General features: G+C 42.5%; 2 protein-coding genes and 1 non-coding gene across 5 annotated transcripts; 2 read left to right on the top strand and 1 right to left on the bottom strand.

The window, feature by feature from the left end:
- The first annotated feature begins 16,447 nt into the window (after nucleotides 1-16,447).
- Nucleotides 16,448-36,132, top strand: LOC125317267. Of its 2 annotated transcripts, none has more exons than XM_048287020.1 (2): nucleotides 16,448-16,605; nucleotides 34,087-36,132. In XM_048287020.1, the coding sequence occupies exons 1-2, from the start codon at nucleotides 16,564-16,566 to the stop codon at nucleotides 35,098-35,100; spliced, it is 1,056 nt and encodes a 351-aa protein (XP_048142977.1). In that variant the 5' UTR covers nucleotides 16,448-16,563; the 3' UTR covers nucleotides 35,101-36,132. The 2 variants fall into 2 exon arrangements, with proteins under 2 accessions (XP_048142977.1, XP_048142978.1); XM_048287021.1 differs by lacking the exon at nucleotides 16,448-16,605 and adding an exon at nucleotides 18,800-18,822.
- A 24,135-nt stretch (nucleotides 36,133-60,267) lies between these two features.
- On the top strand, nucleotides 60,268-288,082 carry COL22A1 (collagen type XXII alpha 1 chain). Of its 2 annotated transcripts, none has more exons than XM_048287054.1 (65): nucleotides 60,268-60,600; nucleotides 87,765-87,929; nucleotides 92,053-92,619; nucleotides 126,023-126,097; nucleotides 143,424-143,535; nucleotides 150,304-150,427; nucleotides 153,332-153,607; nucleotides 154,707-154,787; nucleotides 155,398-155,511; nucleotides 155,961-156,005; nucleotides 160,018-160,071; nucleotides 160,844-160,879; nucleotides 178,027-178,080; nucleotides 179,591-179,644; nucleotides 180,925-180,978; nucleotides 185,424-185,477; nucleotides 187,557-187,601; nucleotides 192,019-192,072; nucleotides 193,319-193,372; nucleotides 196,730-196,765; nucleotides 198,580-198,609; nucleotides 199,497-199,550; nucleotides 200,463-200,516; nucleotides 205,935-205,988; nucleotides 215,852-215,905; nucleotides 216,262-216,315; nucleotides 217,313-217,366; nucleotides 218,536-218,589; nucleotides 218,987-219,022; nucleotides 221,261-221,323; nucleotides 222,671-222,724; nucleotides 223,888-223,929; nucleotides 225,885-225,917; nucleotides 229,371-229,424; nucleotides 229,905-229,958; nucleotides 230,641-230,694; nucleotides 232,769-232,822; nucleotides 234,730-234,783; nucleotides 236,488-236,592; nucleotides 237,042-237,086; nucleotides 238,793-238,870; nucleotides 242,304-242,339; nucleotides 243,239-243,292; nucleotides 252,078-252,122; nucleotides 253,038-253,085; nucleotides 254,939-255,052; nucleotides 255,243-255,296; nucleotides 257,451-257,504; nucleotides 258,325-258,378; nucleotides 259,912-259,965; nucleotides 261,246-261,299; nucleotides 262,094-262,147; nucleotides 263,192-263,245; nucleotides 263,823-263,867; nucleotides 264,797-264,850; nucleotides 265,867-265,920; nucleotides 267,708-267,761; nucleotides 270,199-270,270; nucleotides 272,044-272,079; nucleotides 272,903-272,947; nucleotides 273,230-273,409; nucleotides 282,755-282,821; nucleotides 284,602-284,784; nucleotides 285,140-285,217; nucleotides 286,176-288,082. In XM_048287054.1, exons 2-65 carry the CDS (start codon nucleotides 87,833-87,835, stop codon nucleotides 286,361-286,363), a joined length of 4,851 nt encoding a protein of 1,616 aa, XP_048143011.1. In that variant the 5' UTR covers nucleotides 60,268-60,600; nucleotides 87,765-87,832; the 3' UTR covers nucleotides 286,364-288,082. The 2 variants fall into 2 exon arrangements, with proteins under 2 accessions (XP_048143011.1, XP_048143012.1); XM_048287055.1 differs by lacking the exon at nucleotides 60,268-60,600 and adding an exon at nucleotides 72,342-72,422.
- TRNAA-AGC lies at nucleotides 70,875-70,947 on the bottom strand. The gene has a single exon. It is a non-coding gene; the product is annotated as a tRNA-Ala (tRNA).
- Nucleotides 288,083-288,358: the final 276 nt, after the last annotated feature.

Raw genomic sequence — 288,358 nt, 5'->3', positions numbered from 1 at the left:
AATGCATATTGATGAACTTCCCAATGTATGGCCAAGCTTGTCTGCATTCTCTATTTTTTCATTAGTCACTAACCATTTCTATTAGACAGAGCATTAGCTCCCAGATCATAAATTCAGGAGAGGAGGTGTTGTCCCCCTCCCTGCTCTGCAGTGGAATCTAATGGCTTCTTTGCTGCAACAATAGAGAAAGCATTTAAAGTAATGTCCCTTATGGATAGTCTCCAGCACATGGAATGACTTTTTTTTATAGTACTCAGTATATTTAGCAATGAAGGAGAGAAAAATTGTGAGCTCTTCTTTTAGAAAGACCATGGCTTAAATAAAGCCCAAAACCATAGCTTTTTTTTTTTTTTTTTTTTTTTGTGCCTTGTCATTGGAAGCTGTGGAAGGCAAAAAATGAACATGTGCAGTTGATGAATCCTCCCTGTCCTGTGCACGGCTTAACCTCACCCTAAAAACACCTCTGCACCATCATCTGCCTTCAGCAGATCCTGTGACTACTGTACAGAGCTGCTGTTGTTTCTGGCTAGAGTTACACTTCTGATGCCTCTGTGAATAGCAAAGCAAATACATATGGGAACAGCAATGTACAGAATCCCTTCCCTGCCATGTTAAAGCAGTGGGAGAAGAGAAGGTAAAATATTTAGACTCCAGATGTCTTTATTTGCCAAAATCAAAATTCTTGCTGCAAAATATCTATAAAATGTAATTAAAATTGCCAATTATTTTTCTCACTGTTGCTAACATTGCTGGCAAAATTGAGTCACTCAGTGCTGCCAAATATAGCATTCCAGGTGTAAAACACTCTCAGATGTTCATGACATTTTGCATGTAAATACTGAGTCATTGAGAATGATCTGGTACTATCCATATGCCTGATACAGAAATACTGCCATGAGTGGGAGATCAGTATACACACACAGCAGGATAATGTTTGAGAATGAAAAAATTGTGTTTTTGCATATTTTCTAATAGAGATGCTGGACTTCTCATGTACTGGTACTTCTGCTTTCAAGACTGTTTTACAGAGGAGGGTGACCACAACCCTCCATCCCCCTACTTACTGCTCCATCTCCGAATACCACGTTGGAGATTTCTTTCTCATAGTGTTTCCTTTCTCTGTTTCTTTTTTTTTTTTTTTTAATGTAGCCTGTGTGAGGGATTTGCAAACCTGAACTGTATATGACATCTGAATATACATAAGGTAACAGCCCAGTGCCTGGTACCATTCTCTTCCAGTCACTATTCCCATCTGCCTTTTGGCTGCTGCTGCTGCTGCTCTGCACCAGACAGCAATACAGGCTGCATTTTTGGGCATCATAATTTCCTGGAAAAATGGATGTGTTTCTGGAAAGCATGTGGGAATGGTGCACCCTGCAGTCATGCTTGCCCTGGAGAGAGGCAGTGCTTGCTGGAATATAAGCCACTGAGCTAAGATGAATAATTTCTGCCTGACAGAAATGAGTCTCCTCACCAGTTACAGGAAGAAAAAACATCCTCTCTCGCCACAAGTGTGTGAGCTTACTGTCAAGCTTGTGCTGGGCCATACACTGTGGGCCACCAGGTTCTGTCCTTCAGTGAGACCCTCATGGGTCTTGGAGCAAGCTCAGGCACCTGCACTGCCTTCTTGGCACTCCTCTGTCTTCCTTTTTCCATGTGATGGTTAAACCTGCCATGCTCTCTCCCACTCTCCTTTGAACCAGTGACAACATTTCATCTGCAGACTTTGTCTTGCTCAATAAAGCAAAGTGGATGGCCATGTACATTACACCTGTTTCGAATGGAAAAAAAAGTGCTTAACTTCTGGTTTCCCTCCTTATCAAGGGAAATACACTGAATTGTGCTAATGCAACATCACTGACCTGCTTGCTGCAGTTTTCTTTGCTTTCTCTCTGCTTTCTTTTGCCACAGGGCGTTTCTTCTTGTTACCATCTTTTGTGTTGCACTGTTTACTCTGCGTCTCCACATCACTTCTCCTTCCACCAATTCCTTTTTTTTACCCAGTTTTACTTTCTGTTTATTCCTCTTCTTCTTTCCCCTGCTCATGCATTTCCCTGATGTCTTACCATGTCCATCCTCTTCTTTGTGCTGTAAGGAAGAGTCAGGCCAAAAGGCAACTTCACTGGTGCTATCAGGAGTTCATTACATTGTAGTAAAGATGATAGAGTCTGTAGGAAAGACCATTAAATTGGAAACATGATTTTCTTATTTTGGATGAAACACACGAGCACCCCCATTTCCCTGTTCAGTTCTGTGTTCTCATCTGTCTAACTCAACAAAGTTAAATGGTTAGAGACTAGGCTTGAAATACATTTATAAATTAAGTAGAATGAGAAGGGGTGGATGAGAAGAATTCACCTTTCCACACTGCAGAAAAATGAAATAAATTTTGGCCACTACTAGCAGAAATTTGTGTAACATCTTAGGTGAATCTTAGCTTGTAATCCACTGCCTTCTGAGGCAAGTAGTGTAAGAACTCCACTGTCCTTCATGTTAAAAAATTTCTTGCCCGTTTTCCCTTTCTTGTTAGCTGGCCTATCCCTGTGCTGAAAACCACTCAGGTTTTCTTTCCCTCCATGGACACTGAGAACAATGAATCAGAATTGTCTTGATATCAACCTTTTAGACACTTGAAGGTGATTAACACACAGCCACAGACCCACAAACCAAATTATTTCATTCTTTCTTCATCATCCATATTTTCAGCACCTGCATCACTCCTGTTGCTCTGGGCTCCCTCCAAATTGTCAAATTTTTTACCGTGGAGCAGTGCTGAGTACCAGATACAGTTCTCTTGCTGGAGTCTCCACCCTGTCAGGTTCAGTGAATAATTCCACCAGGGGCCCTAGGTAAATGGTGGTGTATAAGAAGTCCCTGAGTGCCATGTACCTTGTTTGCAGCAGTGTCACAGGGTTTGAGTACGGAATAGAGGCACTGTGAAATCTGTTTCTGTATGCGATACTCTGGCTTCTCCACAACAGTTCCCTGCAGGGACTCTCCAGGCTTGCATTAACAGCAAGTGCCTGATTTCATTCAAAAGTGAAATTGTGAACAAAGGTGGAATTCAGTCCAGATGAAGTCCTACCTTTTTGTGCCCACAGACAGGTGTCTGACTGTCAGCAGGGTGTCTTAATTTAGCCACTCCAGAGGTATGGCAAAGTTTGAGTGCCTAAGGAAAGCCATCCAGGACTGTTGAAGCTGCCCAGGGAATATCAACTCACCTCTGGCCACCAGTCCCAGCAGGTAGGATTTTTATTAGGTTCTGTATCATGTCTCTGGGTACAAATGAGATGAACCATGGTGTCTGCAGTAGGGTGAGCTGAATCTCTTGCCAGGAGCCATGGACTATGTTGACTAAGGAGCCATAGAGTCCTGCGGAGGTGTTTCTGCCACTGTGCAAGTTAAATTTCTAAGATTACATTTAATTTATCTGATGGAGATAGCACACACCCTGCCTGAAGTCTGCCTCCCTTTGAGATGCCCTTGATTCCCCTCCCTGGCAACAGCAGTCTGCAGTTTACAGATCACAGGGCATCACCCAAATGGTAAAAATGTGCACAGCCCCATGGGCAATGAGTGATTCCCCCATTTGCTCTGCTCTGTCACTATATTGGTTGGTTCTCCACAGGGTACCCAGGGCTCGGCTCCATTGTCCACACATGGATGATAAGTGTGGTTTGAGCTGCCTCTGGATGGTTTTCTGTCCAGGAATATGTGCATGCTTCTTCTCTGTGGACAAGGAAATGTTCTCCTTCCAAGAAATGCATCTGTTTCAGACTTATTTATAATGCTGAGGCTGTATCATTCCCTTGGCACCACTGACTGGGTAAACAGGTAGATCTCAAGGAAGCAGCGCCAGTACTTTAATCACCATTACATTAACTCAGAACTGCAATAAACTGGGAAATTAGGCAGCAAATTTTAAAAGAAAAAAAAACCCTTAAAATTTAAACTAAATGAAAAAGTTACAGTCTACCCAGAGGAGGTTGCTGAAAGTCATGTAGCTACATTTCTACAATGTGAGAATCTGGAGAATTTACAACATTAACAATGATGGTGGAGCATAGCTGTGAGAAAAGTCAAACATTTGTACTTCTCCTTACTAACTAATGTTGTCCTGTCTTTGGCTGAGTGGAAGCAATCTGTTTTTGACAAATCAGTGTTGAATGTTTCTTTATCACTTTCCTTGAGGTACCTATGTATCAACTGTTTTTTTTATTTGGTCCATTTTCTTTCCAAGCATCAAAGTTAGGCTGACTCATCTGGAATTCACCTTTCTTTCCATGACAGCACTGTTTGCCCTTTTCTTCTCTCCTGATAATTTTCCTCCACAAGATCTTAAAGACAATCTCTTATCATGCAGTGATTCCTTTTGGTAGTTACTGATGCACCCTGCAGCGCAGTTCGTCAGTCCCCCCTGGCTTGCAGGCACCTAACTTAAATATTCTTTAACTTATGCTGACCTGCTATTCTTTCTATGCACCATTTATGTCAATTAAGTTGATAATCTGATTGTAGATAGTTTTGGGGTTTTTTTTCCCTTTTCTCCAGTCTGGTTGAAGCAAAAAGACACTGTACCAAGTAAGAAAGATGAAACCATCACATAGATTAAGCAGCTCAGGTACATGGTTAAGGAATTACATAGCAACAGCTGGTCATGAATTACAGGGAGAAATTCTATGGCTCCATTCTAGATGGCTCCATTCAGCTGGAAAGTGTTACTCTTCCAAAGCTAAAACTGACATAAAAATCAAAGGGGGTCTAAAATTTTAATGGTGCTTGGAGGGAAGGGAGGAGCTTGGGTAAGTAAGGTTAATGTGAGTAAGTAAAAGGCTGACAGTTTTCCTGTCACACAGAAAGTCAGGGAGACAAAAGTGTGGTGAGAGAGTGAGATTTCTACCTCTAAGGGATGAAAGGATGCGAATTTATGAATGTGAACTTGCTCTTAGCCTGACTGTGGTTGTCATACTTTGTTCTGAAAGCTTTGTACCTTAAAGGAATAAATAAATAATGTTTTGTGCTGAAAGCAGTTGCTTTTGTCACTGCAGATCTATGCAGCCATAGGCAGATAAAAGGCAATTTTACAGGGTCCAAGTACCTGAGGGAGCTATTTCGGCAGACAAAATGAGAACTTGCAGGCTCTGAGGAAGATTTTGGGCTGAGAAGGATACCCAGAAAAGCAATGCCATTGGTTTTTTGGGAGCAGGAGATGGGGAAGGAGTCAAGCCCTTCATCAAGCCCTTCAGCCACTTACCACGACACTGGAATCCCGGGACAGCTCAGCTAAGAGCTTAGACTGATAAGATTTCGTATGTGTAGGCTGAGTTTTTGTGTAATGGACACTCTTTATGCAAGAAAGTCAGAAACAGTGACCTTGCATCACTCTCTCTGATCTTACATCGTTATAACTCAAAATCATAGAATCACAAAATGGTTTGAGTTGGAAGGGACCTCAAGGATCATCTGGTTCCAAAAATCCACAGCTGCCCAATTGTGTTTTGCTTCAATGTGGATTACTCTGTTAGACATCAGATTGAATTCCTCATGAAGATATTTGAAGACCGATTCACTTGTTTCATAAAGACTCAGAGGTAATACTGAGGAAAGTTGTTTTTTTGAGGCTGGGATCTCTCTCTGTATCTTTGAAAATCCCTTTATTTACACTGTGGACATCTTGGGGCAGAGACTATCTAGGTGTAAACACAAAAGAATAGCAGTTATGGCCCTAGAAAATAATAGAACTAAATTTTTTTAGAAGTATTTTAAATATTTTCATAATCAATTAGTATACATCAGGTTTCAAAAGGATAATTTGCCTATTTTTGAGCCTGGTTCATTATATGATATTATATGAATTTGCTATCCTTGTACTATGAGTTTGTGGTGGCCTGTTAACCCCCTGATTCTGTATGTTCCCCCTGTCCCTGCCCTAGCCTTGGCCGCTCCCTCGGTTTCTCCCTATTGGCTCCTGTTCCCCAACCCCGCCTAGGGACCACCCCTGGGCCCCTGACAAAACCACCCCACACCCAGCCCACGTTGTCCCTCTACCTCTGAACATCGCCGGTACAAGATGTGTCTAAAGCCATCTCAAACCCTCATGAGAGACCCTTCTCTACCTTCTTTCCCATCCACTGCGTTGTAACGCTGCTGGCTGCCGGAGCCAGATTGCAGGGCTGTCCGAAATGGACTCCGGGATGCGATTGATGGCACGGCCCTAGGAAACCCTCGCTGAGCTTCCACACGCAGCAGCCTGCTAGGCAGAGTCCAGCGATTACAACATGAGTCCTCACTGCAACAGCCTCATCTTAAATCCTACAGAGATTATAAACTCTTCAGTGCAAGGGAGACTTTTATTTGACACATATAAACCAGCAAACATTCTACTGGAGCCAAGAATTTCCTCTCCTCACTTCATTATGTAAACAGCAACAATAATAATGATGAATTAACTAAGGACTGTACAATGGAAAATAACTCACAGTAACAGGTTGAATCTAAAATTGAAAAAATGAATTTGATTACCAGCACAAGCTCCTTACAAAGACACTGATCAGGATGTGTCATAGTCTCCCAGGAAAATCACTAAACCAGTCATTTGTGTTCTCTTTGGTCAGATTGGATAATATTCTGTGTGGAACAATCAATCCTGTATTAGTCCAATGGGAATGGACAGTGATTTTCATCTATAATTTCAAAGATGGATAGAGGGCATTTCTTTGTATAGAAAGTGCAGAAGTTTGTGAAGGGAGTTTTATACATCTCCTGAGACAGCACAGATTTGGCTGGAATTAAAAGAGCAGAGGGCAGGGGAAGGAGGGAAAAAATGATGGGGGCACCAAGAGCTCTTTATATTCAACTACAGCTGGATCAATTGTTGGTCTACTGTTTTCCTGATAACAGAATCAAGTTGGTAAGGGATCAAACCTTGGACATTTTGTCTAAACAATGTGATAAACAAGTAATGAGGAATGAATGCAGAGGCTCAGGATGAAGGAAACAGAGGAGATGGAAAAATAAGTAGTCTGGCCAAGAATGTAAATTGGGTGAGAAAAAATAGGCAAAACCCAGTTTCAGCTACACTCAGGCAAAGGAGAAAACAGGTGAGAAACACAATCACAACAAGGTAAAGCTCTAGAAGCATAAAGCAGCCCTGATGGAGGTGTTGAGACTGTCAGGTAGAGAAAAGCTGCAATATGGATTTCTCAGGTCTTTTGAGATGGGCACGAGAAGCTGTGCCCTATTTACCTGGAAGTTCATCCAGCCATTCTAGTGGAGTAAAAAAATATTGATGAAGAAGGTGGATGTCTGGTTGTGAGGACCAGAGTACAATTAATAAGAATAAATTCACTTTTCATCTCCAGAACATGGAGAAGTTTGTTTGTGCCTGTTAATGAACAGCTGTGGCTTGAGATCTGACCAACATCAGATGTGGATGCATCTTGTAGATGTCCAGCTAGTCCAACCCTCCACAAAAGATAAGGAAAACAGCTCCAGGAGATAACTGCTATCACAGAAGACATGTTTGAGATAGTACTAAGAAATAACAAAGTATCTGGATGTCAAACATGAGACATGTTATAAACCCTCAAGGATCCCCACAGTGATTTAACTGCTGTTTGCACACTCATCAATAATGACTTTGGATGGGGATGTTTTTTGTGTCAGCTCGTACAGTCCCAGAGTCCTCCTCAGTGTGGGAAATTTGGAAGAGGATGGGTGCTTGTGAGCACTCTCAGTGTGAACATTGATAAAGCACTCAGAGATGTAAAGAATAAGGGTTCAGCTTCAGTCCAGTGTGCCTTGGAGGCCACCAAACAGCATTTGAACTGGTAAATTGTAGGAAATAGGAGAAAGTTGGAACAAGTGAGCATCTGCTTGTGCTTGTTAGCTGGTTTAGTTAATAAGAACATAGATGCTCTTCTTCCCCTAATTAACTTAGCTTGAGTGTGATATCTTAATACTAGCATTAAGGATAATTAGCAGCAAGCAATAATTTCAAAAGACAGCACAGTAACATGGCAAATAGAAGAAGGCCAAATTTTTACACTCTTTTGCCTTCTCAAAAAACCAGAATATGATGTGGTCCAGTGAGCCCACTGAAGGGGAAACTGTCATCTCTAAAATGAGACATCACTACATCAGTTAAAGCAGCACTGTAGGAGAATGAAAGCCTGGGGACACCAGCCCGTCTCCTGAGTATATCACTCACTGTATATACACTGTATATACACTGTACCAGCCATCAGAGAGTCCTGCAGGCATTTTGATTGCAAATGACAGCATTGTTTTAGGGTAGGGAGGAGGTTATCCAGAGCTGTTACCAAAATGCAATATGAGATCAGAAGAAGTCACAGCATAGAAGATCAGAGTGACATCGTGTCAGAAGGCTCTGGGCTTGGCAGGGTCCCAGTCAGTCCTTATGCAGAGGGCAACAGCAAGGTCACGCCCCACACCAAAGGATGAGCGAAGGCATTCAGGGATTCATAAAGCTGTTGACTCTCCTACATTCTGCAAGTATCCACACAAGAACATATGAAACAAAATATTAGCACTGCCCTCAAGTATGAAAGGAACTGCTTTTTGAAAGGATTTCTGTGGCCAAACTGCACAGCAGCCTGAGCAGTGCCCTAGAGCTCTGAGCTGAGCTGTGCTGTGAGTCAGACAGTGCAGGGACGTGGATGCAGCCTTGAGCAACCTGCTCTAGCTGACCCTGCCTGAAGCAACGAGGTTGGATCTGATGATCTCTAGAGGTCCTGTGATTCTGTAATTCTGGGTACTTTCATCAAAAAGTTTCAGGAAACTTCCAAATCACTAGCTTGGTTTGATTTATTATTTACTTATTTGTTTGTGCGGTTTGATCTGTGGCATCGGAAGTCTCATTTAAGAATTTTATTTTATACCTCGACTTTCCTTTGATATAAAAAGAAGAAAAGTACCAAGAACTTAATAGGTCTAGGAAATGAAATTTAATTTTTGGAGTTCAAGAAGTGTTTGGACAATACTCTCGGGCACATGGTGTGACTCTTGGGGAAGGTCCTGTGAAGGGCTGGGAGCTGAACTTGATGATCCTTGTGGATCCCTTCCAACTCAGCTTAGGCTTTGATTCTGTGAATTCATATGCAGTTAGTGAGCCAAAGTACATGATGTTTAATTAACCTTTCAGTTCATTGAGAAGTTTCTTGGTCAAAGACTTTGGGAGCTGTTCTGTGTAACACTTTCAAATTTATGAATAGAAATGAAAGAAACTGCTGAAAAGTCAGTGTCTGCTTCATGGCAGCTTGCACCCACACAAAGACTGGAGTACTGTAGTGAGACAGAAACAGACAGAAGCAAGAGTTAGTTAAGAGGATTATGAGGGGAAGAGTTCTTTTATTAGGTTTGTAATACAAGGAAAGGTATAATTTACAAGGGCATGTAGTGACAGGAAAAGTGGGAATGGTTTAAACTGAAAACAGGTAGGTTCAGATTAGATGTAAGGAAGAAATTCTTTACTGTGAGGGTGGTGAGGCACTGGAACAGGTTGCCCAGAGAAGCTGTGGATGCCCCTTGAAGTGTTCAAGGCCAGGTTGGATGGGGCTTGGAGGAACCTGGTCTAGTGGAAGGTATCCCTGCCCATGGTGGAGGGTTGGAACAAGAGGATCTTTGAGGTCCCTTCCAACCCAAACCATTCCATGATTTTTTGATTCTACGATTTACAGACACACAGAAATGCAGGAAGAACCACAGAATTGTATTGCAATTAGAGACAGGTGAGATCAATGCTAAAAGTACAAGAAAGCATGGCAGTGTAACATAAAATTCTGGCAAACCAACCTTATGATTACTCCATTAGGTTAGAGAGGGTTTTTTGCGGTGATTAAAGGCTGCAGATAAACACTTAGAAAGTGGGGAGATTTTAAAATCCTCCTCCTGATCTTGTGAATGGGAGCCAAGCAGCAAGAGAGCAGCCAAGGAGCAGCCACCTGATGTGAATTCAGGGATGCTTTGGTACCACAGCTGAGCTGGTGGGAGCTGCCAGGGCTTATCAGATGGTTGGGGCCTACAAATGGCAACATCCCAAGAAATGTGTTCTTCTAGAGTTTTCTGTGACAGGTCTTGACATATGTAGAGCAGAGAGACTTTGCAGCCCGGTAACTCTGATTTCTGCTGATACAAGTTAAAGACAGGCTTTGCCCTGACCTTACCATCGAGGCTTGGTCAGTCCAGACTGATGGCTAGTCTTTTCTTGCCAGGCTGAGTTGATTTTAACTTTGTTTTTTTAACAGTAGCAATTGTCTTAACAGTCAGGTAAGTATGGCCCATGTCTGTTTCAGATCAGCTTCAGTTCACAGTGATAACAAGGAGTTACAGTGCAGATTCAACAGCCTGTAAGTTCGAAATAAAATGCGGTGTAAAAGATTACAGGCATGGGATGATAACAGAGATCCCAAACTGTAAGCACAAATCTCAAAGATCAGTCAGTGGTCACTGCAGAAATGCAGCCCTATGTTGCTCAGGTAAAGGCTAATTTTGGAGATAACAAAAAGAGAAAAGCTGCATAATGAGCATAATTAGAAGAAAGACTGTATTAAGAAAATGTATAAAAATAAACCCAAGCAGACCCTAAACTGAGGAAGAGCAAAGTATCAGCATCAACCTCACACATCTCCCAAAGGAAAAGGTGGAGAAAGCCCCATCACAAATACTATACTTCCTGTGACAGACATCTCAGGATACTGACAACATGTCACAACCCATCTCCCATTCTTCCTGAGTAAGGATGAGAGGGTCAGCCATAGGAGCCAGACAGGCATTGAAAGAATGAGCACAGATACTAAAAAAAATGGAGTTTTGTTTTGGTTTAAATTATGAAAATTTTGACTGGATTAACAATGGATTCATGTAGCTCCCTGTCTGTGTGAGGTATGCTCTCTCCTTACCCGTAGCAGGATTCTGAGTGTGACAGCTTAGAAGTTCATCATCAATCTATAAAAAGTACCAGTGAGCATTCTGGTTCTTTCTTTTCCAGTTCCCTGGGCTTCACACCAGAGACCTGTGAGTTAAGTAGTGGCCTGGAGAGAAACTGTATGGGAGATTAAATCTGATCTGTCTGTTCTGGGGAGTGGGAATATATTGTATGAAGTCTTAGCCAGAAAAAATCTACCTGTGCAGACACTCTGTTGATATTTCTGGCTAGCTTTCTGTTTAATTTATTAGTTACCATAAAAGTGTGAACTTTAGCCAAGGAGAGTGCACTTGACTCTGCTTTTCCTCTTCACGCCTGCTTTCAAACTTCCTAACTTCTGGCTGCAACAACATTTAGGCCGGAGCAAAGCTTTTAGAAAAGGAAGAGAATAAGTCCCCCTTCCTTGAGCAAGCAGTTCATGAAGTCAAACCCACATAAAAAACTGTCCTTGACTTGAAAAGAAAATTCATGTGTATATAATAATTTGTTAACTTAATCATTGTACATAGGTGCAAGAGGTCATCTAGACTTCTTTTGTGCAGATAGTAACAAATCTGTAATTTAGCATGCAGTCTGCAACAGATGCAGCTGAAATTACTTCTCATTTTCATTATAATAGAAGACTCTGATCAGATTTGTCACGAATGTCTATAAAGGTGCAAATGAAAGAAGGAAACAGAAGAGGTCTGCTCTGAAGAGCCTCTGCTTACATAAGGATGTTGTTCGAAGGTAGTGAGAATTGAAAATGTCTCTGAAAATTACACGTGGTTTTCTCTCTTGTATGAAAGCAGCCCATAAGCTGATTAACCCCAGCTTCATTGTATTTCAGTCTTCAGAGCAATTTGTCTTTTGCTATTCCTTTATTCCTCACATATTCTTTGGAACAAGATTGTGTATAGTGTTTCTTTTGAAAAACTGAAATCTTTTTCTTTCTAACTTCTCTTGCAAAAGCCTTTTCTTTTCCCCCATGTAATCTTTTGAGAGCCATACCCACTTGTGCCTGAGGCAATTTCTGAATATTTAGTTCTCAAAGGCAGGGCAAAAACCAGGAAAGAGCACTGACTTGAGACGCCCAAATGTGTCTGAGCTCTTGTTGCTCTGTGTGTGTCCACACAAGCACGAGCAAGAGAGTGAGTGTGCCTGATGGAGTGGGTTTGCTGCTGATGTTTCTGAAAAAGCTGTGAGGAGCCAGCAAGAATCACATAACCAAGGGATCATAGAATGGTTTGGGTTGGTAGGGATCTTAAAGTTCGTTTCATTCCAACCCTTCTGCCATGGGCAGGACTTCCACTAAACCAGGTTGCTCCTGGCTTTGAACACTTCCAGGGATGGGGCATCCACAATTTCTTTGGGCAACCTGTGCCTTACCACCCTCACAGAAAATAATTTCTTCCTAGTATCTTGTGCTGGTTTGGGTCCAGCCCAAACCAGCACATACCTAATCTAAACCTCTCCCCCTTGTCTATCACTATCTGCTCATGTAAAAAGGTAAAGCCTTCAGTAACCCTCTGCACTGACCCAGAGATGCTGACTGCTGTTTCCACAATGCTTTTCAGATATTTTAAAGCCTGTGATTTAAAAAAAGAGATCGTTTTATTATACACATCCATGTTAACGTACACATTCATGTTAATTTACACAAGCCAGGGTTCCCAAAAAGTTTTGGTGAAAATGCATTGGCATATCTTGATTATTTTTGTTTGACTCCCAATCCAGAGAGTCTGTTCCAAGCTTTGATTTAGGAGGATTTTAAACATTAATGCATAATGTTGAATTGCTTACTTCACCCCCTGAGCTGCTCTCATTAGAAAGAACAATTGATTAAAATAACTGCTTAGGCATTTCAATCTTTCTTTTTGCTATTGAAAACTCCCCACCTCAGCAATTCCCTGCCAAACTGTAAGCACATATCTCTCATCTGTTCACTTCAGTGCAACTTAGTGAACTCTGGACAAAAAACAGAAAAACACATCAGGGATGAAAAAGTACATCATTTTAAATTAAAATATAAATCAATAGCCCATTTTCACAGGGGTTGAAGGACTTGTCTTATGGACTGTTATCTGTGGAAAGGACCCTGGCACAGTAAATAGAAAGTCCTGTAGCAAAGAACATACTCTCTTAAACAGCCATTTTCCATAGTGCTGTGCTTAGCTCAAATCATCATGTTAACAGCAAAATGCAGTATTTTATTTGATCTTTATTTCTGGAAAAATCATATATCCTGGTTTTGTTGCTTTTTTAAAGTGACACGGGGACTACTGAATCTTTACAGCCATTAAGCACCACTGTTTGGAAGGATCTGTTACAACACAGCTTGGGAAGTCATTCTGGTCCTTCTGGGAGAGCCAAGCCCTGGGAACCTTCAGGAGCATCCGGTCCTCACTGGAGGCAGGGCTGGCCCAGGATTGAGTTTTCCAAGGTTATCATGCGCCATCCAGCTCATTCAGGATAAAATAATAATAACAACAATAATAATGATAACAATAATAATAGTAATTATAATAATCCAAAGAAAAATGCTTTTGTGACAAGTAAGAAGCAGAGTCCAAAGGGTTAGAAACACACAGTCCATATCAGCTGGGGAGCTGGAAGGCAGCATCATCTGGGCTGGCCGAATGGCTACAATTAACCTCCTGTGGGGACTGGAATGGATCACCTCCCCTCTGCTGCCTCCACATCCTCCCCCAGACTCTGCATTTTCTATTTGGGTTGTAAATGTTCAAGAGGTTGTTGTTCAGTGGTATTTAGACTGTGCCCAGCATGACGGGGCCCAGGAGCTTTTGGGAACTCCTGGTGGCCGACTTGACCACAGGAAAGTTGGGGGTTGCATGCACTGATCCCACATCAGCCAACAGCTGGACATTCAGGTTCTGAAATCGTTCTTGCTCTTCATGTTTGGGTGTGTGAACTGGATGAAGCTGGCCTTTAGGAATTGGTACTGCTGTGAATTTTTCATTCCTGAATGAAACTGTCTAAGAACAAAAGTATCATTAGCCCTGATTTTCCCAGGTTGATACGCAGACAGAAGGAACATGCACTTAAGCAAGTTACTCTTCAGAGTCCTAATTTGAGGAATATTATGGGTCCTGTCTGTGCTGTCCCACATTGTTTGGGTGATGTGGTTTACTGTGGTTATTGGTGAAAGTCAAGGCTCATCTGCTGCTACTCAGAGATACTCGCAGCTTCCCTGGCTTGCATACCTGTGGCAGAGTAATCTTCCTACCCAGTGATGGATGGGAAAGGTGGATACCATAGCAGGAGTGATGATATAGCCTCTATTTATTTGCAGAGAAGGTGACTGACCTTTCAGAATAAAGAGAATATAGGGAAAATGTTGGATATTCATTTATCTCCCTGTAAAACACTCCCCTACAAAAGCAATAAAGTTTTTTCAGATTAAGATCATGGACTCTTCAAACCAGCAGAGAGAGGGCATTGGTCTCCCCAGTGGCATTAGTGACAACAGACATTGTCCTTGGCTGTATAACTGAATTCTCTCCATGTACAATACCACTGTGGTCAGCAGTCCAGGCCTGGCAGGTTGCACTTTGAATAGCTGGCTTCAGTTTGAAAAAAAATGTACCAAAGCGTATTTAATTTATTAGTGTATATTCAGCCTGATTAAATTCCAGAATGTTTCTGAAGTTCTCATGTTTCCTTTAGGCTGGATGCCTGGTACTGAATTTATCTATTTCTGCTGGTGCTGATAAAACCCCAGCTCCTGTAGCTGTTCAAGACAGAAACAAAAATAAATAGGCTCAGGAACCACTCTAAGGCTATACCCACTGGTTGACAGCAGTTGTGAATAGGTTTGCTTGCCACAATAGCATGGCTTAGAAAAACATTAGAGACAAGACTGCTGCAAACATGACATTCATCAGTACATCTGAGGAGAGGCTGGAAATAAGCACTGACGTTGCCGAGCATCTGTCAGTGGATACGTGGAGGCGTTGGCCAAATGGGAAACATCTGCATCTTCTCCAAATGAGGATCGGTGGAAAAAAATTTTTAAAAATTCTGAAGATCAGGCTTTTCTTTTTTAAAGACTCATGATGTGAGGCAGCACAGACCAAAGCATCTGTGTACTGTCAGGAGATCCATGTAATTCTGACGACCTTGACCGGGACTGTGTTACAGGAAAGCAAAGCCTGGAGGTGGCAGGACACGGGAAGAGGACAATGCAGAAGAGCTGGGCATAAGTGACACTCAGGGGTAGTTAAGCAGCACCAAATAAACACAGCCAAACAATACAGCAAACTGAGGCTGGTTTAAGAAGTGGGAAGGATCAGCCTAAACTCAGGTGCCCATCTTGCTGCAGCGGAGCTATCAAGTAACAGCAGGGATTCACATGTCATGCCTCCAACTGGTGCTTTGTAAGGACCGCTGGTGGTGAAAGATGAATGGTATAAGAAAAGATTTTGCACAGTGAATCACAGAAAACAGTAGAAACTAATCAGTAAGGTCTTGCAGAACCATTTTGGAACAAGTGAAAAGATAACGAACAGAGACCTTGAATTAGACACTCGATTCTGTGTTTGGCAATGTACCATAAGTTTTATGCAAGTTAGATAAATCAGAAAAAATTGTGTCCTTTAGATGGACTTAGCTCATTATATTGTGAAAACCACACCTCTTAGTTTGTCCACTTCCAAGTGAAGACCCTGACCCAATGAACACATACAATGAACTTAAAATGCACTGTATGTCTCTGTTAACTAATTTAGCCCCTACCTGCATTCCTGCCATCTCCCAGATGTTGCAGACTAGGTGATCTCGTGGCTTTCATTGCCCACTCATATTGCCTTGCTCCCTTTTGGCACAGAGCTGGGAGTGCTGTCAGTGGAATCAGGGCTGTTAAAACTTGCTGCACCTTCAGTATGATCTTAGAAAACTTCTTATACTCCATGCAATGGATGTTCATAATGTATCTGAGCAAGTAAGGTTTGCTAAAAGGCTTGAAGCACCTCTCTCTCAACATTCCTCACTGTAGGCTACCAGATTTCCCTGGACTTAGGCCCCCCAAATCATGCACTGCAATTAGGATATAACATAAATTACTGGGCTTTCAGAACCCAAACATGCCTGGAATCCCCATCACTGGTTCTGCAGAAAATCAGTTTCTACTCAGATGTTGAAACACAAATGTGGGGGCATAATTTTAGGAATCAACACCTTAATTGCAGGGCACACAAGATGTGAGGATTTTGGGGCCATATTGGCCTTTAAGAAGAGAGCAAAGACAAGGTAAAGGACAAGCAGGGCACAGAAGAGAAGCAAGAAGAATGAAAGGATGGAAAAAGGACATGATGGAGAAAGGTGGAGGAGGGGGATTCTTTAAAGATGTGTACTTAAAGTAAGAATGCTCCTCTCTTTAAAGGAAGGAGAAGAATACAACACATTCACAGGTGCTTTTTTTTGCCACAGGAATCTGTTCAGCCCCTAAGTGCCTGCAGTAATGCTGACCCTAATCTCCCACTTATCTCTCTGTAAGATTTCTGAGCCTTTCAGTCCTCCTGAGCAAGCAAGGCACCTGGTCCCTGCATTCCCTGCCATAGCAGGCTGAGTATTGCTGAGTAAATCCATCTCATCAGGAGGAGGAGGAAACACTTTTGGGAATGATAAAACAACGAGCAAAGCAAGAGCTGCCGGGGCGGCTGGTAAGTGTGGAAGTGATGAGCTTCTTATTGATTGCCCAGGAGTCTTGCTTGGAGAGATGGCTGGAAATTTTTACCTTTGAAAACATTACTCTGAGAAAGCTGAGAAGTCAGCAGGAGCCAGTGCTGATAAGAGGGATCAATGCAGAGCATGGGTGGAACGAGGTTATTAATAAGTAATAGGATTCAACTTGGGAGCTAATGAAATAAAAAAAAACATTTTCTAGTTGGGGCATCTGACAGGCACTTGATTGCTATAGCAATGGCAATGGGGAGATTAGGGACAATTAACTGTACAGCAAAAATGGGCCAAAAATCCCTCCTCATGGAAGCATCTAGTTTAAAGAATGGCTAAAACAAAACAGTTTTCTAGAAGAGATATATTTCAGGATATTTAACAGGGGCTGTGAACAGGAACCTGTGATCTTTGAAGCATGTAAAAATTGAAAATTGTGCTGGCAAAAAAGATGCCAGATAAGTTTTCAATCTCAATCCTTCTGATCATTATGAACAGCGTGACAATTTCACACAGCTGGAAACTGGATATTTAGGCTCTAAAAATTTCTTCATCTGCAGAGGCTGTCTCCCATTATACAATATGATTGTTCAGCCTTTGGCATCTTTCCGTGAAGGACCACTTGGTATCCTCTTTAGAGGAAGAGGCCTGTATCTGTGAAAGCAAAGTACTTCCCCTCAACTTCATTGAATCCTAGCAAAGCTGAAGAAGGGTAGACTTAGACTGGGTATCAGGAAGATTAGATATTAGGAGAAATTCTTTATTATAAAGGTGGTGAGATACAGGCACAGGTCACTCAGAGGTCGTGGACTCTCCTTATCCCTGGAAGTGTTCAAGGCCAGGCTGGATGGGGCTCTGAGCAACCTGGTCCAGTGGAAGGTGTCTTTGCCCATGGCAGGGGGTTGGAACAAGATGATCTTTAAGGTCTCTTGCAACACGTTCTATGAATCTATGAATGTCTAGTCTTCCTATTCAGTCCTCTAGGATGGGTGCAAAACTGAGGAGAGCTCTACTAAACTCTATGTATCTTAAAGATGGTGGAAGTACAACTGTCCTGTATCCTTTCTCATGACATTTCCCTAGGATTTTTCTATAAGTAAAGCATGCTTATAGCTTTTCATGATGTATTTGTCTTGAGATCTCCAGTATCTTCTGATAGATTAGAAAATAGCTACTAAAATAGACCAGCTTATCCCATCACTTACGTAACTCTAAAGCCAAGCTGCTAATAACAACCACCATCAGATTTTCATTATCAGGGAAAGGATTCAGGAGAAATTTAAACCTGATTTGCCTAATTTCCTTAAGGAGATCTTCAAGATCAATGAATTGAGCAAAGAAATTGATGGGACACAAATGAGAATACTGGTCTTCTTTCTACAATATGAAAATGCAGATAAGGAGGAAAGCCCCACAAGAAGGTGATTACACACAGGGATTTTGTAAACTTGGGGTCTTACTGGGTGGTTTTCCAAATGAGGAAAGCATTTCAGGTGCTTATTGGAGTAATGGGGAAAGAGCTGGCATTTCTATTCTAATTTCAGTGATGCTGCTTTCCCAGCAACTGGGAGAGCACTCAAAAAACTGTGAGAGGCCTGGGGCTCAGCGCTGAGAGGGAATCTGCGTGTGGCAGAGGGCACAGGGAACGTTCTCTACCTGAACTACACAAGCCTTCCACAGCTCATGAGCATAAAGAAGCCCTTCAGGACTGTGTTGTGAGACAAAACCTGCACATGTGGGATGTGGGGTGCTGGCGGCTTTGCAGGTGTGTGGTACGATCCAAATTCTTGGATAATACAAGGTAGACTGGCTGTGGTGCTGCTATCATAACATAGACAACGATGGTGGTGTTCTGGGAATGTTTCCTCACAAACTGACAGAAGTAAGACCAATCCACAAGAACACCTTTCCCCAGTATACACACACACACTTTTCAGTCAGCATCTTATTTTTATGAGATGATGGTTGGATGTTAGCCTTAAGACCCCAGAGATATTTATTTAGTTTGCTTGCAATATGGGAACCACATCAAAAGATGTTGTCTCCTTATGCTCCTGAGTCTGAGCATTTGGAGATTAAGAGCTGATATCTACTAATTCCTTCCTTTTTTTTTTTTTTTTTTTAATCTGCCATGATGGAGTGGACCAAATGTCCTGCAAGGCACCAAGAGGGCTTGATTTTTAATTATTCAAAACAAGTAAGAGGTATGGCTTACGCCCAAAATTGGTCTGGTATGGCAAGAGGAACTAAAATCCCTGTGTTTAGTATACAGTTTATACACACCTCCAGTACACAAGGTGTTGTTCATTGCTCTAAAATGGCTGAAGATTACCTTGAATGATGCTGACAACCTTCCCTGATTCCCCTGAATACCTTCACCCTTGCTCCAACCACTCCTGGGAAGGAGATGCTTAAAAAAAACCCTGACCAGGGACTTACCTGAGGGTAATAAGATACACATTGTACCAACTATTTAATCAAGGGAGCAACACTCATACGGTCTAGCTGCCAAATGAGATATCTAGGCAGGATAGTGGGCTGGGCAGGATGGGAAATGAGTAATAATTCAGACTTGAAGTTTAAGGAGGGAAATTATCGTGCTAATTAATGACAGTAGCCATGGAAAAATTTCTCCCTGTCACTATGATAGAGCTTCTCAGGGGAGGAGCTCAGCCAGGGGATACAGTACAGGGCCATGAAGGAGACAGCAGAAGGAGGACTCTCTGTTACCTGATCAGAGGATAATGCTGGGAAGCAAATATTGTTTCAGTGAGGCCTCCTTTTCACAGGAATGATGTCCCTTCCCAGCTCACTCTAGGCTTCTCCATGCCTCTATTCTTTTCTACCAGAAACACAATTATCAGGAAGGACAGCCAGCACATGTCTCCATCGAGAGCGGGCCCTTTCCCCTGAAGATGTTCTAGAGACAGGGAATGAACAGCCAGTGCTCCTCCAGAGCTGGTGGCCTGCCACGCCTGTTCACATGGGGCTCTGAGCAAGCTGTTCTTGAGAAAAGTGTCCCTGCCCATGGCAGGGGCTTGAAACTAGAAGATCTTTAAGGTCCCTTTCAACTCAAACCATTCTGTGATTCTACGATTGTGTGATTTTATGTATTTGTGCTTTTCTATCCCTTTCTGAGTTACTGATTGAATGTGCTAATAGCATCTAAAGCTATCTAGAGGAGCTGAGATTTAGTTATTATTCAAGCCTATAAGGAAAGAAAATGTATCTGAAGATGATTAGAGAGCTCCTCTTCTGCCCCCTGACCCGCTAAAAATCTGCTGTTAATGGCTTTAACTTCCCATTATGCTCTGATAGGATTTGCCTTTCAAAGCACTCTGACTAGATAAGGTAGTAGGCTGCTGAATTAGAATAAGCAATACAGGCACACAAAAGATGTGTGGGTGTGCCAAGACACACCACCTCAATGGCTAAGGTAGCCCACTGTACCTCTCATCAGAGAAAATAAGTCCCAAAAGCATTCCAAGTCTTATAGGGAGAAATTGCCTCCTTCTCAAGTAAATTGCAGGGCTCGGGAGCAGAAGCTGTGGTGAGACAAAGCAAGGAGAGCCACAGATCTGAGGAGATGGACTCAAGGTCCATGAGCTAAGAACAAGCTGAGGTGCTAAACAGTGCCAAGAGCAAGCATCTGAGTCTTTGGGAGATAGTGCTGGTTTGGGTGACTTTTTGAAGCTGAAAATAAAACTGTTGGTATAGACAGAGATACTTTTAACAGACTAAAGATGTTCATCCTACTCAAACTAATGAGTGCACAGTTCTACTGATGAGGAAAACCCTGTGTCTTACCAGAAAATCAGGAGGAAACAAGACTCAGTATACTAACACTTGAATTTGAGGCCTTGCATGGAATTCTGAACAGGGACAGGCTTCATATTCACTTTTCTCCACTTTTAAGAATTCTTGAATGGACTGTTCGCACATATGTAGTGAGTTGAGCTTCACTGGATCCTCAGCTGAGAGACATATGGAATGCCCAAGAGGAATATGTGTAGGAGGTATCCTTGTTCCTTAACCACACGTAAAATGGGGTGAAGACTATGTACAACTTGTAGAATTGTCCTGGTGAATTTGAAACAATCCCCATCTTGATTCTGCCTCTGTTGAAATCAAGGGCAGTACCATCATTGGTTATAGAAGGGAGCAGAATCAAGTCCTTCTGGGATCTGGAAGGATTTCCCAGGGTGTAGCTCTGTGTTACAGTACAGACATCCAACTGTGGATAATACTGAAGATTTGCTTGCTGGTTTACTGCTAAAACCCACCAAAGTGAACATAAAGATTTCCACTGAGAGGTGAATTTCTGAACACAAGGGCAGAACAAAACCAAATTTTTATGAGAGTCTTGAAACCTATGGACAATACAATTACCTTGATTGGTGGTATGGACCATACTGGAGAAGGTCTAACTTTATGCTCTCCAGGAGAGCTGAAATTGTCTCCATGACCAGCTCACATAGCAGAAAATGTCCTTGTGAATTTGAAGGACAGCAGTTTACTTGAAGAAGCACACAGGTGCCTTAGTCCTGGCATTGTGCTGGAAAGCTGCTCTTTTTCCAGGCTTTGTTTGTCCTGTGCAGTGAGATGTGCTCAACTTCCATGAGAAAAGCTGCCACTGTCATTCCCCAGAGAACGGCAAATCACGACACAAGTCCAGGTTGCAAGGTATGGCCGAAGAGACCTCGTTTAATCACTCATAACCTTTATAGAATGGTTTGCAAAAGAGAAATTACATGATTGGCCTGTTGGCCCACCACCTCCAGAGGTGATAGGTTGAGCAGTAAGACACCCATTTCCAAATATCATTCTCACAAAACTGGAAATAATTGTAGTGTTCTCACAACAACCTGCAGGTGCAGAAATGGTTTACATTCTTACAAACTGTTGTCCATCCAGTTCTCAAGAGAACTAAAGCTTTCACAGAGAAGCTGTGAGAAGCTGGATTTCTCTAACTGCTTTCTTATGAGAAAGGAAAGTTTCACAGGAAAATTACTCTGTCAGGCCCTGCTAGCATCTACAAAAAGCTGTTTTCCTTTCCATCCTAACTCGTGAGCACAAAGCAATGCTGATAACCAGGAGAAAAATAAATAAATTAGTGGAGATGAGTACAGTCATCAAAATTCCTATGGAGCTGGCAGGACTAGATTCAGAAATTCCATAATGAAATTAACAGATCTTCCTCCCACATGAACACCTGGACTAATGGGGGCATCTGCAATTAAGGGTGTCCTATTCACTGGCAAGGTCACATTGGAATGTCACCAACACATAAAAATAAAAATTCAGATGCTCCCAGGCTTGGTGGATTAGGTGGTCCATATTCCAATAACATGGTTCCTTATAAGTCAGGAGACAGAGGGGGGAGCAAGTGCTGTAGTTGCAAGGAATTTTGTCTGGTTTAAAGTTGGTTGTCTTTTGGCCAAGAGTTGAACACACAGAGTGAAGCAAAGGGTCTGTTTGTGCTTCCAAATTAAGTAAAGTCAGCTGCTAAATGTTGAATCAAAAAAGCAACTCTTGGCTGATTGACTAGAAAAGGCTTGAAAGCACAAGTCACAAGTGCCAAGATCTCATACCTCATGGTTCAGAAGAAATAAAAACTGCTGCTCTATGGCATTCAATGGTACATTAAGCATCTCCAGGACAGCACCAGTGATCCATGTGGGCAGGATCAGCACATTCTGCATGGGATATTCTAAGATTTTTGGTCCTAAAACAGGACTGGTTGCAATTATTGCAACAACAGCTCTTTGACATGTCAAAGAGAGGACAGAAGAAATGCAGCGAAGGATCCATTGAGTCTTCAGTGACCTTTCAGTAATAAGGCAGGTAGCATAATACAGCTTAGATCCCTGGGCTCCAAAGGATGGGGAACAATTGCTTGGTGAAATTTGATTAGATTAGAGATTTACTGGATTTTCCAAACCTACCAGTATTCAAGCCAAATATCCCTGCAGAGGTATTTGTACCCACAAAGACACATGGGTAAACAAACAAAAAAACCAAAACAACATAACACAACAATCTCCTTTTCTTCATGCTGGGATCAGAAAGTGATACAAGATCCTGAAATCTGACCCAAAAGACTCTCAAAAGCTCCTGCATTTCCCAAAAATACTGGCTGAATATTGTGCCTGAAAGAAGACCAGACAGGCAGTAAGCCTCCATGAACTCTGTATGCCACAGGGACAAAATTTTGAAAGGGTTTTTAGCTCCTCATTGCACAGTGCTTGGCCCATAACAGGAGAATCTGGTTGGAGCCCTGAGTGTAATGCAGTTATTAGGCTAAGTTTAATTATTGCATCTCTACCCCCACAAGGGAACCTACCTGGTTTTATTATGAACTCTAAGCTGCAGGTGACACAAAATTGCCCAGCTGTCTGCAGATGCCTTAAGGAGAAAATGGGATAAAAATTGAATTCTCAGCAGTTCACAGATAAACTATCTCCAGTTTTCTTTAGCTGAGACAAATTGATTGGGGAAGGTCCTGCAACATAACTTGTCTGCCAAAGCTCTCCCCGTGTGCTTGAACCACTCCAGAAGTTGTCAATAGAGAGACATGAAAAAAGACTTATCATTGTGTTTGGATATCTTCTCCACATCAGGGAAACAGCCTGAAATTGCTGTTTTGGTTGATTCCATCTGAGCCTGTAGAAAGGTGCTTTACCCCACAGATCCAAAGTGGAATCTCTTTTGTGGCAAATGTAAAATGAAATAATGCTAAGAGCAGTCAGATCCAGTGAAGTCATTAAATCTTCTGTATCTCAGTTCGGCCTGGTTTTGAGGGGTTTGAATGATGCCCAACAGGTAATCCTGTCCTTCAAATCAAAGGAAATACTTTCATCCACTCTTAATCATAGTGTCTGGGAAGATTGGGATCTACCTGCTTAGGATTTTTGAAGGGATGCTCTCTTGCCAGAGAGTTTTCTTTATTGGTTGTGGACAATTTTTTGTGGTTTTGTTCAGTGAACAGTGGTTCAGATTTTGGCAATGTCACCATGTAATCATGCTTTATTTGATTGAGTAGACTTGAATGGGCTTTGCTCCTATGGTAACAAACTTCTAGCTGCAATTGTTCTTAGCTGTTTGAAGGTGCCATTAGCCATTGTTCCCAGTGGCCTGGTTCTCTCTCTGGCTTTCCAAGTCTGGATCTCAGAAGTGTCAAGGTGCAGTGGTTTGGTTCAAAATACCCATTACTTACTTATTTTCCTTCTGTGAGATAAGAATTAGGAGAAAGCAAAGCAGGCACAAACCTTTAACAGTTGCAGCACAAAGAAAGAGTTTTATTACTAAAAGAACTAAAAGAGAAATAACAAGAAATTAAAGCAAATCCCCTCCTCCTTTCCAGGACTTTCCTCCTTTTACCCAACTCACACAAAGGGTAAAAGAACATGGAATTTTAGTCAGTGTTCATATGCTTAAGGAAAAAAGGGTTTTCTTCAGCTGCACATGTTTCCCAAACTGCCACCAACAGCAGACCTGCCTGGAAAGAAACAATCTGCTGTGGTGTAAAACATCTCTCCCATGAAAAATCTCACAGTTCCTTCACACTGCCAAACATAGGCTATCACACAGGGTTATTAATCTTTTTAAGGATGAGTTACTTTGGCCTGAACACAAAGGCTTTTTTTGGCCACAAGTCTCTAAAAATCCTCTCACTGCTTCTATATAGCCTGGCATGAGCACTCTTCAAAATCTTCATGGGCCACACGTGAATTCTCCATCCCCCCCATGTACTCCAAATGGATTAAAGAGACAAACAGTTTGTGATAGTACAGTTTCTTACCATGGCATGCAAGAAGTTTTTTAAGCTACACGCGAGAATCGCGGCACCGCCCTCTTTTCTCCCATCGCCGTGTTCAGCTCCGTCTCACATGGCTCACTTTCTCTCTGACTCTGAAGCCACCATGAAGAGTGTTCTTGTTCAGGCTTTACGGTGGAGAAAGCCTCTCTCCCTTTGTGCTGCTGGCTGTGTGGTGTCCTCCTCAGCTCAGCGTGGAGTGTGCTGGCTGCAGACAGGAGGCAACGCCGGCTCCCGCTGGCTCCGCTGGCTCTGCGTGGAGAGGAGAGGGACCCGCTGGTCCCAGGAGGCCGTGCCGGGTGGGTTTGAGCTGTGTGGCAGTCCATGGCTGGTTTGAGCTGTGTGCCAGTCCATGGCTGGGTTTAGCTGTGTGGCAGTCCATGGCTGGGTTTAGCTGTGTGGCAGTCCATGGCTGGTTTGAGCTGTGTGGCAGTCCATGGCTGGTTTGAGCTGTGTGCCAGTCCATGGCTGGGTTTAGCTGTGTGGCAGTCCATGGCTGGGTTTAGCTGTGTGGCAATCCATGGCTGGTTTGAGCTGTGTGCCAGTCCATGGCTGGGTTTAGCTGTGTGGCAGTCCATGGCTGGTTTGAGCTTTGTGGCAGTCCATGGCTGGGTTTAGCTGTGTGGCAGTCCATGGCTGGGTTTAGCTGTGTGGCAGTCCATGGCTGGGTTTAGCTTTGTGCCAGTCCATGGCTGGTTTGAGCTGTGTGCCAGTCCATGGCTGGGTTTAGCTGTGTGGCAGACCATGGCTGGTTTGAGCCGTGTGGCAGTCCATGGCTGGTTTAGCTGTGTGGCAGTCCATGGCTGGGTTTAGCTGTGTGGCAATCCATGGCTGGGTTTAGCTGTGTGGCAGTCCATGGCTGGGTTTAGCTCTGTGCCAGTCCATGGCTGGTTTGAGCTGTGTGGCAGTCCATGGCTGGGTTGAGCTCTGTGGCAGTCCATGGCTGGGTTTAGCTCTGTGGCAGTCCATGGCTGGTTTGAGCTGTGTGGCAGTCCATGGCTGGGTTGAGCTCTGTGGCAGTCCATGGCTGGGTTTAGCTCTGTGCCAGTCCATGGCTGGTTTGAGCTCTGTGGCAGTCCATGGCTGGGTTTAGCTCTGTGGCAGTCCATGGCTGGTTTGAGCTGTGTGGCAGTCCATGGCTGGGTTGAGCTCTGTGGCAGTCTATGGCTGGGTTTAGCTGTGTGGCAATCCATGGCTGGGTTTAGCTGTGTGGCAGTCCATGGCTGGGTTTAGCTCTGTGCCAGTCCATGGCTGGTTTGAGCTGCCTGTGGCTCTGGGACAGTTCCCCCCCAGTGACCCAGGGTCCGTGCCGCGGCGTTGGGAAAGATGGGGGGGGCAGGGGCCCTGGCCCAGCCTGGCAGGCCCTGGAGGCTCGGAGCCCCCCCACCTTCCGGCAGGTGAGCTGGAACAAAAAACCATTCCCACCTTTCTGTGTGGTTTAAATATGTAAATTGTGAGAAGTGTCATTAGTCTAAAAGACTGTCCATCAACTCAGGTTCAACCCACTACACAAGGTTACACTGGGCAAAGGGAAAGAGTGTGATTGACTGGGAAAATGAGATCAAGCATTTTTCCATCTTTTCCCCAATCCTGGACTAGACTGAAGCAACCCCAGCAGTAAGAGGCTGCTGCAAATTCTGCCAACCTCAACGGTTCCTTGCAGAGGACAGAGTCAGCACGATCCCTTCTGCCCCACCCTGGCTTCTCTCTGTGGCACCGTGCCCTGAGCTCCATGGTGAGCAGAACTCTCACCGTGCCAGCTGCCACTGGAGTCTCCGGCTGCTTCTCACAGATTTTATCTCTGTGCCTACGTCAGCCAGCCAGGTGGAGTTACAGCTAAGATTCTGGCATTATCTGCAACTCTGAGGCTGTGTTTAAGGTCACATTTCTGTAGCTGTGCTTGCCTTCATTTAATCTTGTTTGCTCTGACGTCAATGCAAATGCAGCAGCAAGCCCAGGCTGTTAGATGCTCTCTCTATTATTATGTTTTTTTCTCTCTTCCATCACTGCTGGCTTCTTAAGATTGAGTTAAAATTACTATGGGGAGGGGTGGGTTGTTTTAACAGTGCAGCAGCTATTGTGTTGGCATATTCTACCCAAATACAGAGTATCTGCACTTAATAATTCTGTTCAATTGATTGTTGTTGTAATGGCCAAAAAGCTGAGTTCACTGTGAGCTGTGTGTGACTGTATCCTGGTGTGATTCAGCCCTGAATGCTTATGTATTAGTCCTGCCTATTTTATACATAAACAATTTATTACCTTCATATAAATTAAATTTTCATGACATAGATGAATGAATTCTGCCTACCATCTGGAACGTCCTACAGTGGTCTCCAAATGGTGCAGCGATCCACATGTCATTGAAATGTAGCCCTTCCCAGGTCAGAGCACAGGAACTGAACAACACTGCATCACTTTAGGACCACTGGGCCAAGTGGAATACACCAAACACTGTCTTGCTGAAGCCAGAGGTAAATTTAGGTTGAAAGAGGTTATAGCAATTTAAAGAGGTTGAAAGAGGTTATAGCAGATTTAACAGACTAAATTCCTAAAAGATCTCTAAAGGACATCCCTTGATTGTGAGGCTCAGAGATATTCAGTGACTTGTCTCTAGCTGTGGACTAAGTCCATACAAAAAGTAGAACAGTTCCTACATTCCCTGCCCGCCCACTGCAATCTCTCTAAAGCAGCCTCTGTTTGAAGAGCGAAAGGCAGAAGAGACAGATAATAGGCTTGAGGATAAAAAAAGTGACATCAAAATCCTTCAACATCCATGTCATTAGTGGATCAGAGGATGGGCTGTCGTTGATTCTTCTAGCTTTAAATGCTACAGCATTCAACAAGGAAATGGTAAGTTTTCAGAGAATTGGAAAGCTGCGGCCTTTCAGGTCATGTTTAATCATTTTTTCATGAAGAATCTCTATTTGTAAGATTCCTGCTGTCAAAGCATCAGTGGATTAGCAGGACTAGCAGGTAATTCTCTAACATCAATACTGGTATAACATTATATGCTACCCACAGTTTAATAGGAACTTGTGAAAAATGTATTTAAGGAGTGACAGTCTGAAGTCAGTAATAGCCATAGAATGTGGGTAAGAAAATTATCACAAAGGATAGAATTCAGGGCCCGTCCCAGCCATTAAAGGGCTGGGGTCTGCTTTGCAGGCTCCAGATCACTGCTGGCTCCCTGGTCTTAGCTTCCCTTCTTTACCTTTAGCCACAAAATCATTGAATTGGACAGGATCTCCTGGAAAATGAGCCACTTCATAGTCTGAGGTGATGTCTGGAATATCTGCTTTCAGAGTCTGAGAGCTGGTCATTCTCCAGTCCTGGAGTGGAGGGCGCCTCAGGCATCTCCCTCAGACTGGATTCTATCAGCTCAAGAGGGCAGAGCTGGCTCCTGTCCATTGTTCACAGCCTTCAAATAGCTCCCAAATGCCTCCACAAAGCCTCTCCTATTATACAGAATCCACAGTTCTGATGAAATTAAACCGGGAGCAACCCAGTAGCAGCATGTCCTAAAGAAAACATGAGACAATCCTGGGCTAGAAACAACCTCAAATCCTTCTGCTAGAGATGTGGAGATAAAAACATGTTGCAGCAAGGGGTAAGAAAGTGAGAGAGGAGCTTTTAGCCTTATAACTGGACATTCTAGAAGATTTTGGCAGTGAAGCAAATTGTATTAAATTGTCCTTGTCAAAGGGTTCATCCAAAGCTGCCCTTACTACCAGACCATGCAGTCATGTCATTTTCTCACTTCTGGCCTAATTGGCCAAAGAAAACACAAAAGAACAATTCTGGCAGGAGATATGAACCCCCGGTTCTGTGGAGAGATAGGATATGTCGGCTTGAGGGTCTCTGTTTGAGAAAGTGAATTTTCTAGCCCTTATGTTTTAAGAAAAACAGTTGCACTGCTGACACCTCCTTTTCAGAAGACAGGGATGTTCATTCTTCTGTTCTGAATGAAATATTGCCTGGGAGAACTGAGAAAAGGTGCTTGTCTTCCTTGGTATTTCTGAGTGCAGTGGATGAGTGGCACCTAGAGAACAGACATTGAATGATGGCAGAGCTGCTCTCTCTGACTCCAAGGTGCTGGCCTCTGTTATCAGTGGGATAGGGCAGGGTACCACATTAATTCCTAGGTATGAGCTTCCACCACAGCAGATAGCTCCATCAGTCTGGATTTTACAGTGCCAAGCTCTAAATTAAGAAAAAAACATCAAGGGGAGAGCTCAATCGCTTTGTCTGCACGTTCTGCTTGTGCTGTGATCTTTCTGGGCATGTAATGTAAGCAGGAGCTGGTAGTTAGCAGGAAATACTGCATTTTTCATTTCTGCTCCTCTTCCCTCACAGCAGTGAGAAGATTTAGGCTTGTGCTGTGATGTCAGACACACACCCTGGTCAGCAGTGGTCCAACTGCATGTACAGGCCTTTACTTCTCATACAGTCTTGTTGAGATGGCAGGGATTTGGAGGTGCTCAGAACTTCGGGAAATCAATCACCTTATTCTAACAACTGACACTAAGAGTTTTGAAGCTGAAGGTGGAATTTTGAGTTACAGTCAAGATCCTTAAATAAGTTGGCTGAATTTAAGGAGTAAAATCCAGTGCCACTGTTGAAAAAGAGGTCATTTATTTATATCTTAAATCTGGATTTAGAAGTCTATGTTAGTTGCTCATTTTTTATAAATCTTTGTCTTGATCTAAATAAGGAACAATGTCCCTATTTAGATGTGGAAGTTGGAAAAGTTAGTTTACATGACTTACTTGTCATTAGGACTGGAGTTCTGCACTTCCTCTTCTTTCCTGCAATACTGCAAATCCCAATAAGAAGCTTCCAAAGACAGAGGTTGCTCAGTAAAATCTGGGAGGCATATGGGAAGTCTGGAGACTCCATGGTTCGGAAATTGAGTGTGCCTGCAAGGGACAATCTGCTGTGGGTTTCCTAGAATTCAAACTGGTCTCCTCATTAATTCAGGGAGGAGCTATTAAAGTAATAATAACATTAGGAATAAGAGTGTTCTAAACTGTATAAAATCTGATGATTCCTCTTAAGATCCCCCAAATTTTATGCACAAATTTTAAATGTTTTCACTAAGCATTCTTTCAGATTAATGATTGCAAATACTAGGTTTTGCCCCAAACCTTCAGTCACTCACAAAATAAAACCCATAATGTAAGAACAACTCCTCTATAAGCAAAACTTGTACTTGACACAATTTTTGAGTGATTATAGATTCTTTCGGTCTTTGATTATTCAATAGGTACCACCTTTTATAAAGCACTTGTTTTCTGAAAATTAAGTTATCTGGAATCAAACCTATTTTGGAACCTATTTTGGAAACTAACGTAACTTCATTTCAAACTAATGTGAGTTCCTGTTGCTGAGTAGCTTATGCTCTCTAGTGCCCTATAGTCCAGGAGTTGGGGTCAGTACAAATTTGCAGGTGAAAAACACAGTCAGGGAGGGACAAAACATCTTCCCTGCCATCCCATGAGCAGCTTGTGGTGGAAAAGGGATTTGAAACAGATTCCCTGATAATGAGCTGTTTTTCAGACCACTCAAATATCTTTTCTTTGTTTTCTTTGGAAACTCTTCTTGCTGCCACTGCTGTTTTAAGATACCAATGGTGCAAAGGGAGTTGTAGCAGTATGACACAGGATCTCTGGATCCTCCACTGAGGAAACACAGCAGGAATTTATTTGTATGGAGTTCCTGTATTCAGTCCACCTTGGTACCTGTTTGTTTTGGGATCCAAGACAGCCAGGTGTGATGTTAGCACCGTGTTCAGTACTGATGATTATGAACATGGTTATGTTTTATCTTCCCCAGCCCAATGGACCCTCTGACCTTCTCAGACTCACTGGCTCACAGACAATATAACTTAAATTTTTCTAGCGCAGCAAACGATGATATAAGTCCCTCACATTGCAGGTGTGATAATTAATGCCATCTGACAAACAGCAAGGCTGCGTATTTAAGGCTTTTCTGGGAATTATTCAAGTGCTGGCTCTGTTTTCTGCATTGTTCATTCATGGTGACCTGCGCTATTTACTGTACATACATAATCTGCAGTGGAAGCAAAGCCATTCATCCCTAGATGTTTAAACTGAATTGTTTCTTTCTCCTGATGAATGACAGCATGTGTAATGGATCTCCACATGCCAGAGGGGTTTTCAGTGGCAGTGCTTCAGGCATCACATGGAGAATTAAGGCACACTGAAGGCTTGGTGTTTATTTTGGAACTGAACTAAAATAAAATCCACTCTGGGAGAAGCTTTCAGCCAGATAAGCTGGAGGATTTGATCTGTGAACTTCCTTTCTTAGGTATTTCTGTCCTCCCCTTTGAACTGCAGCAATCAGTTGATACACGTGATGATGGAAAGGAAAAGCATCAGAGTTGTGTAACATCTGCTTATCACTACAGATTATTCTGTAGCAATGAGATTAAAGCTTTTTGTTATGTAGGAAGAGTTTGGGATTTAGAGTGGTGGTTTTGCGCGCGTGTGCGTGTGTGTGCACGTTTTTTCTTTTCTTTTAACTCTTATGAAATGCACTATAAATTTGTTTTCATTGAGCAAGGAGAGGAAACCTCACGAAGGTGATAAAGAAAACAGGGATTTTTAAAGGAAGCGAAGATCAGAGAATAAAAGAGTGGTTTGGGTTGGAAGGGATCTTCAAGATAAGATAATTCCCAGCTCCCTGCCACGGGTAAGGACACCTTCCACTAGACCAGATTGCTCAAAGCACCATCCAACTTGACCTTGAACACTTTAAGATTTTTAAAGGATTCCCTTCATTCATGACGTATCTATAATCATGTATGCCACCAACCAAATATTACCTCCTGACAAGTATATCCACGACAGGACTGAATCGGTGAAGTATTGTGGAGCCATATGGGGAAGTGACGTGCATGAAACAGTGGTTTGGATCTCAAGCCCTGCAGAGCTTTGTGGCAGCACAACAACCTGCTGCTTTTCCCTGCTGACAGATTGACTTCCTGGCTAAAGTCCAGCAGGTTGTCAGGTTATCTAAACACATGCTATGTGCTTGGCTCACTTTGGTTCCCCATTGCTGCCAGATGCATGCCAATAGGACACCTCAGGGTGCCTGAGGCTGCTTTGTATCTGATTTTTTCAGATGTAGAACAACAGAGGTAAGGACCAATACTGGAAAGGAACCTCAGCTCAATGCCTTCTCTTGATCCAGTCATCAAGTGTACGAACAAGGTTTCTATAAGACTCTTCCAAATCTCACTTTCAGCCAAAATCAAGTGTTTATTGCCCTGCAATGAGCAGACTCCTGTAACCAAAATTAATTAAAAATAGTAGGAGCACCTCTCTCTGAGTACCATCCAGTCTGGGTACTGGCTTTAGAGGGACATCAGATTCCTGTTTATGGGGGACACCAGGCTTCCTAGATCTGAAACCACTCAACGCCAATTTGCCACTGGGCATACAATAAATTTAGTTAATTAGTAGTGATGTACTGTGACCCTTCTGTTTCTGCTGTCCCATTACTGTGCAGTTTATATCAGAAGGATCAGCAAGCTGAGACTGGGAAAGAAATTGTTTAAATTACATGAAGGTTGTGGTTTCTAAATAAAGGCTGATGGTCCCTTTGATAATACCACTATCATAATACTTTGATCTAGAGAACCTGAAGCAGTCATTCTTTACACGAGTCTCTCATTGACTGCAAAGGGAATTTTGGGCACAGAGCAATTACCCACACAAGATTGGGCCAATTACTTAATTAAATTTTAAGTGGGAGGATATACATAGCAGATGGACATTTCTGGAAGGTACTGGGTAATGTGTGCACGACAACAGAGGATGCAGCTTATCTTGCACATCAGCCTTGGGTGAGGTTTAAGTGTATTAACATTAGGACTCCAATTGGATTTAGGTGGTGTGTAACATTTCTCCAAGCCTTCTTAGCTTGTCTGAATTTTCCTCAGAAGAGTGCACAGGGAATGGACCAATCACTTGGTCACTCTTGTCTGAAACCAGCAGGAGAACAAAAAGTGGTCATGAGCAGAAAGATAGATTGCCTAGGCAGGTTGTTCTGTAGGCTTGGCTAGGTGGCTGGGTTTTAGATGGGTACTAGATTTTTAAAGGCAAATAAAAGGCTTTTTAACTAAAATCTCTTCCAAAATGGCAAAACTTTGTTACTATGTTGCTTACCATTTCTTGTTTCCACACCCATACCTCCATCTGCATTAGAACCTTCACTCTGTCCCATTGCTTTATATGCCTACATCTTAGGACAAGGGTTTATTTATGTTTATTTTATTTCACTTCACATTTACAGAGTCATGGGCAGCTTTAAGTGTTTTCCTGGAAAAGAGAAAGACACAGAAAGGGCAAGACAAGTATCATTTTTATTTACAATGATACTAAGCTTGGGTACTTAAACCAAAAATAAAAATCCCACCAATAACAGTGAACAGGAATTACCAATACAGACTTAATTAGATGAGATGAAAGGAGCTCATGTTCTCTGTTTGTCAGACAAAAAGCAGGTTAATACTATAATTTAAGAAAATATCTTTGTGATAATAAGGCCTGGAAGTCTGAGATACAGGCAAGAATATTGTTTTTGTCTGTCCCATAAAATGTATAGTCTGTACAGAAACCAGAGTGGGAATGGAAAAGGTACCTTAGAGAAGAGGACTTCCTTGTTTGGGCAGAAGCAGGAACAGAGCCCATCTCCTGATGCTGCCCATAAGCCTGTCATTGCCTATGCAGGACTAGAAAGTTGAACATTAGAGGCCTGATTACCATGAGATTCTTACACTATTGACAATAATGATTATTGATTATTGATTCTTATATTATTTCCCAACCATGACATAAAGTTTCTCTGAACAATGGCAAATAAATAACTCCAGGTTTGCCACATCTGCCATTTAGCAGTGTCTTTAGTTAATACCCCAGACGCACTGTTTTTGAAACTGAACAATATCCACAGCATTCTGAACAGCATCTTGGCACATTTCGGGGTCTTTTCCATTGACACAAGCAAAACCATTACCAGTTTGACAGTCTATTCTTTATGGAAAAGTACCTTGTGAAACTAGGCAGAATTTTGGTGGAAATGAAGATACTTTCCCTACCCTATTAAGCACGTCAGTATATGCTAAAGTCCACATTACAGAATGTCAGAGGAAAAGAGAAGGACCTCATGCCTGACCCTCAGCTACGAGATTCCCCAAATTAATAGATATTCTCTGGTATTTGCCATGTGTTTTAGAGACTCTAAACTTCCTTTAAATTAGTGAGTGTAGTGTACAGTCTGGTGCTGCTCACTGCTTAGAAAGGACTCAATATTTGGGACAGAGTAGGAAGAGGAATGGTAATGTTTGAGTTGCACTGGTGACAGACATGGAGGAGACATGCCCTGATTCTTCAGCTGACAGGTTAATTTGTTGTCCAGATATGGAGACTAAATTTGCCCTTTATTTTGGATTACCCTGGGGTGAGGCAGCTTAAGGAGCACAGTGATTAGGATTTAAGGTTTTGAGGAGTACATTTCAAGAGACACCAAGTTTCCACTCTTTTCAAACTTCCAAACATTGCATGAAAACCTAACTGAGGATTAATACAATGTAGGATAGTGATCTCCACATCTGTTTTTCTTTCAGAGTGCCCCAATGGCTGAAGAAAAGCCCAAGTATAACTGCACTGTCAGTGAAGTCACGATTGTGAACCTGCAGCCTGATAAAAATCCAGTTCTCCTCTTGCCAGGAGGGAAGCCAGGAAGTGAACATAGAAACCTTGGTTTCCAGCCTCCTTCTCCAAGGATTTCAGAGAAGAGGCTATGCCAAGGAGAGAAAAAATTGTGGCCAGAAAAGATGAAAAAGGAGGGAGTTTTGTCTCCCAGCCTGCATCGTGCAAATGAGTTGTGCAGCACAGAGAATGTTAGCCTGAAGAGGCAAGTGAAGTTGGCCCCTCTGGAGATCCCTGTGGAAGTAAAAGAAGCCCAGCTCCAAAAGATTATGAGCATCCAGAGAGAAGCCCAAATGGCTGCCCAGAAGCTGATGGTGATCAACTCCATGCGGAATGAGCCCCATGTGAAACGGGTAAAGAATCTGGCACAGGGGGAGCTGGGAAACCTTCAACAGATCAAGCTGAGTGAGAAGGCTGCTCTGGAGAGCAAAGATGATCCCCTACCCCCTAAAAGCAGCAAACCCCTTGGAGAAATCCAAATTATTTTGCCTTCAGAGACAACCTCTAAGTCGACTAAACAAGCAGGTGCTGAGGAGGCTCCCAAGACACTCTGTAAGCCGTTAATCCCCACTCTCCACGTGTCTGACATGCATGGAGAGTCCAACAGCCCCGAGAGCATCCCTGATCCCTGCCAAAATGTTTCTCGGCGCCGATTCAGATTAAGACACACGAAAGAGCAGCAGGAAGACCACGGGAAAGCCAAACCCTTAAAGGCCACAGATCCAAGTGTGGGAGAAGGCACGAAGAAAACTGCAGGTCAGCGGACACAAAAAACCCTCAGTGACGCCAGCAAGCTCATTGAAAATGTGTCCAAAAAGCAGAAGGAACGAGGAGCAAAGCAAAGGGAAATAGATGAAGCCTCTCTTGGGAGGAGGCAGTCCATTCGAAGGATGGCCTTGGGAGACATCATACAGGTGGATGATGACTGAATGTTACAGCACAGATACCCAGAAAAATGTTTCAGAATGACTGCTTAGCTAGAAGTCTTCAGAAGAGTGCTTGGAGACATTAGTAGACCACCAAGTAAAAATAAGGCGATATTGTTGAACAACTCTATCATTTGCTGAGATGCTCAAACAAGCGGCTCAGAGAAAATAACATTTCGCTCTGCTCAACACTAGAAAGGCCTCAAATATCCTGAGCCCAGCACGGAGTATAACTTTTCAAGACACATATGGACCATGCAGGAAAACTATGGATGTGGACTGGGTGGAGGGATCAAGAAAAAAACAGGAATGTAGAAAGTGCTGTGTCTGGGGCTTTTTGCTCCTGAGAATATAGCTCTTCCACTCTCAGATGTGGCAAGTCTGTTTCAGAAAAAAAGATTTAAAAGTTCTTCATATCTACTGTTGGCAGAACAATAAATAATTAGCATTAGTTTAGCAGGAGACATTCAAGTCAGAAAAGGAGAAAAACTTTTAAGTGCAACAGACACCGAAGAATGATGTTTACCAAGATGGGAATCTCTGTCACTGAAATTTTTAATAATGCATTAGGCAAACACCTGCCAAGGATGTTTTCAGATGAATTAATCCTTCATTCACACACAAGGACCGGATGATCTGTAATGTCCTTCAGTCTCAATTTTCTTATATTGTATGGTCTATCTTTTCAGTTGTCTACCTGTGGGGCTGCATACTAAGCCATGTAGTGCAAAAAGATACAATAAATGCAACTTTTCACTTTTCACTGATTCTTCATTGTCTTGCAGCTTGTGCCAAGATATTAACTGAATTCTTCAGAAGGAAGCATCTAGTGCTGCTTTCCCTTGGTTTCTTCAGACTTCTGTTTATTCTTTCACAATTTCTTGGTAAATGGAGGAACAGTTCATCCATATATTTTTTGTGTTGCCCTTTTTACCTTTTCACTTTTGGTCACTTTTTAAGATCTTAGTCATCTTGTAAAGATTGAGTATTGGGTTTATGTATAATACGGAATAAACCAAACCTATGCAGTCTCAACTTAGTCCCCCTTAGAGTCTTTTTTGGGGGAAAAACCTATTTCGTGGGGTTTAGGACAGGTATTATAACAATGTGGCAGAGTTTCTAGCATGGTGCAAATATTATTAATAAGGTTAACATACGATAACATTTGCTTTATAAATGACTTTTACAGAAAGAATTAGGATGCTCAATGTCTTCTGGTAGTTCACTTCTTCAGTTGTTTGATTTTCTATTAAAGGTGGTGAAATGATCTTAGAGGCTGGGACTTCAATAAACCAATGGTGAGACTTGCCATAAAACCCCAAGAGCTGGTAAAAATACATGGATGTCTAGAGAAACAAAAGGTGGGTAGAAGCAGCAGAGCTCAGTCTTTAAACATGCTGGGGTTGGTGGGAGATGAGAAAAGATGATGAAGATATTTTGATATAGAAAAGAAGTGAGCCTTTTTTGCCTCTAATTCTTTCTTCTATGTACATGATGAAGACAATGAAAGAGCAGATGAGGGCTTGAAAAATATTTGAGTATTTTTCTGCATTCCAACAATATCAGAAAATGTGAAACTTTTTTTTTGATTGTTTGTTTCCTGATTGTTCTCTTAGTAAGGGAAGACCCACAATTCAGAGATTCTTTTGGAATTTGCTTGAGTGTTCCTTGCTGAAGAGAAAACAGACATTGCCAGGATTGAAACTCTTCCCAGGCTTGTCACAGTAGCAGTGGCTGAATTTATACAAATCAGTCACCCTGTGACTTGCCACCACCTTTATCTGTCAATTTTCTATGCTGAGAATACCTGGGGAATGAGGCTCACAACTATGCAGGCCAGATAATTCCAGGTGAATAAGAATTTTTGTAGCAGTTGAACAAATAACTTGGACTTAAAAAGAGATGTTAAACCAGGAATAAAAAAAAAAAAAAAAGAGATGTATGTCCTCCTTGTGATGTCTAGGCAGTGAGAAGAAATAAAAATTTAATTAATAAACTCAACTGCATCTCTGACTCAGTGCAGCTTAATTGTGAATGTGAAACTGCAATTCCCGTGCATTTTGATGGCATCTCACAAGTTCCCAGACAGTATTAATGGGATATCCAAAGAACATGCTACTAAGACTTTCAGTTTTCAGTAGAAGATGGATGGCATGAGGCAACAGCTGAGTTAAGCTTGGTCTGGCTTACCTGAGAAGCTGCTGCCTTTCGTTAAGCCATGATGTAAGAAGGTCCTTCAAATGGGTGTTTGAGCCCATCTGGTTGGGTCTCTTGCCTTGGAAATACAGTGACAACTCAACCAGGATGAACAACCCCTTCAGTTGTCTGTGGGAAGGCCACTACAGGTGTCAGAATGATTTTCTATTCCTCTACTCTTTTAGTGAGCTCTTTTCATGCAAGTAAATGCCTTAAAACAAATTTTTAAGGAACAAATGATTAGGTGATGCTTTAAAAATGTGAACCAATGAGACTGAAAAGAACTTAGAGGTCCCAACTTTCTCCTGTGGCTGCAATGACAAATTGTTATTGGATAAACAGGTAGAAGACTTTTGATTGGGGAAAGGGACTAAAAGCTTTTTCATCTCCAGCATAACAAGGTCATTGAGGAAATGGAAGCCCCCAGGACTCAGTATCCAGCTTTACAAGGAATTTCATGCTGTGTCCCATGCTTCAAAGAGCACCTTCATTTACTGGAAAAGTGATAGAGGGCTCATCTGAATTCTGGGAAACTTAATCTTCCATGAGACAGGGAAAAAGTTTGAGCTGTAGTTTGTACAAGGTTTTTTAGGAAGAAGGAAAAAAAGGATATAAATAATTTAGCAGAAATTGAATCTTGAGAAATTCATATAGGAATTGGGTGCAGCATTTTAAGTTGGGCTGCTGTCCAATATAAATGCATCCTGCCCTGGCTCTTTGCACTGCTTAGACCTTCTCACCACCCCCTTATGCTGGCATTGCTTCTCAAACAGCAGCACAGTGATCTGGAACAGTGAATTTAACATAGAAAATTCCCCCAAAAGATGAGTATTCAACTGGGGTTTGCACCAGGCTTGATTTAGCGAATTGATTCACTGGTGCTTGAGTCAGTATGAAGGAGGCAAGGACAGGGAAGCACACATTCACTCACTGGTCTTCTGTCATGCTGAAGTGTATCTAAATTATATTCTAAAGGCAGTAAACTACTGCACTGAAGTGCCAAGGGTCACAGTGGGCTCTGTGACATGACACAAATACTTGAACAACCTGGGCTCCACCCTCAGACTTCTGAGACTGAAGAATAATGGTGGCTTGGTTTAGAAATGCCTGTCCAGTGTTGGCTGCTCCACTCCCTGTTCTGGATCTGTTCACTCTTCTGATCAACTGTTTTTAAGGTTTTAAATCTATTTAGTCTGAAACATGATGGAAGTAATGTTTCCCGTAACACCAAATTGTATCAGTGTGGGAGCATCAGAGGAACTCTGGTGCCTATACAAAAAGAGCTAATACTTCCAAAGTATTGCCCTTTTCTAGTAAAAAAAGTGTGCTTCAATGTTATCTAATGCTTGCTAGTGTGTAAAGTGAGAAGAGAAAAAGCAGTGCTGTGCACACATAAAATAACATTTTGAGGGCAAATTCAATTTCAGAAGAATCCCATTGAAAAGGCAAGATTAGGGCAAAAGAGGCTGGGTTTTTTTCAACCTAACTCAGGCTATGTCAAGGTGAGTATTGTGGAAGGGGAACCAAGCTCTGCTCCCATTTACATGCTGTACATGGAATATCAGTCCCTTGAGTCAATTCAGTTGCCCTATCTTCAGACTGACTTCAGAAAATGATTCAGGAACTTCAAACCACAGCGTTTGAACTGTGGATGATGCAATCAGTGGAGCTGAGATTTAACTGATCTGTAAAGACCTTTTCAAATATTGAGAATAAAGGAAAAAAATGTAGCAACTTAATAATGAGGGAGATCCATTCTTATGCAAATAAATTTAATAAAGGAATAAATGTGCTTTAAGGATTTATATCCATGTCTCTGTTCAGTTGGTTTTTCCAAGAGAAAACCTCTTTGATTTCATATTCCATTGCTCTTGCTTCCAATGTTTTTGCAGCTCAGGAACCCAGTGGGTGATTTGTTTTGTGTAATGCAAAAACAATTTCTATCCCTTTTCCCTAGGCTGTGAAAAAGCAGGGCACAAAGATGGTCTCCACTCCAAAGACATTTTAGCCTCAATGTAAAATAAAGAGGTAGTGGGCAGACACAACAAACACAGACAAGTGAGATCCCTTCCAAATCAGTCATGAGCAAAATTTACAGGCTAATGTCACAATCACCTAATTTAGGAACAGCACATGTTTCACAAACAGCACCTTCCACCCCCACAGAGTCTTACAGGCTTCACAGAAGAACAGGATAACACTGGGATGAAAAAAAAAGGGTAAATTCTTGATTGATTCATCGACCTCTAGAGCCAGACATGGTCCCTCACTGGAAGTGTTAAGAGGACAGCCCAGAGATAACTGGATCCCAGTCACGACTTGTAATGGATAGGAACACTGTGAAATAGCCAAATGTCTTGGCTGTCCCCTCCACCGTGCAGAAATGTCCCTGAAAACACTGCCTGGGTGTTTGCTTGCAGTTTGTTCTCCTTTCAGTCAGCAACAGGATAACTCAGTCCTGGATGGAAGACAGAGAAGAGATTCAGGAAAGCTTTTAGAGGTGAGGATCTAAAAGAGCACCATTTTTTTACAAAAAAAGTATTTTTTTTATTCTCTATTGGTGCTTATTATTAGAGTCTCTTTGCAATTGCCTTTACATTTTCAGGGACTGTCATATGGATTTTGTGGAGAATTACAGGAAATGACAACACAGTCATCAACAGATGAGAGGAAGGGAAAGGTAAGAACCAGAACACAAATCCAAGAACTACAGAGATAGTCTTCATTCTGACTGCCATTAGTGCTTGCTCTAGACTTTCTCCCATCTCTTCAAACTGTAAAATCTAGAAGTTTTAAAAATCCCAAAGTCTCCATCTTGCAGTTCATACCAGTCTGGAGGAGCCTGAGTCAGGCCCACAAATAATGAATCAACGACTGCACAAGATTCTGTCCATGCACTTCTCTGGGGTGAATCACAGGGAGCAGGATCCCACTCCGGAGTCTGTGATCCCACTGCTACTGCCTGACTTTAAGCAGCCACAGGGTTCTTTCCAGAAGAGCTCAACAATTAGCAGCAGTAGGGAAAATCCTGCTATACTAAATTGAGATTTCTAGTTATTGCTGTGGGGCTGGGAGAGCACAAACACTGGCTCTGATTGCTCCTGCTGGTGTAACCTGGGCACACTAAACCCTTGGAAAACAGCCTTACAACTTCAGGAACGAGCTGGCACTATGTTTGCCTTTGAGATCCATGTGCTGATGCTCTCAGGATGTTTGTGCCAACAGGTTGCCTTAATTTTCAGTGTGAGAGACATGATTTTAAACATAATTGTTTCCTCTGGATATTCACCGAGGCTCTAGGGGTGACATGCTTTCAGGCAATTGCAGCAGGAACAGCAATAAAAGGAGCAGTGCTTGAAAATCTTTAGCAGGGAGTACTTTTAACTTTGTTCCTTGAATACATTGTCTTCTACCCAGGCAGCTTGCTGACACTTCTATCTCTTGAAATTTATTGTAACAGTGGAAGTTGAAATCGGTTCAGTTAAAATAAAGGATGTGTGGAGCCACCAGCTAAACCCAGAAGCAAACCCAGACGAGCTGTTAGAGGTACAAAACACACAGAGCCTTCTTCCTCCTCATATTTCTTTTCCTGCTAATTCTTGATGGAAAGAGGGACAGAAGCTATGAAAGGCCCGCTAAGTGTTCCTGTCCCAGTAAGGAACAGAAAAGAGCATGCAAGCATCAGCCATGTCTTCAGAGCAAGAAAGATCCAAAAAGTCCAATAAAGTTGAGGTGAGCAAAGAGTACACGAGGCCTTGGTGTGACCAAGACTTTTTATGTGGCAATGTAATCAATGGGAATCAATCAGCAGGACTTCAATGAATTTCTGAGGGAACCTTTTTACTTAGGCCTCCTGCAGTTACATTTATCCAGCTCCTGACAGACACCTAGACAGGGATTTGTTCTGATAGTACTACATAGAATGTTAGAGATGAGTCAAATGCACAGGGGAAGATATCTCAGCTCAGACTGGAGGCACTAAAACCACCTGAAAAGCAAACCCCAGAATGTCCTAGTGGAATTCACTCGAGTTGTGTAAGCTACATCCTCTCTACACTTCCAGCTTCAGGTGACTTGGCTGACTTATCTGGCTTGTGGTTGTTCTGTCTAGGCTGCATATTTTAAGATGTAGGTGCAGACTGAGCACAGAATATGGGGCACAAATTACTGAAAAGTATTTGCTTGATGATTAATTACTTAGTGGAGAAGGAAGTGTGGAGTTCCTGTTGTTAAATTGCTGCAAAATGGAAGTTTGGGAGGAGCTTTTTCCCTTATATTTGCATTTCCCCTTTGCCCATTGAGGTAAGGAAAGGAAAATCCCTTACTAATTACTGTTAAGGGCAAAAGAGATTTGAAACAGAAAGAAAAAAATACATTAAAATAGATTCTGACAGTGAGACACAAATACTCAAGCAACACCTTATCTCCACCCAAGGGTCTTTCCCAGTCCCCCTCCCCCCCTTCACTCCTGACTCCTCTGCCCATGGTGGGATAGCACTGCAGTCAGTCCCTCTCAGCCCCTCTGGGATGCCCCTCCCTCCCCCCTGCCCCAGGCTGGGCCTTTTCCTGGGCTGCAGCCTCTCAGGGACGGCTGCTCCCCTTGGGACTCTCCATGGCAGCAGCTCCTGGGCATCTCTGGTACACCCAGTACACTCCAGAGTTGTCCCGGGATGCCCACATTGATGGTAACGGATCACACTGTGGATTTTCTGTCTTCTCAGAGGCTGCATTTTGGCTGTGAGTGTTTTTCCATCTATGCGTCCCAGTGGCCACACCAGTGCCCCTGGATGCACAGAGAGAAGCCCTGACACTCTTCCCTAGACATGAATGCCAGTGATAATCCATGGTCTAGTCAGAGAATCACAGAATCACAGAACCATTTCGGTTGGAAAGGACCTTGAAGATAATCCAACAAAACATCAACCCAGACCCACCAAGTGCACCACTACACCTTGTCCATCAGTGCCACGTGTACCCAGCCAGCAGAGCAACCTCTTCAGCAGGGGCAGACAGAAGTAAAGCCAACCACTTTTAATTACCTCTTTGTCCCAACAAACCAAGACTGCTGTATTAGGAACAGAGGTGTGGAAGATATTTTTTATTTCTCCTCTTGATAGTGAGCATGCTTTTTCATGCCTCTAATTCAATTAATGCTTTTCCATCACCAGGTTTCCTCTGTTTGTGGTTTTCTCATTTTAGAGATCTGTCAGTGGAAGGTAATGAAAATGTAAGCAAGCCAGCGTTGTGTGGGTGGGAAGCAAACTTTGGTGTTAAGTTAAAAATCACAGTTTGAGGTCTGGGTGCACTTCCAGAGGTAATTCACTTGGTAAATCAACCAGTTTGTTCTATCATCCAGCTGTCATTTCTAAGCAGTGCTGCAGCAGGTTACTGCCAGAGACTATTAAGCAAGTCATTATTATTTCAGCCCCATTAGCTAACGGGATACACCTCTCTGCCCAAGGAAAGGTGTTAATCAGCTTCGCCTTGAAGCTGATTCAGCCTTTTGCTTCTGAGATATGACTTCCTACACCATTACTAAAAATCAACTTGAACTGTGGGGCAAAGAGCAGAGTGTTCAGGGGTGAGATAACATGATCCCTTCTCCATCTGACTGTGGTGACAAGTAGCAAAGACAGGCATGGGACCAGGAGCTACAGATTCCACAAGGAGAAGGATAAAATCACAGCCCTAGTTTCCAAGCTAAACATGGTGACCAGTTTGTTCCACCTGCCTCCCTCCTCCTTCAGTCCCTTTTGGAAACTGAATATATGCTGTGAAGTCGTTTGGGTGATTTTTGATTTTGGTAATTTCCTGGTCTTAGTTACACACACATCCCACAGGCTCCACACATGCCCAGGCACACAGATCAACGCAGAAAGAGATTACTTTTTTTTTTTTGGTCAACATCCCCACAAACACACTCAGCACTCAGAAAAATGAACAAAGATGGCTCAATCCTCTCCTCCCCTCTAGCTGATCAGGATTGAAGGCTGCTATTGAAGTACACATCCACAGTGTGGATCTCACCAGCAGCTCATCTGGGATGTCCCTCCTACTCAATAAGCAGCCTCTGAACCTCAGCGTTCTCCAGGTGCTGGCACCCAGGTCTCTTATCCCAGTCACCAACCAACTCACCTGGCAGCTCACTGGTATTGAGACATGAATTTAGAATAGAGAGAGCAGCTGGAAATAGGATTTAATGAGGATATAGGACAGATTGTAGTGATCGAGCACTGTCCATTCACCAGTAACATGGTAACACATATCCAGCTCCTTTCCCCTTTATTTCCTGTCTTTTTTCTCCTCAGTTCACCTTAGTCCCTCCCTTTCCCCACTTCCAATTCTTCCCCTAATCATCCCATAATTAATTTTGCACATTTACACAATCTCCTTAAAATCTTCCATCCTGAATTTTACAAAATCTCAAAATGCTCTTCTCATGTTAAATCCTGTATCCCTTTAGGCAAACCAACTGTTCAGGTAGCTTGGCTTTCTGTGGGCAGAATGTCTTTGGCTGGCTCCTTTTGGTGGGCTCCATTCCAGGATGCTGTTCTAGTCCTTCTCCTTTGAAGTTCTGTTCATGGGTCTGGTATCATTGTTCAGGTTTTCAACATGCAGATGGATGCTGTATCTGTGCTTAACATTTTATGCTCTGTTTGCCCATCATAGATGTTTTCACCTCCATCAGCATTTAGCATCTGCATAATGCTCTATTTTTAAGGTATCTCTTCATAGTTTCCCAACTTTCTTTACCAAACTGCTTATTTTTCATGAAATTTGAAGAAAAAAAAAAGATTTCTCAGGTTTTCAAACATCAGCAAGTGGCTGTGTCCTGCAGCCCTAGAAAGGGTTATTGCAGCAGCACTCCAGCAGATGGCTGGCTTCTGTCAGGAATAAAACTTTCCCAAGGAAAACACATCATGCAGCAGCACATTTGCAGGAAAGAGCAGAGATTTATTTCCTTTGGCTATGGATTAATACAGCAGCTCTCTTTCCACTCTGAATTCGTTAGTGAAAACAACCCTGTGGAGCTCAAGGAAGACAAATATGACAAAGCAAAGCAAATTGCTGACATGAAAGATTCACAATTGCCTAAAGAAAAGCCACTAAAACTCCATTCCCGGTTCAGCTCTCCTTTTTAAGAACTGGTACTGCCAATCACAGAATCTGCTGAATTGGAAGGGACCCACAGGATCACTGAGTCCCACTCCTGGCCCTGCACAGCACCATTCCCAAGAGTCACACCATGTGCCTGAGAGCATTGTCCAAACACTCCTTGAACTCTGCCAGGCTTGGTGCTGTGATCACTATCCTCGGGAGCTGTTCCAGTGCCCAGCCACCCTCTGGGGGAAGAACCTTTTCCAAATATCCAACCTAAACCTCCCTGGACACAACTTCAGGCCATTCCCTCAGGTCCTGTCACTGTCACCAAAGAGAAGAGAACAGTGCCTGCCCACCCTCTTCCCCCCATGAGGAAATTGTAACTGCACCGAGGTCTCCCCTCAGCCTCCTCTTTTTGAGGTTGAACAGACCTAAGTTCATGCACTTAACTATCTTATTCTGGATAAATTCTTTGTGGGTCATGCTAAAACAAGTGCTGTTCCCCTTCCCTAGAACCAAAGGGAAAAGGCTGAATATATCTAAACAACCAGATTTGATTTGTCTCAGTAGGAGAAGGGAAGATGAAATAAGAATTGTCAAATGAGACGATCTGACAGTTCTTGAGCATTCAGACATGTGACTTAAAGTGAGTGTGCTCAACAGTAAAGAAAGCAAATCTTCAAAAACTGGAAACTGTTGGATTCAGGTTGTTTCAAACACAAATGTGCCCGGAAGTCTTTTAGGTTGCTGAAATCTTTCAGTCTCACTGTATGCAAAAGTAGGTAAATACCAATTCTTCCCAACTATTGAAATAAAACAAGGGAAAAAGGGACTCTGAGTCCAAGAGTCATAAAGGACACACCGGGAAGCCCATCCAGAACTGGCTCACTGGTACCATTGCTGCTGTCTCTGCAATAACTAAGCTGACAAACAATTGGATGTTTGCCACTGCAGTCAATAAAGTGATGAAGTTATGGCCAACTGTGTGGTGAATCACAGAAAACAGGGTTTAATGGACTGTCAGAGACTCCCTCCTAGTCCATATTTCTGCTCCATACAAATCTGTCCTAGTAGTGCTTCTTCAAATTCTAACCCCCAGCCCCCGCAACCTATATTTTCAAGAATAAATATTTCATTACTATTTCTCTCTGTTTTTCTCTGACAGTTTATCTCCCTAAAGACAACTGAAGCCCACTGCTTGTTGACCTAACCCAGATGGGTATGCAGGAAAATCCACCGCCTTTCTCCTTTCAGCAACCTCCTACATATTTCAGGATTTCTGCCATGTCCACCCTCAATTTCCTCTTTGCTAGGCTAAACAATCCATTCCTTTCAATCTGTTTGCTTAGGTTATGTTTTCCTGACTTTTGAGCATCCATCCAGCTCTCTGAATAAAGTCCAGCTCAGCCACTTCACTCTTGTAATGCAGAGCCCAAAGCAGGACACAGCCCTGAGTGTTGTAAAAAGCTGCTGTTTAGGAGTTAGGAGGAATAACTTTGAGTCTGCAGATGACAGCACCTGTTCTGCCACGTGGCTGTTGTCAATTCAACAAGGACTTTGCTTGGTTTTTACTGTAATGCTGTCTCCAGGTGAAGAGGTGAGGGGATTAAACCTATCTGCCTGTATTCCAAGTAACTCTATAGGAATTTTTATTTGGAATGTGATCAAACCCATGAAAGCAGAATGAAGAATGTACTCTGAAAAGCATTTAGAAGTCTCTCTTTCACATCCTATCTGCACCATAGGAAAAAACAGACCCATAGTCCTCAGAGGGGGGATTTTCTGTCTGATGGTTGTCATCTTCCATAAAGATGGTCCCATTAACCTCATAGGTAATCACTGTAGGGTGTTGTGGGCATGGAAAAGTGTTTCAATCCTATGAGAGAGACAGATTGGCTAATGCTTTAAAATCTGATAGATTATGTACTCTTTTAAAAGCCTGGTATAATCCTCACTCATGAAGTTTGATCAAGTTCTCAGACTGATAAATTTTGAGGTCCAGCAATCTGTGACGTCCCATTAAAACAATTTATTCACCTTACTTAAGAAGTAATGGATTAGCAGATACAGAGGAAGTGACATAATGGTACTTTATGAGTTATACTCGCTTTTGGTAAGGCCTGATGTGACATTTTCAGATATACACAATGAGCAAAAGATGACATGTGGATGACAGATTGGAAAATCACTCCCAAAAGTATTAGTCAGTTTGAATGGAGATGCTGAGTAGGCTTATAGCAGAATCTGTACTGAATCCACAGTTACTGATTTATCTTCGTTAAAGACTTTGATGATGGAAGAGAGTGAATGTTAGTAAATGTGCAACTAACAACAGGGTAAAAAAGTTGAGAATAAATTATTTCTATTTATTTATGTCTATGAATGGATGACTATGTGCAGCTACTGATGTAGACTTAAATACAGAGACTAATTAGAGAGGTGTGAAAAAAAGCAGCAAGGCTGGCAAAAGCTTTTGAGGATATGAAATAAGAATACTGAGGGGCAAGTCAATAGTATTCTTCAGGAATAATGTTTTAGTGGGGCATGTTGTGATAGGACAAGGAGTAATAGTTTAAAGTATTAAGAAAAGAATAATTTCTGAGGGCAGTCATCATTATCCAGGTTGGACAGGCTTCCAGTGGGATGGTCGGATTTATCAAGTTCACTTCGTGGGCACACCCAGCCCATGAGGCACTTTTATCTAGTTCACAGTCTTACTCCTGTAGAAGACTGTTCAAGCAGTAAATGTCATGTGAGCAGCTTAAAGACATGTGAGCTAGAACAGCTGCATGAGACTATCACTCACATGCAGTGACACTGTCTCACCAGAGAGCTTCCAAAACTCGGAGTCACCTGCGAAGGCAGCTGAGGCCAGATGACACAGGTGGGATGGAGTAGAGAGACAATTCTAGAGGAATCCTAACTTTCTATAGAGTAGTTAGTTCAGAAATAAATCACATGCTGTTGCGGTGAACCATGACCAACCCCAGGGCAAGCCCCAAAAGCCTTGAGCACCCCAAAAGCTGCGATCCGTGCCTTACCTGTAGCTGCAGCTCTCCCTTCCCCATATTTCTCACATTCAGTTGCATTTCCAAAGAGTTCTATGTTCTTCAGCAGCTAATTGGTCTATGTTACTCCTCCTCTCCTACCACTTCCCCCATTGGCTGTAATTCCTTCTCCCCACCCCAATAACACCCCCTGGCCGATGTATCATTGGTTACTGTGTGTTTTCCATGCCTGCTTGTCAGGCCACAAAACCATCCCTCCAGGCACGTGGCTTGTCTTTCCTGGTGGGTTTCTACCCTGCAATAAACTGTCTTTCCCCACGTGGAGTCCCTCTGCTTTATCTTGCCTCCTTTGGGCACCAGCCGTCGGGGAGCCAGGCGAACACGAGCGGGTGCTTCGCCGGCTTCCCCGCGCCGCGGTTGGGCTCCGTCTGTCCCGCTCGGGGCAGGAGCAGTTTGCTCGGTACCAGGACACTCACCCAGGATGGTACTGCAGCAACTTGCCAAGCAAGATTTTCTTACACTTCTCCTTATCCATGTAAGCCAGGTTTGCTGTTCAGACAAGTCATCAGGTGCCAGTTTGTGCCACTTTGTCACCCAACTTCCTGCTAAATGGAAGTACCTTATGAAGCTGTTTATTTGCCTCAAACCATGGTCACACTAAATCAGAGGTAATTTAATCAGTGACTTAAAACTGTAACTTTACTGGAGCTGAATAGAAGCTTTGCTCTCGGAGTTGTATGTATTTCAGTCACCCATTCATGTGGTGGAATTTATGGCTGCTGGACAATGACCAAAGCGATGTTTCCAAATCTTTAAGACTCTTTGGTCTCAGTGTCGTGGCAACATGCATATTTTTGTACAGTGTATTGAGTTCTGCACACCCTCACTGGTGACACTCATGGAACAAAGCTCACTGATGAACCATGTTGCATTGCCACTCCTTGGAGTTTAAATGACGCTGCAGACTCCTCCTGTGACCGTGTTGAAGAGAATGTAACTGTGCTGCTATGCTCACTGAAGGCATTTTGCTTGGTTTGTGATGAGGCTGAGGCATCCTACAGTCATCACAAGCTGTATCACCTAAGTAGGATTTTCAGTTCAGGGGAGGAGCTCTCAGCATTGACAGAAGAAGGGGAAGGTCTCAGGCTTCCTTTGATATCATGAGTTAGATCCTACGGAGATTACTGAAAAATTACTGAACCAGTTTTTGGCTCCCTTGTAATATTTCTTTTCATCAGTAGTGAAAAAATGATAAAAAACCCATGAAGAATGTGTAGTGATGGGACTTTTCACCAGATCCACAAAACCGTTATATCAGTAAAAGGAACACAACAAGCTGGAAAGAGCAGGCAGATATTAATGTCCTGTCTGATGAAACAAGAGCAATTTAACCGCTCTGACATTTGGAGGGCAAAGATGTGGTAAAGGTCAAATCTGGCTTCCCATTTCTTAGCTGCACTTACTGATCATGATTGATTGTTGTGTCTGGTGCTTACCACATTTGTCGCTACCAGAGAAGAGTCTGGCCTTGCCCAGGTAGTCCCCAAGTGCAGTCCCTTCCTTCATGCATGTCATGACTGTGTATCCTGGGAAAGCCATACCTGAAGGTCAGACATTTATTCTGTGTTTGAGGTAGTTTAGAGGACTTGGTTAAAAAATATGTTTTGTGAAGAATCTAGAAAGAGGGTCAGATTGCGTCACAAAGTTTTGCCCTGACATAAGCTTCTATCAAAAGTCCTTAAAACTAAAATTTTCACATTAAAAACATTGCGTGAGAAAGTTAATTTTCTGCAGAAAATACTTCTAGTGAGGCCTTTCAACTTATTTGATGCTGCTGGGTTTCTTTCCTTGTTTTATTATTGCCACATCTTTGTTTCATAGGACAATTGAATGAATCTCCTCACACACCCATGTGTGGTTCAAAACACTGATGTCTAATCCAGAAAACCACTGCTGTCTTCTTTTTCCGGTAGTCTGCCTATTTATCCTCCTCCAGAATTTCTTTGGCTTGTCTTAATTTACCTTTTCTTTTGCAGTGACTGTCAGTGGGGGTGTGCATGTCCCTAACAAAGCTGCCTTCCTTTTCCACGCTCTTCTAAGGTGCATTTTGTATCTGATTTACTGCAGGTAACTCCCAGATGTAGATTTCCAGCAACAGGCAACAGAATTCTACTCCAGAAAAGGAAAAATCTTATTTTTTAAAAGTATTAATGGGCAGGAGGATAAATTATTCCATTTCATTTGGAACACTGGATGTTGTTTTGGGCCAAGATTCTGAAGTCTCTCGTGTTCGCTCTTGGACTTCTTATGGCAACTTCATCGCTGCCTGCATGAAAAAACAATAATGGATAATCACGCAAGGGCTTTACCAATATAGGAAGTATTCTTATCACACCTTTCACCTGGGTCCCAGTGAAGCAGCAGACTTTGCTGAACAGTGAGTCCAGAGGGGTCAAGGACCTGGTGAAAGGGCTGGAGCAATAGTCTGATGAGGAGCAGCTGAGGGAGGTGGGGGTGTTTAGCCTGGGAAAGGAGGCGCAGGGGGAACCTTATCACCCTCTACAAATACCTGAAAGGAAGGTGTAGGCAGTTGGGAATCAGTTTCTTCTCCCAAGTAACAAGCAAGAGGTTGAGAGGAAATGGCCTCAAGTTGTACTAGGGGAGGTTTAGACTGGATATTAGGAAAAATCTCTTCTCAGAAAGTGTTCTTAAGCTTTGGAACAGACTGCTCAGGGAAGTGGTTGAGTCACAATCCATGCAAGTATTTAATAGATGTGCAGATGTGTCACTTAGGGACATGGTTTAGTGGTGGACTTGGCAGTGTTGGGTTAATGATTGGACTCAATGCTCCTAAGGGTCTTTGCGATTCTGTGATCCAGTGATACCTTCCAGAGGGAGTGCAGCTTATCAGACCAGCCAAAGGAGCAAGAGCTCATAATTTACCTGCTGAACTTGTATTTTGCTTTGAACAGCACATCTACTTTTTCAGTCTGCATTTCAGGGAAAAGTTCTATATTGGGTTTGGGAAGAAGCAAAGATTTCTGAGTACAACAAATGACATCAGGAACCTGACAATCAGATTGTCTTTTTAAAATATACCACTTTCCTGGAAAGAAACTACACTTGGTCAGCAAAAGTTGGAAAATAATGCCTGTTTTTCAGGCTCCCCCTCCACTGCAAGTGGCAGCCTTTTACTTTACTTAGAGCTTACTATAGTGCTCAGTGCAGAGCTTCACAGTGGCCAGAAGTCACTTGTGGAGTCTCACTGGGGTTGGTGTGAGCAGATCTTGTCCTCAAAAACTAATGGAATAACAAGAAGGCAAAATCATCTAATAATAGTAAATCATTAGTGTTAGAAGAGAGATAAACCAACTGCACATAGTGACAGAAAGACTTAATGACAGTGAAGGACTGGGATATAGAACCACAGATGAAATTCTTTATTGGTAAGTATAAAAGGGTGTACATGGGAATCCAATCCCAAATGTATACAGAGAGTGATAAGTTTCTACCCTGTTGTTAGAAGATGTTGGGATTACAATAGGTAGGTCCATGAAATGCTTAGTAGCAGTCAAAGACAAGAGCATTTTGCAATTATGAGAAGAACTGAGAGCAAAGCAGTAACAGGTAAGTCACTGCATGTGTACATCATGGCAGGAGCAAATCATAACTACTGACTCCTGCCCTTGTTGCTTCCCAAACAATTCCCCATCTTAATATGGATAAACTGATATTTGCCAAGGCACAGAGAAGACTGGCAGGGATAATTAGAATTTTGAGAAGGTCAAGCAAATGAGCTACAGATCATCCTGCAAGAAATAAAGACTGAAGAGGACTATGATAGAGGCTTAATTAAATCATGGAAGATATGGAGAGTCAGAACAAGGAAGGACTGCATTCTAGACCAATAAGGGTATTAAGGGTCATCAAGTAAAATTGATAAGTGTCAAATATGTGGAAGGAGTTGTTTTTTTGCACAATGCAGTAAAGTTTTGAAACTTGCTGTGTGATTAGCTTGTGTTAGTTCAAAGAGGAATTGTGTATTTCCTGAGGGAAAAATCTACTGAATGTTGTTAAATACCATCCTCTCATCTAGGAAAAGACAAAAATAAAAATTACTGGAGCAAGGGAGATGATTATGGAGAGCTTTACTGTAGTTTCACCCTGCTTTTCTCTAGGAGTGTTTTATTAACTATTAATGAAGAGTAAGGACTAAGTGCAGCATTGGTCTAACTCTGTAGAGCTCTTCTTATATTCTTCCAATTTCTAAATCACATAGAGTATCCCACAGGCTCCAAAATCAACCAGTAAAATCATTCTTCTGGCTTGTCACTGCTTAGTCACCCTACCATCCTGCCCTAAGCTGTCTGACATTCACTCTGTGAAATTCAAGCTTCTTAAAGTGCTCCTTCAGAAAACTCACAGTTCTTTCTCCTCCCAAATTTTCCATCTGTTCATATTTTATATTGTGTCCGAAGACCAAACTTGCACTGTCAATCACTCAGCTGTGTGGTGCATTTATATGCACAGAATAATCTTCAAAATTGCTCTTCTCCCTGCTTTTACCTCAACTCATCCCACCTCTCTGATAGAACAAACCTTAACTTTTTTTCTACCTCTTTTCTTTCAAAATATCTTTTTTTTTCTCAAATGATGTAATCTAATTTTGATATTTCTTTAACGGCACCAAAAAGAAATACATCAGTATTTTCAATAGGAAAATGTATTTCATATTCATAGGGGTTTTTTCACCACGTTGCTCAACCTGTAAATATACTGCAGCTAGGTGCAGATGTTACCATCAACACTGACACTGACTTTTCTCTGTATTTTGAAGTCCAATGGAAAGGGAAAAATAGGCTCTGCCTAGTAAATATACTATGCATGAGTTATGGATATCCATGTAATAAATTTGTGTATTATTTCCCTTTGACAACGTCACCAGCTTGATGCCCTTTAACCTTTCTTCCCAGACTAATTGCAATATTTTAAACCTGGGAAAAATACCAGTCAGTTGACATGAAAGTAAGTTTTCCTGTATGAGAATATCTTCTTCATCTCTCAAATTTAATCCTTAAAACTTTCCTTCTATATTTGTCTTGGCTTGAGGCCATGAATAAGCCATATTCAGTCTGGGTCATTATTTTTGTCTTCTGTATATAAAAATCTACACAACTTTATTTTCTGGAAGTCATAGTGAAGAAATTTGACTTTATCTTTGGTTAAAATGTGATTTTTTCCTCTCAGTGGGATACAAAATATAACTTACAGACCTAGGAGCTACCAAGATGCAAAATTATTCCCAGTGGAAAGTTATTTCCATATTGAAAATATTATTTTGCATTGAAAATATATGGAGGAAAAGGTTTCAGAAATATTTCTGGACTTTTATAATGGCTTCATACAGAAGGACACTTGGGTGGTGTAAGAACGGGAAACTGTGGTGCAGAGGATAAACAACACCAGCCTCTAACCTTTAAAAAACATATCAGCTGACAGGCTAAGAGAGTGAAAAAGGAAAGGGATGATTAGCACTTGCATGGGCTGCCCAGTTTCTTTGTATTTTGAGTTATCCCTTCATCTCAAATGTGCACACTGAAAGGTTTTACACCCACAGCACCACTCACCCTCATGTATCTCTGTGTCTGACATGCACAGGCTCCTACACCTGATTTCCTGCTGTCATGCTGCTGGTTAGTTTGGTTGCAAGATCTCCATTGTGGCTCTAGAATTAGGCAAGGATGCTGAGAACATGAAGAAATTTTACAGGTGGGAAGCTGTTGCAGGATATATCAAACAGTACAAGCTGGAGAAGAAACCATGTCAGATCAACTGCTTGAAAAGGGTCATCCAGCACAAATAAGGGTCACAGTGGTGACTATGCTATCAGAATAAATTTCTGTTCTTATAGGTATTTTTAAAAGGTCATGATAACTTCAAGAATCACAGTCACAAAATCCTAGAATGGCTTGGATTGTAAGGGACCTTGAAGATAATTTAGTTGGAACCCCCTGCCATGGACAGGGACACCTTCCACTAGACCAGGTTGCTCAGAGCCCCATCCAATCTGACTTTGAAGGCCAGGACACAAGGACACCAAACTGGTTAATTGTCTACTTCAAAAATATAGAATTTTTAATGTTTACTGGCACCTTAGCTTTAGACTCATAAATGTATTTTTCCTCTTCTTCTTCTGGGTCTCTTTTCCCAGGTAAAAAGTGTCAGGACCAGAGGAAATGGCATCAAGTTGCACCAGGGGAAATTTAGATGGGATATTTGGAAAACTTTCTTCCCTCAGAGGGTTACCAAGCATTGGAACAGGCTGGCCAGGGAAGTGGTGGAGTCACCATCCATGGGGCTACTTAAAAGCCATGTAGATGTGGAATTTGGGGACATGGTTTAGTGGTGAACTTGGCAGTGCTGGGTTAATGGTTGGACTTCATCTTGAAGGACTTTTCCAACCTAAATTATTCTATTATTCTATGATTCTTTACTTCTTGCTCCTGTTCTGCTTGTCTCTAATTATAAAGAATAATTCCTTGATTTCAATGCAATATTAACTTCAAAGAAATAGACAATATATGTAAAAGTAAAATTACCTAGAGAGGCAGTGTAGTCTGTATCTTTTCACTCAGTCTGCATTACATTCTCAAAAAGAGAGAGAAAAAAGCCATTCTGATCATGTTTATAGATGAAGTGCAGACAACAAAGGATTGGTGATGTTCAACATTGAGTTCTGTCCTGAGCATATGTGATGCTTTTGAGTTCAGTGATCAGAGTGTTTGTAAATGAATTAGGCTGTGGAATTCCAGATTCTTTGATGATGGTCAAAATATTAAAATGTAATGGAAGAGGGGAAGAAAGGTGTTTCACTGTCCTAGAGATGGAGACAATGCATTTAGGCTTTACTTGCAGCAACCCCAGTCCCAACCCACTTTGCTTGACTTCACTGAAAATCCAGGAAAGAGGCATCAAGGTTGATTTACTGTAGTACAAGGAAATGCAAAGTTGAAGAGCACTCCAGGCCCTGTGTTGGAATTCAATAATGAGGAAGAAAACTGTTCCATACTAGTCCATCAGACAAGCTTCATTTTGCAATTCATTGACTATTTGAGCCACTGAGTCACAGACATATTCAGAAGAAAGCCTTCACTGTATCAGTATCTTTACAAGTGTCTTGATTTCAAGTGTGTTGTGAGTTACTATGATCTCCAGAACTCGGCATTACAGAAGTTTATACCTATAAATGGAGAGAAGGAAAAACATTTAATTATAGACCTTGTAATGCTGTCAGGTCATCAGTCAGGTAATGTCATCAGTCATGAGCTGGATTCGATGATCCCAGTGGGTCCCTTCCAACTCAGAATATTGTGATCATGTGATTCTCTAATGTCACCAGTGATCAGATATCAGATTTACAGAAGCTACTAAATCTACCACTAGTCCTTGTAGTAATTTGTAATAAATAACTCAAACCTATGACAAGGATGTGATACTTTGTCCTCTTTGATATTGATATAACTAACAAGAACTCAATTATATGTTTGGCTTGTGGATTGCTTTTGCAGACTTTTGTGGAGGGAGCCATGTGATAAATCACATTTATTACATACAGAGAAGTTTTTTCCACTATGCATCCTTTTCATAGGTCAGCCCAATGAACTGCTTAAAACAGTTATGTTTTACAAAATGAGTTTCAGAAGGTTGGGTCACCATAAGGAAAGATTTCTCCCTTTCTCTACCATAGTATTTTCTCCCCCAAATTACATAGAGAAGACAAAAAGGGGTTTTATGAAATACTATGTTTGTTATATGGTTTAGGTATTAACTTATAAAAGCAAAGTTTACGTTTTTTTAAAATGTGATTTGTGAACAAAGAATCAGAAGTTGGTGACTGAGAGATGGATAAACATAAACACTGTGCATTAGAGAGATGGAGAACTATGAGAATGGCCTTAGATAAGTCAGGAAACAAGAAATAATTATAACAGTATTTGTGTGAGTTATCATTGTTCTTACAACCATTTTATATTAAATGGGATTTAGATGCAACTGGGGTTATCAATATAGGAACAAATTGTATGTGGCTCAAGAGTCAGCTGGTTTTTCTGAAGAGTGGGAAGGAAATTTTTAAAGTCTTTGCTCATGTTGATGGTAGATTTTTCCATTTTTGTTGCCATTGCTCTTCACTCTTGAAGGTGTTATTCTGAAACTTACTGTAGGATTAGTAGAAATTTTATTTGTTTTTGAATTAACTTTATGAGTCTTTTCTTCACTAAACTGTGAGGTCTCCATAATTCATGACTTTGTAACTTGCAGCATTGGATGAAAAGCTGCATGCAATGCTCATCCAGCAGAAATAGTTTATGTGTCAGGATTTAGGAAATACAAATCCTGTAATTCACTAACAACAACGAAGTAAGAACAAGACCAAAACAGAATACTTTCATGATACATGAGTCCTATAAAACCTATAACAAACTAAACCAATACATGCAGCACAATAATGCAAAATATATTCTTCTGCAGAATTTAGTCTTTTCCTTTCATTGCTCTCAATAGGTTTTGGCGTAGAAAATTCTACACTGCAGGGAAGAGAACATTTCTTTGCTAGGTAGACTTTTTCTTAGGAGAGACCATTTGGATCTGCTTCATGCCTTGAAATGTAAGCCTTTAGGGACTATAATACACAATGTGCACAAGAGAATGTATATAAAGATAAAAAAAGGACAAGAGTATTCCCCAGTGATGCAAATCCTTGTTTCTTAAGAATTTATGAGTTGCCAGCACACAGCTACTGATCTGAGCCTTGACAGCATGAGAATTTTCAGGGAATTTGTATAAGAAACCTGTCAGAGCCCTGAGACACCATTAACTGGGCAGAAGGAAAAGCCAGTTATATCTGTGATCAAACTGGATGTTTCAGGAGGTAAAGGCACCGTGATTTGCAGACTGCATAATTCCTGGGAGTGAACTATTGCAGGATATGTCGCACAAAAAATTTGTAAACAATATTTATCTGGCTTCAAATGTGGCTGGTAAATTTACTAGAGAAGAAAGGACTGTGAGCAGTTCAAGTCACACACCATGTCTTTGTGAGGAAATCCCTCTGCAACAATCACAGACCGAGACATCATTCTTGGGAAGCATTGTGGAATGATTACTGTTTTCCTACACACCTGCTGAGCCATCCGTTCCTGGGGATAAGATATCAGGCTACACAGACCTTCTTCTCCATGCAGTACATCCATCTTTTATATTCCTAACCCCAGGGTGAAAATGGAAATCAAAGGCTCACAATCAGAACAGAAAGAACTGAAAAATGTGGGGAAATTGAGTTATGTATCTGCGCATCGATGTTTGTCATAATCCTCTGAGCTGCTGATTCAGTGCTGTTTCCAACAGAAATCATAATAAGACAGCAGCTTGAATTGCCTTCTACTTGTTTATACTTCTTCCAGATCATTGGAGACAAAGTACCTGCAAAGAGGAATGATTCTCTTTCAGTTAATCACCTTGGTACATTGTAAAGAGAAGCAACAACTTTAACAACTGAGCTTGCTGTAAGAATGTTGACAGATGATTATTATGTGCAGTAGATGAAATACTAACTGCTGCAAGATCTAAATACAAACCTTCTACAGACCAAGGGAGGATATTAGGTTTTCTTTGTTGTACACAACACTCATCTGCTTTACACCACTTGGTTTAATGTCTTACAACAGATCAAGCTAATGTGACAGTGAGAAGATCCTTGTGTGAGGCAAAATATTCTTGGGAAGGTGAAGCTTTAGGGAGAAAACCACCAGCATCCCATAGGCTTAACATTAGGTAAAGATAATATTGAATATAATACTGGGTTGGGAAGTGAAGTAGCCTGAAGAAAAAGTTATGCAGAAAGTCAGCATAAAGAACATAGCACTCTATTATGGGAAAAGTTTTGTTTTGCTGCTTCAGGCTAGAGTTGAGCAACCCCCTGCCCTCCTTTTTCTTTTCATAGAAACATTAAGGTTGAAAAGACCTCTAAAACTGAGTCAAACCATTAACCCAGCATCGCCAGCTGCACCACTAAACCATGGCCATAAGCACCACACCTACAGGTTTTTTGAACACTTCCGGGAATGGTGATTCCACCACGTCCTTGGGCAGCCTGTTCCAATGCCTGCCCACCCTTCTGATGCAATTTATGAGTGCTGGAATGGGATCAGCTGGAGACAGTGGATTCCTTCTCAGGTTTGTAGATGCATATCCGGCATTCAGTATTTCATCTGCTTTTTGTAGACCAATGATTCTGGCTGATTCTGATGGCAGAGATGTGAATAAAGCATGCAACCACTCTGAAAGCTGGGCACAGGTCATCAAGGCTGTGAGTCCTCAGGAAACCTCTCACCTTCCTGCACTCATGGATATTTTCTTTCATACCACTGAACAGATTGTCTAATAACCTGTGCCTAAAATGCAATCCTGTCAAGAAATTTTAAACAGCCATATGATGAACACAAACCTCAAGTCCCAATTCAGTAAATTCAGCAAAGTGCTTTGGAGACTCAGTCTCTAACTTACATTGAGGTAGAGATCCCTGCAGGAAACCTGAAAGGGAGCAGCAAAGGTGGTGATCCTTCTCCACTAGCCAAGTCTTTTTGTACCCACATAGAAGCTGAATGTGTTCTGTCCAAGGAACGGAGGAACTGGGAGGTGAACAGGTCTCTTAAAAAATGCACAGCATGGCCATGAATTGGTCTTAATATCACATGAAGGATATATTATACATAATTACACTTTGTCTCATTGGCAGTAGCAGGGATGAGACTGGGCTGAGTGAAAATAACATGTCACTGGCAAAAGGGGTTAGAGAAGACACTGGAGACCTGCCTTTGCAACCACCTGACAGGGTAGAAATCTGCTCCATTTAAGCACATGTCAACTTAAAGTATGTATAATAATGAATGCATGTTCCCCAGAAAATTCTGAAGTTTAGAAAACTGAATTTGGTCAATGATTTCTCATAGCAAAGCAGAAAACTTTGTGGAAAGGTATCTGCAGTGCTTCTTCATCTTGAGGGTGAGCTGTAACACAACAGAAAGAACCTTCTGAGTCTGTTACTACCACATAGTAGATAGACCAAAAAAAGGGAAATCAACCCTGCCATCTGCCACCAAAGCTGTGTGGGCTTTCATGGATCTGAGCAGCCACAAACCTGCTGATACCTAAGGTCTCAGGCCTGCACTGGGAAATTACAGCAGACACAGGAACATCTTTATAACCTGGTCTAGATCCTGACCCACCGATCTGCTTTAGATGCAACTGTGTTTATGATAGAATCAGAACGGTTTGGGTTGGAAGGTGTTGGGGTCCCTCCCCTGCCGTGTAGCCCTGGGAGAGGGGCCCTGAGGGCACAGACACGGGGCTTCCCTGTCCCTGCTCAGCCTTGTTCCCATTGGTTGGTTTGTGTTCCCTGCGCGGGCAGAAGGACCCTTGGTCCGTGACTGGAACAGTTCCTGAGCAGAGCTCCGGCCATGCGGCTGGAGAAATAAACATCTCTGAAACAGCTATCAAGAATCTGTCCATATATATATTTCTTTTCCACAGGACTCCTGGTTTGATATAGGCGTGTTACAGTATCCCTGCTGTAACAGGAAGGCACCTCAAAGATCATCCAGTTTCAACCCCCCTGCCATGGGCAGGGACACCTTCCACTAACCTAGGTTGCTCCAAGCCCTGTCCAACCTGGCCTTGAACACTTCCAGGGATGGGACACCCACCACTTTTCTGAGCAACCTGAGAAAACATGTTTACAGTCATGCTAAAAGAATACATGGGCACTGATGACATCCTTTGTATGTCCTTTGGGCCTGCTTTGAGACCTCCCGTTTGAGGCAGGCATCCGTCCCCTCATGGACACCCGCCCTGATGGGGCCGCGGGGACAGCTGTGAGATGCTTCCGCCAGGGCAGAAGCTGCGGCGTGCGGCAGCAGGGGGGACCGGGGATTTGTCTGGAGGAGGGGTGAAGGAAGAGTGTCTCCAGCTCACAAGTCAGAGCTGAAATTCAAGCAAAAATATCCCAGCTAAGGGCTTTTTATTTAGACACTGAGCTCAGGGAGGAGGTAAAAGCAGAAACCACCTGTTTGCTAAGATAGAAAGGGCGTTTCCTTCCCACACTGCGGGGACACAGCTCCCCCAGTTCTCTGCCCTTCGGGGAACACGTTTCTCAGCCCCTCGGGCCGGCACCCGCAGCCCCCTTCCCTCGAACCTCTCTCTCATCGCCCACATCTCCCACCCCCCCGTCCCCCAGCCCACACCCCCGGACCGATCAGTCCCGGCCCCATCCCCGGACACCCCCCCCCCTCCCCTGCCAGCGGCGGGGCCCGCAGCCCTCCCCGCCCAGCGCTTCCCCTCCCCTCGCTCCTTAAACCCGCGCCCGCCCTGCCCGGCCCCTCTCCGGCCCCTCTCCGGCATCGCCGCCGGCCCGGCCCGGCTCCGTGCCCGCCGCTGCCGCCAGCGCCCGCTGCCTTCCGCTCCATCCTTTCTCTTCTTTTTCTTTTCTTCTCTTCTCTTCTCTTCTCTTTTCTCTTTTCTCTTTTTTCTCTTCTCTTCTCTTCTCTTCTCTTCTCTTCTCTTCTCTTCTCTTCTCTTCTCTTCTCTTTTCTCTTTTCTCTTTTCTCTTTTCTCTTTTTTCTCTTCTCTTCTCTTCTCTTCTCTTCTCTTCTCTTCTCTTCTCTTCTCTTCTCTTCTCTTCTCTTCTCTTCTCTTCTCTTCTCTTCTCTTCTCTTCTCTTCTCTTCTCTTCCTCTTCTCTTCCTCTTCTCTTCCTCTTCTCTTCCTCTTCTCTTCCTCTTCTCTTCCTCTTCTCTTCCTCTTCTCTTCCTCTTCTCTTCCTCTTCTCTTCCTCTTCTCTTCCTCTTCTCTTCCTCTTCTCTTCTCTCGCAGGTGGGGGTGCACAGGGGATGCAGCGTTTTGCCCATCCCTGCCGTGTCGCTGACAGGGACCTGTGAGCGCGTGTGTGCGCAGGGGGGCTCAGGGGAGTGTGTCTGTCTGTGTGTGTCCCTGTCCCCGAGTCCGTGTCCGTGCGTCTGTCTGTGCGCTCCTGCCCCACCCGCCCATCAGCACCCCATCCCCGCCGGGCTGACAGCTCTGCAGAGCGCACCCGGATCAGGAGCCGGGCTCCAGGTACCACTTCGGGTGGTGTTGTGTCTGTGAAGGTAAGAGGACATTATTGGGTTTGCAAATCTGGCACCTGGGGCACTGTTACTGAACACAACTTCTGCTGTGTCTTTTTCATTTTTCCCTCCAGCAGGGAGGAATATCAAATTCAGAAGACTAATTTTTTTTAAACTATGCAAACATGCAGGAACAGGGTCTGTCTTTTACAAAGGAAATCCAGAAGGATCTGTGTTCCATTATTCTTAAGCTGGGTTTATTTATTTCTCATTTAGTCAACAACATTTTCAGACTAGAGTGTGCTAGGTGAGTCTGTCACCTGAATCAGGTTTGGTCAGCCCTCAAATTTGGATTAGCAGATGTAGAAGACTTCACTGCAGGTGATAAAGCAGCAACTGAGGGATGTGTAATGCCTTCATTGAGGAAAGCCATTGACAGGAGGTTGACAGATGTCAAGATTACACTATAATCAGTGTTTTCAGTGTTGGGTCTCAGAACATAAATACCTTGGGATTTCTGTGACCTAACACCTTCTTGTATTCTGTCTTTGTGTCAGTGCAGTTTATATCAGTATCTGGAAATACCTTGCTGTGTTAACAAGGTATTTTCTTCACATTTATTACAAATGTGCTGTGCATCACCTTCTAGCTGTAACCTCCCAGCCTTCCTCTAAACTGCCTAAATCATCCTTCTCTTCTGTGTTTTCACATTGCTAGAGTTCTTAAAAGTGTAGTGACTGCTGACACTTCACAGCATTAGCGTGCATGTGGTGCTGTGCCTGTTTGCATGTATTTTGATTAAAATCTTAAAATAACACAGCCCATCTGTGCAGTGTGGACACTAATAGGATCATTCTCAGGAAGATGCACCTGCAAAGTCTATCTGTATTACTATGTGCTCAATTACCAACCAGAATTACTGTGGGTGCATGCCTGAATCTTTTTCTCTTTGATGAAAGACTGGTTAGGCACCTGTTTTGGGGGAGTTTGTATAGATAATAATTGATAAAATAATAGGAAGAAGTGTTGCTAAATAGGTCAGGCAGGCAATTGCAAGGTTTATTCCACTTCAAAAACTATATCACTTTTTTTGTTTGTTTTTTTAAAGAGTAAGAATTTAGTAGTTTTAGCTAAAGTTTCAATCCTACCAACTATCATATGTATTTTCCACCAAGATGCTGCTATTCTGAATATACAAATACTATGGTCTGGACAGCTGGGACAGTGTCCTGAAGTAACTTCTAGTTAGACATATCAAGTACATGAAGATAGATTTTATATCAATGAAGTGTTTATAGAATACTATTACAAAAGAAACTCTTGAATATGTGTTGTAGATTCACTGTGCATCTTCAGTAAGTATGTTGTGTTCTGTTGCTTCCAGGAAGAGGCAATGTTGGATATTTTGGCATCTTTTCTGGTGAAATGGAGAAGAGTCCAGTTCTGAGCTTAGGAATGGGCAGCCCACCAGCTGATGAATGTCATCTGGTTTTGTGCAGAATTACTCCAAGTAACTTGCAGAAAGGCGGTCCTCAACACATTGCAAAGCAAAGGGAGGAAAACAGGTCTTTTGACTTTTAACCAGCAGATGACAGTGCTTCTCTCTCCTGGGATCAGTTTGGGGCCAAATCTTGTTTGTTTTAACAGAAAATGATAGTCTCTCTGATTTTAGTGATTGTCTCTTGAATTTGAGTGAGACCTGTGCCATGAATGAGAAGAGTTTTTGGGTTGCAATAGCACATCTGATGGAGGACTCATTGCAGGGGAAGTATCTGTCTGACTCATGTTACTCTGACTCATATTACTACAGTGGAAGAAAAGCTCCCCAGTGGGGATCTAACAGAGGAAGAATGAAGTGGAAGGATTAGTTTATTTTTTTGGTCTGTGGGAAGGTTTTTCTGAGCTCAGATACCCAGAGAATGTGTGGGTGAGCATGTCTATAGCACCTATACATACAATACATACACAGAAGTATTTTCTTACTTCTTCAGGCATTTCATACGGTTTTAAGGCAAACATCTTCGCTACATGCCGGAGCTAGCTTTTGATTCTGGAGATTATGATACTGAAAATAATAGGAATAAAAGAACACTTTTGTTTCCAGCATGTGATAACTTTCTTGCTAAAATATATTTCTGAGATTTGTTCCATTATTATCTTGGCTTCAAAGGATATTTCAATTTGTCATACTGCAATGCTTTATTCTAAAACCTGTTTTGATTAATCACTGCTGGGTGATCACAATTCCTCATGTTGAAAGACCATTCTTAAATTCTTCCTATTTCTCATAATGAGGATCAAAATCTTTAAGAAAAAAGCTCACATTATATCAACATGTTGTCTGTACCACCACACCTGAATGGTACGAGTGGTACTGGACTATTTCAGCTCTTCAGGCAATGCCAAATTCCCCAGTCATTCTTACATGAGCTTTAATTATGTATTATCTCCTATGACACTGAAATATCTCCTTCCAGGCTTCCCAACTCTATTTCCCATTGCAAGAAAATGTAGTGGTGCATTTTTGTCTTTAAAACTGACTCTTTAGAGAAGACTTATTCCTGCAGGTCTTTCCATGGCTGAGTGAGTCTAAATTCAGGAATGTTGGGTCCTTACTGGGTGCTGCTCACTTTGCATGAGGCACTACCAGCTGTTAAAAAGATGTTTTGGAGTTTGAGAACTCATGTTTGGGGAGTGAGGAAAGGGGGAGACAGCATCTACAGAAATCACTGAACTGTAACTGAGGAACTGTGAACATTTTTTTTTTTAAATTCTTGTAGCAAATGCAGGTACAGCAGGAAAAACACAGGAAAATGGACATATTGGAACCTAATCCCCTTTGGACACAAACTCATTCTGGCAATTTTCTTCATCATGTGCTTGATTTTACTTGGTGTTTTCCTAGAGGCTTCTTCTAGTTGCTGCTGGAAGTTTAGTGATCCCCTTCAGTGGAAATCACATCAGGCTTCTGAAGCTGGCAGGAGCAAAGCTTGGCTGAGATGGCTGTTCCAGCTCCATGAGCGGAGCCAAGCAGAGGAATGCATTCTGCAGAAAGAAACTTCTGCAAAGCTCTCCCATGGTGCTTTTGGGAGGCTTGCAGGTCTTAAGTCCTGAAGTGATCTGCTCAAGGTTCACTCAGACTTGCCTTCTCCTTTGCAAGCAAGTGAAAACTCACAAGGCAATAATCATAACATTTATTTTACAGTTTTTAATTTCAAATTTTGTTTAAAATATACTGCTAGGTTTTGTTTGGTTGGGTTTTTTTTTTTTTTCCGGGGAGAGGAGGTCTTAGTCCTAATGTTCTTGATTTATAAATATCATCAAGGGTCAGTAAATAACAGGTGAAGTTAAGGGTTTTTACCTTAACAATGCAGCTCATTGAAGTGTAGTCAGGAACTATGGATTGAGGATGTTGCACTGGCAGCCTTTGGCAAGTCACTGAATCTGTGAACAGTCAAATCTTCCAGCTGTGAATGAGATAATATTAGAAGGAGGTTTCACATGAATTGTGGCCTTAAGTTCCTAAAAATACCCCAAACAAATCAGAAGGTCTATATTAGTTCAAAGCATCTTGATTTCTTATTAATTGAATAATATATTCTGTAACAATTTGCAACATTTATAGAATTTTAGTTGCAAAGAGACACTAGCTGGAGCTGATTTCTTGATAAGTATGGAATCAGAGAATAAATTATCAGTTTAGGTTGGAAAATTAAATTATCAGAGAAATTAAATTAAATTAAATTATCAGAGAATAAATTATCAGTTTAGGTTGGAAAAGACCCCTAAGAACATCAAGTCCAACCATTAACCCAGCACTGTTGTGTCCACCACTAAACCATGTCCCCAGGTGCCACATGCATTTTAAATACCTGCAGGGATGGTGACTCCACAGCTCCCCTGGGAAGCCTCTTCCAATGCTTGACAACACTTTCAGTGAAGAAATTCTTCATAATCTCCAATCTAAACCTCCTCTGGTGCAATTTGAGGCCATTTCCTCTTGTCCTATCCCTGTGACCTGGAAGAAGAAACCAACCTCCTCACAGGTCTTCTCTTCAGAGATAACAGTGGAGCACACAGATCCCTACAGCCCTCGTTTTCCCTCTCAGGATTTTTCCTTTATGTGATCTCCTTTGCCCTTGCTGGTGCAGGCTGCCATGAGGGTTGTGATCAGCAATTACAAACCCTGGGCTCGCAATCACAGCAGAGGAGCTTGGCTGGGGGCAAGGGGTGGGGGGAGTATGCCCTGATTTCTTCTTCCTGCTTTACTCCTGATGTCCAGCTCCACTGACTAGGCTGAAAAAAATTATCATGTGAATGTGAGCCACGAAACAGGATGGATAGTTCTGCTTGTGGGACAAGTTGCTTCTTCCTTTCTAGTCTGAATATGAGGGTGGGGGTGGACTGATAATATTTATTTTTCAGCATCACTAAAAGGTCAGTTGAATAGCTCAATACTTCTCATAGCAAAGAAAAAGTATGCACACACTGTTACTGCCCTGAGAAAACTGATTCAGGATTGGCAGTAGGTGGGTTGATGGTGGATACATGACCTACCAGGGACTTGTGTTATAGCTTGGAGATTTAATCTGGAGTGGGGAAAAAAAAGCAACAACCCATCTCTGTAATAACAATTATTGATATACAACAGATATGTTGTTTATTGGAAAATTTATTTCACAAATCAGGTGATGCAAGTAGTGAGCCACCTTTTGATTCCTTGTACTGCCAGATGCAACCTAAAAAAAAAAAGTACATTTGGGAGATCAAAGTGGGCTGAGTTGCTATTCTTTATTACATTGAGGTTTTCATGGCAAATATCTGGTACCTCTGTGTACAGTAACAAGGGTCTGAGATTTCTGGAAGTGTTTTGACTTTAGAAAGCTTCTTCCTGTAAAGCAGTATGAATACTCTCTAAAAACTTCCCATTTCTTTCCTAGTACGGAGGAAATTCAGCAGTAAATACTGGGCAGGTGCCTGTGAGCTCTGGTACTCACTTGCAAATCCTTGCTCTACAGAAAAAGCAAAGCAGCCTGTCCTGGGAGCCCACTGAGGAGTCACAGATCCCAGCCCAGGGTGTGTGGGGCTGCAGAGCTGGCCAAAAAGTGCCAAACCTGTACCTGATCTGATCACATGCCACAAAGCTTCTCCAAGCTGAGTTAGGCTTGATTATTCATTAGGAATGAATGAAACAGAGTTACAGGTCATGTTTTGCAAGTGCTGTCAGTCCTGATTATGCAGTTGTGTAGATTTCCTCTGCTCAGGGAGTGCTGTTACCACAGAGCTCATCTACTATGCAGTAGATGTAAGTTATCCTTCTCCAGCTCATCAGAATCTATTTACTTTGCATTGATTCAGTTCCTTAGAAATTAATCTTTGATTCTTTGCAGAACAGAAGTATCCCCTGAGTTCGGTATAAGCAACTTGATATGATTATTGTTATGTCCTGAATATTGATTCTTAAGTGATTTTAATAAGAGATGTCAAAACTGCCATATTTCACTTCACAGTTGAGGGCAAGTTTAAACTATTGACAGATTTAATTATTTTTGGACTCATGGTCTTTGTTCTAAGCTTAGTCAATACTTGGTTGTGGTTTGACTGCTTATTGCCCAAATGCAATTTTTTTCAGTGCTCAACCATGTTGAATTGTGTTCCCTTGGTCAGCACCAGGTATTTCCTTCCAGAGCAACCTGGTTAATACTGATTGCCATAGGAGGAATTACTCTGCCTATTGATTGCAAAGATTTTCTTTGAGCTGTAAAGTTTAGCGGTACTGGGGGATTTCTGCTGGCTCCATACTTAGTGTGAAACTAATGACCTCTTGTACGACAGAACTTCACTAATTCCAACTTCACCAGCAGATAAGGGCTACAGATAATCTGTGTGGACTCTCTTGATTGCCACTGCAGTTCCTAGAAATGAAACAGCAGCTGGTACCTATTTCACAGCACTTCTGGTGCTGGACATCCCTGAAACCCTTTATCTATTTCAGAGGTAGGACTGCTTTTTCTTCACAATAAATTAAATATCCTAATGAATCTACAAGGAAAGGAACACATGGTTTTCAGTCCATTGTAATGCTTGATAAAAGAATGTTTCTCAGTGCTTATCTTTTCAAGATATACCAGAAAATCTGCAGCAAACCCCACTGACTGGGTCTAGACAGGGTGGTCAGGCACAGTGGTTTTAAATCCTGACTGGGAAATTAGTTCAGCACCAGCCAAGAGACAGCAAGGCACTGCTCTTCTGTAGCACTTGGAATTCTCCTGTTCCTGTGTGAGCACTGACAAAGCTCAGATCTGCCTCATTTCCATGATCTGCAGCAGCACAGCCCAGGATGCTCAGTCTGGACACAGGACCTGATGGTGTAGCTCTGCCATGGACAGTGCTTCATATCCTGCTGAAAGAAGAAGAAGAAGAAAAACAAAAACCATTCTTTTTTAAAGGACAGTGCTTTAACATAGATAATAAATCTGTTCAGCTGCCCTGGGAGGCTGGGGCAGGAGTGTGGCTCATTCCTAACAGATGGGTTGACAATCCTTGTTCAAGTCTGATATTTCATAAGCCACCTTGAGCTGTTTCAAGGCAATTTCCCTTGTCCTGCTTTGCTGTTTAATTATGGTACCACCTCTAGAGTGTTTCTGAGAGTGGTTTTTATGTTTTCTGGAGGTTTTTCTTAATTATACGGATAAGTACTTTTATGATTGATTTCCAAAATTAAAACAGTTTATAACTGGGCTTATATTAGCTCCTTTCTTTGCCATCCCTTGGGTTTATTACTGAGTACATTTTCTGTTCAGTTTTTACTCAAGCTATTTGTATATATTTGGCTACTTTTTTCTTCTCCTTTTAAATTTGCTGTTCTGCCATTATTTATTTTTATTGCTGCCTTGGATTTTTTTCTCATTTTCGGTATATATTTTTACTGCCACATTTTCTTCCCTTAGCATCCTTTTCACTTCCCTTAGCAGCTGTTCCCAGACTATGGGCCATGACCCCAGGCAGGCTGTGGCAGTTACGAGTGGGCTACAAAATTAAGTTGCTAATTTTGGATGTGGTGACACAGGGAAGTCAAAGAGCTGCTGATTTCCTTCAGCAGTTTTCTGAGCTAAGACTGATAACATGTAGGAAAACAGATAAAGCATCAAGTACCCTTATACCAGATTCCACTGGTATGATAAACAACTTAAATCTATTTACTCTTATTTCAATTTCTCCTCATTTTCATGTCTATGGCTCTGCTCCCTGTCTCTCCCCCAGAGAATGTTTTTGAAGGCAGTAACTTCTAAGGCATGTTCTGCCTAGCCAAGGAAGCCACAGAGGGTGCACTGAGTTTTGGGGAGTTTTGGAAAGTCTGTCCCCCTAGTTGAAAGAGTTGCTGGCAGTTTTGTAGGTCTTTAGGATTCAGAAGAAAAAAACAAAACAGAACAAAACAAAACAAAACAAACCAGAAAACCAACAAAACAAAAAAACCCAAATGAACAAAACAACCCAAATCAAAACTATACAAGAAAAATCCCACCAGAAATAAGCAGGAATAACTCTGTTTTAACCAGTGTCACTTTTCCCCTTAGCTCTATGCCTCTGTACCTCTCTTCATTCGTGACTTGCAGATGCATCATTTTGTGAGCTTAATTCCCTTACATAATTGCAGTGGCCCATGGCATGGATGGACATAACACAGGACAAGAGGCTGTGACACTGGTTTGTGTGGCATTTACCTCTCTTGGGTCTGTCTGCCTCAAGCAGAGAGGCTGAGTGTGTGTGGAGATGGGCCTTTCCTGTCCAAGATGTCATGCTGGGTCACTTCACCTAGATTTAGATGTCTGTTGTTGATCCTCAGTCTCAGCCAGACATCCCTTGCTGCCTTAAAATGGTGGAAAAAATACAAAGTTTTTCAGGGTAATTTGTCTGACCTTTTTGAAATATGTTACTCCCCAGAAGTGTCTGTTCCTCTTTATGTATTATAGAGGGCTGGCAGCTGGTTTACTCAGACACTACACTGTAAATCTCTGTATTTGGTCAGAGGAAACCTCATCATTTCAATAAGGCTCAGCAGAGTCTCAGCAGGACTGATTGCCCACAGCAGCGTGGAGTAGCCATGTCTGTTGACCCAGTATCAGTGGTATCTCTCTGTCAATAAATTGAAAAATTTTGTATTGATTAAAAAAACAGTTTGGGTGAGCAGGAGGGTCTGGAATAGCTGTAGAGGGGTGATGTGACTATTTATCCCAGGTATCAGATTTAGGATCTTTCAGGAGATACACAAAGTGTTAGTGATGTCGTACAGCTGAGTGTCAAAGATGGCAGAGGTAGCATTAGGCTGTTGGACTGCACATTGTTTTTAAAAACCCCTCTCTCATCCAGGGTCCGTGGAAGAGGAGGAAATAAGTTGGCTTTGGGGAATACCAGTCTTTGGGTTGATTTAGTGCAAGTTTAAGACAATTCTGACACGAAGCCAGTGTTGCTTTGAAACCAAAATAATTGCTGGAACATGGTAGGCAACAATTTCCTGTGAAACAGACACTTGCATAAATGATCATTTCACTTATTTACACTTAGTTACAAATAGGACAAGGTTTATTAATTCTGATTTGTCATTAAGAAGTTCCGCAGAGAATGGATTTTTTCTTTTGTCAGTCCTACGCTGTCTGCAAAAACTTGGCCTTTATCTACTCGAGTGTCTCAATTAAAAATTGGCCTTTATCTATGGAGTCTCTCAATTAAACAGCAGTATTATGAATACTCTTGATTCATGCCTAGGTGGGAGGATCTGGGCCATGTGCAAACAGCTTTTCTGCCTCATTACCAGCTCTTCTTGTTTGGCTAACTTGTTTGCCCGATCAGATGATAAGTGATAATCCCTTCTGTCTTCTGTGACATGATGCTGAATTGGATGGCTGCAAAGCTCGTAGGAGAGTTTTTCTCCTTCAGTACCATTGGGAAGAATGGGAGATATTAGCCCCTTTGGACTTTTAATGCTGTGTACTCATGGGCTTAGTGAAATCTTGTCTATTACAAGGTAAATCTTTCCACAGAAGGATCAAGTCTGGTAAACAGGGCACCCTTTGCTCCTGTCCCAGCTGAGATAATGTGGGACAGGAGGGCCTTGTTTTGGTGTGGGGCTTGGACAGCTGAACTGATCTTAATTCTGAGTCTGTCACAATTTTATACAAAATGAACCATAGAAATTATAGAATTTTTTGGGTTGAAGGGAACCTCAAAAATCATCTTGTTCCCACCCCCTGCCATGATCAGGGACACCTTCCACTGGCCCGGTTTGCTCCAAACCCCATCCAGCCTGTCCTTGTACCTCCAGGGATGGGGCATCCACATCTTCTTCATCTGAAATCCATCCCCTATCCCCACCTAAAAAATGGCATTTTAAAGACCAGGTGACAGGTGAAGAGTCTCATTATAACCCTATTTTTCTCACCACCTGCCTGCATTTTTTTATTCATTGCCTAACTTGCATTTCTTCGTGAAAAACTCCATCTTGGTAGCTGCTCTCATTGCAAGAGCAGCACCCGGACGCCTGAGCAGTGGACAAGTGACCAGGGGAGTCTTGTAGGTTTTGCACCAGGTCCCTGCTGTCCTAGAGGGTTTTGAAGAGAGTCAGTGATCAGCATTTCATGCTTCTGGAATTGCTGTTGTTTCAACTGTATGGCCTGCTGCCAAGAGCAGAGTCTTCTTCCCAAGAATTTGAATGATTATTGGCTCAATAATCATCTAAACCACATAATTCACACCTAAGCAGCATTTTCCTTTGGTCCTAGGACTTGTGAAATCTTTTATTTTACAGGAGATGGTTCTTTTACCTCATGATTTTTCACAAAAGACAAACTTTTGGCCTTCTTGAAGAAGTCAAACTGAATCACAAAACACTCTGAATTTCATCCCCTGGGACACAAAATCACAAAAAGTGAAAAGAATGGGAGCTAAAAGCTAACAATTGAAGAAGGAGCTTGTAAAGTATTAGATACCAGGGAAAAACTTTCAAAAGTTTGTGCTATTATTTGCTAGGAGAAAGGAGAAATATGAAACCCATTTCTTACTAAATTAAAAAAAAAGTTAGTCTGATACTAGAAGGAGAGTAAACACATCTTCCATCAATGATCACAGAAGCACAGAATAGCCTGAGCTGGAAGGGACCCACAAGGCTCATCGAGTCCAGCTCTGACGTGAATGGTCCCCACGGGGATCGAACCCACAACCTTGGTGTTATCAGCACCAGGCTCTGACCAACTGAGCTCATCTCAGAACAATTTCACATGCTGCCATCTGGTTCATAATGAAATAAATTCTGAAAACACTGGAGAATGCGGGCATCGATCCCGCTGCCTCTCGCATGCTAAGCGAGCGCTCTACCACTTGAGCTAATTCCCCATCAGTGGTGCCACTCGAGTGAAAGTGTTAGGATGAAATACTGAAAATACTGCTCACTTTAGTGACCATGTTCAAAACATGGCAGGCATGTCTAGTTCAGTGCCTGCTTCTGTGCTGTAGGGTCCCAAATTTCAAACTTCTAATGAGAAAACTTGTTGATGAAAATAAGTAGATTTTCTGTATGGGTGGGTATTCAGGCCTTACTCAGGGATTACTTTATATTCAACTCTATATTTAAGGCTCAAAAATTCTTTTGCTAAGGTCCTTCATTGTATCACCTGAATTTGGGGAGAGGCCTCTGACCTTGTTCCCACTGATGCTTTCTTAGACAGTAAAAACCAATTTTTTTGGATTTGTTCTAAACAGTGTGCAAGCAGAATGGGAACTAGTAATAAAAAATTAATGTAATCTTTCCCATGGGCTTAATGTTTTCTGGGAATAAATCCATGAAGCTTAAGAAGGACTCTGTCACCAGCAATTATTTTCTGTGATTTAAGGTTTCAACAGTGTCTTTGATGTTACACAGACTTAAGTGGAAAATGACTCCCAATTTATTGATGCTTCAATTGTGTTGTCTTTATTTAGAGACAGATTCTGTCATTCCAATAAAAAATTACGGAGTGCTTTAATCTGCTAAGAGGTGTGCTGAGATACCGGTGGGATTGCCTGAACATCGATCCTTTTGTGAGCCATGCTACTAAATCAGCAGAGCCAGCAAAGACTAAATCACATATCTCAGGGTGTGGTGTTTAATAAAACAATTGTCTGTGTTGGCTTCCACTGACGTGATAATTTCAGAAGGCATACCTGAACTATTAAAAATGCTTAATTTTTAAAATGTGTAAGTTTAAAAATGCATATCTTTTCTAATGCTTTCAATAATTGTCAAAACTTGTAGGTTTAAAATGATGACTTAATTGTTTTTTAAAAATTGTATATGACAATATTGTGAAAAAATAACGCCCTCAGACTGCTCTCTTCAGCAAACCAGGTGAGCTGGAAGATTTCTGGTAACATCCTTCCTAGGCAATTTCGTCAGGAGATACTCGAAATCACAAACTAGAAGCCACTGACCTGCGAGTGCCAGGCAGCAATCTGAATTAAACGGGTATCTGCCAACCCCAGTGAAATCCTCAGTCCATGAGTGCTGATCCTGGGACGAGGAGACGCTCTGGTGGATCTGCCAGCAGAGGGAAGGGGTGTTAAGCTGTGCCTGTGTGTTCCCCTGGCCAGGCAGAGGAGCCGAGGGCAGCAATCATGGGAGGCACCACGGCAGGGGTAGCCCTTCCTTACTATCCTTGTCTTCTGCATTTGTGGTGGCTCTGAGGCTACTTTGGTCCCTGGGAGGGGTAGAGAAGTTCCCAAGTTCTGCCCACATCCGGCCCGTCCCTGCCTGTTTACTTGCAGGGCTGTAGCCTGCAGGAAAAGCATTCCTAAAGGCAATCCTCTGCTGCAGGACAGAGCTCAGGAATAAGGTAGGTCTTAATGTGCCTCAGAGACACATGGATGGAAAAATACTTCTCCTTCCTCTCATTCTTTTCCTAAAATGAGAAATGGGGTGATATAGTCCATTCCTAGATTAAATATCTGAATTTCCCTTAGAAATGTTCCCCTTGCTGTGAGATTCACACTATGCAAAGGCAATGCTCCTATTTATAACTTGTGGCTGAAGAGAAGTCTCTCATTAAGTAGAATCATCTTAGAGTAACTGTTGAATGGATTTCAGTGCTTTGGTAACATTTATTTTAAGAGCTTGTCCTCTGCAGAAAGGTGGGTCAGCCTCAGCATCAGGGTCTGTGTGGCTTTATTCAGACTTTGCACTTGTGTGTGTCCTTTGGAGTTTGGGTTTGCTTTTTTTTTTTTTTTTTTTTTTTTTTTTTTTTTTTTGTGGTTGTTGGTTTTGTTTTCATTTTTTTATTTTTGATTTACACTAATAGAGTTGCAGCTGCACATCAAGATGGAGCCAGGCTCTGAGGTATGAGAGATTTGCTGTGACAAAAAGTAATTGGTTCCTGCAATTTGGAATCTGATGAAACTGAACCATGTTAAGGTTGAATACTTAGCCTGCTCTTGCATGATCTTTCCAATAACTCATGCTCCTTTGAAGTCACTTCATTGTCCTGACTTTCCTGGGTTTGAATTGTTGCCAGCGAAACTGAGTCCTCCTGGTGTAATTCATAGACAAGAGTTATAAACCTGACACTCTTGCACGTTGGTATAGGGGGAAAAAATCTTTTTGCCCCTAGGATGTTATTAGGATCAAGATGACAACTTGTGAATATTTTCCAGGTATCATAATGCTTTAATATATTGGAATGTTGAATAACATCAGTGATAACATCACAGCAATGTGTGACATAGTGTTTCTCTTGCCCTGAATTGCAGCTCTGTTCTAGCTTATGGTGGACATCAAAAGTTTTAATGCTCAAACTTTTATTATAGATTTTAATATTATTTCTGTCTTTTAATACTTTGAACCTTACAAGGACATTAGCTATGAAGTACACAAAAACAGGGAAAACAGTGGTCTTATGGATATCTAGTGGCATTCCTGTGGATATAACTGAATATTTTAGAAAAGTAATAGAACTGGCTTTTATGAATAACATCCCAAAGCAAATCTTCTGGAAAAAATCTTACAGTCTATGAAGGATTTATTTGTGCATTTTGTTTTGTTTTCCATGGTGAACTTTTCATAAATAGTATAGTTATAGGTGAGGTGGACAAGCTGCTTCATGTGAATAAATGAATCGATACATCAAACTAATGCAGTGGTGTGGAAAAGCAAGAAGTGGCCTATTGACAGTGAGAAGAGACTTGAGGGGTGTGAGGGCGGACACGCTTTTCAATTTGCTGCAATAAACATTTTTCCAAAGACTTCACTAGTGGAAGTTCAGTATAAAGACTGAAGACCTGCATTATTCTCTCAATCTTTTGTTTCTTACACCTCAGAGGGAAATAAAATTCTGCCTTCTCAAAGGGGAGACCAAATGTGAGGAGATGGTGCTTTTCTCTCTCAGACTTGAGAGTCAAAGCTATGGTTCATGTGGATGGGACCACCAAAGAGAAGAGTTAAGCCCGCACCAGTCTTCTGCTCAGAAGATTGATCCAGTACAGGGAACCAGCAGCACTCTCATCTGTCTCACAAAGACATTTCAAGGGTGGGGGAAATCCCTCTCAACAGGTAAATGTCAAACCTGACTGTTGTACTGTATGGTGCCAGTCGTGCAGAGAAGACTGTGCCATGGGAAGGCACATTTATGTGACATGAATTAAGTACAGTGGCTCTCCAAAGCTGTCATACCACATGTAATGTTGAAGTTTTGTAGCATTTCAGCACTTGCTAGCAAGCAAATGCAGCAAGACCAGAATTCTAATGCAGCAAATCATAGAATCACAGAGTGGTTTGGGCTGGAAGCGACCTTACAGATCCTCTAGTTCCAACTCCCCTCCACTGGACCAGGTTCCTCAGACCCCCATCCAAGCTGGAACACTTCCAGGGATGGGGCACTCTCAGCTTCTCTGGGCAACCTGTGCCAGGGCCTCACCACCCTCACAGAGAAGAATGTCTTCCTAATATCTGATCTAAATCTGCCCTCCTTCAGCTTAAAGCCATTCCTCTTTGTCCTATGATTGCATGCCTTTATAAAAATTTATCTCTCCAGGTCTAGCAAATTAGGGTTCTTATAGATATTTCCTTTCCTATCCCCTTTATAGTGTTTTGGGGTATACACCAGTTACTGCTCTAAGTGTAATTCTCTTGGATGTCCGATTTGCCTGAGAGATTTTAAGTATTTGTGCTGGCATGGCATTTCACTGGAAATGAAAGCCACAGTTCAGCAGTTTTGATTTAAGCCTGCTGAATTTTTGAAAGAAAATTCCTTCCCTGAATTTGGGAGTAACCCCAGCAACCCACATGCCATGCATGCCAAGTGGAAGAGGGGGTGTGGAGGCTTGAATGGGGAGCAGGATTGCATCAAAAAGCCTGGAAGTTGGATATGTAGATAACGGCTGAAAAATATGCTTTCTTACGTAGCTTTAAAAAGCATTTCCCAGTAAAAATACAGTGAATACAGTTGCTATAGCTACTAGCAGGGTTTTGTGCAGAACTTCATGAGGTACTTGCTGTGTAGTTGAAAAGTTTTTCTCAGTTTGAGGGTTCAATATCACCTTGTGATTAGATTTTCTCCATTTAAGCAGGCACTGTTGAGCACCAGCTGTGTTTACAGTTTCTGCACAGAGCAGAAGAAGGCAAGGAGCTTGAAAACTTTTTTCTTTTTCTCTTTTTTGTGCAAGTGAAACATTGCTGATGTAGCTGAGCTAATGTGTTACTTAATTTCTTACTTATTTGTCTGTTTGGGATTGTGTTTAGGCCAAGAAACAGCTAATAGCATTGTGGGCTTTCGTGTTTACCTTAGTATGGAAAAATTACAATTCTTTTATGATTAACCACCAGTCGAGCAACTTGTTCTGGGCCCTAGAAGACAGGGAAAGGTTTCAGATTAAAACATGACACTGCAAACAGAAGATGAATGCATTAATTCTAGAGACCAAGTGCATCAGGCAATGGTAGCTGAGCACTCAAACAGCTTTCTAGTCCTAGTGAGGGAATGTTCTGTCTCATACATCAAAACTGATAGTTCTATAGATCAGGAAAAGTACTGCAGCTTTGAACAAGATATAGATGATATACTGGGATTGTTAAGAATAATTTTGGATTTAAGTTGGCCAGCAGGTCAGACTGCATGTTATTGTCTCTTTCAGCTGTACTAATCTGTAAGTAAGTGTTGTTCTCTGAATACATTGACATGAATATGACAAACTTTCATACATCAAATTAGGTCTCATATGTATCTGTGGAAAACAAGTTATAACACCTGTTTTATCTCTTAAAGAACAGGCTGTCAGTCTTGTTAACAAAGACAAAACAGCAAAACAAGCACAATCACATCCTTTTTTCTTTCTTTTTTTAATTTGGCAACAGATAGATCAGAACAGTTACTCTTCAGACAACAACTGTGTTTGAAATATTTTCTTATTTGTATATGATGTCAATTCATGTGCATGTCTGCCCAGGGCAATGTGTTAGTACTTTGGTATTTTTCTTGGCATCAAAAAGAAAAGAAAGCAAACTACCTTCTTGCTCCTGAGTGGAGCAGGAAATGTAGTGCCAAAACAGATGTAGAAAGGCCAAGGTGCTCAGGGCCTTTTTGTACCCTTTATTTTCCTGGTGAGGGTCCTGAGCCTCCGAGCAGTCAATGAGAGCAAAGCATCACCCACTGGCATTTGGGACAGCTGAGCATCAGGGCTGGCTTCATCCAATCCAATTCATGGATAGAGAAGACTCAGAGTGAAGTGTAACCCTTTAGGCAATCCAGGAGTGCCCCATAGTTTTAGTTCCCATATCCATTATAATTCACCTAGAAACGAGACTGAACTCTGCACAGAATGTTCTTAAGCTCTCCCTGTGGAAAGTAGTGTGAAAGTTCAAAAAGACACTACTTTTCCTAGCTCCATTTTGGTTCTTCTTCCCCAATCTGCTTTTCTTGGACAATTTCATCATTCAGGGAGGAGGATCTGTTTAGAAGTCAAGATGTGCTTCTTCTGTTCCCCACTAGGCAAAGATTTTGTACTCAAGTCTATTCATCCTCTGCCTCTGAACTTGATAAAGTTTCCTATCATTACCTTTACCATCTTTTGCTGTTGCTGGTTTTGACTGACTTTCTTATGTCACCTTGACCAGACAGACATCTGCTGAAATATTGGTATCTGTTTGTACACCAATATCTAAATCTTTGCTCTTTGTCTAAGCTTCTTTTATTGTGTCTGGGGAAAATAAACACTTCTTGTGAGTAGTTAATTTATTTTACTCTTCCTCATGAGAAAGAGATAAAATAAATCTGGGTATGGATTTTTTCTTTCTTTTTTTTTTTTTTTTTTTTTTATTCTCTCCATGAACTGGAAAGGAGCTTAAGTATAAAACCACATAAAATGTTAGTTAGAGACCTACAGCCTAAACTTAAATGACAAAAATCCCAGCCAGAGCTCTGCTATTTCTTAAGAAAAAGAGTGTAGTGTGAGACTGTTTGAAACTAAGCTTTACAATGCAGGAAGGCAGAGATTTAACTTGTTTTAAGTTCTAGCACTGCTGTCTAAGTAGGTATTTCTCCATTTCTACAAATTTTCCATGTCCTTTCTCCTCCACCAAATTTTCCAATGTTGCTTTAGTTATTATTTTCCTGAAAACACTTTATGTCCTTATCCATTTCAATATATCCTCTCCCCAACTACTTAGTAAAATCTTTGATATCTTACATTACTTTCCCAATAGCTCCCTCTTCTTTTAAGGTAAAAATTCAGGATATTGCATATGAAGAGGTAGGGAAAAGGGAATTAACTAATTTTTGGATTTTCAGGTCTTTTTGAGACAGCTTGAGGCACTGAATCTTAGAGTTAATTGTGAAAACTTTAAATATGAAGATATGAGAATGTTAGGAAGACCTGAGTGTAATGTTATTTCATGTCTCATTCATGTGATCTGTATATTCCTTTTTTTCTTTCATGGCCTGTTCCCTTTTTGCGTTCTCTTTTTTCCACTGCTGTTTCTGAAACTTGCATGAAGAATGAAAAGGAAGGAAGCAGAATGGAGAGGATTGGACAGGGTGAGAGTTGAAATGGCTCAAAACCCTTCCCGCCAACATCAGGATTATTGATTTGATACTGTCCCACCCCTTGCTATAAGCACAGACAGGCAAACCCAGCTGTGGTGCAGGGGTAGCAGCACATCTCTTATCAGCTCCTGAGTGACAGCCCTCTTGCCTCTGTCAGCTGCCTGGTGTGAGAGCTCTGTATGGGCTGTAGAGCACAAGCTTTTGTATCTTATCCTTTCTATGTATGTAAGTGACAGTGGTGAAGAGAGCCCTTCCTGTTAGAAAATAGGGATAATTTACATGTTTTCTCCAGCTACATATTTTCCTGTTTAATTTACATCTGTCAGACCCTTATTTACTGTACTTCTCTTCAGTGCATTCTTGATCATCTTCTGTTTTCACAGAGTCATAAAATGATTTGGGTTGGAAGGGACCTTCAAGACCGCCTAGTCCTGATCTCCCTGCCATGGGCAGGGACACCTTCCACTAGACCAGGTTGCTCAGAGCCCCATCCAACCTGGCCTTGAACACTTCCAGGGATAGGATATCCACAACTTCTCTGGGCAACCTGTGCCAGTGCTTCACCACCTTCAAAGTAAAGAATTTCTCCCTAATATCCAATCTAAACCTGCCCTCTGCCACTTTATAGCCAATACCCTTGTCCTGTCACTGTGTTGTCCTTGAAAAAAGGCCCCCTTCATCTCTCTTGTAGCCCCTTTAGGTACTGGAAGGGTGCTCTAATGTCTTCCTAGAGCCTTCTCTTTTCCAGGTTGAAGAACTCCAATTATCTCAGCCTTTCCAACTGGACAGGTTTTCCATCCCTCTAATCCTTCCCGTGGCCTCCTGTGGACTTGCTTCAACAGCTCAATATCCTTCCAGTGTTGCTTTAGATGGGGTCTCATGACAGTGGAGTAGAGGAGCAGAATCACCTCGGTCAACCTCCTGACCACGCTGATTTTGATGCGGACCAGGATATGGTTGAATTTTTGGGCTGCAAGTTCACATTGCTGTGTCATGTCCATCTTCTCCTCCACCAGCACCTTCAATTCCTTCTCAGCAGGGCTGCTCTCGATCTGTTCATCCCATCTTACTTAGTTTTCCATCTTACAGCCCTTGGGGCAGAAATGACAATAAAAGTGACAAGGCAGAACTTTCCTGCAGTTCTCCTTCTGCTGGGATCATGGTAAAATCGTGGAATGATTCACAGTCAGTGATTTCCTGTGTGTCACATTCAGAATTTGAGAGGAGTAAAGTGTGTTTTATCTCAGTCTTGGACTTAGGATCTCTGACACTTGATAAATTCTTCTTCTGCTTGACTCCCCTGTGTTTCCCCTTCCTCCATGCCCAATGTTGGTGGTGGCCACAGTGCTGGGCAGAGATGGCTGAGACATCAAAGATCCAACTTGTCTTCACTCAAAACTGCCCTGCACTGAGGCCATGCTTCTTATTTCTCTCATTTTATAGGAGTCTGTTCATGGTGAAGACAACCACAATGCAGAACTTTGTGGTCAGAGGAGATGGTTCTTCCTGTCTTCTCTTAGCCCAGCTCCTTGCATAAGAAAGAAAACCTTTCAGGTCAGAGTCAAAGAGAGACTGGAGGCAGTCACTTCCAAGATTTTCAGTCTTAAATTCTCCATCCAACCTTGCCACTCCGCAGACACCTATGCTGGGTAAGGTGTCTAAACTTAGGTTTCTGTGGCTGGGGCTTCCAAGACTTGCCCCTGCCTTAAATGATTTGAGTTGTACAATTATGAGATATTAAAGTGGCAATCCTACATTGGTTCCAGTACCACTTTTTTTTCAGGTCAGTTCCCAAAATGCTTTGTTACAAAGTCAACTAGGTGTGAATTGCTTTCTACCCTGGGGCCCTGCTGCAACAAGGAGGTAAAGAATGGCCTGTTTCTAGAATACCTGGTGGGAAGGGGTTGCTTGCAAGCTTCCTATATCTGTTTAGCTGTCCTTTTCACTCTGGTGTTTTAAAAAAGAAATGTCCATGCTTGTTCTCAGTGGAGGAGAGCATGGAGATGCTCAGTTTGCGTGGATTTCAGGCAGTGGATACACAGTGGGAGTGCTGGGTACAGAGGGAAAGGTTCAGAGCTGAGGATGTAACCCTGCTATCTGCACCTCTAAAAGTAATGAGAGACCTCTTACTTTCATGGCCTTTATTCACAGATCCCTCACTTTTGCTGGTGTGTTGGTGTCCACAGTAGAGTTCTGGATTTCATTGCAAGGGCCAAGACCATGCAAATCAAACCATGGAAAGGGTTTGCAGTACTAAATCTCTTAATCAAATGCACTTGTTGTTTCTGAACAAACTTTCATTATATTAGATATCCATCATCTTTTCGGAACACATGGAGGGGGAATTCACCCACATGGTGCAAGTAGAAGGCATTGATGTTCCTGTATTTGGGAAATTTTTTGTCATTAGTTCAGCAGAAGTGTTGGGAAGTGGTAGGTGAGTGTGTGGTGCATCTCCAATTAGCATGGCCCTATTAATAACCCTGAGAGTGACAGACAATGGGTATGAGCTCATTTCTAGAGTTTGTAGGGATTCTGGTTATCCAGGCCATTATCATAAGGCATAGAGCAAGGAATGCAAAGCAATTCTTCCTTGCCCCAGTTAAGAGTTCTGGGAAATGCGTTCACCAGGCTTCTCTTTGTTAGAAAGTATGTTGCCTATTTTCCAAATAGGTTTAGGCTGTTACCCCATCCTGATTCCTTGCTCCAGCTCTGCTGGCTAACTATATAAAGCCATGACATATGGGTCTTTTTACTGACATAATCCTCTACTGTACTAAAAAAGAAAATATTAAATTTCATTCCAAGAGCTGTAAGAACTTCCATGAGGATATAAAAAGCAGGAAATTGGCCCTGTAAGAGTGGAGTACTCTCATATTGAATAGCCTCCAGGGGCTCAGTCTTAAAATCGTCTTCCTAATAGCTAATGTAGGTTGGAACAGCTCAGTCTCTGCTTGAGAGGAAATGGGATTTGTAGGACTTTGCTGGTACAGGTTACAGGTCTTAGGCCAAAGGACTGGTGTTCTGTGGCCCTGTACAAAATCAACATGCTCCGTACATACTGCACTAACAAGAGTTTGAACATGCAGTATGGAGGAAGAATCTCAGGATTTTCCACTCCACCACAAACTGTTCCTACCATAATGTTTCTGGACATCATTTTGGTCTTTGTCTTGCTTAGATCATTCCTCCCTAATCTGAACACCCTGCAGGCAGAAGTGGCAGTTAATTTGAATGTATGAAGCTCTGGGAATAATGTTACCTATTACCCCAAACAGCCAGTGAGCCTTCGATTACCTGCAGGTGATGGATTTTCCATTTCCAGGATGTGTGTGTGCTGCAAATCCTGCTTCAGCAACAACATGAGACACATTTCAGCCTTGTGCTAGGTGTAAAAGAAGCAGACAAAAAGATACAGGCAAAGTTTTCTAACTTAGCCTGGTGCAATAAAGTCATTATCAGGATGGGTGAGCTGTGCACCTGCTACTGGGTAATGTAGTTTGGAGTGTGTTTTCTCCCAAGAGCATTCCTAAATTATTATGTATCTAATAATATCATTGTGTTAATATCCACAAGATTCAAATACATTTGCACCTCAAAGGATGAGGCACTGCAGAGGCAGAATATGGACCAACATGTTTTGTAATGGACTTGCAATCTACGTGACTTGAATTATATACTTGAGAAACTTTTGGGGGTGGAAGAGGATAGTGAAAATGAGATTATGACAAGTTAACTGACCTCTGAGTATCCTGTTCTGTTGCTAGTTCCCTGGTCCATGCTGAAGAGGTGCAGGCTACAGCTTTGCAAAAGAAAGTAAGTAACAATTAAGGGGAAAAAATTGGTTCAAACAAAATGCAGCCCTGAGAGGCTACTTTGCTATTAAAAAAAAAAAAAAAAAAGCTTCTAGAAATATTGAACCAATGCTTCAGTTTCAAGTTCAGGATGTTCTTCCTGCCTTTGCCAGTGAGTAAATAAACACTGGGGGAGAAGCTGTCAGTACAAGTGCTACAGGTGCTGGTGCCTGGTTCTTGGGCAAACTCTTTCTTCAGGCATTGTTTTCCCAAATCAGATACGCAAGACTTCCTCTTATCAGCCTCCCCTTATCAGCTCTTCTAATCCCTTTGACCTCACATATAGTCTGAGACACTTCCCATGGGTCTTTTCCTTGATAACTATTTCAGTCAGGCTAACCAAGATACTTGAGCAATTGTGTTTTATACAGAACCAACCTTTTAGATGTAGAACTTCTTTTGAAATTCAAACTCCTTGTTAGCTGAAGTGAGAAGGGGTCACCACTTGTCTGGTCCATAAACACAGGTGTTCACATGGTACAGTGAAGATTTTGCTTACAGTCTGGTCGATGATACCAAAGCCAAAGAGAGAGTCTGTCGCACAGATTTTCATTGCAGATTACTTTGGGGTTTTCTTAGACAATCAGTAGAAAGATTTTTAAGCTTGATATGCAAGAGTACAATTTAAATTTAGAGTTACTTCCTCTGGGCAAAACACTGAAAAGTTATACTTGGGGATATTGCATCAAGGTTTCAGCCTGCAGACACTGCGTGGCTGCAGCAGGCAAAAATACCCTGCAAAGTCCTCTTCTAGCAGTGAGGGTGTTTTAGAATAGCAGTGATTTGGCAGACAACCAGTAAGGGCTTGTTTTAAAGCATCTATGGTAAATGCATTTATGAGGGGTCAATTTGTGGAATGCATGATCCAAGCATAGGTTAAGGAGTCAAGGGTAGCTGAATTCTAATTCTGACCTTCTCTCAGGATTCCTTGTGTGTGCGCACATGCAGCATGACAGAGGTTAAAGGAACATTTCTCAGGCTGCAAATTAGGAAATGCCCATGTTGAGTTAATCCTTGGAGTGTGCTTTATGGCCCTCTAGGACTCTTGGTTATGGTCCTGTTTAGGGTATTTTTCCCCATTCACCTCCTGTTTTGTTCTGTCTCCTGGACAGGTACCTGCCACTTAGGGAACAGCTATTTATTATTTTTCCCCTCCTAAATTATGGACTTTATTTCTCGCACAATCAAACTTGCTTCCAATTGCAGCAATATTAATCATTCATGGGTCCAGGCAGTTCCAGCACCAAGTACTTCAGGGCAGTAATATAGTTCAGCTAAGGCAAAAAAAGCGATGGGATGGAATGGTCTGCTGATCTTTCCCACCACCCTATTTCATCTCTCATAAAGCTGACAGATTGCTTTGGCTCACACTCATGTTAACCATCTCTCTGCATCTGAGCAGTATTTTAGGGATTGAGATAGAAGTTGCTCTTGAGATGTGATGTAGCCCAGAGAAACTGTGGATGCCCCATCATCCCTGGAAGAGTTCAAGGCCAGGCTGGATGGGGCTCTGAGCAACCTGGGGTAGTGGAAGGTGTCCCTCCCTGTGGCGGGGGTTGGAATGGGATCATCTTGATGGTCCCTTTCAACCCAAACAATTCTGTGATTCTGTCGTTGCACATGAAGAGAAGAAACATCCCACCCCCTGCAACCTCGCCAGCACTTAGAGCAGACATTGAAGAGTTTTCTGCTAGCAGGGTGCATGAATGGCTTCATCCAACATACTGTGGGGCTGCTGACTGTGTCCTCCTTGATTTCAGCAGACTTTGGATCAGTTGTAGTTGAGCAAAATACCTCAGGAAGAGCTCTGGTGTTAGCAAAGAGTTTTCTGCTCTATTATTCACTTGGGTTTTTAAACAACATCCACTGAAATCAGTGTCCCTCTTTTCACTAACTACAGTTGGCTTTGGATCAGGCCTGAGAAGATGCACATCTTCCAGAAATGCCATCAGATGATTTCTATAAAAATCATCAAACAAAGATACACAACTGCATGGGATGATCAACAGGGAAGAAAGTCCTATCTCTCTTTTATACGATTGGGTTCCTGCTCACATCAGCAATAATTTAGATAATTAAATTGCTTAATTCAGTAGTTGGAAGAGGCACAATCAACAAACTGACTCTACTAAGATGTCAGATGTATTAGTGTGCTGGGTTTTATATTTGTTTTTCTTTTTTTTGTGTGTGTGAAAAGCTGTGTAATTGGACACTGTCTTTTTCACCCCCGGCTAACCTCTTCTTCAGAGGAGCATACCAAAGACATTTAAAATCACATTATGAATGCCAGCATAGTTACAACATTTATATGGCATATGGTGATGTTCAGTGGCAGCAGACGAATGGATGAAATCAAGCACAATAATAGAATCAGCCCCCCTTGAATTTAACAGTGAGACAGACAGTTCAGTGGTATAATTTAGAAAAATGCAAGTAGGAGCTTGAATATTTTAATGAGGTGTCTAAAGTACATAACTGGGCATACTTTTAGCATTCAGCTTTGATTCAGTGGTCTTTGTGCTGCCCCTGTAGGGTCTTTGAACTTTTGCTCGCATGAGGTAGAAATGGTTTTATTAAATCACACTCCTGAAATGCTCGTCTTACTGTGACTCCAGGTTTATTTTATTTTGCTTTATGAATATTTGTGCCTGGATCACTCTCTGAAGAATGAAGGAGATCACAGAAAGTGTTCTGTGTTGTTCCATCTCTAACTCACGTGGGTTTTGCTGTTGATGGCATCTCTCAAACCAGGACAGAAGAGCAGTCTCTGGAGAGGCTGAGATGGGGTATATCCAGTGCCAGTGCAAATTGCTTCTCGTAGAAGTGCCGTGAAGTTTTCTTCTCTGACACATTCTCCGTGGCTGCCCTTTCTTTTCCTTTTATTTTTTCAAGATGCCACTTCCAAACAAACAGTTTTGCTTCTCTTTTTCCACAAGGGTTTTTCATCCTTGTTCTCTGAATCGCAGTGTTGAGAAGTCCCAGTTCTTCTTTGGCTCTTTTTTTTTTATTGATGTTTTTTGCCCTACATTTCCCAATGAGTGTTTATTTATTGTTCAAAACTAGAGAGACCTTACCATGGATTCTAACTGACCTAAAACTCTATCCTAACCCCTACAAAAAGCCATTCTGAAGCTGAAAGTTATATAGAACTCGTGCCTATCTTTTGCATATTGTTTGTTCAACTGTGAGATGGTATGAATAGCTTAGTGCTGTGCTTGTATTTTGAGTGTAGAGGGCTCACTCTAACATTTACTGACTTCTCAGCCAGGATGCCATTCCCACATCAAGTTTGCATGTAGCCAGAAGTATTCACTTCTTTTTTTCCCATTAAACTATTAAAAATGGAGCCTCAGACACAGAACCCGCAGTTCAGTGATAAATTTGGACGTGATGGGATTTGTCAGTTCTTTTTGCAGTATCCCTTAATGCATCACAAGGGAATCCCAAAGTGATGTTTGTGAAATACAAAGAAAATGGGAGCTATTTTAAAATAATGTACATTGACTTAGGCCTCTTTGAGCAAAATTATTCCCACATGATAGGCCGAACTAAAAATAATAGTAATAAAAAAAAATCCATGTTGGCCATTTGGAAATAGGGTCAACTAAAGAGAATTTCATAGTCTTGGATCACTCTGAAACCTAAACTGTACCACTTTTGGCTCCTTTTTGACCATTTCTCCTGGAAAGGGAAATAAATAGTGATCAGCTGCTGCAATTTCAAACTGGGCTCAGTCTCAAAGTGGCTGACTGAAGTGGGAAAGAAAGAAGTATGGAAAACCCATTACTAAAAATATTTCATTTCCAACCTTTCTTCTAACATCCCTGAAGACTTCCTTGCCATGACATGAGTCCTGCTGATGTGAATGGGGCAATTTTCTCTCACTGGTATATTTGTACATGAAGTAGTTGCAAGTTAAGAGACTTGGTTCAATTCTTCATGCTATAAAAGTGGATAAAATTATATATTTTGGCCTGAATGCAAGAATAATATTGAACCATAAATGTATATTAAAGCCACCACAAGTTATGATTATAGATTTTAAGCAGATGTTCTGTTTTGATTTGCAGCTTTTTTTTTGCCACTATTTTTAGCCTAAATGGCTGTTCTGAGACACCTTGCAGCATTCATAACGCAGAAATGAGTTCTTGAAGCGTTTTGGCAAGGAGGGGAGAATAATGAGGCCTTAGAGACAGAGCCCTCAGGCCTGGCCATGGGGGAAGTCCTGCTGGGGTAGAATCCCACATGTACCAAGTGAGCCCCATCCACCGAGCTGCATCCGCTGCTCACAGAGCCGGAGTTGTTCTGCTGACTGACACCAGCTGGTGCTCTGCTCCTTTTATCCTGGCCTCATGTGGGTTAGCAGCTGGTCAAGACTGTTTTTAAGAATGTATTTATAAAACTTCACAGCCGTGCAAGCCCAGACACAGAGAAAGGACGTTTTGAGCTCGGCACTGGAAGTGCAGGATGTCGCTTGGCAGATCTGGTTTCCCAGCTCTTGCTGCTGCCACAAACGTGCTGTCCCATCACTAGTACCCAAAAACAATGTTTCCTAAAAAAATCCAGGGGAGCGAAAACCTTGGGCTGAAGGCTCCTGTAGATATTTTAAGCAGTGCCTGTCCTGATCCCTCTGCAGGCGGCTGCCTGATTGGTATTTCAATAACGTGCTTATTTAGAAGGAAATTCTAACTCCTGTAGGGCACAGTGGTGTTTTCATGCCTTTTTTACCCTGCAGCCTTTTCCAGCTGGCTCAAACCTGAACACCTCACTGTCTGGTAGGGACATCATCTGGCTGAGGTGTAAACTACAGCGCTTGATTTTGTATTTAGAGTTGGTACATGAATAAATACGATTTTTTTTTTTTTTTTAATCTTTCTTGTATTTATGTTCCACTGTTGGCAGACACTTCCAAATTTTATTTGCAGTGAAGGATTTATTATATGTATTGCTTTTCTCCTTGTCTGGATGTGATACAGACTTCTGAAAATAGCCTGTATTTTATCTTTTGGAAAGAGTCTGTATTTTTTTGTGGGGATAAGGATTTATAGCGACATCTTGACAACTTCATAAGATTTTTTCCCCTTTTTAATTTCCTAAACCAGGACAACATGCTGAGATACGTGGTAGAGATAGGCCCAGCATCTGACTGATCAAAATGGGTTTTGAACCAATGCTGACGCCACTGTTCTTTCTGTCTGTGATTCCCACAGAACCTTATTGCTTTGAAAAGAAATATCCTAGAAGGCATAATCGACCCTGCAGCAATGAACTACATCAGACAGTGTCCCCTTCATGACTTCTACCCCGCTATCAACAGTGAGAAGCGGACATGCATGTTAAAACACTGAGAAGGCAGAACTTCCCCAAGAAAATGGACAAAGAAATAATTAGAATCATTAAAGAGGAAAAGAAGGAATCAGAATCTGGGAGAAAGTTTTTAAAAATAATGCCTTAGGCAGTGAGAGCTGCAGAGTGGAAGCTGGTTTCTCCCTTCTGGGTGTGCAAACAGTAGATCAAACTGCAATGACTTTATGATATAATAAAAAATAATAAAACAAGAGCAATAAGAGATTTATTTTTTAAAGTGTCGATCTAGTGTTAGAAAACACAGCTTAACTTTTAACAGCTCAGACACTTTGCCTGACTTCTTACAATACCTTCTGACTTCAGTGACTCCACTCACAGTCAACTCAAACCAAAGACCTTATACTGAAGATAACCCTGAGTTTTTGCACATCTTTAAACTAAATAGTGGAAAGACATGTTTTGAAACTGCTGAGTTTACTCCTACAAAGAAGGACCAATGGCAACAAATATATATATGAAAACAGTGGTGTATTTTTAGCATTTGTCATTTTTGGGGCTGCTGAACTGACTGAAAGCAGCGATGGGTGAAGTGGCAACGGGTTGTGTGTGTGATTTGTAGTGGTTTGTATCTGGGCTCTGCGTTGTGTATCTCCTAATGATGAATGCGTGGGAGGGCCAGGTCAGGAATGGTTTCCACTCCAGTGCGCTGATTGTGTAGTTGGCAGTGGGCTCAATTAAAGTATAATAATCTGGTAATCTCTCTCCTGTTTCCATTCAGCTGCTTCACAGTGAATAGAGCCAGTGAACAAGTATAGCTTTTGAAAAGTAGGTGAACTCCTGCCTCTTTGTCTGAGCAGTTTATGTCTAGTCAAGTAAAATGACAAGCAGAAGAGGCGACTCTCCAAAACGTTGCTCTCATGACTTGCATCACTGCTGCTGTTTGTGTTGCTGTGAGATAACACTTGCTCTTTATTTCCCTCTCTAGGCTGCATGTTGGATTTCTAGCAAGCTTCGCACCACGGAGAAAAGACGAGCTGATGTGAGAAAGGAGATATGGATATGTCCATGATGGGAAGGTGCTGTATCCTCCATCTCTTGGTTCTTCTCACATTCGTGTTCAGCGGGGAGAGAACCGAGGCACAAAGAGCAGGTACGCCTTCAGTTTACTGCCTCGTGCCCTGGAGGTGCTGGGGCTCTCCCATGGCTGGGAGGCCATCAGTACAAGGAGGAAAACTATAAACAACCCAAGACATTTACTGCTGGAAATACATTAAATGGACCTTAGGGATGGAGAAGGCTCGGGGTTCAAGGGTGTGGTTTACCTGGGTCTCTTGTTCTGTTGCAGGCTTAGAAAGTTTAGCTCAGCTACCCACAGCGAGAGGAGCAGCTCACCACAGTTAGCTCTGATGTGCTGCATCTACCTTGCACTGGCATGGAGATCACCTCTTCCATTGCCTCCTGTGGGTGTCACATGAGACCTGGTGAATCTTCTGCCTGGCTGTGACTTTCCTGTGAGCTAAACAGGGCCAGGGTACTGTTCTTACCCTCCCTTGATTCAAGATATTTGAAGGATGTGTTGATGTGGTGCTTAGGGACATGGTTTAGTGATGGACATAACAGTGTTGGGTTAGTGGTTGAAATTTATGATCTCAGAGGCCTTTTCCAACCTAAGTGACTCTAGGATTCTATGTTTCTCTACTGTCTAGTTGGTAGCATGGTCCCTGGCACAGCTTTTGGCCTGGGCTCATGAACACTCTCCCCCAAATGCCACTGAATGCATTAGAGGATGGTGTAGCTGAGGGACTGTTCTTACAGGGATCCTTGACAAAGGACACGTTGGCTTTTGTGTGGTAGCAAGAAGAGTTGAGTTATCTGGCATCAGTGATGCCACACCTCAAATTTAACATGGTTGTAGACCCACACAATTTTTTCATAAGAGTCCAAAGGCATTTAGAGATGGAGGTTTTCCCTCTCTTTTTCTAGGAAAGCTTCTATTCTGTAGGCTTGGGTATTTTATAAGAAAGAAAAGGCTTTTTTAGACCTTCTTTCACTTTAAGGAATAGCTGCTTTACAGCTTTATTATGTGATCTTTCTATGGTTTTCTAGATGAAGTTTAACAGGAATAAATACTTAGTAACCAAAAAAAGTGAAATCTCACATTTTTTTCTCTGCTTCTGGACCTGTCACAGGCAGAATATAGTGGTGCCATTTATATGTTCCTTCTGTGCTTACTTTAAATAATTTTGGGCTTATAGCTTGTTTGTGAACTATTTTTAAAGGAAATATTGCAAAACAGTTCATTCAGTGTCTGAGTAGATGAACACAACTCCTTGAATCATGCTCCCAGAGAGCATTTCTGCAATCACAAACCTGAATTTTTGCTTTCTATGAGTTATCTCCCATATTCCCTTAACATGAACTGAATTGTTTCTGCCAGTAAAAAGTAATGTTATGGTATTCTTGGCAAACAATCAATTTTTTCCAGTGGTGGACATTAGAGTGCTAAAAATGCAGATTAATATTTACTAAAAGCATTTCTGCAGCATTTCATCTCACTGCCATCAGGTGTGTAAGCAAAGAATCACTACCTCAAAAAAAATGATCCTGAAAGACCATGTTTTTCTTCCATGCAATGCTGCCTTGAATAGACATCACCTTAACTCCCCCTTGTTTTAAGGCTCATTGCCCTTGAACACAGACAGAATTCATTCTGTCTGTTCTGTTTGTTTTGAAATTGCAGTTGTCTCACCTGCTGAGAGTCATTAAAGTAAGTTACAGGAAGTTCTGTACCTTGTGGGTTTTGCTCTCTAGTTAGTCTCACCTAATTAACATTCTTCCAGCCAGAATAGATTAATATAATAATGAATTTAGGAAGGAGGTGAGGTGGGAAAGTGTAGAATCCTTTCTTACCTTTTGCTGTTAATCCTCTATATTCTCCAAAAATCAAGCAGAACCACACTTGAGAGTCCAGCTGATATACACAGATTTAATGTAACTTACATGCCAAAATATAAAATTATATAAAGCATCATCTCCCTTCTCAGATTGCCTTCAAGAGAGTTTTTCCAGACAGACTTTTATTGCTCTGGAGTTAGAGACGAGCACTCCCTCGCTCACAAATGCCATCACAGAACACATTCCCACAGGAAGGTTTTGGCTCGGATAGAGTTAATTTTCCTCACAGTAGCTGGTATGGGGCTGTGCTTTGGATTTGTGCTGGAAACGGTGTTGATGACACAGGGATGTTTTTGTTACTGATGAGCAGAGCTCACACTGAGCCAAGGCCTTTTTTATTCCTCCTCACACCAGCCAGGAGGCTGGGGGTGCACAAGAAATTGGGAGGGGATAAAGTCGGGACAGCTGCCCCCAGCTGACCAAAGGGGTATCCCAAACCATAAGGTGCCATGCTCAGGAATAAAACTGGGGAGTCACTTGGCTGGAGACTCCTGCTCAGGCACTGTCTGTGTGTCAGTCAGTGGCAAGCAACGGTTTTCATTTGCATCACTCCTCGTTCTTGGGTTTTATTTATATCTCTTTGTTATTTTGCTTTTCATTACAACTTCTTCTTTCTCTTCTTCTTATTTTGTTTTATTGTATTTTATTTCAATTATTAAACTTTCTTCTCTCAACCCACTTTTACCTTTCCAATTCTCTTCCCCCCAATCCTGCTGAGGCCAGTGAGTGAGGGGCTGTGTGGTACTTAGTTGCCAGCTGGGCAACCACAACAACAGGTTGTTTCCAAAGAGATCCCATGTGGATGGGCTGATCCCAGTGTGATCCCAATCCTGTGTGCATAGGTTGTTCCCATGGGCCCTGCGCCTGGAATGTGCTGGGATGTGCTCTGCTACAGAAGTCAACACAGCAGCAGGTGATGATGCTCATTTCTCATCACCTACCACACTCCAAGTGTGCATTCAGTCATTCTCATGGTCATCATGCAATACTGTGAACACTGACCTACTCTTTTGTAATGCCTTTACTCTTCTCCTTAGGCAAATCCTCTCCATGTAGCTGAGCTACCCACTCCCTACCGCCCAGTGCAGTAGGCTGTTCTGGAATTCTTCCATTCCGGGCCGGGTCACAACCCTAGGATGAGCAAAAGAACCAGAGCCAACTTACTTCAAAATCTGGGTGTGGTAGAAGACTTTTTGACTTTCCTATAGGTTCAAGTGCTGGAATTCAATAGGAAATATGTATTTTTTATCACTGGTTCAAACATGCAGTTTTACTTTGTGAGACAACATGAGACAAGAACTGCTGGAGAAGTAATGGTTGGTGGCTGTGACCAAACTGACTTTGTAGAGCAGCTTTCAGTCTTAAAACTCAAAATTTATTAGGGATTGTGGTCTATAATACTGGTTTAGAGAAACATATGTATTTATATGCACATTTTGTCCAGCTGGGGAATTATGTTGATAAATCTTGGGCATCTGTGGGACTTTTATGGATCTACTGCATCCTGACTTGCATGTATCCAGAAACAGCTAAGAAACATCTCCTGAGAGATCTACTTTTTTTAGCAAGTGTCTGACAAATGAAAGTCTGGACTGATAGACCAAACAAGTTGCAATTAAAATAAATTTGTGTTTTGAATTACACAGGCCTCACATTGAAAGTATCATGGTTGGAGGCAAAGGGATGGTTGTGGGTATAAGTGAACTTTTCCCTTACAAGGCAGCTGCCCTTTGTTGTTGAGGAACATATCCTAAAATTCAGTGAGTCATGCTTTAGTCAATAGTCAGTGGCAGAAAGCCTCAAAATTGAAATAATCTTGTTATAGACTTGCTGCATCAACATATCATGCTGAGCAAAATAACTACTTCTAGCTAAGCATAAATTAATCATAACATTAATGCAAGAGGGAACACGAAAGCTTCAATACTCAGGGTCAGGATTGGCATAGGCAAGGTCAGGGCAGGGCTCTTGATCTGTCCAGGTCATTTCAGAGCATTGCCTGAGCAAAGGCATTGCAGTGAAGTCAGAGAAAAAGAGCTTCATGTGCATGCAGGGGGTGTAGGTGAAGGATTGAGCAGAGGTAGTTAGAAGCAAAGGAACAGAAAGGGTTTGCATTTCAAAGCAGAGTGTGTGCTGGTCTGTAGATGTCCTGAAACAGATGAGGTGAATCACAAGAAGAAAGGCTGGGAATCTGCTTTTCCTCTGCAGGATAGGGAGAAGGTTTGCTGCCTCCTCCAAATTGCTCACAAGGGAGCTGTGGCTAGGGAATATTTGGTATGTTTCCTGCCACTTAACAATGTTTCCTGCCACTTTTGCAGGTTGCAAAAGCGTTCACTATGACCTTGTCTTCCTCTTGGATGCCTCCTCCAGCGTTGGAAAAGAAGATTTTGAGAAAGTTCGTCAGTGGGTGTCTAATTTGGTGGAAACTTTTGAGATTGGGCCAGACAAAACCCGTGTAGGTGTGGTGCGATACAGCGATCGTCCAACCACAGAGTTCGACCTGGGAAAGTACAAAACCCGTGAGGAAATCAAAGAGGCTGCACGAAAGATTCAGTATTATGGGGGTAACACGAACACTGGCGATGCTCTCAGGTACATCACCACCTACAGTTTTTCCAAAGAAGCTGGTGGGAGACTTAGTGATCGAACTGTTAAAAAGGTGGCTATCCTTTTGACTGATGGAAGGAGCCAGGATTTTGTCTTGGATCCAGCCACTGCAGCCCATCAGGCTGGGATTAGGATTTTTGCTGTGGGTGTTGGAGAAGCCTTAAAAGAGGAACTCGATGAGATTGCTTCAGAGCCCAAGTCTGCTCACGTGTTTCATGTTTCTGATTACAACGCCATTGATAAAATTCGGGGGAAGCTGAGGAGGCGTCTCTGTGAGAGTAAGTAGAACGCCCCATTCTGCAGAATTAAAATAGGTTCAGTTAGCATATAGGTATGAAAAGCTGTGATTGTTTTCTTTCATGCTTATACTTCTTTATTTTCATGTCTTCCACTCAGTTCCACTCTGTAAGAGATCACTGTTCAAGGCCGGGTTGGGTGGAGCTTTGAGCAACCTGATCTAGTGGAAGTTGTACCTGATTATGGCAGGGATTTGGAACTGGGTGATCTTTAAGGTCCCTTCCAGCCCAAACTATTCTCTGTTGTTATGATTCTATCATTTTACTACAAGAGACGTGATGGGTTTTTCTCCCAAGTCAGTATTAACTATAGGTCATCTTCCAGAGCAAAAGATGAATTCCCTTTTCGTTCTGATATAGTTAATTACTTTATAATAATTTGGACTACTGAATATGAATAGTGACATCTTATTTATACATAGATTTTGGGTTATTTTGTGTACGATCTTTACCCCCACCTTATTTGCTGGCATTGTACTGTGAAAAGAATGCTCTGGATGCTGCTGGGAAGGATCCTTAAGGAAGCAAAGGGATGTTAGTGCTTTTCTGCCTTTCAGCATCTCAACTCTACTGACAACTGGTGTTCTGTAGTGCTCTGGCCACCAACAGCACAAGCATTGGTGATGTCTTGAATGACTTTTAATGGAGAAAAGTGTGGAGGATTTGCACTGAATAAATGACCTTGATTTTCCAGCTCCTTGGTGAAGAGAATGGGAATGGCATTGTGGCTGGTATCTCCCAGCACTTTAACAGGAACAGCAGTCACACAGCCTGTTCTCCTTCCACCACAGATAAATCACTCCTGTTCTTAGTGACTACATGAAACCTGCCTGGTTTTGCTGCAGTGTGTTGTGGTTACTGTGAACAGGCCTCGTAGATGATGTTGTGAAGACCTGTTATTGCATTTTGTGAACTCCGTTTGTAAGAAAAAAGCTCTGGGCTTATGTAGGGTCCTTAAAGAATGACAAGCACGAGCAGGCAGAGTCTAGTTGACATTGCCCAGCAATGTCAAGATGTGACTGCTTTTTTAGCCTAAACATAAATGGTTAATGGGTGGTGTTATCCCCATACAAATGGAAGTCATGGGGGATAATGACTGTAAGATACGCAAACTGAAGGAGCTTGGGTTTTTTCTGTGAAAATCTTATGTAATCCTACACACAACTGGGCTGTAATAGAGAAGGGTAAAGCCTTCTGGTTGGCATACTTGGCCAACTCAAACAACTTCCTGCTGCAGCTGCTGAACTCCAAAAATGTGATTTTCCTTTGCAATTCTATTGCTTTCCTTTTCCAAAGCAAGTGTTTTCTCTACTTTGTACCTGGGTCATCATTTGTTGCCTACTCAAAAAATCCTTTACCTGCCTGTCAGAGTATAATACCATCTGTCTGTGGCTTTCTGAGCCCATCCTGTGTCCACACGTGCCAGCATAACACTTCTCATTTGATTACAAAGGACCACTGGGAGCATCCTTCATCCTGAATCTGATGAGTCCACTGACCTCTGTGTCTGCTCGGCTATTTCGCTCACATATTCTCACCTCTGACTGCAATTTCTCCTGCATAGAAACTTTTCCCCCTTAAATACACTATCCCAAAGTCTTCCCTAAATTTTTTCTTCCTACATTTAAAACAGGGAAAGTGCTCTTTGGCAAGAATCAGTGTTATCATACTTACTTAATTTACTGCTTTGCATGCAGAAAGCTTTTGCAAGGCATGATGTTTAGATCAGGTCCAAAAAATCATGAAAATCTTGCTGAAGCAGAGGATGAGGTAGTGAGAGCACCTCCAGCAGAAATACTATGGTAGAGATCAGTTAATTTTTTGTTACCTGCATGTGTGAGGTAGAACTGTTTGGGAGGGTGAGAGAATTGAGGTGGAGAACAGGACCAAGAGATTTCTTGTGCATGTACCACTTTTAAATTCTGTTAATACAGTAGGAACAGGAAAGGAGTGATGGCTGGACCTTCTACATATTTAGAAGGTCAACCTTTAACAGCTGTTGCAGTTAGCTCTCAGTGGTTTTAATGACAGCACTGCACAAAAACATGAACATACAAACCACAGGGTGGGTGGAAAACGTGACCAGGGCACATGCCAAGCTGCTGTTTGTTTTGTGCACATTCTGAGACAGACAAAAGCGTATATTGCCACAGCCAAGCTGGGGTTTTAATAGACATAATCCCTTGTGAGCTCCAGGGAGACACATCAATCAAAGGGCGGAAATGGGAGGAAGTTTTTTTTTGTACTGACCACTGACGAGTCCTCCAGTCCTGGTACTGCCACTGAAATGGGAAGGGTCGTGAAGTGTTGCAAATGCTGGATTTTATGCCAGCAGCTGTTCAGAATCGCTTGTCTCAGGTCTCCCTGGACATCTGGCCTAGACTCTGTCATTCCATCTTGCTATATTTGACTGAATTTATTGCTAAGAACATTGGTAAGACTCATTGAGTGCATTAATAGCATTTTAGCTTTCATTTGCTCTTGTGGCAGTAAGCATAGCATAATCGAAAAATAACATGTCTGCTCAGCAGGACATCACGGCAGGGGGAGATATTTTTGTCACACATCTCCATTACATTCTGGACTATAGTTGGCAGGCAAGAATGGGTGATGCTTTCACAGGAAAGCAGGAGAGATATATTCTGCTAAAAATTCCAAAGATACTACATGCTTCCTAAATACAGTTCCTGCTTATATGTTGCAGGGATAACAACAGGCAGATATGGAATATTTAAAAATACACTAGACCAAAGGACCATCATCACATGAATCTCAAATGCTTTGCAAACAGAAGGAGATGAGGCTGAATTGTTTAAAAAATGGCTTGATACTGACGGTTTGTCATTGATTTCAGTTGATTTAGTGAGGCCTGTGGTATCAAAAGCAGTCACATGTCCAGATGATTCACAACATTTATATTTCTATTTTTACACGTCTTTGTTGACTTTGGGTAGTGTATGAAGTGCATAAAACAAGACATACGCTACCACTGTTCTGTTACTGATGATGAAGGGCTTCCAGCCTTCAAGGCAACACCTTGAAGGCCTGTCAAAAGAATAGTCTGAAAGCTTCAGAAATGTCTTTTTTTTTTGAGGTTGCCTTTGCCCAGGTTCATGATATAATCACAGAAAAACAGCAAGCTGTTTCTTCTTGGCCTTCAGTGTTAAAAATACCTCATGCACAGAGACCATGACAAAGGGTAGGCATCTGAATTGCCATATCTTGACTGACACCTCCTAAGAGACTTATCAGTACAGTCAAATCTCACAAAAATACTGAAATATTGGAACATATCAACACCTAAGGGTATGTTCCAAATTTTGCCGCTTAAGAAGATGTCCAGATTAGGTGCAGGTACTAAGAATTTGACCATCACTTGAAAATCTAGTGACTTTCATATGGCTTGGGAAGTCTGCTAAAAGCTCAGCAGACAACTGCTGCTTTTTAAAAAGCTGCAGCTGGGCAGTGACCTGCTGATATGTCCTGCTGCTTCTTGATGCTCTACTCCCACAGCTGCAGTGGTGCCTTTCCCAAACTCTGTAACATCTCCAACTTGTAGCAGTCACTCATGTTACAGATGACAGGATCACTTATCCTTTCATCACCGTATTTGCTGGCTAACTGCAGTGTCCTGTGAAGGCATAAAAGGTCTGTGACAGAATTTCCAACTGATTTCTCCTTTTCTTGAAACTAAAGAAAAAAAATGACTTTCCATGGATGTGAGGCGACAAAATATTTATTTAGTGGTGGTCTTCTGCAATTTAGTTGGAGAACTGTCTATTGGCTCCAGGAAGCACAGCAGAGATATTCACATATTCTTTTACAGAATGTTTTATTTTCAAATAAAATGTCTGAAACTTTCAGATCTAATTTTCCACTTGGACCAATCATCACCAGCTTAGAGAGAAATGGTTCCAGAGCTGGCTTCTGGCAGGCAGCCTTGAACTTTGGGAATGAGCTGTGGCTGCTGGTTGCCCTTCAGTTCCTCCACAGATTGTGCAGAAGTGACTGTTTTCCCAGATCATAACTACAGTTCTGGCACTGCGTAATCTCCACATCATTTAAATGTTGCATGTCCAAAGAAGGGCATCAAAGCTGGTGAAGGATCTTGAGCACAAGTCGTTTGAGTAGTGGCTGAGGGAGCTGGGAGTGTTAAGCCTGGAGAAAAGAAGGCTGAGGAGGAATCTTGTAACTCTCTACAACTCCCTGAGAGGAGGGTGTAGCCACGTGGGGATTGGTCTCTTCTCCCAGGTAAAAAGCAACAGGACAAGAGGAAATGGCCTCAGGTTTCACCAGGGGAAGTTTAGATTGGATATTAAGAAAAAATTTCTTCACTGAAAGGATTGTCAAGCAGTGGAAGAGGCTGCCCAGGGAAGTGGTGGAATCACCATCCCTGGAGGTATTTAAAAGATGTGTAGGTGTGACACTTTGGGACATGGTTTATTGGTGGACCTGGCAGTGCTGGGTTAATGGTTGGACTCAATATTCTTATAGGTCTTTTCCAACATAAACAATTATAGGATTTTCAATAAATTCCTCTTTTGCTTGGTACTCTGAAATGAATAGGTTTATTCTGAGATTTGCAACAGTGCTGTTTTATGACCAGCCCCACTTCTAAAAAAGAAAATCTTATTCTTCTTAACTTCCTTCTCCCATCTGCCAGCACATGCGTTTGTGTGGCCCCACCATGAACTACAGCAGAGAGCCAAGGAATATTTTTGTTTTCTTTCCCAGATTAGTTTTTACTCAGATTTAGTTCACCATGCTGTCCCAGGGGAGGGACTGGCACAAGATGAGAACAGCTAACTAGGAGCAGAAGACCTGGATTGTGTCCTTTGGTGCAGTGCTAGCTCATATCAGCTTAATGAACATTAGTTAAGGACTTCAGAAAACTGAGGAACATCCTTCATGTGCTCCCAATGCAAACCCAAGCCTGTGCTCTGCTGTTCTCTGGTTGAAGTGTGCATAAAGTGGATTGCTAGGCAGGTTTTTTCCCATTCAAACTCCACTTCTAGGCTTCAGCACAACTTGCTTGCCTTGAATAAACAGCTTGCTTAACAAAAATATCCCTCTGCAGATGGATCTCTTCAGGATCCTGTTCCATTTTCCTTAAACAGGCCTTCCAGTACACGTAATTGTTGCTGTTTTACTACAGCCTTAGCTCCTGTTTGTTCAGGGAGGGATGGCAGAGTTCTCCCTCCTCAGACACACTGTGTCTGGCTGGGAGCATCTTGCTGGGAGTTGTTGGTAGGAGGGATAAGCAAGCTTGCCACCACCTTCACTTAGACACAGACTGTCAGTGCCTCCAGGCAGCACTTTGATATTTCTGTGCACCCGGGTAGCTTCTCTCCTCCAGAATGGATGTTAGCTCTGTTAGAGTGTCAGAAAGTGATTTATTGATTTATTTTCCTTCCCTTGTACGTTGGAAAAAGCAATGTCTTAGACATTGCCCTCAGGTGATGAGGATATTTCAGCATCTGTGGCCTGATTTCTTCTTTGGTGAGGGGGAAAAGATATGAATCCAGAAGTCATCCAAAAACCAGAGTTTTAGAAATAAGTCTGTGACAGAAAATGGTTTTACTTCTTTTCTTTGATGCAGTTTGTGAGAAAAGGAGTCTGTTCCAATCCTGCAATTTCATACATACCACTGGGAATATTAATATGGGACTCTGAAGATAGGAATATAATAAAATGAGATCAATTAAACCTTTTGCACTTGCCTTTCTTACCTCTAGCTTCTTTCTTTAGCAGTTACAGACAAATAGTAGCATCATAAGCCACAGGCAGTCATTTTATGTAAAGCAGTGAATCTCTGGACTGCCAACATCTTGTCTGAAATCACAAAATCGGGCTGGTTGATAACATCTCCCCAAGATTGTAATAGGTTTTTTTTCATTTCAGACAAGAAAGCTCTCTAAACAATGTTTGATGTACAGTAAAACTAATAGTAAAGGCAAAGACTCAGATAAAAGTAAGTCCCAGATTTAGAAAGAAATACTGAGACAGTCCGGGAAAGCATGAGTCTCAGAGCCAGGAGAAATGGCATCTTATGAAACAGTAATGAGCTGCTTGGAGAAAAAAAAAAGGGGGAAATGTGGTGACTATGGAAGCCATTTCTAAATAATGTAGAAGTCAAGGAGAAATACAGAAAAAGGAGCAGGCAAAAAGCTGGAACATATTCTTATGTGCTGGAAGTAGCTTGTTTTCCAGCAATATCTGCAGCCCTCATTGATTTTGCAGGATCTGTGGATGCTCAGCCTGTTCAAAATTGATCTGTGGAACCCAATATTTCTCCAGCTGCAATCAGAAGGAGGCTTTCTGTCTGCTCCAGTGGAGTCCAAATGATGGGGTAAAAGAGACAACTCATCCTTGGGGCAGCACTGTCTTTCTTGGTGTTTGCTGTCTGATGAACTGCTGAGGAATGTTCAGTAGAAAGAATAACCTCTGAAGATGGCCAGATGCTCAGCAGGAGACTAGGGCAAGGCACTTAAAAACCTCTGAGGCTTTAGGTTTAGTTACAGGCTTTTCTGTCCAAGAAAAACAAAGCTATGAGGAGAAAATCCTTGGCATGTAGACTTCACGAATCTAAAATACTTTATATTTCAGCAGATTTGTACAGTCAGGCCTTTCTTCCTCCTTCATTAACAACCCCTAAACTGACCTCAAACTGAAAGGACACCACTTACTTAAAGTCTTAGTGTTGTAAGCCTGCCCTGTTGATAATTTGTATGCTTTATGCGACTATTCACATCAAAATCTAATGGTAACTTCCAGCACAATCTATTAATGGAATAGACCATTGCCTGCTGTGGTTAGGTGTACCTGCAAATTAAAGATTTCCTCTGCTCTCCCTCGATTTGGGGATGTAGTTCTATTTAGGATGGGCAAAGTCTGGGGAGGTGCTATGGAGATTTAGTCCCAGTTCTCCTGATGGAGCTGGTAGAATTTACTGAAAATGATAGAACAGGGTTGAATTCATGTCAGAGCATGCAAAACCCATGAAATGTATTAAAGGTTCCATCATAACACATTATACTTCTGAAACACAGTGGGTTTCCTGAAACCCCCAGCTTCTTATAAAATGAATATTTCTATAAGCCCACTATAGCAATGGTGAGCTTGGTCTCTCAGGGCTGGTGTTGTTTTTTTTTTTGCTCCTGGCTCCATAAATTCCAGCCTCAAATTCTTGTGAGGAGTAACTGTAATGAGAGCTGCAGATCCTATGATTCAACCTAATGAGGGAGCTTGGAGGTACCATGGCAGGTCCTGGATTTCATGGAAAGATGCAGTGATTGCTGGTCATGGGCTGCCTGTGATACTTGGGAAAAAGTTTGGCACAAAAACTCAGCTTTCTCATCAAATAGATTAACCAGAAAATTTGTGACCTTTCGCGGTATTGAATCAAGGTCTTTGCATCCCCTAATAATTAAACTGATTTTGGAAACAATTTCACAGGCAGAACTGAACTATAAGACCCAAACTGTGTTTGGATCTAGATAAGCTGTCACATTAACACCTGGAACAAAATGGGCAGAAACACCTATTTTTAAGATCGGGAATGAAACCATTGCTTCCAGTTCTGTCTTTAGCTGAGCTGTCTTTAGAACAGCTTTGTTAGAACAGCAGTGTTGTTTATTTCTGTGATCAGGACCAAAGCAAAGCTGGGCATTTAAGTTTGAAGGGCTTATTTTGAAGCTGTAAGTAGATCATAAAATCATAGAATGTCCTGGTTTGGAAGGGACCTTAAAGATCATCTCAGTCCAACTCCCTTGTCATGGACAGGGACATCTTCAACTATCCCAGGTTGCTCTGAACTCCATCCAACCTGGCCTTGAACACTTCCAGGGATGGGGCAACTGGTTGAACAGATCTGTGATACCTGTAAACCTTGTGTGGTGTCTGCAACAGAGATATTCATGCTATTACTGGAGTTCAAACTGAAATGACACAATGATTTCCTTTCTCATCCCTTGGTAATGTGAAGTGGTGCATCCTTTCTTCTGTGGATGTTTGTAAACGCCAGTGAATTTCAACTTTTTTTCTTTAAATCAACCAAGCCAACAAACAAAATTGAATTGTAATGTACCAGTCTGTTAAGAATATTTTTTCTTCAGTGGTAGAGCTGCAGTGTGGTTTAACTGGTGGGCTATTTTTGTTAGTAAATTGTAGGGTTAGTGATTCAATCCCATCAAGTTTCCTACAAGTTACACACAAACACCAAAATCCTTTTCAAATCAGTAAGGTTGTTTATGATGTGAAACAAAAGCAGTGGGAGTACTCTGACACCTTGGAGAACTGCTTTTTGGTAAAGTACTAATTAAGGTCTTTAAAATGCAATTAAGAAATTGTTTCAAGCTCTGCTGTATTAATGTATTTTAAAATGGTGGAGAATAGTTCTAAGTTCTGCATAAAATGCTTTTTGGCATGCTGTATATTTTGGGAACTGTGAGTACTGCTGCTAATCCTGGCCAGAAGTAAGGAAGGTATCTTTCAGGAAAGGTAGCTCAATTGGATAAGGTGATTTTTGTCACATGCTGTCCTTGTCTGTTGAACAGCAGGGTCATGGGATATCACATTCCTAAACTCCATTAATTTCCTTATGGATTAATAGTCAACATTCAGTGTCAGTTTAGCTATAACTTCATCTGTACTCTAGGACACTAAGTAATTTATATATAAAATACATATACATGTGTGAATGTATATAAGATATTTATTTCTATGTATATAAACTCTGAAAAATAAACCTGTGTCCTTTCAGCCTGAAGCTTCAGTCTTTTTTGCAGTGAGGTAGATAAAGGTATGTTAAAGCTCTAGAGAGGATGAAATACAGGACATTTTTACTGCAAAGTAACTACACAGAATCAACCGAATCCACAACTTGTGGGCAGGGCTTCATTTAGCTACACTGCCATAGGAATCACTGTGCTTTGTTCCTCCAGGGTTTTACAGCAAGATGGAGAGCATATATTAGTTCTATCTATATATTAGTTCTATATCTACTAAACAAACCGCTATTTTTTGGCACTGAAGATGCAGCATCTTTGTGAGAAGCTGCAATACTAATATGACAGGTGTAATGGTGCAGCAGAATTTTAGTCACTAGTTCTAAAGCTTTGTGGCAAATGACTCTTAATAGCTTAGATCAAAGACTGATGTTGGATCAGAACTGAGAAGCATAAAGAGAATTAAAAATTTTTGAAAACTTGAATCTTTATATTCAAGTATCTTTGGTGGGATTCATATCATCTAACTACAGTAGCCTGGAAGTTATTTGTCTGTGGTATTTTGATAGTCAGTGGAAAGGAGTACACATCTCAAGAGAATGTTTCATCCTTTTTGAGGACAACTGTTCGAGACAGGTGACATGATTCAACCTCTGTGTCTCTCTCTTTTCATTCACTTTTGAGAGTGCTTATATAACTTTCTCATTGGATTCTTCACTTTGACAACCAAAAGCAAAAGAGCTGAACCTTTCCCTGCTGCATTCTGGGAATACAATAATATTTGCTTCCTTTGCCAGTACATCAGTCTGCTGAAATTCATATTACTGATGGATACTCAGGCCAGTGTTGTTGCAAGCTGAGGTGGACATGCTGCATTTCTCACCCAGCTCCCTGATGCTGCAGGATTTGTGCAGTCGAAGGAGACAATGTCAGTTTAGAGAGCTGTTATCAAGTATTGCCATATGCTTAGGGTAAAAGATTGCGCTGCCAAATTTATTTAATCCCTAAGGGACTACTCCTGTGAGAAGAATGGTTCCCTCTCCCTTATCCTTGGCTTGTTCCTAAATCTTGTGATAAATTTGTCCTTGAAGTGAGTTGTGTTGTGATATTACCTGCTGCAGTCTGTTGACTCATTTATAGCAAGGAGATAATGCTTTAAGAAACAACTAATGGTTGCAATACAATTAAGAGTAACAGAGATAGCTTTTTACATTACTATTATTTAAAGATACCTTTGCTGCTAATAGCTTTTTTTGTTGTTGTTGTTAATTGAAGCGTGAATCCACTCTTGCTTAATGATCCTTCCAGTTCTCACTGTAACAAAGTCAGACCCCAAACCAAGCTGTACTTTATTGGAACCAAAATGGGAAGGATGCCAGCTCAGACCAGCTCGAATGTTAACCAAAACCATGTTGCTGGTGTATCCTGGTTGTCTTCTCATAGAGACAAGCTTTATAAAAATTCACTTGGAGGACCTGGTGAACAAACCCAGTGGAAGAACTGCTGGGATAAATTCATCCTGCTATGGATGGGATTGGAAAGCTGGTAAATGACTTTGAGCCAGTGGAGTTCTGAGCATGGGTTAAGGTAATTAAACAGTCTTTCTTATCTGATTATTATCTGGTAGAAAAAATGGAAATGGCTTTAAACTGGAAGAGATTAAATTTAGATTAAATAGTAGGAAGAAACTCTTTTAGGGTGGTAAGGCACTGGAGCAGGTTCCAGTGGAACAGGACTTTGAGCACCCTGGTCTAGCAGAAGGTATCCCTGCCTGTGGCAAGTTTGGAACTGAATGATCCTTTAGGTCCCTTCCAAACCAAACCATTCTATGATTCTATAATTCAAATTTTTATTGAATTCACTCTGGGTGCCATTTGCAGAAGTGTCCATGTGAATGGCCCCTCTGCAGTAGTGTGCTGGTTTTGGCTGAGATGGAGTTAATTTTTTTCACAGTGGCTGGTATGGAGATAGATTTCTGCTGAATAGAGTGTTGACAATGTAGAGATAGTTTTGTTATTGCTGAGCAGGGCTTGTCTGATAGAATACAGCATGGCTTGTCTCGGATATTTTGACTCGTATATAAACATAACACATATAAGAAGGCACATGGTAGAGAGGGGATGTGCTCAGGACTAACAATCCCCAGGGGACTGAAATGATCCAGACCAGCTTTTGAGTCACAGACTCCTGAAACTCAGTCTCAATGCTCTCTGGTGCAGCACACTGCACAGATCAGGCACTTTGGAAAGGTCACTTAGGTGTCTTGACTAGGAAACTGGATATCCATTTTTTCCAATTCCCGACATCATATTTCCCTATATATTTTGGGCGTGTCCAGAGCCAAGAGTTTTGCTACAGGGCAGATGCTGGCCATAATCCCTAGATGATCTTATTGACAACCTGCAATCATCACTCCCATTCCAGACAAATAACCCCACTTCTACACCTGTGGCTCTATTAAAGCTCATGGCTCTAATGAAAAGGGTAACAAAGTTCTATAAAAATAGAAGGAAATCATCATTATCCTTGTAATGAATAGGATATGAGTATTAGTTGAATTGTGAGTGTATAATACTCACGAAATAAAGCAAAATGTACTGGAAAATTTACTCTGTTAGTTTATTCAGGGAAGTATCTGCTAACTATTCCTCCAAGCTATCAGAGCTGTGTGCTGGAATAGTGGGTCATACCTGTTGATTTTTAACAAAGTTGTTTAAAGACAAGTGTAACATTTGCAGAACTGCAAATCTTTCAAAAATTCAACATCATTTACACTGGCTGTTCTGATTTCTATTAGCAAGCACAGAAGCAGATGCCTGTCTAATTTACCTGCTTGATAAACTGTTCTTTGTAGTGACCTTGATAATATCCTGAAGTGTTAATTTCCTTGGCTAGTATTATATTTATAATATATTTATCACCAGCTGAGTATTTACGTGCTCACAGCTTTACAAGCTGTAAGACACTGTGGCTTCACGCAATGTAAGATGGTACCCAGGAATCTCTTTAATGTATGACTGGCTCAGAATCAAGGATTTTTATCGTCTATAATTAGGAGTTTATCCCAGTGGGTGGGATTTTTTTTTCATCATAAATCCTTTTGCATACTATTATTTAGTTAAAAATACTGTCCTGTGTGCTTGCTGACAGCACAAGAAAACAGCATAGGAACTCTAAATAAATGGAATTAGTGGATGGGTTGCTACACCCTGCCACTACATTCATCTCTGCAAGCTATTTTTGAGTTGATTATAAGTAATTTGGATTTGGAGGTTGATATTTTTATTTGTTCTAGAGGCCCTGTAATAAAGAAAAGTCTCGCAGCTTTTTACTTTGATTCCCATGGGTCTATGCCTTGACCATAAAATGTTAGGTGCTACTGAAATTTTGAAAAACATCTCTTAGTCTCACAGGGTCAAGAATATTCCTTCCTTGTTCAGATCCCAGAGAAGGTTGTTTCCTTTTTTCTTTTTTTTTTTTTTTTTTTTTTTTTGGTTCTTTAGTTTATCTTATAACTAAAGCATTAATTTCTATTTTAGAGCATAGAGTAGTTTCACTCCTCTGTGTTTATGCTCAGTAATATCTCGCTGCTAATTATTTTCCACAAACTACTATTGCTCAAGATAATAGATGTTTAATTAATGAAACATCTGAGAAACTATTAGACTGACTTGTTACGACTTTGTAAAACTGTTTTCATACATTCTGAGTTATTTCTCATGAATCCAATGGTTTTCTTAAGCTCACACAGCAGGGCAGTAAAAGATCTCAGAAATAAACCTTGGCTGAACAGACTTACACGTGGTGCAAATCCCTTCCTTGTGGGGAGCTCGGAAGGTTTTCCATGAGAGGTTTGGTGCACTCCAGTATAACGAGATGCACATTGGGCTGTAGAGATCCAGCCTCTTAGTCCTAAAAGAACTCGTCCTGTCCTACCAGCAGGGAAGGTATGTGAAACAAACGTAGAAGCTCTTAGGAGATGGTTCCTCACTGCTGGCTGTATGTGGAGGTTTTACCGCTGGGGGCAGGGGTGGGGTCAGGGGTGTCCTATGCCTTCTTAGTACGCTCAGCACAGCCCAGCTCTAAAGATGGACCTGGGCTGGCTCTGTAGGTTTCTGGATGGTGTTTCTGCTCACATCTTTCCCACTGCTGCCTGACAAGCACCTCCAGTGTGGTGCCAGGCTGAGGCTATGTTGGTGCAGTTCAGGAATGGTGCAGGAGCACTTGAGGCTGTAATTGTGCGAGGCTGACCCTTTCATCTTCTGTTCTTTCCTTTTTTCTTCTCAATAATTGTCTCCCCTTCACCACAAAATGCACAGGAGAAGAACAGCTTTTCAGGAAAAGTGTTTTCTACCCGGAACTCTGTGGTGGAGTGAGAGGGAGTAACGCCAAGTAAATTGATGTCAATAAGTTCATAGTCACAGAGGTTGTTTTGTCTGTGTTTTTTTTTCCCGCACCACCCCTCATTATAGAATAGCCTTCCAAGTAACCTGCTGCCAGCAGAACACAGTGGGACTGAAGGCACCAAGGGCCCTCTCCCCTTCATCTGCTTTGTCCCAGGGGCTTGTGACTTTTTTCCTGTGACTGGATGGATTCAAACTGAGCAGGGGATGAAGTGTTGAACAAGTCACTAAGTGGAAGGGGCTGGCTGCTCATCTTATTGTGGATTTCTGGTGAAGAATGGTCACTGATGGGGGACTCTACGACTCCCATGGTATCAGGCATCCCCCACAATCCATCCTTTAAATAAGCCTCTTTTGTAGTACAGGATATTTTTTTGGAATATCCTTTATTCTCTTCTGGACCCAGTTCTTTTTATAGCATCCACTTTTTTTTTAATGTATGTATATATAATGGATGTATACACACATCCATATATATATATAACTGAAAGGGAATTGAGTGGATTTCTCTTGGTTAACACAAATTAAATCTAGGGAATGGAAACCACAGGGGTGGATAAACATGCTATTCATGCTGGGTGGATCTGTGCTCCCATGGGGGGAGGTGAGTGTCCTAATTTCAGAATAGTACACACTGAGTTTTCATTGAATCAGTAGATGTTTAATTATATAATTTTGAATGGGAAAGTGGAGAGTGTAGACATATATCTGCAATGAATCTATAATTATATAGTAACTTCTGTTGTTTTGTTGGGTTTTTGATGGTTTGGGGGTTTTTTTTGACATGTTGATGATTTTCATAGGGTTGGTGGGACCCATGAAAAAGCAGCTGAAGCCAGTAAAGAGAAAACATTGTCTGTGTGCTTTCCTGCTCTTGCGCTGAGCTATTTATTTCACTTTCATCTGGAATTCCAGGCTGGATGCAGAGTTTGATTCTCCCTGCACTTCTGGGTTTGTAGGCAAGGAGGAGCTGTGCTAGGGTGATAGCATGAAGAAATGGTTGATGTTTCACCAAGGAAAACAATACAGTGCTTACTCCCCTGTGATTCTGTCAAGCAGCATTTAACCTTCCCTGCTGGATTCACTCATTCTGCTATGGCAGCTCTTTTTGATGAAGGTGGAGCACAAAGTGATGAACTCCAGCTGTGGGAGGTAGATCCTCTTGGTTAAAATGGGCCAGCTCAGGGAGTGGTTCTAGTAAGGTACACCATGGCAACATTAACTCAAAAGAAATTACATTTAGAAGTTTATTATAGAATTATAGAATGGTTTGGAAGGGACATTAAAGATCATCTCTTTCCAACCTCCTGCCATGGACAAGGATACCTTTCACTGGATCAGGTTGCTCACAGCTCCATCCAGCCTGGCCTTGAACTCTGACAGGGATGGGGCATCCAAAACCTCTCTGGTCAGCCTGTCCCAGTGCTTCACCACCTTTAGAGTAAAACAACTTTTTTCTAATATCTAATCTAAACCTACTGTCTTTCCATTTGAATTCGTTCTCCATCTCTCAGCTATAAAAAGGCTGCAATTGGGTCACCCCAAAGCCTTCTCTTTACCTCCTGAATAATCCCAATTCTCTCCAACTTTGCTCATAGGAGAGATGTTCCATCCCTCTAATCAACTCAGTGGCTTCCTCTGGACTCGCTCCCACAGGTTGATGTCCTATGTACATGTATAAAGAAGTTAATGCAAACAGTAGATTGGATGCACATGTGGAGCTTTATTTTTGTCTGGGCAGATACCGTGTGATGGAAACTTGGGCTTGCTTGGGATTTGTGCAAGACGTCAAGAGAAACATGACACTGAATCTTACCTTTAGATTACTCTTTTATTTGGACTTCTACATAACCTTGCACTGACTAAGACAATACATGCCACATAAAACACTGGCACTGGTAATGATCAAAACTCTCAAACCACCTGTGGAAGAAAATAAAAGGAGATATGACCATCAGTACCTATCTTGCCTTGGAGACGTATGGAAATGTGGAAATAGAGGGCACATCATCAGTGTTAAAATTTGTTACACTGATTGTCTGAATCCCTTCAGTAAGGCAAAAGTGGAAACTAGAATTTGCTTCTAAGGGGCATGTAAGATTCATTTTTGCTAACTGAGCATAGTTAATCCCTGAAAAAAGATCATCTATGGGGCTGGTAGAGTGTGCTCTGGCTTCTTTAAAATGCAGGCTGATGCCTCTGTAAGAGATGAGGTCTTGTTCATCTCAGCCTCAAACTGCTGGCTTTAACATCATTTTCTTCTGAAAAAGGAAAGATTCTTTTCCAAACAAGCAGATATTGCAGATATTGCTGTGGAATATGAGATGTCTGATGTCGTGTGCAAGAGGCCTTGACATTGGTCATAGTTTTCTGTAGCAGTAAAATTTGTGAGTCTGGCAGAGAGATGGAAAAACAGCTTTGTTGAGAGATCACCGATATATTTTCCTTGTGATTTTTTCCAGCAGAAAATCCACCAGAACCACTCTATTAGACTGAGCTTTCAGATCTTGGAGGAGGAATATTTTAATCTCTAAGTGTCTACACATATAGGAATGTTTGCAGCATCTTGGTCCTGGCATGGGTGGAAGATGGGAAGAAAAATAAAATGGAAAATGTGGCCTTTGATTAGAAGGCAAACTGCTCCAATGGAGGTGATTAGAGACAGACTGTAAACTTTGTTTGGCCATAAGGCAATAGAGTGATTTTCTTGTGTGGAGGCCTGGAAGGCTGCCAAGCTGTTTCTCAGTAACTAATCCCGACTCAGTTATGGGCACAGAAAACAACACCACCTCTCCAGCACTTTCCAGGAAAAGGGGTCAGACACTGATGGTGGTGATCACTGCAGGGAGCATGTTCTCAATTTCCCAGCAGGAGCACTGGGTCCATATCACTCTCCCTAGCTCACCTGCTTCCCAGAGAGGCAGTGGGGGAACAATTCAAGACAAGCTGGCCTTGGATCATTATAAAGACAGTCAGTTCTTCGAGAAGCTAATGACGTGATGGCTAGTGGATGGCTAGGAAAAAAACAGATCCAAAATGGATCAAGCCTAACTTTGAAAGGAGTCCGGGTTTCCTCATCTTACTTCTTATCTCATATGAAAATTCCCTCTTTCTGTAAGACCATATAAAAGCATGTCCTGGCCAAAGAAATGCCCCTGTGTGGGCCTTTGTAAGATGGAGTCACTGTCACCTGGAAGGCATTCTGGCCATGACAGCCACTGCTATGAGCTTAAGGCAACATCCTGCAAAGTTGAAACTACCAGAGTTACAAGTGACCACTGGTACATTAAGGTGAGAAAAGACCTCTAAAATCATTGAGTTCAACTCTTAACCCATCACTGCCATGGCCACCACCAAACCATGTCCCTCAGTGCCACATCTACACATTTTTTGTGCACTTCAAGGGACGATGATTCCACCATTTCCCTCAGAAGCCTGTTCCAATGCTTTACCATCCTTTCAGTGAAGAAATTTTTCCTAATATCCAATTCCTGGTGCAATTTGAGGCCATTTCCTCTTGTCCTCTTGCTTGTTACTTGGGAGAAAAGACCCACCCCCACTTGGCTACAACCTCCTTTCAGGGAATTATAGAAAGTGAGAAGGTCCCCCTTGAGCCTACTTTTCTCCAGGCTGAACATCCCCAGATCCCTCAGCTGCTTTTTATCAGACTTGTGCTCCAGACCCTTCCCCAGCTTCGTTGCCCTTCTCTGGACACGCTCCAGCAACTCTGTAATCAGTACTTGAGTAACTCAACCAAATCCCTGCTGGTTCTGGATATCTCCACTGGAGCTCTGGGATGGAGGGAACCCCTTTGAATACCCCAGCTATCTCTGTGGATGCTTGTGCTGAGCAGCAGTGATGGAGGGCCCAACTCTTCGTGTGCACGCACAGTGCAGCCAGGAGAAATGCCACCCAGAGGGATGTCCTGTGTCAGCACAGGCCCTTGGAAGCCACACCACTGCCAGTAAAAGTCCTGGGCCCTGGCACTGTCCCACTGCAGCCCATAGGACACTCAGTGGGATGGGTTCACTCTGTGCTAATGAGCTCTTTCTAAACAATGACCTGACATGGTTCAGGGAATAGCAGGGTCCCAGGCCAGGAACCTTTCCCTAATGGGCAGTGGGAATGTGGCATCCCAATTTTGGGTGGATGGGAATAGGGAGAATAGTTTGGCTCTGCCTTCCTGCCCTTCTGGCCAAAGAATGAGTTTGGTTTGTATAGAAATATGAAAGTGCTGAGCATGGTAAAGCCGACGGGATGTGTGAATGTGGAAGCATTGGTCCATACTACACTATTTTGGAGTGGGTGGGAGTTTCCTCAGCTAGTCATAAATGGTGTTGCCATTTTTTGTGTAGTGGCACAGCCATTAGGTTTGTAAGTACTTCTTAGGCAAATTACATTCTTTGTGGTGGTTTTTTTTCTATGTGGATTTGGGGTTTGGTACAGTTACCTGGGAAATCTCATCTAAAATGTTGCTAGGATGAGAAGCTCAGTGAAATAATGAAGGTCTGACCTCATGGCCAAAGCAAAGAATGTGATCACAGAGTCGTAGAATCACTGAATAGTTTGGGTTGGAGGGGAAGTTAAAAAAGTCATCTTGTTCTAAGCTCCTGCTATGGCCAGAGACAGCTTTGACTAGATCAGGTTGCTCAAAGCCCCATCTCACCTGACCTTGAAGCTTCCAGGGATGGGGCATCCAAAGGTTTTCTGGGCAACCTATGCCAGGGCCTCATCAAGTTTATAATAAAGAATTTCTTCCTAATCCTCATATCTAATCTCAATCTACTCTTTTTCAGTTTGAAGTAATTTCCCTTTGACCTGTCACTACCTGCTCCTGTAAAGAGTTCCTCTCCAGATTTCTTGTATTATATATGAAGATTTCTCGCTGCTTACCAAACCAAGGCTGTCCTGTTCCCCCCACATGGGGAACTTGAGGCAAGCTGCCTTTCCTGTTTCCTGCTTTTACTTCTTTGTGAGCTTTGTCTAGATTTATCTCTGTTCACCTGAATGGCTTCACATCCTCAGAATGAGTTTTGGGGGCTCACAGCTGTAACAGGACACATCTGATTGACAGCAGGCCTTGGTCATTAGGGATAGAGCTGACTTTCAGGCATCCTGTGCCGTGCTTTTAGCTTTGTTTCTTTGTGATCGGCAACAGCAGCAAATGGGTGTACACAAAACAAAACACCCAGCTACATTCCTCACTCATTTACATTGATCTAAATCCAGATTAATTTCACTTTAATGAATGACCAACTAAGCAAGAGAGTTGGCCTATCACCATACTTTGTACTAATTAGTATTTTTCTTACCAGTGCCTCCAGAAAAGCCAATCTGTTTTGTATTCTGAGCTGAAAAACACCCTCTGTGGTAATTTTCATCGCCAGCATGTATGTCATTTCTCTGGGCTTCCGCAGCCTCTTAGAAAAACCTGTTGTGGGGCAAAATAATTTCAACAAGCTTCTGGTGCTCAGCAAGCGTGGGGCATGGAGGGCTGGACGTGCTCTCTGCCATGGGGACTTTCCTGGAATTCACGCTGGCCTCCGTTTGCTCATAGCTGGGTTTTGTGATAGTTGCTTTCCGTGCAAAATAGCTCAGCTTTTGTGACATCCTAGCGCAGACCAGCATGAGTGGCAGCTGTGCTCTGCAGCGAGGGGAGCTCAGCCTTTGTTGGAGGGGTTGGGTACTTGCTCCCAGTTATTCAGAGCCTCAATTAAAGGAGGCAAACTGTGGTTATTAGTTGTGCTCACTGGGGCAGAGCACAATAAGGTCGGCTCAGTGTGCGAGGGAACCCCCTGGATGGCTCAGGCAGCCCAGGCCTCAGAAAGACTCAGGGGGAAATGGGGAGGGGAAAAGCACAAAGCTCTGGGTGCTGGTGCCAAGCAGGGACACTTGGGCTAAACGTGTCAAAGGCAGCCCTGCTCCCTGGAGGGGCTGTGGGGTGATGTGTGGGAATGGTGCTGGTGCCAGCAAATCTTGGCAGTGGGGCCTTTGTTCACCGGTGGTATTTGCTGAGCTGATGGATCCCATTTCCATTGCCCTGGGGGAGAAGGTGGCAAGGGGCCATCTGGTCCACACTGGGACTTGTGAAGTGGGTTTTAGAGTTATTAAAAGATTCTTCTAAGAAATGGATTAACTTCCTCAGCTCTGTTTTTCCATCTTCTGCATTCCCCTCTCATGTGTGTTCTTCATAATCTTTATAATGAACTTATGGTCTTTTGCCACTTCAGGCTTTTGGCCACTCTAGCTAATGGCAATTATACAGAATATTTATAATCTTATCAGAAAGTGCTAATGAAAAGCTTTAATGTGTCTAGTCATTTTCTTGCAGCAGACTTCACTGTTCCTTCCTTCGCACAGAAAGTGTCAGCCCAGCATGTGCCCTGATACACTTCTGCAAGCACAAACTCATTCTCCCATGATCCTCACCTAGAAACAATTTCTTCTTCAGGTCAGCACCTAAAATATCCACTCCCCAAGTCAGTACCTCTGCAAGCCAGGTCAGATAAACTTGCAGAAGCCTTCACCACATTCTCTTAAGGCTCAAATCTCTCTTTAAGAGGGGAGGAGTCCCAGCTGCAAAAGGCAGCTGGAAACTTCCTTAGGATTGCAGTTCCTATGATAGCATTAGCTCCTCTTCCAGCTCTCCCTCTGCATGGGTAACATATAACTGCAAGTCAAACCTTGTTAAATAGGCAACTTCCCCAAGAAGTAAAGCTGAGAAGTCATTTTTCCATCTTCCTTGAGGGACAGATGCTGTGATCTGGGTGAAATAACAGCTCTGATTGCTCAGTAGTTGCACAGATGTCTAACTTCTGGACCTTATGGGCAAGTGGGAATGACTCTGCAGGGTTGATTTTCTGTAGTCCTCCCTGGTAAAACCAAAGCTGATTGCCCTGTCCTTTACTGGGTGCTTGTGAGCCCTCCTGGCTGGTCTCTCTTTGTGTGCAGAGACATATGGATATCCTAGCCAAGCTCTGTCTCTGCTCTTTCCTGCTTTTATTTTGTTTAGTGTCCAACATACTCTCTATAAAATGTTGGAAATAACTGCTCAAGAGCTAACAGAATTGCTTTTTCAGGTATCAATTATACAGATTATAATCTGCCTCTCTTCCAGTGAAGAAAGGGGGAGAATTACCTAAGAAAATAGGTTGAATATTAGGAAAAAATTCTTCACTGAAAGAATGTTTAAGTGTTGGAACAGGCTTCCCAGGGAAGTGGTGGAGTCACCATCCCTGGAAGTGTTAAAAACATGAATGGACATGGCACTTTGTGATATGGTTTAGTGGGCATGGTGGTTAAAATGTTGGACTCAATGATCCTGGAGGTCTTTTCCAACCTTAATGATTTGTGATTCAGTGTTTCTATAGGATAGAGTTAAAAAAAACATTAAAGAAGTAGAGTCTGGCTGGTTCTTAGTACCTGTGTGGCTCTGGTGCAATGAGAGCATCTTCATTTAAGCACTGTACAAAGGTGCAAATCCCAAAGTAGCTGTGCTGAAGAGGATCCCAGTGGATCCCCATGCCAGGTGATGCAGACTGAGGATGCAGAACTGATTGTGAAATCCCACTTCCCAGCTATGCAGACCCACCTGATGCAGCAATTCCCTTTATATGTTCTGCATGAGCATCACTTAGTGGGGGTAAAAAAAGTCTGAAAGGAAAGAAAAGAATTGGTATTTGGCCTAAATTTGAAAGACAGGTATAGTGGTTTGGTCCAAAATACTCATTACTATTTACCTTCTGTGAGATAAAAATTAGGAGGAAAGCAAAGCAGGCACCAAACTTAAAAGAATATAAAGAAGTTTATTAATAGAGCTAAAATAAGGAAAAAGAAAAGAGAAAAAAAAGTCATACCATACCTTCAGAACACTTCTCCTCCCCCCACCTTTGTCCCTTCTCCCACTGACAATGTAAAAAAGACAACCCTTGAGATGTTCAGTCTGTTTACCACTTCCATAATAACCTTGTTCAGTCCATTTAGGAAGAGGAGTCTCTCTTGCTCATGCTATGGAGGAATTATCACGAGACATCTGCCCGGGTTGGTTCTCTGCTCGCATCATGTGAGAGTCCCTTCCCCCGACTTGCAGCTTTTCCCACAACTGCTTTCGAGGGTCCACTCTTGAATTACTGGGGTACAATTTTAAGGTTGAGCCGTTCAGAAACAAAAGTTCTCTTCACCCATCTCTGGGAGCATTTCATCTCTAAGAACAGAGGCCCTCCTCCTTCCCTGGGAGCAAAGGGTCTTCCTCATCTTCATCTTTAGGACTATCTCTGGGAGCGTCTCTAGGAACTGAGGTCTTCTCCTTTTCCATTTGGAGTAAAAGTCCTCATCGCTTCCATCTCTCCCTGTTCAAACTTCTCATGAAATTACGGCTGCTTCAGCATCTGCCTATCTCAGCGCAGGTGCTTTTGCTCACAAGTACCAAGTTGAACACTCCACCCCCCATGCTTTCACAAAATTACAGCGGGTGCCCTGATGCATCATAGCTTTACAACAGAATTTCAGCTTAAAGCATCTCCTCTTTCTTCTCCCTCAGGTTTTCAGCTCTTCACAGCACTAAAAGGGTTAATCTCACCTAGGCCTTGCAGCTGGAATTTCACTTATCGCCGTTGGTCACATGATCTTTGCCGGACAGCATTGCAGCTTCAGCTGAATCTTGGCCGCACTGGAGGGGGGAGCTGCCCGTCTGCACAGAGCAGGGCTGGGGGGGTGGGTGGGAGGTTCCGCGGGTGGAACAGGGCCCATCGGCCCCAGGATGGCCGTGGCCCGGCCCGGCCTGGCCCAAGCAGGGCCTGGGCCGGGCCCACTGGCCCCCGCACGGGCCCTGCAGCCGCCTGTCCCAGCACCGGAAACGAGAGAGAGCTTGAGGGGGGAGTTTGTCTATTCTTTAGTGTGGATCACAGAGGCGGTCACAATTTTAAGCGGCTTAAAAGACTGTCCATATTCAAACTGGCCAGCTGATAGGTTCTGTTAGGTCACAGAGGAAGCTGTAAGCACCCCTTGGAAAGAACGTCACTTCCGAGACTATGCTTTGCTAACCCATGACAACAGGTTTCGAGGTCCTTGGATAAAATTGGGGATGTGTAAATAAAAAAAATTAAAAAAACCCAAATCTGTTGGATGTGCTTTAAAATGTGAAATCACCCTGCAAAAACACCTTGTGGGGATCAGTTTTACTACAGACCACTTGCTGAACTGCTGCTGAGGCATCTGATACAATACAGCAAATCTCCTTTCTGAGGCCACAAAAGGTTTTCTGAAACCGTTTTCCTTCTCAGGCTGGAGAAGAGCATTCACGATGAGCACGATGCTGAATGTTGTCCTTCAGGACTCATCGGAAGCTTTCGAGCTAATACACTGTACTTCTGCCTGCAACATTTTATTTTATTTCAGATTTAAATGTCAATTCCAAATCTCTCATTCCTAACTGGCATCAGGTAAAATTATCCACCTCCCACATCATATACCCCTAGGTGCATGGGCTAGCAGACATTATATTTTGTAGGAAAAGAAACCTCTCAGAATTGATTTGGGACCTCTTAATTACATGCCTGTCACAGGGAAAATGCTAATTCATCAAGATCAAAACTTCTGGGCAAAACCAATTTAGATGAGTTTTTGATCATGGAGAAGGATTGGGAAAAAAATCTTTGAAGCTATTAAAATGCTTTATTTTGAACTTGGGGGTTTTTTTGAAGGGGAGAAGTTCTGGTTTTGGTTCAAAACATCAATTTCTTAATATGTTTTAAAAAATCAATGCAAACCATGTTCCCCTTCAGAGAGTCAGAGTGCTCAGCGCCCTGGAGAGGGACAATGGGGACAGGTACCACTGGGCTGACTTTGCAGGTCCTCTGGAAGCACAGATTGTCTCAAGCTGGGATGTGCCTTTTGTGGCCATGTAGCTGAAAGTTTTACAGCATTAACTCATCCTGGCATGTCTGTGGGGAGGCTTGGGTTCTGCTGCTGGCAGACTGGCACAACAATAGCACAATTAGATTCCAGGTACATGAATAAGGCAGCACAGGTGTATCGCACAGTATGGCAGCCCTTTATTAGTGCAGAGGGCTTGATAAATGGGGGCTTTTCTGGCACAGATAAGCTTTTAGGGGGGAATTAAGATCTCAGTACCCAGAAGTGGCAAGGCTGTAGCTGCTGATTGATACCCATGTGCTTTCTGCTTCTTGATTAATTTCTTTTTTGTCTTCTGGTTTGATTCTCACCCTTTCCCCTTCTTGCACAGTGTTCTTGTCTGAAATATCTTCTCAGACCTCCTTAAAAAATGAGAGTTTGACATTTTTGAGCAGGGAAAACTCTGTCGGGGGAAAGAAAGGGGAAATTGGCATTTGAACTATGTGCACCTGGCTTGAGTAACACAGCCCAGGTTGTGCCTGCTTTGATTTATTGCTCACAAACCCTTGTTTTCCAGGCTCCACTTGTCACATCCTTTGTTTAGCAGAGTGTGGAGGGGGCAGATGCCCTCAAAAGCACTTCCTGTTAGTTGTTTTTTTTTTTTTTTGGCTGCTTTTAGGCTTCAAAAGAGAGATTGCTGAAGTGCCCATGGGAAAGAAACACCCAGATCTCATGCAAACTTCCTTAGAAAGTTTGGGTCTGGTGGCATGTTTGGAACTGGCAGGTGGATGAAGCTGTTTGGATAAAATTAATATTGGACTGAGGTTATCTTTCAAAATTTAAGTCAGAAGTGAACTCAGTGCTTTCAACCTGGCTATTTTTAGGTGTATTTGAAAGCTAAAAACCCAGAGAGTCTCCAAAAGGTCTTTAAATCTCTAAAGACCTTTACAGATATCAATGGTCTGTTTAAACCCTTAGCAGGTAGAGAAGCAGACACTGGGCTTGCTTCTGCCATCCCCCACTCATTTTGAGTAAGGTCTCTTTTCTGCTGGACTCTGTAGCACCCTGCAAGGCAGAGACAGAGCTCTGAGAGCCAGCAGCTTGTGGTGGCACCCAATCTGGGACAAGCCCTTTTTTCCCACATGATCAATAATCCTTATGCTGTTTCCATTGGTGTCCCCAAGGTTTATCCCCATGAAGATTATCAGATGGATGGCTTGCTCTTAAAGGATCTCTTCTGAAGAGCTGTACCACCACAGAAGTATCCCATTGCTTTCTCCAGCTGGTCTTGGGGCTGTCACATGCCCGCCACTTCCTTCTGCTTCTGTGGGGCCAGTTCCATGTCCTGCCCAGGAAAGGCCGTATGCAGGTAGTGGCAGGATGTGGACAGCAACCAGACAAACTTCTGAGTTTGCTGAGGTGCATCCATAAAATAGCATCCTTCATCCAGGATGTTATTTTTACCTGGTTTCTTCTAAGAAGAAACCAAAGTCACTTATTTTTCTTAAACCTTCTCCACTTTGCAAAGGTGATGTTACAGTTCTTTACAAGACAAAACCACAAAACCAAACTCTTAGACAGAGTCATGTCTAGTATTTATACAGAAATTTCTTTGCTTCGCTCTTATGATATATTTATACTGCTGCTGGTAAGAGTCCCAAAGCCACAGTTACAGCAGCCCCCAAAAATACCCGCATGGAAGAAGATACTGTTCAATTTGCAGTTGTATAATTACACCAGAAGAGTAATGGCAGTCAGAGTCCCTCTTAAACTTGTCCTTGAGCTATATTTCTCTCTTGGAAGTTATTTGAGAACAGCTACTGTATATTTATTGATCAGCTGAGAAGCCATGAGTTTTGAAACAAGTTGCTTCTAATTACTTCACTTTTGGAACTACTGTGAGGGAACAGAACACCTTACCTGGATTTCTCGTTATTATTCTGGACAAGTAATTGCTTTTACAGAAATTTAAAAATAAAATAACATTTGCAGTCTGCCCAGGATTTGCTTTTTTAAAAAATCAATTATAAACTGTGCCTTGACATCTCAGCTTTCTGGCAGTGCTCAGATGAGGAGACTCCACGCTCTTGTCTCCATGTTGTGGCATGTGGGAGGATAATGGGACAGACTGTCTTGTCTCTCCAACCAGCAGTGGGAACTGATGGCTTCAGCAGATCTGTAGCTGCACTGCTCCATTGGGCTCATCTGGGGAATGTGCCTTCCATGAATGCCGAGTGCAAGTGAGATTGATGGAGTTTTATAGCAGAAATACTGTAATGTTCCTATTCAGTGAGAACCAACCTACTGGAACTTCACACCGAGTTTATTTTTAATCATCCCAGTGATTTCAATTACAGGACTAACACAGAATTTCTATTTTAAAAACCAAATTAAAAAACCAAACACCTCTCTTGTGTTGATAGCATTTTACAACACTTGAGTCCATCCTAAAACCAGCCATTGCTTTAAGAGATTTAGCATTTTTTGCTACTGTTGCTACCAGCTCCCTGTTGTGAAATTTGCTGCTGGCAGAATTTTGCTTCCATATTACTTGTTTAATGGCACAGGAAAAAAATAAGAGGGGTCTGCTTGTGTTAGTGAAATGTTTCTCCTGTTTCTACAACCAACATTTGCATGAGTAGTTTTAATCTTTGTAAGTTTTTAAGGGAATAAAAAGCACAGATGTTTTAGCTCGGGTCTTCTTACACACCACAGAAATCTCATTGTTCATTACACTGGTGGATATTGGAACTGATCCATATCCAGTGGTGCAAAATCCCAGAAAATAAAAACTTTATTTTCTAGAACTTAATGAGTGAGAAGGGGACAGAGAGTGATGGAAATTTTTGATGCTTGGCAGTTCTGCAGCTTTGAGTTGGTTGGCAGGTGAGACTATCTACCTGGAGTGCTTCCTGTCCCATCGACAGACTACTCATTCCCATCTGCACCCCTAGAGAGGCCCTGTGTGATCTCTTCTTTCTACACTCCTGGGATCCTCGCTTTGGCAGGTGGGGTGGCTTTGTCTCCCCACAGCCAAGTGAGCAGAACCTTTGATCTTTGCTCTTCCTCTGGGACACAAGGTCAAGCAGGAAACATTTTTAGCCTTGCAGCACCCTGTTCTCACCAGCCTCTGGGGTACAGGCAGCAAACACACCTAAAATTGTGCCAAAGAGCCCAGCAGCTGGGTCAGGAGTGACATGTTCCATCTGTGCCAATAGAGCAGCCACTGAGGAAGGGCTTCTTGTTGTGGCTGGTGGCTCCTGGAGGATGTGCTCCAGCTCATGTCCATACTGCCATCTTCTTAAATATTTTATGTCATCAGCATGAAGACATGCTCATGGCAATTTCTCTGCTAAGGCAATGATTGGCCACTCAGGAGAAACCCTGTAGCTCACTAGGATCAAGGACACTTTGCATGATGAAGCTTCACCCTTTTCCCAAAATGAGAGAGTGAGGTGGACTTGTGCCCCAGAGCAGCAATCAGCTCCTGGACTGGATGGAGAGTAGCTGCTAATTGCTTTCCTCAAAACCTTGTGCTGTTTGCCGACAAGCTCCTTGGCACACAGTCTCTGTATTTGTTTAGGGGCAGACACAAACAAATTAGCTTGGAAGTGCCAAGGCCTGATGCTATTTTTGTAGTTCCCAGAGTGCCACTTATTCCCTGTGGGAGCGTGTGCAAATTAATTCTGTATGCTGCTCACTTAAACGGTGCTAATTGCATCAGTCCTTTTGACAATATACTTCTGCTGCCAGTCATACTACGAGTTTCTTGCATTTGTGTGGGTGCATCAGAGAGGGAGAGGTTCTCTGAGCATCCTGCAGTGCAGGTATCCTTTGGAAAGATGAGTCCTCACCAAGATTCAGGAACATCTCTAGGAAATTTTAAAGGCCATCTGAAGCTGAGCTAAGGATTAGAGTATGGAGTCAGCCTGGAGATGGGGCTGTAAAGGGCTCCCTGTGCTGGTGGGGCGGTGTAGTTGTCGCTCCTTGTGTGCTGTTGGGATATGAGTGCCTGTAGTAACATTCTCCCTTTTGGAATCAAGATCCAGAGCACGGGACAGAGAAATGAGAAATAAAAAAGCAATTGATGGTGACAAAAGGAGAAGAGAGAGATGCTTGGATCCAGGGTGAGAAGATGGTAAAAATGCACAGCACAGCCTGCCACACTGTGGGGAAAACAGTATTTTTCAAATCTCTCTGATCAGCTCCAGTATAAGTGAAGCAGGACATGAATAAAAGAGTAGAAGAATATTTTTAATTTTACTTTTTCATCTTCAAAAGGATTTCAAGTGCTTTGCAAATGCCAGAACTCCCTGCATTCCTGTTGTCCCTATTTAAATAGGATACAGTATTTATTGGCTGTGCACTCAACCCCCCTTCCAACTTTCCCATTTGCACTGAATGCATTAAAAAATTGGTTGCCTGTGACCATAAAATCAATTAGCATTTTTGCTCAAGAGGGTCCTTTTGATTTGCATCAGAGGACTCTTAGCAAAGGATGATATTTATGGGCTGTATCTAAACCAGTTACCATAAATGTGGCCAGAAGCATTCCTGGGCAGTGGAATGCGCTCGTCTGCCCTGGGCTCTGGCACGTTTCGCCCCAGGCGAACCAATGCTCCACTGGAACATTTCTAGGGCCCAGATGGGTACTTCCAACATGCCAGGGAGTGTTCATTGTCAGCAGCCATCTCGTTATGGAGGCTAAGACCATTTGCTAGCATAGATATGGGCTTGAACATGCCTTGGCCTCGGTGCCCAGGAATGCACCCAACCATGCTTGTTTTAATTGGATGGATGTGACTCTGGTGCCTTTGATAGATGTCTAATTTGGGAACCATGTCTTCCTAGGTTTCCCTTACAAACAATGGGAAGAGAGTAGCTTTTTCGGGGCTACATCAGGGCACCTAAATTGGGTTTCTACTCTGAATTGCTCTTTGAAGGAGCCCTGTTTCTCCATTCTGTAGAAAGAGCCTTTCAAAGAAGAGTGTCCTCTTGCCTGGGACCTTAAATGTGTGTTGCATGAGAGCTCTCTGGGGTATAATACCCTGTAGTAATTCTGCTTACTCTCTGTGTGGAACACACCATCTGCTGAGCAGTGCCAGCACTGAATGCGCAGTCACACAGAGATTCACTTTTTCTGGCTACTGTGCTGGAAAAGGGGAGGGACCCCTGTGGACACAGATATCCACAGTCTCACTGAAATCACTTGGGAATTTCTCAGCAGACAGGGGAGCCTGGGGAGCAGTTCAGCTGGGTGCTGGTGCATTTTCAGAATAATGTTTTAATGGAAAAATGTGACAGCCTTAGGATATTATGAGAAATAGGGTGGGCTGTGCTCAGCCTGTAAGCTGTGTTGTGGGGAGGGTTTGCTATTCCCTTTGCATTTCATCATGAGCATTTATGAGCTCTACAAGAGAGCTGGACAGGGATTTTTGACAAGGGCATGTAGTGATAGGTAAAGGGTAATGGTTTTAAATTGGAGGAGGGCAGGTTTAGGTTAAATATCATGAAGAAATTCTTCACTGTGAGGAGGGTGAGGCACTGGAACATGTTGGCCAGAGAAGCTGCGGATGCTGGATCCCTGGAAGTGTTCAAGGCCGGGTTGGCTGGGGCCCTGAGAAACTTGGTCTTGTGAAAGGTGTCCTTGGCCATGGCAGAGGGATTGGAAACAGAGGATCTTTAAGGTCCCTTCCAGCCCAAAGCATTCCATGATGCTCTGATTCTGTCACTGAGGTGACAGAGAGCCTTCATGTGACACCAAATATGGAAACCTCATCCATCATCATTGTAGGCATTATTTGAAGGAAAAAAGGCAGAATCGACCTTGGCTTCAGCAGCCACAAACAGGTGATTTTCCTGGCACTGAGGGACTTCAAAATCCACAGTGTGAAGATTCAGTGTGATTTCAGAAAGGAAGAGAGAGTTGCACAAGGCATTATACTGCAAGGTGTAATCATATAATTGCTGTGATGCTCTGTTGTACCTACACCTTGATACAAATTATAATGTTAGTACAGACACTATTGCAGGCTCATTACACTGCCAGGGCCGCCCGCCACTGTAGCTGGAAAAAACCACCACATTTTTCCTTATAAATTTGTTTCCATGGTGTGTGGCACTTTATGTATTGGTTCACTTGCAGGGAAAGAATATCTGACAACAAACATTCGCCAAAAAATATTCAGTGAATATGGGCAGAGAGTGGAGGTATTCTTTTAAAAGAAGCATTTTTAAAAGAGTGGGGGAAAAAACCCTTAAATTTTGAGGCTATAAAGTGGTCTATGTGCAATGTTTTATAAAAGAAAAGAAAAGAACAAATAAAGGTAGTACTATATATAGGAGTCATCAACTGACTGCAGGGAATTAAATGTGCTGGAGGAACTGCTGCACAGAGAACCACCTGCATAATTAAAGAACAGAGCTGATGGGCTCTGAGAAAGCTCCTCTGAGAAACTACTTTCATGAAATATTCTTGACTTTAAGAAAAATTTTCTCACCAGGTCCCTTCCCGTTTAAGTGCAATCTTCAATGGGAAAAATTATTTCAATGTAGAAAAAATTTGCAATACTATCTCCATAAAAATATGAAACCCACCCACCCCTTATCCCAAATCCGTCTTTCTTACCAGGCTGTCTGGTCTCAAGTTTTGGCAGACAACTTTTAGGGAAGCCTGCATTTGCCCTGTATTGCCTTATCCATGGATAGAATTACAAGGGGCTAAACTTCATTGTCAGGGGATGAGACAACTCAAATGTTTAGGTTGGGAGAATCCCACCTTTTGAGAGAAACTGGATAATTTCTCTTGTGGGAATGGAATAATGATGGAGATACAGGGTGTGTCTGAATCTCTGTCACTGCACTGGGTGCTGCTGAGATTCTGGAATCCTGAAATTCTCAGTCTGGAAAGGAAAAAAAAAAACCAACCAAAAAAACATGGTAATAAATAATGTTTGCTTTAACCTTCTTGTGTTTCTGTTTTCACCTCTCTACTTTATTCTTGTGGAACCTGACAGCTACACATGTTCAGCATTCATTATACACAAGTCCCCAGAGGAGCCCTTGGCAGCTGAGGGCTTGCTTATTCTTGAAAGAATTAAAATGAAAATTAAGAAACTGTTCCAGCAGAGTCCTATGGACACAAGGATGGAGTGCTGGAAATGGGGATTTGTGTTTGTCACTTTACAGGGAAGGTTTCTCTACAGAAAGCCCTAAGGGGTAGCAGAATCACACCATTCCTGGCCAGGAATTGCTATAACAAACACAATACTGCCATTTCCTCCCTTCCTCCCTCCCTTCCTCCCTTCCTCCCCTCCTTCCCTCCTTCCCTCCTTCCCTCCCTGTGTTTCTCTCCACTCCTTTCTCATTCTCTTTTGTTTTTCCCTTTGTTTTCTGTCCCATTTCCTTAATTTGCTTTTGAAACAGCTTGGAGGAAAAGAGACTTAAATGACCAGATCATTCTTCTTTTCCAAACTCACAGCCCTATCATTACATTTTATTGATAATAGGTTATTAATACTATTTTAGTGCTAGTGAATGTTCCTGAGCCAAGACCTTCTTCTGACATGTCTCTTTCCAGAACGTGTACTCTGTAGGACATATTGTCTCTTGCTTTTAAAATGTTTGAGAGCTTTGGGATTCTTTTCATAGGGAAGGTTCTAAGAAATGATATTTAAAAGTGAGATTTAAGTCCCTCCTCATCAAACAGATCTCATTGTGATCTGGTTTCAGGAAAGAGTGTTATCTGCAGTTAAATTACTTTCAGAAAAGCTTCCTTCAACAAGAAGCTTGTACAAACAAAGGACATGATTGGTTTATGGGCTGCCAGTGCACACGGCCAGCTCCTGTCCAGCCTCTCACCCACCTGCACCCCTGTCCTTCTGGGCAAGGCTGCTCTCAGTCCCTTCGTTCCCCAGCCCCAACCCAAATGCAGCACCAGCACCTGGTCTTGTTAAACCTGATGAGATTTCCATGATCCACTTCTTGAGCTTATGCAGGTCCCTCTGGATGGCTCCATCCTTCAGGAGTGTCAGCAGCATCACTCAGCTTGGTGTCATCTGCAAATTTACATACATAGAGCTTCCTAGTCCCTCTAATTATGGGCCTTTGAAATGATGATAATGTAAGGCTGTTAAAAATTGAAAAATGGTCCATATGTATAGTTATAAAGCAATTTTCCTGATCTCACTCACAAAAAAAGTAATATTTGATGTTGAAGCCAGTGAATAAAATATTACAGAATGGGAATTATTATGTATCCCTAGTCAAGAATTATAATTTTATGAGAAGGAGGTCATCTCTAACAAAACTAATTTTCTTCTGTGGAGTTACAGTTTGGTTGATATGGTAACTACCTTGATAAAGTACATTTGTTCTTTAATAAAGTACAGTGTTTCTTAGGCATTGTTACTATGTATTGAATTGCATTTGCATTAAAAAGTAGCACTCTACAGTGGATTAAAAGCTGACTGATCTCATGTAGCAGATGTCAGTGGAAATTCAGCCATCATTCGTAATGCGACTCTAAAGGGAAATATAGCACTGCTGGTGCTATTAAAAATTTCCATGAACCCCATGGATATAAATGCAAAATCTGTGCTGATAAAAATTTTGGATAAAACAAATGATTGACAGAATATTATATAAAGTTGAAGACAATAAGTTTTAAATAATACGTATTTAAAGGCAACTGCAAGCAGAGGATGTAACAAGGAGCAGAAGCTGAAAGCTCAGGTCAGTCAGCTGTATTTTCTCTTCTGTAAATCCATAAAGATTTACAAATTAGCAGAGCCTTAGCTGCAGTGCAGATTTTGTTACTGTCTCTGCCGTTTGCAGTGGATGCTCATTGCTGCAAATCCTCTGAGCATCACAAGTATTTGCTCAGAGTTTTGCGTGGTGGTAGCAGAAGGAACAGGCAGAAACACTCTGGCACTAAAATGTTCACCTATATCAGGGGTTTCATAGAAAGGCTCCAAAGGAGAAGGACAGCTTTTTTCTTGCCTTCCCAACAATGCAGTGCTGGGTGTAGCAGTGAGACCTGGTGTCTCCTTGGGACTTATGGATGTGCTATCAGTCCAGCACTCTGCTCCTTTGGACACACGTAGCCATGATAATAACTGGGATGGTAAAGTACCAACCTCTTTTGAGCCTCTGTGGATTATTCTGTGGCTGGAAAGTGAGAATTGCAATAATTTTCTTTCCCTTGCTGACTATTTATGCCTTAGATTCAGGCAGGCAGGGAGGAGCCAAAAGGAGCACAGGATGTATGTAAAATAAAGGCAAAAGGGAGGCTACGGTTCTTTAAGAGGCAAGAAGAGATTGTCCTATCACTATCCTTTTTTATAAGCCCCTTTTAATTAGTGGAAGGTGCTATAAGGTCTTCCTGGAACTTTCTCTTCTCCAGGCTGAACAACCCCACCTCTCTCAGTCTGTCTTTATAGGAGAGGTGCTCCAGGCCTCAGATCATCCTTATGGATTTCTCTGGACCTGCTCTAACAAGTCCAATATTATAATGATATATATTTATTGTTGCTGTTGTTGTTGCTGTTGTTACTATTTTTATAGTAGTTGTTATTATTATTATTATTATTATTATTATATTGGACCTATACAGGCCAAATATCTCTAACAGTTCTTCTCATTAAACTGATTCCTTGAGCTACCTGTCCCCATTGTTTACAAGTGTGCAATAGCCTACTGATTTGGGAAAAGAAAGCAAAAACAGAAGTTATTTCAAAGGTTTTGCAGGAAGGAGGTGGATACATAGTTCTCTGTGGAAAAGCATTTATCTGCAATTGTGTTGACACTAATTGGGAGCATGAGAAATGGCCGAGAAAGGCTGGGTATTTTCATGACTTTTTGAAGCTTGTATTTAAGGGTGAATATTCTTCAAAATTTTAGTCATATTTAACTCTGATTTCTGCTTGAACAAACTCAAGGAGGTTTTCCAGACTAGGAGCTGTCCTTTCTGAAAAGTTTGGGCAGCGCACCATGTCAGCTGGCCCTTCAGAACTTCCAACCAATACAAGAGTGGAAGCACATTCTGTATTTTCTTATGTTTTTTGTGACTTTCATGCACATTTATGGGCAGGAGAAAGACACAAACCCAGAGTGTTGTCCGAGCTGATGGAAAGGCTCGGTTCACCTATCCTGACTGTCTTCCTGTCTGGTCAGGCAGAAAAAAGTGCCTCAAAATCAGACATAGTATATTGGGTCTCTTGTCCATCATGAAGTTAGGGAATAGGAGAGAGGAAGGGTATTTAGGATGTACAGAGCCTGGGCTGGAATTATTGCTGAATTATTGCCACGTGCAAGAATCTGAACAACACCCAGAAGATCAGCTTTTGTAAGTTCTGCAGATGTGTTTCCTTGGGATAATTCTGTACTGGTTCTTTTGCTTTTCAGATGTCCTGTGCCCAAATGTCCATGTGGAAGGAGATCGGTTCAAACACACCAATGGGGGCACTGATGAAATTCCAGGTAAACAGACACACTTTTCTGCTGTACCTCTGGGAACTGAAATAGTATAACTGTGCATTTCTAGTGTGATGCTCTGATTACTTACATCTTTCCTAGCTGGAGTTTTCTTATTCCAACACGTGTTCAGTGGTGAAGTGTATTACAAACTGTGAGGCTCCGAATGAGATAAAGGTTGACAGCCAACACCAAATTAATCACATCAAGCATCTTTTGATATGGCATCAAATTAAAAAGCCAGTGGAGCTTAGTGCAGTAGCTAGAGGAATGCAATAAGTTTTGGAGATCACTTTTTTCTTACCACTGCACACTTAGTGACTTTTAATGTCCATTTATTTGATCTGTGATTGTTGTGGAAATCCAAGCACAATGGTAGTTATCACTGGAGAAGGTTTACATGTGTTTTTATATAAAGAAAAGATTTTCTGAAGCACTGGTGAGACATCAAGGGGAAATACAGTCTGGTGATATCTCTGCTTTTCTGTGAGCTCTGATATATCTTTTCAGCCAGCTGAAGGACTTAATCTGTCAGATAGATGCGTGGACTGTGCTTCTTTTCCAGCCTCCAAAGACTGTTTGAGCTGTTGGCAGAGAAAAGATGCCCATCAAGGTTGCACTGGGAATAATTGTGACTGACCCAAGAACACAAGTCACTGCAGTGGGAGGCTGAAAGCTCTTCTGCAGCTTGATTATGAGTAGAAATGGTCAATGTTTGACAGCTTTGAAACTCACTCAGAATTTTTTCCTTGGAGGATTTTCACTCCTTGCACAAAATATCAGCTCCAACTGGGCTGTCTGTGGGCAGCTTATTTTGGCTGCGGTCTGATTACATCTGAGCCTGTGATTATGTTGTGTGGTAACATCTCTTCTGGTCATTAGACCCAAGCAGATCATCCCCAAACACCTATTTTGAGCTGCTGTCTATCGCTGGGTCTTGCATTAACCTGTCCTGAAAGTCCTCCTGTTGCTGGCCAGGCAAACTTCAGAGCAATTCAGGCCTACTGATTCTGAATGAATCTATCTGCAGTGGAAGCCACTGCACAAAATGAGTGGCAGGATTGTGTCGCTTCTCAGATGATCACATTCTGTGATTCTTTCCAGAAGAATGGAGTTGCAAAAGGACTCCTATAGCCAGTTCATGTTTATCTGAATTTTGATTCAAGTGCTAATTAGTAGACTCTATGCTTTTATTTGACTTCTAAAATATATCTTTTGTTGAGCAATGTAAATGACAGGAATGCCAATTCAGATCTGGCACAAAAGTTTTGAGTAGAATGCCTATTTACAGTAATATTTATATATGAGTGTATATACATACATATATACACATATATACATATATATGTGTGTGTGTATATATATACATATATATATATATATACACTTAGTCTCTTCCATAATGTTTTTGAGGGTTTTTTTCTCCTTTTATGTTCAAATTCCACTTCCCTGCTAGGAAAGAAGCCAATATTCAGCCTGTTAATGTAAAAGATTGTCTCAGAATGTCTCAGATCTGTATGTTAGTTCAGGTTGGAAGGGTCCTATGGAAATCATCTAGTCTAACCTCCCACTCAAAATAGGGTCTCCTTTGAAACTGGGCCTATTTTAAAGTTAGATCAGATGTCTCAGGACCTTGTATAATTGAGTTTTCAGTATCTCCAAAGATGGATACTTCACAGATCCTCTGGGCAACTGTTCCAGTTTGGTCAGAATCACAGTGATTTTTTAAAATTTTTTTTACTATATTAGGGAATTCCCTAAGCAGAAATTAATTTTTTTGCACCATCTGGTCAGGCTGGTCATTCAGGGCTGGTCATTTATTTGACCTAAGATATCTCTGCTCACTACAAACATTCACCATACCATTTGGTGTCTTAACAACAGATTAGTTACAGTATTTAATTAAAAGTGACAACTCCAGTCCCTCACCAACAATACAGAGGATTTGCAGAAGGCTCCTGATTGCTCCAATATGGTGAGAAAATTATTTATTTCACATCTTGTTCATGGTGATTAGGAAAATGTGTGCCTCTTCCCTGGAAGAAATGGAACAGATAGTCTGGGTCTGCTATGGATTATTGTGCTGCTGGAGATGGATCATGTAAGATTAAAGTGCTGTTCCACTTCTCATGTGCTCCTTACTTAATTCATAGCATTTTCTGAAGACTCTGGGCTCCTGGGTCTGATTCCAATAGAAAAACATTGTCTTCTTCCAGCTAAACTGGAAAACTTGGTCCACTGTGCTGTGCTTCCCATTCCAAGAGGATGTGTTGTGCTGAAAGGCTTTTGTGTTTTACTGCAAATGAGACTGCACTTCAGCTTTGAGGCACAGCCTGTGTCCTGCTCTCTCAGACCTGTGAGGGAGGTTCAGCTCTGGGAGGTCTGTGAGTGACAGCACTGAGGGGGAGGCTGTTCCTCTGCCACCCAGGTCCTCATATGTACAAGGCTTTTAAGGTAACACCTGTGCCTTGTGCTCCAGTTGGAACCAGAATTGATCCTTGCCCAACAGGCTCCTGACACTGAACTTTGTAGCTGTATCTTGCACAAACTTGTTTCTCAATGGACACTAAGTGCAGTCTCATAGAGTAGAAGTTGCAGTAAATCTCGTTTTGGGGACAAAGAAAACAGTATTTAAAAGCTCTTAGATTTAACACCTTTTCCTCTCTCAGAGAAGGACAAGACATCAGAACTGAAGGTCAGAGGGGCAAAAGTCTTCCTGTGAATTTTTTTCAAATTTTTTTTTGTCTTATATTCAACAGCAGAAGGCACAGACAATTGTTTCACACAAGGCATCACCAGGTCCAGCCCTTTCTTGTCTACCCTACCTGCATACAAGTTATAGCATGACTTGCTACATTTAGTTCTGTGCCTGCATTTAAGTGGATGTGAATTGAGTCACTCTGTATCAGCAGAAGTAAAAATAAAAGCTAAACCATAAAATCAGCCATAAAAGGAGGAACTCTGTGAGATGAAGGGAAACAATGGTGTGGATGAGATGGAAGATTCATGGATTTTGTTAAGTCAGAGGCTGAAGAATGGGTAGTGAGGGTTGCTCCATGCAGAATGAAATTACTGCATCAAAAAACCACATTGTGATCTGGAGAAGAGCCAATGCTCTAAACTGATACTTTCCTTTTAAAACACAGTTTGTTTTTTTTATTATTTAGATAAACAGCAGTAAGTAAATCTCATCTATCTGGACTTCAGCAAGCATTTGTTGAGCACTGCATTGAAAGTCACTGCTAAAGTGAAAAAGGGTAGAGATTAATAAACGTAAATTGAGCCAGAAACTGCCTGGCAGGGTGACAATTACGAAATTTCTAGGAAAGGGAGTAACAAGTCAGACTGTAGGCAGTGATTAAGCCCATCAGGGTCTACTTTTAGGTCTAATCTCCCCTGTGAGTTTCCACTCTATAGACTGGGATCAAAATATCCTTGAAGGAGGAACTGGTTGGCTCCAAAACACAGGGATTTTTTTCCAACTAACTTGGGACTATTAGTTTAAAAGGCCTGTTTTGGTAGGTATGGATCAATATCAGGACTATAAACTATAAACTCCTCCTATGGGAACTGGTGGTGTTTTAGTCAGCAGATGTTTGTACGTCACAGTCCTGTAGAGCTGGGGAAAATGCAAAGGTCATTGCTGGACAAGGTAGAGAAGGGAAGAATTCCTGAGACTGGAAAGGGCTTTTGGCTACTGCTCATCTAGAAAAGCGTGCTCAGACCTCCTTAGCTCAGGAACGATGGATTCAGCCTTGAGGAGCTATTAGAGTGTTCAGGAGACAGAGGCGATTAAAAACGTGGGCTTGGTTAATCTTGCAGGGTGCAGGTGGAAAGGGGAGATAATACTGCTCTCTGTTAATAGATCAGGAGAACAGCAGGAGGGAGACAGGGGAACCACTCAAGCTGAAGGACAAAGGCAGCAATAAGAAATGAAATCAGCTGTTTGAGAGATACATTCAAGACATCAGAAGAAGACTTGAAGCTGTCAGAGATATGAAGTGCTGGGACGAGAGGTGAAATAGTACTAATGGAGACAAATAAACAGTGATGGATAGTCATGAGTCCTCTCATAGCAGAGGTTTGTACTCTATGACCCTTTGGTCTCAAAGCATTTAAATAAAAAATCTCCAGCTGTATCATTCAGGAAGGGCTGCTACAGTGAAATAGGGTTTCATGAGCAAGAATAGATTGATATATATATATATAGGCAGCTTTAATACTGAAAAAATTTTGTCAGTGAAGTGAAGCAGCATCTGCTTAACAGTACATAAAACATGAATTCAGAATATAATGCTGAATATGTTGCTGAATGCATTAGAAATCAACAGAGAACTTTGAAAGAAAGCAAGGAATCTACTTAGAATATCACTTTATCCTTCAGGAAGTCTGATATTTTAAACCAATGCTTAATAATGGTTTAAACAAAGTCCTTACAGCATTATTGTGGGTACTATGTTTCGGTTGGGTTTTTTTAAAGAGAAATAAAGACAAGAGGGTTTAACTCATCTGCCCTAAAATATTCAATAAAACCTCCCCTTATCTTACTTAATCTTATCATACTTAATACCTCTTATTATGCTGAATTGTCATTTTCATTCCATTAGCATTTACCAAAGGATGGAAAACCAGGCAGGGAAACCCATTGGTAATATTTTGCATCATGAAGATGTGCCCTTTGTGTATTTTTAGGAGCTATAATACTGCATCAAAGCTACACCTGAATGTTATTTAAAATGAAATATACTTCTTGAGGTTTTAAGACTTCACATTCGAATTATTTGCATTTTAAACTAGACCTGCTGGGCATGGGATTTGGTTGCAGAAATCTGGATGATCGCTAGAATTAAGAATGAGCTGAGCTCTAGTCCTGAACATTACTAGAGGACATAAAACTCCTCAACAGATACTGGCTGCTGCTTTCAGGGGACTCTGCCACAGAAGTAAAGAAAGGCCTGAAGTGATTTCCACAGGGTCTTAAGAAAAATAAACCCTGGGGAGGGACAATTACAACCACTACATGGGATTAAACATCCCACACTGGATGGTGTTAATACGGCAAGGGAGGAACATGAAAGCCCTGACTTCAACTCCTGAGTAGTCGCACAGGCTGTGTGTGTGAACAAGAGCAGAAACTGCATTATGGGTTGTACCACAGACTGACCTCAGCCTCCAACTCCCTTCCCTGTCTCTGAAACCTCCATGTGCAAATGACCAAAATTCCAACACATTTACGACCTGCGTGTTTTTCTGTGACTCTCTAAAGGGTGTTTGGGCATTTTACAATGAAGGAACTGGTTGTAAAACTAGTCCCCTACAATTACAGACTGCAGTGGCTGTGTTTAGCTGTCAGTGTGTCTCCAGTTCCTGTGGTTTGCAGCACATGGGTTCACATTCCAGAGGTGCCAGTGACTCACTAGCTAATTACAATATCCCTGGGACTATTTATATGTGCCCACTAAAGCATGTGGTAGTATGAGAAAATTGGAGTGTCCAGGCTGCTGAACCTGCAGAACGAGCGCATTCGACCGACATCCTCCTGGGGAAAAAAATGTATTTGTGGTGCCTGTGTGACAGGCATTGTGCCCTCCCTTTGCACGTGGCAGTCTCCTTGGGAAGCCCCCGAGAGGCCAGTGAATAGTCCACGAACAGCGGATATTTGTGAGGGATCGCTGCCTTGGGTCAGTGGATGCGCAGTCACAGTGGTCGCCAGCAGAGACTGCACACATGCAGTGCTGGTGGAGCTGGCTGTTCGTGCAGACAGCACCACTCTCCTCTCCATCCTCAGGGTTATGCTCATACAGGCAGGACTGGAAGCAGCTGTGACATTTGTGAGAGATGGGGCAGAAGGATGCAGCCTTGCTGTGCCATGGCACAGTCACTTTTGTGTTTTTCAGTGACCCATCACTAGGCAGTGCTAATGGGATAGGGCTCAAGACTTCTTATTTCCTCCTCCCCCTGCATTTTCTCTAGGAAGTCTCCCAGATAATGTGAAACTAGGCTGAGCTGAATTTGAAACTGAGTTCTGACATACAGACATCTGGTGATAGCTGCTGTAAGTCCTGAGAAGCAAATAGGGAAAGTAACAGCTGACCTGTACCTGTAGTCACAGGAGCTATGTGAGTCTCCTGTGAGCTGGAGAAAATGTCTGGACTTGTGTTGTGAGGTGGATTTGTCCTCTGGGCTGGTGGATGTGATACCTGCAGTAAAGGTGATACTATGGAGGTCCTGTTAGCTCATTTTTTAGGAGTCTATACTAAAGTCTTATGAAGAGAAGCTGAGGGAACTGGGGGTGCTTAGCCTGGAGAAAAAGAGGCTAGAAGGGACCTTATTGCTCTCCACAACTCCTTGGGAGGAGGGTGTAGTGAGGTGGGGGTCAGTCTCTCATGCCAGGTAACAAGTGACCAGAGGAAATGGCCTCAAGTTGTGCCAGGGGATGTTTTGTTTGGATATAAGGGAAAATACCTCCACTGATTAGATGGTCAAGCATTGAAACAGGCTGACCAGGGAACTGGTGGAATCACCATCCCTGGAAGGCTTTAAAGCCATGTAGATGTGGCACATGGGGACATGGCCTGGTGATAAACCTGGCAGTGTTAGGTTAATGGTTGGACTCAGTGATCTTAGAGATCTTTTCAACCTTAATAATTCTGTGATTCTACCATTCTACTGTGCAATAGTTAACACTATAGCCTAGATCACTGCACTTAAAAAGTCTTTGAAGTTTTTCAGAGGTTGACAATGGTTCACTTGTGTTCAAAGGCATTTTAATATTCAATAACTCTAAAAAAAACCCAAAAAACCAGGTCAAGCAGGCAAATAATTACCAAAAAAAAAATAATCTGTGACTTCTAAGCACAGCCAACGCAGTCCTGTGGGCTGGCTCTAACCTGTGCATGCCCAGTGTCCAGACCTGCCAGTCATCCAACATGGGCACCCTGGTTTCTTTAGGGGTTGTGTGACAAGGAATTTCCCTTCTACAGAAACTAAAGAATTGCTGAGTTAAAATGTACAGTCACCCCAACAGGGAGCAGGGAGTCACCAAAGTGTGCATTGGGATTAGGAGCGTGGAAATACTAGAACATCCTCTAAAGTGTGCACAGCCAGGCTGACACCAACAGAGCTGGAGTGAGTTCTTTGAATTAGAAAAAAACGTTTTAAATGAATTTTTTTTTTCTTAATATGGTCAGAGACGTAGCTGTTAACCAAAGCCATGGATCTTAATGGACTCCTGACAGAGCAAATGATCTGACAACATCAGGTCTGTGCTGGAGCAGGCAGCATGGCTGAGCTTCTCAAAAACATCAGGAAATACGCAGAATGAACACTGAATTTACTTTAAAATGTGCTTCTGCAGGAAATAAACTGGTAACAGCTGAGCAATCCCTGTGAAAGACTTTCCCTGGTCTGAATCCCCACAATGACAAATTCTGACATCTGCATTCACATAAAAGTTTTAACAAAGGTTAATCATACACATGAAAGTGCACGTGAATTATTCAGATCTACCTGCACATTAAACAAAATAAAAATAAATCTGTCCTTAAACCTTTTTTTTTTTCCTTTGACTAGTAGTATTTTCTTTCTCCCAGAAGTTAAACAATCCAGGTCTTTTTCTTACTCCAGTGCATTTGAGATTGATGAAAAGGAAATAAATTCAATTTTGCCTGTTCATACCCAAGAAGCAACCAATCCTTTGGCTATAAAAAGACTAATAGGTTGTCTACCTGTGATATACTTTCAGTTATTTCTCGGTCCAAATATTCTAGATTAATTCTCCTTCAGAAACCAGCCCATGGATTTTTCATCAGTGCAAGCTTTCTGGTTATTGTGGACACATGAGGAGAAGAAGGCATAAATAGAATCTTAATAAACTACTCCAAATTCTTGGAGTTAAATTAGTCTGTCTGATAAGAATTCTCTGTGATGACAGCTGTGGCCAGGTTTTGGGGTAGTGGTAGGTCTAATCTGTTTTGTACTGGTCACCTGGCATAAGCAACCATGACAGTCTCTTAAAGAGTAGTAGTCCCTACCTGCTTTCATATTAGGCCTTGTTCATCACACCTAAAATTACTGGGAATATTTTAATATTCATAAATAGCTTATTGGTCGAGTTTTCCTACAGCCCAGACAGCATTACAAGGAGAATCTAGCAGGTCTTAGTAAGATGTTTTTCCTTAAATATATTTTCCTACCTTAAAAATAATACTTCTTGCTTGTACAGAGGTCCTCCCCTCCCCACTGCTTTCCCAAGGGATGACTTTGAGGATGTGCCACTTGATGGTTTTCTGGAGGAACACAGAGCACCTTGACACCCGAGGAACTCAAAAGAGGCCTTCAAAATAGAGGAACTAATTAAAACCAGAACCTAATACAAATAGTCCCAGGAAAATTCATCTGGTTCAAGGCTATCTGGCACACAAAGGACATCAAAAGAGTAATGAACTCCTGTTTAATCTTGTAAATCACTAGAGCAGGAAAGGAGCTGAAAGAGGGTCTATGGCAGCAAGCCGAGTGTCCATCACTGAGAAAATGGAGATGACTTCAACACAAGAAAAGCCTTCAGTAATGAGGCAAAGAGTTCAGTGTCAAAACCAGCTTTCAGTCTTGTTCAATATGCCGCTTGCAACTGTTTGAAAACTGAGAGGCAAAAGGGTAAGAGAGAAGCAGGGTACTGATGTAGATAAACAGAACCATGCATCACATAAAGTGGTGTGTTATTAACATGGGATCAGGTGTTGAAAGGTGCTGCCTCAGAGGCAGCTGCTGTATACATTAATTTATTTCCTGTTTTTACAGCAGGCTGGGGGTTAGATTACAACAGCCTTTACACAAGGTGGGGTAGCTAGAATTGTGTATTCACTTACTTGCTTCTGTTTTTTAATTGTCTCTCATACTGCATCTTTGGCCTAATTTTCTTATTGGTTTATGTTCATTTTATCTTTCCTGAAGTGTTATTTTTTCTTTCCTGTGTAAAGATACCAAGTGCTGTATTTTTCTCCTCTGTTTTGGCTGAAACTTTAGACTGATGTTTCTGAAACAGTGGCCCCATATTTCAGTCCAGTGACTGCCTGCTCACCTGCCTCACTGCCTCTGGAAGATTGCTCCTTTTTGAAGTATTACTCCATTATATACCTCAAGTAAGGTTTCTGCTCCTCATAATCCCAAATGTGGATTGGTGCTCGAGCTGAGGTCAAACTCCTTTTTGTGGTCTGCATGGGACTCTTGGGGCTTGTTCCTTTCCTGGGGCCAAGGAAAAGTAGAAATTGTGTCTTCCAGTGCTGTGATGCAGAAGCAAACCAGGATCAGTAAACCAACAGCCTGAGTGGTGGCATCATGTACCGGGATAAATCTGATATATAAATTTTTTTAAATTGAGACCATCTAAAATGTGCTCTAAGCCAAATTATTGAGTATGACCTAGAAGGTAGCAGGCTTGCTGGAAGATACCTTCTTCATGCTGGTGTAAGACCTGTTCCACCTGCTTCAGCATTAGGTTAAGCTCTAGCTGCTCTCCCTGCTGGAATCTGGGGATCTGGTGAGAAGAAAGTTGGGTCAGCATGAAGTGTTGCTTGAATCCCAGCTGGAACATCAGTGGAAACAAAGGTTAATAGCAAGAACCTCTTTAAAGCACTCTTGAGGCCCTTAATCTATAGACTCTGGAAAGCTTTATAGTTCCAAAATTCCCTTGCAAGCTTCTTGTAAAATTTAGCTAACAAATTTTTTTAATGACCTGTTCAACCCATTTAGTCGTCATTACAGTGCTTCATGCAGGGCATGTGGGCAGCCAATAAATCTCTGGTTTGTTCCTCCAGAGGTGCAGTCCTTAATGCTTTGGGGGTAAGTCAGGGAACCACTGCTGACTGATGATGCTGAATCAAACTGCTGGGAGAGCTGAATGGGGGTTGAATTACCCATGCAAAAATGAGCTGTTCCTTTTTCCATTTTTGCTGAAGAGGTGGAATACAGAGAAATAAACAGGGCAAGAAGACAGAACTCATATCCTTTGTTAGTCTTTGGAAATAATTTCTTCTGACAGCCAGAAATAGTTGGGGAAAAAAAATTATTCCAGAGAACTACTTTCTTTCAAACCCCTTTATACAACCGTTTGCAATGCCACAGGTCTAAAGAGTGTGAGCTGCAAGACTCATGCACCTGCACTTGTGCAAGGTGTTTGACACAAGCATGACATGCTTGTCTCTAAATTGGAGAGACATGGATTGGACAGAGGGACCACTCAGATAAAGCGCTGGATGGGTTGGCATTCAAACTGTTGTGGTCAATGGCTCAATGTCTGAGTGGAAACCAGTGATGACTGGTATCCCTTGGGGTTGGTATTGGGGCTGACACTGGTTGACATTTTTTTGGTGACATGGGCAGTGGGATTGAGGCACCCTCATCAAGTTTGCTGAGCACACCAAGCTGTGAGTGCAGTCACATCCTGGAATAAGGGGATCCAGAGGGAACTGGACAGGCTGGAGAGGTGGGGCTGAACCTTATGAAGTCCAGCAAGGCCAAGTATGAGGTCCTGCACGTGAGTCAGAGAATGTATTGATCGCAGCCCTGAGGAGAAGGACTGGAGGGTGCTGGTGGATGAGAAGCTCAACATGTCTCAGCCATGTGCACTTGCAGCCCAAAAAGCCAGTCATGTCCTGGGCTGCATCCAAAGCCGCATGGAGAGCAGGAGGGGATTGTGCTCCTATATTCTGTCCTCATGAGACCCCATCTGAAGTGCTGCTCTGGGATACCCATCATAAGAAGGATGTGGAGCTGTGGGAGGAAGTCCACAGGAGGCCAGAAATATGCTCAGAGGGCTGGAGAACCTCTGCTTTGAAGACAGGCTGAGAGATCTGGGGATGCTCAGCCAGGAGAAGAGAGGGGGCCAAGGACACCTTCTTGCAACCTTCAATACTTAAAGGGGGCCGACAAGAAAGCTGGAGAGAGACATTTTAAAAATGCATGTGGTGATTGGACAAGGGGAAATGGCTTCAAACAGAAAGAGTGTAGGTTTAGATTAGATGTGGCAGAAAATCCTTGGAGATGGAGATTTAAAATTATGCCTAAAATCTGATACTCTCTCAGCTCTTGACAGGGTTTCCTTTCCTGTAGAGGAAGAAATGTCAGGAACAGCAAAAATACTGTAGCAGATGATGGCTACTATGACAATAGCATGCTGAATAAAGTCAGTGGCCCCCCTTTGGGATTTGGACACTTTTGCTTCTATCCCAGCCCTGAACTGAGACACAAATAGCCGCTTTCAACACAGAGCACTGTGGAAGACAAGGATGCTGAATGTTTAGATACAGGAGGAAAAAAATAACTCTCGTCTATACTCTGCCTTCACATAACTAATTTGCCAGACCTATCTCATTGAATTCACCATGTAACCTTATCTTATGGCATGATAGCATGGTTTTTTTTCTCTTTTTTTTTAGAGTCTATATTAGCGCAGAAAATAACTAAGATAGGTAACAAAAACTAGGGCTCTTTACAGTGGCAGTAACCTTGCAGGCCATGCTGGAAGAATTAAAAGGGACACTGAGAGCATACAGGCTCTTCCTTGTGGTCACAAGCAATCCGTGAAAACTTAACTTTCAAGAGTGCAGAAATGTCAGACAAGATCATGTATTTTCTGGAAGACTCCCAGGTGCTACTGTTTTTCATAGGAATTTATACACTGCTCTGGTGTACAATAAAGTTTAGTGTCGTTGACTATCCTCCAGTAAAAGTAACGTGTGCAATTTTATCACAGGCTGCACAGATTGCTGTTTTCAGAAGTGTCAGTGAACCAGCAGGTGATGACAACCTCCGTGATCTTGGCTACTGGTGATATTTCATCAGTGCATTGGCAAGGCTGATAATTCAGCTGGGAGGCTGAGCAAAACCAGAGTCAGGAGCATTTACTGCAAAACCTGCTTTGTTTGATATTAGTGCTCATGGCTGGCAATCCACTGTAGTAAATATATCCCAGACTCCACACTTGAGGCTGTTATGTCCAGTGCCTTTCCTGATTCCTTTCTCAACCACTTTCCACATTCCTCTCCAGGTTGTTTTCTCACCAAAAACTTTCACAATTAGAAGTATCCCACTTTTTCCCCCTGTGAGTGTTATCTTGGGATCCTTGGAAACACAAAGCAAGAGACTCTTTTCAGAATCTTCTTTGGGAAAAATAAGAAGTCAGTGATTCTGTGCTGCTTTGAGAAGCCTTTCCAAATGTACACACTGCTGTGTTTTGTGGCTATTAAATATTACATTTTTTACTCTCTTTTTCTGGCTTTGGATGCTGTTTTTATTTTGTGGGGTTTTTGCCCCTGAAGACGGAACAATCAGGAAAATCTCAACATACACATGAGCTTCCACCATGCTGCCCATATCAGATCCTTAATGGATCCAGGCAGAAATCCAGCTCATATTCAGGGCAACCAACCATGGCCCCTTTAGTCAAGTCTTCAGATAATTATCTTAAAATAAAGGTTGTAGGATTATGGGATGAATACAGAGTTGTCGGATCATGCTTTGGCCATGCTTTAAGGTGCTGGGTGCAGTGTGGACATTGGTCCTGTAAAAGAGATTCTGGCTGCACATTACAGTTAGATGATGTATAAATTGTCCAGTGCCAAGTTTTGTCATCTTCCCCCTGCAACAGAAAGATCTGGGTGTGTTTTCTGATTCTGGAAAACAGGCTGCTTCCTGTAAGGGGGTTATAACTCTTACGTAGTGACACATTCAGCTGATTTGATCAGCAGAGCAGTGCATAAGAAATTACTTTTCAAGCCAAGTATACTGTTACAAATCTGAGCTTCTCTTTCAGCTCTCTATTTTAATTTTAATATGGACTAGGGTCTGTTGCTTTTCAGGAGATGTAATCATGTTAGAGGGTTTCAGTGGCCCCATATTGTTTTAGAAGCTCTAATGAAGTAAGAGGCTTAAGATCAAAGCGCATCTTACTAAATGCCATGTTTATGGCATTACTGATTAAGCAGTTCATGAGCCAATTGGGAAACCACACCTGCCCTGTAACACAAAAAGCCACCTTTTAAATCAAAGCAGCTGAGAACAAGAAAATCCTACCTTTTCACCCTGTGCTTGAGCATGGTACAATAGGTAACAGCAACTTTGTCCTTGCTAATTTAGGCAGGTCTGTTCTTCCCCATTCACTTGTAGAGATGACTGGGAAGTTTGGGAAGTGGCATCTCACTCTCCATATGCCACTGACAATATGTGCCTCCTTGGTGGTGGGAAAACCAATGAACAGACTGTACTTCTGCTGTAACTCCAGCACAGAAATGCTGTGTGACACATTTAACTGTTTGGGGAAAGATCTCATTGAGCAGTTTGTCCACTGTTAGTGGACAAACACTGCTAGGTGAAATGTCCTGGTCAGGTGGTACAGAAATGATCACAGCATTGCTTATTTTTTTACATTAATATTGTTGTTCAGGATTAAAAAGTCAAAACTGAAGGCTTCATGCTGTCTCCCTCACAACACCAGCTCCATTCCTGAAGTCAAGGGAACATAATCTATGCAAAATTCTTCCAGGAACATGAAGTAAACAAAATTATAGTTATAATAGTAGCAATTTAGTACTAACAGTAGTAATACTACTAGTAGTGGTAGTGGTAATAGTAATGGTAATAATATATTTGCTTGTCCTTCAGCTGAAACAATCTTAGAGGTTCAATTAATTCATAAATTCATTTTTAGGTTTGCCTAGGTGTTTTCTTTCCAGTTCCACTTGAGTAATCTGCCTTTACTACTTTCTCAGCTGACATAACAATATTTTGGGTTTGTTTGTTCTTCAGAAGTGATTTTGAAAATCATAGCTGGTTAATCCAGCTGAATTTAAAAATCTGCAACCTTTACTCAATCCTGATGGCAAATGAGGAAATGTGAATATAAATTATGTGTGATTTGTTAACAGTTTTGTCCTCTTTACCTCTGCTTTACTCACTGCACAAAATGGATAGCATTCCCGATAAGCAGAATACATCTCAGACAACTTCAGTACTCTGAAAATTCCCATCTGTACGAGCTCCCTCTCCTCTGAATGGAAGGAGGCACTTCCAGGTAGGGGTTCAGCCTGTCTTTAAGATGAGTTGTCTTTAAGATGAATTGTCTTAAAGACCTCTAAATTTCTCTGCTGACTCACAAGGAAACTGAGGAAGCCTGCATCCATCACATGTCTCTTTTTCAGACAGCTAAAATTAGGTGAGATGCATCTCATCCTTGTCAGAGTTCTTAATTTTTTTTAGTGTATGGCCTGATGACAAATCTTCTGTAATTCTATTGAAATCTTTCAGCAAGCAAAGTGCCCCTTACCCTTAAGGGCTTTGGTTGTAAATGGAGTATCCAAGAGTAGAGGTTATCTCACCAGTTGGGTAATATTTCAATTTGACACAGAACAAATCTATAGTGTGGTTAAAATAAAAAACCCTTTGCTTTTGAGTGTGGACTCTGACACAGCTAAGGACTTAACGTTTCCGTGGATCTACATTACATCTTTCAAAAAGCCATCATCATTCATCAATTAAATAAAAATAGAGAAAGAAATTTTTGATTTGCCAATCCATAATCTGAATAAAAGAAAAAAATGCCATTGTTATTTACTTTTGTGCTTTATCCAATCCTAAATGTAAATGTGATTATGTTGTGAGAGTGTGACTTATTTTCATTACACCAAGTTCCGTTTGCAAAATAGTTTTGATAACCATGTTTATGTTTCATGGAGTTTTTTAGGCATTGAAACTGCATTTTGATGGGAAATTCAGGGAAAAAAAAGAAGATATTGATTGAATCTGACTTTTGTTTCTACTGGAAAAGCATACTATTGCACACAGCTTCAGAGTTGCTCATGATGTGAACGTTCATTTGAGTTGTCGGAGAAAATGAGAGCAGCTTTGGGCCTGAGCCCTAACTATGGGAAAACTTAGCAGGGCGTTCTTGTCACTGTACCTTGCACTTGTGCATTTTTAGCAAGGGAGCTTTACAGGACCCATGAGGTGAGCAGGATTTCACAGCTTGAGGCCTCTGGTGACTGGACATAAGGACGTCACTTGGGCAGCATTTCAGCCTTCACCATCCACAGCTCCTCTCCTGTGAATGGTTAACAATTTCCCTTCCCAGTCAGTGTGGTCTTTTCCTGCCAGCAACACTCAATTGCTTCCCTCAATTCCTGTAGCTGGTGTGGATGATGGATATGTACTGTGCAGAGGAATGAGCTGTATGGACAAGTCATAGTGTTGTTTGTGACAGCCGGGAGGGAGCTCTCATGTTCTGGTGGGGTCTATTTACCCTGATTTATAGCTGCAATCGTGGCCGATTGCAGTGTGTCAGAGGGTGTATCACTGGAGTTGTGCAGAGGTGATTATGAGGTGCAGCCATGAGGCCCTGGAGCATCTTAACTGCTTTATTTGCCCTCCTGAATGCCCAGTAATAACTGAAAATAGAGTGGACAAAAGGGAAAAGCTGTTGACAGCCAGGAAAGTTACTGTAGTACTAAAGGCCTCAACTTGGCACCAGACAGCCATTTCTGTCTTTGCAAACAATTAAGAGTATATTTCCTCAGAAAAAGCAATTTCTTCTGAAAAAGGTCCAGAAAATGATGGAAGCTTTACATTTTATTTGCTGTTTGCTATTTTGATTTGCCTAGGCACTGGCCCATGCAAGTTTTTGCACCTATTTATTCATATAAATGTGAAGAATAATATCATTAGGTTGGTGCCTTTTCATGTTGAAGCTGTTTTCAAGCTCTGCAGTGCCTTTCAGCCTGAAAGGTTCATGAAGACAACTAAGAAACCCAAGAATCTTCAGGCTTAATTTCATCACATAAAAATGTTTATCTATCCTAGAAAACTTTTAAGAGCTCACTAACTGAACAAAGTTGAAAGAACTGCCATAGTTTAAAAGCAACTTATCCAAATAAGCTACACTTATGTCATCAGGTTTGTGTGCTGGAATTACAAAAGCAGGAGTTAATATGTGCAATTGTGCATATGTGAGGGGGAGAAGATGTTGGAATAGGCTGAATAACATTAAAACACATATTCTCTGCTCAGTTGCTCACAACATGCCTTTTACAGTGCCTTCGCCTCTAACTCCACAGAGTGTTTGGTTCTGGGAGTGGCTGATAGTTTGGATTTGCATCCTGTGGAGCCAGTTTGGAGATTAAAGCAGGATGTTTGCATCCACACAGTTTCACACCTCCAGGAACTGGATGCATTCATGGCACCATTGCACCCTTCCTGTCCCTCATGGTTTAGCAGCTGGGACTTCATGTCACAAAACCATGTGTTCATTGTGGCTGGGACCATGTTGATACTGGAGCAGTGTAGACTCACTTGTGTGGTTTAGGATTGAGCTAAAAATAGCTTGTTAGAACAAAGTCAGAGGCTTTAGACAAATGTCTTCCATCAAGATTCATAGCTCTCAATAATGATAAGTTGATTGGACTGAGTTGTATTAAAATGATATGAAAAGTGTATGTAGTCAAGTTTCTTGGACAAGTAGTTTTCAGTAAAGACCTGGACCACTGGAGTGGACACACAGTGGAGGTCCATGAAAAAGAAGAGAGGACTGGAACACCTCTGCTGTGAAAAAATTTTGAGAAAGTTGGGGATGCTCAGCTTGGAGAAGTGAAGGCTCCAGGAGGACTTTCTCATGGCCTTTCAGTATATAAAAGGGCCTTGTAAGGAAGAAAGAGGCCTTTTATCAAGGTCTGTAGTGACAGGACAAGGTGCAACAGTTTTAAGCTGAAAGAGGGTAGATTTAGATCGGAGATAAAGAACTAAATTTTTACAATGCGGGTGAGGAGACACTAGACTAGGTTGCCCAGAGAAGCTGTGACTGCCCCATCTCTGGAAGTGTTCAAGACCAGGTTGGATGGGGCTTGGAGCAATCTGGGCTAGTGGAAGGTGTCCCTGCCCATGGCAGAGGGATTGGAACTAGATGATCTTTGAAGGTCCCTTCCAACCCAGAATATTCTGTGTTTTCTATTAGACTATGAATAAGAGCTTTAGCCTGCACTTGTGCATTTTTCACCATGGGAGTTAATGAATTATGCAGCGTTTTCAGGATGTTGTGGCAATGCAAACATTAGCTACTAATTTCTGGAAAACACTGTTCAAGCCTGTGACAGCTTAAATTTAAGCTTGGTTTTGAGTTTTTTGACTGAGAGGATTAGACCATATCAGAATTTTGTTCTGGCTTTTCCCAACAGGAACAAGACTCGTTTCTGAAGTGCAGTTTGTGGGCTAAGATATCCATGTAGTTACAGTTGGAGGCATGTCCCACTGCCTGATTAATGTCTTTTATTTATGTTTCTGTAATGGATAGGATTTGACCTGATGAATTCATTCAGCGTGAAGCAGATTTTTGGAATGAAAGAAGATGGGATTCAGAGTGCTTATGTACGGCTTGGAAACTTTCCGGTTGTTCAGAAAACTGAGTGAGTACTCCGGGTTTTCACTTTATTTTCATCTGAACCTCTGCCTTACATTATTTGGTTCCTCTAGGTTAACCTTGTAGTAGTTATCTGGTACCTACAGGTTTATTTCTGCTTTGAGTAGCTCTTTCAGTTCAGCTCACAGAATATGCACGACGTGATCAGGAGTCTCAGCAGTAACTACAGGCTCCATCCTGGCAGAATATGAGCTGTGTTTGGTGTATCTGAGTGGTTCTGAGGAGCAGTATCAAGACATTCACAAAAGAACTTAGGGCTTCATAAATAGCTTCTAAAGGGAATATTTGGTAGCACTCCCACTGAGATGGAAATTAGCTAAATTGTGACGAGTTAGCAAATATGGGTTCTGGCCTTGTAGAAGAATGAGCAGGTTTTAATCCTGTGTCAGCATGGATTCAGTCCTCAGAGTCTTTTCTCACCTAAGGCTGCCAGTAGTGTTGCAGTCTATCACAAGTGTTTCTTTGGGTTGTCACTTGAGCCCTGCTAGCATTAGCCTTGAAAAGAGTGAGTGCATAATTGCACTGAGTAACTGTGAGCCATAGATTGAATTGTCATCATTAACATTTTTGCAGTAAATTTCTCTATGCTGGTTTGAACTTCAGCTTAAAAAAATCAATAATACTTCTTTTCCTTCTTATGGATGAGGACTTTTATTTTTCAATCTGTTTTTAGCTCTTTTACTCAGCTCACTTCATTTTTGAGATTGTCCCATGAATTACATTTGCTTGATTTCACAATATTTTTTTTTCATCCTGGAACCAAACAGGATTGATGTACTCTTTTCCCCTCCCCCTCTTTTTCCATGTTAATACACAATTAAAGAAAAAAAAAAAGTAAAAATATGACATACTGAGAGGAAAACTGTTTTCTCTAGAGTCCATAAATGATATCAAGTCCAAGGGTAAAGAGAGTCATGATCAGTGATCTCATTCAACACAGCTAATTAAAATCATCTTAGGTTTGGTATATACATAACTGGTCTGAGTGTGGATGGGAATAAACCATCAACCTATTTCATTTGGATGGGAATAAACCTATTTCATTTGTCTCACTGTGATCTCTGGGTTCTGGGTGATACTATGACAAATAGTGCAATCCTTGGAGTATAAGGAACAGACAGGAACTGTCACGTATGAGCTGATAATCTTCCTATCACACAGCTCAGTCACTGCTGCTGCTGTGCCCAGCCTTAGTTTCCGTAAGTCATTAGGTAGAAATGGAGTGAATGAAAGTTTGAAGGGCTGTGGAGCAAGTAGGATAGTGATAAATTCAAGAGGTACAGCGTAGACAGGTAAAATTAGGAAGCAGCCAACAACTGAAGGGATCATTCTTTGTGAGAACCTCTGGGAAACCAAAGCTTGGTAAAGGGTCTTTGAATAAGGGTCATAGTAGACTGAAAGTCAGTGGCTACTTGACATCAAAAACCAGCAGGGAAGAAAGGCACGCTTTCAAGGATGAATGCAATTAACCGCTGAGGAAAGTTAGCACAGATTACACAGAGTTGTCCATTTGAATCCCTTTTTCAAAATAAGGATTGAAGTACTTTGTTGTTGTTGTTTCTGTTGTTATTTTCTCAGACTGAGGGAGTGAAGCCAGACCAACCAGCTGTGATGACTTTCCATCTGCTCAGATTACGCCCATTTATTTGTTGTTGCTGTTGTCTTTAAAATAAGCACAGTATTTTATGGCCCAGGACAATTAGAAGTAAAACATCCTTAATTAGTATATTAAAATGAATAAGATTCCTTTTGGATGATTCTGAAACATGGAATTCAAGGAAGACTTTTAAATTTTCAGCCTTTTGTATTATAACTTCCACACTCCTGTGGTTTGGGAATGAACCCAAATGGATATAACACCATGGAAGGTGTTTGCATATTTGGTTCATTTTAGCATTTGTTTGCCAGGACTCTGAGATGCTGCACATAGGGTCATTGCTCACAGAAAATGAAATCTTGTAAAGCTCCACAAAACCGATAACTGGAATAATAAACCAAACAAAAACATCTGTTGTGGCTCACAGATAACCTCCAGCAATGTTTAGCAACTGATAGCAACATCTCATAATTAGATACAAAATCATTAACTGAGTAATATATGTGATTCACTTTATTATCTGCTTAAAGGATTTGTATCCTTTTATACAAGCAATAGTACTTCTACAAAGTGCCAGATTAGCTGTCTGGGAAATGTGCCTACTCATCTTCTGATCTGTAACCTACAGCTATGAACTTTCTTCCTCTTTGTGGTGAGGCATCATCTGTGAGCAAGCAAACCCAGCAGCCAGAGCTTGGCTGCAGTCAAGGACCTGATCACTGAAGGACACACAGGTGTCTGTACCTGTCTGAGGACTGGCCCCAAAATCTGGCTGGTGCTTGTCCCCACTCTTCATGTAGCTGGGGCTGTCCTGCTGTATGTTCATGGCTCCTCAGTGGATCTTCTGGCCAAAACTGTGCCCCAGACTTCTGGTTTTGGATGCTCAGGCTTGTTTCTCATTACTGGTGTCTTGTCTAATGCCAAGATTTTGGCTCACTCTTTTGTTCTGTCATCTATCTATATCTCCCAGGACCCTCCCCCTGACCATGTCCATCCCTCAGTTTTCTCTTTCCTGGTGTGGTTCCAGCCTGACTTGATGATGATCTTGGCTACCACCTCACAGAATTACCTGATGCTTGATCTAGTCGTGATCTCTTTGCTCTTTATATTGGGATAGTGTTGTACCAGTACAGAGTCTTGGGTTGTTTAGGGCATGTATACCTTGGTGTGTATTTCTGGGGATTGTGTCTCCTGACATCAGCTTTGACTGCAGTCACCTGCCTTAGGTTTCTCCATGGGGTCCTGCCCTAGTCTCATCATTTGTCTCCTTCCCAGGGAAGAAATTGTACAAAAAGCTACTGAAACCTCCTACACTGAATATGGAACCTGTTGAAAGTTTCCTTGTTTTTTACTTTTCCCAAACAAATACTTCATATTGAGAACAGCAGAGACAAAAAAGCTTGTTCATCTTAGAGAAGGGAAGAGTCAGGGAGGGAGGATCTTACCCATGTGTATAAATACCTGATGGGGAGGAAACAAAGATTATGGAGCCAGAATCCTTTTAGTCATATTCATTGACAGGACAAGAAGGAATAGGAACAATTTAAATCCATTAAATCTAAACACAAGAAAAATATTTTTAGATAAGATGATCTCAAGAGGTCCCTCACTGTCTCCTATTTCTAACAAGGTAAAGGAGATAAAGCATGATGGAGGTGGAATGACTGAAGGCTTTTTCGGTCTTGTGGAGAGTAAAGGACTGTAGGGAGAGCTGAGAAACTGAGAAAAGACTGCAGCAAGGAGAGGAGAACAAGTTGTTCACATGGCTTCTTGTGGAAAAAAGTTGTTTTGGGAAAATTAAACTACAGCAAGTGAGATTTAGGATAGATTCCTTTTTCTTACAGCATGTAGGACAGAGAAACACAGGAAGAAATTACCTGGAGAGGTTGTATCTTTTCCATCACTGAGGTTTCTGAAGTAGAAGCCAAAAAGATGCCTGCCAAAGATGTATGAGACACATCCTTCCACAGCCTTTTTCCTTTTTCCTTTTCCCTTTTTTATTTTTATTTTTTTCTCCTGTCATTCTAAGACCCTCTGGTGATGAGAAGCATATGGAAATGAACTGGCTTTCTTCAACTTGGTTTTGCAGATCTTAGTGGGTTACATTTCATATTAGTGGGTTTTAGCTTTGTAAAATTGGTCAGATTGCTCAAGTACATTAACTACACTCTTCCTCACCAAACACCTATTAAATGCTGTTATATTCAGTGTCTGAAATGAGAACTGATACTATCATTTTTTCCACAGGGTTATGATAGATGTGGGATCTCATGCTTATTGTCCCAGATGAAAGCTCTTATTGAAAATTAAAGCATGTGAGGTTGCTATATATTGAAATTCAGCAATGGTTAAGAGAGTTTTCTGCCTTCTTATTAAATTTTTTTTCTTTGTACAAGTTGTGATTCACCTGACCTTGTAGTTGAGTTAATTGACTCTTAGACTAACCTTCAGCACTAGGGGATTATTTTGTCTTGGAGTTTTATTAGGGCCTCTTCTGCAATCTATCCTGTTGTCAGAATTATAGAACAAAGAGCGGGCAGAATGCTCCCTGTCGGTACCAGCAAAGTTCCACAATATCGATCATCAGTTCAGTTCAGCCTTGTGTGAAAGAAGAACATAAAACATTTCTGGGGACAGCAATCCCTGCTCTTGGATCCCCAAGTAAAGCTGAACTTCTAGATGGAGATAGTTTTTAAATGAGGAAATAAGTTAAAACTCCTCAACAAAGTTTTTGTTATTTATGTAGCAATGCAGCTCTGTAAAACATACAGGGACCAATGACTTCAGAAACAGCTTTTGTCACATCTTCAAAGCAATGAGAGTGCCTTTAGACTTGCTTTTGGCATGAAACTTTTCTCTGTTGGAAACTTGCATCTGGTTCCTCAGCAGCTTTAAAAATCAGTTGAGGGTGGCAGGTAATGGGTCATTATGGCTTTCTGTCAGTTTAAATCTACTTGATGGGCTGTTTGTCAGCCTTGTGTGATGAGGTGTGGCCAGGCTCACAGGGATATTTAGGTACCTAACTCCCAGTTATTTCTGTGGGTATTAAGCATCTGAAAACCCTTTTTGAAATTAAGCTTGCATGATGATATTCCTGTACCCAGCTCAAAGCTGTCCAGAACCATAAAATCGTTAACTTTGGAAAAGCCCTATAAGATCACTGAGTCCAACAGTTATCCTACACTTCCACGTTCACCACTAAACCATGTTCCCAAGTGCCACATCTACACTTTTATTTGAACATTTTCAGTGATGGCAAATCCACCACTTCCTGAGCAGACAGTTCCAGTGCCTGACCACCTTTCCAGTAAAGAATTTTTTCCTAGTATCTAGTTTAAGGCAATGCTCCTTCTGCATCCTACTTCTGTTCACCTCCAGGTGCTCCTTCTGGTTCTTCTTGTAGCTTTGCTAACTTCCAGGCAACTGGGGCCTCCCTGGTTAAAATAACTAGTACCAAAAAGTGAGACAGCCTTGTCTGCTCTCCTAAAGGAAGGATTTTGTAGGGGAGCTAGTGGGAGCCTGGTTCAATTTTCTTCTGTGCTGGAAGAATTCAGAGAGTCTCTGTGTCCCCAGAGGGAAAACCAACTTAAAATGATGCATATCCTGCAGGGGAACTTTATACAGCAAAAGCCATATTAATGGATGAAAACAGAGTGTTCTGAATTTATAACTTGTCTGAAAAGATAGGAGATTCAAAGCACAGATTAAAATATGATTGAATATTTTGGCATTAGGAAAGACTGGATCTCAACCTTTGCTGCAATTGCAAAACAGTATTCTGGAAATTTTGAGGACTGTTTGCTTTTAATACAATTAAAGGCCTCTAGTTTTGTGTGCCTTGAACTGTGCCAATTTCTGCATAGTGATGGATTATGTCAACTATTCAACATTAAGACAATATCTTCATAGTTTGCTCTTCATTAATTGCTGCCATTATGTTTTGTTTTCTATCGAGTGTTTATGCCTGACTACTCAGATATCCTGAAGCAAAGACATTATATTTGGGAAGGGTTTCTTTAGGAATGATGAAAGGAGCTGGTTGGCTTGAGCATGAAGAACAATGTTAACTGTGACTCTTCAGGTGGGAAAACAGGTGGCTTAGAGGCATTACAAGCAAAGTTTGAAAAATCATGTGTGGTATAAAAGATAGAAAAAGAATAGGTTCATTGTGTTGTCCCTGATAAGAACTGAGTTAGGACCTAAACAAACAGGAGGATGCCCATCATGCAATGGGCAGCAGAGGGTGATTCCTTGTCAAGGCAAGTCATGAATGTCATAAGTCTACCTGAGTACAAGAGGAGGATGCAGAAGTCTAAATGAGATAAATCCATAAAAATTTATTGATATAGAAATTTCATTTGTCTCTGAATTAAACTCCTGGATTCCAAAGATCTGGAGGTAGGAGAGAGATGTTTTTTCTGTTCATTCTTGTTCTTAGGCATCCAATAATGGCTAGTAACAAAAAAATTAGTAATACTGGATTATTTATCCCTTCTGTCCAGCCCTGCTTCCCTATGTTATGCCAGGTTTTTATGCTGGACTAGAGAAAAACAGTGTTCAGTGTTGGATTTGGTTACTTCATATGTTTGGTTACATGCAGGGGTTGTGGTGTCAGGCTGAGTAAACTTCTGCCTGATGTGTTTGCAATGTTTGATTTCAGAAGCTTCTGTTATCCAGGGCCACCAGCTAAGGAATATCTTGGAAAGACATGAGCTGTAGTGCCTGTTTTGGGGCAGATATTATAATGTTGTTGCTATAATTTGATGGCTTTATAGAAGGTTTTGGGTGTTCCTGGCCATTCTTGGGAGGCACAGGTCTCCAGTGCATCTGGAGCAGAACAGAATTATTTACACATTGTGTGAGTGGAAGCATGAAGTGAAAAACAACGTTTTTAACATGGTGGATACTCAACTGCAGATTTCTTTTACATTTTATCCAGTTTGAGAGCTTCACCATTGGAATGATAAAAGGGCTCCACAAAGACAGAACCTGGAGGGCACAAGCTGATGTTCATCTCTCTCCAGGCTTCCGAATAAAGCAGATTTTTAGGAACTATGATACTTTTAGAAAGTGTTGCTGGGACATGGAGAGAGTTTTAGACGTTCTGCTCTTCACTGCTAAGCCTGATACATTGCTCTTTTTCCCCTCCCATGCCAGGGATGTATTTCCACAAGGCCTGCCTGATGAATATGCCTTTGTAACTACTTTCAAATTCCGGAAGGCTTCCAGGAAAGAAGACTGGTATATCTGGCAGATTATAGACAAGTACGGCATACCACAGGTAAGAGGCCCTTTTGCAGTGTCTTGGTTTTGAAAGACAGGTGTCTGCTAAGGAAGGCAGAAGCCTCCCTTGAAGTGGCAGATATAACCCCTTTCCCTCTGAGTTATTATAATTTTGAAATCAAGGGCCTTTAGGCAAAGATGTGGGAAATAGGAATAACAGTTCTTTACTATATATATATAACCAGTCAAACAAACAGCAATACCTCTGGCAGTAACAGCAATCACAAACCCAGTCCCAGCCCTCTCAGCTGTCCGGCCCTTTCCCCTCGGGTGCAGTTCCACTCGCAGCCGGCAGGGGCGCTGGCGGCTCCCGGTGAGCAGGGCAGGTGCGATGGTTCCCCCGCGGCTGCAGGGGGCGCTCCGGAGCGAGCTCGGGGAGCACGCGGCACCGGTGCCCTGGGATCCCGGGAAGGGATGGAACAAAGGCTTCACAAACCCCTGGGCAGCCGATCCCGGACTCTCGGGAACAGCAGGCTGGAACGGCAGGCTGGAGTGGCAGGCACAAACACAAATCCCGGGTGGCAGACGAGATGTATCCAAAAGGGGAACCCCCCGAAGGTCCAGGCAGGCAGGGCGAGCAGGGCTACAACGCAGCGAAAGCTCGAAGCAGCAGCGGGGCAGGGCAGCCACAGCCCGGCCTCCAGCAGGGCAGGGAAGCGGCTTTTGGGGTCCCGGCGTTGTTTCCAGCAGAAAGAAAAATGGCCGAAAAAAAGGAACCAGCAGCTCCTTTCTCTCCAGCTTCTCTCTCCTGACGCTGAGAGCGAACTGAACCCACACCCAGGTGAAACAAAAGAGTGGCCAGGCCCTTTTGTCTTCTCTTAAGCACCCAGCGATTTATCGTCTTAGTAACAGAATGGGGGAAAATTCCTTTAACAGAAAAAAACCTAGATCTCTTAAAACCCCAACATGCAGACAGCAGGAACAGCCTTCTTTTTATTTTTTTTTTTTGCCATGTGCTAATTTTCTTGCCTTAACCTCCCACTCCTTTTTCTTACGAGCTAATAAAAATCCCATTACTTTTTTAGTGCATTTGGCTGAAAATGTTTTAGTTCAAACCCTGAAGAAAGGTTTGTATACACCTTGGTTCTTATTAGAATGCAGGTAAATGTGTTAGTTGGAAAGGGGGACAAAAAAATACCATCCTTGCTCTTGAAACTAGTGTTGGGTTTTTGGTTGTTTTGTTCAGACAGTTCTACTTAGGGAAAATATTTTGCCTGCTTGGAAAAAGATGTCACAGAGATGTACTACAGAGCAGTGAATTATGTCAGGTTTTGCCAGACTTCTAGGTATCCTGTAAATTATGGGTTCCTGTTCTGGATGTGGGTGTAACAACACCTATTATAGCTCCATAACCCTGAGTCCTGACTGCTGCACAATTTGATTTAATAATTTCTTTTCCAAGTACTTTCAGGTTCTCAGGAAAAACATACTATAAGTGTGTACTAAAGGGCTGTTTGTCCCTACACAACATGTTCTTAGCAGCTTGGCAGAGTTGAGGTTTTTGATGGTGCTTCATAGGGAGTGGTTTGGATGGGCTGTACATTTTTTTGCTCAGCACCAAATATAGTGGTGATAGCATTACCTAGGACTCTAACGTGGGCTGTCAGCATGGGCTCACATAGTTAAAATAATTCAGTATTGCTGCTTTGGGACCGGTATTTAAAAGGATTTTGGGAGCTCTCAGTGAAGGATAAGTGCAGTTTGAAGAGTTAGATAACTGGGTTTGAGACAATGGTAAAAGGTTTATATGAAAGCTATTATCAGCTGCACTTTGTTAAATGAAATTGGTTTACTGTGCCACATGCATTCCTAGTTGCTGCAGAGTGAGAATGTGTGAATCACTTAGTATTTCTAGAAGGAAGTTGAAAGCTTGAGCTGCTCAAGTGAGAAGAGAAAAAAACACTCAATATTTCCAGTAATAATTTCAAAAGTGCCTTAAATTGTGGTGCCAGAAGTGCCTTGGAGCCCCATCAGCCTCCTTTCATGTAAAGTTGGTTGTGGTTTGGCCACTCCCTTGCAGACCTGCACAGTTCAGAGATGCAGGCACTCCTGAGCCAACACTGATCCGAGCTGGCATTCCCAGCCAGAGCAATGCTCAGCTGCACGGAGAAGTTGGGTCAGATGTGGAGTCAGCCTACCCCGGGCTCCTCACATCACTCACAGCGTGGTGCCAAGGTGGCCCAAACTCCTTCCAGCCCTGCAGCTTGTGGATACACCATTCCTGGCTCTGCCTGCTCCATTCCCTGCTGCTTGCTGGTAACTGCCTGACTTTGGTGAAAGAAGATCCAATTTGTAAATGAACTCAAAAGTTGCATGTCTTCAAAAACCTATTTTTGCCTGCTCTGTAGCTTGCAGGACAGGGGACGGGGTGTAGCTGTAGTTTTCTATTCAAAGCACCTGAAATAAAGTGTGGGCAGTGCCACAGCTCAGCAGGCTGGTTTCATACCAGCAGTGAGATATTTTTCCATATCCCAGGGGACAGTTGAGGGCATGTGATGGGAGTAAAGAGCCTGCTGGGAAGTAGTGGAGCAGTACACAGGATAGAGGAATCCAAACCAGGTCCAGCTTTGTGCCTTTGGAGAGGTGCCCTTGAGCTGTGTTACCACCCAGCACAGCAGCAAGGTGGCCTGTGCTGAAACCATGCCAAGGGTTGTACTCACAGGAGGAGGCTTTAGCTGGTCATGGGTCTGCACCAAAACCTGTGCAGCCCCATCTTATTTACCAGCACAGGCGTAGGCTCCCTGTCCACATCTCCCACAAAATTTTGTCCTCTGCTCTTTGCTTGGGCTTCTCACCACAGCCTGTGCCATCCCTGGCTTTGGGGTGTCGGTGGTGGTGGAAAGCAGTCAGGAGAAAGGGGAAGGCTTTCTTCCTCAGCAAACCCCCTTCTGTTTCCTTGCAGGTCTCGATCCGGCTGGATGGAGAGAACAAAGCTGTGGAGTACAACGCCGTTGGACTCACCAAGGACGCTGTCAGGGTGGTCTTCCGAAACACACGGGTCAGTGACCTGTTTGACCGCAACTGGCACAAAATCGCCCTCAGCATCCAGGCCAAGGCTGTCTCGCTGTACATAGACTGCAAGCTGGTGCAGATGCTGCCCATTGAAGACAGGGAGAACATTGACATTCAGGGAAAGACTGTGATTGGCAAACGCTTGTATGACAGCGTCCCCATTGATGTAAGTACTGCACTTGCTGATTAGAGCTGGGGTAACATTCAGCTTTGGGTTTGCAGTCTGTGAATGAGTGGGGTTTTGGGGGTTATGTTGTGATCGACCCTTTTCCTGAGACAGCATTGCTGAAATGCTGCCAGTGTTACATAGCAAACACAGATTGGCAGCTTATGATGTACAGGACTTGCTGTATTTTTATGTGAGACTGTATCTCCATAAGAGAGATTAAAAATGAGAAGTTTATTTCATCTTTCTGTCTAGTCACAGAATGTGTTACACTTAGAAGCAGAGACAAAATCGTATGCAAATATCATCAAACTGGGTACTGAATTACACAGAAAGGTCTTTCTCCATCTGATCTTGGCATTATGAATGTTTCCACATGTGACAGAAAGAGATGGGGAAAAAAAGAAGCTTGTTAACTCAGGAGAGTTGTAATATATTCTCCATTCCTCAGATATTAAGTTTATAGAGCAAAAGCCATATTAATGGATGAAAACAGTGTTCTGAATTTATAACTTGGCTGAACCAAACTCAAATTTACAACTTGACAAATGAACCAAAGTCGAGACACACAGGCTGATTGTCCAGCAGCAGTGTTACCCTGTTATAATTTATGTGTGATCGTTTTGTGTTTGAGACTTGTATAATCTTTCTTAGCTGTGCAAAATGGATGGCACATGCATATCAAATGTATTCATAACGTTTCTCACGCAGGAATAAATGGTCAGAAGATGCAAGGCGCAACAGGAGAAAAACAGACCTTGTGTCTAGATGAAATTCTAGGAGGGATAGACGTGGCCAGGATGTGTCTTCTCAGACAGAAATTTGGCCAGAACATGGGGATTAGCATGAAAACCTGCACCAGAATTTGAATAGGCCTTTTCAGGGTCTTATTATCTCACCTCTTGGAGCATGCTGAGATATTGGTCTATTATTGATAGGGGGAGATAGAGATTGACCACAGGATCCATAGAACCGCTCTGAAGTTAGCACCGTCTGGTTTTTCTTTGTATTTGCCTGCACTGCTTGTGGCCAAGCAAAAGGACACACAGCCTTTAATAATTCACTGTCTCTGAGACTGTTGCCTCCCTTTGTCTCCCAGTTTGATCTTCAGCGGATGGTGATTTACTGTGATTCCCGGCACGCCGAGCTGGAGACCTGCTGCGACATTCCCTCTGGACCAGTAAGCTCCTTTTTGTCATTTATTCATTTTCACATGAACACTCTTCATTGAAATCTATTACATAAATCAGGGAATATGTGGCAGTGTGGGATTATAATTTTGTTTAATAAGGGTGATTGAAACCTAACTATGTAATTGGCCCTGTAGCAGTGCCAGAGGAGGACCACTGCAGAGGGATGAGTATGAGGAATTTGAAGTTTCCAAGTTCCGCTTTCCTTGTCAAACTGTCAGGGGAAACAAAACCCTGAAGTGATGATGGAGCAACAGAAATGCAGCATGAAATATTCAACATGTTCCCCACTGGTTTTATTTGGGAACAGCTAAAAACAGTGCCAGTTGCAGCTTATTTTCCTGTGCCCAAATCTCACTAGAAACTTATACCCTCCTTTCACTCTTCTTCCCTCAGTCTTGGTTAGAGAGGTTCATTGTTCATTTTGCCACATTTTCCCCTATTGCTTGGATGAATGGCTTTTGTGGGATTTCATTCCTCATGAGGACACATTTGGCTGTGCATTACACAGTAGTGCCTCTGGGATTTGTCTAAAGAGGGTGGAAGGGGAAACTTTCCAGCATCAAAGGCTTTGTCCTGACCTTGGGTGTTTGGGTGCAGTGCCAGGTCACGGTCCTGACAGAAGCACCTCCCCTGGAAGTGAGGCCCACTGCTGGCAGTGAGCAAGTTGGACATCTGAAGATTTTCAACTGCTCCTGTCCTCCTGGACAAAAGGTGAGTGTTGAGACAAGTGTGTTTCATTTGGGATGTCTTTAGAGGTAATGGAAGTTTCCCCAGGTGTTTTCTCTTTACCTGATTCAGTGATTCTGATCATGCTGGTAGACCTGGTAACAGCATTGAAAACAAAGTGATTGTTCTTATCCAGCCCAGTTATGTACATCCTTTTGCAAATAAAATAAAACAGATTCTGAAGGTAAATGTGGCCACATTGAAAAAAAATCTCATAGCTTTTAAAAGCAATGTTCTTGCTTGTTCTGGCTCTGACTGGGACCTCTGAGAGACCAGCTTCATTGTCATTGCTCCTGAGGGCATGTCAGCTTTATTCTCTTCTCTGCTTAAACCTGAAAACATTTTTGTTGTCCTCAGTAGATGTATGATTGGGCCCCTTGCTTGAATATAAAATGAGAAGATCAGTTTGATTAATCATGTCTTTTTTGTCTTAGGGGGAGAGGGGTCCACTTGGCTTTGAAGGTCCCAAAGGTCAAAAGGTCAGTAATATGTGCTAGTTCATTTATTTAATTAAAAAAAACAACAGTGAAACAATATCAGAGCAAGTTGAGGAGTTGAAGATTTTGAGAAATCAGAGTCAATTTAACATATGACTAAGTTCAGGCAGTTTTGGGTGAGCCTGGGACTGCAGGAGGCTCTAGCCATCTTTTATATTCATTTTATGCTTGCATTTAGGCTTCTCCATTGCTGCTTGATTCCATTCTTAGAGTAAATGTGTTGCAAAATCCTTTTGTGCATCTTCTAAACTGGCATTTTTGCAAGTTACTGTTATTCACTAGGTCATGCACAGCTTCCATGGTAGGTCACCTGGAAAACAAGGTCATGCTTCCATGCTGTTCCTTGCTCAGCAGTAATACATGTGCACAGTTTAGGTAGCAGCCTTCCAGTCACACTCGAGAAAATCTTGAGACTAGGGGTAAAGAATCAGTTGCAATCTGCTATCCTTAGCAAGATGTCTGAGTCATGGTGTTAAATATAGGACACTTCCCTCAGTACTCTTCTTCCTAGATAAAAGAGTAGGAGAGTGGTCGTGATGTCTGTTTCAAGTTTCACAGTGCAGCCTTTGTATTACCCTGCACGTTCTGCAAGCCTCTTTGATACACACGTGTGTGCATTCAGCATGGGCACATTTTCCTTCTGTGCCTGTTTACAAATAGAGCCATGAAGCAATAGACTCACAAGGAGCACTTGTACTGGAAGAAAACAGAGACTCAACATTGCTGGAAAGGTGAAAGTTGGTGGTGTTGGTGGTTCCCAGTTTTACTATCTGTGAAAAGATGTTGGGGAAAAAAGTTGTATTCAAAACTATTTCCATCTGAATCGCTTCTGCAAATTGAGTCACTGAATTTATACCTGTTTGGTAAATAACCGAGTTGTATCCCACCAAAAGTCACTCAGTTATTATGAAAGACTGCGGGAGGGGAAAGGAGAAATCTCTGGGTCTTAGGTCAAATGTCCTCAGAGGTGTGTTGTCTTTTGGCAAAGCTTGGTCTGCTGTCTGCAAGGAGAAGTTTTGGAGACAAGAATATGCCTTTTGGAGGCTGAGATGAAAGAACATGGGCTCATTACTGCTCAAATGTGCCTGGCTGAAAGCACAGAAAAAGGTTCCTTATGCTTCCACATATATATAAATAGGAGCTTTCTATTTTAATCTGTGACAGCTTAAATAGCGATGGGCTATTTTAAGGAATGGCAAAGCCATGACTGTTGTGAGGAGGTTGCAGAAAAGGCAATGATGATAATGATAAAAGGGCCCTATACCAAGATCCCATTGTCTTTCCCTGCTTTGCCAAGGTCTGTGTGCTGGTGAGGGTGTCCCAGTGTGTCACATGGGACAGTGCTGGGTGCAGGTCACACTAGTGGAACACAGAGGAGTGTATCTACAAGCACAGCATCAGCAGGTTTTCTGGAACAGACCCCAAAAGGGCTGCCCCACTCCTGTGTGACATTCTTCTGGCTGTAGTGGTTTGAGACTTGTACACAGACAAGGCAGGACTGCATCACAGTCTCAAGGACCTGGGGATGATGCCATTTAAATCTGGGATCTGACAACAATTTAGTACAAATGTGATGACTTGAGACAAATGACTTGGCTTCTCTATCTGCTAAATAAGGCATGTAATAGATTTTTCTCCCAGCTTGCAAAGACGTTGTGATTCAATAACATACACTACTCTTGACAGCAGTTCTTACATCACTGTTGCCAAGGACCAGCTTGTCACAGTCCTTGTTCTATGTTCAAGAAAGAATTTTGCTCTTCTTCTCTCTCTCTGCAATGTTACTGAGAGCTAACCAGGCTAAAATGCCGGCCTTGGCAAGGAATTCAATGCTATTTGCAACTCCCCAACATTACCACCTGGTATTTATGTAAGAAAGATGAAGATAATGAGTTTCTGATCTCTCAGTCTTCAAAGGCAGGGCAAAACAGGAGAGCTTGCAGTTATTAAAAAAGTTGAAAAAAATCCTGGGAGATAAACACCTCTGCCTCTATCCCCCATGCTGCCAAACTGAGGGTAATGCATGGAAACACAGTTGATGTGTTTTGGAACGATATTTGGTAAAGGATCGTATTGGGAAACAGCTAGGCAGGAAATAGCTGTGGCAGAATTGGCTAACATCTGAAACTGGGTCCTATTGATAAATTTTAGATGGTAATGACAACCCAGTCTGATTTATTTTCCTTCTACAGTCCCTCTGCAGGCTGTGTTGTTTGCAGGCAGCCAGGATGGCTGGTTGGGGCACTGGGCTGATGATCAACAGGCTTCTTCTCTCTTCCAGCATTGCTATTGATCCAAGTTTACAGAAAATTCTGTGTGAGACGTTTTTGTCCACATAGAAATTACAATTCTTACCTGCCGTTGTGAACTTTGTGAAGTCCAATATATTAGACAAGCTCTAGCAAGATATATCTTTTCCTCCAAATTAGAAAGGTTTTGTACTTTCAGTGACTTAAAAGAGATGGCTGCATAAAAATTTTTATGAATTTTACCACAGCCTTCTTAATATTACTGTGACATAACTTTTGCATATATGCTACTTATTCTGTGAGTTTTCTTTCTTTCAGCAAAAAAACAAAACAGGTTAAAGAAAGAAACCTCATATTTCCTGTGCTTTCAAAAGCATTTCTTCACCTGGGGAAAAGAAAGCATGATCCTGGCAAATGTTTTCAGTGTCTGGTGCTGCTAAGCACATTTTTTGAGGGGGCATAGATCAGGATAAATTGGATAGACACAAAATTAAATCCTGCTGTGGTCCATGTGGGGAGATTTGGGGAGAGCAGGGGTCATCAGACTTATTGATGCTGTGGTACTGGAGGGTTCTGCTCCAGGTCTGAGACTTTTTCAGCTTGGTATTAAGTCTGTACTGAAGTCCACAGTGCCTAAATTCCCTACTAGCAAAAAACGATGGGAGGCACAAATAGGTGAGCACGTTGTATTTGTTAGTGAGGGATGAGATGCTCAGCACAGCAGGTTTCTGGTTTGTACATTTTGGGTGAGAATCAGGAAGGAGCTAGGTAGAGGTGTGTGGGCAGAGCCCTCTCCTCCCCAGCAGCTCCCAGTGCTGGAGGAATTGAACTGATGGTGACACTGCACATAGCCCTAAACTAGTTCTAGTAGTGGATATATCCTCAGCTGGTCCTTCCTCTGGTTTTGAGACCACAGAGCAGTGTGTGAAAATGATTTACGGGTATTTTTTCTGCACTCGCTGGGTTTGGTAACACTTCTAGTTCTGTATCTGATAAATATTTATGAAATTTTGTATATTCTTTGATTCTTTATCCCTTTTACCCCTGTCCTTTTTAGGAGAAAAGTGAAAGAAAATTTCGCTTGGTTTTTGATTGACCGTTTTTCTCCTTTCCTCCCTATGGATGTCTTTCTCCAGTTATAATTTTTCCAACCATCAGAAATTGTACCTTTTCAACTGTCTCTTTTCTATGTTCCTTTCCCTCTCTGTCATTGGAACAAGCAGAAAGAGTGACTCTGTGTGTGCTGCACACTTGTGGGAGGGAAGAGTTACCTGACACTGAAAATTTAGTGTGACTGAAAACAAGGGTTTTGAATTAAAAAGAAAAACAACAAAAAACTCTCAAATCTTAACAGTATTCTCAGGTTTATTTTTTGAGTATTTTAGGCATGTGCACTCTAAGTCTTCTGCAAAGCACATTTCCAAGTACCTCCTCTCTTAATAAAAATCAAGGACTTTTGAAGTACCTCACAGGAGAAAACTCTGTCTTGCCAGTGCACTCTGAAGGCTTCTACCTGTATTTTCATATGAAAAATAGAATAGAAAATCAATCTGAAGACTTGGATATTCAAGACATGCAATTAGGTACACCCAGTCCTCAGGGCAGGAGCTGAAATCTTGGCTGTAGAGACTGGTGGGAGCAAAAGTGTCCATAATTTCAGTCAAACCCTTGTTGCATCACTTTCCTTCTTTGTCTAAGAAAGGAATGAATTAACTCTGTGATAATAAAACATTTTCTATTTCAAGGGAGAAAGAGGCATCCCAGGGCTTCCTGGACTCCGAGGAGAAAAAGGAGAGTCAGTAAGTAAGAAACATCCAATGATTTTGCTAAAGGAGATGAAAATGTAAGTAGCTGTTTTCTCCTTCATGTTGAGAACCTGCTCACAGCGTTGTGTGCCCTGGTTGAAGCTGTTCCCTCTGCTGGACCTGAATCCCAGGAGGAATCTGATCTTCCTGGCATTCACTGTCCTCTCTTGGAGAGGGGGAAATGGAGGGTTCAGCCCTGGGTACAGCTGATAACTGACTTAGTATGGACCTTCTAATTAAGTATGTGACTTGGATGCACTTGATTATATCACAGCTGCACCTCTGCTGGGGACAATATGAGGCAACTGAACACAAAGAAGATGCAAATCTCTCTCGACTATTTACAGTCAGATGACCAAGATACAGCCTTCCCCAGCTGCAATTAATGCAAATGCCAGACTGAGTTTTTAGGCAAGAAAATCTTTAACCCTATGTAAAATTCATTCCAGTAAGCCTTGTTGGCAACGTTGCTTTTGGAAATGTAGCATCAGACTCTTCCATGAATAAAAAATAAGATGTTTTTCTGGCTGCAGTAGGAGAATTTGGGATAAGTTTTTTAGTTTATTTTGTCACTGAATTATTATCAAGGAATTATGCCCAAGGAAAATTGCTTTCCCTATAGTAGCTGTGAGGTGACTTGTGTGTCTATATATAAAGAGAGATAGATCTTGGATACATAACAAGGAAATCATGAAATATGTATTTGTAGTGTTGTTTGATATCCTTGTTTTCAAATGTACATTTTCCCCTCTTTTTTCATTTCTAGGGCAAAGCCTATGGCATAGGAGAAAAAGGAGAAAAGGTAAGATCTAATCCTTCACTGTTCCAACAAATGAGTTGCTTGCTGTTGCCTTCTGTAGTTCAGAGGCTGCTTTTGGAGTGCACAGGATGCACAGATCTTTGTGGGGAACTTTTATGCCTTGTTATGCGTCCTTCTGCAGACAAGCTTTTGAGTGTTCATTGCTTTTTCCCCTTTGTGTTCTTGGAGTTTCTTTGTGCACTGCCCATGGAAAATCTTATCAAACTAATCTTTGCTTTGTGTAAGGAGCAGTGAGTTCATGGAGGATAATGCACTAAAGAAATTGGCTGGAAGGATGAAAAACAAAAGGAAAGCATAATTTTGAATTTATTGAATTTTCAGCAGGATTAAATTTGGCTTATGAGGAGTCTGCTGTAGTCTTTCTTTCAATTGGATCTTTTCATTAATAAACTGAATGACAAAAGCTGGGATATTTTTTTACTTCAAATATTAGGCAGGACAGAGTAATAAGACTTGGAGGTTTAAACTGAGGACATGGAATAACCACAGAAAATTTCTGGTTTATCTGTCTGGGAAAACTTTTTCATTGGTGGTCAACACTGGGAAGCAAGTAGCATGACTGGATTAATTTGCATTTAAAAAAGATAGTGATTTTGAGGCAATTCTGGCTGCAAACTTTCTGTTCTGCACAGAAAAATGAGTCTGGATGCCTAGATTTCAGAGGAGAATTAGCTCTTTCTGTCTGTAGCTCCATATCACACCTGATTGAGGGTGTTTTCCTTTTGATAAAAATGAAATTTCAAGTTGCAGCAAACAATAGAAAAAGACTGACAGGAGGGTATAGGAGACAAATATATTAAGGAGGGAGTCATGGCTCATTTTGAAAATGAGATTAAGAATCTGTTGGGCTGTTTCTCAGGGAATCTGTGGCTACTCAATTGCTCAGAGAACTTAAAACAATATTGGACTGTGATTGAAAAGGAAGAATGCTGCACCAGAGAGAGCATGGCATTTATGGCCATTGCACCTTCTCATTTGCTCTTTCTGTGGTTATGATATATTGATTGTAAATAGTGGTAATTCATCAGGTGAAATTACAATCAAAATGGCAGGAAATATTATTGAGCCAGGCTAGAGACATGGGGCCATAAAGAACACATTTCTGCATTCATTTTCCTGCAGTCCTCCCACTGACAGCCACTGTTTAGCCTTTGAGACTCAGGATTCAGCCTTTGGAAAGCATTTCATGTTTGGCAGGTGGTGAGAGTCAGCAGTGTGGTAGGAAGCATGATGTTTATGATATGAGTTGTGCTGTAGTTGAAGCAAGTTCTTGTTTTCTTATGTTTTGAACTCTGCAGAAAAATGTCGGAAAATATCTTTCCATCTGTATTATTTTCATGCATAGGCAAATAGATTTGCAGGTCTGGAGGGGGGAAAGTAGAGAGACCTCACAGTATGTGCAGAACTTCTTTGGCTGGAGCAGCCAAACAGCACTGAGTGCCCAAACAAATGCGTAGGCTTGGAGGATGCTGAGTTTATGGTCAGCTTGTTGTGTTTATTTGGTACCTCTGCCAGCTGAGGCAGCTTGTTCTCATCTGTGGAGTGAGGGTTTCTGGTACCCAGGTGTTTGTGCCCCATGTGCACCCAATGGCTGAGTGTCAGTGCTGTTGCTGATGCAGAGCAAAGATATATCAGCTTTATGTTGCTGGCTTGATTAAAAAGGGAGCCTGGGGACACAGAAGCATGAAATCATAGACTATGTCAAGTGGGAAGGAACCCACTGGGATCATCTAATTCAACTCTCTGCTCCTTCCAGGACTACCTAAAACTAAACTCTGTAACTAAGAGCACAATCCATATGATTCTTGAGCTCTGACAGGCTTGGTGCCATGGCCATGTCCCTGCGCAGTCTGTTCCAGTGCCCAAGAAGTAGCTAGAACCACAGGGAGTGGGGCTGCAAGTGCCTGCAATGCCAGTTGCCATCTCTACTCCTGAAGAAAAGTAGAATAATGTATGAAATGAAAACCTTCCTGAAGAGGAGAACACCTGGAAGTAGAGAATTCATGTGTCTGCTTTGTTTGCCTGCTGCGCTGCAATGGCTGCATGAGCAGGAAATCTTGTTTTTCACTTTGGCTGTGACAGCTTTGTTTCCTTGATTTTCATGAGTACGAGCCAGTGCTGGAAAGCTGGATCAGAGATGCTGGACTTTACTAACAGCTGCAGTCTGTGTGATTGTTGCCGTGCATGTGCTGTGGGATCCTTTAAAAGCATGAGGCTCACATCCTAAATGTTGATGGAACTAAGTTGTCTCACCTTTGAAAAGACTGAGATGACAAGATTAAAATCATCCTCTTACTACAGTCTTGCTCTCCAGCTGTGCCAGTGCCAAACACCTGTCAGACCACGTGTTGCCAAGTACTGTTTGTAGGGCATTTATGTGAGGTCTGAGGCATTTGTTAGATGGAAAATCCTGTGCTTTTCCAGGAGGACAGGAGAGGCACTGGCCTTGCTTCTCCAGGTCATTACCTTGGTTGTATCACCAAGTTAAAGCCAAAAGGATGCTTGTATTAGAATATATAAAATGTCGAGCACAGCATTAGTGGTAAACCAAAAGATAATTGTAGCTGTGGCTAAATTCATGTTGACATGAGGACTTTTGTGACTTTTAAACCCAGGAAACTCACAGTGATGCTTCAAGCAGCAGCCTGCCATGTTCTGCCAGGCTTAAATAGCTCAGAGTGATGTAGGATGCTTTTTATGTACAGAAACATGCATATGCAGCCAAGTTATTGCACACAGATATAAAAAAAAGAAAATACCACAATGCATCTAGAGGTGCCCTTGTAAACCTCTCTCAAGTGCATTTCCTGGAAAGGTGGGATTCAGCTATTGCTACTCCGTATTTGATCTTAAATTTCCATTGCTGACTGTCATCTCTCAGCCCTTGGAGTTCTTAACCCCTTTCACATTAGATGTAGTCTGTCATATTTCTGCTCATAAATCTGTTTCCCTTTACTGTGTGTTCATTCACTTTTGCAAATGCTTCTGTTGTTGAACTGATTATTATACATGGGTAAATATCCAATTCTGTAACATCACCACCATGAAAGGGAATGTTCTAGCTTTATTCTGGCAGTCATTCAAGTGGACATCTGCTAAACTAGATAGTCTGATCCTGCAAGGGTTATAACTCCCATCTTCAAATCTCTATTTGTTCAAGAGGAGTAGGGGCAGGAGAGGAGTGAGGGCAGCAGGAGCCGCTGGAGAGTGCAAGAGCCATGGCTCACCGCAACAGGAGAGCATTTCTGAGGATGATTCAAGCAAAAGTCAGAGAATTCATGTCTGAGAAGGGAGGTTCTGTAGAGCATGAGGGCTGCATTCCTGGGGCACAGCCATCCACATGATGAGCCAGCCTTTCTAATGCCTCAATGCAAAATTTAACTGGGAGACTTTCAAAAACTTATCCCTTTGTCTTGCAAGGTACAGAGCATTATGCAATGGTGCTGAGCCACCCTTCCAGCATCCCAAAGGCCAAGAGAAGTGAGAAGGCTCTGCAGGCAGGAAGGTGCTTGCAAAAGTGATGACTTTGGAGAGAATAAGATGAAAATTTGTCAGACTTTGAGTGGTATGGAGATACTAGTAGGAAATTATTTTTCACTCTTTCTTCTGTTGTAAACCTGAAGGGAAGCAAATCAAGCTACCTGATGGCAAGTTTAAAATTAACAAAATGAAGTTGCTTTTCATCCAGCAGGTCTTGAAACACTTCTCTTCAGTCTGTTCTGGAGGTTAAAATTTTGTGTCTTTAAAACAGTGCATATGAGTTAATTAGAGAGAGACATCTGTAAACCTCTAGTCAGTACAAAGACATTCTTTGCTTCAGGATGTCAGTGGAGCCCTGCAAACTGTGATTGGTGACAGCAGGACAAAATGTTCGAGAAGTCTCCCTAAGGAAAACTAAGGCAGATGGGGTAGGAGCTCACTGCACCTTTGTCTTGACTGCTGGTAGTCGTTCTTAGACTTTTGGTACAACTCTTGAATATTTGTAACACACTCACTGCCCAGAAAGGGACAGAAATTTCCATAGTCTGTTCAGGGCTTAGGCCAAAACTATCCACACCTTCTGAAGAAGAGTAGGAAAGATGAAAAAGGTGTCATGAAACAAGTGGATCAAGTGATCACTACCATGATTTTTCCACAGGAAACCAATTTGTCAGAGGAAAAAACTCTAACCACAAGCACCCACCTTTTGCAGAGGTGGTGGATGAAGGTTTCATTATGTTTTACACTGGGACTTTCCTCACTAATGAGTTTCCAAGATATCCAAGCTTTCTTTTTGTGCTTATCTGTTTCTCTTCATGCTAATAATCACACAGACAACAATGAATATGAGAACAACTTTGGTAGATTAAGTCCATATTCTCCTGGAAATTTTTTTTTTTTCATGGTAATGACTCTGATAAAAATTCAGAAGGATTATTATAGTATTTCTAAGGAGAATAAAATCTCTGAAGTGGCTTGGCTTATTAGAGATGCACTGACTGCAAGACCAAGTGCAGAAAGAAAAGCAGGCAGATAGTTAAGGCTCTGGGCTACACTGTAGGACATCCAGACTTGGAACTTGGCTCTAATGACCTTGAGCAAAGCAGCTAGTCTTCGTTCCTCGAAAATTAAGCTGAAGAACCTCTTTCTCTCCAGGCTTGTATCTCTTGCCTGCTAGATCCTTCAAACAAAGGCTTTGCTTCCCCTTCCCTTCTCTTCCAAGTTGGAGTTATTGCCATTTCTAGAGCTTCTGGAGAAGCTGTGGAAATCTACTCTGTTAGATACAGTCTCTCCAACACAGAGCCCTGTGCTCTGTCTGCCCTGAGGCAGCTGAATATATGAAAGGCCTGCCCTGAAAGCCCTGTTGCTTTTTACTCCTGTGTTGTGCTGTCAGCAGGACTTACCAAATTAGCACGAGAGCTGTGTCTTTAGATCAGGGCTGGCCAGCATCCAGCAACTTGGGACACAATAAAATGAGTGCAGTTCTACCTGCAAAAATGCTGCAGGCATAGCTGGAGTCTGGTGCTGCAGGGTGGTTCTATGGTAAAGGAGAGCTTTCATGTGTGTATTTTTAAGGGATGCATTTTGGGACCGGAAGATGGTGTGTGTGATTTGCTGGCAGGTAAGGCTCAGACTGACAGTGATACTTTAGAGCCAAGGGCCAGAGGTGAAAGCTTGAAAACAACTTCAGTACAGAGGAGAGGGAAAAACCAGCTGAACTTCTAATAGCAGGATGTGTTCTGTGAGCTCTTAAATGATGTGGGGCCTGAGCTTACACGAACCAAGATACAGTCCTTATTTCTGCAACTTCCAAATAAAGCTATTTATCACTTCAAGAGATATGTATGTCCTTTTCATTGCTGAAACCATGAGCCCAGTGCAGGGAAGATGCTCCAATGAGGTTACAGACCTTGCTTGGGTTGCTGTGGTGTTCAGATAGTGTTACTAACTCCCTGAACTTGTAAATGCCACCCAGTTTACCCAGGACTGGTGAGCTGAAGGGTTTCCCCTGAGAGACTAAGGCAGAAGCAGGCTGCAGGAGCCTTGGTACATCAGCACCCGTGCCTGCTCCTTCAGTGAGCACATTCAGACAGTAACAAAATGGGAAAACATCTCCAAGTTTAGAGATAATATTGAGTTGAAATCTGAAGACCAAAGAAAAACCCCAATGCCCTGTCACTGATGTTCCTTGGAGACAGTGGCTATGGAAACATTGCCTTCTCAGGGTTGCGTTCTAATGTTCTTAGTGCTCAGTTCTTATTTTATTGCAGAATAAAAAGTAATGTGAGCATAGCTAAAACTGACCTGGCAATGAAAAATGAAAGCACAATCTGCAGGCTTTTTTCTATATATGTTTTGGGTTTGGTTTTGGTTGGGTTTTTTTTGTTTGTTTGTTTGGTTTTTTTTTGTTTTGTTTTTTTGTTTTTTTTTTTTTCTTTTGGTTTTGTTTTGTTTTTTGGGTTTTTTTTTTTTTTGTGCTGGGAATCATCTCTCTCAGCAACTGTTCTTAGCTACTGACTTCATCTAGTTAAGAGCACTTAACCTCTCAGTCCAGCACTTAAACACCTGTATAATAACACCTCATCTACTTCATAAGGCTGTCATGCAGTTCACTGGAGTTGTTCATATCTGGGATTTCTTCTCAGAATCCTCATATTAAAGATGAGTTCTAGTAATATTACTATCTGCTTAGTATGTTCTGAATCCTCTTGTGTATGTGGCCAATTCTGCTCTGCATGCTGAGCATTTTTGTGTCCCCTTAACTGTAGTTAAAGCACATTCTGCAGAGCTAAATAACCATGGTTTGATGGAGTTCTTTTTCTTACCATAATTAGAGGGTTTTAGATAAATTCTGTGGGTTTCTGTGACCCAGAATAACAGTTGCAGACTGCAATAAACAACTCGAAGACAGCTCACATGCTTATTGTGATTGTGACAGCTTAATTCTCAGCAGTGTAAGAGTAATACTAACTTGGTTCCTTTTTTTTTCCTTACATAAACTTAGAAAACATGTATTTCTTTTCGTCATTGTCCCCTGGCTGGCAGGTACATTGCTAGTATGCAATGACATCTACTGGCAGCCAGAAGTTTGCAAAGTCTTCAGCACTTGCTTCTTTAGAGGATTTCTCTGCCAAGATCCACTGGCAGTGGAGAAAGGAAGCATCTGAGATTTGCCAGCTTCATGTTTCTTCTGAAAATAAATTGGGCGGAGAAAAAAACAATTGTCTTGATTCTGTAACTGATAAATCTTGCTGGAATGCAGGATGCTCCTGAGAGTGATATTGCAGTGGAAAGGTATGGATTATCTGCCTGTTAGGTGGAAAATAAAACAGCTTTCCCAGCAGTCTGGAGAACACCCTCTGAAGAGCAGCTCGTAGAATGAATCTAATGAATCACAGAGAGCTGAAGCATTACACAAAGTAAGTTGCTATCACTGGTCCACCAAAGGTATCCTAAGCATTCCCTGCTGGTTAATCTCCCTAGTTAAGCAGACAGGTTTTCCCCTTTCCACTGATCAAAGCTGTTGCTGGGCTGTTCTTGTTTTTGTGATGGCTGAGAAGGTGCAGGTGCCTTGTTCATGGGCTCTCTGAAGGTGCAGGTGAGGGCAGCTGAGACAGGGCAGCACTGGATTTTATGCTGTTCTTAACTTGCCCAAGTGCAACTCTGGACACCTTTAATTTCCTCTTCTGGATTTCTCACCCTTTTTCTGAAGCACTACCTTGAGGTTTTGTCTCCCAAAGCAAACAAGGCCTTCTGTCTCTGGCAGTGACAGGATGATGGTGTTTTGGGGTCTCAGACCCTGCTGAATAATGAATGTACACATAGTACTAAGCGGCAGATAAGGAAAATGCGAGGGTTTTTTATCATGTCAAATGCTTGCTTTCCTGCTGAAGCAGTGTGTGGACCCTTAGTGGTTGTTGTTTCAAGGATATCTGATACATTTGGTATTGGGAGTAGGTTTGGGTCTCTGGAGACTCTGTTTTATTTCTGTCCTTGTCACTTGCTCCAAATGAGATTTTGACCAGAGCTTTTCCCTTTCTTTTACCTGTGTCAAAGTACAATGAAGATGGATCATAACTTTTTCATGATGTCTGAGATGAAAAAGACCTAGGGAGCAGCACCACTTTATAAAGAAATAGCATAAAATCATAGAATAGTTTGGGTTGGAAGGGAATTTAAAGATCATCTATTTGCAGACCCTGTGTCTGACTGGATCAAAGAGATTTATAGCTTTGGCAAAGACTTGACAGAGCAGCCTCAGGTGTGTTTGGCAATGAACAGTAGTGCATCACTGCAACTAATAAACAGGTGGTGATAAGACTTCAGGCAGATGTTCTCTCCAGTTTGGGTGTGACATTTAAAGAGAGGTGTGGAGAGATGTTGCTCTTGCAAAGAGCAATGAGAAGAATGATCGCTGATTTGGCAAATTTACCCAGCAGGGAGAGATTTAAAGGAAGGGACTCCTCAAGGAGGGGAGGAATCATGGACCAGACAATGCAGTTAATCCTGAGGAAAAGCTTTGTACATATTTCAGGGAGGCACCAGAAGATAGACTAAGGGGTGAATGTGGAATATCAGTAGCAGGAGATGGTTCAAAGCAGATCAACACCAGAGTTCAGAGTGCTCTGACACATTGCTCCTCTGCCCTAAAATGCTCTTCTTGGAACTACTGAAATTTTTGAGGGGTATGTGGAGATATGAAGCATCAGAAACTTCCCAGAAGCAGAAGAAATTGAATTTATAGATTATTCTGGCAAGAAAAAATATCAACCAGTGTCTGTAAAATCATCCACAAGACCAGAACAATTTTCTGTATACTTTTTGTAGATGTAAGGACTTTAATTCACCAGTGCCATGATACATGACTGGAATATTTTTCTGTTTCAACCAACACTTCCCTCTGGCACTTGGCAAGCTGTTTGTCTGGTCCTGAGCAGTGTCAGGTGCTGGCAAGGAGCATTGACTTGTGCTTCAGGGCAAAGAAGTTTTTGGAGCAAAGTTACGTTTTTCATATTTCAAGGTTTCTAAGAATCATATCTTTAATTGAAGACCCTCTTGCCCCAACCATGCAAACAAGAAAAAATAGACTTTTGGGATTTGTTAGTCCTGCTTCTACAAATCCAACTCATTGCAGTCCAGTATATTGGTCAGGTTATTCCTCTGTGCAGTGAGAGTATGATAGCAATTGTTTCCAATTATATTTTACCTCCTATTAATTATGTTCAATCATAAATAGCTCTGCAAACTCTTGACTGTTTCTTAATTTGAACGTTTCAGCGATTGACTGAGCAACTCTAGCTGTTGAACAGGAGTATTTCAAACAGAAGAGCTCCCTCCTGTACTCTCCTGTGCTCTCTGCTGCAGAGGTGCTTTCTTTAGTTACATTCTCCACTTGGCTCAACCTGGGTTGGAGATGAAGGAGCAGTTCAGGAGCTGTCAGAGGTGTCTCACCACCCCAGTCTCTCAGCAATCACCTTCTAAGGGAGTGAAGGAGTATCGTGGTGGGGAGGCAGATAATATGAAGCTGATGGAAAGAATTCCAGGCACCAGTGATAACATTTTAGGATATTTCAGTGTTATTGTGAACTATACACTGACTTAAATTAGTGTAAAGCTGTGCCACATGAGTGAGCTCTGATGCAACTTTTCTCCTGCAGTACCAAGTTTATAGATGGCCATGTGTCAAATTAACTATGACCCACTGTTGCTTTACCTATTTTTATGAAAATTTGGAGTATCAAGTTTCTTGAGGGAAAGATATCTGTTGGAATCTCTGAAAAATGATGCATCTGCTCTCTCCAGAAGATCAGTGATCATAAAATGGGAGGGTCAGAAGGACCCTTCTGGTCTCATGGTGGGATCCATGATATTCATGATAAGATTCAAGGGTTCAGAGAGTATTTGAAAACATGGTTCCCTGAATTTCTTTTGGGAAGGTACCTTTTGGGGACAATTGACTTCTATTTAGTGGATTAAATAAAACCTTTCATATGTTTGAAATACAAAAAATTCCAATAGTTATCATTTAAACAGTTGTTTGCACTGGGCTGGATTTCCTGATAGTCCTGCAGAACCTGTGTCTTCCACTGACCCCTGTGTATCATGTCCACGTTACCATTCTGTTTATTAGAACAGACTATAATACACACACCCAGAAGAGAAGATTTTCTTAACTTCTTTCTTTGTGCAGCAAAATCCAAGTTGAGATGAATACCTTATTTTATGTGGAAGCAGAAGATTAGGCCAACTTTGGTGTCAAATTTGCCAAGATATTAATAGGGTTTTAGCATCATTAAGCTAATAGAATCTTGCACCTGGGCACTGGAGAATGGCAGTCATTTGTGCTGGCTGTCTGGTCAGCAGCTTTTGAAAATGGAGCTAGGTGACATATATCCACTGCGGCTCTGCCTCTCAGTTGATCTGCAGATCACCCCTGGCTTTTAATGAAACCTTTATCTTTGCCTTGCTTATCTAAAAAAAAAAAAAAACCACCTCAAAATTTGAAGTATATTTCAATAAAATATTTATTTTGTCATTGGTTGGTTCCCTTGAATGAAGAAACCCTGAAAGGAAAGATATTGCATTCTTCCAGACCATGATGTCTCTTGGAAGTGTTCTAAGACATTTGAACCTGAAGACCCCACCCAACTTGTGACATCTCTTCTGTCCTCCCACTTCATGTGACTGATCAAACACTGATAACAGTTCAGAGTGTAACCATGGATCAGCAGCAGGACAGCTACCCATCATCTTCTCATTTATTCTTCATGAACATCAAGCTGTCGCGTTAGATGCAGGCCAAAGAGCCAGGAAAAATAATAAATTTATGGTTAAGGCACTGACCTAGGTCACAGAAAATCTGGAGTGAGTTTCTATCTTTGTCCCGGGCCCTGGGACCTTCCATCTGTCCTCTGCTTCATTGTACCTCCAACTCATCACCCTCATGAGGTGACAGCAATATTACAGTTGCTGTAACTCCCTTCTGATTTCACAGGGGTGCTGTGAAGTTAATTAACAAAGGAGAGAGGGGGTGTTAATGGTGAAGTGCCACCACTGCATAGTTCAATTTTACTTCTGTTTCTGTTTCATCTTGCCCAGTTGTTCTGTTTTTCTTCAGATCTTGCTATTTTGTCTCCTACTTTGGCTCTAGACTCCCCAGTTTGTGAAGCTGCCAACATGCTGAGCGTGTGATTCATGGGGTTCTGCTTGGCAGATTTTTTGTATGTCTCCCAATGACACCTCCACTGACATTTTGTGACAAGGTTAGAAACTTTAATTTCATACCAGGATTAGAAAAGTGGCACTTTTGCATGAGATGTAGACCAGTTTGGAAGATAAAATAAATAAAATGTATGGAATTGACCTTAAAATTATCTGTCTTCTGATGTCTGCTCTGTATGCTGAAGGGAAAGTCCTGTGATTTATTTGAATTTGACAGGCAAATGAGAATCTAACCATGTGTTTTGGACTGACTTTTCCCCATTATTTGTTTTTTTTTTTTTTTTTTGTTTCGTTTGCTCTATTTTCATTAACATAGGCTGCAACCCATAGTTTCAAATAAAATATGTGATTATAGGCCACAGCTGTTCTCAAGTTAGAAGAAATATTTGTAAACTTGGCAGCTGCTTGAGGAGCTGCAAATGGAGGAAAGAGAAACATTTAAATTTGAGTGGATTGCTTAAAAAAATCACTGAGGAATTTTTCCTTTATGTGCTTCCGATGTCTCGGTAATATTGAATTGTTCTATCTCTGCATCTTTCCTTATACCTGCAGATTCCTTCCTTCTCTGTTTTAAATCTGTTCAGACAAAAATTGCTATGAGGCAATTTTGCTATGGCAAAATCTGTGCACTAGTTTTTCCCACTCTGATTAAATATATCATTTAGTAATAAAGGTTATTTTTACTGTAATGTCTTTGTTATCTCCAGTCAGACATACCAGAATCTACATGGGATGTTGTGCTGGTTTTGGCTGGGGTGGAGTTAATTTTCTTCATGGTGGCTGGTGTGGGGCTGTGTTTTGGATTTTTGTTGATAATACAAAGATGTTTTTGTTATTGCTGAGCAGGGCCTACACAGAGCCAAGGCCTTTTCTGCTTTTTGTACTGCCACATTGGTAAGGAAGTTGAGGGTGCAGGGGAGGTTGGGAAGAGACACAGCCAGGGTAGGTGACCCAAACTGATCAAAGGGATATTCCAGACCAGGTGACATCATGCTCAGTTTATAAAGTGAGGGAACAGGAAAGAAGGGAGGGGACATTTGCAGTGATGGTGTTAAGTCACCTTTACATGTGATGGAGCCCTGCTCTCCTGGAGATGGCTGAACACCTGCCTGCCCATGGGAAGCGGGGAATTAATTCCTTGCTTTGCTTTTTTTCTGGGCAGTTTTTGCTTTCCCTATTAAACAGTCTTTATCTCCACCCATGAGTTTTCCAGCTTTTACCTTTCTGATTCTCTCCCCAGTCCCGCTGGTAGGGGAGTGAGTGAGTGGCTGCATGGGCCTTGGCTGCTGGCTGGGGTTACACCATGGCAAACGTGTATATAATTTGGCCACAGACCATAAATACATGGGCTACCATAAACACGGGGTAGTGGGGCTCACTGTAATCCAGCTGAGGTGAACTTTTGCACAACCTACAACAAATTAAGGTACATGGAGCAATTGCTAACCTGGAGCTGGCATGGTCTGGCAAATCCACAGGATGCTGGTGTATCCAGAAGACATCCTTCCTCAAATAGAAAAATGGAGTAATTCTGCTGATGTACACAGACTAGCAGAGGAACCTCTCTGGGTGTGTTTGTCCTTACCCACATCACCTATTTGTTTTTAATGGCTGAAGCCAAGAGGTGTATTTTTATTCTTCATCACCCCGATATTCTGTCTGTAGCAGCTGAGAGTTGCCTGTGCTTTGAAGTTTCTCATGATGTGGCTTTTCCTTTGATCCATTGGGTCTGGACAACCCATGTACCCATGTGAGGCCCTCTCTGAGAGCCCCCTGGAAGAACAGAAGTAGTGGTTACCCCTTGCTTTGTATCCATTTTGTGGCTCTGAATGCTTCCATTTAAAAGCAAATACAAAGAAATTCAAAATTCTATCCTTTTTAGTGAATTCTGCTTAAACTTTTTGTTTTCAGTATGGCTTGGAAAACCTTCCTAATTTTCTTGCAGAATTGTTACCAATTCTTTGAGGAATGAAGGATGGACTTTTCAGAGTGACTTTTCTAGTGCTGCATCCTGAGAGGCTGCAGTATTTCATTTTTTTAATAACTTCCTAAGACAAGCTTATTTGTTACTGCAAATGCCGTATTTGTTACTGCAAAACAGCTCTCAGGTACCACTACCTGCACATTCCAGTTTTCTCCACAAAACCATTGACCAAAAAAGCAAAAGGTCACCCCATTTAAAGTATAAAACTACTCCAGAAAATACAGGCTAAACCTAAGGGAAGCTGCCTTAGAAGCTATAGTCTGTTCCCCTCTTTATCAGTAGCCTCTTCTTTTGCTGGTGCTCCTCATTTCCCTGGTCCTTGTTACCTTCCTATTCTGGTCCCGATGCTTCTCCAGAAAACGAAAGCCTTGGAATTTCAGATATTCTTAAAATAGATGGGTCACAATAGGAGTGCATGGCATAAACAGCTAAGTGTGGTTTACATGTCACCACCTGATTCCCATTGTGTTGAAGCTGGGAGTGCAGGCAATCTGTGGGAATACAGGATTATTTCAATCCCTCCCAGTGGCAAAACCAGGTCTGGCCTTTGTGCAAAGAATGTGATGGTCTTTTGTTCCCCAGGGCTCAGTGCCAGCTGCCAGAGCCTACATGTTCTCCCAATGTGGTTCATCCCAGAGCATTTGTGGACAGTGTCTGCTTGGCAGCTATTCCACTGCCCTGTGCTCTCTGCTACTTCTTTCTTATATTTACACATTGCTTGCAATTTTAAATGGAGATCTGAAGCACAGTGGTTGTCATTTAACGTTTATTTATACTGTGTCCAGCAGTGACCCAAGCAGGGAACAAATGAGTTGTTGCTGTTATTCAAGTAACTAACCATAGAATAACTGTTGAATAGCAGAAATTGGCATTTGCAGAAATATGTAGCTGTGGGCTGTGTAACCTCTTTATACTCACAGCCCATGGCAGTACATGGCTTCAGTGCTTGCAGCACTTGCCCGGCCTCCCTTGCTCTGCTTCCATCTGACTGCACTTCACAGCCACAGTGCAAGAAAAGTCTTCTGCTTGCTTTGGATCAGATTTGCCAAATCTGGGCTCCTTTGACAGATATTTTGCCAACTGTGAGCTAATGGACTTGTTTATTCCCTTGCTAACTTTGGTGGAAATGTTTGATTAAAGGCCACTGGCTGTGCAGCTCAGAGGGGGAAACTCAACACAAGCAGCAGGTTTTCCAGTGGGTCAGGAAGGAGCAGCAGGCTCATGAGCTAGGAAAGGGAAAATTCTCAGGAAAATCTGCTGCCTTTCTTTGAGCCTAACTGCCAAATATATAACGTCCCCAGCAAGGACTCCTCTGGAACACCATTATTTGGGTCCCTCTGATTTCTTCCTTGGGCAATTTTGTCTTTTTCTAACTGCGACTTTCCCTAGAAAGTCATTTCCAGGATAGATGTGCCAGCAGATCCCCCCCAGTCCTCAAGTGCTAGGGAGAGAGGCAAGCACTTTTTCGAAACTAACTTACCTATTTTGAGGGGCTAAGGGGAAGGAACAGATGCCTTTTGGGTATAGCAGTTCCCTAGGTCTCAGCAGCATGCTGAGCACAATACTTGGGATTTTACCTGTTTTAAAAATTTGGTGGACAAGTGAAAAGAAAAGGTGATTGTTCTGCAGTGCAGTTCACAAAGTCGGACAGTTAGGAAAAAAAGAAAAAAAAAAAAAAAGAGTTGCTTAATGAAGTAAATTGCTGTGACAACATGACTCCGTTCCAGTTAGCTGCACCCTCAGAAGGGTTTTGGCAGCTGGCTGGGAATTAGGCGAGCTGGTGGTTGCTCTCCCATCCCTGTCTGTCACAGCTTCTTTGGCCCTGTGCAGCGCAGCAGCACCAATGCCTCTCTGCTTTCTGCTCTCTACCACTGCTCACTCCTGTGAAGTCCCTGTGAATGTGAGCTTTCTGGAACAGGCTACATGATCTTCTCTTGTGCTTTTATTAAGGTTCAAACATATGCAGAACCTACCCCTATCCTGACATGCTTTTCTGCTTACTGAGGCATACAAAGCAGCCAGCTGGGGAACTGAGATTGTTTAGCCTGGAGAAAAGGAGGCTCAGGGAGCCCTTACTGCTCGCTACAACTCCCTGAAAGGAGGTTGGAGCACGGTAGGAGGGCAGTCTCTTCCCCCAGGTAACAAGTGACAGGACAAGAGGAAATGTCCTCAAGTTGTACTAACGCACTGTGTGGGTTCGTGAAGGGTAGCTGCGTTTCCCTGACACGTCCCTGGCAAAGGAATCATTCCGGGGGTGCAGGATAGCACTCCAGCACGCTTACTCCTCTCACCCGTGCGGCTGTTAGGTGTGGACTCTCACACCACACCCAAGCCGCATTGCTCAGCGTTACCAGAAGCAAAGAGTCAGGAGGGCTCTCCTGCATGGCATTCCACAGAAGATGGTTCATTGCTGCATCCACAGACAGGACCAGAGGCGAAAAAGAACGCGAGGCAGCAGTGCCAGAGCTTTTACACAGGAGCGGAGGGAGCGTCAGGAACCAGTGACCGGCGGGCACGGGGGCGGTACAAAGGCGGGACTAGCGAGAGGGAGCCGATGGGGAGGATCTGAGGGCGGGGAGGGCAACAAGTCAATCGAACAGACCGAGTCTGCGTAGCACCACAAAGCCCGAAGGGAGAGGCTTTTCGTTTCTCCCCGTGAGGTCAGAGGGTGTTCTTAAACCTCGGAATCGGTCCACCAGCAGGCCTCTGCTATTTTGGGGCTCTTTGGGCCTTCAGCAATCACAATTGCTGGCTCAGTCACCTCCACATTGCACCAGTGGAGGTTTAGATTGGATATTAGGAAACATTTCTTCACTGAAAGGGTATTCAAGCATTGGAACAGACTGCCCAGGGAAGTTAAGGAATCGCTGTCCTTGGAAGTGTTGAAGAAACGTTCAGATGTGGCACTTGGGGGCATGGTTTAGTGGTGGACTTGGCATTAACTTGCTGGGATAATGGTTGGGCTCGATGATCTTGGAGGTCTTTTCAATCCTTAATGGTTCTATTGGAAGTCAGCAGAAGGTGCAGAAGTAGGAGCTCTTTTCACTTTATAGCCTTTCCAGTGGTGGTTCCCCAGGTAACATTAAACGTGTCTCTAGAGTCTAGGTTGCTTTTGTGCAATTTTCTCCTTGGAGAGAAACTGGAAAAGCTGGTGGATACTCTCCTGTCCTGCATGAATATTTCTATGAGCACTATGCTTCAAACTTATTGACTGCTCCCAGGATTAATTTGTACAGCTTTGCCAAGCAGTTGCTATTTCACGGAGGAAAAAAAAAAGGCAAGAGAAGAAGCTAATTAACTGAACCTTATGCAAACTCCCTTTGCTTTGCATAGGAATGACACAAATTGTTCTCCTACCTGTGTGACACACTTTGCCATGGAACAGCAGTTCCTTCAAGTTATATTGACCTCTTAGAGCAAATGATTTCCTCAAAAATCACGTTTGCTATTTGATGGGTTTTCTATCTCATTAGAGAGCCATTTGAATACAGCAGAGCTGATTTTTATCACCAGCTGCATTGCAAATTCTGGAATGCTTCATGAAGGTTCAGTTAGGAGGAATGTGATTATAAATGTAAAGACTTTAATTTGCATATACAGGACAGATGCTTTTCAGATACTATCTTTTATTTACTTTTAAATGCCAAATACACCTATAAATAAATAAGGCTGGATTTGGACTCATCTATTGTTGTCTGGAACCTTGCCCTAGGAATACATCCATCTAAGTCTGCTGGACTAGACCTACAAAAAAAGTCACAAATCAGATTGCACGTGGCAGAATTTAGCCTGACTTTATCTACATATTTAGTTAGTCCTTATGTATGTACAGACAACTTGGAAATACATGCATCAATTTCTTAGCCAATTGAATGCTCTTGCAAAAGGATTTTTCTGTGCTAGTGAGTTTTTACAAAAGCAGATGGGGAAAAAGCTCTCAGTCTTTTGTCCTAAAGAGAGCAGATAAAGGGAAAAAAATCCTATATTTTAATTTTTCCAATATTTTCCATGTCAATTTCCCTGCCATTTATTTAAATTAAAAAAAACAAAAACCACACAGTTGGAAACTTGGCATTTTGGCCATGCCAAACTTCAAGTTTTTGTGCTTTGGAATATGGCAACAGGAGTGTTTCTCAGGGAAGTGGTGCTATGCTCAAATACTTTTTTTAACAAGGGTTGCTCTCTAATCTTTTTCTTGTAAAACTACTGGTTCTGGATGGTAATTACAAAAAGGAGGGGCAGGAATACACTGGAATGGAAAACTGAAAGTGAACCTGTTCAAATATGGGCAAGTTAGAGGTGACTGAGCACAGTATTGTTACAGTGAGGGTGAGAAGCTGGACTCAGTTCTCAAGAGATGACAACTGCACTGTCTAAAATACACAGATATACCACAGAACGATACGGCATTTGATATGAGGTATTTTTTACTTTGGTGTTGTAGGGTGAAGAAGGGTTCCCTGGCTTTCCTGGACTGAAAGGGGACAAAGGAGAAAAAGTAAGTCCAAGTTTTTATTAATTATCCTCTGAAAAGTGGACGAGTTTATAAAGCTATTGTGGAAGTGTAATGAAAACCAACCCTCCTCTAAGTCTTTCATTTTACCTCTATATTATATTTTGTTTCATTTTGTGTAAGCAAGGTGCTCAGAAAAGGAGATTGTGATGTTGTACTGTTTTTCATCAAAGTGCAGCTTAAAGTTTTCTAAACCTATTGATGATGGTCAGTCACATTTGACAAATGTGTGGAGAGCTCAAAGGCATGAGCTTTGACTAAACTTTGTAAAACTCCAAAATACATAAATGTAATAGAACAGGAACTCAGTGCTAATACACACAGAAACACTAGAGTCTCTTCAATATGAGACATGGAAGGCCAAATATTACTATGCCTTGACTTGCACTGAACATAAATAACTTTTGGACTGTGGTGGCCTTTAGCTGCTTGTTGTGGTTCTGTTGACTAGTATTTATTTTGGGCACATTTGTTGGAAATCCCTTAATCATAATTTGCAGGAGGAATTTTAGGAATTTAAACTTTTTCCACCTCATGAAATATCAAGATGCCCCTCCAAGTAATACACAACAAATTGGTCCTGTACAATCTCAGTGGCAATCCCACAGTGGCTTCTTGCTGTGCCTGTGTCTGTTTCTCATTTGAGCCTTTTATAAAAACACACCTAAGACGAAACTGCTGCAGTGCCTAGAAGTGAAAACACTAAGCCAGTTCCTCACTGTATGGCTTGACTTGCCTGTTGTTTGTCTATTGTCTTTCTGTTCTCCATTTGTTCTTTAAATTGCCAGCTGCAGGCAGCAAACTTTCATTTTCTCCACATTTGCTGCTGTTCCTGTTAGCTGGGGGGCTACCAATCTCAGTATATTTAGTTCCATTCATCGTGGTGCATAGGAATATTTTAAATGGTAACATTTTAAATTTAAGTGGTGTTTGGCTTTCTGTTCCTTGTTTTCTTCACCTTTGCACATTCACAGCTTTGGGACTTGATATCCAGTGGCCAGGGTCATTCCTGAGGACTGCTTGAGTATTTCAAGACTTCTTTTCTGTTTGCTTTTCGGCTTACTACTTATGCATATTATAGCTTTGCCTAGAGGCTTCTGAGCTTTGGGATGGATGCTGTACAATCAAGGAGGAAAATAAAAAAAATTTGAATGCAACTTTTTGAGACAATGGAATGGTGAAGAGAGAGGCTAAGGGAAGATGATATGATAATATTAAGATGACTCAGTTGTTATGTGTCTAATTAGCTCCAGAGATTTTATATTAATTTATTCTTAAATGAGTTAAGTGGACGAGAGTGCCTTGTTCCTCGTTAGCAGCTCATCAATCATGCCTAGTGTGTTAATGTTAGCAGCAGCTCCTCCAGAAATTAAATAAATGTTTGTGTTGAAATGTTTCTCCTCATTCCTTATTCTTGTTTTGATGCTCTCCTCATGTCACTGCACTTGCAGCAGGTGTTAATGCTGTGCTGATGATAACTCCCTTGTTGTTACAGGGTTCCCTGGGCTCACCTGGCCCCCCTGGGAGGGATGGAGCAAAAGGAGAAGCTGTAAGCATTTTTGTGCCTCCCATGTAATCCTGCTTTTCAGTGAGAGGCAGGCAGTGGGAATCAATCTGCCTTGAGTGGAACACATCTGGGGGATTTGTGTGGCCGTTTTAGGAGCAGCAGAAACAAATAGCAGGAGATAAATAGCCCTGAAACTCTCCCTCACATGTTTGCAGCCAAGGCAGGTGTCCTATGGATTAACCATCGTTGGAGGCTCCAGGGCAGCTCTGTTATCATTCATTAAGGAGGGAAAGGGAGCAGCTTGTGGTTTGAGACCTGCTGGTAAATAGCTGCAGCTGCAGAGCCTGGCCACTTGTTTTATGGCTGGCAAGGAGTCCTTGGCTAGTGGAGATGGCAGGAGTGCAAGGGACCACCTTGTGCTTCCACAACAGACATGGGCTGGAGAAATTGGAGTCTTGGTCACAGAAGCAAGGGCCTGAACTCCTCCTGTGCATTGCTAAAAGCTAGGAGAAGAGGAGGAGGGGCAGGGCTAGCTCAAGGAAGGATGTAGTGTAACAAATACTGCCTGTAAGGGGACTACAGTTAAAACACAAAACCACAAATACGTTTTCCAGTATCTTATAGAAGTATATTTTAGAGCCTTGCATCTTTTCCCCAGCTTGATCACCATCCTTTAGAATTATCTTCAACCTGATGGTGAACCTTCACCATGTCATTCACTGTCTCTTTGTGGCAGTCACTTGGTGGCAACTGAAGGAGCTTGGGAAAGGATCCTTTGGAAGGGCAGGCATACACAAAAGGAGTGACACACAGCAGAAAAGCTCTTTTCCTTACATCCTGTTTCTTCTTTGTGCCACACTTGTCCTACTTTGGAAAAACTGTGACAATTTTTCAATATTATTTCCAGAACTGATGCAACTTCATCACATCATGGGATGGACGTGTCATACTTGTACTTGCAGAATTCCTTATAAGATGTGTTCATACACTGCAAGGTGCAAATTCAAAAACAAATGCGTTATGCTGACTCCAAGGAATCCTTTTTTGCATGCTGTAATCAGTGCAAGCTGTTCACAACTTAGGGAACTCACTTCGTGCTACTTGGTTGTGTTTTGAGAGCAGATGAAGAGCTGCTTTGCTTTTAATTTTGTTTCTTTCTGCTTTCATTTTTTGTGAGGCAAAAACACTGTAAGCTTTCAGATCTCTGTATAGCGGTACTCAGGACTGTCAATATTTCTAAATGCATGTACTGACTGGTTTGAGCTATCCTAGCCTTTATATAAAAGATAGGTGTTTGCCAGTGATATTTCTGTTATTTGCAGGGTGAACCAGGACAGCCAGGAGCATTTGGACTGCCTGGGCCAGCAGGTCCAAAGGTAAGTTTTCCATTTCTTCTTTACATGGGCAGGCATATTTTTTTCACTGACTTTTTATGCGTATGTTGCTTGAATTACTCCTTGTTGATGACATTTGATATTCTCACTGGTGAATGGAAAAACTCAAAATGCTCATTTTCATCAAGGGTCTGCTAAAGGTATCAGCAATTAAGCAAAGTATGTAAAAAAAAGAAATATCTTTTGTTCAATCAACAGTGTAGCTGGAGAAGGTGAAGAAAACATGTTTTGGGGCACATAAGCCTTTTTTCATGTCTTCAGTAGATTTTCCAATTCTCACAAAGATGCAGATGAGATTATTATCCCTACATTATGACTTGGAAAAAAAAATCACGTAGAGACCCTAGCCTGGATGTCTCTGCCTATTTTGGGAGCTTCAGTTTTGCACCAGTGAACAATGGCTGAGTGATACAGAGCTTGAGCCAGTGCTTATATCACTGGGTTTGCTTCAAACAAAGTGCTTCTGAATGCAGATCTGGTGAGACTTAGCTGAGCATCAGAAATGTGAATTTTGAAGAAGCAATTCTTTAATCTCCTTTCAAAGTCTCAGCTCTCCTTGCCTTGTTCCCTGGTTATTGAGGGGATAAATACTCCTCAGGTGGTTTCAGTCTTCTTGTAATAACACAAAAAGTAGATGGTGCATTGTGACAAGTGTGTTTTTAGGGGTATCATGTGAAAGGTGCCGCAAGGACAACAGTTTGATTGCCTGAAATAACTTCACTCAGTTCTGCTTCTGTACAAGCCAAGACCTTTGAATATCTCATCTTTCTGGAAGAGACATTTCTAGTCACCTAAATCTCGCACTGAGTTCACTGATGCCTTTATCCTCAAATAGGAGTTAAATACCTCAGCACCTTTCTGGGTGCAGCCTTGGCTGTCACTTGGCTCTGTCTGAGAGGACTCGATGAAACAGGTCATATACAGGTCCTCTGGGTTCCTCAGCTATGGAGAGCCCTGTCTCCAAAATGTCCTGATGTCTTCGCATAGAGGGAAATGTTCACCCTTTCCCGAAGTCCCATCAGGAGGGTATCGGAACTTACCGGGTGTCTGTGGATTAGCAGAAATACTTGGCAGCCACCCCAGGGTTCTCTATAGCAACCGTACTGGCTTCAGCAGGAGATAAATGACACATGCAAAGCAGGGCTGGGCTAGGCTGGGCTGGGCTGGGCTGAGTGGAGGCACACTGAATATTTTGCCCTTCAGTGGGATTTGGATCTTGGATGAAATGAACTGAATTTATCACTCACATGCTTTTCAGCTGCATCTTTCCTATCAAGTAAATAAATACATATTTTCTCTCTGTCCTGCATGTCTCACTTGGTGGAATTACAAAACAGCAGGCTATATGATGCTCTTGGTGGTATGAACTTCCTCACACTTGCTTTGCAAAGCTTCTGCAAACCAAGCTAAACTGAGGCACCTACATCTGCCTCAAGGTGGACTTGATCCTGTTCCATGTTTCTCACCAGGTTCATCAGGAACATGCAGTTCAGCCAATTAATGAGGCAATGCTGAATAGGAGTTCAGATCTATGGGCTGGGCAGGACAAGTGCTGGTGGGGCTGGACCAAAAGACATCTGACAGGACAGTGCCAGGTGCTCCCAGGGAAGACCGGAGCTTGGCCAACTGCAGCCTCTCACAGTGCCTAAATATAAAATGTGTGTTTTCACAGTGACTTTCATTTACCTCAGCGGGTGCATTGGCTGTGTGCAGTGTCCTTGAGCTGGATTCTGGCCCGAGCTATTTTAAGAAATAACCCTGACTTTGCTGACAGGACTTTAAAATCTAAAATAGGAATGCACACTCCTTTACACCTCGGTGTAAAGCCTGAGCACGTTGCCAGCATGGAACAAGGTGTATAAGGATGGGTGGCGTTGGCAATTAGAGAGGTCACATCTCCAATTACTGGTGTAATGACTGTTTGGGTTTTTTTTGCCAGATCACTTATTTTTGTCATCAGCATCAATACAGCAGCTCTGGGCTCTACCGCAGGCTCCATGGAGAGCAACCTTGCAGTTTCTCTGGTTGGCTGGGTTGTGGTCCTTCCTGGTTCAATCCATCTTCATTAGCACTGAGCCAGGCAAGCCCAGTGTGTGCTCAGCAATGATACCTGTGCCCCAGGAAATTCAGCCCCTTGTTTGTCTCCTTGGCTGTGGAGCCTGTTGCTTCAGTGGGAATTGCCAGCACTTTCATTTAAGAAATTGTCTTGTACTTTTTACAGACCTCATTAATTGTGTGAAGCTTCCAGTAGCATAGACAAGGGTCCTCCAGACTCCTGGTAATGGGATTTCAGTCCAAAGAGTTACAGAAATGGCTGCTGAGCCCATGAGAGTACATGTATAGGTTCCAGGAATGAAATGGCCTCAGTATGTCATCCCTTCTCAGTGATGTCTCCAGGGGAGATTGCTCCTAGCTCAGTGTCTTTGGCATAAAACTGTGGGGTTTGGTGTGTATTTTTTTTCCTTTTCATCAGGCCTGGAGGGTAAACTTCACTGCTACCCAAGAAGGATATGTGATCTTGCTGGCTACAAGCTGGACACAAAAAAGAGTTATCAAAGCCAGCCTTGTGCTGAGGTGTTGGAGCTTCTGGTTATAGAAGATGTCATGGTGGTCTGAGATGGCAAGAAATATCCACTGGTCAGTGGGGAAACTCTCACATAAGTATGTGGGACCTGGCAGGTTAATTTAAATGGAATAAGTGGGTCCAGAGAAAAAGGGCCATCGCTCAGATTGTTCACTGTGCGATGTTATAGCAGAGAAATAAAGTTTGGATTTTTGAGGTCAGACCCTTTAGCCCGTAATACCCTGCAGCAAATATTCAACATTTTCCTTCTTTTTTTTCCCCCTGTATCTCTAATAAAAGGATAAAGAGTTTTTTTGTGGTTGTCATTGCTGTGGCACAGACATAGCTATAGCATTCCTATCTGAACTGACAGTTATCTGCACTTAATAGAAAAAGCAGAGAGAGAGGGGGGAAAAAAATCAATCCTTTGAAATAAAAAGTATTAGGTAAGAGTTTCATTTTGACAAATTTCCTTCTTGCTTGCTTGAGCTGTTGAAGGTCTCACGCTTCTCTGGTTTACCAGACATGATCTCAGCACAGGCCTTGAGTGGGTTCAGCACATCTCGTCCAGACAAACCCAGATTCTCTATAACTTTTGCTGAGTGTTACGACCACGTTTTATGTAACAGGACTGAGTTGAGATTCTATAATTTGGACAGCTTGGAGCAGGACTCTGTTTCTCTTGGGGTTTTGTCTAGGCTTTTGTAGCAGTATTTTTCTGCAGGCTGAAGGAGCGATTTAGGTGCATGCCTGCTGCTCCCCCTCTGCTCTTAGAGGACTTGTAATGCTTCTGACCTTGCAGAGGTTCTCACACGTCTGATGATGTAAAGATCCCAGAGCCACCTTTGCTTGTGCTTGAACCCTATTCTTGCACTGCACTGGGGGGGAAAAAAGCCTCTGTAGTTCTGCTACTAATTCATTGCAAACACATCTTCCATTTTTAATTTTATTATCTTTTTAATAGGAAACTTCTGTTAATAGAAAATGTAGAAATTATTGTTGAATTATTTAATAATAATACGTCTATCTGTTTTGAAGCCTTATCCATTACAGCCACACAGTCAGGGTTAGACAGGAGTTAGGTGAGAGTGGTGGGAAAGGGGAAGTGATATAAGTATGAAAATAATCAGTTAAATATGTGATATAATATGCCAAACCAGTTCTCTAGGTCAACTTGCCAGACCCAGGCTGTGTCCATAGGATGGCTCAGAGGGCTAAGCCTGTTCAGCTGAGGATCCAGGTAATTTTCAGGCATTGTAAGACGCATAAAGGCACACAGTGAATACTCTCCATTTCAGTGTACCTTCTCCAGGGAGAGTCAGTGCACAACCAGCTGAAGGACTGATGAAATGTACCTGATCCTCCTGCATTTTTTCTTATTATTAAAAATAAACATTGGAAAATGTAATTCTGATCTGTTTCTTTTCATTTACTCTTCAAAACATACAACATTTTGAAGACTGTGGTCATTTTGCAGCAATGTATATCTTTGCTTTGTTCCATTAACACTGTGTTCAGGAGCCAAAACAGATGTCATGTGCAACAACTGACATTGCCAAACCCTCTGAAATAACCTGTAGAGAAACTTGTATGGCACAGTTTGCCTTTGTAGGCTAAGTTTGAAAGCAGAAGGATAAAATTTGCTAATGTCTGAGGGGACACAGGAAAATATTGGAGTGTCACTTTGGGTAAGTAGTTGGAAAGTTGAACATTATTCCTTTATTAGCACTGAGAGAGTCAAGAAGCCTCAACAGCTCAATGTGAGCCTGGAAGAGCAACTTACATTTCTGACTAACTAATTTTATTCTTGGTCTTTTATGTGAAAGAGTTTCTGGTGGTTTACTGTATCTCAATTCCTTGCCAGGGATCCGAGGGAAAACAGGGTCCTCCAGGCATTAAAGGCTACGTAGGTGCACCGGTAAGTCATGGCTCTTGTTCAATTTCTAATGCTCTAGAAACTTTCTTTACTTTTTCAATGTGTTCTGCCCAGCTATATTCTTTTATTATTAAGCAGTCTATAGTCTGTCTGTCCACTTACCTGCACTGTGTCCAAGTGGTGAAATTTTCTTGACTTCACTGAATTTCTTCTATCTTCTTTAAATGAGAACAGACCTGTAGCCCATAGAGAGATGTCAGCAGAAATGACTTGATTACTGAGATAATAGCTGGTGATTTTGTGGTGCTCCCACTGTAATGCAATTGCTTTGGTCTGTGATGATGCACCATTTATATGGTGCTTAAAAACTTCATCAGACCACTAAAAAAATACCACTTCTCAGCAAGTTTCCAATCATATTTTCAAAACTCTCAGGGAATAGCCTTTAGGCTCAGGGGAAAAACCTGCATTGAATGAACAGACAGCAGACCAAAATAAATTAGATTCTATCCAGTTAGCACCTCTGTCTTGTGGTCCCAGCTTAGTAAGCAGCCTTTAAACTGGTGTTGGAAAGGCTGTCTGGATTTTCTGAGATTTGATGACCCAGATGAGTTGAGGCCACCTCCCACAGGCTGGGGGATGAAAAGATTGTGAGCTACCCTGGTGAGACATACTTGGGGTGATGGTGGATGAAAGGTTGGACATGAGCTGATAGTGTGCACTCACAGCCCAAAAGCACCATGGGCAGCAGGTGAGGGAAATTATTCTGCCCCTCTGCTCTGCTCTGATGAGAGCCCACCTGCAGTGCTGCATCCAGCTCTGGGATCCCAGCACAGGAAAAGATTCATGGACCTCTGACAGCAGGTCCAGAACAGGGCCATGGAAATGGTAGGAAGGCTAGAGCACTTCTCCTGTGAGGTAAGGTTGAGAGTTGGGATTTTTCAGTCTGGAGAAGGCTCTGAAGAGACCTGATTGTGGCCTTTCAATATTTAAAAAGTGCCAAACTTTCTTATAAGACCTGTTGTGATAGGAAAAGAGGTAATGGTTTTAAAATAAAAGGGTTAGATTTAGATTAGATTAGATAGTTTTTACTATGAGGATGGTGAGACTCTGGGACAGGTTGTCCAGAGAAGTGGTGGATGCCTCATCCTTAGAAACATTCAAGGCCAGCTTGGACTGGGCTCTGAGCAACCTGCTCTAGTATAAAATATCCTGCCCATTTAGATGATTATGTAAATCATCCTGAGGGCCAAATACACCCAAACATGGAGCTCTCATTAGCTTGGAGGTAAGACTCCACTATAGTGTAAAGTAAACTGAAGTTTAAATTATTAGAGCAGGAAGCATTTTAAGCTTTGGCAGTTTTAGAGAGGTCACTACTGACTGAGCGTATTTGTCTCTCTATAGCTATTAGTTGATTGCTCTATTTCTACAATAAAGGTAAAATACAAGGTGTTTGCTGAGCCAAAGCAAGGTGAAATCCCTTTGTGCCCATTGAGGAAATTGTCTGTGTTAGTGCTACATCAAACTGAGCTCCACCAATGCTTCTGGTGTAGCTGGGAAGAGATGAATTATGCAGTCCTGAGGAACACTGGCACTGGATTTATAGCACAAAAATGTGCTGGGCCCCCAGGACAGAGAGCATCTAACCTTTGCCAGTTCTCAAAGCTACCTGCTGTCTGCCTGGCTACCACATCCAAACCCACTAGGAATGGGAATTCTTGCTTGTTTATGTGATAGGTTTTCTCATCAGTATTGTCCTCTACCACAGTTCTCATTGTTTACAAGAAACATGAAAAATTCAGAGCATTGGTTGTTTTCCAGGCCATCTGCAGCTGTGGTGTGTTTCCTGTCCCTCCACTCTGCTGTTGGCAGGAGGGTCATGTGTCTGCAGGCAATATAATATTACAGATGTTCTTGGGCTCACAAGTGGTCCCTGCTCTGGGTCTGCTTAGACCATGCCTGCAGCCAACTTTGAGGACTGGCAACACAGAAAATGTCCTTGAGGTTCACTTGAATAGCTTGTGCAGATGTGCACACTGATTTGGTGACTAATTAGAGGAGATAACTATGCCTCTACTTGGATTTAGCTTTATAATCTCTGTTTCTTTTTATTTTTAGGGTCTACAAGGAGAAAGAGGAGAAAAGGGAGCACGAGGAGACAAGGTATTTCTGCTTCATGCTAGGAAAAGCCAGGCCTTTCCTTTGCCCATTAGGTGAGGTGGGCTGCTACCAGCAGCTCTGGAGGGAGTTGAATGATGGAGTTGCCTCACGGTGCTGCACTTCCAAGTGCTCTCCACCTCCCATAGGTGTGCAGGAGGGCTTTTGGGATCTGTGCTGTCTACTAAGCACACATTCAGGGAATTCTTGTCTGTGTAGCCAGGGATGGAGGAGAGAGAGGAGGAGTGAAGGTTGCCAGTGGGGAGATCTGGAGGAGTGTCCACAAACCTGAGAGTTGAGAATGATCACTGACTGCCAAGTCTGCATCCAACATTTTCCTATCTCATTACAGGTTTTCACATTCTCCAACTTCCTATGTTTCTTTCTTCTCCCATCCCCATAAACTCACTAGAAATAAGCACCAGGTAATTTGTCCTATGTTAAATGCTTCACCCAAAAGGAGTTGCTTCCCAGTTCCATGTTCTCTCCTGACTGAAGAGCTGTTTTACAGAGCACGTCACTCTGGGATTTGAACCATATTTGTGGCTCAAGGAAGAAACCAAGTGCTTATTATACCTGGAATAAGTATTTAAAAGGAGAGCTGGGCAGGCACAAAGCCTTAGTTATTTCAGTTTGCTCATTGTGTTCAGAGAGACTTCAGATGTGCACCCTCTTCTGCTGTAGACCTGCTTGGCAGTGCTCAAGGCCCCCCAAAAATATTCTGTCTCACTCACGACTCAAGCTGGTCCTGACACAGGTTTATCCCAGGGAGGGTCTGGCAACTTTGCCTGTGTTTGTGTAAAGGAGGGAGTCATCATCTTGCTGGCATAGCTTTGTTCCCATTTCTCAGTGCCTATCTTTTTCTGGAGAGGAAACCCAGCCATTAACACCAAATTTCTGCCTACTGGGAAAACTTATCAGTAGACCTTTAGTGTGAGATACTGTGTTTCTCTTTACCAGTGTCCTTTCTGCTGTCTATGATGAAGTAGCCACGATCATATTTTGTATTACCTCTCCTTGTTATTGCAGCTAGAGCAAATGGCTGGATTGTACATTATCTTCCTCATGCTTTTCCCTCAGCCCTTTGCAGAACTGGATAGGTGTCCTGTGTCTAGCCAGTGCCTCTGCTGCTTTTCCAGAGGCAACACTGTCTAATCTGCTGGAATATTTGGCTCCTGGAAGAAAATATATCTGTCTGACATCACTGTGATGGGAGAGGAAGCTGGAGCTGTGTGTGGGTAGGCAGCTGACTAAGTAGAGGAAGATTAAAGTGGGGAAGAAATGAATTAGGTTTTGTTTCATTAGAAGGATCTGCACAATTAGAGGTTCCCCCCATCGTTTTTTTTTTTTTTTTTTTCCCCTGAAGCAGCCAAATCTCTGCTACAACAATTGTGGTTTGATTTTTTTCCGGGTTTTAATGATGGTCTCAGTGCACCCACTGCCAGTGCTTTAACTTCTACCAGTCAGTACTACTGTGAAAACAGTGGGCGTAAATTCGGTGGGCCAAATATTTTCTTGTCTGCTCTTCAGTCTGTAACCCGAATACTGACACCTACGCAATCTGTGTTCCTTTGTGCCTGAGGAGAAAAGGGGTTATAATATCAGGTGGGAGCACTGGTTCATGCACTGAGTATTGTTCTATCAAGTCTTCCCCCTTACTACCAAAAAAGCCCTAAGTATCCCATCCACCTTGCTGCTTTATTCACATATCCTGGGACCTCGGATGTAAATGTTGAGGTTTTATAATGAGGTTCCCAAATCCAGTAGTCCTGGTTACACCTGCACTTTAAGAAAATCACTGCACCATGTGAGGGAAATCCCGTGCCCTTTTGCATCCAGTGAGCTCATTGTAGACCCCAGGACAGACTCCAGAGATAAATATGATGCACTTCCCTGCCAGCAGGAGCCATGTCTGTATGTGATATTTGGCATGTTGATTTAGGCACGTCCAGGAGTTCAGTGTGACAAGGGGCACTGCTTTTGCTGTATAATCCTGTGTCCATCCTGTAAACCCTTGTCTGTTTTATGGAGAAGGAATTGTGTAAGGAGGCAGCAGGGCTGGTCTTCTGCTGTCAGATCCCTCTGCAGTGTTTTTTTTTTTTCTCCTCCAGCCTTTTCCAGGGCCCTACAGACTCCTGGGTAATACTTTTTCCAACAAATCATTAAATTTTCTAAATGGTAGAGGCCAGAGAGCAGCACTGAAGTTTTGGCAGAATTGTCATTTCCCCTGATTGCTTGTGAGTCTTCACCATTTTGTTCCAGTGGTTAAAAGAAAAAAATAAAACAGTAGAACACCGGAGAAAGAAATTGAGTCTTAAAGTGAAAATTTGAGAATGAAACTTTTATGTGTTTGTTCTTTCTGTTGGGAGAAAACTGCCTTTCACTGAGTAGCCTTATTTAAAAAATGGAAAAATATTAAAAAAATATTTATAATGACATTTTTCTGAAGAAACAGCAGAAAAACAGTAGTTTTCAAATGGAATTTTTTGTATTTGCTTGTATAAAAAATACACTTGCCTTTCCCAGCCCCCACTGATAGCAGTAAGAACATCGACACTTTTCTGTTTTGGCAGCTAAACCAGCATGTGTGAAGTACTCATTGCTGCAGTGTATTGATGTTAAAAATTCTCCTGGGAACGGACTGCACATTTTGTCAGCAATATACCAGGCTGTTGCTTGCTGAAAGTCTTAGATTCAGGATATTTGTAGTTCAGTCAGTGCAAAGGAAAACATTAATGTGGAAACTATCACCTCCAAAGCAAGTGGATCTGGGTGTCTGACACTGGTTTTCAGCTGCTTTCTGTAGGATATGGGTCCCTCTAATTTCATTCCTTGAATACATAATTTGAAATAACATTTATGTTAGAAGATTGATTGACTTTCTAAGGAGGAAAAATAAACAGTGATTAGCAAACCCATTTCTGACTTGCCGAATCAATGTAGTTTACAAAGGAGCTAGTTAAATCCAGTGCTGTGTGGGTTTGCAGGTAATAACAGTGGTCTAAAAGGATTTAAGATATATAAAAACATTTAAAAAGTAGCATAAAACTATTAGTTTTCTGTCACTGTTTCTACTTGTACAATTTGTTTTTACATGCACATTCATATTAACATTGGCACTGCGTGTGTGTGTTTGATAGTTTATATTCAACTATGGGTGCAGCATCCAAACAAAATCTGTGTTTCACTTTACAGGGATTTAAGGATTTTAAAGAGCACAAGAAAGTCCCTGTTTCTAAGAGTTTTTAAACTAAAGAGGTTGGAATGGTCAAAGGCCACAATCAGTAGGAGAAAAGTGAAGTTCAACACAAGTGTGTAATTGATCCAGTTATCTCTATCAAGAACCTTGATTATAAAATATGAAATATGTTGAGCTTGAATATGGAAGAACAGTAGAGATCAGGGTCAGAATTCAAAATTATCGTGTAAATACAATCCCCCAAAGCAGAAGATGACATTGAGAAGGGGCACTGCAGGATGTTTCATACACATAGGACAACAAATTGCAGTTATGGATTGGGAACAACTGATCAAGGAGCTGTCTTGTGGAAGGTGGGTTGGTGTAAAGTAAACATTCTCCTGGGATTTAAACAGAAGAATAGTCTACAAAACATGAAAACATATTTCTGCTCAAAGTTAGGCTTGCTGTGTTGAGTTTCATGCACCCAGCTACAATGAAGATGTGGAAAAATTGGACATTGCACAAAGGGGTGCAACAAAAATGATCAGAGGACTGACAAACATGGCCATGAAGAAAAGCTGAAAGTATTATGGTTGTTTAGTCTAGAGAAATTTGAAATGGGAGTTTTGTAAATCTTCAAATACTTAACAGGTCATTGTAAAGATGAAAGAAACAGTTCCCTCTGTGGGGGATTAAGGAAGGATTTACTAGTCTGGAAGTGCAGCAATAAAAAAGAGTCAGGTTTAGGTACAGGGGAAAGAACCCATATCTTCAGGTAATAAAGTAGTGAAATCAATTGCATATGGACTTTGTGGACTGTCCAGCTCTGGAGACATACAGGAACAGATTAATTTTTCCCCCAGGTTACAGAAAGGAAAGGTGAAAAATAAAAGATTTTTCTTTACTGACTAAAACTGACCTATTGGTGGATTGCTTCATTATTTTTTAAGAGCTGATCTGGGCTGACATTCTTCTGGAGCCCATTGTCCAGTTTACACGAACCCACCTCAGCAGGCAGAGGAAGGATGCCAACATGGAAAACTAGCACACCACTGCTTGTGGTTGCAGCAACTTTTCATGGTACAGATGTGGGAACTTTTGCCATTTTCTCTATGGGGCTGGCTGGAATTTCTCTCCTTATTCATTACTCTTGGAGCAGATAACATGGACATGCCCTTCAGGGCAGTGACCTAAACACCACAGATTTGAATTATAGTGGTTCTTTCTCTTTTTTTTTTCCAGGGAGAGAGAGGCCTGGATGGGTTCCCTGGAAAGCCAGGTGTGGAGGGGAAACAGGTATGTGGCAAATGCTCAGTAACATGAAGTGTTTCTTTGGAATGAGCGGAAGTTGACTCTAAAACTGATACTTATCCTTGGTGGCTGCTGAACCATGACAGTACCCAAACATGTCCCTATTCTGAGGATCTTTGATGGCACCATTTTATTTTTTTGTTTGTTTGGTTTTAGAATTAAACTAGAATGCAATATACACTTACAGGAAATGCCAGTCCTTTAAACGTGATAAGTTAAATGTTTGTCTTAATTTTCATTAAATACATAAGAAAGCACTCATAAAAATTCAGTTGTTTAAGCTCACAACAGGAAAGGAAGAGAACTGGATTTAATATATTGGGTTTGTTTGCAATAAAAAAGGCTTGGAACTATTTACATTTTTAAAACAAAAAGAAAACAGAAAATGGCCTAGAAGATCAGTACATTTCTGCTGATCAGACACACAATGCTTTGTCTAAAACCGCTATCTGTAGATTCTGCAAGACTGTTTTCATTACCCAGAGAATGATACTTAATGAGAGGCATCCTTTCCTTCCAAGGACCTTCTGGTCTAAATAGCAAAGAACAGAGTGAGAAGCAGAGGCCATAAGTTATTTGCCAAAAGCCATGAAGCTAATCATTGCCACCCTTGAGCCTGAAGCCTCCGGGGTGCAGCATCTGCATCCTGTTCTATCCTTCAGTCACAGCTTACTTTGTACCAAGAAGTATGTATCTAGTTAGTGTTTATCACTATCCTTGTAAGATGGACATGTTTTTCAGTGTTACAAAAGGATAAGGAACTGGTTTATACTTGTAGCAAACATAGATGAAGTAGGAAATTGCAGAGGGACATGAAGATGAATCTTGTTTGTTTACTACTTCAAAGGAACAATTTCTCCAAGTGAAACCCTGTTGCAGAAGTTTAGTTATCTGAAGCATTTCTTCCTTTTTCATGTCTAGACACTTAGAAGGGGGTAAATCTTCGTGCCTGCATTTTATACTAAATTTTGTGTTTGACACTGATATACTCACTGAACTGCAATTCTTCTGAAACAGCTGAAATTGGATTGGTGTTATTGTGGTTGCTGTGGCATCTCCATTGTTATTCTTTTTCCTCTCTGTACAGCAGAGTCAAAGTAGCCTCATGTGTTCTATTAGTTCCTCCCCACTGCAATAGGATATCACTGTTTGTGCTGCCAATACCTGCAGCCTTATGTTTCTCCTGCACTTTAGAAACAAAGAGTTTTCTCTCAATTTTACCTCTTTATAGGGCCCTCCTGGCAGCCCCGGCCCCCCTGGTGCTAGTGGGACCAAAGGAGAAAAGGTGAGTTGGAATGGGATGCACAGAGTGGATTTAGAAACACATTTGTTAATTCTTCTTTGGGCCCTCAGTGCTGGAAGTCAGGGCTGTTGGACTAATATTTATTTCATTTGTGTATAACAGAAGTTTAGATACATTTAAATGTTTCACTTTTCTGACATGGCTTCAGTCTGAAATGGGTGTGAGTGTTGTGTCTGATTCCTCTGCTCTTAGTTTAATGCTCATAGTGGGAGTAGAAAGAAATACTGTAGTTTGGGTCAAAAAATACTTCTCATCTAAGAAATGTGGGTAGAGATGTCAATATGCTTGTGTAGAAGCTGTTTTTCTGACCCAGGAGATTTTTTCTGTTTTTCTGACCCAGGTTTTTTCTGACTCAGAAAGTGACAACAAAATTACTCTGAGCCTCCTACCTGCAAAATAATTATTCACTGCTCTCAGCAGCAATTTTGACCTTGTTATTTTACAGAGTTGTAGAGTATTCAGGGAAGCATTATGTTTCCCTCTCTGTTAGAGATGATGTTATGGTTTTGGTATTTCTGACATAGCTCTTTGGCGTGAGTGGAAAGGCATGGCCAGTTCTGTATTTCTTTATCTCCTCTGGATTAAGTAAGTGACCCTTATCCAAGAATGCAGAGATGGGAAGCAATTACTTCTATTCTCTTCCTGGAGTAGTCATCAGCCTTGAGTTCATAGCACTTCATCCAGCTGTCCCCTCTGTCACCTTCTGTGCAATTCTACAAGGCAGTGCGGTAATCCATCCTCAGCCGGCTCTCCCTGCCCAGGATGCCTTTCTGTTGTCTTGGGCGTGTCGGGCTGGGGCTGGCAGCAGGACCTACCTTTGGCAGGTGGTTGCCTCAGCGTGAGCAGTCATCCTTGGGGATCGTCCTGGTGCTGGCAGTGGGGCTCACTCCTCCAGCTGCCTACTGAGGCAGCTGAAAGAGAAGAGCCGGCGCAGAGCCCGCCGGGCCGTCTTGACGATGGAGCGCCATCGCCGTGGGGCCGGGGGCCGCGGGACAGTGGCCATGCCAGCGGGGGGAGAAGGGCCACTGCGTGCCAGGGGCTGGGCAGGCAGCGGGCAAGCTCCTGCCGGCGTCCCATCCCGGCAGGGCTTTGCCTGGGGAGGGGCAGACAGTGTGACACCCATGCCCAAGAAGGGCCGGAGGGAGCACGAGGGGAACTGCAGGCCTGTCAGCCTGACCTCGGGGCCCGGCAGGGTTCTGGAGCAGATCGTCGTCAGTGGGATCGCACGGCCCATAGAGGGGAACCGAGGGATCAGGCCCAGCCAGCATGGGTTTAGGAAAGGCAGGTCCTGCCTGAGCAATGTGTTGTCCTTTGATAAATGTGTGACACACCTCAAGGCTGAGGGAAAAGCAGTGGATGGAGTCTCCCTGGACTTGAGCAAAGCCTTTGACTCTGTCTCCCACAGCACAGTCCTGGAAAAGCCGTCAGCCCAGGGCTTGGGCAGGTGCACTCTGCTGGCTTAAGAACTGTTGAGATGGCTGGGCTCAGGGAGTTGGGGAATGGTGTCACATCCAGTTGGCGTCTGGTCAGTAGTGGTGTCCCCTGGGCCCAGTCCTTTTCAGTTTCTTTCCTGCTGATGTGGCCAAGGGCATGGAGCGTACCCTCAGTAGTAAATTTGTGATGATACCAAGGTGGATGGGGGTGTCGATGCCCTGCAGGGTAGGAAGGCTCTGCAGGGGGATGTGGACAGGCTGGCTGGATGGTGTGAGACCAGCGGGATGAGATTCAAGAAGAGCAAGGCCTGGGTCCTGCCCTCGTGTCCCAACAAAGGCCCTGCAGTGCTCCAGGCTGGGGGCAGAGTGGCTGGAAAGCTGCCCAGCAGGAAAGGCCCTGGAGGTGCTGGCTGACAGCAGCCAAATGTGAGCCTGCATGTGCCCAGCTGGGCAAGGAGGCCAGTGGCCTCCTGGCCTTCTGTGTCAGCAATAGTGTGGCCAGCAGGACCAGGGTGGTGATTGTCCCTCTGTGCTGGGCACTGGGGAGAAGTTCTGCATTTGGTTCTGGGCTCCTCATGACAAGAAAGAGATTGAGGTGCCAGAGCATTTCCAGAGAAGGGCAGTGCAGTTGATGAAGGATCTAGAGTGTAAGTCCTATAAAGAGTGTCTTTGGGAGCTGGGTGTATTTATTCTGGAGAAAAGGAGGCTCAGGGGGGACCTTACTGCTCTTTACAACTCCCTGGCAGGTGGTTGTCGCTGGGTTGGGATCTGTCTCTACTTGCAGGCAACCAGCAACAGGACAAGAGAAAATGACCTCAAACTATGCCAGGGAACATTCAGGTTGGACATCAGGAGTAATTTGTTCACTGAAAGGTTTGTCAGGCATTGGAAGGTTCTGCCTAGGGACATGGTACAGTCACCATCCCTGGAGATGTTCAAGGAACTACTGGACGTGGCACTCAGTGCTGTGGTCTTGTTGCTGTGGTGGTGTTCAGTCAAAGGTTGGACTCAATGACCTTGGAGGTCTTTCCAACCTTAATGTTTCAGTGATTCGGTCGTCAAGGTCCCTTCAAACCAAAACCATTCTATGAAGCTCTGAATAAATAACACATAGTAATTGAACTTAAGAGAAAGAAATGTGAAAAATATGCTGGGTCATTCAGAGACCTACATGAGTAATGAATAAATAGAGTGTGGAAGGAAGCTATGTGATAAATTAAACACCAGTCTGTGCCTAAAGTAAAGGATATACCTTCTGTATAAACAGTCTTAAAGCATAATAAATGATGGACATCACTGAAGAAAAATGAACTGGAACAAATTGATAGCCTAGATGGCAATAAATCATGGAAAGAGGGTATAGCATCCTAGTGTCCTGCAAACACTATGGCATGATTCGCTCTATAAAATGACTTGGGGAAAATGGTACCATTTTTCACTTTTTTTGCAAAGTTATTTTGGTCACTAATGAACAAAAGCATTTTGACCTCCTAAATATCCATCTTGTTGGGGGTCTGTTAGGGATTTACACATCAAGCAGTTTGTTTATGTGGTAAGTGTACAGAGCAAATACAAGACTTTTTGAAGCCCAAATCTGATGCTATTGTGCATCCAAGTGCATCATTCATTTTAAGTCACTGAATGTCATTAAAATTAATGTAAAATCATCACAGTAACACAGACTACAACCAGTTCCTGTATGCATTCATCTGCAGAGCAGAGCAAACAGAGTTAATTGAGGTTGTGTGTCCAGATCTATTAACTATGGGATCGTATTGAAAATAAGAATGTACAACAACAGTTGGAAAACATGCTCAGGATGTTGATTTTGTTTTGCACTGTGTCATATATTATGCCATGTTGTGTTCTGTGTGTGTTTTTTCATTTCTTTTATGTTTTCTTGCAGGGTGAACCAGGACTTCCAGGATTGCCTGGCACTTTAGTAAGAATTTTTTTTTAGATTTCCCAAACTTTGTAGGCACTATTGCATGAGAAGAGAAAGTTGAAGTGCAGGGTGGGAGGATCTCACTGAGAGATTGTTCTTAAATACTTTTGGTTTGCTCTTTTTTTTAAAGAAGTTTTAAAAAGTGAAGACCTTTGAAGAAGACATGTGACAGGTTCCAATGAGGAGATGCTCTGCCACAATTTTGGGGGATTGTGAAGTGTGAAGATCAGGACTTGAGGCAATGAAAGCATTGCATCAAGTGCATCAAACAGAGCAATACTGTGACAGGAGACTGTGTGGTTTCTGACAGTTGATTCCAAGTGGCCTTTGGTACACAGAGCCTGTGAAAGTTATAAACGCAAATGAAATTTCAGTATTGAGTAGCTGAGTGTCTTTGACACAGACTGAGAGAGTTGGGGCAGGAGAAGAAAAAGGCAGTTTCTGATTAGAGGGAATGATCTTTCCTTGGCTTATATCTGAAATAGTCCTCTTGGAATGTAAGACAGCTAGGACTTGATGTGCTGAAATCAGGAAAGCACTGATGAAAAAATTAAACAGAGAAAACAGAAGAGTGGGGTTTATCTTTCCCATGGCACTAAATTAACATCCTTTGTGCATCCCTCTGCCTTCAGCTTTAGGGACCAAGTCTGGAGAGCTGGCCAGAGTAATGACACATACACCGATACGATTTGAGCATCGTTCTCCCTTTATTGTTCAGCTATGCTGACTTATATCTACTTTTGCAAAGATTCACACCCAGTCCCTCTAGACAGCCTCTAATCAGCGGGAGAGATGACCAGTGTATAACTTGCCAAGGACTTTCAGGGCTGCCTGCAGCCAGGTGCTTTCCAGGCTTGCTTGCAGCCAGGGGCCTGTTCAGGGGTTTTTCCTGAGCAACCCTGGGTTGTCCAGTCTTTCCAGGGGTATCATATGCCCCTCTTCCACAAGGAATCCCTCTACATTCAGCAGTGCCTTCACTGACGCCAGAGACATCTCCGGTTGGGATGTAAGCATGTCCAGAGACTAGTATTGTCTGTATGAAGAGGTCATCTCCAAGTGAATGGAGAAAGATTTACCACTAAGTATAGAGAAGAGATGTCTAGAACTGAGTTCAGTACAGGCAGGTAACAAATCAGTTAGGGTGTATCCCTTTTACTTTCCAAAAAAATAGGATTAAAATAGGAAACAGTACTCTTCAACTAAAGACAAGAATGAGAGGCTCCCTGGTAATCATGGGGAAGTCAGCAGGCAATTCCCTTACTCAGAATGTGGTAGAAAGTAAAGGAATTAGAAAAAGAAAACTATGAAAAAACACCCTATTTGGGTAAGAACATTTTGTTGTCCTGCTTAAATGTAATATTAATGATGGGACAGTAGTTACCAAGAAATTTTGAAAGATGTGTATAACATCTGAAAATGAGCCTAACAGGTGGGGCATATCCCAAGCCAGTCTGCTTGTTATGTGATGCCTTCTGCATTCAATAGAACTTTGTAATTTAGAATAAAACAAGATCTGGGGAATTTACTAACTTGTTTATATGATGAGATAATGAATTAAGTTCGTACTGTTTATACAGCCACCCAAATCACTTCACAGGTAACTGTGTGAGCAAACCTTGTGTCAGTCTGAGCTCTTTAAATAGAAAGCATCCCCCAGCATGCAACAGGATTTGAGGAGCTGTAGGAGTTATCATGAAACTTGAAGGAACCTCAAGGGGAGAAAAATACCCTGTGGGGGCCCATATTTGACCTTCTATTTCTGCCTTGTATTTACTCTTTTCATCCTTTATGACTCTGCATTTCTATTGCAGGTGCATACTGAAGGCCTAAAAGGAGAGGAAGTAAGAGAGACTCAATATCTCTTCTTTCATTGCAAGGATATTTTAATGTAATTCTGTTGCCTGTTAGGTTAGATTTCTCTTTAGAATGGTACTTTAAAGGGAAGGTGGATGGAAGCATTATCAGGCCATCAAGAAATAAATTTTCCTGTTCACAGTGGAGAAAATAACCAAGAAAAGAAAAAGAGCAATGTCCTTCTCATATGCAGTGAATCTTACATGAATGAGAAGTACAAATTGTGGAGTCAGCTATGCAATTATTTAAGGACAGCAATGTGTTAACATTAATGTTAAACTGTATTTGATTTTTATGCCTAGTTTCTCTCTGAACCCGGGCACTCAAATCGGGGGGACATATCCATTGTGTCAGTCTGTTAGTCCTATGTATAAAAATATATATATATTTAAATTTTGATTTTGTGTTGGTAGATGTGCAATTTGCATTTAGCTGTTACTTAATGTAATGGAATACATCATATAAATGATGATTTAAAGCCCTTCACTGCTCTGCAGGCTTGGGGGAAATGCTGGTGGAAGCTGCTTATGCAAAAATTGCTCTTCTCCACCACCAAACCCCAACACAGAGTATTGTAGTGGAATATCCAGGATATCCCAATGTTTCGGACCTTTGAAAATCAGAGAGCCAGATATGGATAAGTGCCTGCTGAGTGTGGGTGGATCATTCTTTCTGCAGTCTAGTGAGTGCTGATAATTCGAGTAGCCAGAGATTAAGGAGAAAACCAGCTGGTCTTTGCATTGGTTCTTCAGGACTTGTGGGGAAGGGGGTGGTATAGGTCCTGTAAAGACAGACAACATGTCTAATGTGCCCATGCACATTTTTGTAAAGATACTTTAACACTTTTTAAAAAAAACCCCAAACATTCCTGTAGGGAAAGCCTGGGCCACAAGGACCACAAGGCCAGCCTGGACTTCCTGGACCTCCAGTAAGTTGTTTCTCTCACTGCTTGCAATTTCAGAAGCTGAAACTCAGGCTGGAGTGAGGCATATGAAAGTCTTATACATTATTCAGGCTATAAAATATTTAAACAGTGCTCACAGCCTGCAGTTTTCTTCATTGCTGAGAGGAGGTGTTGTGCTGTGGACGGCCTGTCTGAACACAGGGAGGTGACAACCAGGACATGGGCAGACTTTGCCTCAAGGCTGTTGTCATGCAGAACCTGATTGGCTTTCTGTTTCCAATGTCCTGAAGAGCTGTATGGGCATTCAGCACATCTCAGAGAGGCACTGACTGATAACTTTTGAGCTGTCATGTCATGAAGGTCAGGGAACAGTTGCAGTCAAAGGGGTTGGCATTATGCCACAAGGTCATGGCTGAAATATTTTGTGGATGAAAACTAGGAATTGGGTATGTGTGTTTATATTTCAACACAATTTTTGAAAGTTTGTACATGCCCACATTCTTACTTCTGACTTAAATTGTAGCCTTTTCTAGTTATATTTTATGACCCAGCTCTGCAGGATGTCTCAGTTCAGACTGTCACTGCTGCCTCATTTGCAAACACTCCGTGTTTCTTCTCTTTTGAATTGCTTGTTGTGTTTCACTGTTGATTGGCTTTTGTAAAACTGATGGCATTATGAAGATGTGTTACTTAGGTAAATCTGGTTTGAATAATGTAATTTAAATATAGTTGTGTGCTCTGTATTTAATCAGGGCATTGTCACTTTTCTCTATCTTGTTTACTCATTCTCTTCTGCTCACAGGACAACATAATTATCAGGTAAGAGTTGTCTGGGTACCCATGCAGTAATGGTAGCACAAAACAGATAGGAAATTGTTATATAGTTCACTAGTTTTTCTTATTCTGTTAACTTTCTAAATCTTTTCATTTTTAAAGGGACATCCTGGTCTGGAAGGCAAGCCTGGAGTCCCTGGTTTGCCAGGTCAAAGGGTGAGTTGCTTTTTTATTTAATCTGAGTCTCAAAAGGCTCAGGACAGCTTTGTTCAATAAGGTTTGCTACTTTCACCCACCTTACATGTACTTTTCTACTTATATAAGAATCCTGAGGCCCAGATCCTTTCCTATACTCCTTATTTATGGTGCAGGAACTTTCAGTACCTCTTGGAGTCGACAGGTTGAATGCAGGGCAGGTTCTTTCTTGCTATGTGCTCTCCTTACTGCCAAGGGGATTCTTGATATGACTGAGTGTGCAGAACCACTACAAATGGAGTCTGTTTGAAATTCCAGAGAAATTTTGTTGTCCTGGAAGTCAAATGAGTGTAAAGATTCTTGCAGTCCTTTTTGTTTTCTTTTCTGTTTGGTCTGTACTCAAAAAGAGGGTTCCCAAAAGTGGTAGCTGGTGTACCATTCTCTGCCAGGAGCTTAGTTTTCCTGTGTATGAAAAAATGTTGGATTTTCTCTGACATGGAATTATGTCTCAAATATTTGAGTACTACTAAAAGGTAAATTTCATACTGGGCCTGATGTTATTACACTCATACTCTGAACCTGCCTTTCCTTGCTTCAACCTGTTCTTATGAAGAACATTTCACTGGACAACATAGACTCATACAATATCCTGATTTATAAAGGACCCACAAGAATCATTGGGTCCAACTCCTGGCTCTGCACAGGACACCCCAAGAATCCCACCATGTTCCTGAGAGCACTGTCCAAACACTTCTTGAACTCTGTCAGGCTTGGTCCTGTGACCACTTCCCAGGGGAGCCTGTTCCAGTGCTCAGCCACACTCTGGGTGAAAAACTTTTTCCTGATATCCAACCTAAACCCTCCCCAATTCAGCTTTATGCTGTTACCTCAAGTCCTGTCACTATCACCTGAGAGAAGAGATCTGTACCTGCCCCTCCTATTCCTCTCTCAAGGAAGTTGTAACTGCAGTGAGGTCACCCCTGCGTCTCCTCCAGGCAGAACAGACCAAAGGTCCTCAGCCACTCCTCATAAGGCCATTCTCTTTGCCCTCCTTTGGACACTCTCTAATTGCTTTATATCTCTCTTATATTGTGGCACCCAAAACTGCCCCCACGACTCGAGGTGAGGCTGTCCCAGTGCAGAGCAGAGTGGAACAATCCCCTCTCTTGCCTGGCTGGTGATGCTGTGTCTGATGCCCCCCAGGACAGGGTTGTCCCTCCTGGCTGCCAGGCTACTGCTGACCCATATTCAGCTTTCCATTGACCAGGACCCCCAGGTCCTTCCCACAGCTGCTTTCCAGCCTCTCATTCCCCAGTCTGTTCATACATCCACTGTTTCCCCATCCCAGGTGCAGAATCTGGCCCTTGCCCTTGTGGAACTTGGTACAGTTGGTGATTGCCCAGTCCATTTTTCAAGGTCTTTCTGCAGGGTCTCTCTGCCCTCAAGGGAGTCAACAAATAGGAGTGGAAGTGAGATACCTGCTTAGCCTTTTTGGAGGCAGTCACTTGGGTCTCAGTACTGCTATTTCAGTACTTTTTTAAGTAATCACAGAGACTTGATGATAGCTCACTCCTTAAAGGAGAACATGAAGTTTGCCTGCAGTGCTTTGAGTCAGCACCAGTGCTGTTATCAGCCTGTGTGAGAACCTGTGAGCATAGGAGGGTGATGAGCAAACAACAGTACAGGGAAGAAATACACACCTTGCTAAGAGGTTTTCTAGAGACTGTCCATCGGATTGCATGCTATTAAATTTAGCTGTAAGCCTGACTTTTAGGAATCTTCTCCTTGGGAAGATAGTGCATGCAGCCTTTAGTCAATGCCTCAGTGGAAAAGGGCATTTACTTACTTTCTTGTAATTTCTCAGTCCTTAGAAAATATCACTTTAGAAAATAGCTCTGCAGTGCTTTACTCAAAAGTTGGTAAGTTAGGAATTACCCTGGTTTTAAAGCCTGCTGTGAAACGTTGGTTCTTGAATAAGATTAATAGAGCATATTAGCTGGGTAAAGGACAGTGATCTGTCAGGATCTGCAACAGGACGGAAAATGCTCCTGTTAATGATCATTTGACTATAGATGTCATTTGATCTGTTCTGTCTTTGAATTTTTCCCTAGACTCTGTTGTGTCTAGCTAGTTAGACTTCTCCTAAAGGTCTTTATTAGTCACCAGGCATCTTAGATGAATAGATATATTTTTTAATTAAAGGCCATTATTCAATGACTGAATACATGAGATGAATCAAAGTCCTGGGCTTGGTGGATCTCCACAGATCCTGTCTGGGGGCAGGAGGTAACAATTTCATCCTGAACCAAGCAACTGGGTTGTGTTCATTTTACTATTCAGAAGTTCCTGGCACTGGAGGTCTGTATTTTGACAACGATACCCTCACATTAGGAGCACACCGTGTGAAAAAAAATGCTTTGCTGTTCTCATGTGACCTGTAAGACCTTTGAGTGACAGACAATACTGTCCTCAATTTATTAAAACTGCCTGAAGAAGGAGAAATCTGAGAGCCTGGTTTCACTTTTATGGTGGTTTTGTGGTTGTTTTTCCTCTTCCTGTCCTTTTTCTTCTGTCAAAATGAAGAGAACTGAAGTGCTTTGGTTCTGCTCTTAAGTCTTTATACCTGATCTACTGAAATATTTGTTGGAAATAAAACCAATTTTTTTTTCTTAATAGGCGCAAAAGGTGCAGACATATGACATGCTCCTGGAAAGCACACAGATCTGTGGCCAGTACAGACTAAACATAGGGCTCTTCTGAAGTGTACTCAGTAACTTGGATTTCAAGAATTTGCCTCTTTTTTAAATGTTACAAATTCATTCAAGTGATTGAAATCTCAGAAAGAGACCAAGAGAAAACATTTATCCTACAGCAGTACTTCCCACACAGGCATGAAGTAGGAGCTATCGAGACCATTTTGAGTTTGTTGTGCTGGACTGCAGCTTAGTTTTATAAAGTTGTGTTGATAAAATCTTTCCAAGATACAAGGTACAATCAATACATAGCAAAAAATAATACAGCATTCTCATAGGGTAGTAAGAATAATCTTATGAAAAGAAAATTAATGGAAATGTATTTATAATATAGTAGCATTTATTGAATGTCCTACTCCAAGTAAGTCAGGAAGATAAGTAATAATAATAATAATAAAACTAAAACTGGGAACTCCTGGGTTCAGGGTACACCTATGTGCCTGGTAACAAATCTACCTCTGTTCCTGGGACCAAGCCTCAGAGAAAAACCCCAGCATCTCTCTTATGAGGAAAAGCTGAGGGAGCTGGGCCTGTTCAGCCTGGAGAAGTGATGGCTGAGAGGGGACCTCATCCCTGTCTGTCAGTGTCTGCAGGGAGGGCTCAGAGCATGGACCAGGCTCTGCTCCTGGTGCCCAGCAATGGGACAAGAAGAACGGGCAGGAACTGATGCACAAGAAGTTCCACCTGAACACAAGGTAGCACTTCTTTCCTGTGCAGTGACTGAGTGCTGAACGGATTGTCCAGAAAGGCTGTGGAGTCTCCCTCACTGGAGATATTCCAGAACTGTCTGGACACAATTCTGTGCCTGTGCCCTGGGATGACCCTGCTGGAGCAGGGAGGTTTGACCAGATGACCCACTGTGGTCCCTTCCAGCCTGATTGTGATTCCATGATTCGGTGATTCTCTGTTCTGGCTTCAATGTTGTAACTCTGGAAGTAGCCACCTTGACGTGTAGCTCCCACATGGATAGGAAGCTGGAGGTGGCTCATCTCCCATGTCTGGCCCCACACACCACATCCTGTGTGCTTTATTCATAAGATTATTTATTTATTTGAGTTTTTTAACAGTGTCCTTTGCATAGTCACCTTGGCAGTGGGCAAAATGATCATCTTTAACAAGAAAACATTTGTTAAATCTTGTGGCGATGAGTCCTTCAGATTAAAAATGGGCTCTTGTTGGCTTTGACAAGAAAAGAAATGATGGATGTTGGAAAAGTAGAAGGAACATTTATGAATAGCGGGTGTGCTGGAATATATAATTCAAATTTTTATTGGTATTGAGTCCTGGAAATGATTACAAATTCCTTCTGATATCTGAGGACCCTATAATCACTCCTTTAATATTCTTCTAAAATTCTTTTGTATATGACCGCTGATTTTCATTGTTTTGAAGTGGAGGGTTGTTGGGGATTTTTTTATGAGAAAAACAAGTAAAATGACTGATTCTGACACACCAGCTAATAAATCTCAGTCACAACTGAGGAAAATACGATGAAAACTTGTTTTGTTTTTGATGGTTTAGATTTTTCATTCATTTAAGTCAGCAGAAAGCTTGTTGTTCATAGATGTTTCTGCACTTATTTCAATGAAGAAAAAGGAAAATTTTATATATGAATCTTAAGCATCTGTATGACCATTCACATTATCAGGGACATGAAACTTCTTTAATTATATTTTCCTTCTAAAAAGAAAATCAGTCTGGATGGGAAGGAGAAATGAGGGAGAAAAAAATCTGTTTCTCAGATATTTGCATGACTCTTCTTGTACCCTCCTACTATATTACTAACAGCCTCAGAAATACTAATGATTCAGTGTCTGTTACACATGAGGGAAGAATAGATCAGTTTTATAAAATATGTGACTTGCCTAAAGTAACACAGCATGTCACCTGTTTGGTTGAGAAACAAATCCAACCTCTGCCTTAACTCCAGTGCTTTCTCCATCCTTTCTTCCTCATTTTTCTTGTGTAGGATTTTTTCCTTTTGAATTATTTGAGGTCAAACCCATGGGGACAGAGATGCTGCAGCAATCCATACAGGTGACCTTGGTGCAAGGGTATACTCTAGGTCTTGGCTTGTCCTTCCCTTGCACCAGTGAAGTTCCCTGGTTCCCCTGAAGGGATAATTTTTACTTGCTGAGAAGTCAGTGAGCTCTGCCCCTTGGTGCTAATGGCACCCTTACTTACAATTGCCTCACAGATTCCTGTTTCCCATCCTAGAGAGTGTCCCATCCTAGAGAGTGTGAATCTTTTCTATTCAACCATGCACCAAAGTTCTTAATTATTTTATATCTTAATGCATGGAGCAGTGCAGGGAACCAAAGGGACACTGGTTTACCTCTCAGCCCATGTCTACATTTGTCACCTCCCTTGGCTGCATCTCGGCACCACGACTTCCTTACCTGTCTGTAGGGAGAAGCCAGGTGGGATTGCAGAGTGTAGGAGATGCCATGATGTGCATGAGAACAGCCCTCAACTTCAGGATTATTGTCACAATTTGGAAGATACAGGACTGTCAAAGACTGCTGGGATTTCATTTCCAAATCGTGTCTGCTGTCTTCATTTCTAGATTTTGTGTTCTGTGTACTCACATTACGTTGATTTACCAGTTTGGGGGTAACAGACTTCGGAAAATCAATAGCAGCATTTGGTTTGCTCTCTAATATGTTCTCCTCTGTTGAACATGCAGGGTAAAAAGGGAGAACCAGGATTCCCAGGAATCAATGGTCTTATTGGACCTCAGGTAAGCAATGATTTCTTCATTTTCATACAATACGTGGAAAAAACAGAGTTTTGTGGCAAAAGAGGATTTGGAACTATGCAGCATGTGTGATCTTCTCCTCTGTACCATTTATGAAGCTTATGTTTCTCTTTTTAAGAGCTAAATAATTTCTCTTGTGAATGAGAGAAGTCTGTCTGTCTGCAAGCAATTACTTTTACTTTCTACAGTTTTTCAACATCTCTGAACAGGGATGTAAGGAGGTGTTTCGTATATGATTTCCCCATTGCTTGCGCTTAGAGCAGCATCATTGAAGAGGGAAATCACTGATTTGTGTTTTGTGAGGAAAGGGGATGTCTTCATTTAATGACCCCTTAGCCCCTTTGTTTTAAAGCTTTTGGCAAGTTAGTGCTCCAGCTTGCACCATAACATCATAAGGGCAAAACTGTGGTTTATGTTAAGAATCATAAGAGAGGATTTAACTCCACCTTGGATCAGCCCATCCTGCCCTGTGTTATGATAACACGGACACCTCTGGCTTAGTTTCTCACTAACTTTGCAGACAAATTCAGCAGACCTAAATCACTTTGTAGGGTCAACCCTGCAATAAGAAAAATATCCGTGGGAATGTCCTCAAGTAGGAAAGATACAACCTCACACTGAGCTGACCGCTCAGAATAAAAATGAGCATTTCATCTGTTCCCCTTTCAATAGTAAATTAACAAACTGGACTTTGGCTTTAGGATTCTGTTTCAATAACGGGTAAAGTTTGGGGAAGAATGATGAGCTTCCATTGCTACAGCTGTTGGTGATGTAATGTAACAAGCAGCACACTGCTAGACAGCAGATACTGACTGCTCATTTATTTGCCCTGGCAGTCTATGCCCTTGTAACCAGGAGAAATGATCTAGAAATGGTTTGTGTGGCAGGAGTTCTGTAATGAGCTGTTCATGTGTCTGTGGAGGATGTCAGAGAGGCAATCCAAGGGCTTCAGACCCTCTGCAGGTGAAGTTCCTTGTGTCCAGCTGGGAGCCTTGCCCTGCAAAACACCACTTGATACTGGTTTACATATTTTAAGACTTTTTTCTTTGGTATAGGATCTAGTTTGCAAGTATTTTAGCAGCAGCCTGCAAGAATGAAGACAGTATTTCTAATGGATTTAAATATTTTAGAACCACAGAATATGCTGCATTGGAATGAACTGATAAAGATCATCAAGTCCAACTCCTGACCCTACCCAGGACACCCCAAGAATCTCTTTATATGCCTGAGAGCATTGTCCAAATGCTTCTTGAATTCTTGGATCATTGAGTACAACTCCCTGCTTTAGTTGTGTTTTGTTTTCTTAGATTGATTGGTTGTTGGTTTTTTTGTTTGTTTGTTTGTTTTTCTCCCTTCATTTTGAAGGAAGATTTTTATCCATGTATGATTTTTAAGATACCTGACAGTATCCATCCAAACAATGTCACACTTTCTCAGCTCGGGTTCCCTGCAAATTAAACATATATATGCATGTGTTAGCAATTTTATAAATGCATCTGAGAAAATTGCTGACATAGGATTAAGTAATTTTCCTTTTTGCACAAGCTAAATAATGTTAGCAAATTTTATGTTAATTAAAACCACACAAAGTTCTAGCCCCATCAAGGGATGCTGAAATTGACTCTTCCTCCAAGCTAACTGCACGAAAGGTAAAATATTGTTCTTATTCCTGCAGTGGCACTCTGTTCTGGACATATTACTGCAGATTTCCATATTTCTCTTTAAAGAAAATGCTTACATTCACTTTGTGACAAAACTACTTTTATGCTTAAGAGCACTTTTGGTGGCATTAGATTTTTAAAGCATTTTATCAGCAATTTTTTTTTTTTTTCTTAATTAGACTATACCTCAAAAATGCCCAGGAAGAAAAGTGGTTTCCTTATACTGTAGTTACATGGATATTCATTCGAGTTATGTATGGAAACCTATGTCAGCTGTTCTGTGCTGTCCCCATGGTGTTGAGGGCCAACTGATTTGAGTTGGCTGCACATAAACTAGATTAGGACATGAAAATAATCTCCCTTTCCTCTGCAATTTTAACTTTGTCTGATTTTGTTTTCTGACCTGATTCCCCACATTGATACCTGTATGGACAAAAGGACAGGGTTGGTATAGGAGCTTTAGAAGGCTCATTGTTGCTGAGGGCACAGGAAATATCTTCTGAAGTTATTATTGGGCTTTGTCAAGAAAAATTGTTGCTGTCATGCTCAGTCCAGCTGAGAAGCCACAGAAGATCAGGTAGCTGTGCAAGGGAACTGACTTAAGGGCTACTCTTTGGGGTCCCTTCCAGCTCGGGATATTCTGTCATTCTATGATCCCGTGATGAACTGCAGTTGAGATGAGTCAGTCCAACTCTCAAGGACCATTCGAGAGGTAATTTAAGTGTCAGACCCTGAAGCAGAATCTCAGAGGCAACTTCCCTGCTAGTCTGAGGATGTTTTTTGACAATAGAGTAGCCTTACCTTTGTCTCTCTTTGCACAAACCGACTCAAACCAAATTAGAATATAAAAATATTTTTAAATATTTATTTTTCCTTCCAAATCAGCTGTGGTGGTGAACCTGTCCATGTGCTTATTTGCTCCATGTTGTCTGGTCAGCACCCCCAAAAAGAGCATTTATATTCCAATGACCTTTAGAAATGGTTCATCTTGCAACATCATTAAGCCATGGAATAGAAACTCTGGATATTTTTTCCCTTTTGGACTTGAACAATTTTCTGGCAGCAAGGACAGAGACACCTGCACTTATAATGTGTTTATATTGTTATTATTTATTTGTACTATTTTAGTGTCCAGGAACCTTAATCATTGGCCCAACTTCTATTGCAGTAGGATGTTCAAATGCAGACTGAAAAATGGGCATTTCTATAAAGAACTTTCAGCTGAAATAGTTGGCTCAGGCACTCTGAGCTGTATCTCTGAATTACCAAGGTTGGGGTTTAGCTCCAAATGCAAGCACTTTTTTGGGTGAAGAATGGGGATGCAGGTGCCTGCTCCTCTTGATGGAGATCCAGTTAATATCATCAGTGGAGCCTGAAGCTCTCTTAAGACAGGCACCTACAAATGTGCCACTGAGCCACTGTCAAGGCACCCCGAGCTGAGTGGGTACTTGCTGGCCACCTGTAAGACAGCAAAACACATCAAAAGTCTTTGAGATTTAAACAAAAATGCCATACCTAAGCCTTGCAATACCTCTGGGCTGTTACTGAGGCTTGCCTTATGCTAGATAACCTGGTGGTGTAAGAAAGACCTGAGAGGAAGACCAGTACAAGCTGTACCTATTATGGTCTTGGTTGGCAGTGATTTAATTAGTATAGACTTGTCTGTAGGGTGTGAGCTCAAGCCCAGGTTTTTTTAAGTAATTCAGGAAATAAATGATCTCCTCTGAAACATACAGTGTCCTTAATGTCCTTTTTATAATGCAAGTTAAAACTGCAAAATGTAAGAAAAGGATGCGGGTCCCAGCTTCAAAGCTCAGATTGAATTCAAGCTTTGCCAGTGCTGTTTGGAATTGGAAGATATTGCTCAGAACTATCTTTAATAAGATCTATACCTTTAAAGAAACTAAATTAAAACAGTCTTCACCTGTGAAGATTACTAATAGTGCTGAAACAGAAGACATTAAAGGAGGTTTTTTTTAGTTGTTTTTTCTCATTTGCTGCACTGACTCAGTAAACCAACTCCAAGCGAACACATAAGGAAATAAATCTTCCTCTGTAGACAAAAGATCATGTCCATAGCTTACACCAAGTGATTAAATTAAGTAAACACTGCCTTTCACTGAAAGCAGGAAACTCTCCTAGAGAGACTGCTATGTACAAAGTCAACTTTATTCAGTACTTTTAAAGAGTTGCAAAGACAGTTCAGAGAATTTTTTGCTGACAGAACTTTTATTTTAAATTTAATGCTGGTACTCCAGTTTCAATGCCACCTGATGAAATGACTGGAGACTGGATCCATCTATGAATTATGGCACTGCCACTGATGCTGACTGTAGGACATGTATTGTAGACAAATGTTCAGATCTGTTGGCTCTTCAGGCTTTTGGTTTTTAGTGTGATCAGCAACAGCTTTTTTTATAAGTCCTCTTACCTTAATATTGATTTGTAAGGCAGGATTTAAGCAGAGAAAGAAACACAGTGCTCTAATGCAACCTTACAGAAAATAAGTCAGTAATATGTTCTGGTTTAGATTGGATATAAGGAAAATTTCTTCACTGGAAGGGTGGTCAAGCATTGGATCAGGCTGCCCAGGGAAGTGGTAGAATCACTGTCTCTCGAGCTATTTAAAAGAAGTGGCACTTAGAGATGTGGTTTGGTGGTTGCAGTGGCAGCCCTGGGTTGATGGTTGGACTCGAGGATCTTAGAGGTCTTTTCCAACCATAATGATTCTCTGATTGTATAATTCCAATTCACAGTAGTAGTGGCTGGGGTGAGAAATGAGAAGCAGATTTGAGGAGCTGATCCTGGAATCCACTCGGATGCAGTGGAGAAGTGGAGCAATGGAGTAGCAAAGGACATAGTGAGACACGTGGGCTGCTCCACAAAACTGGCTGCAACAGCTTCATTTCTTATGGGAAAGGAGATTAAATAAAGGGGAGACAGCACAAAGCCAACAGGAGGGGTCTGTGGGGTCTTTCTGAGAGGTGAAATTGTGGGGAATGTCTTTGGAGTGGAGACAAGAAGAGAGAGTGGAAGGGAAAGGGCTGTCAGTTCCTCATTTACTCATTTTGCTCTCATTTTGTCAGCAGACAGAATGCTCCTGCATGTCCCTTCTTCTTGTTCATAAATCTGGCACACTGCATTAACAGCCCAGACCAGAATCTGTTTTAATCTGGGTTAAGGGCTTATCTAAACCTTTGCTATAGTGTAACAGAATCCAGACATTGGCATGGAATAATACACAGAAAATACATCTGTGCAGGCTTTGCCTTCAGATACCTGGGAAAGCCATCAGACTCCAGTTTTCGCTGTGGAATGCCATTTGTTCACCACCCTCCAAGACTTAGTCATCCCTTCTTTCATGGAAAAGAGATTTAGGCCAAGAAGTCTACTGATGGAGTCACAGACAAAGGCTTCTGTTCCTTTTCAGAGCCTCCTGAGGGAGTGTACAACCTAAATCTTAATATCTGTGCCTTTCCCAGCCCATCTTCAAGCAAGGTACACACTGGAACAGGAGAACATCCTTTAGTGCATTCTTGAGGGCAGACACAGCTGTTTCTCCAGTATGAACAGTGTCAGATTTCTTTCCTGAACACTGTCACTGCATTACATTGTCTAAGGAATGGAGCTGGATGAAACACAATCCTGAAAAAATCCACCCCCCACAATGTTTTTAAAGATGTCCCATCACATAACACACATACCTCTACAAAGTATTTTGATTTTAGATTTTAATGAACATTTGAAATATTTTTGTTTCAAAACAACAGTTTGAAAATATTCTGGTCCAAATATTTTATTTAAAAAATCCGTGTTTTGCAATTTTTTTCCCAAATGTGTTTGTGTAGATCTGTTTTAAAATCAAGTTTTCAAGTTTGTATCAGTTTTTGCTTCAACATGTACAAAGCATACATCAGAGTGTTTGCCAGCCAGAAAAAAAAATACATCCTGTGATTATTTTCTTCTGGTTCAGGGTTTCAACAGGACACCACTGTGGTCTGGATTTGGGATAAAGACTCTCATGTGCATAATTCATCAAATAATCTTTGAAAAATGTAGTTGTATAAATCAGGTGCTTTAATCTGGATTCACTTAAAAATGGAAGCAAAGAAAACAGATGGTGTGAGATTCCTTGGGGTGAACATTACACACAGTCCTGCTGCTGTAGTTTTATAATGTTGGGTTTTTTAAAACTTTGATAGATTCTGTCATTTTGGTGAATTCTAATATTTGAAAAGAATATTACTTGCTCTGAATTACACTCAGAAGTCAGGAGAAGGGCTACAATAAGATACTGAAATACAAGTGAAACAGAACTTCTCTGCACAGTAGCAAAAGGGAGGGCTCTATGAAGGATATTTATGATGTATTTCTGCCATTTTATTTCACTTTGTCTCATCACTTGCTGTAGCCCAGGCTGCAGAAAGCAGGAAACCCAGTAGGACAGTCGATGTATTGGTGTGTGCAGTCAGCTGGAGCAGGCTGCCAGCACCCTGTGCATCACCAAGGGATACTGCTGGCCATCCCATAAAACTGTCCTTTCTGTGTCCATCTCAGAGAAGATTTTATCAGAACAGCTTTCCATTAGTATGTGTAGCATTTGTTGATGCAACACATGGTGAGTCTACCTGTAAACCAGTTTGGGCATGATATCCTGGGTAATTATCTCTTGGAGAATGATGAAATGGAATTATTAGTGGCAATTTAGGAAAAGGATCAGTGGTATTCCATTTCAGGACTTATGGTTGCATAAGATTGGCCTTGAATATGGAAAGTCTATGAGAATAATTAGAAATTGTCTGGGATAGTGAGAAAACCAAGAGTAACTGGGTGTAGCGGGTTGGATTTGTTCCCGGGCGGAAACGCCAATTTAGTGTAGTGGTTTGGTCTAAAATACTCATTACTGTTTATCTTCTGTGAGATAAGAATTAGGAGAAATGCAAAGCAGGCACCAAACTTGAAAGAATATAAAGAAGTTTATTAGCGGACTTAAAACGGGGAAAAAAATTATACCACCTTCAGAACTGTCCTCCTCCCCCCACCTTCCTCCCTTCTCCCACTGACAATGTAAAAAAAGACAACCCTTAAGATGTTCAGTCTGTTTGCCACTGCCATAATAACCTTGTTCAGTCCATTTAGAATGAGAAGTCTCTTCTTGCTCGTGCTATGAAAACATTATCACAACGAGCCAGCCGCCCACTTCCAAATATTGTTCAGTCCATTCAGGAAGAGGAGTCTCTCTGCCTGCGTGTGAGTCCCTTCCCCCGACTTGCAGCTTTTCCCGCAACTGCTTTCGAGGGTCCACTCTTGAAGTTTTTTGGGGTACAATTTTAAGGTTGAGCCGTTCAGAAACAAAACCAGAGGCCCTTCTCCTTCCCTGGGAGCAAAGGGTCTTCCTCATCTTCATCTTTAGGACTATCCCTGGGAGCATCTCTAGGAACTGAGGTTTTCTCCTTTCCCATTTGGAGCAAAAGTCCTCATCTGGTCCATCTCTAGGGACTGAGGTTTTCTCCTTTCCTGTTTGGAGCAAAAGTCCTCATCTGCTCCATCTCTCCCTGTCCAAGCTTCTCATGAAATTACAGCTGCGTCAGCATCTGCCTATCTCAGCGCAGGTGCTTTTGCTCATGAGTTGAACACTCCACCCCCCAGATCTTCATGGAATTACAACGGGATACTCTGATATATCATAGCTTCACAACAGAATTTCAGCTTTAAGCATCTCCTCTCTCTCTTCCCTCAGGTTTTCAGCTTGAGAGAGCTTGGGGGGCGGGGGGGGGGGGCGTCTGTCTATTCTTAAGTGTGGATCACAGAGGTGGTCACAACTTTAAGTGGCTTAAAGAATTGTCCATATTCAAACTGGCCAGCTGATAGGTTCTATCAGGTACCAGAGGAAGCTGTAAGCACCCCTTAGCAAGGACATCCCTTCTGGGACTATGCTTGCTAACCTATGACACTGGGAAAAAGAGTTGGGATGGGGAGTACATAATGCTTCCTATTTTACGGTTTACACTGGTTGCTGTCAGATGCTGGAGTAAGACTGGTTTCAGATCAGACTGACCCCTGCCACTCTGTCACTGTGTGGGGTAACTCACATCATACCTGGGATTGCATGGGCTGAGGCTGGGTCCTGACTGGGCTTTTTCACCTCCTGGTAGAAGTTCCCTGTTCTAGGGCCATGAGGGATGTGTGTTTCATGGTGGGAGACAGTTCACTTAATGACAGAGAGAGAACAAAATGAAATTATTAGGAAGGAACCACTGGAATTGTCGAGGAAAGCCTGCAGAGGTAAATACAGACATAGTCCAATCTGAATCAGTTTGTCGTTTTAATAAAGTTTTGCCTTCATTCCTAGTTCTCCTCCCACTCTTCATGGAAGCCCCTTCTTGGAGCCCATACTTTCTGCAGGGCCTCTCAGCAATGTCTTGTAGAGGTGGAGTAGGGCCAAGCAGAATTTCCGTGTCCTTGGTGTTTGGGGCCGCTCCATCCAGCTGTGTCTGCACACAGTTCTGTCTGTGTGGGGTATTTGCTCCTGTGCTGGGCTTATTTGGACTATTGAGTCTTTTCCTTGAATAGTGAAGCCTTTTTAAGTGAAGGATGGTCTTGACCATGTGTCTCCTGATGGGTGTAAAATCTTTAACTGCAGGACCCAACCACAGGATTCCCCAGGAATTAAATCATCAGCATCAATGCATCCAAAGGCACATCTGTCTGGGGATGTTTTAGCCATGCTCACATTTGAGGCACTCTACAAGTGAGAGTGTTGTTGACAGGATAACTCCATGTCTGTTCTGAGTTGCAATGAGGCTAGTGCAGCTACAGGATCCTTTTCTGGTCTCTTTGCCCCATCTATTGGTGAGAGACTCTTAGCTGCTCCTGGCTGAATTTTGTGAGTAAGTTTCTATAAGATCACTTACCTGCCTTTTTTGCCAAACCATGCCCCAAACACCTCTTTTTCCTCACTTTTTTACACCATTTTCTTCTCATCACCTACATTTTCAGTTAAACATAAATACTAATATTGATCCATGACTCATAATACCTTAATATTGAATGGTGACAGGGAAAATGCTGTCTGGCCGTTTTCTGTCTTGTATCAGTTGCTCAGTTTCAAATCTTTACAGAGGGCTTGGGTGGGGAGGTTTTTTGGTGGTTTTTTTTGTTTGTTTGTTTTTTTAAGTACAATTGCACCAGAACTCCTCTTATGCTGAAAACTGAGAATTAATGAGATTGTCATGTTAGAAAGACAGAAAGAGGCAGCCAGGGTAAAATTTCAGCTCAGTCATATATCCATTTCTCATGCTGTTTGCTCAGGTCCTGATCCAAAAAATACATGAACACATGTTTCATTCTGAGCTTAGGAGAAATCCTGTCTTGTCTACAGGGGAAGCTGGCAGTAACAAACATGCTTTGTATCTCAAGCAACATACTAAGATTTGTCAAGGCTGGAAACAAATTTCTCACAGGAAGCCAAATTTAACAATTTGCTCGATGCATAAAAATAAATCCCTCTGTAAATCGGGTGACTATTAAGAGAATATTTTCCCTAAGAGAAACAGCTGTTGCAGAGAGATGAGTAAGAATGTTAAGATATTTCCAACTGAATGTGTTCATCAAACTATGAATTCATGAGGATCTTTTACTACCTAGCAGGTTGATGTTGAGCAACAAAAGGGTGGCACATTTTGTTTTAAAACACCTGAGTCACTGCAGCATTTCTCCATACTGTTGGATTCACTTTTTTACCTCCACCCTCCCAAAAAAAGCAAGCTCAAAGCACAAGCCTGTTCCATTAATTAGTTGCTTTCAGCAATCTTTTTGCAGAGGTAAATTATTCACTTTGAAACAACATGAATCAAAGTTAACTTCAACTGGATGCTCCAAGGAATCCTACTGGTCAAACTTCAGGTTACCACTGATGGCCTTCAACTGCTCCTTCTCTTGTAATGGAGTGCAGGATGGAGCTCCCCTCAGCAATGGCAGCAGTGGCTTAAGCAGAAGATCCTCTTCTGCCTGTGTTCATGGCCCCTTGTCTTGGCATCTTGCACTTTTTGGGTAGAAGTTAAGAAAATAAAGCTCAGTGCTTTTGTCCATTTCCTACAGGGCTCCTATTACACAGGGAAGGACCTGAGGCTTTCAGCCGCTACCAGAGAATTTAATAAACTGGCTTTGCTTCCTCTCTTGCAGGGTCCTCCAGGGCCCCCTGGCATTGCTGGACCCCTGGGACCACCTGGACCACCGGTAAGAAAGCTCTGGGGTTTTTTGTTTTATATTGAGAAGAAAAAACAGGTGGGGAAAATTTTAGGTCATGGCTTTCAGAGGGAACAGAGTTAGGGCCTCTGGCAATGTGTGTTTTCTCTTACATTTTCTCACTGCAAAGCCACAGCTGGTCCTAGAGCACTGCTTCTCCCTGCTGAGCCTTGGAACCATGTTGGTGCTCCCTGGGAATAAGTCAGTGTCTCCAGGGCTCCTCATGGCACTGACCTGACTGCAGTTGAAGGGAAAACTGCACTTCAGTTGAAAGCAGCAATCCCCAGTGAGATTCCTGCAAAGAACAGAAATACTGATTTATTTTTTCTTCTGGTTTCATTTCTCAGGGACTTCCAGGAGAGATTGGAGTTTCCGGTAAAACCGGACCACCTGGACCAGCTGTAAGTGTTGAGGAGCTGCTTCCCTCATCTCCGAGCTCTCCATTGTTTCAGATAGTTTAATTCTCAAGTCTGCTTTGTTTCCCACATCTTGCCTGCACACCAGGTTTTAACATGGGCTCCAATACTGTCACTTTTATTCCAGAAATTAATCTCTGCTACCTTTTGTGAATAAGAATTTTACCAGCTGCAGTCCCACTATTCTTAAGGAATTGGATCATATTATTTTCTTTATATGATACCTTTCAAAATTCCTTTTGCATTTTACACAATATTGTTTTTCCAAACCTGGAATTTCCTGAATCAGGCCAAATAACTCATGATTAAAATCTCAGATTTAGCAGAGCATAGCGATTTCTGTTGGGTCTTAAGTCATAAAAGTTGAATTATTAAATACTTAGTACAGAAATGCCACCTACAGCCTGCCGGTTTTGGGGATTGACTGACACTTGGAAAAGGGAAGAAAACTTTTTCTCACCATTTAAAATGCATTACAGGAAGTAATTTTAATTCTTATCTTGCTGAACCACTATGTCACTATGTGCTATATAATTTAATTTTAGGAGTCTATGTACTGTATAACAGATTACCAATATTTAAAAGGAGAAATTGATGTAAAAGAAAATTTTTATAGCTACTGATAATAGGGACTTACATAGAATAAGTTAAAATGTAAGTAAGATACATAAAAAAATATTTAAAGATCCACAGTGTAGAAAAACTCTACACTGGAGTTTCTCTGTAACAATGCTGACATCCAGTGGTCATTCACTAAAACTGGGATACTGGAAAAAAGGGCAGAGCAAATACGTACAATGTGAGAATTTTTGTGCATTTTGAGACACAGTAGGGAAAAAAAAAAAAAAATGCATGAGGGGGTTCTTCTTTTCTTAAAATTAGGTGGGTGGCTAGAGGGTTGAAATGAACACACTTATGTTGAATTTGATGATAACAATTTAAAGAACCGGCACTTAACAGTTTATGATTTCCTCTTGTTTAGGGGCTGCCTGGCAAAGATGGACTCAATGGGCTTCCTGGGCTTCCAGGTCTAAAGGCAAGTGACACCACAGACACTGGGACTAAGCTGCCTACCTGGGCAGATCATTGGGGTGAGCAAGCAAGGGAAGCAGGAAAAACACAGCTGGGCATTGCAAAAAATCTTTCAGGAAATCCAGTGACTCTGGCAAGTCAAGGCATGTATCCAAGGCACAATGAAGAAGAACAAAGAAGTGTAGCAGACTACAAAGGTGTTCCTTTCTTTCCTCCCTGAAGGGCTGGAAAGAAGAGATGCCATCCCCCTGAGCCTTCTCTAGGTCTGTGTGGCAGAAAGTTGGTTCTTTATTATTTTCTACTTCTTATATCCCATTTGAAAGCTTCTCCCAATGACAGATTGGAAAGGGGAGTTGTCTCCCCTGTTGTCTCTGCATTGGGAGAAGGGAGATAGGAAATTTAGAGATAGGAGACACTTGACTTGTCATCCCGCTGCAAATAAGGGTCAAAGAAATGTACCATGTTTTGACTACAAAGGCCAAACTAGGTTTTGGGGATGATGATGCTTATTAAATAAAACCGCTCTTAACCATGTGTTGCCTTGGATTGCATTGGCAGAGGTTTTCTTGCTTCTGATACTTGAGCCCATGTATAGCAGAGTCCCCAGCTCCCATTTACTGATGAATAAAAGGGAAGAATTTGGAGCCCATAACATATTTCCGATGTTAAATAAACTTTGGATTTTATCCACACTTCTGTGTAATACTTACTGTACTTCCCAGCTATGTAACCATATTTCAACCACTGCAGCCTCTGCTGTCCATACTGACACCACCCACCTTGGAACATCAGTTTTAAAGTATTTACATAATGGACCCAGTGACCAAGGCCCCAGCCCCAAAATTTTATGTTTTTTTTAAAACACTTTCTGACTTTCTAACCACATAGAGTTTGAAGAAACTGAATTGAGGTGTTGTTTTTCAGGTAATTCACTATGGGCATCTTTAATGTAGCAGTGATTGTGTTATTCCAGAAATTCTCCAGTAGAGTGCTGCAGATGTGATTGTAAATGGCACTTGAATGGAAAAACAGTCCAGGAAGCATATTCTCATATGACTCCATTTACACCCCCAAGCTGATCCTGAGGAGCTGAGTTAAAATATTCCTCACCATTGGCTGCAAACGTACTGCACAAACACCAGTTTGTGTATTGATTTGTTGTGTTCCCTGCAGGGAGAACGAGGGGAAAAGGGTGAGGAAGGCTTTCCTGGAAAAGCTGGCCCTAAGGTAAGGGATTTTATTTCATAGTCTCCTGTATCCACTGAGTCAACCAAGGTATGATTTTGGAAGGTCTTATACTGAAGTCAGGACAGTAAGATTCCTCTGAAGTTGGAGACGTAAGGGGATGACCACATGGGGCTCACTGACTTTCATGGTGTTCCAAAATACCAAACCTTATTTGATGTTCTTCTCTCAAGCCTAAGTGTGCAGGGAGATCTAACCTGGACCTTGCATTGGCTCCATGCAGTCTGCATTCCCAAGCCATCAAAAAGGCAAATTCAGAGCCTTATGGGACATAGGTAGAACAATATGGAGCAGTAGGGATCACATTTGCTAATGAGAAAATGTTCTTACCAAAGGCTCAAGTCCTTACAATGTTATAGATTTGCTTTTGTTTTTCCAGGGTGAACCTGGGAGCCGTGGCCAACCTGGTGAGCAGGTGAGCAGGAAAAATAGTCTTAACTGCAAGACCTATCTGTCAAAGCAGTATAAAGTGGTCACATGGAACAACAAAGCCATTTGCCAAAGATAAGAGCTGTGCATGTCATTTGCATCTGTGATTGAAGGTGCAAGAATTATATTGATGAGACTTATGGTTGATCTTAGAGGTCTTTTCCAACCTTAATGATTCTATGATTGATGGAATAAGGCTCCAAGTCTGAGGCACAAATTGAGGTTTATTGGGATAAGGCACTTACTAAATTAATAATTGTGAGTCTGGACTGTACTGCTGCTACTCCAAAAGTCTTTATAATCTTATAATCTACCTGATAGGTGTCACTCAATTCCCAGGAAAGTATCCTTACCTGGCATCCCAGGTAAGGAGAAATCACCGTGGCATGGGCAAATGATTCCTCAGGAGTGTTTGCATCAGGCTCCAAGGGAGGAGTGGTTTCTGTACCCTTCCTTGGTGTCCTTTCACTGTAGCTGAGCAAACAAACTACCAGGCCTGAAGTTTCCAGGCAGGCTTGGTCCAAGTGCAATGAAAGGCCAGGCCCTGACCAGAGCACTGTCCCTTGGTCTGAATCGTCTCCCCACAGAGGGCTGTTTTGAATTTTAACACCACCTTCCAAAACACTTGCCCCTCTCCACAATGCGATGGTCTCCACATGTTTCATAAATGCTGTTTCCTGTTGTAAGTTGAATAGTGTTGTCCCTGAGAGGGCTTCACTTCGTATATCCTCTGAATTGTGACAGTAAGTTGCTAATAGCAAGGTGTGTGAATGCTGTTTCTTCAGTCAGTTGAACACCACCCTCCAGACACCCTTCTATACTATGTTTCAGTGATTACTGATGAGAATGTCATGTTGGCCTGTGTCAGATAATTTACTAAGGTCAAGATGCATCACACAAATGCTTCCTTCTTGTCTGCTTAGTTTTCGTGTCAAGGGAAGGAACTGGATGGGTTTGATATGATTAGTTTTTAACAAATCCACATTGGCTGTTTTGTATTATCTTTCTGTCCTTGACCTCATACAAACTCACTGATGTTTTGCTTCAGGACTTTTTCAGAGGCCAAATTTACACCATGTTTTTATTTTCCCTCCAAATTCTCCTTTTTCTTCTTCAATGTTAGGCGGGCGCTCTGATCTCTGAATTTCTGAAATCACTGTCATTTCCATCCCTGGAAGTGTCCAAGGCCAGACTGGATGTGTTGTTGAGCAACCTGGTCTAGGAGAAGATGTCCCTGCCCAAGGCAGGGGGCTGGAACTAGAGGATCTTTAGGGTCCCTTCCAACCCAGACCATTCTATGATTCCCTTATAGCCAGGATCCCACAGTGGCTCTGAGAAAGCACCACTCCATCTGTCACCAAATGCCACTTTCTTTAAAATTCTCCCAACATCACCCTGATGTTCTTAATCATCCTCAGTTACCACAGCATCTTGTTCTTCACCTGATTTTGTCTACAGACTCATTGTACCTCTACAATGATAATCTTTTGTTCTCCCTATACTTAAGATAATCTCTTTAAAGATGGGATTACCTTTTCTTTGTTCAGTATTTGTACAAGACTTAGTGAATTTGGGTCCTGTCCATGACTGACCCCCTTTGTGATACTGCACTATGAATTCAGATAGAAAAGAATTATAAATAGGAAACCACATGGTTATTTTCAGATGACAAGCTGGGTCAACTGGGAGCTAAATTTGAGAGTACTTGATAAATTTAGGAGAAACCACATGACACAGAGATCATAGTTACTCCAATAACAAGTCTTATAAAGCAGAAACTCAAAGGTAATGTTCAAATAGAAATAAATCCAAATGTGCAATATTTCACTCAGAAAACTCTAGATCTGTTCATCAAGTGACATCTGTACTTTTCAGATTAATACTCCGCAGTTTTTTTCATTTCCAGACTACACCAGATCATTAAAGATGAAAATAAAAGTCACGTTTTATTTCTTTATCTGCTTTTATTTTCTTGCTTGGTCCTGCTACAGAGCAGCATGAAGAAAATATGTCCTAAATTCTGTGGCATCAATTAACAGGAAAAAAATGGAGAAGTCTTAACTGCTGGTTTAAGTAATGGTTTAAAAAACCTAAGAAATTATTTGATAATCAAACTGATCTCATTCTCTCTCACCAAAATACATCTACAATCAATCCCATGAGAAAACTCAGGCAGGGTCTGTCTTATAGAATTCAGATTTCACACACTTTGTCTTATTTTCAGGGCGAAGCAGGTTTTCCTGGCCCTAGGGGCTTACCGGGACTGAGAGGAGAAAAAGGAGACCGGGTGAGTGACTTTGAGCCACAAATTCATCTTTTTTTGTGGCTATTTAGCATCAGGTGGACTTATCTTGAGTGTCCCTATGTGATGTTCTCCCTTGGTGTGATGGCTGTGGTGAGCAGCTGATTGGCAACCAGCAAGGTTACCAAGTACCCAAAAAGGTATTCCCTGCCTATTGACTGTTCCTAATTGCAACGGAGGTGTTAATGAATGGTGTCTATCCTAAATGCAGATGGTTGTGACTGATGCCATGCTGCTTGTGAGGCAGTAGAGGAGGTAAAATAATTCACTTTTAGAATTATTTGCCTGATTTAAGGACTTGAAAAAATTCTTGATAACAACAACAGCATAAAAACAAATCCCCCCTGTCACTGAGCCATGGAAAAGGCTTCAGATGGCTGAATTATTTTCTGATGGCTTAACTTCCACCCAGGTCCTGGTGTCTACTGATTCCTCTGGGTAGCTGCAGAACTCTGGAGACATCTTCATACCAGGAAATGTTTGGATCAGGGGCCTGACAGTAAATTTAGCCATGTAAATGTGGTCTGTAATCCTCATAATTGACTACATGCTTGAATGTGATCAAGAAGGATCTAAAATCACCTGAGGTTTTTTCCATGCAGTTTGCTCCATTATATGTCTTGTAGAGCATAGGATGGAGAATATATTCTGTTGAAAGTGTTTGAGGCAAGGCTGGATGGAGCTCTGAACAACCCTGGTCTAGAGGAAATTGTCCCTGCCCATGGCAGGGGATTGGAACTAAATGGTCTTTAAGGTCCCTTCTGACCCAAACCATTCTATGATTCTGTGATATTCTCTGTAAATAAAATCATAGAAATGTCAGGTAATTCCATTCTGGATGCAGGATAAATAGACTTTGTGTCTGTACTTTGAGGAGAATCACATCATCTTTGTTAAGCATCTCACATTCAGAAGGCCACGTTACCTGGGCAAAATAAAGAAGTAGTCATCAGGGGATGGGTGATTCAGAAATCTCTTATATAAACAAAACATTGTTATAAATATTCACTTTGGTTCTTAACTGCTGTTCTGCTGCCTCTCTTTTCCAACTGGGAAAAAAATCTGTTTTTTATAATTCCATCAGGCAGTTAAGATCTTCTATAAGCAAGTTATTTTAGGATTGTTTCATTCCTTTCTGGGAACTCAATTGATATTCATTGGTTTTGAAAATATAGTGGATTTTTGAAGCCATCTTCAAAATGTTACATTTTTAATTGCTTTCTCTACATCTTAGAAGACAGGTTAGATAACTGAAAGTGTAAAATATTTTAGTGAGACTGATGCATTCAAATCAAAATGTGCATATTTCTTGCTTCCTTTCCCTGCTTTTAGGGAGAAAAAGGAAGAGATGGTCTCCCAGCAATGAAAGGTGAAAGAGGAGAAAAGGTAAGTCATGAAAAGACCGTGATCTTCCTTAGATGAGAGAGGAAAACAGACAAAAGGGCAGAGACAAGTGATAGAGGAGGCTATCTGAGGAAGATTAGAAAATTTGGAAGACTTTTAGCTGAACTTTACAGAGAAGCAGCAGAAATAGCTATGTGTGGGATGGAGACAATCATGTATTGAGCAATGAAATCTGATGAAATTAAGGAAAAATTCATTAATTCAAGGAGAATTTTCTTTAGTTTATAACTGTCTGGTATAAATGAGCCTGGAATTAAAATCTAAAAAGTTTTCTGTGCCTGTCTGTGGGGGATAGAACAATAATTAAGGAACAGTCTGGGCTTCTGCCATCACAACACCATTAATTTTAGTGAGAGTGAGAGAAGTAGACAAAGGTAATGTCCACCAAAATTTACATTCAACTCTTGTGAACATGGAGGTGAAGAAGCACTGACCTTGCAGATGCTTGTGGGTGTATAGTGGAAAACTGCCTTCATTACAGTGGCAGTAGCATTCAGGACGTGGGTTCTTCCATCAGTCCTCAGTTTATCAGTGACTTTTACCATCTGTGGAGGTGGGAATTCTTTCATGGGTGGTCCACTGACATGAGTGAGGCACCTGAACATCCTGTACTTGGGAGGTTAACAATTGGTGTTTGTAGTTCTTGGCTTTCGAGTGTCAGGGGACAGATGTTTGTGGAGCATAGCCCACAGGAAGGTAATCCAGTGCTCAGGAGATCCTCCAGCAACAGTATAGTTTTAACTCAAAATTTGGGAGAGAAATGTATTTAGAAGCTTAAATATTTGATGAAAAACATGGGAATTATCAATGAAAGATGTTCAGCTAAAACATTATTTTCAATCAAGAATTCTGATCAACTGTAAAGAGCCAATTAAACTCTATATCCTAAACTGAATGGGACAACTTTAGAAATTCATTGACCTGTGAAGTCAGGTCAACGATAAAATCATAGGGGGATGAAGAAAACAGAGTGAGAATCCTGCATGCAACAAAGCAAGGACAGCAAAAATTCTGTCCAGAAGTGTCACTGAGCTGGGGGGTTGGGTTACATCTCATCTGGTAATGCTGCATCTTCTAAATTATAATGTTGAGTTTTATTTGGGAATCTTTTTATGTAATTATTTACATTTTTTTCCTCTCTCCAGGGTGACACAGGTTCCCCTGGACCACCAGGCTTACCTGGAACAGTAAGTAAGACTGTTTGGTGCTGTAACAATATTCAAGGCATCATTGCACTTTCTCCACATAAGTTCTTCAGAAACAAATATTTTCAAGTTTAAGGTTTCTTACTTCTCTGCAGAAACTTTAGGACCCATTTACTCTGAGATTATTTCGTTTTTGTTTCAGAGAAGCAATATCAAGGTGTATTTGGGTGGGTTGTTTTTGTTTTGGGGTTTTTTTGTTTGTTTTTTTTTTTTTTTTTTTGTTTTTGTTTTTTTGGTGAGGTTGTTCCTTCCTCTGCCTCTTTGCAACAACAGACCAAGAATACATATATTTATTGTTTTCAAAAAGAAGATTCAGTGTTACTTTGGGGACCCTGAGTATAATTACAATGAAGTTCACTGGTGATAAAATCAGCGCCCACTGAATGTAAATACACAAACTTCTGAGTTCCCTCCAAGAAAACTTGAGTAAGCAGCTTGGAATAAGCACCATCATTGCAACTGGAGGACTGATGCCATTCACAGATCCTCCAAGACATGGCACATATCCTCTCATCAGCTCTGCTCACCACAGCTGGATACAAGCTACCACATTCACAGATTATGGAGAAAATTTGAATCAAGGTCTGTTGTTGAAACTAAGTGCCTAAAGACGTCCATGCAGCAATGGAGAAGGTGGTGAAATTTATTCCATGCCATTCACTGGGCCTAAATCTATGCCACAGGGTCCTTCATGGTGCTTTGTGTAGACAGACTCCACATGTATCAGACAAGAATGACCCAGTCACAACACCAAGGATGAATCTGTGTTAGTAAAGGCAGAGAAGGCAGCTCACAAACACAGTACAACATGGCTGGACATGGAGAAGATGTGCCTGACTGCTCAAGCTTCCTGTGTTTGTAGGAAGAAATAATTTCTCTGTGTTGTGATTTAGGAATTTTATTCCCCAATTTAGCACCCCTGACCCCCCAAGACTCCAAAACCACCCTCTGGTCACTCACTTCCTTCCTCTTCCACTTGTGTGTGGCTAGAGGGGAGAACTTGGGCCACAAAAGGAAAAGATTGCAGGTTGAGATAAGAACAATTTATGCAAACAACAATAAGATAAGAAAATGAACAATAACAGCAACAATATTAATAACAAAAGTGGACAAAAGAGAGAGTCTGGAGCTTGACCTGACTGCAGCCATGCCACCCTAAACACTCCCTCCAATCAGGACCAGCATTATCCCACTGCTCCATCTGCTGCACTCACTACAATGGAAAGGGATGTCCTTCCCTTCTCCAAAGCAAGAGAGAGAACTCCTTTCTTTCACCCTTGGCAGTGGCATAAGGTGGTGTTGAATAACATAATTTCTTGGCCATGCTCCCTCCCACTGATCTAGGCTGGAACCAGGACGCTATTTCAGCTGTTAAAAGTAGGGAATGCTTTTGACATATTTCATGTCATCAAGGACTATTTTTTTCTTCAAAATTTTATCAGCTTTGAGAAAATATACTGTGTCTTTCTACAAAACTTGGTCCTTCAGAGTTACTATGTATTCTCTAAGAAAACCATGTTGAGATGTCATGTACATGGTACAAAGCAGAACTCAACCATGTATCAGGAAATATCATGTACAAGTTCAACCATGACATCAGGAAATTTAATAATACAGAAGGTGTCTCCAAGTCAAAAAGTAAGCAGGAGATTGCTAGCAGTAAAATTGCTATGAAGTTTAAAGATTGATTGTTTTTGTGTCATGGTAGGACACACAGGATTGTCTTGAGTTTACGTTCATATTTCAAATATTCTGGGAGATGTAAGATATTTGTGGGCTTCTTTCCAAACACCCAGATGTTACAATGGGTTGCTCTTTTATAAACCTACTTACAGATGTATGGAATGTGCAATCTGTAATGACAGGAGATTATGTAAACTATTGCACTGTAAGGAAAATAGACTATCCTGTTTTTAACACGATGATTTCTGTTCCAGCCAGCCTTCTTCACCCCACACCCCAGGATTCCTGTAAGTAACATCTCTAATTAATTTGGCCTCTGGCTTATCCCCTCTTGTATCTGATACACACACAGCCCTTAGTGTTTTCTGTGTTATTTAAATGCTTTCAGTAAAGATCTCAGATTGAGTCTGGTTCTGGGCATCCTCATCAGCTGTGAAGTCCAAAGTTGTGCTGGTAAGATCAGCATTCAAGCTAGCCGTGGCTGGGACGGAGCTGTGTGCTATCCCAGCCTCTTAAACCGAGTTTAAAATGAAGATTTAGTTCCCACTTACAGCACCTAGTGGGAAATAAATGACATAACATGATCTGCGGATAAGTTTGTTATGGATCAGGAGGTTTTATGGATGCCAGAGGTAGGCTGTAGGAGTGCCATTAGAAAGAAAACATATATGCCTGGTTCTTCAGAGGCTGAGGAAGGAAATAAGGATATGAGGTAGTACTGGAAAAAGAGACAAGATTTCTTTGGCTTGCTTTTCCCCTTTGCTCACATACATTTATGTTTATATATATATATATATATATGTATATGTACACTAAGGAAACATGCAGAACAATGACATCTTATGTAGTCTTTGTATTGCTACAGTCACGGAAGGAATTGTTTCTTTTGCTTTGAGTACATTGCTCTTGTAAATGAGCTGCAAGACAGTAAGAAGTAAAAGGCTTGAAGTGTGTCAGCTGTTCCATTTGCTGGGATTTCTCCATGTGCAAGACGACTGTGGTGACACCTGCCACAGCACAGCTCTGCACATAGCACTGTGAGGGAGGAGAAGGGGAGGTAAGAATAGTTACCTTTGATTTACAGGTGTTCAAAGTAAAGTGTCAGAAAGAGGTGATCAGCCTTAAGCGAGTGTCATGGGTAGTGTTACAGAGATGGCAGGACCAGCAGGGTGCTGACAGTTGTGGAGAGACAGCATTCTCCCAAAACCAGTCTTTGCCATTGCTTCCCATTGAGTGTGTGGTGTACAGTACCAGGGAGCTACTTCATATATATTTAGGCTGGTCAGTTAGGATCATGAAGTATTCTTGGAGATGGGGTGAGAGAACCACAGTGGTAGTCAGATATAATGGCTGGAAAGAGGCAAAAGCGGTAAAAAAGAGGCGGCTCCTCACTTTGCCTTCTGTCTCCCACTGTGGCTGGGCACAGCTGAACCCCCATTGCATTTGCTTTCCTTTAAGTGACACAGGAACTACTGAGGCATAATTGAGACTACAGGAAGATACTGCAGAGAGCAGGCCGTGGAAGCTGTAAGTCCTCCTCTGGGCCAGGCTGGTGGCAGCTGTCAGCTGTCACTGTGTCATTTCTGTGCACTGAGCTGTAGGTAAGAAGTGGGTGGCAGTGGATTAAGAGCAGCTGCCAGTGGGCAGCCCTAGCAGGCAGTGTTAACAGCCTCAGCAGAGAGACATGAATTTGGCAAACTTGAAAGGACTTGCAGGCAGATTGGCTGGAGGGTTGGGTTAACACAAGCCAGTTGTGTCCTGGGCTGCAGCAATGGCCAGCAGGTCGAGGGAGGTGATTATACCCCTCTGCTCCGGTGAGACCCCTCCTGGAATGCTGCATCCAGCTCTGGAGCCCCCAAAACAAGGACATCTTGGACCTCTTGGAGCAAATCCAGAGGAGGCCACAAAGAGGCTTTAAACAGTCAGAGGGCAGGTTTAGATTAGGTGTTTGGAAGTAGTTCTTTACTGTGAGGGTGCTGAGACACTGAACAGGTTGCCCAGAGAAGCTGCGGGTGCCCCATGTCTGGAAGTGTTCAAGGCCAGGTTGGATGGGGCTTTGAGCAACTTGATTGAGTGGGTGGCATCCTTTCCAATGGCAGAGAGGTTGGAAATAGATGATTTTAAGGTCCCTTCCTCTCCAAACCATTGTATGAATCTGTGAAGAAATGCTTCCTTTGCCCATGTCTGTGGCTGTTAGATTTTGCACTACTGTGCAAGTCAAGTATTAAGGAAAAAGTGGGACAAAGGAGAATATTAAAAACGTCTCCTCTTTACCTGTTGTTACTTCTTCCCTTTGCAGTTTTGTTTTCCCTGGTAATATACATCCTTATTTCCACTCAGTAGCACCATCCCTGCCTACAAATGTACTGACCTATGTCTGTGCCTTGTCGTTGTGCTCTCTCAAAAGAGTTTTAGAACTTGAAATGTCATTATACAAAACAACTTCCACACACAAACATACAGATTTGCAGCTTTAGACTCTTTGCTCAAGCTACTTTAGGTGATCCTGAGGTCTTTCTGAAGGACACTAGATGGCATCAGGGACTGCCTGGTTAAAAGTCGATCTAATGGGATGCTACTTGAAGAGTAAAATTCCTCCCATTATTTATCACCGATGATAATATTTATTCATAATACATAATAAACACAAGCATAAGTAATATTTATGCAGCTACATTTATTTTGTCTGTTAGAGAATCATTTGAAAATGGGCTGTGAATTCCCAGGTGATGCAGAAATGATTGGCAAATAGCTGACGTAAATAAAATTCAAGCTGATTTATCTGGCTCTGCATTTTGGCTGATCACTATGCCTTGCTTGTGTGTGTAGCTTAAATCACTGATGTTCTTACTCTTCCTTGATTGCATAATTGAAACACTTGGTATGATAAATAATGAATAAGTAATGATTGCTGTTGCCTGAATACATATGCTCATAACAATATACAAATGTGAGTATTCGTGTAGTGCCTGGTTTATTCCAGCTAGTTCCATAATTGCGTGCTTTCCTTTTCAATTTATAAAAAGCAGAAATATGGATTTATTGATTATTGCTCTAGACCACAGGACAAAGCTGATGAACTTCTGTCTGAATGCATATTCAATTTACTGTAAGGAGGAAGAACAGGAATAAATTAATCCTATTAGGCAGTGATGGTGGTGCATGAAAAAAGGTACTGACATTGCAGGAGGGAGAGGAAGCTGCATGAATGTATGGAGATGTTAATAGAACTAGAGCTCAGTAATAGCTGCGTAGTGCACACCTCTGGAAATGCTCCAGATGAGCACTGAACACTTCTCTTTTGTAGGTGGAATAGGGAACTGTCTTTATGTGGGATCACTGTAGGATGACATTAGGGCTGGGGTCCTACAGAGAGGTAGTGCAGTGGCACTGGTGCTTTTGCTATTGATCACATCATGTGGCTTTTTAAAACGTTAGAGATTATTGATCAAATTTTGGGTACATTCTTTAGCTACTCTTCTCCATGAGGGCAAAATGTTCTCCCTTTAAACTGAGTATTTTTTCAGTTAGTATTGGAACAGACCAAGAAGTCTAGACAGTGATCTCCCTGTTTCAGTGTGGGATATCAGTTTTGATTCATTGACCTCAAAGTCCTTTGGAGAAGCTACTTTGTGTCAGAAATGGATAACTGGTTGTAAGAGCCCTTTACTAAGCAGGACTAGTGTGAGTTCCAGCCCTGGAAATAGCTTTTATTTCTCTGTTTTATTGTTTTATATCAGGGTGAACCTGGACCAAAAGGGGACAAAGGAGATCAAGGAATGAGTGGAGAACCTGTAAGTACAGCCAAGTGTTTCTTCAATTGGCTTTGAACTTTAGCAAGGAGAGGACATGAGAGAGGTCAGTTTTGGAGGGAGAGGGTTGTACATGCTCCTTCCATAGCTGGGATGCTTCACTCATCAGAAATAGCCACAGTGGTGCTTGTCTTTGTACTGCCTGTAGAGGAAGCTACATGACTACAGGAGTTTAAGCACCTAATCTATAGTTCTGGGCCTCAGTAGCTGAAAAGAGGACTGTGGGATTTGCTAGGCAGAGCTTGGCTGACAGTAATTTATGTGCAGGATTTATAAAGGGATTTTGAAGTGATGTGGCCCAGCTAAATTGTGCATTTGGGTACTGCATTTGTATTCTGGACCCTCCTGTTCTGGATGGGGCTCCCAAAAGAGACAGAGCCCTGTGCAGTGGCAGCCTCTGTAAAAACCACACTTCCTTCTCTCAGTGGAAGGAGCTCCTTTACCTCTCCCTCTGTTTTGCAGGGATTACCTGGGGTCCCAGGTGAACAAGGTGTGCCAGGACATGCAGGACTACAGGTAAGAGGGCCTTTGAAGACAGTCTTTGACATGACTAGAGTGGAGTGCCCTCAAGGTCTATATCACTGTAAATAATTCTTCCCTTACGTACCAGCACCCATTTTTTTTTTCTCACTGTTGTAAGTTCAGGGACTTCTGTAGAGATATCTACGTCTGCTCCACATCAGGACAACAGAAAGGAAATCAGCTCAGAAATACAGTATCTTTGTATCATGGTCAGTATTGTCTGAGGGACTTCTTCCAACTTTGTGGTCCTTCAAGAGGGCTTCTTGTGCTGCTACCAAACCACAGGTCTTGGAAAAAAGTTCAGAACTGTAGGCAAATCTTCCTCTGTGAAGGAAGACCATCAAAGTTCAGCTGGAAATGAAGTAGTTGGTAGGCCTGAGGATATGAAGGAGGCACACCCAGATGAATACCTGCAAGTTTCAGCATCCTGTGCTGAGAAACAGCTTCTGAGCTGATCAGTCATTAGAAATTCTTCTTAAGTCCCAGGGTTTTATTTTGATAGTTCCTTTTCTTGGTGCATAGAGAACCGGGAGCTATTTCCTCAGCCATTAACTCTTCTGTGGACTGGTTAACAAAAACCCTTGCCTAGTACACATTCAGGCATCCTGAAGATTTTTTGTCTGGCAAGAGGTCTCCTCCCATGTCTAATCAGCTGGTATCTCTCCTTTCTGCACAGGGTGCAAAGGGGGAGAAGGGAGCCCAAGGAGAGGCTGGAGCTCCTGGAGAGACTGTAAGTAACTGCTTCCCTTGCAGCATTTTTCCCTGACAGTAACACACTTGAAAGGACACTGACAGCAACATCTTGTGGATCTGCAGTCCCAGGCTCCTTGGGCACAGGACACATCCTAATCCAATCCACAGCTGGAAGAGTGGCTGCTTGTGGGCAAACAGGACCATCTGCACCAAACAGATCAATGCCCCATTCAGCTAGCTCATCAATCCATTCATCCCAGCTCAAGATTGTGCATCTTTCCTGCTCAGATCTCTCCCTGCCTAACAAAACACCCTTTTCTGGGTGAGTGTGACTGCACTGCAATGTCAGCCCAGCTCCGGCAGCCAGCTGGAGCAGAGAGCTCACTGCTCAGCAGCAGCAGGAATTGTTTTTTGATCATGGTTACCTTTAGGCTTCACTGTCAATTCTGCTATTTTTTTTTTTAATAGTGGCTCATCCAGAAGACTCATCCCACACCTCTTTTTGAGGCATTTGTTGTAGGGAGTGCTCCTCTTGTCAAGCTGTGTGCTTAGGAACACAAAGGATTCCAGTCCAATTTTATTATTGTGAGAGCATATAGGCCCTTTGCGGCTGAATAAAAGGCCACAGACTTTCTTTGCAAGCAAAGAAGGAAAAAACGCTGAAGAACTGATTGAAATAATGATTGAGACAGGGGATGACTGCAATTAGGAGAAGGAGGAAATAGGAAATCCAAATGATGCATCCTAAACCACTGAAATTTCTTCTTCCGCCTTTGCATTCATGGTTTTCCTTCTTGGCCTTGTGCTTAGACATTGTTCCTGAGGAGTGCTTTGACCCTAAACCCTGAACTGCCTGTTTTCAGGTGTCTTTCCCTCTTGGTTGAAGCACTCCTTAGTATTACGGGAAAAAAAAAAAAAAAAAAAAAAGAAGGTAAAAACCATCCCACTTCCACCAAAACCCATTCCTTGATTTTATTTCTTTGTATAACTTGGTGGTTCAGAGGATGTTAATGATATGGAAATGCAGGTATTTGCAGGCACCTTCTCATTTTTTGACATCCTTTCACAGACTGCTGCTGCTCCAATTGTTTCTATCACCTCAAAGACCAGTGACTATAAATAACACAGAAATGAGGAAACCTTTAAGCCTCTGCTATGAGCTAAGGCTGAGAGGGTTGGGATTGTTCAGCCTGGAGAAGAGAAGGCTCCAGGGAGATCTTAGAGCCCCTTCCAGTGCCTAAAAAGGAACTACAAGAGAGCTGGGGAGGGATATTGTAAAGGGCATGGAGTGATAGGACAAGGGGGAATGGCTTCAAACTGAAAGTAGGTTTAGATTAATATGAAGAAGAAATTATTTCCTGTGAAGGGGGTGAAGCACTGGCACAGGTTGCCCAGAGCAATCTGGTCTATTGGAACGTGTCCCTGTTTATGACAGACAGTTTGGAACCAGATGATGTTTAAGTCCCTTCCAACTGAAATCTATGATTCTATGAAACATCTAAATATAGCCTGGTAACCCCAAACACACATCTATATGGGGACATAAATCTCCAAATATATGTCCTCTAATGTCTCCCATGAATTTTGGGGGCACACATGGGCTTTTTCATGCTATAAAGCTTTGACTTGCAAATGGAAAAAGACCTGCAGTTCAAAACTATGCACTCCAGATAGATGGTTTAGGCTATTTCACCTGTTTAGTGCAAATGAATGTTTTCAGGTTTTGTTCCCCACAGCAGAGAAAGATAGAATTGTCAACAAAGCATATTTTGTTGACCTAGATTTTTTTTTATGATAAATCAACATACTTTCCTCTGTTCTTTTGATCTTTCTGGCCCAGACTTTTCTTCCTGTATCTGAGCTAGATTTAGGATTCATTTTGATAGAAGGTAGGTTTATGCTCCTAGAGAGATCCTTCCCCCATTTTGTATTGTTTCATTTTCCTTTACATAAAAATGTTTCAAACAAACATGCTATTCTTTGCTTTCTTGTTGTACAACACCTTGTCTGACATGAAATCCAATCTCACTTGGCACATCTTGTTCCTATGGTGATACAAGTTGTGATTTATATATGCACACACATATACACACTTCATTTTCTTAAAACAGGGTTTGAGTGGACCAGCAGGGCCCCCAGGTCCAAGAGGCTTGCCAGGAAATGTGGTAAGTATGCACCAGTGTATTTGTTTTCCCATCTGTGCCCTGATTTCTTTATTTAATGTGTTTAGTTTTCCCTTCCACGGGGATTACTACGAAGTTCAGAAGGCTGTGTTTCATTACACTTGTTTCTTATGGCTGAATTGAAAGATCTGGAGGCAGCTGGGAATGGTGTATCCATGAAATACCTTAACATACTCATTTTATCAAGGGGAAGAACAGAGCTGCTTCATTCCTCACCAAATTGTCAAAAGCAATTTTTGCTGCCAACTCTTCAAAAGAAACAATTCCATGTTTACTGTCTCTTCAGTTTTGTTTTCTTTGCCTTGTTTTCATTTGTCCTCTCCTTTTGTAAACATGACTTCTTGATACAAAAATAGTGTGGTAAACTGCCACTTTTATTATGAAAGCATGTAGGCATTTGAGCCTAAAGAGCCTTGAAATCAATGCAGCGTCCCCCTCACTGGGGGGTTCATCACCACTATTAAGTTGTGCATGACAAAACACTTCATATTTGGTAAAAACATCTTTGGACTAACTCTACTCCCAGCTCCACTAGGGTAATTTTCTTTCTAATTCCTGGGGTTTCTCTGGGCTTAGACTGGAGTAGGTGAAAACCAGTATTACTGGGTTCCCTGCCGGCTCTGTGGCTCACATGCCTGAGCACACAGAAGCAGAGATGGCTTCAGTAATATTAACCCCAACAGCAAGGAGTTGAGAAGGGTCCTTGCATAGTGTTCCACAGAAAGCAGTTTATTGCTACAACTTGTGAAGGGTTCTACAGGCAAATGACCCTGAGCATGTGACAGCTCAGGTTTAAGTACAGGGGTGTGGCTAACACCAGGAGCCAACCGGGGAAGCTGAACTGGGGTACATTACCATAACCGAACACAGCATCCTGGGAGAGGCTTCTTTCCCTCACCATAACCGAAGTCTTTGGCACCACAGACTGTCTTACCAAGAGCTCTCTCTGTCTCTTGTACCACAGGTCAATCGGCCACCACAACCAGCATTTATACCTCAGGATATGATGTATTCAGGCACAGTGGTTTAGAACACAGCACTCTTAGAACCAGAGTTTACTACCTGGGCAATCTAAGAAAACCTAAATTACCTTTCTACTAATTGTTAAGATACATTTGGTTTAATTGTATTAATGTGATGATTTCATTTCAAGCTGAAAGGTGATCTTGAAAATGAAGAACTTTTCAATTTCATATTCCATTAACTTCTATACCAGTAATACCAATATATTACCTATAAAAGCTAATATAGTTGGAAATAATTTTTACTGGTGCAGAAAGGAAAATAATTATCACATCCATTCTGAGGTCAATCCAATCTTAATGGTGCCAAGACATGATTTCACATCTTAAAATGGAGTACCATTCTAAAATGTGTTTTAGTGGGTTAAAAAGTTACAGTATTTAATTTATAGCTCTAAATCATCTATATTTTGACACGGAGTCTTTTGAGACCTGCCAAGACGTTAAAAGGATTGAAAACTGAAATAGAGGAAGAAATGAACATTTCCCAGTGTTGGGAGGCTTTTGGCTTCTCTGATACAGAGGTGGTGATTGGGGGATTGTTGGTAGCATATTAGGAGCTGCTGAGGATTTCAAAAAAATGAAAAAAATAGTTACTGGTAGCATGCACAAATCTGGTACTAGCTCAGTTTCTGCTTTTTCTGTTCAGCTCTTTTTTTATATTGAAAGAGAAATTCCTCCTTTAAGGACCTGTTACACAGCTCTTCTGTGGTGTTCTCTGGATTACAGGTTTTCTGTATTGGGAGATGTAGAGCTGATACTGATCCTTGAGATAAACTGTACTGAACCCACAGGTCTGCCCCTTTGTTTAGGATCCAATACTGCCTACAAAAAAACTTCTAAACTTTAAATTTCTTTTCTCTGCAGGGTGTGCCTGGAGGCCCTGGACTCCCAGGAAAGGCAGGAGAAAAGGGGGAAAAGGTGAGTTGATTCTTTGATGGATTTGTTTCTTTTTTTTTTTTTTTTTTTTTAAGTATTTTAGGTAATAGGAACAGATGCAGTCTGAACTGGGAAATTATTTCAAAGGTTCATGGATGGTAAAGACACATGGGTTCATAACATCATCTTGTCTGAATTCCTCTATTACATGTGCTGTCAGGTTTTCACCCAGTTGCAACTTTATAATTTACCTAATAAACCACTGAGATATGACTGGATATAGTGAAATCACTGCTACACAATTATAGTCTTCTGCTGTCCTCATTACCAGACAAGAGTGGACATTTGGTGTCTTAAGGAGCTCCTATTCATCTCTGTAAATCCAAAGCTGGAAGAAAAATTGGCTTTCTGTCCCGTTTCATGAGCTTTCTAAGGCCAGGGGGTTGGGATTTGGATTCATGTACCTCAGAGTGCTTAGCATGCTGGAGTCCTGATCTTTGCTTGCTGGAGTAGGAATGATTAATCAGAAACATGGCCCCCTGTATCCATGTATTTGGGGCTTAAAAGGCTTAAAAATCCTAGCTCCTTCATTAAAATCTTCTTCCAAATTACTGAGTTCTACCTCAGGGTCCTGTGAGGACCAAGGGCTCTCTCATTCAGTGTTGCAGAAAGAGTGATGCACTTCACTCACAAGAAGGAAGCAACAGTATATTTCATTGATACAAGACACCAAGTTAACAAAGTTCAATGGTAAATGCCATAATGGTTTAACAAGATTCAATGCAAGGTACACTTGATTATTTACTGCATTGAGGACAGGGTCAGACAAAACCGTCAGGGAGATCCTTCCATTGAGTCATGAGGTTCAGAAAGGATCCCTTTGTGTTTTAAACTCCTTCTCAGAGAGGAGTTTAGGTGTGTCTTCATCCAGACTTAGTCCCAAACGTGATCGCTATTTTGTCTAAAGCATTATATGTGCACAACCAATCCTTTATATAACTTAGCTAAGTTATATAAAGTTTCAATTCACTTATTCCCATTCTGTTTGCTGAGTATCTGATGTGATAAGGTGGTAATTTGAGGGGTAACCTTGAGAGGCATCCATGCCAAGGGGAGATCTGGCCATGCAGCCCACTGCAGGCCCTGGGCTGTCCACTGTTTATGGGGTAAGATGGTTGTCTCATATTTTCATACTGACTACAAATGTTCATTTCTCCCAAATTTGTGAAAACATTAACTGTGGTTAGGTGGGCACATTGCCCAAGCCAGCCCTTGCCTGTAGGTTTGTTACCTGCCTCCCCTGAACCCACTGTGAATCAGATGCAGCCATCACAACCAGGTGCGTTCACTGCTACTGCTGCTGGCAGGTGTCAGTTGGGCAGGATCACAGGAAGCAAAGATCACACTGGGATCAGGGCACATTCCAGCATTTCTCAGCGTCACAGCAGGGATAACCAATTTTGACAAGATCAGGTTGGGGTGTGCTCCATGGGGAGAGCACACTGCCACATTTAGCTGGTTCCAAAAACATTCTGAAGTCTCCTTTTACTTTCCTTAATGGAAATTACAAGTGCCTTGAGTTTACTGAAGGAAAAGACGTCCCATAAAAGAGGGTTTCCTATGATACCAAAAGAAATCCAGATGAGAAAGGTAGGAAAAAATCCATGTCTTTCAGTCCTAGTGAAAGATCCGAGATGGGGATAGTCTATAGTATTCTAATGAATTCTGATGGATTGTTTTCTATAGGGTGATCCTGGAAAAGAAGGAAAAGTGGGTTTACCTGGGCCACCTGGTGAGCCAGGGCGTGCTGGAGAGCCAGGTTTGCCTGGGAAGGGTAAAGATGGAGAAAGGGTAAGTACTGCTGGCAGGCTTTGTGCTTGGCTTGTTCAATATGAGACAGACAAGCATGACTTCTGCAGGAGAGTGTGGATTTACCTGAATCCATGAAAGGCCTGCCTGTACAAAATGCTCCTGATCCCATCTCTGCATAAAAAAAAATGTCAGAATTGAAGCTGTATTTCTGAAATTTACATTGAAAACAGAGACCTCCACAAGGAGCAGCCATTGTCCCTGTGACTAGTACAAAAATTATTAGGTTGATGGAAGTTCCCTTAAAGCATTTAATTCTTGCCCAATTAGCAGATTGTTTAATTTGGTTGCATGTTATCAGTAAAATATTGCCAGGATGGTGTCAGCTCAGGAGGGCGGTGGTGGGATAATTTCTGCCTTGACTGTAGCAAAGTCTGGGCTCTGTTTGGCTGGATGGTGACTGTTTTCTTGTTTTGCTTCTGTCACTTTAGGGGGAAAGAGGACCACCAGGCTTGCCAGGACCCTTTGGACATAAGGTGAGCATGGGCTTCATTGTGGATTGTTCCTCTTAATTGCTTGAACTGGAGAAAAGAACATGGTGCAAACATGGTCTGTTTTCCACTGGAAAAGAGAGTTTGTGGAGCTGTGACTCAAAAATGCACTTCTAGTCTTCTAGGAGGTTCCTTTTTTAATTATGCCAGTATCTCTGTGGATGTAAATACTCAGATATGAATTAGCTGTGTTAATTTTCCACATTTAAAATTCCTTCCAGCACTATAATAATTCAACATAGATGGAGGTCTAAGTGCACAATTCTTCAGGGAAACTGGGACCGGGACCCTTTAATCCACACAACCAGGGAGACACTTCACGGCTCAGGGATGATCTGCTCTCAGGACCACCTGTCAGCCCTCAAGGAGAACCTTTCCCTAGCACTCATTCCCTTCACTTCTCTCCAAGGAGGATGAAAATTATTTTACAGTGGAACCAGGTAGTCCTGGTTTCCCCTCCTGTATTGAGGCAAAGACTACCTAGTTGAAGAGGTTGATGACACTAACTACTTCTGCTGAAGCTAATGTTTATTCCCTTATAAGCACACAGAAAAGAAAGGAATAAAACAGCAAAAATCTTTGATTCTGGGAGGATCTGGATTGTGCTTGAACCCTCAATCAGGCACTTCAGAAATTCTCCTCTTCAAAATGACCCTGTTCTGATCTGGACTGGAATAAGAATCAGATGTTGAAACAGTTTCTGTAAATGATAGAAGCAGGATTATAGCAGTATGAGACTCAATCCATCTACCTCTCATATTTTTGAAATAACCAAACTGCTATGATTTTTTTTTTGATGCATTTTGTACAAATGCATTGTAGTCTTTTCTATGTATCTTTGACAGTTCAGAACACAGACCTACACCCACACAGACACACACTAATAGACTGAGAATTAATATAAAAGTCAGAAAAGAAATCTCATTAAGTATTCTATTCAATATCAACAGAAGATGGTAAAAGTCTTAATTGTGTGTGGGAAAATACTATTGAAATTCTTGTATTGAAATTGTCTTTTTGAATAAAGTAACAGATAAGGGATGTGTGGAGTGTTTGAACTAATCAGAATGTGTTTTTTCTCACTGGCCTTGCAGTATTATTTCTTTGTAGTATAAGATTAGCTTAAGAAGAAAGCAAGAAAGGGGAAAAATAGGAGTTATTGCAGATTTAAATTTGAGTGGGCAGGATCCACAGGTAACAATTTTTCTATCACGCTTCTATATAGCTAGAAATAATGTCATAATAAATAGCATAAATAAGATTCATCATTATAAATCTACTGCCAATGTGAGACCAAATCTCACAACTGCAATGCAATGCATAAAAATCTTATTGATTTTTCCCTATAACTAGAAAACAGATGTTAAATTAAAGTATTACAGCTGAATTCTTTCTTAGCCCTCTGTTTGCAGTGTACATTGAACAGTGTCAAGCTGTTTTCTGTGCTATTCAGGCTTTACTTTGAAAATTCTGTTTTTTAGAAGGGAAGCCTTTCCTTTTCTAGTACAGTGCTAAAGAGAGAGTGGTAAAAGTGTTGACTTATTTTTTTACCAAAATAACTTCATACACTTCTGTGAGTAGGCCTATGTTGGTAAAGGAAAGGAGAACAGTAAGATGCAATAAAACTTCCCTAATCCTGTCTTCCCCAGATAAACAATCTAAAAAGCCTTTATCTCCTTCCTTCGTTTCAGGGTGAGAGGGGAGCTCCTGGCCTCCCTGGACAGCCAGGAGACAGAGGAGTGCCAGGAATCGGCCTGGCTGGACCCCCTGTAAGTAGCAGGTCCTGCTGCAACCTGTGACAAGGTGGAAAATCAGGCATTGCCACCCGGGGAATGCATTGTCTGTGCTCGGCTGTGCTGAGAGCCTGGGGAACATTTTGCCTTCTGAACATGCAGATTCCAGACGAGTCCAGAGGCTGGCATTTGTGGCTCACGTGTCACATGTCTGTTATGAGGGCTCCTAATTCATTCAGTTTTAGTTGAAACAGAGTGCTGAAAGTGCTGTAGGATTGACTGGTGTCACTGGCTGTCACTCCTGAATTTTTTGCATCATCCTGGCACACTGGCTGTGGATGAATGGAGATCCGTGCTGAGCCAGCAGCTCTGGTCTCCTGAAAAGATATAACCTTGCTGTTGTATAACCCCTGTTGGAAGGGATGAGTGTGGCACACATGCCCACATCAGTGACATAGTGACACTCTGACAGCAAAATGCAAAATCAGACTGCTTAAACTGCTGTGTTCCAATGTTGCGGTGAACCATGACCAACCCCAGGGCCAGCCGGATCAAGTGGCCCAAAAGGTCCATTGGTTTGATGCTTCCACAGCCCAAAAGCCTTGAACATTCAAAAGGCTGTGAAAAATATATAAATCCATGCCTTACCATTGGCTGCAGCCCTCCCCTCCACTTATTTCTCATATTAGGTTGTCTTTCCAGAGAGTTCTATGTTCTTCGGTTGTTAATTGGCCCTTGTTACTCCTCCCCGCCTACCCCTTCTCCCATTTGCTGTAATTCCTTCTCCCCACCTTGGTAACACCCCCTGGCTGATGTTCCATTGGTTATATGGGTGTGTTTTCCATGCCCATATGGTGGGGGTACAAGACCCCCTGCAAGCCATGTTTCTTTGGCTTTCTCTGTGGATTTTTCTCTCCAATAAACCCTCTCCCCTCGCGAAGAAGTCCCTCCACTTCTTTCCTGCCTCCTTCGCGCACCTGTGCCATCAATGGGCAAGGCGAACCCGACCCGAAGCTTCTCCTGCCCTCCTGGGCCACGATCGGTTTCCGTCCTCCCCTCTCGGAGCAGGCAGAAGATTGCCCGGTGCTGGGACAGCGTGCTAGCCGGACGGCACCACGGCATTCCAAGAGGTCCATCCTCCCCATAATTTCCCACAAATACTTGGTTGGTTGGACCTCATCCAGCTCTACCCTCACCTCCTGAGTATCAGCTGGTCACAAGGTGTATTTGGGAGTCTGCTCTGGAAAATTTGGATTTTCCTGTTGCTGGGCTTTGATCACTCCAGAACTTGTCATGTACAACTCCTCTAGAGATGAGAGGGATTTGGGAGTGCTCTGGCTGTAATTCTGCTCAGACACTTCCAGATACGCACTGAATTTGTTAGTGGAATATGTTTAAGAGGAAGCAAATGCTATTTCTGGCTGTAATTGCTAGAGGACATCTGAGCCCTTGCACTCTTGCAATACCTCGTACATGCCATGATCCTGGACCAATCAGTCAATGTTTGGTAATCAGTGCTCTGTTTAAATATAAATGTCCCAATTAATACAGGAAATTGCCTTGAAATGATAAGTCATATTTCTGGGTAATGGATTGAAAAATCTGACTTTCTGAGGTGTATCTCCACAATATTTGCTTTTACCATGCTGAATTCTATCTGAGTTAAAGCAAACTGGGTCAGTCATGTTTCATACTGTGACTGTATCATGGTTTTCATGGTCCTCACAGGGTTACCAATGACTGCAGGTTTCCTGGGTGTCATTTGTTATGATTTATCTAAGGAACAGTGATGTTCTTGCACTTCTCAATGTTCAGCCATTAATTAAATTAAAATTAAATTAACAAATGAGTATCTGGCTTGTTTGAAAATTGCTAACTAGTGGATTGTCTTTAATTACAGATTTTTAGATTCAGTCCAGGGCTAGATGAGTTCATGTGTACATCCTGATGTACACAAGATGACAAAGTTGTTCTTCACTGGGGATTTAGCATCCTCATATCCATAAACACAAATGAGTAAGAACTTGACTCCAAATGCAGACATCTCTTGTCTCACACCAGAAGATTTTTTCTTTGTCTTCATTATTTGCCCACTGTCAGGATGTGTAGCCACCTACATACCACACTATTCTCAAATTATATGTTTTATTTATTTAATTTGCTTTACTAAATGCTTTAAAAAAAACCAAAAAAACCCAAAAAAACCCAACCAAACCAAAAAAAACCCAACCAAACCAAGATTATGGTGGTTTTTTCCACTGTAGATTCATCATAACTTCAGCTCCAGTGCAAAGACTGGAATTTGAAAAAAAAACTTTGTATAACCTTGAATCTAGCAGACTGTCACAAAGACTGAATCCCATAGTAAAAAAAAAACCAGAATGAAATCAGTGGAGCTGCTTCAGTGCATATTACACACTGAATTAAAGGTGTCAGCCTCTACCCTTTTTAGCGATGTGACAAAATTGTGTTTATAATACTTCAGCTTCAGAGCTGAGAGCCAACAACTCTTTTTAATTGGAATTCTCACCCTGTTTCCTCCTGTGCCCTTAACCTCTCTCAGGCTTTGCTCCCTGCACAAAAAGTATATATAGATGAGGTTTTTTTTTTACCTTATCTGTTGAAGTATTGAGTTACAATTTACATAACCCTTAGCCATAAACTTGAGCATTAACAGAGTGTTATTCCCAACAGGGCAGGAGACAGCTTGGAGAATGGGGTGAATTCACATGTTTATGCTGAAGTTACCCAATGAGTGCATACACAGTATAAGTAGAAAGGTTTCAATCTTGCCATGCCTTTCCTTGTTGATATTAATTAAATTATGCATTTAGCCATTTCTTTAGCACAGTACTAGGGTGTCTTTCATGGAGGATGGTATGAGGATTAGTGAGTTACTATTCCTGAAATAGAAAGCAAAAGGAGAGGAGTTATAGTGGTAGTCAATTTATTCAAGTCTTGTTTAGGGTGTGTTTAGAATACCAGATCAATTCACCCATGCTGGATATGGTACTGCATTACTTCTGTGGTGTTCCTATAGAAGTGGGTACCTTCCAGTGACTCACTCTACTCAGCTGCACATTTTTAAGTTGCATCCCCAAACAAACAGCATGCACAAGCCCACTGGACCCCCTGCTTTGACCTAAATTAAAGAGCACAGAAGTTCTGTGGGATGTTTTTTCTTGTGTAAGAGGTAGCTGAATATAGTGTTCTTCAGAACCTGGGAGGCTTGTCCTGTCTCAGCCCAAGAGATGTGTGGGTGCTGTGGTTCTGTGTTTGCAGACCCAGCCAGGAGCGAGGCTGAGCATGGATTGTCCACGGGCACAGGCAGTGCACACACACCCACCCTCATGAGTGTAGGACACAGTACAGTGCAGAGAATAATGCCTGAATGCAGGACCCACCCTGGTCAGCCAAAGGGGGATGGGAATTTTAAGTGTTTTGATTACTGTGTCTTTTCTGTTTGCAGGGCCCTGCGGGACCCCCAGGAGACAAAGGGTCACTGGTACAGTATGTCTTTCTAGCTATACCCGCATTCTTTGGGGAGGGGACAGCCACACTGAATGTGTTTCTACCAGTGATTTCATGAGGGCATGTGTAACTGGATTGGTTTTGCTCAAGGAATGGTCACAGAGGGGCTGACCCTCCAAAGGGAACTTCTCTTGTGTATTACCAGGTACTTGTCTGCAATATTGAGTTGTGAAAAAGAGTTAAGAGTCTTGGCCTGGTGGCAACTTTTCTTTAGTAGTAGTCCTACAAGAGAAATGAGTTACTTGTTTCTCCCTTCATTCAAAAAATTATTTCAAGGCACATAATTCAAGGCACACTGCTTATAGCCAAGGCCTCAAAGGTTTAAAATAAACCATTTTAAAACATTGTTCTTACTTAAATCTTACAGATTTCAGTATTCATCAGACACACTTTAGTCCCTCAACATTCAGTTTTTCAAGGATGCAATCCATTGGTGTGGAACAAACAACTGTGTATCATGGTTTCAGTAGGCACTGGCATGAATTTCCAGCTCAACAGCCAGTCCTAGCCAGTGTGATAGCCTGGAACTGAGGAGATGGACCTTCTTTTGTCTTGTGCTCTCCTGTGCTCAGTCATGTTTTCTCCCTGTTCAAAAACCTGCCTCCTATAAAGAGTCATTATTACCTCTGCAATCAATGTATGGGAAGCTTGACTTTAGTGATGCACATGAAGTCCCTTGAGGCACAGAAATGACTGATACCAGGATAGTGCAATGTGAGCTGTAATTTTTTTTCTTAAACTCTCTCATAGTTGTGTAGGTGCTGGTTAATTTTTCCACCAATAACTATTAAGTTAAGAATTTCTTCTCTTCAGCTAAGAAGCACTTCATAAATACTACTCATGTTACTGGGTTTGTCTATTCTTTCCCACCAGGGTCCCCGTGGTGTACCTGGTATCCCTGGACCACAAGGGCCTCCTGGCCAGGATGTAAGTAAAATAAAAGTGAAGTGCTCAAGAAATTTGCTTGGATCTAATTTCCTTGAAAATTTGTGCTGATAATCAACTGTAGTCACTGATTGTTACTAGGATTGTCCAAGGGAAATGATTTGCGGAAGTGGAGCTCTTACAACTTAGGATGTCAAAGGGGAAAATAGTTGGAATAAGGAGGATTGCTTCAAGGAAAGTAGTGGGCTTCACCACTGAGACATTTAAAAATGACACTGGAAAAGGGACTTGGCAGCATACACCAGGGAAAGACCTCACATTGGAAAAGGATGGTAATTAGGCTGTCCAGGAACTTCTTAGAATCCACTGAGATAAGTAGCCTGTAGTATTTCTGTTAAAACAGGGCCACAGCTGTTAAGAAGTTCTTTATGAGTTCATTTTGCTGCTGCTATTGTGCATGTTTGAGGACATTTTAACCTCTTGGTGTATTGTCCTCCTGCTGTCTCAGTGGGTGAGTCATGGAACTGAGGAATAGAGAGGAACGTGGCAGACTCCCAGCTGGAAAGCTGGCCCCTCTTTCTGCCTGGTTCTGCTTCAGTGCTGCATGAGAAAGAGGAGAATTTTTTTCCTCTGTGATGTGGAAACCAGTCCTCTGAAGGAGGCTCTGAAGATTTTGAAGGGCTTGATCTTTGGATTTGTGCCTGTTGAGGGAAGACTGTGGGGAGAGGGAAGTGGCCTTCTGTAACTCTCCTTCTCAGTGCTACTCCATGATCCTGATATGTCTGAAATGGGTACCAGTTTTCACCAACTCCACTGCAAGGAATTTCCAACCCTAGTGTGGCTTTATTGACATCCATCAGGCGGCCTAAAGGGGGTACTCTCCTGTGGGAAGAAGGTCTAGTTTTCTTCCCAGAGAGGCTGTGGATGCCCCATCCTTGGAAGTGTTCAAGGCCAGGTTGGATGGGGCTCAGAGCAACCTGATTTAGTGGAAGGTGTCCCTGCCCATGGCATGGGTTTGGAACTGGATGATCTTTAAGGTCCCTTCCAACCCAAACCCTTTTAAAATACTATGATGCTGTACTTTGTCACAAGACAAATGATTGTGCCAGGGTATTCTTCCACAGCCCATGTTGAAATGGTCCTTTGCCTCCATCACCCTGTGTCCCTGAGCAGCCAGAGATTTGGGATTGATTGTGTCCTGCTGCCTGTCCTTAGAACTTGTCACCTTGCCTCAGATGTTTGAGATTTTTAATCAAGAAGTTTTGAACACGAGATAGGATAGATGGGTTTATTGGAGCTGTACTGTGCAAGGGGAGTGCCAGAGGCATCCTTTTGGAGTCTCTTTCTGGCTCTGCTCAGATCAGTGTTGACTGGTCAGCTCTTGGAGATGCAGCTCTAAGGTCTTTACATTTTTCTTTTCCCTGCAGAGATTTAATCCAAACACAACCATTCTTTGGGTTACTTAAAAAGCGCATTCTCTATTACACTCACTGCTTTAATTGCATTCAGTATGTCGTTTAGGACCTTTCTGTATTATTTGATCACCTGTTAAACCATTCTACCTGTGTTTCAGGAGGTATAAATGGAGGTACAGGGCACATTCCAACATTTCATGGTGCATCAGCAGAGATAACCTATTTTGACAAGATCATGCATTTGCAGTTTTCTGATCTCTTCTTTATTTATCTCCTGATCTATCTTTATTTAACTAGCACAAGGAATTTTTTGTTCTGCTTCTGCACTCTTGTATGTCAATGCAGTGTTCTTGTAACCTCTGAAACATGTCCATTTTTGTACTCTGCTGTGTTCACATAGAATATCATTGGATAGGAGAACTCCAATTTGAATTGCTAATAGGAATTTGCCGTGCAACTCCTAAGCCATGCAGTGTCAATTGCTTGAATGACTTGCCTCAGTGTCTTGTACTTTGCTGTGGCCTTTGCAGATGTATCCCATGTTTCTTTCTGAGACAGAAAATTCTTTTAAATCACATTTGCATACATTAAGTTACTCTCTGAATTATTTTTTCCAGTTGCAAACTCACCAGATGCTTGTGGAAGTGCCTGCTATAAGTTGCGTTCTCTGATAAAGCAAATCAGATTTACAACTGCATTTGGGGAGGTGGAAGAGTCAATACTTCTTTTGCAATAGTTTTGGCTAGAATTCTCTCCCATAGGTGATTAAATTGGGTTTTTTATATTACAGATTTTTTCTTTTCCCCTAAAAGCATGTGTCATACTTTTTGGGGATAGCCCAAGGTCACATTTTGAAATATCTGTTGGCTACTCAATCTAATATCAAGAGTTCTCAGGACAGTGACTTGTTTTATCAAAATTTAGGTTTTGAAAATACTTGCCTAGGTTTACAGTACAATTGTGCTGGTTTGGCCTTGTTCTGTTCCTCTTAACAAAAGCCTTTCTGTTTGTTTGTCCTCTAGAGTTCATTATGTCCATAAACCCCTACAAATTCTCTTATTTTGGGACAAAGCTGGGACATGCTTTCTTCTTTTATATAAGTTATTTTCTTGTCAGTAAATTTGCATTTTTTTTCTGATTAACTAAAGCTCCAGTTCTTAAAGCCTGAAAATCACTTTTTTCTAGGTCTTTTTTTTTCAATAATATGACTAATTTTTTCCATAACAGAACTACTATGTATTGTGCTTATTTTAAGGACCTCAGTCACTTAAAGAAATTACTTTCTCTTGCTTTGGGAAAAAACAAAATCCAAATCACATTTTAATCTGGCAGTATTCCTGTATCAAGCATTAAAATAGTGTAGTCTTAAGTGCCTTCTGTCAGAGAAGTTGGCCAATCTCCTAGTCTAAGAATTATAAAAAATTATTTCTACATGTTAAATGATGTTATATGCAGTGCTGTCTCCTCCAGCTGCTGCAGATGAGGTCTCTCAGCTTGGTAGGTGCAGGTTTAGATTAGGTATTAGGAAGAAATTCTTTACTGTGCATGTAGTGAGGCACTGGAGCAGAATGCCCAGAGAAGCTTTGGTTGCTCCATCCCTGGAAGTGTTCATGGCCTGGCTGGACAAGGCTTGGAGCAACCTGGTCCAGTGGAAGGTGTCCCTGCCCATGACAGGGGGTTGGAATGAAATGATCTTTAAGGTCCCTTCCAAGCCAAACCATCCCATGATTCTATGAAAAGGTTTATAAGAAGATGTAAGGCAACAGGACAAACCATGGTGAGCAGGTGCAGGGCTCAGCCAAACAAATGCACCAGCCAGCTCTGTGTTGACCAGCCCCTTTTATACCCTTTTCTGTTTTACCCCCCTGTTTGTTACTCTCTCTTCCCCTGCACAGCCCCTCATGCATCTCCCCAGCTCCATCAGTCCCTCAGCCCTCCCAGTTCACAGTCCCTCAGTTTAGAATCTTATCACTTGCAAGGTCCAGATTGATCTCCCAGGAAGTGCAGTCTGTGGTTTCCTGATAGCCCATCAGTCACTGCGAGTGACAAGATTTGCCTCTGCTTAGGTCAGTGTCTTGGCAAATTTAGTTTCTGATTTCCTCCTTTACCCTTAATTTCCCAGTTGACAAGGTCCTGGATGAGGTAACCTTGCTGGAATAAGCCTCCTCATATTTCCACATGCCTTCATCAATTAGTGTGAATGTCCAGGTTTGCTTCCCATCACTGCCGTCCTTTTTTGTTGGTCAGGTTTGTGTCCTTGACGTTCTAATTGATGACTTTTTCCTTATCTTCCCTAGTTGAATTCAAAAAGGTCCTTGACCAGATACTCCCAAAGGAGCAGACACTCTCTGGCCAGCTACATATTTGGGAATCATGTGTTCTCCCTGACTGTCTGATGGGAGATAAAATGTTTCTGTTCAACAAACCTATTTAGTGTCCGTAGATTAGGAAACAACCTGAATGAGACATTCCCTTAGTCCGCTATTAGCAGTGAGGGCACCTGTTTAATAGGCCCTTTCTGTATTTTGATAATGATAATTTTAATTAACATAAACATTGAATTAATCACTTTTTAATTAGGTTAATTATTTATGGTAACTAAGTTCCAGCATTACTGGGAAGTTAATCTTCCTGCGCTTGCTTTCATAATTGCAAACCCTTTGTGGATGCATACATTACTGCCACTGGATTTGAAAAGCAGAGTTTGCTGTTCTGGGGTTGATTTTCCCATGCAGTTAAGAGAGTTCCAAGGAGCCTTTGTGTTTGTTTTAGGGTACTTACACCCCAAACCAGAGTACACTTATTAACCCTTCTATTGTTTCTTTATTCCTGTGACTTATAACTGATTTAAGACATTGCATTTCAAGTTTAATTTTCCATCTTGTAATAGAACTATCACACCATATGCCTGTGTCACTTATGCACTTCCCGTGTACACTTATGTTTCTTTACAGACTTTCTTTATCTTTGAGTATTTTCACATGCACCACTTACCTGAGCATCATTTTACCTATCACAGGATTTTGCCTATTAAATGCACCAGCATTTAATTTCTTCTTGGTTACAGAATCACAGAATATTCTGAGTTGGAATGGACCCACAAGGCTCATCAAGTCCAAGTCTGAAGTGAATGGCCATGAGGGGATCAAACCCACAACCGTGGTGTTACTAGCACCATTTGCCAACCAACTAAGCTAAATACTGTTTTTCAGCATTATCAGCAGCACACTTTCCATCAGTTCCCATTTACATACCATTCCTGTGTGTCAAGATTTTGCAGACTGATGCTCTGGATACTGTGCATCACACCTTCTCATGGCTGACATCTTTTCCCTTTACTGGTGTGCTGTACCACTCATTGGATATTCTACTTTGTGCCAGCCACTCTTGGCTGCAAGCTCCTGAAAGTCTTCAAACTTTATGAGCTTTCCAACACTGGTTGTTATTTGAGACTGTGCATTTTCCCACGTCATGTTAGGGTCATTTCTTTTCAGTGCCATGCAGTTTTTTGGTCAGTCTGATTTTCTTTTTTCTGAATTTTCTGGCTTTCTTTTTTCCAGTTCAGTCCCCTATTAGCTTGTCAGATGCAGATTTAGCTTCCATGTCTTCATTCTAGCATTTTCATTCTGCTCTGAGAAATCTGAAGCTGCATCAGGGGAGGTTTAGGTTAGATATTATGGGATGGTTCTTCATCCAGATAGTGGCCAGACGCTGCAACAGGATCCCCAAGCAAGCAGTCACAACACCAAGACTGACATAATTCAAGGAGCATTTGGACAATGCTCTCAGGCACATGATGTGATTCTTGGGATTGTCCTGTGCAAGACCAGGAGCTAGACTTGATTTTTGTGGTCCCTTACAACCCACGATATTTTGTGATTCTATATTTGCAGCTTGTCCCTTTTTGTCAGCCTTTTCTGACTCCAGGCCTCTACAGACCATCAATATTTCCTCTACTTTTGACTTTGCTTCTGTTGACCTGTTCTCTGATAATGTACCATGCTGAAGTGCCATCACCCTGCATCTGGTTTGTTCATTTTGGCTCACAGAAGCATTCTTCAAAAGGCATTCTCCATTTGCAGTCTTGTACTTTTCAATTGTTTGACTTCTCCTGGGGATTCAGTGTTTTTTCAGGTTTATCAGCCATGGCACAGAGCTTAATCTCTTTTCCTGTCTCATTTCCAACCTGTTAGAAATATGACCAGCTCCACATCATATAGCATGCAAGAAAACAGGTCCATCCCTTTTTGTCTCAAGGCAGACTGATACCACTGGGTATGGTATCTGTGCTTAATCCTTTCCAAGGACTTCCATTTTATTAACTCTCTTCTTGCATGTCTTTTCACATAACTAAGAAGTCTTTTCCTATATTCTTTTTTTAAAAGATCTTTAAATACTCAAATTACACTGCTAGTGCCATGTTCATATTTCAGATCCCAAAGCAGAAGGCTGTCAGTAAGCCCTATGGCATGTATTTATAGCTATGCTACAGTCAGCATGAAAGACATTTCTGAACTGTCTTTTCTGTGTTGCTTTCTGATCCAGAATTATTATCATGGCTCAAGTTTTTTCTTTGCATCACACTTTTTAAAGCAAGTTCTGTGTGAGTCTTCCTGAACAAAGTAGGTCTGGGAATATAAGATCTATGTAATTGTTATTTAGCCATCCCTCTTCCCACTTGCAGAAGTGGCTGAGAACCACAGTGGAGAGGATGCCAAAAGCATGTCCTGACAATTAGCATCTGTGAAAGGGAAGGGACTTTGGGAACAATGCACAATCCTCTGGATTCACCTTGATGTTCTGTGGAAGAAGCAAAGCTATAAATGACTAAAATGTTTACTTATATTTACTCAATTCCCTAGAATGACATTTGTGGAGAATTGTGAGCTAACCCTTGAGACATTATCTTCTCTTTGTTCTCACCTGCAGAAGTTTTAGCTCCTTAGCAAAAAAGGACTTCAGTTCCACTTTAGGTCCACTTTAGTTTAATTTTCATCTCTTAGAAAGTCAAGGTAGCTGAAGGACTGTTGCTCACCCAGAAGTGTTTAATGTGGACATAGAAAAAGATAATATATTTTCCCATTTTTTTCTCTCCTCTAGCAAGACATACAGAATTTAAGTAGTAAGTGAGACTCAAGGGTGAAATTCAAGTTTGCCCTATAGCTGTAACAGTGGTGTATCATGACACAGCACACTTCAGTCATTAATCCCCACATCCCCATCTGGCTGTTTGTGTAAATAATACAGTGAACTGATTGGCAAAATGGACTAACCTGAGACAAGGTGGCAGAAAGAACACCCAGTGCCCTTCCTGGCTAAGCATTTGACCAAATTTTAAAGGAACTTTCCAGATGGAAATATCAGTCTCAAAGAGTAGTCCCTGCTGAGCCTAGACTGATTGAAAGCCACTACTTGGACCTTGATCAGCATCCAGATATTGATGCAGCTCAAAAAGCCAATTAAGTCCGTTGCTGTATCAAAACCAGCATGGCCAACAGATCAAGGGAGGGGATTCTGCCCCTCTGCTCTGCTCTGGTGAGACCCCACCTGCATGCTGTGTCCAGCTCTGGGGTCCCACAGCAAAGGAAGGACATGGAACTGTTGGAGCGAGTCCAGAGGAGGCCACCAAGGCAACTGAAGGGATGGAGCAACTCTTACAAAGAAAGGTGGAGAGAACTGGGATTGTTCAGCCTGGAAAAGTGAAGGCTTTAGGATGACCTATTTGTGGTCTTCCAGTGCCTGAAGGGAGCTTTCAAGAAAGATGTAGAGGGACTTTTGACAAGGTGTGAGAACTGAATATATGCAGGTAACCAAGACAGCCAAAATCCAGAGCTGAACTGTAAAGAGTAGATTTATTCCATTACCACGCTGGCAGAATGGGGACACATACACTGCTAAGCTTATTCCATCTTAGCAGGGGCAAAAAGCACTCAGGGTAACCACCAAGCTTCTTATCTCCTCCCAGCAGGAAGGCCCCAGCCTATGAGAAATGCCTTTTAAGTTTTTTACAGCATTCTGTTATCTTCTACAGAACCTCCACTTCTCAAGATTGACAGAAAACAACCCAAAGAAAACAAAATGTGAAATTTTCCACACTGAATATTCTTAGCATCCTCCAGCTGCAAGGTCATCTTGAGTGAAAGCAACTCTATTTTTCCCTCCTTGCCAAATCTTCCACTTCCAACCTTTTTCTCACCACACAAGGGGAGTGACAGTAAAAGGGGTAATGGCTTCAAACTGGAAGAGAGTAGGTTTAAATTAAAAAATTAGGAAGAAGTTCTTTACTGTGAGGTTGGTGAAACACTGTACAGGTTGCCCAGAGAAGCTGTGGATGCCCTATCCCTGGAACTGTCCAAGGCCAGGCTGGATGGAGCTCTGAGCAACCTGGTCTAGTGGAAGGTGTCCCTGCCCATGGCAGGAGGTGGAAGTAGATGGTCTTAAAGGTTCCTTCCAACCCAAACCATTCTATGATTCTGTGAACATCCTGGGTGGCAAATCTGGAACCATTCCAGAGAAAACCCCAGGTGGGACCTGCTGCAGAATCAACAAAGCTGAACACAAGTAAGATGCTTTTAGATGGTCAGTAGAAACTGTTCCTTTAGAAATAGAAATGATCAGATAAGACAGCTTTTGTATGTGGTGAGTTTTGTATGCTCTTTGAGGTTCTTAATATGAATAAAATGTGCATTTGCTTGAGTGATGACACAGGGTGATGGACCAGGGGGATACAGGAATTTAGCAGAGAATGTTCTGGGGAAATGTCACCAAGTATCTTAAAACACCACTGCAAGCATCCTCACAATGCAGATTTCTGTCACCGTCTGAACAGTGACCAACTGTCTTGTTCAAAAGATTTGGTTTCCCAAGTGAGCATTACTTTATGAAAATATTTTACAATAATCTTTAGACATTGTTTTTTGTTTTTAACAAACTAATTCCTCGCTAATGACACATAAGAGCTGCGCACTGAGGGGTGGCAGTTGTTTCTTGTCCTAACCCTGCCATTCTGGACATAACATTCTGAGAATGCTGGTAATTTCTATGCCTTCATCTCATGAAAAGTGATACCACTACACCTCAACAAAGAAACCTATTTTGTCTTTTTCAGGCGCCTTCCAAGATTTAAAGCCTCATACTTCAACAACTGAAGTTCATAGTGTTTCCTATGACCAGAAGACAGACTAAAGCAATTCTAATCTCTGTGTGACTCGAATTTAGCAAGAGTTTGAGAGGATGTTAAAGTTGCACATATTTGGAGGAGTTTGCTGTTTGTCACATGCAAGGAGCAGTGCTCTCAGCAGCAGAAAGTAAAATGTGTGCTAGTCCAGATGCCTGTGCCAGCAGACTGCAGGAGCGACCAGAGGGTTATTGTATAATAATTTCACAATGTTTTTCTTTTTCTTGATCTGTAGGGTGTACCTGGAAATCCAGGGGAAAGAGGACCTCCTGGAAAACCTGTATGTAACTTCACTTCTGTATTACATCTTCCTTTTAACTCAGTTTCCACCTCTACACTTCACCCCAGAAGTGCACTTGGGTGCTTTTCCACTGTTGCTTTTCCCAGCAGAGCAGTGGGAAAAACACTAAAATCCACTAAAGATTTAGTGAAAGCTTTGGAATGGTATGAAAATAACTGGATAGTCTGAATGTAAATAAAAGCCAAATTTTTAAAGGCACTTCCTTAGCACCACTATGCAGTACCCTCAGCAAGAACTTACCTCAGGTGGGATGAAGTGCATTGGTAAAGTGAGGTGGGAAGTACAAGTTTGGCCCAGTGAGTCCTAGGCAGGACAAGGAAAACCGGTGAGAATCCATAAGCATGTTTGTTGCTGCCTGTTCTGAGCTTCCCCTCCCCAAGACACTTGCCTCTGCCATGTGCTCTGAACTCCTTTGTTCCAAGCGTGGGCAAAACCAAATGTAACTCAAACTCTTTAGCAGCAGTGTCTGATTGGCCGGTCACCCCGGGCCCACCCCCAGTCCGCCCCTTTTCCCTTCTCCGAATAAAAGAGAAGATCAAGGGAGGCCCCACCTCTCTTGGCTCTGCAACTCTTTCTGCGAGCCTCTCTTGTTGCCTGTTTCTTTTGAAAGCTGCTAATTGCAGAAAATTAAGCAGGCTAAGAGCTATATTTCTCCCTCTTTGCTTCTGCTGGTGGTATTTGCTTTGCAGCTGATTCAGTTACTGATTTTAGAGCTACTGAAATGCTGGATTGCCCGTGCTTCCTCTCTGGGTTGCTCGAGGCTTTCTAAGGCATTGAACTACAAGCGCTAGCTGGTAAAAAGCTGAAAAGATACCTCCTCACATGTTCAGGATAAATTCTCATGTCTTGATGCCTCTTAAAATTGCCTGAAATAATGAATTTCTCATTCCACAGGGTTCCCCACCCCTGCTCACTCCAGAGGATATAAATCTCCTAGTAAAGGTAATCAGCCTTTGATGAGGGTGGGAGTTTATTTCTGTTTGATTCAGACCTGACTAAGGCTCTGTGATGAGAAAGTGTCTGAACTACAAGTGCAAAAGGTGTCTATAAGCACTCTTTCAAAGCTCAAAACTTGCAAGTCTCCCACTTGCACTGGTATTGGGACACGAACTGGAGATCAAAATCCTTTCCCCAGCTATGAAATGATCTACAAAGTTCTCTATAACATTTCTGAGACTTTCTCAGCTCTTTCTGAGGCATGCATTCCCAAGGAGGAATAAACATTATCAAGTTGCATTATCTAAACCAGAAAATGGAAACCATTTTAATAAAATGCTGGATTTTTTTGCATACACCATCAATAGTGACTGGAGTAATTTTGGGTAGCTGTGGGTGCGAATTTAGTTTGCATTGTGAATCTAAACAGATGCTGGTAATTAACCCCAGAAGTACCTGTGTTTCAAAAGTGATAATCTGTCTGCCTTTACTCTCCATATAGAGAGTTGTCTGAGAAATTAGTCAGTCTTTGATAGGTGTTGACTGAAAAATCTTTACAGATTTACATGGGCTGAGTTGAGAGTTTTTAAGCTATCTTGAGACCTGGCAAGAAATCTTTTCTTATTGATTAAAACAAACTAAAAAATTACCTTCTTTCACCAACCACATTAACCAAAGGACCGTTTTAAGATTGCTGCTGTGACATTACTCTTCACTGAAGATCTGTCTTTGTTTTGTGGAGCCCAATGTGGTTCTGGAGGTTTCACTGTAAAGTATTTGGGATTTTTGATCTGGACAAGAGCAAGAGACTCATTCCTGGGTACAGGATGTCATTTTGATGTCCTTTCATTTTCTGCCTTTGCTTGTAGTATGGTTAAACACATTTGTGCATTTTTTCTGCTTGGTATTTTTTCACTCTGTGCTTGGTACAGAAAGCAGCACCTTGAAATCCCAGATGAAATTAAGGCTCTGCTGTTATGGGTGTTTCTCAAGCACTTACATTGTAAGTAGATAAATGTGGATGTAGGGACTGAGACTCAGAAAGATAATTTACCCTACAGTTTTGCAACAGATCATTGACAGAGTTGGGTGTTGTAGCAGAGATTCCTGACTCTCAACCTGATGATCTGTTTTGTATTATGCTCTCTCTTATGAGCAGGATTCCCTCCCCTATTGCTGGAGGGAGTCTGCCTTTGAAATGGAAATGTCATACATGGATGCAGTTTCCTGAGGGTAGTTGAAATGTAAAGACTACTGAGATGATGCTTCAAAGAGGTTTGGAAGGAGGAGGTAGTGATTTTCCCTGATAAAATTTGGCCAGGACACTGTGACATTCACTTGGTCTTCACAAACTCCATTGAATGAGTTGTCCTTAGCCAAGCTGGCTGCTGAATAGTTTCCCCTGCAGAACCCTTTCTGACATTGTGCTGCACCTGATTTTCCTCTAGAAATATACCCTCTAAGCAGTAACTCAGCTCTTTCAGACTGGAGCAGACGCAATTTTCTAGTAGTCTTGTAGACTCAAAACCAGTGTTTTTCTTGATAGTCTTGCTAGTCTCCCTGACCTCCCATCAGGAACAGCTTTTCCACAGTTTCTTGATACCGGATGACCAGTTAGAACCTAGAACTGATAGGAAGCTTCCCATGGGAGCATGTGTGAGCTCGGCTGCTGACCCTCTCTGTGCTTCACACTGCCCTCATTGTGGTTCTTTAAGGCAAATTCACCCCGATCTTGAGGTAGACCACAAGGATTTATATATTGTACCAGCACCACAGTGCTACATTCACAGTGGGTGTCTGTGTGGTCTGCTAAGTGCCTGCAGCCTATTGCTGATGTGTTTTTCCCTGTCCTCTTCCAGGATGTGTGCAGTGAGTGCCCTCCTGGCCCACCAGGACTGCCAGGCATCCCAGGTTTCAAAGGGGATAAAGGTCTTCGAGGACCACCAGGTAGAGATGGCCAGGATGGGAAAATGGTAAGAGCTGAGGGAGTGACCACGCCTCGGATCTGCTGTAACCTTGTTTTTCTATTAATATGATTGATGGGTTCTTATAAGACAGTTCAGTCTTACTTATTTTTCATCAATAACCTGATGAATTTTTTTTAGAGGCCTGTGGAGTCAATGAACTAAACGAGTGTTTGCCTCTACCTTTTCTGCATTGCAGGGGATTGCTGGTCCCAGAGGTCCTCCAGGCCCACCTGGGCTCGATGGCCCAAAGGTTGGTTGGTTTTCTTCAGTTGTCTAATGAAAACTGACTTGTGACTAGTTAGTCACAATAATTATTTTGCAAACAGGTTACTCAAAGAAGTTGTGGATGCCCTGTCTCTGGAAATGTTAAAGGCTAAGTTGGATGGGGTTTTGAGCAACTTGGTTTAGTGAAAGGTGTCCCTGCCCATGTCATGAGGGATTTTTTCACTTAATTAGTGTCTTATGCCCTCCCTTTGTTCACACACAAACAGGCAGACACATCTAAAGGGCCTGATTCTTGATCTTGCATTTCATTGCATTGGTGTTCTAATGGTTGATAAAGACTTGAGAGTAAATTTTACCTCAAATCAGGTGAGGAAGAAATTAAAGCCTCAGCAGTAGCCCCCATGCCTGTTCCTCTCCTCTGTGAATCTTATATGCTGGAACCACTTAAATTAAGACTGATGCAATGGTCTGTTGGGCTCCAAACACACCATCTGCCATGGTGGTCTTACCCACAAACTCCGAGTATTTCCTGAAACGTGTTATAGGAAGTACTCCTTGTTTCAGCTATATGGTCCTGCCTTGTGGTCCAGGGACATAGGCCAACATAAAACTTCCCTTGTCTGAAGTATTCCAATAACGTCACATTTCAAGCATTTCCTATGAAGAGGGCTGTCACCAGTCTGCTCACAGTGCCAGTGCCTGGCCACAATTAAAACTGCCTAATGTGAAATAAAACAAATCAATGGACAGAGAGATAAGGTGATTTAATGATGGGCCACAGTTTCCTCCAGATATCCCTTCACTACTGACTTACTGTCTAAAATAGCTCCTGCTATTTTAACATCTTTGTATTTGCACTTTTTAGAGTGCAGGACAAGCTAATAGTTTCATGAATTAATTTAATATCTTGCAATTAAAAGTGTGGTGGGGAGAGCAGCACAATCTCAAAAGTAAACAGAGTTGATCAAACTGAAAGTATGTTCCAGGATAAAATTTACAAGAGAATTAATAACCCATAAAGCCAATAACAGGCAGAAATGCCAAGCAGTCTGAGACATACCACATCTGCTCCTTTCTTATATGTCATGACAAAGCAGAGATTTAGGCAGCAAGAATGGATGGTTAGGTGAAATAACAGGATAAATTTCAAATTGTACATGTGCATAAAGTAAAATCAAGTACCTGATAAGTAGTCTAACTTGAATTCAATAAAAAGAGTTCGCAAATGCAAAAAAAAAAGTATTGTAAGACCCCTGGGAAGGAGCAATCACAAAGACTTTGTGGCTCTTTTCTACATCCCTTAGGAGGATCCTTGCAGTAGAAGACCCAAACTGCTCTGCACTTTTGACTCTCTGGTATATTGTCCTTACCAGCACCATCCAAGCTATTACGTCCCACTCAGAAGCAGAGCAGTAGAACTGCAGATCTTTGCTCATGAGCAGCTTCATTCCTTCTGCCATATGAATTAGAGCTCTTTTATTAATAAATAGCAACCCTCTTTCTCCCCCTTGTCTCCTAGCTCCCATGTAGTAAACCAGTGTATTATTTCCATGGCCAGCAATTCATTATTGCTCTGTGCATTGTTCACACCTTGTTCACCATCACCTCAGTAATTTTCACTGTGTCACTGTAAGCACTGATAATGCAGACATGTACATTTGAGTTGGCTGTCTCTATCCTGTGTCTCTAGAACAGAAAGAGAGAGAGAGAAGGAGAAAGAAAGAAAAAGAAAGAGAAAGAAAGAGAAAGAGAAAGAGGGGAGCACTTTCTGGGTATGAATTTTCTGGCTGCACCTTACAAATGCTGGTTTTATTGCTGTTGTTCCTGAAGGGTGTGGGCACCTTTGTTGGGCCGGGTGATTCCTTATCAAGGTGTGATTCAGTGGAGTTTCTAACAACCTTCCTGCTCTTTAGGGATGTGTAATTCCTCTTTATGAGTATGAGAATAAAACATTAAAAACCAGTTATGCTGGGTCTGCTCAAAGGGCATTTTCCACATATATTCCTGGCTCCAGCACTGGTAGTGAAAGCCTAGAGAAGAATTTAAGAGGAGGACAATGAGGGCTCGGTCCTGATTCTTGAGTTTTATTCTTGAATGTCCAAGTGCTTTATGAAAGAGTTCAAAAAGCTGTCACAACACTGAATCTCATTGACTTTCAGTGGCTCTTTTTTATTACCAGGGTGCTAAAGGAGACCGTGGTATGACTGGAGAAGTAGGAGAAAAAGGTGAACAGGTAAAAACAGAGTGTGCTTTCCACCAGTGCTGTCACTGTGATTGTTCCTTCATCAGTAACTCCTATGATGCCTGTACAAGAGCACCCTTCTCAGAGGCAGAGCTGGAAGATGGGAGCTCTTCATCACTGACAAGCTATGCTGAAGAGTGGAACCAGAGCAATCCTCCACAGCCTTCCATCCTCATCTCCAATAAAAACCTCCCAGTACCATCTGTTTCCTCACCTCTAGACTGAATGCGTTGAATTCTCTACATAACCTAACCCTTACTTATTTCCTTGGGTAATCCCTGGATGATATCCAGGAGTTCAGGTGTCTTTGGGTTGAAAAAACCAGTGTTTCTGTTTGTCTTAGATGATGAATGTAAGGAGGACCTCTTTGAGGAGGGACTGAGATGCCATAGGAAAGATGAGAATGGTTTAAAGTAGAGCAAACTTTCATAGTTAGTTTTGCCAAGGGCTGAGTCACTGGTTTAAGGTGCAAATCAGCACCTCTTCAATGACTTTTGTAGGACATTTTAAACAGGTTTGTTTTCCTGACTGACCTCCTGTCTTGTGCAATTCCACAATATCTGCTCTCATCTTCCATTAGCATTGACTAAAATAAACATTGAAAGAAGTACACCTGAAATTAACTATGTTATTTCTGAAATGCACGCTTTGAAAACCAAGGTTTCACTTTAAAAAGCCATGGTTCTTTATTACCTTACAACCAGCTCTCACTGACTCATTTTGATGTTACCTCACAATAATCACCAGTTAACTTTTATACAAGTAGATATGTGACTAATACATAAAGAATGTCTCTGTTTTCATTCTGCAGGGCCACCCTGGAATGCCTGGCTTCTCAGGGGCTCCTGGAAACCCTGGTCCACCTGTAAGTTCCTCTGTTGCAAAGATGGTCCTGTAGTTTTCTTACTAACAAAGGATGTTGCAAGCTCCATGTGCTGGAAAGGACCATTCCCATCTGTCTGTGCATTGAATTTGCATTTTCCAATGGGTTCCTAATGATCCCCTGAGTGTGATAGAGTTCCCTACTCATGGTAATTTCTATTTAATACATTGGCCACTTTCCACTGATTGCTTCAGCTCATTCTGTAAATTGTTTATAAGCTTCAGTTACTCTCTGTATACAGCACAAAGATGATGATGAAAACTCTTCCATAGGGACTATTTAGTACATGTATAGGTGCTTTCCTGTATGTGGAATAAGTTGTTAGTCTAGAACTAGCAGATCTAAGAGCATTTTACTTCTCAATTTTACACAGTGGTATGAAACTGGATTTTCTCCAATTTTCATGTTGTGCGAGTTACTTTTGAATTAAAAGGCCTTTTACACATGTCCCTCTCCATCACAGTCCTCTTCATTCTTAGTTCTGCTCTCTCCATGAATAGAGTTGTGATTTCTTGTATTTAAAAAAGGGTGACAGTGGAGCATCAGGGCTGAAATCACTTGGCTCTCCTGCTGGTGATATCTCCACTTTACTCCCTTCAAGTTTGGGGGTTTTTTCTGAGTGAAGGACTTTTCTCTCCAAACCACCTTTCGTTGCCCAAAGTCATCACTGCTCATATTGCTGCTTACAGTGCAGTTTGGCTCTGCTGTGCTGAGGATGTGCCACCGTCATCTGTTCTGGGCATCAGCACAGCCTGAATTCACATTGCACTGACTAAATGACAGGGCATACCTGTTAGAAAAGGGGGGTTAGATTAAAATCCCATATTCAGATGGTAGCAGTGCCTACAGGACGTTGGATGCTTCGCTGCTGGGACAACATGTGGACTTGCTTCATGGGTCATTTGAGCTCCCATGAGCATTATTTTAGGAGAAAGTTAATAATAGACACATTTACTGTGTCTCTATTAACCTAATACTGCTACAACTAGAAAGTTATACCAGTGGGAATAAAACACTTAAAACTGTCCTGTGAGACCTCCTGAACACTCACAGCCAAAGGAAATGTGCAAAGTGAAACTGAGCCTGTCAAAACAGAGCAAAATGTGATGTCCCCTAGACAATTTTGTTCTTCAGCTTTTGCTGACTTTTCCCTCTGTCTGCATTGACATGTGGCTCCAGGAGTTTGCCTGCCACAGAGTGCACTTCATAATTTCTGTTCTCCCGTAGTTGCTGTTCTTCAGAGTTATTTTTGTCATGATTGGCTTTTTCCTACTTGTCCCCAATTTTCAGAAGGAAGAGCCAAGAGCGAACTCAAATATCTGACTATTTCTGGCTTTGGAGGCTGATTGAGTGCAGAGGTTGGCACTGCTTTTCAGTGGTGAATGAAAAAATGGAATGAATATTGAGCTGAGTGATTAAAGAAAGCTCCAGAGATGCCAGCCATGGTAGGGAATGTGTTGACAAACATACAAAATACGCTAATTATTCACGTTGTTTCTACTTTATTTTGTTTAGGGATCAGATGGGGTGCCAGGACCAATAGGACCTGCAGGAAACCCCGGAGACGTGGTAAGCTCTAAGCTCTGTGCTTCACCATGGCATCACCTATGTTTAGGTCTGTGAAGTAAAGCTGAGCTGGCAACTATGAAATGTCCTTTGAAAGCTCCCCAAAATATTTAGCCTGCAAGTAGAACTTCCATAAATAAACACAGATTACTGTTCTAGCACTTTTTAAACTCACCAAATGAGACTCCAAATTACCCAGAGGATAATCCAGTCCATGGGACCTCCATGGAGATTTTTGTACCTCTTGTCTGTTCTGTCCTTGCTATTAACATCTCTCAGCCTCCAGAGCAGGATTACTAAATATGTTAGGATGCTTCATAACCTAAGGCTAATATCTGAACTCTGTGTGGGGATTATCAAAATATAACCAGCAGCCTGTTGAAGCACGTCACAGCACAGACTGCTCAGATTCTGGGGCCTGACACTGTTTCCTGGCACTACCAAAAATACCAGTAACAGATACAACCTTTGAGAAGCCCATGAAGAATTTTGGCACTGCTGTTTTATTTGAAGGATTTTCAGATGCTACTTTATGGTAATGCATCAGAAAACCCTGGGAGAGACAGGTAATCTGATTGATGCTAACTTCAGCTTGAAAAGTTAAAAATGAACCTTCCCTAAAGAATACACTGTTGAGTTGGAACAGTTTAAGACTGTGTCATTCTGTGATGAATTTCTAGAGCAAGGTTTCCTAAGGAACAAGGTGCATTTTGCAGAGCAGTTTCACAACCTGAACTTCATCATAAGTGAACAGTGATGGTCATTCATATGGCTATTATGGAATCATTGAACACTCTGTGCAGAAAAGCCAGAGACAAGATAGACAGGAAAGCTGAAATTCCATTTCAAAAGGATGATAAGGTTGTGATGCTGTGAAAGACATGGGATGATATTGTCCAGTCCTGTGGAGTAAGGGGACTTCTTGGGATGGTCAGAGAGGCACTTCTTGTAACTACTCATTTCAAAGGTATAAAATATACATCTGCTTCCTGGCTGGACACCTCATCCAGGAAATTAAGGATGAAATATTAAATATAGTTCAGGAAAAAATTACCAGTGATTTCAGTGCTTTCTCAATTTGTAGGAACTCATAGATAATACTGAATTTTTTATGTGAAAAGAGGGACATCTAAACTAGAAGGAGTTCAAGGGAACCTCATAGACTTTGTGACATGGGACACAAGACCACCTTCTCACAGTTGTCCCCTGTCATGATAAATCTTCATCTGATAGAAGCCTCTCAGGAGCATGCCTGACCCGTGGTGTTTGTTCTTTCCTTCCAGGGCAAGGATGGTCCCCCAGGTCCACAGGGCCCACCAGGGCTGCCTGGACTTCCAGTGAGTGTGGTTAAGCTCCTTCTAAGTCAGTACATTAAATTATTCATGCACACACAGGTGTGTAAAACAAAGAGGTGACATTTCTGAGGTGCTTTGAAAGCCACGTGTGGTCTGTAACGATGTCTATCATGCTGATGCATTGTCCTTGGTCCAGGACAGTGTGGATGCTGTATTTGATCTCTTTAAAGCAAAGTGTAAATTATAATGTGAACGAGGTCTGTTCCTTGCCTGTCTCCTCAATGAAAGAAATACTCTTATACAGAGCAAAAAATCAACTTATAACTCCAGTGTGAGGGCAAAAGGATTCAGAGACTGGGATATTAACTTTATCTGAATCCACAGACAAAATGATTCCTTTGCACTGACTCTAGTTCAAGTCCACCTTGGGCATAGACTCCTCTCTTCTGGAAAAGGTTATAGTACAACATTTTGGGAGTTTTTTAATCTGTCATAAGGATAGAGCCAGAGATAGTTCTACTGTAAAGTAGCCTACCTGAATGAAGATAATGGCATTACAATGATTTATAACAATTGGTTTTAGAATCCTGATTTAAGATTGTTGGAGTGTTCACCTTGGCGAAAAGGGAAATATTGCCATATTGGAAAGGGAAACAGGTTGTGCTGTCACAGGGGTGTGACAGGAAGAGATTTACAACAGAGCTATGGATGTAGGGAGGGTTTTGGAGGTTTAGGCAAACAAGCATGCCATGATGAGCAGAGCTTTCACACTGACAAAAACCCCACCAACCATTCTTATCGCTTCCTTTTACCCTGTTTTGCATTTCATTTAACAGGGAATTGCTGGGAATGATGGCAAAGACGGCAAACCAGGATCTCTGGGGGAGCCGGTAATGTAATTTAAAACTGTTTTGCTCAGGCAATCAGAAGCTGCATCCAGTTGTTGTTTGTGGAGCTGCCTATCTATGGACTCCTTAGGGGGAACAAGGAGCCTGTTTGCACATCTGTTTCTAACACCAGAAGGACTGTATTGTCTTGAGCGATTTATAAGCATGACACATGAGCAATCTTGAAAAGAAACTGGGTTCTTTTACTTTTACATCTACCATAAATACACTAAAACATAGTGACTCCACTTTTACAGCTGCCTTAAACACTGCAGAGAAGGAAGGTTGTCTTTTAACATTAAACATTGTGATCCATCCTTTTGATAGAAGTTTATGGGGCATAAAAAGTTTAGAGGAGATATCTTTAAAGAAGCTTTTTTCTGGATTTCTCTGAGACGGTTCTGTTGCCCAGAATTAGAGGGTTTATATTTGATTTTCTCTACTTAGTCCATACTTGTATTTGCTGAGGGAAAAAAGCTGTGCCACGAAGTTTTCAGCTAAAAGGAAATGTTAATGAATTTGGCAGTGAATGTTATTTCTTGCAACTGTGTGTGTTACATGAAGAACATACTTCAAGTATCAGGCATTGCCGTCCTCTTTCTGTGACTTGTCAAATGGGACTTAGTGGTTCTGGGGAGAGCCAAGTTCCCAGGCATTAGGACAACTGCTGAGTAGAGGAGTGCTTGTCACAGCAGCTGCAGACAGTTTGTGTCTGCACCAAACCACCCGATTTCTATGTGCAGATGTTGATTTTGCATGTGCTGATTAGGTGTTGGTGCAGCTCTGACACTGCAAATGTACACCAGTCCAGAGCTGTAAAATGCCTCAGGGCCTCAGAGTGCACGTGACAGTGCAGGTTGAGGTGTGTTTGGGAATTTCTGTCACTGCTGTTCTCCTTGCAAACTCAGACTCCAGCACTGCTGGACAAACCCTGGGCAATCACAGTTCTCAGTGATGTTATGTCTAAGGGAGAGGAGTGGGAAGTCTTCTACAGCAGAGAGACAGACCTGGGGCTCTCTCTAACGTCAACATTATTGTTTCCCACAGGGAAAGCCTGGAGAACAAGGGCTCCCAGGCCGGGAGGGTGCCAGAGGATTACCGGTGGGTGCTGCTCTGAATGGTTCCACCCACTCAACCCCCTGTACTGTAGTCAGGGAGCATTTCTTGGGCAGATAAGGTTCTTTACTGATGCAAACATACAAACAGTCATGGTATTGTGACTAAATAAATACTTAAATAAGCAACAAAAGTAGAACACAGACATTTCTGAATTCTTCACACTGGGAGAAGATTAAATCCCTTACCTAGAAATTAAAGCATGTAGCCTCATTACACCTCTCTACCAGAAGTCACAGCTGTAACCCTCGTGTTCTCTGTTACATGTCCTCTGAAAGAGTGGGGATAGTAAAATTTAGGGTTAAATAATATATTGGCTGGTCACACCAGGGATACACAGACCAGAGCCTTGGCTTTACAGTGTAAGGAGCTATGGAAAGCTTTTCCTGTGATGTGGCCCTGCCTCATTACTCCCTGGGACACAGCTAATCCATGCTGACCAATCCCCAGTAAGCTTTGGCAAAACTGGAAAGATTATTAAATAAACATTCAAGCTAGAGTTTTCTTAAATGTTTCATGCATCAGGGTGATGGATAATTATTGATTTCATTCCCTTGTGTAGGGTTTCAAAGGACAGAGAGGAGATACAGGTCCGCCAGGTCCCCGGGTAAGTAACGGATACCTCATGCACAATCCTTTGGAGAAAGATTGTGTGGAGTTGCCCTTTCTGAGGCAGTAGGTAAAAATGATGGCAGTGTTTCATGTGCCTGTTTTCCACTATGATTCCATGGGCCACATCTATGGCTCAAAAATGACAGCAGCTATCTTCATTCCCTCTGCTGAACTTCTAGTTCTGGGGAAGGTGAGGCAGCTGGTAGAGCTGAATCCTCTGATGCTCCCTTTGAGATAGTCCTTTTTGAAGAAGCCTCAAGGATGCCTCCATACCACATCCTTCTGGTAAAAATGCTGGCTAAGTGAGGAACTCTACTGCACTTGTTGGACGCGTACTAGCTCTCCTCCACAAATGCTGAAGAAGTGCAAATAAGTTCAAGTACAAAACTTACAGAAAAGTGAATAGAAATGTCCCTTTGACTTAGTTGCCTGTGGATCATAAAACCCAAGCCTCAAGTCCTGCATGAAAAGTTGTTGTCCACTCTGTTTGGAGATCCTTGGTGTAAAAGGGGGAATACAAAACTGAATGTTCTTCTACCTAATTCTACCTTTTTTACAGGGAAATAAAATTCTCTGCTTGCAGAAGCTTATGTGAAAAATCCAGTGCTGGAGTTCTGATCTCTTCCTCATTATGACACCTTCTGCATCATGAATGTGTTGGTGGTTTTCAGTGCCTGAAAGTAGCAGTAGCAAATAATCTGCTGGAAAGCAGAGCACTGCCTTGTGCATCACTTACAGGAGATGTTTCTGAGTTATTTTTATAAGCTTCATGTCATCTAAGATGAACAGGGCTCTTGCTGCCTTTAAAAAAGTTTTCACTGAACTTAGTCACAAATTGCAGAAACCCCATACCACTTATAGTGGTGATACTGGTCTGAATTTGACCTCGAGCTGATCTCTCTTCCCTTTTTTGCTGAATTGCAGGGGGAGCCAGGTGTGACAGGTCCTGCTGGTCGTGAGGGGCCGCCAGGGAAGGATGTAAGTGCACCATTTTGAGCAGAAATTAATCTCCTTCTCTGTGACAAATGAAAATTTTAATTCACAGTGACCCTGACCTGAAACAGCTGCAGAAACTGCAGTAAAGGGTGAATTACTGCAGGGAATGATTTGTGCAAAGATCATTAGGGAAAACAAAGAATTGGAGGGCCTTTGTCACTGCTCAGCTGCTGACACTAAAATGTCAGATGTATCTTTGGATAAGTAGAGAAAGCAGCATTGTGTGAAACCCAGGCTGTGCTTGGTAGCCATGGACCTGCCTTCTGGCACCCATCTCTGAGCAGTGCTTCGCTCTGCAGGTCCCACCAGGCCAGCCTCTGTCACGCTTCCTTTGCCACACCTGACTGAGTGTGTCGCTCCACTGAAGTCTATGAAATACCTATGGAATAAGTTGCTGCTGCTGAGAGGAAGGAAAGATGGTACTAACAGTTCCTCTGGCATGATTACTGTCAAGTGCAGTCATATAACAAAGTCCTGGGAGGGCGCAGCTGATGTGGGATCCTGCAGCAGCTACTGAGCAATGCTCCGAGCAGCTTATGTGCCACTGCCATGGGACCTGGAGAAGTGGCTTCTCAATTGCACCCCCTTGTGTCACTGGAAACTGGTGTGCTGTAAATGGTACCCTACAAAGCAAAATGTAAGGCAGACCTAAAGGAACCCCTTGGAGAAGATGGAAGCAGCTCTGAAGCCTCCCTGGAGAGAGAACAGACTTGTCAGTTCTTGAGAAATATCAGAGAATCTCTGTCCCTAAGAAATACAGGTTTAAGATAATCTGATAATAACCTGATAGAAATGGTTTCTGCCTGTAATCAGGCTGCATTTAGTGGTAGGTGTTTAAAATTCGAAGGGTTGGTCTTCCTCATAAATAACTGAAAGGGGGCAGTGAGACTCCTTTAATTCTGTTTCCCCTAATGTGTGAACAATGTAGTTTAGCAGGAATATTTTAAAATGTCTGTTCACCTGCCTCCATGTCACCAGAATGCTTCTCTTCCTTTCAGGGTGATCCTGGTCCCATAGGACCACAGGGCCCTCGAGGACTCCGAGGGCAGCCGGTGAGTTTTCTCTTCTGATAAGCCCTTTCTAGAGGTACATTATAGTTCATAGAATGGTTTGGATTGGAAGGAACATTAAAGATAATGTAGTTCTAGTCCCTTGCCATGGAAAGGGATGCCACCCACTAGACCAGGTTGTTCAGAGCCCCATCCAGCCCAGCCTTGAAAAATTCCAGGGATGGAGCATTGTTTGTAGTGGGAATGTTCTGCAGTCCAGAACTCTGGCTTGAAAGAAGAGAGTTTAGGAAGATTGAGATGATGTTTGATTAAAACACTTTGCCTCTCAGAAAGACAATTAGGAATGATATTGCTAGAAACTGATGAAGACTTATAATAGTGCAAGGAATTGATGGTTGCTGACTCAGTGGGAAGAACAGTTCAATGGATTCTGTCAGGATTGCAGAGTCAGAAATACTCATATTTCAGTCCTGCCTCTGGGATCCTGCTCACTTCTCACATGGTCTCAGTTTTCAAAGATAGACACTCACTGTGGGTGCCTGGGTTGAGTTACATGGGGGTCCAGTTGTGATACTATTCACCTGTACAATTTTATTACAGCTTCAGTGGAGAAATAGAAATCTATTTGACATTTCAAAATGTCTCCTTTAGGATGTCTCAGAAATTACTTTCATTAATTTCATGGGGTTTAAAATTCTGTCTTAGAAATTAATCCTTATCAAATCTGAATCGAGATCTCTGTTGCTGAACCATGGCACACCTTTAGTGTGTTGCAATGAGTGAGTTCCTTTCCTTCTCAGAAGACCTGGTAGTGAAAGAGAGTCTATGTCATGATCTGGGAAAAATGCTGACTCAGCAATGCCAGGAGCTGGAGCAGCAGGTCCCTCCAAGCTGGGGGGGTTGGGGTTTAGATTAGACTGTAAGAACATATGGATACCTCCTGTATCTACCTCATAATTCATCTCATTATTCCTGTACTGCTGGCATCACTCACTATCATGTCATGCCCCTGCACAACATTAGCAGTGAGTGAAAATACTTGAAGAGATGGAAATTATCGTTAACTCCAGGCCATATTCTTCTTTGGAGAAGAGATACTTGGGATTTTGTATGTTGGAGGGCCAAGTATCAGTTTCTCTCGTTCTTCCTCTTCTTTGTTTTTTATCTAAAAAGGAGTGTGAGGCATGATTTTTAATATTGACAGTACAAGGGCTGGTCTTTATGGTCAACTCCAATGCAGGGAAAAACACCTCTGCATGGTGAGTTGAGAGAAGAAGAGTGTAAAACTTCATCTCACCAAACTTTGTAGATGATCAGCTCAGCTGCTTTCCTAAGGAGCAGTGAAAAACAGGTCTTTTTAAAGGATGATTTGGTTCATTCTGAATTGTCTGGTGTCAGGTAAGTATCAAATACCTCAAAGCTTTAGAACAAGTGTTTCTCTCCATTCCCCAAGAAAGGGGAAGCCTGAGATGATTAAGAAGAGTCTTGTTTGAACACTGGTGACTTGGAGCAGCCAGAGGAGGTGGCTCCATCCATCCAGAAGGATGCTACATATGAGAAAGACAAGGGTGAAGGAAAGGAGGAGGAGAAGTGCTGGTTTGGTCCTCCTCAGGCCTGCGGATTTGGGTCCACATCTCAGTTTTTGTCCTGAGATCAGCCATGCAATCCGGGATGCAGAAGCTGTGAGGTCAGTTGGAAATAAGATACTTCACAGTCTGTCAGGAGAGGAGACTGAACAACACTAAAGAAATCCCTGCTGATGTAGGTGTAGCTGGATATTTCTAGTTTTAGCATGCATTACATCACTAATTTTTTTCCTTTTGACACAGGGCAAGAATGGATTGCCTGGATCTGCAGGAGAACCTGGCCCAGCAGGTATCCCAGTAAGTACCACAAAGGGAAATTTGTGCAGCCAGGAGAGGTCACTGATGAAGTGTAGGTAGAATGGATTATGTGTAGCTGATTACCATCCCTGAGGCTTCCATGTCTGAAGATGGGTGATCTGAAAATCACTGTCTGGCCACAACTTTGAAGGGGGTTTGGCTACAGTCCTGGAATTGAGATGCTAGCTGGGTCATCACTTTTCCCAGTGAAAGTTAAGTGTTCACAGCAAATGGAAATGATTGATTGCCTAGCATGGAAAAAAGATTGACATGCCTCATCTTAACCAGTAGATTTAATTTTGCCAAGCAGGGAGCGTGCAGCCAGCAGAGAGTTGTCACAAGGAAGGAGAGGGCCTCGGGGAGCTGGCAGGCTGCCATTGAGGAATAGTGGCAGCAAAAAAATCCTCACAGGCACTTGGGGAAAGAGCAGACAGTGGGCAGTAAACCAAGATCAGAAAGCAGAATGAAACTCCCCTGAGGCCATCCTGTGGGGAAGAACAGCTTGGAAATGAAGAGCTGTAAGAAGGACAGTGAGGAACTGGTGGTTTGGTTGTTGTATCTGTTTTTTTTTTACTCTGTTGTGATGCTGAAAATCGTCCAGAATTCAGCAAATCCATGCAAATATTCCTTTGTGCCCAGTAGCATCTATCGCAATGCAGGGCTCTTCCCTCTCTTTGCCCATGGAGACAGTACAGCTTGCTGGACTGTTGGATTAATAGGGAAACAAAGGCAGAGCAGGAGGAATGTGAAAAGCTGCAGCAGGACTTCTCTCTTTGTGACCCTTGCAATGCCATAAAGCCACTCCAGCCTCGCCACAGACTTGTACCCTGATCAAGCATCTGCAGGGATGTCTCAGAGAAGCAAATACCACCTTTCTGTGTGGGGAGGTGGGACAGGGTGCTGCAGTCTGACAGCCCTTCGGCATCAAACAATAAGTGCCACATGCTTTTTTGTCCTTGACATAAGCTCTTCTTACCTTCCTGGGACTGCTGCCATTGCTTCTTGCCCCATGGATCCTTGCTCTTGCCTTTTCAAACTTCTTTTCTTCTTTTCGTTAAACCTACCCCTGTTCTCAATTCCTATCACTGCTTTTTTACCTTCTGGGTCTTTATCAGGTCACTGTGGCTTTGGGATGCCTTGTGAATGCCAAGTGGGGATTATTATTTTAATCATCACAGTGTTATCACAATACCTATACGATGTGACCCAGGGACTCACCGGGCACCTTCCTGCACAAACAGCACCACAGCAGCTTTTGCTCCAGAGGATTTAGAGTCCAAAAATAACATAGGAGATTGAAAAAGGATAAAGTCAGATGGATGAGGAAGGGGAAACAATGAGACAGTGTTGGTCAGCAGAACAGACAGTCATCTCATCATTATCTTTCTCTGTCATTAAAATGAATCCTCTCCTTTTCATAAAGGTTATTATGGGAAGTATATCCTCGTGCTGTACATAAATCCATTTATTTTGAAATGTACTAATTCACCGTGTAGTGTGACAAGTCAATATTTTATATTTCTATTTTGAAAAAAAGGAGATGTGAGGAAGGTTATCATGGTAATAAAGATGAATTTTTTTTTCCACCTTCAACATTGCTGACTTGTAATCACAAGGTAAAACCTGTCAAGAGCTTTCTCCTTTTGCATTTGCTGTTTGACAGTGCCCATCACAATTCACAGTGCTCATGCTTAAGCCCACACACAGCAACACAGTCCAGCCCCTGAAGTCTCCAGGGCAATTTGCACACCCCAAATCCATGTGCTTTGTTCTTGTCAGGCTCATTGGTGCTCACTTTTCACAAGTTTTACCCTAAGAAGAAAAAGGGCTATGTTCTGAACTGAAAATGTAGGGGACAAATTTGTGAAAGCAAAGGTTAAAATAAGAGTTAAAACCAGAAATGTGCATGACATGGTTCTGTGTCATGAACTGTTATTTAAACTGCCCTGATCTGTAAGGAAAAAGGGACAGTTTGACTGAATATCACAAGAGATAAGTGAAAGACAGACATTTTATAAATTCAGCCTGGAAATAAAGGCAGAGGAGAAGCCCTGTAAGTGTCTGTTGGTTGTATTCTAAGATGTGAGCAGTATGACCACCTGTGCTGTTTCCCTGTCATCACCCATTACAGCATTTCTGCTCTCAACACCCCCTCATAAGCCATGTGGTACCACAACAACCACGGAACACGCCTCCTGCCCCTGCCATAATTGTCCCTTCCTTTTTGTCTTCTCCCAGGGACCCTGTGTAGCTTGTTAATAACACAACCATGGTGCCTGCAACCTGCTTTTCTAAAATACTTTGTTCTTCCTTGTCAGTTTCGGGAGTCCTGCTGCTAAAGTGAAATTTCCCAGTTCCAGTATATCTGTAAATGAATGCCCTGGGAAAGAGGTGTTGGGGAAAGGGCTGCTAGTGTCTGTCTCATTTCTTTCCTAAGGGTCCCAAAGGAAATAAAGGAGAAACAGGCAGCCCAGGACTCCCTGGCTTTATAGGACCCCGAGGACCACCTGTAAGTATGTCTGGGGGTGGATTAGATCCTCTCTTTACCTGCTTTTAAGTGTTAGACTGATGAAGATGGGACACGGTCATCTTCATTTAGGTAAAAAAAAACTGAAGCAGGAAAAATCCAGAAGCCATATAATTTTACTTCCAAAGGAAACTGGACTGCAAAAATACATTTTTCATATTGATAAACAACCGTAATCTCATGTATGGAGCTGATATCTGTCAGTCAGCCCTGATAATATGTGCATTAATCAGACTGCTTCAACAGTCTTCTTAATACAGGTATGGGATATTTAAGTTCTCAGACTATACCTCTGCATGAACCTTAGATGGACTAAATAAGGAAATTGTGAGTGCTGATAATAATACAGGTATTTCTGATATTTGCTATTCTGAGGGAAATTCCTTTGTTGCCAGCAACAGAGATACATTGCAATTAAAGCATTCCTATATCTCCTGAAGTGATCTAAAATAATAAATAATAAACCTATACACATGACAATATCACAGCCTCAGAATCCAATATCTTTAGACCTTTCAAGGTGAGTAAAAGATGTTAAATTCCACTGGAAGGATGGAAAAGATAAATGCTAGGTAATTTTTTTTTTTATTTCTAGATCTGTTGTGACAAAAAATGAGATATAAAAGATTTTTGTGTGGCTCTAGCAGATCTGAATCTTTCACAGGGTGGGTCTTTTTTTCTTCTGTATTTTTAAATATTTTTTTAATAATTGAAAGGGATCTTTGGGATGAAAAGAGGAGAAAGAAATATTTCTCTGGACAATTAATTTTAAGCAGCAAACATGGTGGCCATTTAAAACTGAAGTGGCCCTAAGGAAAACTCGAGTAAGTTTAATGCAGCCTAATTTGGATCACACATCTCTGATTATTTTCATTCCTCATGGATACGTGTATGGATGCTAACATAGCTGAAGATGTTATGTTTCCAGGGGGAATTATCACCTGCATGCATGTTATAGGTATGATCATGTGTGTTGATTGCAAACAGACTTAGAAAGATGAATTTTTCCATTTATGATATGGGAAAGTGGCCAGAATTTCAGCAATAACTAGCTTAATGTTCATTTTGCTTTATCTGCAGTTCAGGACTGCAGTGACTTTTTTTTTCATTGAAATACTAAAATGGAAACTGCATTGTCTAATTATCACATTAAAAATGCAGAGAAAATAATTTAAATAAATATATATAAATAAGTCTACGAGGGTGCTTATTCAAACTGAGATTATTTAAGATAGTTATGAAAGAACAGGTGAGCACTCAGGCTTAAAATTCCTTTATCACTGCCTCTGTATGTGTTTTTCCAGCTGGTGTAATACAAGATGGTACTTCTACCTACAAAATTTATTTAATTTACATCTTCAGACTCTTATGGGTATAATGCTGGTGCTTCTTAAGTTTAACAACACCATATAAAGTGTATGAAGCTTTGGGAAGTGTTGGTAAGAAAAAGGAACAAAATTTATTGAAAGCAGGAACACACTTTCAGTGAAACATCTGCCTTCAGCTGGTTTGTTAGAAATTACTTCCTGTTATTTATGCTTACATGGGATGCAAATTCACTAAAAATTGCTTTCCAAATAGTAGGATGTGTCTCTCCAGGAACGACCAATAGCAGTAGGATAAGGACAAGTCATGCAAACCTGCTACTTTGTAGAAGAAAACTTGTTAACAGAAAGCAAGACTTGCAGTTATTAGGTGAAGTCTTTCTTCCAACTCCTCCAGTGCAATGCTCAATTCACCTTCTGTGTGTCTTAGGGAGAACCTGGAGAAAAAGGTCCTTCTGGAAAAGAGGTAAGTTAAATTCCCAGTTGTTTCTATACAGGGCTGGTGTCACAGGGAAAAAAATCATCAAGGGTGTTACTAGGGCTGCAACAAATTGTTGGGTTTTTTTCATAGAATGGTTTGGCTTGGAAGGGATCTTAAATATCACCTATTTCCACCCACCCTGCCAGGGGCAGAGACACCTTCCGCTCGACCAAGTTGCTCAGAACCCCATTCAACCTGACTTTGAACCATTCACAACTTTTCTGGGTAACCTGTTTCAGTGCCTCACCACCCTCCTAGTGAAAAATTTCTACCAAATATCCTACCCTCTCAGATTGTGAAGCCGTTTCCTCTTGTCCTATCACTACAGTTCCTGAAAAAAGGTTTGTCCCCATCTTTCTTACAAACCCCCTTTTAGTACTGGAAGGGGCTCAGAACCTTCTGTCCTTCAGGCTGAACGACCCCAGCTCTCTCAGCCTGAATCCACAGCAGAGGTGCTCCAGCCCTCTGAGCATGTTCGTGACCTCATCTGAACTTGCTCCAACACATTCATGTCCTTGCTTATATTCTGGCACCAGAACTGGACACAGCACTTCAGGTGGGGTCTCACTAAAGGGGAGTGGAGGGGGAGAATCACTTCGCTCAACCTGCTTGTCATGCTTTTTTTTTTTTTTTTTTTTTCCCTTCAATTGTTGATAATTGAGAGCAAAAGGGAAAGCTCTCAGGAAACTGTCAGACTGTCATGAAAATAAATTTTCCTCAGGTCACAGGAGTCATTACAAAGGTGTTTGGTTCATTATTTACTGTCATTATGGATGGTTCTTTTATGTTTACCTTTATTTTGTTGCAGGGTGCACCAGGGAAACAGGGTGCAATTGGCTCCAAAGGAGAGAGGGTAAGATAAAGAATTTAACTAGTTACTTCATTACATTGAAATAAAGAGAGCTATTTTGAGTAAGTGGCTGGGGGTAGGGGTCATTCAAAAGTGAAGCCAGTGCTTCCCAGTCTCCCAGGTCTCTCTTTAATCATTCTCTGTCAGTAATAATTTGTGGATCATTTGTAGTGCACCAGATACTGTACTCAGTAACTTTGCCAGCTCAGCTGTGAGTGTTTCTCTCTTTAGAAATCAGAAGTTTGCCTCTTATTTTGTGGTAGTAATGTCATTCTTTTCACTTAGGGCGAGCCTGGTTTCAAAGGTGAAAAAGGCCCTCAAGGAGAAAAGGGACCTCCAGGTGACCCCGGGATACCTGGTCATAAGGGTCATCCAGGACTGATGGGTCCCCATGGACCTCCAGGGGACACTGGGCAAGTTGGACCTCCTGGTCCTCCAGGACAGCCAGGATTTCCAGGACCAAGGGTAAGATTGCCAGAGAAAGGCTTTGTACAGTAATTTTCCTGCCACAGGGATCAGAGAAGTGCCTCAGAGTACATTGAGGCTGACAGAAACTGGAGCAGGAGCGTGTTATAATGGGGAGGCAGCACTTTTAGCTCTTGATACCCATAAAGGAGAGCTATAGCACATCTCAGGGAATCATGGAATCATAGAATGGTTTGGATTAGAAGAAACCTTAAAGACCATTTAGTTCCAACCCCCTGCCATGGGCAGGGGCACCTTCCACTAGACCATGTTGCTCCAAGCTCCATCCAGCCAGGCCTTGGACACTTCCATGGATGGAAGTTGGGGAAGGCTTGTGGGGTTGTTGACTTGCTCTTTCAGGGGAGCTAAGTAATCCAGACCCATGGCCAGTTGCTGACACCTTTTACCCTTAAATGCCTAAATCAGGTCCTGTGGTGGTGGCCATGGCATTAGAGTCCAAAAAGAAATTTTTCTATAAGGGCAGTAATGTGTAGCACTTCATAGAGACGACTAACACCTTCCTTTGCTGCTGGTTGTTGTGAGAGACAAAATGCTGAGCCATGGAAAGGTCACCGCTCTATTCCTGGAAATCCAGGAGTCAGCTCATCAGAATTCATGAAATACTATTTCTGTTTAATATTCTCCCTCTTTTTGTTCCCCCCTTTTGGGAAACAATTTCACTACTGAGAATGCCTGAGGGTGTTGTATGTAGCAGAATGAGAAAAACTACCAATAGCAGTGAAGCCACTGCGCCCATCCTGAGAATGAATTTGAGATATCTCAGAGGAGAATAAACAGAGAATAATCTCTGATGTAAAAGCTGGCTAAATTTTAGACAAAGCATTTCTTTGTGTGTGAAATCAAGTGATGAATATGGAAACTTAATTTAAACAATAGGGTTAAAACTTGAAAAGATAATTTGTAAGCCTTTAAAGTATGCTCCACAATTATGTTTATTTACTGGGATATACACTAACAGCCATCAAAACCAGTTAGTACTTAATGACAAAATTGTTTCTTTTGTCACCAGTGACACATCTTTTTCTCATGCAAAATTTGTGTTGGGAAGGAGGCAGCAAATAGACCAACTCTGTATTTATCAGCAATGTTATTGATTAAAACTGAAATGTCACTTAGCTATTTAATAAAATATCCTTTTCTTAATGAAGAAAAACTTCTGACTCAGAAGAGCTCACTAGGTTTTTGTAAATATAGAGGACACAAACTGCATCTTGTATGTTAAAACAGTGTGAGGGAAAAGCAACACTTTTGCAAGCAGCTCATTCACAAAAGAAGGCAGTCTTTAGGTTGACCAGAAGTATTTTCAAAACTGACAGAAATGCAAAGAATAATTTTAGCCAAAAAAATGAAAAGTGTATTTCAGGTGGAGCATCTCACTTTCTGATTTACAGAGAAAAACATTTGCTCTTGCTGCTTGAAAATGGTTTATTGTTTAAATGTAGCTACATTTTTTCTTTTGAGTTTTTGCAAAGGCAAGAGCCTGGCTACCCTAAAGCCTTTTTTTTTTTTTTATCATTTACTTGGAAAGATGCAATTGAAAAAATTCTTCCACCCATCAAAAATGGTTTCATAATATTTTTAGTTGCATCATCTGGAGTTGTTGTTCACATTACTTTGAGTTTTTACAGCTATTACCACTGTACAACAGCAACAGCACAAAAGAACTAAGAGAAAAGATGAAAGATACTGTGCCTTGGGGGCTGGGTAGGGGGCCAAGGCAAGGCAGCCACATACCCTGTCTCCCTTCAACAGTCTGAAGTCAGGCAAAACCTTGTACTGGTTTGGAAGAATAGGTATCATATGCATAAACTGGCTAAACTGGCTTCTGTTTCCTGAGATAAGGCCCGGTGGAAGGGGATGCATCCAATATGAGTGCTTTTAGCAAGTACAGACAGCCAGCATTAGTACCCTGGGGGCACATGTAAATCTCCCTGTGAGGAAACATGCAATGATGAAAAAGGACATGGGATCTCCACTGTGATCTGGTAGGGCAGAGATGTCTCCTGATGTGATTTCTATTACTTGTCCTATGAGTTCATAGGAAGGAGATTTTCTCAAGGATGGAGATGGAAACAGTGCTGCAACTAGTGCCCTCAGACCAGGCTGCCTGCTTAAACCACCGAAACCATAGTTTACTAGAAGCTGGAAATTGAGGTGCCTTTGATTCCGTCTCCTACAGCACAGTCCTGGAAAAGCCATCAGCCCAGGGCTTGGGCAGGTGCACTCTTTGCTGGCTTAAGAACTGTCGGGATGGCCAGGCCCGGGGAGTTGGGGCATGGTGCCGCATCCACTTGGCGTCTGGTCAGTAGTGGTGTCCCCTGGGCCCAGTCCTTTTCAGTTTCTTTCCTGCTGATGTAGCCAAGGGCATTGAGCGTACCCTCAGTAGTAAATTTGTGACCACACCAAGGTGCGTGGGGGTGTCGATGCCCTGCAGGGTAGGAAGGCTCTGCAGGGGGATGTGGACAGGCTGGCTGGCTGGTGTGAGGCCAGCAGGATGCGGTTCATGAAGAGCAAGGCCTGGGTCCTGCCCTCGTGTCCCAACAAGGCCCTGCAGTGCTCCAGGCTGGGGGCAGAGTGGCTGGAAAGCTGCCCAGCAGGAAAGGCCTGGGAGGTGCTGGCCAACAGCGGCCGAACGTGAGCCTGCGTGTGCCCAGCTGGGCAAGGAGGCCGGTGGCCTCCTGGCCTTCTGTGTCAGTGTTCCGGTTTGGCCAAATTTAGAAATATATCCTCTGAGAGAAGGCACAACCACCCCTCCCCCCACCAGGTTCGGGAAAAAATAAATTTTCCTCGAAGGAAAGTGAAGAAGATAAAACTATTTATTTAACAAACACCTGGGAAAGGAAAATAATGTTAAATGGTAAAATCTTTCACTGTGGAGGAAAAACCTGGGAAAGCGTTAGAGTCCTCCCTTTGGTCTCCTCGGAGCTGGGGCTTGGCCCAGGGCCAGGCCCTCTGTGCCCGGTGGAAAGTCCTCCCGATGTGCTCTGAGGTTGAAAGCAGTCCAGTAGAAAAGGGAGAAAATCCGGAATTCCAGAGAAGGAAAAAAGCAAAGTCCAACTCTCAGTCTCTCTCCAGAGAACGAGAAACTGAAAACAACTGGCCAAAAGCTGACTGGAAAAGCTGCAAGCCGGGTGCTTCCTCACTCCCCTGCCGCAGCTGGGGGGGAAAAAAACCTGCTATCTTCATATGACCTTGAACGAGCTGCAAACTGCTTTGAGAAAGTTTTGCTCAGTTTTTTCCTCTTCCCCCTCTCAGGCTCAGTTTAGAGGCATAGAACGGCATAAAAATTAATTTCTGGGCATAGGCAGCGATATGGGATACACATCATAACGTCACCCCAAGACAGTCAGCAATAGTGTGGCCAGCAGGACCGGGCTGGTGATTGTCCCTCTGTGCTGGGCACTGGGGAGGCCACAGCTCAAGTGCTGTGTGCAGATGTGTGCCCCTGTTCAGATGCAATTAATGAGAGACGCCTCTGCCTGAATTACGGTGCCAAGGGGACAATCCACCAAAGTCAACAACAGGGATTTTATTTTACAATAAATGTGGGGTGGAGAGATAGAAAGGCATAGGAAAGAGGAGGGTCGGAAGCAAAGACAGGGAAGAGGGTGTTTGGGGTGGGGAGGGGAAGATCGGGGGTTGGAGGGTCTGGGAGAAGAGCAGGGCTGGGGTGAGGTGGGGAAGAGATCAAAAAGAAGAGTCCGAGATGCTTGGCTCCAGCAGCATTCCGTCAGTCCTTTGTCACCCCGCGCTTCTCTGCGCTGGGGGTGCCGGTGGTTCTCGTGGAGGTGAGGACTCCTGGGCTTTCATCCGGGGTTAACACCTTTCTGCAGTCTGTGCCGAGGGAAACCAGGGAAACGTTTTCCGATTTGCCAGGTGAAAGGAGGATGGGCTTTCCTTTGCCTGCAATGCAGAGGCCCAAGGAGCATTTCTCAGCTCCTAATGCAGCCTGGGGGCAGGGGGGGATGCACCCCCACAATGCAGCCCTGGCCTAAAGTCAGCTTCTGTGGGGTTTGCCAGGGCAGATCAGCAATCCTTCCTCAGGCGGCTCTCCTGACCAGGCTGCCTGGCAGTCGGCATGGGGGCGAGGGGCTGGGGCCGGCAGCAGGACCCACCTTTGGCAACTGATTGCCTTGGGCACCATCCATCCATCCATCCATCCATGCATGCATCGGTGCCTCCAGTGTTTGTCTCCCTCTCCAGTGCTGGTGCCTCCGGTCGCTGCCGTTGCTCCTGGGAGCTGGGCGTCCTCAGGGTGAGCCGGCATCTTTGGGGATCGTCCTGGTGCTGGCAGTGGGGCTCACTCCTCCAGCTGCGTACTGCGGCATCTGAAAGAGAAGAGCTGGCGCAGAGCCCGCCGGGCCGTCTTGACGATGGAGCGCCATCGCCGTGGGGCCGGGGGCCGCGGGACAGTGGCCATGCCAGCGGGGGGAGAAGGGCCACTGCATGCCAGGGGCTGGGCAGGCAGCAGGCAAGCCCCTGCCGGCGCCCCAGCCCTGCAGGGCTTTTCCTGGGGAGGGGCGGCCTGGGCATGGCCAGCCTCCATGCGTGTTTTGTCGGCCTTATCCACGGGTTCAGCAGGCAAGGCACAAACTGCAAACATCTTTGTGTCTTGGTGCAGTGGTGTGGGGAGAGGCTTGCTGTGCCCCTCGTCACAGGGATGGCTTTCTTTGTCCAGGAAGGAGAGGATGTCTCCAAACAGGTCTCCATGTGTTTGGTCATCATCCTCTTCCTCCAGCTGCTGTGTCTGGATCTGCAGAAGGTCCTTTAACACGTCCTCAGTCCCCATGCAGAGCAGCTTGCCATGTTCAGCTTGCTGTGGTGGCTTACGAATTGCCCTCTCCTCACAGGAGCCTCCAGATGAAGGAGAAGCTGGGAAGCCTGATGTCTCCTCAGGCTGTGATGTGGGGGGAGGCTGGCTTTTCCTCTCATCCCACGGATAACTGTCCAGGGCAGAAGCCACTGGCTCTTCTTTTTCGTCTCGCGGCTGGAGAGACAAGGCGCTCTCTGGCTCGCTGTCCCTCTCTCTTGCCGCTTTTCTGTCAGGGAGCTTTTCTTCCTCCCACTTTTCCAGTAGCTCCTTGACGAGAGCATCACAAGACAGCAATTCATCGGAGACAGGGCACAGGTCGGCCAACAACTGGTCAAGAGACACAAGCTCTGAGGAGCTTTCTGTCTCTCCTGCGGCGTCTTTGGTCACGCTGCAGGTGCTGTGCGGCACCGAGGGACCTGCAGCTGGCTCCAGGGTGGGACTCCATGGATCCCTGATGACGCAGCTGGACGTCATGGGGCCTTCTTTGTCTTCCAGGGAGGAGAAGATGGCTCTAAACTTCTCTTCGTACACTTTGTCTTCCAGCTCCTCCAGCTGCTCTGTCTTTTTACGGAGAAGCTGCATCAAAGCGTCCTCATCCTCTGGGCACAGCTGCTTGCGCCGCGCAGTTTGCTCAGCTGGCCGACGCGTTCCCTGCGCCCCTTGGCGGGCACTCAACCACTTGGAAGTGCTTGAGGTGGACCTGACGGACCCGTTCTCACGCAGATATGGGGCGAGTTCTCTAAACAGGTCATTGCAGGTGTTGCCACCATGCCCCTCCTGCACCTTGATGAGCTCCTCTGTCTCAGAGTGCCCCAAGTGCTTCCAAGCTGGCTGGGTCCCTGTGCGGACCTGCACTTTGTGTGTGGATTGCACCAATGGCAGGCGACGGCCCTGCCTTGCTGCTGACCCTCGCCAGAGCCCTTCAGCAGCAGGGCTGCTGCCCGGGGAAGGTGATTCCCAGGCCCTGTCAGCAGCCATAGTGCCCCATGGAGCAGGTGGCACAAGCTGTCGGTGGCCGCTGGCCATGGGGCCCCCGGACCGTGCTCTGCCTCTGGGAGAAGACCCCGAGGCTGCTGCTGCTGCTGGCAGAGGGGGCAGCTTGACCTTTGCCGAGGCTGCTCTTGGCAGTTTAGGGCTGAGCCGTGTCACTGTCAGTGGAGGGCCATGGAGAGGCGGCAAGTCTGACACGGACAATCTTTGTGGCCGTGTGACTGTGCCGCTGTGGGGCAGCGAGTGCCCGCCCTCCAGGCTGTCCTGTGTGTCAAGTCCTGGGGATCTTCCTGAGGTGACTGGTCTGGGGAACAGTCTGTCCATGTGAAGGGGTGTGACGGTCTTCCAGGTGACCTGTGGTGCCTCCTGTGGCTGCCTCTGGGTCACCTGTGGGAAGCAGGAGGAGGCACAGGATGGAGGTGGCTGTGCAGGAACAGCGTCCCCCACGTGCCGGCCAGCCCGGCCCTGGCCCCGAGGCAGGTGCTGGCCACGGCAGCCAGGCAGGGCTGGGTTCCCAGCTGTGCTCGCTGTCCCTGGGGCATTGCTGTGCCGGGCCCATGCCAGCACTGGCCCATGCCAGCGCTGGCCCCTCCGCAGAGCAAGGCCTGGTGCCAGGCCTGCCTGTCTCTGCCCCAGGGCCTTCCCCGGGTCCCACTGCAGCCTCTCCCTCCATCCCTTTCCCTCACCTGTCGCCACTTGTACAGCAGCGGCTGCCCCTCACAGGGGTGCCTGTGAGCATTCGCCTGCTGCTGATTTGACATCTTGAGGGTGCTTTGCCAAACGCTGGCCACAAGCCCCCAGGGGAGCTGCTGCCTCCTGAGAAGTTGCTGCCTCCAGAGAAGCTGCTGCCTCCTCAGAGAGCTGCTCTCCTGGGAGTGACCGCTGCAGGGACTTGGAGCCCCCAGGGTCACGACACGGACCCACGTCACAATGGCCTCTGGGCATGATGCCACCGCGGGTCACAAAGGCCTGGTGGGCACGGCCGCCCCTTGTCCCAGAGGCCTGGCGATTTCCATGGAGCCGCCCCTGGTCACAAAGGCCTTTGTTAGGCCTTTGCCCCTCAACTTTGCCTCCACTTGTTCTTCTCCCAGTGACCTGCACCTCTCTGTTGTCCCACCTTGTATGTTCCTCCTCTAAACATCCCCAAAGAAGCCCTGTACCATGCCAAAGTGCTTTTCCCACCCAGCCCACCATGTGCCTAAGCTATTGACCCCAACCTCAGGTAGAAAGATCATCAGGAAGGCAAAAAATCTGTTTGAATTTAATCTGGCCACCCCTGTAAAAGACAATTAAAAGTCTTTGTTTAAAAACATTAGGAATGCAGCAGCGCCAAGGCAAATGGCCCTTCTTTAATCAAGGCGGGGGTGAGGGGAATATGGTCACAATGGACGAGGAAAAGGCTGAGGTGCAGAATTCTTTCTTTTCCTCCATCTCCTCCAACAATCAGATGGTTTATCTGGAGGACAAGCAGTCCGCTGAGCTGGCACACAGGGACGGGGAGCAGGCCAGACTCCTGCAATCCCGGAGGGAGTTGTTAGTGACCTATGGAGCCACTTAAACAGTGACAAGTCACTGGGCCTGGCCTGGAGTCTCCCAAGGGTGCTGAGGGAGCCACGGAAGAGGTCGCTAAGCCACTCTCCCGTCCTTTATTATCATCATTCCCGGCCAGTCGGGGAGGTCCCAGATGACTGCAGGTGTCCCACTGTGATGCCCAAGAAGGGCCGGAGGGAGCACGAGGGGAACTGCAGGCCTGTCAGCCTGACCTCGGGGCCCGGCAGGGTTCTGGAGCAGATCGTCGTCAGTGGGATCGCACGGCCCATAGAGGGGAACCGAGGGATCAGGCCCAGCCAGCATGGGTTTAGGAAAGGCAGGTCCTGCCTGAGCAACCTGACGTCCTTTGAGAAGCGCGTGACCCGCCTCAGAGCTGAGGGAAAAGCTGTGGATGGAGTCTCCCTGGACTTGAGCAAAGCCTTTGATTCCGTCTCCCACAGCACAGTCCCGGAAAAGCCATCAGCCCAGGGCTTGGGCAGGTGCACTCTTTGCTGGCTTAAGAACTGTCGGGATGGCCAGGCCTGGGGAGTTGGGGCATGGTGCCGCATCCAGTTGGCGTCCGGTCAGTAGTGGTGTCCCCTGGGCCCAGTCCTTTTCAGTTTCTTTCCTGCTGATGTAGCCAAGGGCATTGAGCGTACCCTCAGTAGTAAATTTGTGACCACACCAAGGTGGATGGGGGTGTCGATGCCCTGCAGGGTAGGAAGGCTCTGCAGGGGGATGTGGACAGGCTGGCTGGCTGGTGTGAGGCCAGCAGGATGCGGTTCATGAAGAGCAAGGCCTGGGTCCTGCCCTCATGTCCCAACAAGGCCCTGCAGTGCTCCAGGCTGGGGGCAGAGTGGCTGGAAAGCTGCCCAGCAGGAAAGGCCCGGGAGGTGCTGGCCAACGGCAGTCAAATGTGAGCTGGCATGTGCCCAGCTGGGCAAGGAGGCCGGTGGCCTCCTGGCCTTCTGTGTCAGCAATAGTGTGGCCAGCAGAACCGGGTTGGTGATTGTCCCTCTGTGCTGTTCACTGGAGAGGCCACACGTCATATCCTGTGTCCAGTTCTGGGCCCCCCAGTTCAGGAAGGACATGAGGTTCTGGAGCAGTTTTAGAGAAGGGAACAGAGATAGTGAAAGGTCTGGAGCACAACTCCTGTGAAGACTGAGCATGCTGGCTTTGTTCAGCTCAGAGGAAAGGAGGCTCAGGGGGGATTTTATTACTCTCTGTAACTGCCTAAGAGGAGGATCTATCTATGTGGGGATCAGTCTCCTCTCCCAGACAACTAATGGTAGGAGAAGAGGACATAGTCTCAATCTGTGCCAGGGAGGTTTAGTTGGACATTAGGAAGAATTTCTTCACGGAAAGGGCAATTAAATATTGGAATGGGCTGCCCAGGGAAGTGGTGGAGTCACTGTCTCTGGAGATGTTTAAGGAAAGACTGGACGTGTCATTCAGTGCCATAGTTTACTTGACATGGTGGTGTTCAGTCAAAGGCTAGATTTTATGATCTCAGAGGTCTTTTCCAGCCTAATTGATTCTGTGATTGTTTTGAATCCCTTTACATTCCTCTTTTAGGCAGACCCTGCAGCCCTGTGTGTGCTGTGGGTGATGACATGGCACCTGCTGAGCCCCTTGTGGAGGGCTTAGTTTGCGCATCATAGAACCACAGAGTGTTTTGGGTTGAAGGGACATTAAATTTCATCTAGTGCCCCCCACCCCCCCCACCATAGGCATTGATGCCACCCACCATATCAGGTTGCTCCAAAGCCCACCCAACTTGCCTTGAACACTTCCCAGGCTGGGGTATCCGCAGTTTCTCAGGGCAAACCATTCCAGTGCCTCGCCACCCTCACAGTAAAGAATTTCTTCCCAACATCTAAATCTTTCCTCTTTCAGTTTAAAACTGTTCCCACTATCTGGGAAGTTCCTATCACCATCTGATCCCTTGGCTGTGATTATCTTGTCTCATCCCTGTGATTCTGACTCTTTAGGGAGAACCCCCATCTCTAGAGACTTTGAGGAGACTCATCCAAGAGGAGTTATCCAAGCAGCTTGATGGTAAGTAATCAGTACCAGGAAGCCAGAAGATGGATCTGAGAGTATGAAAGATGCTTTCCATAGCTATGCTGGCATCTGAACTTCTGCTTAAGGAAGGTAGCATTGCAGCAAGCTTGCTTGGAAGATGTGTAAAAGGAAATGTGCTTTACAATTCCCCAAGCTTCAATGTTCCCAGCAATAGCACAGAAAGTAACCAGAGTAGATTGTAAACTTGCTTTTGAGGTCCCAGCTGGAGAAGAAATATTCCTGATTTTTGTCTGTGACTTGTGATACTCACCTATATAAGAACAGGGGCTGGATGGAATGTGGGCTGCTGTTTCTCTCAAAGTATGTGAGTTACAGACCACTACTGATGCCATTGACAGTGAGATGCAAAGCTGTAGTCCTTCTCACACAGCTCTTGAAGCAGCTGACACACAGGTGCTAACATTTTGCTCCATGCTAAAGATCACAGGTAAATGGAGTGATTATTTCACAGATTTTATTTACACACTCTCAGTCTTCAATATCCACACCAGTCTAAAATAATTTAAAATTTAGGATTAATGAAGAGAAGATAGAAAGAGAAGATCCTCTGTTCTGGAGGATGTTTGTGATGCTGAGTGTGTTTTATGAGCTCTCAAGGTTGTTTTTGTGGTGTAACCCCAGCCAGCAGCCAAGGCCCATGCAGCCACTCACTCACTCCCCTACCAGCGGGACTGGGGAGAGAATCAGAAGGGTAAAAGCTGGAAAACTCATGGGTGGAGATAAAGACAGTTTAATAGGGAAAGCAAAAACTACCCAGAAACAAAGCAAAGCAAGGAATTAATTCCCTGCTTCCCATGGGCAGGCAGGTGTTCAGCCATCTCCAGGAGAGCAGGGCTCCATCACATGTAAAGGCGACTTGGGAAGTCAAACACCATCACTGCAAATGTCCCCCGCCTTCTTTCTTGTTCCCCCACTTTATATACTGAGCATGATGTCACCTGGTCTGGAATATCCCTTTGGTCAGTTTGGGTCACCTACTCTGGCTATGTCTCTTCCCAACCTCCTCTGCACCCTCAACTTCCTTGCCAATGTGGCAGTACAAAAAGCAGAAAAGGCCTTGGCTCTGTGTAGGCCCTGCTCAGCAATAACAAAAACATCTTTGTATTATCAACAAAAATCCAAAACACAGCCCCATACCAGCCATTGTGAAGAAAATAACTCCACCCCAGCCAAACCAGCATGGTTGTTCAGGGTCTTAGCACTGAAATGGCAGGCAGTGTGTGCCTGCCAGGAATTGCAGAATATGCTGTTACAGGGAGCTTAGTTACAGCTTCTGACTTCACAGCCAGAGATGGGTGCATTAGGCTTTAACTCCGTGTGTGACATAGCCTGGAACAAGAAAAGCTTTCTCCCTACAGACCAGCCATGTACTATCTCTGTGTAACAAAAGCAGTAGAAAAAGGCTCTCCTTCTCAGAGCAGCAGTGGTCCCAGTTTAACAGGTATCCACCACCTGCACAACTAAAGGAAGGGACATTTCACATTCTTGGAGGACAAGGAGCAGAGGATGAGAGAAAAGTTTATGATAAAGTATTAAATTTATGAGAAATTTAAAGCTACCAAGAAATGAGATTTAAATAATTTAGAGGTGATTAGGGAGTCACAATCATGGATTATGGTGGGACAACAAATGGGTGTCCCTGGAAAAGTAATCTGTGACAATACTTGGACTTTACTGATCCCCTGGTTCTGGCTCTTCATCTCTTGGAGCATAGTCCTTCTAGTCTAACCAACCCATTTCCCTCTCTTCACAGCAAAGTTGCCCTATATCCTGGCTCAGATACAGCCTGCACAGGTAAAAGCATCCCATGGCAGACCAGGACCTCCTGGTCCCCCTGGGAAGGAAGGACTTCCAGGAAGAACTGGCCCTCCGGGAGAGCCTGGCCGACCTGGACAGACTGGGTCTGAGGGGCCACCTGGACCAGCTGGTCCCAAAGGTGAGTGAAACTTGGTTGTTGAGGCAGTCCAGTAAAAGGATGTGTCCATTCCACTTTGGCATCCACCTTTCCTTTTAGTAGCATATAAACAGTCCTCAAAATGCAGGTGTTGAAAGCGACCTCAGTCTGTTGAATCAGAGGTTTGAATCTGACCAGCAATTGCTGGTATGCTCCACCTCTGGCCAGAACTGGAGTGGGGCAAGTCTTCATTCCCACGTAATGTCCCTTTTCAGAGGACTGGCCACAATTAGGAACTATTTTTACCAAATATATTTGCTTCAGTGTGGATGAAAGACCTATAGTAGTGTTTAGTTCTGTAGACCACGCTCATCAGGTCATATTTTTTTCTTTACAGGAGAAAGAGGAGCAAAGGGTGAGAAGGGAGACACTGGTATTGGCCAGAGAGGGGAAATGGGTCCTCCAGGAATTCCAGGTGTGTTAATCAGAACACCCCACAAAACACACCACTTAGAACCACTACCAGGACACAGGTGTCTGCTGTATTAGAGAGACAATCAGGATGACATAAGTACAATGTACACAGTTTCTGTAGGATGTGGCCCAAAGGGAAGGACTGTATCACTGACATCGTATCTCGCCACCTTTATTTCCTCAGCCTGATGGGTATAATGAACCATCTCAGTTACAGCTAAGTTAGCTGTCCTTTGGGACAAATACAAAGTGAAGCTTTAATTATTAGAGGCACTATGAAGTAAGTGTTTTCTCTGTCCTTGGCAGAGTCTTCTTGTGACCAAGCTGAACCCAGAGTTTCAGGCAGCTTCAGATGTTATAAAAGGTCATACTGAACACCTGTGTCTTGGGGATACAGCTGCTTTGCGGGTACTGACAAAGCAGCAGCAAATATAGTTTGTCTGCAGTCTGAAATTAGGAACCATTGATCAGTTTTGCCTTCATTGCTTTTTTGGGAAAGGAGCTATGGGAAGCCCTCATAACCCCATGGTTTGCATTTGGCAGACTGGCCTTGCATTGCCTTCAAATAACTGTGCACACTATGCTCTGCAACAATGAGTTGTCTCCCCAAGCTGGCTCTTGCCTCCAGCTTTCCCATCCTCACCTCCTCTCTGTGAGGACTGTATGTCATTAGTTGTCTCATGCAGCTTCACAACTTCAGTGTGGAGATAGAGGAAGAGCAGCCATAGCAGAGCCAAGCATCCTGAGGCTGCCATAGGGAATAGAAATCTTTATTTCCGAGGAGACGCTCTGGTTATATCCTTGAGATACATCTTGGCCAAATCCAAATCTGTAGAAGCTGCTGTCTGCATCCCAGTTTGGCAGCAAAGCCATTTCCTGTGACATTACACTGCTGAGTACTGCACCCTGGGGGTGTCACTCTGGTGTCACTCACCAAGGGCATTTTGTTTCTATTTCAGGCCTCCCAGGGGAGCCTGGTTATGCCAAAGATGGGATGCCAGGACCTCCCGGCCCTCAAGGTGAAGCCGGTGTGCCGGGTCTGGCAGGTCCCCAGGGACCCCCAGGAGCCAGTGGACAGTGTGACCCCTCTCAGTGCGCTTACTATGCAAGCCTGGCTGCCCGGCCCTCCAACGTCAAAGGGCCGTAGCGTGCAGGGAGCACCCCCAGACTTGTTTTGAAAACTTGAATTCCTCACACCTGCCAAGAGCTCTCCAATGTTTTCAGCTGTGTTTCTTTTGCGGGAGGCCTTCTAAAGCCAACGAATGCTGCCGGTCGGTCAGATTATTTTTATGACTTATAATTATTATTATTATTATTATTATCTTTGATGTGATATGTGAACTTTTTTGTTTTGTTTTGTTTTCTCTTACATCAGGGCATATTAAAATGTTAAAAATAAGTGGGTTTTTTTCCTCTTTTGAAGAGCATATAATAGTAATGCATTGTGTGATTGTTTATGCAAAACCATTCCAATGCCAAATTTTTCATCTGTTATCTGATTAATTCTTTCCAAAGCTTTATCCCTCACCCTTTCAACTGAAATCAAATCCTGCAGCCTGGGGCATTAACTGTGACACACAGGCACAGGATTGTTGGTGCTATTTGCCATCCACATGGAGGGGGAAGATAAAGCTATGCCAAAGCTGGAAAAGGGGTCTTCAGTATATCCAACTCCCAGTGGACAGACAATATGGAACAGCTAGTGTGTGCTTTCCAGAAGATCCCTGTTAAATTTAATAAATGAATCAATATTCTATAGGAGCTACTTTTTTATGGAGTCATGTGGGATCTCCTGAAGAGATGACACAGATGATCTAAACCTCCTTGCTACTCTCTGTACTCAGAGAGTTTGGTTCTAAGAAATGGAACTTATTTCCCTCTGTCAGGGAAATGCCTCTGCCAAAATCTTCAAGGTTATCCTCTGTCATGTCAAGGATACCAAATCCCCTGTGCACTGTCAGCACATGCACAGCTCCCCTACCATTGCTTCACCCAAATATCAGCCAGAGCAGCATAGAAAGTCCCCTGGTATTAAAAACTCAGGAAGCGAACTGTGACCCAATTCACTATTTTGGTTGATCCACTATGACAATAATTTGGCAAGTTGTGTTACTTAGAAGGCTGGTGCATAGTGCAGGCTGTTCTAGGCGGATTTTGATCTTTGATGAAGGATCAGAACAAAGAGATGTTCAGAAACATGGGGGAAATTGTGTTTGAGAGTGAAAGCAACAAGCCAGACAGTGGCCCTTTCTCCCTATCAGCTAATTGCCAAAATCAACCCGAGAATGAAAATACAAAGTAAAAAGGGGATGGAGTTTGAAAAGACCTTCACAATAGGTCATTTGTGAGCTTAACCCTCTGACCAAGCCATGCCCACCCACTAAGTGCAGATCTGAGAAGTGATCAGGCCTTGGGTATGTGCCAGCCAGCAAAGCAGCTGCATTTTCAAACCTCTTCTGCACAAAGCAGTTTGTAGTGAGAGATGGGAGTAATGGACCTGACACAGGCACTAAGTGCTGAATGTGTTTGGGAATCTCATCTGTTCTTTTGGAGACAGAAAAGAGGCACCCTGCCCTGCTAACACATTCACCATATGGCATGGTGCTTCCAAACTGGCCAACCCAAGCAGAAGCCACAGCTGTCGATAACCAGTCCAGAATCAGACCCTGAGGCTAAAGCCCAGAGATAAGCATTTGCCAGCATTGGAGTCTTTTTTTCCCACTAGCAGATAAAATTTGCCTCTGCTTTACTGAAAAATGAAATTAAATAACAAGTACAAATGTGAGGGTTAAACAAAGTCTTTACTGTGTAGCTCTCAATGGTGCTATTTTTGCTATTTCCTATGCAAATAAACTCTTTGATTTGATTTTACTGTGTTGCTTGCTATGGAAAGACCAATCAAAGTGAAAATATCATGAAGTGAAAAGCTTACCACTTTTAAGTAACTCTCAATGGTATATCTGTTATTGTACTGCATCTTGGGTCAGCTTGCTGGATTTTAGTATTAAGCAATTATGTTAGTCACATATTTAACTGAAACATTTTTTCTAGTCCAGGCTGAGTGAGATTTCATCCCTCCAGTGGTGAGGCAGAACAGGGTCTGTATTTGAGAGCACTTCCTAACGTGGGATGAGATATTTTT

This window comes from Corvus hawaiiensis, chromosome 26 (assembly GCF_020740725.1).
Source record: "Corvus hawaiiensis isolate bCorHaw1 chromosome 26, bCorHaw1.pri.cur, whole genome shotgun sequence".
NCBI classification, from domain to species: domain Eukaryota; kingdom Metazoa; phylum Chordata; class Aves; order Passeriformes; family Corvidae; genus Corvus; species Corvus hawaiiensis.
Note: the sequence above shows the minus strand (reverse complement) of the source record. Positions and strands in the feature narration are given on the sequence as shown.

What these genes read in the sequence shown, in the direction of transcription:
- COL22A1 (XM_048287054.1), top strand. Translation starts at nt 87,833, where the DNA reads ATGGATATGTCCATGATGGGAAGGTGCTGTATCCTCCATCTCTTGGTT. An exon ending in CAGGATTGCCTGGCACTTTA is followed by an intron (nt 196,766 to 198,579) that starts GTAAGAATTTTT and finishes TTTCTATTGCAG; the next exon opens with GTGCATACTGAAGGCCTAAA. An exon ending in TCGGCCTGGCTGGACCCCCT is followed by an intron (nt 238,871 to 242,303) that starts GTAAGTAGCAGG and finishes TTCTGTTTGCAG; the next exon opens with GGCCCTGCGGGACCCCCAGG.
- LOC125317267 (XM_048287020.1), top strand. Translation starts at nt 16,564, where the DNA reads ATGATAAAACAACGAGCAAAGCAAGAGCTGCCGGGGCGGCTG. An exon ending in AAGAGCTGCCGGGGCGGCTG is followed by an intron (nt 16,606 to 34,086) that starts GTAAGTGTGGAA and finishes TTTTTCTTTCAG; the next exon opens with AGTGCCCCAATGGCTGAAGA.